The following is a 262,286-nucleotide window of genomic DNA, read 5'->3' as shown; positions in this document are numbered from 1 at the left end:
CAATCAGACAGCTTGGCTGCAGGCAGCGTGATTGGCACAGGAAGTGCTGGCACCAGATGGCAAAGGTGGGCGAGAGCAGCTGCCTAGCGGGGAGTTGTGACCCCATCAGCCCTGCTGCCTGGAGGGGCCAGCCGGCCAATGCAAAGCCCGCCAGTGAGTGGATCGGCACCAGGAACTGGAGCCTGGGGCAGGTGCAGTCCTAGTGGACTTAGTATATAGGTCTGGGAACTGGACTCCTGGGTTCTATTCTCAGTGCCGCGTGTTACCTAATGGAAAGAGCAATACAGGGAGGGCTCCTGGACTCTGTTCTGAGCCCTTGGGAGCATGGCCTAGTAGTTACAGAAGGGGACTAGGAATCAAGGAACCTAGGTTCTACTGCCAGTTACCTCCCACTGGTTCCAGCAGGGAGACTGGGAGTCAGGGCTCCTGGGACCTACTGCTAGCTCCAGGAAGGAAGTAGGGCTAGTGGTTCCAGCAGGGAGACTGGGAATCAGGACTCCTGGTTTCTATTCCTGTCTTTGCCACTGAGGTTTTGGGCAAGTCACTGCCTCACCCTGTGCCTCAGTTTCCCCATGTATAAAATGGGGACTAACAACAAGCACCCCTCTGAGCTCTAGGAGGGAGAAGACCAATGCCAGCGCTGAATGTTGGTATCATTATTCTGTAGCAAGGCTTGGGAATTTTCAGTGAACACCCCCCCACACACACACCCAGTAACCAAGAGAGCTGAGGTACGAGGTGCTTTCCCCCCAGCAGTGCACAGGAACAGGCTGGCCCACAGAGACACAGCGGGTCCGGCTCTCCAACGCCCCACGCTCCCTGCAGTCATTCACATCCACAATGGGAACGACTGCCCCCTTTCTCCACTCGGACAAACGACTACCCAAGGCAACGGAGAATGCGGCTCAGGGTCCCGGGGCTGGCAGCTGCATCCCATGGAAAGTGCAGCAGGGAAGGGGTTAAGTAGGGCACCTGGGAGCATTGAACCTTTGGAAAGGTCGACCACATAGGATCCTCCCCGCTCCCTGTACACACACACAGGCCACAGCCCTACACAACATACACACACACTCAACTGATCCAACTGACACCAACAGCTTCTCACCCACCAAACACAGCCCCCACAAGCACACAGCCCCACCCAAGACACGCACAATCTTCACACGGGTGCACAAACACACACAGAGCCCCATGCAACACACACACACACACACACACACACACGATCACAGTGGCCCCCGCAGCTTCATATGGTGCACAAACACAAACACACACAGAGCCCCATGCAACACACACGCACGATCACACTGGCCCCCCACAGCTTCACATGGCACACAAATATACACACACAAGAGCCCCACCCAGCACACCCACACAACTGATCATACTGACAACCACAGCTCCACATGGTGCACAAACACACAGCTACACAAAACACACACACACAGACCCCCACCCAACACACGCACCCAGCCCCACATGGCTCCCACGCCAGGCTCAGCCCGAGACCCGCCCAGCTCAGCCTGCCCGCAGGGCTCTGCTCCCCAGGGCTGTGGCCACTCCCCCTGCCCCTTCCCTGCCTTTGCCCCCTTCTCAATGGGGCAGGGGGTCAGCCTTGTGCCCCACCCTGAATTATTAACCCCTTCCTGCCAGCAGGGGCGTAAGGGTGGCGGGGGATGAGCAGGACCGTGGAGGTGGGGCGGGGGGGAAGTGGATGATGCACCAGGCACCCGGCAGGTGGGAGAGGCCCCATCCCGAGTCCCTCCCCAGGGGCAGGGGGCCTTGGTGCCTTAACCCCTTTAAGGCGGGAGGCATTGGCACTGGGTCGATTATACCCTCGTTGCCATGGCAGCAGGAAGGGATTACATCCAAGGACATTAAGCCAGGACGGATAAAAATTTAAAGGGACAGGTCGACCCACCCCAGCTCGAGCCCCTCCCACCCCAAATCACCTGCGCCCCCCTCGCTGCCCCCCACCCCCGCCCCACTCCCCTTCCCACCCACCCCATCCCACCCCCTATATCTGATCCCACTCTGACCCCAACCCCCTTCCCACCCCACCCCAGACCCCGTCCCACCCCCTATATCTGATCTCACTCTGACCCCAACCCCCTTCCCACCCCACCCAGACCCTGTCCCACCCCCCGCCGGACCCACATCCCAGCCCACCCAGACCCCATCCCACCCCCCTATATCTGATCCCACTCTGACCCCAACCCCCTTCCCACCGCACCCAGACCCCCTCCCACCCCCCGGCGGACCCGCATCCCAGCCTACCCAAACCCCATCCCACCCCCCTGCCGGACCCACATCTCACTCCACCCAGACCCCATCCCACCCCCCTATATCTGATCCCACTCTGACCCCAAACCCCTTCCCACCCCACCCAGACCCCATCCTACCTCCCTGCCTCACCCCTTCCCACCCCACCCAGACCCCATACCACCCCCCGCCAGACCCCCATCCCACCCCCCCATATCTGATCCCACTCTAACCCCACCCCCTCCACGCCAACCCCCTTCCCACCCCCCTGCTGGACCTATATCCCACCCCCCTGCCAGACCCGCATCCCACCCCACCCAGACCCCACCCCACCCCCCTGCCGGACCCGCATCCCACTCCACCCAGACCCCATCCCACCCCCCTATATCTGATCCCACTCTGACCCCAACCCCCTTCCCACCCCACCCAGCCTGACCCCATCCCACTCCCCCATCTGACCCTCTTCCCACCCCACCTTGTCTGCTCTGGGGTCCCAGCCTTCTCACCCCACCTGGCTCTGGGATTTTGGGGACACACACACACACACTGCTGCCCCCAGCCTGACAACCTCACTCTCACCCACACCTGCTCCTCCCACCCCCAACCCCACCCCAACCCCCCCAGTTTTCAGCCTTCCAGCCATGACTGGCCTCTGGGGGGGGGAGGTTGGAGGGGGAATGGAGAGAAACAGAATCTGTCCGAGGCTGGAATTAACCCTCAGAAAGCCAGGTGGACTCAGAGGCAGGTAATGCCAATGTCACAAATGTACCTGGTCTCTCTGCAAACCAGCACTCACACCTCTGCTGTTCCTGAACCCCCTGGGCTCTGCTCAGCCTATTACAGGGTGGGGAACAGAGGCACAGACAGACCAAGTGACTCACGCAGGGAGTCTGTGGCAGAGGAAGGCTCCCCAAAACTCCAGAGCCATGCCTGACCCACAGGCTGTCCTGCCTCATTTTACACAGAGGCCCCGAGACCCCGCTCAACCCTCTCTGTATTTCTCGAGCTGTTTCCCCCCAAGGGAGGCCCCCGGGTGCGATACAACCCCCCCCCCACCCCCTCCGGAGATGCAGCCAGTGCTGGGGTGCAACACAGCGATGGATTAGCAGCTCCCTGCAGCGCCCTGCCTCCAGCTGAAACCACAGGGGGCAGAATGGAGTCTCCCGCCTCAGGAAACAGCCTAGATGCCAAGTTAATACCCCAAGTTTCGCAAAGGAAACACAGGACCCTTGAGGAACACACGTGCCCAGAAGCTCAGATTTAGGTTTTAGACGGAGCAGCCCCATGCACGAGGGGTGGGGAGGGGGCGGGGGTGTCAGCACTGGCTCTGAGGGCAGAGCGCCCCCTACTGGGCCCCCTACCCCATTCCCTGTAGTGTCTGGGCTGCTCCTGAGAGGTCTCCCGTTCAAATGCTCCACCCGTGCTCAGGTGCACGGGCACACGCCCCCACAGGTGTGCCCACCTGTTCCCCAAGCCGCGCGCACACGCTCCCAGCGCCCTCCTCCAGCCTTGGGGGTCACGCCCAGCCCCACGGCCAGGGTGTGCCATTAACCGGCTTAAAGCGCAGCCCCAGGATTCCTGCCTGGCCTACAATGTAATCACCAGCGAAAGAGAAGAGCTTTAATTAAATGTAAGAGGGTTAGAGGCGGGGAGGTAGGGAGCAGAAGCTGTGTGTGTACACACACACACACACACACCCTCCCTCTAACCCCCCCCCCGCCCTGAACCCTCCTCACTCACCCAAAGCCCTTCTCCCCATCCCATGGCGCACACCCCCCATTCTCCCTGCACTGCTCCTCTCCCATTGCCCCCTCCCGATCTCATTCCCCCCTCCTTCAGGCCCCATTCTGTCCGTCCCCCGCAGCCTGGGGGGGGTAACACACTCCAGCGGGGCCGGGGGGGGAGATGCTGCACAGCCCAGACTCTCCGGGCGGCCCCTTTAATTTCTGCCGCTTGGTTTCCATAGACACCCGCGAGCCGGCGGTCAGTACCAGCATCCCAGCATGCAGGTGGAGGGGAAGCGACCTCTGCAGCCGCAGCCAGCTGTCCTGATGGCAGAGAAGCCAGGGCACCGACAGATCCAGCCTCCGTCTCGCCTCAGCCAAAACCTGCAGTGCCAGCCCCTGACCGCGGCATCGTCCCTACCCCTTCCAGGGGAGGCAGCGGGGGTCAGGCGGGGAGACAGCAGGAGATCTGGCTCCCAGCCGCTCGTCCGCTACAATGAAGCTGACCCCCATCTCCTCACAGGGGGTGAGTGTTCAGCGCAGCCTGGTGCCCTGCACGCCCCCCGCACCCTAAAGCCAGAATAATCCCGGCGCCACTGTTCGAATGGCCGAGCTTTGCAGCCCCAAAATCACAGCTCCCGGTACAGAAGTCAGGTCTTTCATTTCACACACGCCTATAACCCCCATTCCCGTGGCCTCTGAGTGCCTCACCATCTTAAGGGTATTTATCCTCCTAGGCCCGTTACAGATGAGGGAACTGAGGAACAGACAGGCCCAGATTCTTAAAGGTACTTGGGCACCTAACTCCCATCAGCTTCAATAGGAGTTAGGCTCCTACATACCTTTAAAAATCTGGCCTTAATGACTTGCCCAAGGTCACGCATGTAGTCTGTGGCAGAGCTGGAGACTGAACCCAGGGATCCTGAGTCCCAAGCCAGGGCTCTAACCACTAAGCTGTCCTTCCTCTGACTTGGGAACATGTCCCCTCCATTCCCCGCCAGAACCCAGCTGCTCCTGCAGCGCAAGGAACAAACAGAGCTCTCGGGAGCTTGGACGGCCCCATGCAGTGGGTTTAGAAAGCTCCTGGAGTCCTCTCCCGTAACCCTGCTAATAAACCATCCTCCTGACAAGAGAGATGAAGCAGGCACCTCTAGAGTCCAGCTAGACAATCCGAGGGACATGGGGGTGCAGAGGCGGGAGCCCCAGTGTGGAGAGGGAACTGACGTTCTGTTACGGGGCAGTCTCCTCTCCCAGCTCCCAGATCTGTAGAGACGGAGTCGGTCAACCTGCCCCCTCTGGGCCAACCCTCACACCCAAGAGCTTGTTGCGGGGTGCTCTTATCTGAGTCCAAACTTGGGCTCATCTCCAGCGTCCACCTATGCCGGGCATTAGGTGGGGAGCTGCCCAAGCCCCATGGGAGTTCAGGGGCACAGCCCGAGGGTGCCCTGTGCCCATAAAGGAACGCAGGACCCAGGTGATGTTTTACAATTCCAGCCCGGAGAGGGCGTGACTTACCCAAGTCGGAGTTGGTAGCAGCCACGGGCATCTCGGCAGCTGGCGCAGTTCAGGCAGGTGGCAAGCGCTTCTCTGAACGGGCACACACAGGGATCTGCGGAGAGAGGAAAGGGTGAAAGCCAGTCCCTCTAAGGGGGAGGGGAAAGCGGCAGGGGGCTAGCGGGAGGGGGCGCAGGACTGGCAAGGGTGGGACACAGGACACAGAAGAAAGGAGCTACATGGGGGAAGCCTACAGCCCCAGGACCGTCAGTCTAACAACTCCCTCGCTCAGCTACCCCCGCTGTGGGCATGCAAGTCCCGTCCAGAGGCCTGGCACAACAGGGCCCAGTGAGTAATGCCACCCGGCTGCCAGTGGGGAGGGAGGGAGAGGGATAAGGAGACACAGCACATAGTGACCAGCCGCCCGCCTTCAGAGCCACTCTCCGCCCTTTCCCACCGGGGGTCACTGGAGCATCATCTCCACGCGCAGGAGCCGAGGAGACGCTGCATTAACCGGGCACCCTGTGCCAGAATGAGGGATGTTTGCAGGGTGAGGCTGAGGCAGAAGCAGCAGGGAGCTCCCCCTTCCCCCACGGCCAGCGCTCCTGCTCCGTCCCCCACAGCACCCCCTGCTGGGGGGTCCGGGACTGAAATACCTGGGACCCCCTTCCCCCACGGCCAGCGCTCCTGCTCCGTCCCCCACAGCACCCCCTGCTGGGGGGGTCCGGGACTGAAATACCTGGGACCCCCTTCCCGACAGCCAGCGCTCCTGCTCCGTCCCCCACAGCACCCCCTGCTGGGAGGGTCCGGAACTGGAATACCTGGGAACCCCCCTCCCCGACAGCCAGCACTCCGGCTCCATCCCCCCCCCACAGCGCCCCCTGCTGGGAGACGACAGGAGCCTTGTCTGCCGTTGTTTCCCTAAAATCCTGCCCGGGAGGGGATTGCTCCTGGAATGGCATTCACCCTTTCAGTGCCGGAGGCAGCCCATGCCCTGAAAAGCCACCCGTCACCCCACGCTCCCACCCGTCCACGGCCGCTCCAGCCTCCCGGGGCCGGTGAACTTAAGGGGGTTTAAAAAAAAAAAGCCAAGTGGGCTCAGGACCCCGGAGCAACAGCAGGCTGCCCTCTATGAGGCCTCGCCCGTCTAGCGCCCCTTGTGGCAGGGAAGAGCCAGGACCTGTCTATGACACCTGCAAAGGGGGCGCACCCATCCAGGCGGCCGGACACAGCCAGACCCTGTGGTTCTCTCTGCCTCTCACAGCTCCGAATCCCGGCCCGGAGACAGCAGCCGAAGAAGGGGGCGGCTGAGCACGCAGCAGCCCCGGGAGCCGGGAGCGGGCCCAGGCCTGCGTCCTCTCAGGACTGGGCTGCTCAGAGGAAACACGGCCATGGACAAGCCGCACACGGAGGAGATGCTAATTCCCTGGTTGCCATAGCAACACTGGAGCGCTCCCCCCCCCCGCAGCCCACCCCTCAAGGTTACAGCTGGCTGTCACCTTTGGAGATGCTGCCAGGGAGCTGGCTAGGGATCCGAGCTGGTGCGGGAGGGCAGGGGAGGGGAGGGTCCGTGGGCCCTTCTCCCAGTCCAGGACAGGGCCAGTCCCTGTCGGGCTAAGTGATGCTGCTCCTGAAGCCGTGCGGGCTGCAGGACATCACCCAGCCACCTCCGCACCTGCCAGGCCATCAGGGCTGCAGCCCTCCCTTGCGTCAACTGGAGAGGCCCCCGGGGCTGCTGCTGCTGCAGATGATCCAGATCCACCTGAGCACCCTGGGAACCGGTCAGCCTGCTTCCCTTCCACCAGGGGCAATGCAGACCCATTCAACAGCCCCATGCCACGGGGGGAGATTGCGAAAAGACTGCTTTGCCCGGCTTCGTAGCCCCCGCGTGCTGGGAGCTGGCCTCTGGGGGCCGCAGATCTCCGCACCCTCCTGCCCACGTACTGGCTGTGAACTCCTCAGGGCAGAGACTCAGCGTCAAATACCTCCCTGATTCAGCAACATGCCAGGAGGTGACATCCAGATCAGCTTCTCCTCCAAACCCTCCTCCCCCAGCTTTGAAAGGCCCCCATAGCTGAAACAACCTCTCCACAGAGCCGGGATGAGCTCCTCGTTCTCACATGCGCACATCCCCAGCCAACCTCTTTGCTCCACTCTTGCTGTCAAACTCCAGGCCTCTTCCCCACCCGCAGCCCGCCCCATCCTTCCCCCCCCCCACATCTTGAGAATCCAGCCAGCTCCCTGTGAAATGAACACGCCCGGTCTCAGCTTAGCAGCTGACAGAGCATCAGTTTCACTCTTTTGGGGCAAAGCAACAAACACGTCACATTTCAGGCCAAGGGGGGGAGGAATTCGGCCCTCCAGGCTAGGACACCTTCCCTGCTCTGTGCTTTAAGGGTTAACTCTCTCTCCCGCCCCACCCACCTGGGCAGGTGCCTTTGGAATGTTCCCTGGCAAGAAGCCACATGCGCACTGGTCTGGGGGCAGGGCGGGGGGGGGGGGGGAAGAGAGAAGCTCAGGAGCGTGAATGGGGCAGATACCAGTTTCAGCCTGAATGCCATGCTGTGCCAGTGGTACTGTGCCCGTGCCGATCTGGACTCTGCCCCGGTGCAGGCTCATGCCAGTCCAGCGAAAGCCAGGAGGCAGGGACGAATGGAAACCTTATCACTGTCATAGATTCATAGAACATCAGGGTTGGAAGGGACCCCAGAAGGTCATCTAGTCCAACCCCCTGCTCAAAGCAGGACCAATCCCCAGCTAAATCATCCCAGCCAGGGCTTTGTCAAGCCTGACCTTAAAAACCTCTAAGGAAGGAGATTCCACCACCTCCCTAGGGAACCCCTTCCAGTGCTTCACCACCCTCCTAGTGAAAAAGTTTTTCCTAATATCCAACCTAAACCTCCCCCACTGCAACTTGAGACCATTACTCCTTGTTCTGTCATCTGCTACCACCGAGAACAGTCTAGATCCATCCTCTCTGGAACCCCCTTTCAGGTAGTTGAAAGCAGCTATCAAATCCCACCTCATTCTTCTCTTCCGCAGACTAAACATCCCCTTGATGTCAGAGCACATGGAGGCAAACTGAGCAGTTAGAAATCAAAATAAATAATAAAAAACATCCCCCCACCACATCCTTTGGCCTTGCTACAGACCCAGAATCTCCTGGTCAGTGCAGCCACTTCATCCCACAGGGAGGGATACTTATCCAGGGGTGCTCTGGACTCAGAAGGCAGCATGAGTGGCAGATGGGGGATGCTCCCAGAGGAGCCTGAAGAGCATACCAAGTGGTCCGCATGAGCCATTCACTGCTGGAGATGGTTGGTCGGGGATAGAGCAGCCATCAGGCAGCTGCCCAGGTGAGCATCTCTCTCGGCCGTAGCTGAAGTGAGCTTAGACCTGTCCCACTCTGCTCCATCCCTGGCACCGGGGGGCACAGCCTGGAGAACCCCGAGTGACAGGCAGAGGGAATCTCCATGAGAAGGATGGAATCGGAGTTCGTTTCATGGAGGGCGTTGCACACTCCAAGCCAGGGAATGAGCGAGGCCCGCCTGAGCAAACAGGGCAGCTATCTGCTCCCAGCGACGGCTCCGGGGCAGCAGCTTGATGGAAGAAGGATGAGCCCAAGACCGGGACCGCAGATCTTCGTGCATGGGGGCATGAGTAGCTGCGACAGCTCCTGGATCTGGCTGAGCCCAGAGGCTGGGAGCACAAAGCCTGGCGTGACAGCACCGGGGTGGGGATGGATCCATGTAGCCTCATCCTACCGCCCTGGGATATGCCGCCTGCCCCCTGTCGGCTGTGGCTGGGAATGAGCCCTGCCACGAGCACTGCACTTGGGCGTGGGAATCCTGGTACTAGGCCTTGGTGGGCAGATCCTGGAGCACACTTAGTGCGACACCTGGCCCTGGGTCCCCGGTGCCTGGATTCTGCTGTGCTGCCTTCGAGGCTCAGAGTGGGAGTCCCAGCTTAGAGCACTGGTGTGTGAATCCGGCTGCAGCCACATCAGAAAGCCATCCGTATTCCCGGCTGCAGCAGGTGCGCGTTAATTGCTCCGGGGGGGGCGCTGACATGACCTCACAGTGCAGGATCCATCCCAACCAGGTGTCATGACAAGGAGAGTGCACGAAGGGGAGGGATAGCTCAGCGGTTTGAGCATTGGCCTGCTAAATCCAGGGTTGTGAATTCAATCCTTGAGGGGGCCATTTAGGGATCTGGGGCAAAAACTGGGGATAGGTTCTATTTTGAGCAGGGGGTTGGACGAGATGACTTCCCGAGGTCCCTTCCAACCCTGTGATATCCTACGAAGGGGAGAACACGCAGCCGACACGTCAGAGAATCCACTAAGGACAGCTCAGTGGGCGTAGAGTCCGCAACAGACTGGGGGTAGAGGAGATCCAGTGTTTTCTGGCTCTACCAGTGAGCATGGAAGTCAGGGTTCCATCCTAGGTCCCATTCCCAGATACAGGAAGGTGTGCGGCCTAGTGGTTAGAACAGGGTACGGGGAGCCAGGACACACCGTTCTCCGTTTCTAATGAATCACTGGTTGTTTCTATTGTCTGTCGCTAATTTGCACTGGCTGCACGGTGCTCCATGCTATTCTTTGCACGGGGGTAAAGGACAGCACGGGCAGCAGGGAATCAGGCCTGGCAGGTTTCCGCTGCCCGTCTCTCACTGCTTTTCGTTTCTTTCGCGCTGCCTCTCCGCCACCCCACAGCCTTGCCTCTAACCACAGGACGGGGGCAGACGTTTCTGACGGGAAGATGTCAGCGCCGTGGTCCCGGGATATAAGCGAGACAGGCTGAGCGAGGGAATGTCTTCTTGGGACCCGCTTGGAAAGTACCAGCTTGCGAGCAACACAGAGCTGTTCTGTGGGGCAGACGTACAGCGAGGGGAACAAAGCCGCAGATTGAACTTAGCTGAATCCAGCCATTCTTCAGCGCCAGCAGGGCCCAAAGACTGGAGTGGTGGCAAGAGGCAGCGTGGGTCTGTGTGTAAACACGTCACTGCGTACAGGGGAAGCGACTGGCAGTGAGCTCATCGTAACCCCGTCCCCGCCCAATTACACGGCCTAGGTAATTTGCTCTTTCATTCGGAATCTCTGGAACCTGGCAGCCGAGACTTCAAGCTTCACAATTGGATCAGGATGTGAAACCCACCGACACACACCCCCCAGCTTGGGAGGAAGGGGGGACACAAACCAAGAGCTAGGGAGCCAGCCTTCCCCCCCCCGCCCCCCGAAGCCCATTCAGAAAGCAGCTACTTTCATTCTTATGTAACAACATGTTGCTCTTTGACATGCCCAAAGTGACACACAGCCGGAAGCCAAAATTTAGCATTTTTAACCAGGGAGGGACACAGCCGGGGAAGTGAAACCCACCAGCGGAGAAAATAAAATCCATTCCCCCACCCCACTCCACCCCACGCAAAAAAAAATCCGTGCCAACAAACCAAAGAGACGATTCCCTCAATAGTAGGAATTCTGCAGCCCACACAAAGCCAGAGGCAGGGCTTAATTTGTGCCAGGGGCTGAGCCCTGGCACCTCTGGGCTTGGCAGTTCATAGCCCCGGCACTTCTGGGCCTGGCAGGGCTGAGCCCCGGGGCCACTCGGGGCCGGGCAGTTCAAGGCCCCGGGGCCGGGCAGGGCCGAGCCCCGGGGCCACTCGGGGCCGGGCAGTTCAGGGCCCCGGGGCCACTCGGGGCCTGCTGCATCAGTTATGAATGTAAAAAAAATTACTTGAGCCCCCCCTCTGCGCCTCCTTCATTACAAATTAAGCCCTGGCCAGAAGGGGGGAGAAGCCAAGGGGATCTGGGGACGGGGGGCTGGGGAGGGGGCAAGGGGAGCCGGCTACCCCAGGGGGTTGGCGAGGAAGATGGTCAGAGACACAGCTCGCCGGGCACCTATTGAAACTCCCCCAGCGCCCGGCTGGCAAAGTAAGGAGGCATTTCTCCTGGCAGGGAGCCAGGTGTGGAAATGGGGGCGGGGGCGGGGGGGGGGCAGGTTGGAAACTGACCAGCCCAGGTGCGTGAAACTGACACATCCAAGGGGTCCCCCAGCAGCCGCCCTGCGGGGGGGGGAGGTGTCAGTTTAGCTGCTGCGACCCCCCAGCAGCTGGCAAAGGCGGGGGGGGGGCTCTTACCTGCCCCAGCGGCGCGGCTCCAAGGCCCCCGGTCCGGCTCGGATGCGCGGCGGGGCGGCGCTGGGGTCGCTCCGCTCCCGCTGCGGCCACTCGCTTGCCAGCCTCCGCGCTGCCGCTGGGGCTCTTAAAGCAGCAACGCCGCTGGAAGGGGCTGGCCGGGTCCCACCGCCGAGGCGGGGGCCGGGCTGTTGGCTGGTCCGTTTCAACCCAGTGGGTTTCAACCGGGGCTCCAGGGACCCCTGGGGGCGTCCCGGGCTACGTCTAAGATCTCCCAAGGGGGCCCGCAAACTGCCTCTGCGGGCAGGTGTGTGAATAAGCTGGTTGCCCCACCCTTGCAGACCTGACTTGAGCCAGGCAGGGGCTGCTGGGGCATCAGTTATCTCCAGCAAACTGGGGGGGGGGACAGGGTGCAAGGGGGAGGGGGGTTCTGTTTCCAAAAGACCACTTGAAAGAGCACCAGGGTCATTTTTTAGGGGAGGGGGCAGAGGACGGAGCCAAGGCCGTGCTAAGGCTGTGGGATTGGGCCCTGAGGGGCGGTGGGGGCAGAATGAAGGGGGTGCGGCTGGATGAGTTAATGGGAAGCGGGGGCGTGAATGGGAGGATAGGAGAGCAGAGGGTCCATTCAGGGATGGGGGAATGGGGAAACAGGACCGCGAAGGAGTCAACGGAGGAGAGGGGGATGGGAGAAGATGGGCTCATTCCCCCCGCCCCCCGAATTGGCAGGGAAGCGCTGATCATTCCTGCCCACAAAGCGCTTTGAGATCTTAATGAGGCTGTCCCCCTCCCTCCCCCACAGTTTACACGGACAGGCATGGGCCCCAGGACTGGCCCGGGAGGGAGGATACCAGAGGTTCCTCACAATCAACCCTACCCTGCTCCTTGCCCCTCTGCCTGCCCCTGCACTGGGTATTAGGATGGCGGGGGAGCCACCAGGAGCCTGCTCTGCAGGCACTGGGGGGAAGCATGGGGCTGTGGGTCCAGACAAAGGCCAGGGAAGGTACTTCCACACGGGGAGAGGCTCTAGGGCTTGACTTCCATTCCCCACACACACACGCACGCACACCCCCCCCAGCCATCAAGATGTCCCAGCCCCTGACACCCCACAGCCGTGCTGCCCCCCCCACCACCCATACGACTGGGTGTCTGCGCTCCCCTCGCTCCAGATCAAAGAGCAGCAAGCCAAATGCGTCTTCCACCCAGATTTATTGTTCTGATCATTATTCACATTAGTCTACCCAGGAACCGAGGGACAAAGAGAGAAGGTGGCATGGTGTTGGTTGCCTCTGAAGCAGGTGGCCCCGGGGGGCTCAGGAGGGAGGAAGAGAGGAGAATCACAGAGGGATCAGCGCCGAGGCTGGGTTTTTCCACCCCTAGGCCTTTTCCTGTTCACCCCAAGGCGGCTGCCGCTCAGGATCATGCCCTGCAATGACCAGAAAGATTCAGTTAGGATCCAAGAGACCCAGTTGGCGCCGCAGCCTCGGGATGTTGTGACCCCACGTCCACATCTCCTGCCCCGTGATCTCCCCCCAACCCTATCCCTCCCGTCTGCCCTGTCCTCCAAGCCTGCTGCCCTTTGTAAGGGCATCCTGGGCCGAGTCCCTCTCTGCGGGCTGAGCTGGAGGGGTTTGGAGCTAAAAGCAGAAGCCTCCATTGTCCAGAGTAAAGAGCCACCTCTGTTAGCAGTCACAGCCCCAGGACACTCCAGCCAAGAGCCCCACGGCTTTAGCCTGGGTTAGAGATCGATACTTCCCCTGCACCCAACCTGTCTCCTCCCAGCTTTGCTCCAACACCTACTTCTCCCCTCTCCCCTGATCCTCCCCCACTCATGTCCCAGGACCCCCAGAGCAGCTCTTGGAGGACGGTGCCAAGCTGTATCCAGGACCCTGCAGAGCCGCCAGGTCTCCTGATTCATGCGGGGCAGGGGGTCCCCCCATGCTCCTTGTGTAAATCATAGAATCATAGACTATCAGAGTTGGAAGGGACCTCAGGAGGTCATCTAGTCCAACCCCCTGCCCAGAGCAGGACCAATCCCCAACTAAATCATCCCAGCCAGGGCTTTGTCAAGCCTGACCTTAAAAACTTTTAATGTCTTTCCAGACTGCCGTACCCCTTGCAGGAGGCTGATTGGTCTTGCGTACCCCAAGTTTCACCTCACTTAAGAACTTCTTGTTTACAAAATCAAACATAAAAATACAAAAGCGTCACGGCCCCACCAGTACTGGAAAATTGCTCCCTGTCTTGTGTTTACCATACAATGATCAAATTAATCCACTGGAATAAAACTATTGTATAAACACGTCATTGTCTGGATTAAATGTTAGTTTGTACTGGCTTCGCTAGTGCTTTTTCTGTAGCCTGTTGTAAAACTAGGCAAATATCTAGATGCTTTGATGTACCCCTTGGAAGACCTCTGTGTACCCCCAGGGGTACGCGTGCCCCTGGTTGAGAATCACTGGGCTAGAGGACCATGGTTTTGGGACGTGTGAGTCCAGCACTTGGTCCAAGCCTGGGGATACAAATCATAAGTTTTAGGGAGTGGGGTTTGGATCCCTTATGCCCTCTGACCTCTCTGCCCTGCTGCTTCTCACATCCCCCACCGCAGCCAACCGCGATGGGGAAACCCATCCGCTTGATGGGTCTGCTGAACCAATCAGCTGTCTCTGGCTGGGACTGTACAGCACCTCGCACCCCAGAACCCAGGCCTGGGTGGAAGCGTCTAGGCACTGCCATAAAACGAACAGTGAAGCAGGGCTGAAATAGCTCAAGCTGCCACGGAAAGTATCCTCCCAGGGGACAGAGTCAACGCCCAGTTCAGCAGCATGGAGCAGTTGGGAGAGCCGCTGTTTCAGGGTGCTGCGGGGACGTGGACTCAATGCACTTTTTAAAAATTATGTTTGGTGACACGGCTGCCTGGAGACTATTCCCAGCACAAAGGGGCCTTCCAGCTGGCAGAATCGGCCCCCTGAGAGACACCCCCACCCCAGGGCCAGCTCTCTTTAAGTTCTTTGCTCCCACCGCTCCTATCAGGAGCCTGTTGCAGAACCGCACCCCCCCACACACACCTCCCCGAAGAGTTAGAATTTACCCATTTCTAATTTCCAGCCGGAATTTGCTCACGGCCAGTTTATCCCCACTTGTTCTTGTGCCACCGCTGGCCTTTAGCTCCTGCAGGCAGACAGGTGGGATGCTGGGACAGCAGCGTCATCCGCTCACCCCTCCCCCCGGGGGCGAATGTCTCCCCCAGCCACCCACCCTCGGAGCCCTGCACGCCCAGTGCAGACTAAGTGCACCAAGCCAGCTCCCAGGGTGGGCCTGGGGATTGCACCCCAGACCTTCAGCCCCCTCCCCCGTGAGCTAAAGGCATGATCCCTTGGCTGGACGCAGCAGGGTGTGGCTGTCCCTGGGGCAGCCCCGAGAGGGAGACATGGAAATGGGAATTTCAGGAGGGATCTTGTCCCCTCCTCCCAAGGGTGAGCTGGTCTGATGCTCTGCTGGGCCCCCACTTCGGAGCAGCAGCCCCCCTCCCTGAGGGCAGGAGGTTGTGGTGGGGTAGGTGTGACGCTGGGCAGGTGCGGGCAGCAGCCAGGCCCCCTGTAAAGAGGCTTCGCCCCTCAGCTCCACCCTCTGTTCCTGATACTCCAACGGCCGCCCCGCAGAGATATTTCCTCCACCGTCCTCGGGGTGCTTGGTCCCTTGGGCTGACTCTCCTCGGGGTTCCCAGCCCAGCTGAGTGGTAGCAATGATATTTCATTCCTCACCCCGCATTATTTAATGAGAAGAGGTTTGGGAGGTTAGAGAGCTAGACTCAAGAGCCTGCTAAGATCTTGGGATGGAGAGAGGAATGAATGGATGGATTTGTATGGGATAGCGAGGGAGGGAGGGATGAGTGGGTGTGCATGGGATACCGAGGGTCAGATGGATGGATGGAAGGAGGGATGGGTGTGTATGGGATAGCGAGGGATGCAGGGATGGTGGGTGAGTATGGGATAGCGAGGGATGAGTGGGTGGGTATCGGACAGAGAGGGATGGGTGGAGGGATGGGTTAGAGAGGGATGGATGGAGGGAGGGATGGAGGCATGGGTGTGTATGGGAAAGAGAGGGAGGGATGGGTAAGGGATAGAGAGGGATGGTAGGTGAGTGTGTATGGGATAGAGAGGGATGGAGGGATGGAGGGATGGGGGGATGGGTGGAGGGAGGGATGGAGGGGTGGGTGAGTGTGTATGGGATAGAGAGGGAGGGATGGGTAAGGGATAGAGAGGGATGGTAGGTGAGTGTGTATGGGATAGAGAGGGATGGAGGGATGGAGGGATGGGGGATGGGTGGAGGGAGGGATGGAGGGGTGGGTGGGTGTGTATGGGATAGAGAGGGAGGGATGGGTAAGGGATAGAGAGGGATGGTAGGTGAGTGTGTATGGGATAGAGAGGGATGGAGGGATGGAGGGATGGAGGGATGGGGGATGGGTGGAGGGAGGGATGGAGGGGTGGGTGAGTGTGTATGGGATAGAGAGGGAGGGATGGGTAAGGGATAGAGAGGGATGGTAGGTGAGTGGGTATGGGATAGAGAGGGATGGAGGGATGGGGGGATGGGGGATGGGTGGAGGGAGGGATGGAGGGATGGAGGGGTGGGTGGGTATAGGACAGAGAGAGAGAGATGATATTCTCCTGCAGCTGATGCAACCCAAACAGGAGAAGCTTGTGCTAGTTCGTGAGCATCAGACAATGACACTGACTAGACGGCCTTGTCACCGACCACCCAGGCAGCTGGGAGAAGTGCCCAGGAGAGGGAATGGCTCCCTGCGGGAAAGCCAGCGCTGCTGGTCAAGCCCTCCCAGTTGCAGGGGTTGCTCCATGATGCTGCTGAGGAGCCGAGCCCTTTGTAATGCTCTGATTTGAGCCCTGCGTCCCTTTTGCTCCATGGTTCATTCCCGGGGGGGAAGCCCCACGCCTGGCCCCGTAAGGCTGAACGGGGAGCAGGGCTTGTTCCGCGGCTGGGGCCTGGTCTCCTTCCTCTGCAGCCCCTTCATCTCCCTCCTCCTCCTCCTCACACAGAGGGTGCGATGCCAGCCCTGGAGACATGGTCTGTCAGTGCCACCTAGCGGGCACTGCGGGAACGCTGAATGCCAAGGCCCGCCCCCCTTGGCCATGCAAACACTGTCTTCATGCAGCATCTTTTCCGGGGCTATCCGGGCGCTTGGCAGACAGGTACCGACGCAGCCTCACAGGGACCCTGGAGGCTCAACAGTATTGATATCCCCATTGTAGAAACGGGGAAACTGAGGCCCCGAGAAGGGAAGTGACTCACCCAAGGTCACACAGCAGCCCAGTGGTATGGCTGGGAATAGAACCCAGGAGTCCTGATGCCCGCTCCCCTCTTCTACCTACTAAAAATACTCTCTTCCCAGAGCCGAACTGGGATTCCTGGTGCCAAGATCCCTCCTTGACTCCTTTAGAGACATCTGAGGAGAACCCCGGGTCCTGCTATAAACCAAGCGCCCACTCTCCTTCAAGAACTGGAAAACAGAACCCAGGCGTCCTGAGACTCCCAGCCCCCTGCTCTCACCACGCTGCTGTCCACTCCGACACACCCCAAACCTCGCTGTGATATTTTCTGCAGAGCTCTGAGCCTCCCCCAGCCCATCCTGTGCGCCCACTGCCCCCCACAACCAACGCCCATTGCACTTTCTCCTGCAGGGGCCCGGTGCGCTGTGAGCTGGGGCCAGAACGGGGCTCCGAGCAGGGCAGGGAGACAAAGCAAAAGCCCAGGACCTCTCGCGAAGCCTGCCAGAGACGCCCTCACATGAGCCACTTCAGTACCAGCCAGACACCTCGTCCTCCAGCAAAGTAATTGACCTGGAACCGGCCCCCCCTCGCCCTTGCCTCTGTCCCCGCCCGCTGCCTCTGGGGTGGAAGGTGGCCTCTTCTCAATAGCTCCTGCCACACAAGACATCAGAGCAGGAGGCGAAGAAGAACACGACCACCAGATATTTCGCAGGGCGGCCAAAGGTGATCTCCCAGCTCGGAACCCGGCCCGGCCCTTGCAAACGCAGGATCTTTAATGAGCGCACAGGGTTGGGGCCTCACTTTTACGCCCCACCCAAAAACCAGCACCTCCAGGAGCTCAGCACCCCCTAGCGCTGTGCTGGGGCAAGTTCTGTAGGGGCTCGGAGGGAAGAGAATCCCTCTGCCTCGCCAACACCATAGAGGGCATCTCCGGCTGACCCCCCGCTGTGGGAGGGGGCTGAAGGGAAGGGCCCCCCTTACTGACTTACTGGTCTGCCGGTAACCTGCCGGTAACAGATGAACCAGTATGCACGCACGCCCCATTCCTGAGCTCCCTCCCAGAACAGATCTTACCTGGCGGGTTTAGCATCCCAAGGGGTCATAGGGGTCTCCACAGAGCGTCCGGCTGCTGGATCTCTTGCCGTATCTAGGGGGGGCAGGAGAGAAAAACACGCAGCCAGTCATGGCTTCTGAGATGGATAAGCCAGGCCCCACGGGAGACGGGGGCCATGGGCTGGGACTGGGAAATCCTTCTGTCCCCGGGGGCCAGGCCAGAGGTGCACAGCCGACCGGAGGCCCGGCCCCCCGGCTTAGCCAAGCCGCTTACCTGGGCCGCGTGACCATGTTGAGATACTGCTGCAGCTCATTGTAGAACTGGACCAGGTCCTCCACGGGGGCATTGTCCCCGGGGTACGTGGGGTGCGTCGGGGCAGCGCTGCCCAGGTGCCCCAAGAGCAGGGCCACGCAGCAGGCGAGGGAGAAGAGGGAAGCCCAGCGCCTGCGGGGGGCGACCATCTGGGGGAGGAGAGAAGGGAGAGCGCACGCCGGTGAGACGGGGCGACAGCCCCCCGCGTGGGTTGGGGCTGGAGGGGAGGTCAGCGTGGGGCCGGGGAGAGAGACCCAGGCCACGGACACCACACAGGGGGAGGAGAGAGACAGGCTGGAGCGTGCCGGGCTGGCCTTGCCAGCGTGGGGACGGGCGAAGGCAGGCGGAGAGGAAAGGGGCGAGCTCGCGCCATGCTGAATGAGCCGGACGGGCGGCTGCTCGAGGGGGCCCTTGGCAACAGGGGAGAGGGGGATCCAGCCATGTTGCCACAGGAATGGCTGTGTATGCCATGGGTGCAGGGAGGAGAGGGCAGGCCCAAGGAGAGAAGCCGGTAGGACCCCAGGACAACACGGGGTGGGAGGTGGGGGAGCCACTGAGCGAGCGAGAAGGGGGCTCTTGGGTTTCTCAACTACTCCAAGGGCGGCAGCCGGGCTCAGGGAGCGCACGGCCCACCTGTCCACGGGGAGGCGGTGGGGCTGGAGGACGAGCCAGCCAGCCGTGGAGCAGGAGAGCCCCGGAGGGTGCCTGATTCCTAAGGAGATGGTGCTGGCTGGTGCGGGAATTGCACACGCCCGCCCTGCACTTGTGAGTGCACGTACAAACAGTCACAGCCGCCCTGCGCTCCCGACGGCCCGCGTGCACACACGCCCAGCCGCCTGCGTACGTGCCTGCAGACACCACACACGGCCTGGCCAGACACCCAGCACCACACGCACAGACGTTTCCATTCCCCCCAGCTCCTGATCCCGAGCCCCTGCCGCTGGCTCCATCTGTCCGGGAGGAAACGTCTCCTTTTGTGTCCGAAGGCAGCCACCCCTCCCGCCAGGACCCACCAGCTACTGGCCACTCTGCCAAGCAATGCCCCCAGCCCTGCCGCCCCAGATCCGCCCTCTGCTCGTCCTGCACTGGTACTGAGAGAGGGTGTAGGAGACCCCCCTGAGCCAGCCCTCCACCTCCCCACCCCGGAAATCCCAGGGCACTCTCCAGAACTATGGGGCGTCTGTGCCGCAGATGTGCATGGAGCTGTACAACACGAATGCAGATACGCTCCCTGCCCACGGCAGAGCGCACCAACGTGGAGTGCTGGCAGGCTTGCCCGCTGCATGTCGGGGAGGAGGGGGCAGGGCCCCATTCCCCCCTCCCACTGAATCCCCCCAAGTCCCAGCCCAGTGGGCTTACCCTGATCCAGCGGGGTGCGGTGCAGAGACGCAGTGCAACACAGGGGTGCGGGTGGCCTGGCTGAGTCCCTCCGTCCTCTGCACTGCCAGAGCCGGCTCCGGAGGTTTATATCTCCCCTTACACCCCCCCAAGCCCCCGCTCCCGCCTGCCCCTGCATCATCACTCCCCCACTCTGGGCAGCTGCTCTGACGTCACCGTCCGCTCGCGCCGCCCACCCCTGCTGGGCAGTGGGTCCCGGTCCCTCCTCCCCAAGCAGTCTCCCTAGCACCATGACTGTCTCTTCCCTTTGCTTAACTCTGGGAAGGATCAGGAGCCATGAAGAGGGCGCCCCAAAGACAGACACAGGGTAATCCAGCATCCCCATGCCCTTGCCCCCAGGAGGGGAGACCTGGGCTCTGTGGGGGTCTCCGGCTAGGGGAGGATCTCAGCTCTCCAGGAGATGCCAATTGGGATGATGTGCTAAGGGCGGACTTGCCCTGAGGGGAGGAGTCACTGAAGACACCCCAATGTGCCCACTCTCCTCCCCCAGCCCAGCTCTGGGACCCCACAGAGGCTGGGAGGCCCCCACACAGGGTCCTATGTGGGAACAGGCGTCCATTGTTCAGCGCCAGGGGAGGTAGGGTTAATATTTCACCAGATCAGTCACCGCTGAGCTCCTCCGAGCCCCCTGCAGAGAACAGCCCCCTCCCACTGACCTCTGAGAGCCAAAGGGGACGAGGGGTCCAGACCTTTCACTGGGGAGAAGGGGACCAACAAGATGCCCAGGATGGGCCAGAAGGTGTTTGGCCCAAGGCCGCCCAGTGAGTCAGCAGCAGAGCCCAGCCTGGAACCCAGGAGTCCTGATGTCCCTGCTCCCACCACCTTATGCAGCTGCTTCATTGACCTGAGGGGCCTTTTGTTTGCAGAGGGGTCTCTCCTCCCAGTGCTCTTTGCCCCACGTGGGAGCTTCCCTGCATGTGCATGGAGAGACCGTTCAATTAAGGTGGACAGAGGGTAGTGGGGCCATAGATTACGTTACATTGGAATAAAACCAAAGCCCACACGGGAAGCCCCTCTGGCCTCCGTCAGAGACAGCCTGGCAAATGGGAATCTGCAGCCAGCCCTGGTGCAGGAGGAGAGAAGAAGATAAGAACGGCAACACTGGGTCAGACCAAAGGTCCATCTAGCCCAGTGTCCTGTCTTCCCACAGTGGCCAATGCCAGGTGCTTCAGAAGGAATGAACAGACCAGGGAATCATCAAGTTGCCCTGTTGCCCACTCCCAGCTTCTGGAAAACCGAGGTTAGGGGCACCATCCCTGCCCATCCTGGCTAATAGCCATTGGTGGACCTGTCCTCAATGAACTTATCTCGTTCTTTTTTGAACCCTGTTATAGTCTTGGCCTTCACAACATCCTCTGGCAAGGAGTTCCACAGTTTGACTGTGTGTTGTGTGAAGAAAGACTACCTTTTGTTTGTTTCAAACCTGCTGCCTATTCATTTAATTTGGTGGCCCCTAGTTCTTGTGTTATGAGGAGGAGTAAATAACACGTCCTTATCTACTTTCTCCACACCAGTCATGATTTTATAGACCTCTGTCACCTCTCCCCTTAGTTGTCTCTTTGCCAAGCTGAAAAGGCCCAGGCTTATTAATCTCTCCTCATATGGACCCCTACTCATTTTTGTTGCCCTTTTCTGAACCTTTTCCAATCTATATAGTTTTGAGATGGGGCCAGCACATCTGCACGCAGTATTCAAGAGCCAGCAGTTGCAGAAGAAACCTGGCATCCGCCCGCAGGTGGCACCCCAGGCCGGGCAGTGCTGGGAGCCCACAGCTCGGCCAGGGTCGCGGGAACCGTTCTCAGGGGCTGGGGAAACCCAGGTCAGGCAGGGTCAGACCCGGCGGGCCCAGGTGTGGGTGATGGAGGCCGAGGGCTGTGGAAACTCTGGCTTTGGAGCTGGTGCGACCGTGGCTGGAATCCCGTATGCAGAGCCGGGGCCCACAATTCAAGGACGCGGGCAAACTGGAGGCGGGGGGGCGGGGGGGGGTCCGAGGTTATAGCAGCTGAGCTCCTGGAGTCTCTCTCTTTAGCTGAGCAAAGAGAAGGCGAAGGGGTGACTATCCAGTCCATCCGTCCCTCCAGCGGGAGCCACGCGTTGGCAACGGGCTCTACCGTCTCGCAGGCAAAGGTCTAACAGGCTGGAAGGAGAAACTGGACAAATTCAGACTGGAAATAAGGTGCAAGTTGTTACCCGTGCAGGTAACTGAGAGTTGGAACAACCTGCCCAGGGCTGTGGTGGATTCTCTGTCACTGGCAGTTTACAAATCCCACGCGGACGTGGCTCTGGAAGATCTGCTCTGGTCCAGCCGGGAATTAATGCAGGGCAGCTCTGGGGCCTGTGTTATGGAGGAGGTCCCTCTCCAGCACAATCTATGAAAGATGGGCTGGTGCCCAAAGTGGAACAAAGCCAAATCAGGGGACATGACTCCCCCCCAAAATCTGTGGGGAGGGAGGGGCTGCAACTACGCCCCCTGTGATGGGGGTCCATGGGCGGTAGCTGCCGCTCTATCCTCTTCCTGTCCTCTCCATGCCCACACGGCAGGCGCTCAGCGAGGCCAAACCCAGCCCCAACGGAAAGGGGAGATACACCCACCACACACACACACCCTGCCGTGGGGTGCTGCTCTGCCGAGGGCAGCTAAACGCCACGGCACCACGAGGAGTAAGCGCATGGGGCAGGTGTTCGGGTCGAAGCTACACTCCCCTTGGTGGGCCCGGAGCCCCCCAGATCAGCCGGGAGGGCAGCTGATCAGCAGGTGAGCCCGAGGCAGTGCGGTCCAGCAGGCAGAGCACTGGCCTCAGGAGACCGCTGTCACGCAGGGCCGTCCTTAGCCATCCGCGGCTGTGTAGGGCACCTAAAAATTTTGGGCACCTCTAGGTCTTAGTTTTCAGAGTAACAGCCGTGTTAGTCTGTATTCGCAAAAAGAACAGGAGGACTTGTGGCACCTTAGAGACTAACCAATTTATTTGAGCATGAGCTTTCGTGGGCTACAGCTCACTGCATCGGATGCATAGAATGGAACATATACATATATTTACATATATATACAGAGAAGGTGGAAGTTACCATACAAACTGTGAGAGGCTAATTAGTTAAGATGAGCTATTATCAGCAGGAGAAAAAACTTTTGTAGTGATAATCCAGATGGCCCATTGAGACAGTTGACAAGAAGGTGTGAGGATACTTAATTTAAGGAAATAGATTGAATCTGTGTAATGATCCTGCCGCTCCCAGTCTCTCTTCAAACCCAAGTTAATGGTATCTAGTTTGCATATTAATTCAATCTCAGCTCTTTGGAGTCTCTTTTTGAAGCTTTTCTGTTGCAAAATTGCCACCCTTAAATCTTTTACTGAGTGGCCAGAGAGGTTGAAGTGTTCTACCGGTTTTTGAATGTTATGATTCCTGAGGTCAGATTTGTGTCCATTTATTCTTTTGCGTAGAGACTGTCCAGTTTGGCCAATGTACATGGCAGAGGGGCATTGCTGGCACATGATGGCATATATCACATTGGTAGATGTGCAGGTGAACGAGCCCCTGATGGCGTGGCTGATGTGATTAGGTCCTATGATGGTGTCCCCTGAATAAATACGTGGACAGAGTTGGCAACAGGCTTTGTTGCAAGGATAGGTTCCTGGGTTAGTGTTTGTGGTGTGTGGTTGCTGGTGAGTATTTGCTTCAGGTTGCGGGGCTGTCTGTAAGCGAGGGCCGGCCTGTCTCCCAAAATCTGTGTCTTAGTGTCCCCCCCACCCACCACCTTTTCCTATCCCGGTTCTGACCCTCCCCACAGGCTCCCCCCACAGCTGGCTGCTGCAGCCTGGCGAGTCTTCTTCAGTAGGGGATCTCCTACTTAAAAGTGAAAACGCCTCCAGCCTGCCAGACCTATAGCTCAACACTGAAACAGGGAAATGGCTTCATTACCACTTGAATGGCTCTTTAACAGGCATTTGCCAACCCCCAGGTATAGGCTGTCAGTTTCTGAATGTACTGAGCAAAACAGTTGTGCGTTCCTGTAATATTTACTCCGCCCATGTTAGTCTACAGGACCTTACTTTAAAATTTGCTTTAAAAATATGTCATTAGTGAGCGGCTGAAGATGACAAAACAAATCGTTGCATAGATTTTTAGATGCACAAGCTGAGGATCCATCTTTAGCCTTAAAGGCTTGGATCTTCAGACAGAACGTTTTTTAAATAAATCCTTCAAAAAACCACCCGCATCTAAAATACACACGCGAGCCCGGGCTGCCGTCGGGCATAGGGTGACCAGACAGCAAGTGTGAAACATCAGGACAGGGGTGGGGGGTAATAGGAGCCTATATAAGAAAAAGCCCCAAATATCAGGTCTGTTCCTATAAAATTGGGACATCTGGTCACCCTATAGGGGCACCAGTTTAATAATACTGCATAGAGCCCCATAAATCCTAAGGACGGCCCTCCCCTGTCCAGGTCTCTGTCTCCCCTTTGCCTTAGCTAGTTAGACTGTAAGGGCTTGGGGGCAGGACCGGTTTGTTGCACACCCAGAGCAATGGGGCCCTGACCTGAGGGCTGCTAGAATAGAAATAGCCCAGCTTTCACTCTCAGGCGTCACAACCTCCCAGGGTGGGAGGGCGCTGCCGAATCTTGAGCTGCTGGAGTCCAGGGATGATGAGAAAATCTCTGCTTTCATATTACAAAAAAGGCCGTTTTTAGACCTTACGACCAAGAGAAAGCCACGAAAACATGACGTGAGTGCGACCCACGGGCTCAGCAAGCAGCAGGCAAACCAACAGATCCCACAGCTCAGCGTTTGTTAAACGTCTCATGCTTTTTCGAGACGGTCCTGTGATTTCGGGGGGCCTGACTGGTGATTTTTGAAAGCTCGGAGTTGGGGATGCTGGCAGCTTACGATGGCAAAGTTGGGGGCCTGGAGAGCAGGAGGTCAGATCAGTGTCTCCAACTCCCACACTTTCATTGCAAATCTCACAAGGGCTGGCGCCTCTCTTAAAGCCCCAGCTGCTGGAGTCATGTGATGAAACGCAGCTATTATTAATGTTAAGTATGTTTCTAGCGCTTGCAGTTGCAGAGAAAAACATGAACACATGGCACGGGCTCACCCGGAGGGCTCAGAAATCAGAGGGGCACATGCAGAGAACACACAATTTACAGGGGGCTTTGGGGTTTGTTTGTTTTAATTCATGATTTGGGGGGAGGGAGGCAATTCGTGCTGATGGCTCTAGGGGTCAGTAGAAGCACAGAGAGCCCATCCCTCCCAGGTCACAGCTGCAAACCCAGCCCGGTACGATACCCCGCTGCACCCCTCCCAGTGGCCCCTCTGTGAAGCAAGTTTGGTGGGTTCTCGCTACCCAGTGCTCACCCCCATTTGTGGCAAGCCCCGCAGACCACTCTCCTTGCCAGCTGGGGACAGCATGAAGGGCACAGCAGGGGGAGGCTGCCCTGGGATAATTAGAGGACCTCCCATCTTCTGGGCTGCCCGTGCACCTTCCACCCAGTGTTTCATCCCTCTGCTTGGTTAGAAGCCGGCTGGGCCCTGTGGGAGGGCAGCAAGCAGCCCCTCCCGCCCCAGCCGGAGTTCATTTGGCCCATCTCCGCCCGCCTTGCCAGCGTGCTGTTTTGCAGCCATCCAGGAGGTGGGTCCCAGTGCCAATCAAGGGCCCAGATCCTGCCCAATACGTGCCCAGCACTGGGAGGTCAGCACAGCTCCCCGGAATACACCACCTGAGAACTGGCCCAGTGACTAACTGGAGCAGCCCCGGTTCAAGCCCCTCTCCAGGACAGAGGCCGTGTCCCTGTGACACCTGGGGCGGACCCTCTGTTGCCCAGCAGCTACATGGAGCTCAGGGGCGGGGGGGCACCTCAGTTTAAGAGGCTGGAACAACAGGGGCTGCAGCCATATGGCCCAGGGGTCGAGCATCCCGTCACCCTTGGCACGGCAGGGGGATGAGGCTCGGGGAGGGCTCAGTACAGAGAGCGACTCTCACCCCCAAACGAGTTCACTTCTCCTGCCAGGGCTGGGCCTTTGCCGGGACACCAGGGCAGGGGGCAGCATGCAGCCTGGTACTGCTCAGGGTACGGGGCCGAGGACGTGGGACCAGAGCCCAGGGCAGCTGGAATAAATGGGACAAAAGACAGACTCGGGAGGCAACGACTCAGCCATTGCTAATATCACTAGTCAGCTCCAGCCACGGCCCCGCCGGCTCCCCGCGACCGAGGGACTTGAGGCTTCGCCAAGTGACGTCCCCCCCAGAGCCGAGACTCCAGATCGAGCCAGCCCCATGCTCACCCCTGTCTGAGCGGCCAGCTCCACCCTAGCCTCCGAGCCCGATGCTGGCCCATCCCCCGGCCTGCCTCTGCACAGTCCAAAGAGAAGGAGACGAAAAGTCAAACTACACCCCCCCCCCCAACTCCCCTCCACTCACCCAAAATCAGAGCTCAGCCCTAGCTGATGCATTGCTGGAGGAGGCAGGCCGGGTCCTTTCCCCTTCGCCAGCCGGGCAGGGCGGGACAGGAGCAGCCTCGCCCCATTCCTAAGGCCCTGATCTCGGAGCCTGGAGTCGGAGCAACCGAAGGTACAGTCCAAAAACCAACGCCTCCCAGCCCCGGGTCTCTCCCTCAGCCGCCCGCCCCGGTTCCTATCCAGCCCCGGCACCCGGGCAGGGCAAGTGCTCCCTGATCGCACCCAGCTGCTTTTGGCCATTAGCGCCAAATTGTCCCTTAAAGGAGTCGCACCCCCGCCACACATTCCCGACATGCCCATCGTATCTATCTAGCCACCCTCCTGTCCAGCCCCATATCCCTCGATCCCCCACACGCCCATCTCTCTACCCAGCCCCATAACCCTCGATCCCCCCACACTCCCATCTCTCTACCCAGCCCCATAACCCTCGATCCCCCTACACTCCCAGTTCTCTATCCAGCCCCATATCCCTCGATCCCCCTACACTCCCATCTCTCTACCCAGCCCCATAACCCTCGATCCCCCTACACTCCCATCTCTCTACCCAGCCCCATAACCCTCAATCCCCCTACACTCCCATCTCTCTATCCAGCCCCATATCCCTCGATCCCCCTACACTCCCATCTCTCTACCAAGCCCCATATCCCTCGATCCCCCTACACTCCCATCTCTCTACCCAGCCCCATAACCCTCAATCCCCCTACACTCCCATCTCTCTATCCAGCCCCATATCCCTCGATCCCCCTACACTCCCATCTCTCTGTCCAGCCCCATATCCCTCTATCCAGCCCCATATCCCTCAATTCCCCTACACTCCCATCTCTCTACCCAGCCCCATATCCCTCTATCCCCCTACACTCCCATCTCTCTACCCAGCCCCATATCCCTTGATCCCCCTACACTCCCATCGCTCTATCCAGTCCCATATCCCTCTATCCATCCCGATATCCCTCTGTCCCCCACACTCCCATCTCTCTACCCAGCCCCATATCCCTCGATCCCCCTACACTCCATCGCTCTATCCAGCCCCATATCCCTCTATCCCCCTACACTCCCATCTTTCTATCCAGCCCCATATCCATCAATCCCCCTACACTCCCATCTCTCTATCCAGCCCCATATCCCTCTATCCCCCTACACTCCTATCTCGCTATCCAGCCCCATATCCCTCTATCCCCCTACATTCCCATCTCGCTATCCAGCCCCATATCCCTCTATCCCCTCACACTCCCATCTCTCTATCCAGCCCCATATCCCTCTATCCCCCTACACTCCCATCTCGCTATCCAGCCCCATATCCCTCTATCCCCCTACATTCCCATCTCTCTATCCAGCCCCATATCCCTCTATCCCCCCACACTCCCATCTCTCTATCCAGCCCCATATCCATCGATCCCCCCACACTCCCATCTCTCTACACATATTCATCTATCCCCATACACACCCATCTAATCTATCTAGCCATCCCCATATTTGTCTGTCTATCCCCATCCATCCATCTCCAGACGCACCTGTCTAATCTCTCTGTCTATCTACCCCCCCCTTCCCAAACACACCCATCTCTCTCTCTGTGTTATTAAGTTGGTGCTGTGGGACCTGACAGCTTCCATCCAGCCCTTCCACCCGTCTGACCTTTCTTTTAACCCCGGGTTCCCGGCCCTGCGGCCTTTGCTGGGGAGGGACAGAAATACTCCAGACGTGGGTTGTTTCCATCAACTTGCTCTTTATTATGGAGGCAGAGACCAGAGGCTCCACTGGAAATATATATATATAAATGATGTACAAAATAAAATCAACCCGATTCGGGGGGAGAGCGAGGGGTCGGGATCCAGCCGCTCAGACTGGCCACTGCACACAGACATCATTACAACGACAACCCAGAGAGGCCCCCCCTGCCCCGCGCCCCCAGGGCCCACATCCATCTCTGTGACCCCCGCCGTGGGGTTGGGGGGCGGTCCACAGCACCGAGCACGGCGATGCAGCCTCTCCAGGTGCTGTACGGGAGGGAGGCCTCGGTGCCTCGGAGGGGGCTGGGGTGGGGCTGGGGAGGGGGCCAGGAAAGAGTGGGGGGGGGAGGGAAGACCCTCTTTGCAGAGAGATTTCCAGCTCCTCAGGGTTCAATTAAAAACGCAAATGACACCAAAAGATTCGGAACATTTAAAAAGAGACTGGGGGGGGGGAGCAGGGAGCCCGTCACCATAGGTAGGAGTCCTCGTACCTGCCGGAGAGAGTGGGGAGTTAGACACTGGGGCAAGGTCAGGCAGAGCCCCCCCCTCCCCACCAGCCCCCTCCTCAAGCTCTGCCCCCTCAGCCTTATCCCCATCTCTCCCTCCTCCCCACAGAGCAGCCAGTCGCTGACCCCCACCAGCAGGGAGGAGGCAACCCCCCCCCAATTCCGCCACTGGGACACGCTTTTCCCTTCCCCCAACCTACAGGGTGGGCAGGGCCAGCCTGGCGGTCAGGAGAGGGGTTGGGGAGGGGTTGGGGCATATGGGGATCACCCCTCCCTGTACCCCAGCGTAGCCCCCCCCTTCAACCTGTACCATTCACGTCAGACCCGAACCATGGAGTTTGGATCCGGATTCCAAGTCCCCTCACTGAGGGGGTCCAGTCTGGGAAAGGGGCGGGGGTTGATCCAGCCCCTAGGGGCCATCGGCTCCAGATGTCTGCTCAGGTTTAGGTCCCAGGAGCAGCCAGTTCCCAGGGGGTGGTGTAGGACAATGCGGGGTGCTCAGACCACAGCATGGACAGGGCCCCAGTGCATCCCCTGCCACCCTGGAGGTCGGGGGGGGGACTGCTGACTTTGGAGCAAAGGGAACCCCAGAGGCCAGGGGCGCGCTCACCGCGATCTGTCGGCGTGGTCACTGCTGTCCCCGAAGAGCAGCTCGGACATCAAGGCCTCGGGGCTGGATCTCTTCCCATACCTGGGGAGCGGTTAAACAGAGCACTGGGTTCACGGACGCCGCCTGGCCGGGGCAGGCCCCAGAGCCCAGCATCCTCCCGGCTACTCAGAAATGGGGGAAGGGGCACGGATGGGGGGCAGAGGGGATCAGTGAGAGGAGTGTGCCAGGGCACGGGGGAAGAGGGGCACAAGGCATGGGGAGTTGTCTGAGTGTGCGTGGGCAGTGCGAGTGTATGGAGAGGGCTGGGGGGGGCGTCTTAGTGTGTGGAAAGGGCTGGGTGGGGGGGATGTGCAAGTGAGGGGCTAGGGGCCTGGCAGAGGAGCGTTGCAAGCAGTCCCCTCTGGTTTGCAATTAGCCCCTGGCTAACGGGCTCCTGCGGGGCAAGCTGCGTTGATGGAGCTGGTGCTTAATGTCCTGTTTCATGGCTGCCGTCTTCACTGTGCTCCCCAAAGGACCCCCCAGGGGCCAGGGGACCCAGCAGCCTGCCTCTTCCACGGGCTACACTGGGAGATTATCCAGGGCAGACAGAGAATAAAACTCACGATTCTCGCTGGAGTGAGAACACGGAGCTGGGAATGACGCCGCAGACCCAGATCTGGCTGCAAATGGGGGCTAGGGGAATAAACGCCTGCCCCATTCAGGCACACAAGGAAAAAACCCAGGCAAAGTCATGCACAAAGACCCACATTTGTGCATAACTGTCCGTGCTCAAAAAGACACACACGCATCACCACCCACAGGGCGCAGACTTGTGCAGAGACACCCCGGGCTTGTGCACAAACATGCCCCCCACCACCGGGCACCCGACCCGGCAACCCCTGGGCACAAACACAGACTCTCCTGCACAAAACCCGTGAGATTCCTGCACGGCAAAACCACACACACACATACAGACCCCCGCGCTGGCCCATGCCCAAACCCGGACACCCGTGGCCAGACGCACGGACACACCCGCGCAGGGCGTGGACAAACACAAACGCGTGCCCAGCCCAAGCCGCCCACACGCACCGCTGCCTCGTCACTAGGTTGATGTAATGCCGAAGGGCAGAGAAGTATTTGGCCATTTCTTCCGGGGAGGCGTCGTCTCCGGGGTTCTCTGGTTTCGGGGGGTAGGCCTCCACCAGCGCCCCCAAGCAGAACAGCACGCAGAGGGTCACGGCAACCAGCATGGGCCAGAGCTTCACAGAGGCGACCATCTGAGAGCAGGGCAAAAAACGGGGTGAACACGCCGTGCGAATATAGACATGGCCCCTGCCACCCTCTCCACTGACCCCTGCTGGGCAGCTGCGTTTCTATGGGGAAGGGGTTGCTGCCAGTCCAAGGACCCAAATAAAAGTGGTCCTGAACTTCACGAATCTCCAAGGTTCTGGCTGGGGGCACAGGTTCACCTGCCCGCCCCTCACCCTAAGGCCAACACACCCTGTTGTCTTGTTTGAATCAGGAGAGCTGGGCTCTGCCACCAATCTGCTGGATTACCTTGGGCAAGTCACTTCCCTTCTGTGTGCCTCTTTCCCCTCCCACGCTTTGTGTGTCTATTTTGATTGGAAGTCCTGCCTCTCAGGAGCCCGCCCATGGCTGGGGCTGCTAGATGTTGCTATACAAATAGGAATGGCTGCCCAGCTGCAATCATGTCCCATCCCCTATGGGACACTGATCCTTCCCAGTTCCTTAGAGGACTGTGTGCTCATTTGCTGAGACATCCAGCCCAGGGGACATTTCCATGTACCAAGGAGGGGGACAACCCATCGGCCCTGTTCTTCTCCTGCAAACGCACAGGGCAGCTGAGCTGCTGAGCATCCTGATCCCAGATTCTGGTCCCCCTTCTGATTCCTGACCTCCAGCTCCCTGTGGTCCCCCACAGGACCTGCCGTTCATCCCTACAGGTTTGCACCTCCTGGGTGGAAGTCTCCTCTCATTCAGGCTGGGCAGGCCCCCCCCCCCAGGGCTACGTGGTTGTAACCAAGAGGTAAATTTGGCCTGCTGTGTCACCACACAGAAAGCTGGGACTTTCAAAGGAGCCCGAATGAAGTGCCCAGCTCCCTCTGGCATCCCATAAACAAGTCACTCTTCCACCTCCCCAAAGCAGCCAGCTCTGGGGTGGAACACAGCAGCTGTTCAACACGAAAAGCCTGATTCTGCTGTCACCTATGCCATTGTAACAGCATTAACTTCCGTGGCATTACTCCTGATTTACACCAGGGCAGCGAAGCTCAGACTCTGGCCCTACATTTCCATTTCCCGTCTGTATTACAGGGGGGTAGATACACTGATATTTGGCATAGTGCTTCGAAGCAGTAAAGCTAAGACTCCAGACCACCATCCATATTCATTCATTTATGCACCCAGGCTTAACGAGACGAACGCCGCATTCAGGACCAGACTCTGAGCTCAGTTACGCCCCTGCAAATCAGCCACAGAAGATAATGAGTTACACTGGTCCAAATGCACCCAAGTCCCTACTAGTCTGTGTGCGTCCATAGAGTCGCAGTGTTATTTCTACCACCCTCTTTGCACGCCTGCCGCTGTACAGATGAAAGAGATGGGGCCCTTTTGTGTCTATGTCTGCATGTGCAGGCCCGTCTCTAGATCTGCATTGCCATTGGGTGTGTGTGCGATGGACGGGAGGAGAGAGTCTTTCCGTTGTGTTTCCCTGCTGCATACATACTGTAAAGACCGGGGCGGGGGAGGGGGGGCGGTTTCTAGACGATGCCCCTGAAATCAAGTGTCTAAAAGCAACTCGACAGAGGCAGGCTTCCCCCCACTGATTCTAAGGGCATCATGCCAGGGCTGAGGTCGGCCCTGCCACACTGGCTTCCCTTTAGTAAGCATGAGACCCATCTACGTGTTCCCCGACCCACCTTCCTGGAAATGTGAAGAGATGGCTACTCAGCCCCCTAACTGAGACCCTGTATCGCCCTCCGCTGACAGCCCCCCTCGCTCATCAGACACCGCTCCCTGGGGAATAATGAACTGAGACCCAAAGCAGGAGAGATTTGGGGGCGGGGAGGGGGAGGGAAAGCAAGATGCCCCTCAAACCCTCCTCTTTATGCCCCCCATTCCCTCCTCCCCAGGCTTTCCTTATTATTATGATTGATATTTTGCTGGCCCTGAGCACAGCCCAACACCCCCGTTGTGCCAAATGGTGTTCATCAGGGGTTCTCAACCTGGGGGTCGGGACCCCTCAGGGGAGTCGTGAGGTTATTACGTAGGGGGTCGCGAGCTGTCAGCCTCCACCCCAAACCCTGCTTTACATCCAGCATTTATAATGGTGTTAAATATATTAAAAAGTGTTTTTAATTTATAAGGGGGGGGTCGCACTCAGAGGCTTGCTAGTTGAAAGGGGTCACCAGTACAAAAGTTTGAGAACCCCGGGTTATTAGGTGTATTACGGTAGCACCTAAGAGCCCTAGGCATGGCCCAGGACCCAGAGTGCCAAGTGCTGCGCATTATGATGTTAATTATGGTAGCACCTAGGAGGCCCAGGACCCCAGAGTGCCAGGTGCTGCACGTTATTAGGTGTATTACGGTAGCACCTAGGAGGCCCAGGACCCCAGAGTGCCAGGCACTGCACATTATTAGGTGTATTACGGTAGCACCTAGGAGGCCCAGGACCCCAGAGCGCCAGGCGCTGCACGTTCCCACTGTGCTTGGCCAGTAACTCCCAGGGCCACCCCTGCCCCGGAAGCTGATGGGAGTGAGAGACTCGGGGCCAACCCTCCTCCTCACCCAGTCGAACTGGGATGGCCCCAAACAATGGGGGTCTCTCCGCTTCCCTTGGGGAGGTCATGCCGCCACCCACAACCTCCCTCTTTGCTCAGCTTATCCCTGACTGGGGGCAAACTGACCCCACCCCTGCTCCCCACCCCCAAGGGAAGCGCCTGGCCCCAAGCTAAGCCCCTGGCCGAGCTACTCACCGCGGGCAGGCGTCGGGGCGCAGGAGGTACAGAGAGGTGCGGGTGTCAGGATGGGAGAACCTGGAGCTTCCAGTCCCTCTAGCTGCTCTCAGGGCTCTGGCTGCTCTGGCTGCTCACCACCCAGGGGCTTTATAGCCCTGCTGGCTCGGGGAAGTAAGGAAGGAGGAAGGCTCCTCCCTCATCCTCTCTCCCTCCCCTTAGCAGTCACTGATCAATGTACTGCCATCAGCCATCCTTGAGCCTCCCCAAGGAGAGCAGGGTCCATGCCAAGGGAGGGGGGCACTGGGATGAGTCCTAGGGAGACTGGCTGAGAAGCTTCCCTTTGTAAAGGACACGGGGGTCGGGGGAGAGAGACGGTTGGAGCCTGCTGTGGGACTGACTCCACGACGGCTGGGTGCTGCGGGCGGGCATGGATCAGAACAGGAGAGGGTGGGGGTAGCGGTGCAACACTGTTTGGACTCAGGAGTCCAGGGGGATGTAGCAGCGAGATTCATTCGGGGTCCCCTGGCAGAGTTGGGGGGGCTAGACCCGGTGTCCTGGCCAAACCCCCACATCTTCTCTGCATCAGATTCCCACCGTCATCCCAACTGGACCCTCACGCCCTGTCCCAAACTGTTATGTAGCGCTGATCAACAGCCGCCGTGTTCCAGCCTAGAGGTGGCTGCACTTCAGTGGTGGGTGAAGTGATTCCGGTTGGGCGGTGGGGTGGGCAGAGTGACTGGCCCGATCTGTAAGGGGGTCACTCAGTACAACCACGCAATAACATCAGTACAGATAGATAGGAGATGATGGAAGGAAGGAGTTGGAATGATAGATGGACAGAAAGATAAATGAACAGAGACAGACAGCAGTCAAAGGAGATTCTCTGTTGACCAATATATAGCTCAGGGGTAGGCAAACTTTTTGGCCCGAGGGCCACATCTGGATATGGAAATTGTATGGCAGGCCATGAATGCTCACAAAATTGGGGGTTGGGGTGCGGGAGGAGGTGAGGGCTCTGGCTGGCAAGGGGTTCGGAGGGCAGGAGGGGGATCAGGGCTGGGGCAGGGAGTTGGGGCGTGGGGGAGGGCGTCAGGGGTGCAGGCTCCAGGTGGCGCTTACCTCAAGCAGCTCCCAGAAGCAGCGGCATGTCCCCCCTCCGGCCGCCCTTGAGGGCCGAATTAAAACGTCTGGAGGGCCGGATGTGCCCCCCGGGCCGTAGTCTGCCCACCCCTGATATAGCTGGTGAGCTATTCAAATTCTGTGTCTTTGTTCATCTCAATCCTTTCTTTCTTTCTTTTCAATCATCTATTTCAACTCCAATTTGCCTCGCGGTCCATCTCAATCTTTCTTCTTCTTTCTGCTGTAGACAGACAGACAGACAGCTGCACGACCAGCTCCTCCAATGCTCATTCTCACCCCCCTTCGCCAGGACCAGCCAGAAACTCAACCCCTGTGTTCCCAGAATGCCAGGACTGGAGGGTGTTTCCGTGTGACCTTACAAGCTTAGGAGTGTCCGCAGAGCTACAGAACATGGAGTGGGGTAGGACAAAGGTTTTGTTGCTGGGTATTTCGACTCTTTGGGGCAGGGCCTTTTCGTTGTGGGTCTGTGCTAGACCCAGCCAATGGGGGCCCGATCCCTATTTGGGGATCTCTCGCTGCTAGAATAATATATAATAATACCCGGTGGGCACTTTATTCTCCTGCCGTGATGCCGCGGGGGAGCTATGCCAGGGGTCCCAGCCGAACACCGCTAGCCCCTTGGCCCTGTACCAGCCCAGCGCGTATTCTGTATGTGCCACGTATTCTGGACCCGTCTTCAAAGCATGTGACCGGTGCCACTTTCCAAACCCTGGCAAGCCAAGATTGCCGCAATAACCTGAATCCAACCGGCCTGGCCTGGAGGGAGGGGGGAAAAAAACCCTAATTCCCCTTTTCTACATCAAACCCTTTCATGACTGGAAAATCTCATTTCTCCTGGCCTGCTGAGTGCTGTTCCAAAGGGGAAATTCCCCCTCCCCACCAGGATGGGGCATTAATTTCTAGCCCTGATGCCTCATGAGATATGGCCCCTCGATCTTGTCCATGATCCAAGACTGCCCATTGCTGGGCGGATTCGACATTTCAGGGTCAAAGGGAAAGATTTGGGGGAAGGGGAGCTGTTTGCAGCTGCTTGGGAATTGCAGCGTTAGGCTAGGACGGCAGGGGCAGCCGGGTATGTCTAAACACGCTGCGATCACCCCGCCTCATGGCTGTACGGACACCCCTGTGCCGTACCCCAGACCGGGCTGCACCGGTGGGCAGAGTGCAGGTGACACGGATGGAGATGAATGCCGAGCACCACGTGGCTCGGTCGTTTGTCCCCACCCCGATCTACACAGGTCACGGCTCGCTCCACACAAGGCTGTTTGGGGGACAATGCCAATGGAGGTGAGGGGGGAGGCGGGAGCGGCTATAAATAAGCAGCGGTGCGGACGTAGTGACTCAGCGGCGGAGGAGAAAGGAGGACAGGAACATAAAAGGCAAACGCTCCAAAACGGCTTACATAAGGCAAACAGTTATGACACTGGCTTCAACTTCCTGCTTTGCCGCTGACTCCCTGGGTGACCTTGAGCAAGTCACTTAGACCCGGATCCTCAAAGGGATTTAGGTGCTGAACGCCCATGGGAGTTAGGTGCCTAGACACCTTTGAGAATCTGGGCCTCAGGCTCTCTTTGCCTCAGGTTCCCATCTGTACAATGGGGATAAAACCATTGCCTTGCTTGGGGGGGAGGTGTCAGGATAACGCCATTGATTCTGGGGGATATGCTTGGAGCCATGTCATCAATGTGGAAGAAAGGGTCCGGGGTGGAGATCATAGACAGAGCGAGCAGCCTCTGGGCTCAGTAGTGCTTCCTGCTATTCAAACACCTAGCAAGAGACAGTCCCTGCCCCCAAACAGTTTCCAGCTGAAATAGATGAGACAGGCACAAGCTCAGGCAGGGAAACTGAGTCACGGAATAAGGGACTTGCTCAAGGCCACACGCTCAATGAGTGGCAGAGGTGAGACTAGAACCCAGGTCACTGCCCTAGCCATTGGACCACACTGCCACTTGGGAAAGCCCTGGGGAAATTCACTGGGGATCTGCCCTGGGTATTGACCCAACCAGCCACGGGGGCGCCATTGACACGGGAACAGAGCTGGCGTGCTCACCTAGCCAGCCACAGTAAATATTTACAAGACACACGGCGCAGCTCCCTGACTCCTGCAGCCGGAGAGCTGGCGTCTGCCATGCAGGGGAGCACATGGTCAGGGGCATGAACTCTCCATCCTTGGGTGGAAGAGACCGGGCAGTGGCTCAGTGAGCTTTCCCAAATCCCAGCCATGGGAGGGCTGCAGCGCCCGGAGCCTGGGCCACCTCCCCTAGAGCCTGGCTGAGTGACCCCCTCCAATAGCCCAGCACCTGGGACAGTGGCCTCAGGATGGCCAATTCTGCACAGCCAGCTGGGCCCCAGGGGAGAGGCCTCAGGGGGTTACCCTGACTGCTCAGCACAGGGACGGCAGGGGTGGGGGATCAGCCCCCTGACACCATCCTTGCCACGCGCCCTGCCGGCAAAGGCAGCCACGGCACCAGGGAGCCGGCGTGTCACTGCGCAGCGTGCCGCTCCCTGGGCGTCCGTCCGTATCCTTTGACGGATTCAGGCCGTGGGTCCTTGTCTGGCCCAGTACAAGCTGCACCTTCCAGCAGGCTCCGCACCCTCCCTCTCCATCCCCATCCCCTGGGCATTGCTTATGCAGAGCAGGAAGCCAAGGAGAGTCAGGGACTGCGCAATCTGCCTCCCGGGCCAGTCTGTACTGCAGGGGGTCCAGGGGGCGGAGGGGGCTTAGCCAAGGAACCCCAGCACCCAGATCCCCACAGCTGCTCCCCTGATCCTCGGGGCTGGTTTAGTCAGAGCCACCTCCGGGCTGCTCTAGCCTACGCCAGCTTGCAATGACCCCATACAGGCCATTCCTCTTGCCACAGACCCTGCACCGTCTCACACACCAGAGAAATCCCTGCCCCCAGCTACTGAGCTGGGGGCAGCTTTATGGGCTCTGGACTGGGACTCAGAGAGGTGGGTTCTCGTCCTGTCTTGGCTGCCCAGTGAGCTTGGCTGAGTCACTTCCCCATGCTGTGCCTCAGTTTTCCCAGCTGTGAAATGGGGAATAGCGATCCTGTCCTCCGTTGTAAAGTGCTGTGGGCTCTAGGGGTGGAAAGGGCTGCACTGGAACAATTATAACTGGAGGTGAGGAGCTGGCCCTAGGTATCCGGAAGGCTGCTCTGTTACACTTCAAGTGTCTCAGCCCTTGGGGAGCTGCTAGAACCCCCACTGGTGATAGCTGAACATCTCCCCGCTCCCCGGCTGCCAACTTAGAATAACCCCCAGCCCATTTTTATCAAATCATGTTTTTATAGCAGTGCCTGGAGATCAGACCTGCTGGGACCTCTTTGTGCCAGGTGCTGTACAAACACAGAGTCCCTGCCCAGCACAGCTAACAACTGGGGCAGGGGAGAGGGAGAGAACAAGAAACCCCAAGCTCTTCCTTAGCTCTTCCCAGCAGTAGATCTCAAAGCACTTTACAAAGGGGAATAATGACACTGGTCTCTTTTTTACAGGTGGGGAAACTGAGGCAGGAGGATGACATGACTTGCCCAAGGCCACACAAGCGGCCAGTAGCAGAGCCAGGAATAGAACGCAGGTCTTCTGAGACTCAATTCCCATGGGGTGTGGTGCTGCGGGTTGGACCTGCCCTAACGCTGTTTGCTGGCACTCCGCTCCGGGGCTGGCGCTCCCTCTCCTTCCACCCACACCAAGTGCTGGATAAAAGTTCATTTAAAAAAAAAATAACCAACATAAAACAAGCTCCGAATGATTTACACACATGTGTGTGCAATCACACACATGGCCAACCAGCTCAGCCCCATAATTAGAAAGGTTAGTGATTAGTTAATTAATCACTGCTCCGCCATCGAATCTCTCATTAAGACTCTGATTATTCTCCAAGAAAGTTTCCTGGTCCAATCAATAGTCATCAAAGTCCCTTTATGGACTGATGAGTTGCCCTTTGCAGCTCAGTTTCATTAAATCCCAACTCGGCGTAGGGGAAACTAATTCTTTATGGATTTGGCATTAAGAGCAAGGGGCCGGATCCCGAGAGATTTGCCTCCTTCCCTCTCAGGCAAAATTCTCATTAAAGTCCCAGGGGCGTTTTCCCTGAATATGGACCAGCTAATACATTGGCACCTTGATAGCCCTTATAACAGGATCTCAAGGCAAATTACAGTCATTCCTTGTTACAATCTATTTGGATTTTATTAATTCCAAGGAGCCCCCATCAAGGATCCGGCTGCCCCAGATAGACAGCATCACAGCAGCTCCTCCCCCAAACAGCTCCTCCTCACTCCCTTGAGATTGGTCAATATCATTCCCCCCGCCCCCACTGCGGATGGGTAAACCAAGGCACACAGCGGCTAAGCTGGGCATCTGTCAGACATAGCCACTGTTTTGGAGAGCCAATTGGAGCTAGCTGGCCCAGCTGTGGGGATAGCTTAGAGCCCCGGGGCTGCTTTCATTAGGGCTGGTAATCTGCCCTTTTACAGCCAGGATGCTGGCTAAGCCACTCGAATGCTGATAGTCCTCCAATGCCGTCCCACAGTTCCCCCCGCGCGCCCAGAGGGACAGACAAGTTCATCCACAAGTCACTTGGGAAGAACGACAGAGAGGCTCAGCTTCCCGTGCCGCACAAAGCACCATGGGATACGTCCTCCCCCGAACTCCTAGCAGCACACATGGGGGCGTGCGGCATGGGTGAGGACGCACGCCCCCGGGCAGGGCTTTGCCACGTGGCCACTCGCACTCGGGCAAGGCTCACCTGGGTGCTCAGACCCCAGGGCCGACCATCCGGGCTGCCTGAAGCAACAATGCACCCTGGCTGTAGCAACAGTCGGAGCATTGGCCAAGCTCTCTACCACCACTAAGTAGGTGAGGCCCCAACTACCCCCACCAGAGTCGTGCCCTCGCTGGCCAGATGACAGGGTCTAGCCTTTGCCTACTGCGCATCCCCCAGTCAGGCTGCAAGAAAGTCTTGCGGTTTTGATTCAACGGTTGCGGCCACAGTTAAAAGTTGCGGCTTCGGTGCGGTCAGACATGAGCATGTCAACGTGGCCCTCGACAGACGCTCCCCTGCGGGGTCTAGTCTCAGCTTGCCCTTCACCCTGGTTCCTGAGGAATGCCAGCCCCCGCCGGGAGTGCCACCCCCGGGCGCTCCCCCCGCACCTTCTTTCAAGACACGCCGGCTACCTTCCAACGCAGGGCAGCAGCCCAGAGGAGACACCACACTCCAAGTTGTCGTTTCCGCACGAAAACCAGGCCCCACCGTGTTCTTACAGCCCTGCCAATGACGGGGACTCCATCACCTGCCTGGTCCAGTGCTTACCTATCCTTATCCTTAGGAAGTTTTTCCCCAATATCTAACCTAAATCTCTCGTGCTGCAAAGTCAATTGATTCCTTCTTGTCCTACCCTGGGTGGCCATGGAGATCAATTGGTCACCGTCCTCTTTATCACACCCATTTTACGTCTTTGAAGACTGTTATCTTGTCCCTGCTCTGCCTTCTCCCCTCGAGACTAACTATTCCCCTTCCTTTCAACCTTTCTTCACAGGTCACGTTTTCTAATCCTTTTATAACGTGTGTTGATTTTTAGTCAATCCAGATGATTCCCTACAGGCTGAGTCGAAGCTGGAAGTGGGAAAGGAGCTAGACAGACCAGAGAAAAGAAAGAAAAGAAAAGAAACAGAGAGAAGCAACCGCAGGAACTATTCCAGTGGGAATCCTGAGGTGTATAAAGATATATCAATTTGCTAGTATAACAAACAGAGCTGAGTTACCATTGTTTAAGCCACACAGCGCGGATTGTGTGTCACGCTGCATCTGGCCTTCTGTCTGAGCTCCATCGAGAGCCTGTCGTCTGAAGCGGGTCACCTAGAAGCATGGCAGATAGGGTGACCAGACGGCAAATGTGAAGAATCGGGACAGGGTGTGGGGGGCAATAGGAGCCCATATAAGAAAAAGACCCTAAAATGGGGGCTGTCCCTATAAAATAGGGACATCTGGTCACCCTAATGGCAGATGCCCCTTCCCTGCCCTTTGTGGGTTATGTACCCAGTCCCTGCCAAACTCCAGGCTCGAACCTGAGCCAAGTCAATCACCAGGGTAAGCTGTGGTAAAAGCAAAGGGCAGAGACTTGGATTTCCTGGGCTCTACGACCAGCTCTGGGTGGGAGTAAGGACTAGTGTTCAGAGCAGGCAAACGGAAGCCAGGACTGCTCAGGTCTATTCCCAGCTCAACGTGGTCTAGTGGCTACAGCAGGACAACTGAGTTAGAACCCCAGCTCCACATGGGAATGATGTCTAGTGGTTAGAGCAGGGTCAGGATTCCTAAGTTCTATTCCCACCTCAGCCCTTTCTGTGCCTCAGTTTCCCCTTCTGTAGAACAGAGGTAATGATACCCACCTGCCCCCAGGTGGGGTTGTGAGGTTTAATGAATTAATGTTAGTAAGAAGCTTTGAGACCCCTGGACAGGAGGGGCAGAGAATTATTACGCACGCCAGCCCAAACCAAGTTATTTCTTTATTTCCTATCCCATCATTTTAAGAAGACAGAAGCAAATACTCATTGCCCTCTTCCAAGGCCCTGAGGGGGTTTCTAAGGGTCGAGCCAGCCTGAGCCACGCTGACACATCAGGACCCAGATAAGGATGCAAGACACATGATCCTGAGAGCTGATGTGAGTGCCTGACAAATCGTATCATAGATATCAATTACCAGCCAGCAGCTCTGACAAAGGACATTAAAACCCCCACGAAATAAATAACACCACAGCTTTGCCACAGAGGTAACCCGGAGCTGAACTTTTCTGCCATTTGCTCTAATGGCCCCAGTCGGGAAGCTGAGATTTAAGACATTATATCTCCTCTTGCTGACAGCCCCGGAGTGGGGCTAAAATCAACGAGGGATTGAGAGCTGGGGCCATGTGGAGCATCTCTCTCTCCCACACACACAGCTGGAAATAGACTGAGAGAGGCAGACGCCCTGCGGGTGGGGGGTTCAACAGGTACCGTCGCTCTCTCCGCACACACAGTTATAGCCGAGTGTGTTGGTGTGAGCACACATGGGAGCACAGAGTGTCTGTGCACATGTGGGTGAGAATGGGGGTGTATGAACAATTGTGAGTCTCTCCCACACATACCTGAACATAGAATCATAGAATATCAAGGTTGGAAGGGACCTCAGGAGCTCATCTAGTCCAACCCCCTGCTCAAAGCAGGACCAATCCCCAATTTTTGCCCCAGATCCCTAAATGGCCCCCTCAAGGATTGAACTCACAACCCTGGGTTTAGCAGGCCAATGCTCAAACCACTGAGCTATCCCTCCATGGACAAGCACATCCATTCTCTCCGGCCCATCCACTCAAACACCCTCAGGTGGCTCAGAGCCTTGTCTGGCTCAGAGGACAAGGAAACGGGGCCACAGACTCAGGAGGGGTCAGCGATGCATACTTGCCTAGGTGCTTGGGATGGCAGGATGTGGCTCCCCTGCGCCCCACAGGCATGTCTCAAACACAAAGGGAAAGCACGTGCTACAGGGCAGATGCAGACACCCTGGGACATGCAGCAAATGGGAGGGTCTCGGGGCACGCTGGCGCTGCAGTCGGGAGCCTGACTGCAGCCCGTGGAGATGTGCGCAAGCTAGCGGTGATCGAGCCGGCTCGAGTAACAACAGCAATGAAGCTGCTGCAACACGCGTTCCCAGGACCCTGGGCACGCACTCAAACAGTGAGCCCATGCGGTCACACGTCGGACTGCAATGCGGCAGAGGTGGGCGATGGGCTTGCACAGCAAACCCCCAAATCTATTGCCAACACGGGGGCCCAGTTTGCTGAGCAAATCTGGGCCGGCCGATGGCATCCACAACAACACTCACCTGGAAGGTGGTTGAGCTCTGACCAGCTCACCAGGGAAGTGGAAAATGGTTTGGGCCTGGCCCCAGGAGCAGGCGATAAGTAAGTTCAGGGCCTGCCCAGGTCAGAATCAGGTCTCTGGTTCTGATGCGCCATTTACAAGTGGCACAGCCGGCACCTGGCTTCCCCCACCCGACCTCCGCTGCCCATCCACACTGCTTAGTGTCCCAGCACCCCTCCGCCTGCCTCTGCAGCTAGCGGGGACAGGGCGTCATTCCAGCACACACCGGGCTGTCCCTCTGAGGCACGGTCCCGCTACTTGCCAGCTGCCCTTCGCCTCGGCTGACAGGCACGTCACTGCCCCCCGACCCTCTGTCAGGAAGGATTTGCAGGCCCGGTGCTGGCCTGTCAGAGCAACTCGGAGAAGGGAGCAGCCAGTGTGGGGGCGGGGACATGTGGGACAGGCAGTGCGGGGGGGGGGGGTGAAGAGACATGTGGAATAAAGGCAGGTTGGGGAGATGCAAGGAGTCGGAGCAGTAGGTCAGTTGGAGAACCTGCCCTGATACTCATCACAGGGCTGGAAATCACATGGCACATGCCTGTATGAAGCCAAAAGTCCTGCCAACCTCCAGTGCAGAGAGATTAATGCTGGGGTCCTGGCCAAATTCAAATGTGGGTAACGTCCATTCAGCCTGCAATACCCCGGCACCCAAATCTCTGATTTCAACTCTCCTGAATTCTTTGCTCCGAGATGTGACGAAGTGGGACTGTTCTTAATGTTTCCTCTGAATAGTGTGGGGGTGCCTCAGTTTCCCCTAGGCAGTTCTTAAGTATCTAGGGGGTGGAGTAAGGGTGTATGATCATTGCAGAGCCCTAGAGGGCAGGTGTGTGCAGGGGTCTGGACACAGAGAATGGCCAACACCCTGTTTCCTGGCAACTGATGGCCTGGGCCCTTCCCCCCTGCAAGGTGAGAGCTGAAGGGTTGGAGAACAAAGGAATCAGGTGACCACCTGGCCCGGGAAAGGAACAAAGCCCAGAGGAGGAGGGGCTGGAGGGAGTTTTCAGTTTGGGGCTGGCTGGGACATGGAGTGAAGTGCAGACATGGTTGTCTGGCTCACTGCCCCCCAAAATGGACCCAGCTGAGGGGTCCCGTTCTCTGCACCTGCAAGCTCTGTGTTAGACCATGTTCCTGTCGTCTAATAAACCTTCTGTTTTACTGGCTGGCTGAGAGTCCCGTCTGACTGCGAAGTTGGGGTGCAGGACCCTCTGGCTTCCCCAGGAGCCCCACCTGAGTGGACTCGCTGGGGGGAAGCGCACGGAGGGGCAGAGGATGCTGAATGCTCCGAGGTCAGACCCAGGAAGGTGGAAGCTGTGTGAGCTGTGTGTCCTGAAGACAGGCTGCTCACAGAAAGGCGACTACCCCAGAGTCCTGACTGGCTTCATGGGGAGCAGTTCCAGAGCATCGCCCAGGGACTCCGTGACACCTGTCCTAACCTATTGTGCAGTGTTCCTGTGGGCTGTTAAACAGCTGCCTAGTCCCACCCCAGAGGTAGCTGCCTTTCAGGAGTAGGCACACATGGGACTTGATGGTGTACAGCTTTGTATGCCAGTTCACTGGGGTGGCACAGCTCGGCAACCAGGTGGTACCGACCTCTCTCACAGAGGATGCTCCCCTGGAAGGTGAAGCCCTGCATCCCACCCCTTGGCCAGGATCTCTACAGCATGGGAGTGGGGTAAAGGCCCCTGGGGCTGGCATGAGATAAAGGGGAGCTGTGAGCCCTCCTGGGCTGTTCTGGGTACCCAGAGAGTTCCTGTGTCAGAGGACAGCTGGGTTTTTCTCAGGGCGCCCGGGCCATCCAGCTGGCACAGCACCCCCAGTCCCTCAGTGGGTGCTTAGGTCAGATCACCACCAGGCCACCTCAGCTTGGCCACCCAGGCTTACCAGGGCTGCTCCCACCCATGCTCCATCTGCCTTTCCCACACGAGCCATCACATGCCTGTCATCTGGTGCCAGGCAGCCCCTGCCAGTCCTGGTATTTACGCTCCTCTGACTCGGAGCCAGAACCGTGCGCCTCGCAAAGGTCAGGAGCAGAGAGTCCGGCTGCCTGGTGCGGAGTGACCCTCCCCTCACCCCGGAGGAGCTCCGGCGCCCAGCCGGGCCTCGCTCCAACCTACAGCCCGGGGCGGCCGAAACCTGGCCAGCCCTGTGAACCGGCACACCCCAGCACGTTCACCCACACAGCTGGGCTCACACACACACACACCTCGATGCACACCCCTTCTTAATCGCACACACCGTCTTGCACACACACCTGTAAACACAGTCCTTTCCCACCACCCTGCACAAACACAGTCTCACACCCACACAAATTCACACACACCTGCTCTCTCTCACACACACACACACACACACACACCTGATGCCTTCACACACCCAGACACACAGTCCCTTACACCCCGCCTGTCTATCTCAGGTCTCACTGCAGTGCGGGGCGTGGTGTAGCTGACTGTCACCCCCAAATCGAGACAGACGCACGCCACCCTGTAGGATCTCACACGCACCCCTTCGTGCACGAACAGCCGGGCCCACATGCAGACACTGCACGGGCGGCCTCAGTCACAGCCCTGCCCCCAGAGGCTCGGTCTGGCCCGGGGGTCTGGGCGCCTGAGCGGAGCTGGGTGCCCACTGAAGGATTTCGCCCTGTGTTGCAGGTGCCCGCAGCCCGGGGAGCGGACACGGCCGTCGGGAAGGTCAAATAAAGCCCCAAACACTAGCTCGGCCCAAGTGTCTTTCCACAGGGCTGGTTGTGTTATCTCAGCCCAAGAGCAAAACGGCTGAGTAAGAACCGCCGGGGGCCTTGCCAGCCCCAGGCAGAGGGGGGCACATCCTTGGCCCTAGGTCACCCCCACTCCAACAGCTTCCTCTTTGCTTTTACAGCCCCACGCCCGCTCAGGCGGGGGCTGGGCAGGGAACCCGGGCTCTCCGCGTCACACCTGGGGCGGAAGGGGAAGCTTTACGCCTTGGCCCAGCGGCTCCGGGAGGGGAAATCAGGCCCCTGCAGCCGAGGGTCTCTAAAGCCAAGGCCAAGGCGTCGGAGGCCAGCCTGAGACCCCTTAGGGATCTGGATTCCGGGAGGTGCTGAGCACCCACCCGTTCACCACCAGGCCCCTTGAAGGCCCCCAAAGTCCCTGTTCAAGAGCTTGGCCCAAGCCCATGAGAGAGGCAGTTGCCGGCTCAGCCATAGGAGCCCTGTTCTCCCGACTGCCTCAGGCAGCTGGCCTGGCCCCAAGCTGTCTGGGGAACCCAGCTCCGGATGGTGTCGATGCTGGATCCCCACTGCCCCAGGCCTCAAAGACCAGCTTTGATCAGAGCGGCCACTCCCGGCTCCCCGGAGCCTCCCTGATCTCCAGCCAGTACCTGCCCTTTCCCTGCCCACGGCCCAGGGGAGGCTGGTGCCCTGCCAGCTGCAATCAGAGCTTATTACCCACCCTGAGCCGCTCCCCTCCTCCCCTCGGCCTCGCCAGACGCCCTCGTCACAGGCGCGGCATCGAACCCCCGTGGGTAACGCATCCCGGGCTGCCGGCCAGCCGGAGCTAGAAGTCAAGAGGAGACGGCATGCTCCCGTGGCAAGGGAAAGGGAACGTGGAGAGGAGATAGTCACCCAGACACCGGCTCTCACTGCCACCATGGTTAGGCCGTAGCCACAGGCCGGCTCGCCTTGGTACGGCTGAGGTTTAGTGTTAGGGGGTGGGCCGGGCTGGAAACCTGGATCCCACGCCTAGAATCTGGGATCCTTTACTGGATCACGGGCCCGCTTGGGTGGGACACTGAGGCAGGAGGGTCTCCTACAGCCCGGTCCCTTGGGGCTGGGGGTCTCTGGCAGCAGGATCTGGAGTCGGAGGCTTCGGCTTGAGGGGCCTCCTGGATGGAGCCTCTCAGATTAGACGGTCCCCAGGCTCAGGGCTCTCAGAGTGGGGTTTCCCGGGATGAAGGACCTTCTCCCCACCAGCCCAGACCGGTGGATAGGGCTGGTGGGGAGCAGGCCAGTTAGCTCCCAGCCTGAGAGAGGGATAGAGACAGACAGGGAGGAAGGAGAGAGGACGGCCCACGCAGGCAGGGCGACGGGGCCGGGGGGGGGGAAGATACACAGGGAGCACTGGGCTGTCAGGACAATGCCTGAAGCTGCTCCGCGCCCCAGCCCTGCGCGCACCCCCTGCCAGGGAACATGGAGGATGTTCCCGCCGTGGCCAACATGCCTCATTTCCTCTCTTTGTTCAGTGCGCTGCTGCAATTAGCCACACGCTTGAGCGGACGGCTCCCACCTCGTTACCCAGCAAGCCCCCAGCCAGGGGAACTAGCCACAGGGGGGCCTGGTCCGCGGCTGGGGCTCCCGCAGTCATAAATAATCATCTGGCCACAACGATACAACAGGTTTGATCCAGCCCCCAAAGCCCTGCACTGAACCCCCAACGCCGTGATGTGATCGCCTGCCTGGGAGAAGCCCCGATGACTTAGGCTGTTCTCCAGAGTCCCTCCGGGCTCTGTGTCCTTTGCTGGGAGGCAGAGAAAGGACTTCCAGTTCCCCCCGCAAGCTCCCTTCCCCCTCCCCTGCCTGGCGCCGGGGGACCCAGTTGGCACGCTGCAGCCGTCTGGAGCTGGAGCCTCTGCCTGGCTGCTGCCAGCTCTGGGAAGCGGACAGAATCCCCAGCTGGTTTCTCATGCGCTCTGGGGTCGGTTTGTTTTTTTGGAAGAGCCTCAAAAGCGGGAAGGACGTGCCGTCCCCAAAGCAGAGATGAGGAGAGCGGTGGGGACCATGGGGGACGTCCCGGCAGGCGGTGCTGAGAAGATAGGCCGCGAAAAAGGGACAAGGACGTCCTGCTCTGTCCAGGGGTGAAAATGAACCCGGGGTCCAGAACCTCAGCTGGTACGGATCCACAGAGCTCCACTAAGTCAATTATTACTCATATGACAGAAGCACTGGGGCCAGGTGCTGGCCCCTGTCAAAGAGACAAGTCAGAAGGGGAAGCAGAGGGAAAGCAACATGACCAAGGTCACCCAGCAGGTCAGTGGCAGAGCTGGGACTAGAACAAGCCCTGTGCACTAGACCATGACATCTCCCACAGCCAATGGTGCCACGCAACCTAGCTTAGGTGCAGACCTGGCCCCCAATTGCCGTGGGGGGCAGGGCAGGGCTGTTTTCCCCATTGTACAGAAGGGGAACTGAGGTCCAGAGAGGGGAAGGGCCAGATTTCCAAAGGTGCCTAAAGATGCAGACCGGCACCTAGTGGAACTTCCCAAAGTCCCTAAGCAGGTCAGTTACCTCCATTCCATTGAGACCAATGGGAGTTAGCCTAACCTGCTTAGGTGCCTGGAAAATCCACTAGGTGCCTAAATACCTTGGAACCTCTGGCCCTGTGAGGCGTGTCCAAAATCACCCAGAAACCCTGCAGTGGAACTGAACCCAGGTATCCGGCTAGCGCCCCACCACAGGACTATGCTCCTCTGCTGATTGACACTGGCTAGCTCAGCCCCATGCTCTGCCATTCGCAGGTCAAGAAGGGAACAGACCCACAGGGATCCCCCCGCCCATAGATCTGGCCCATAAGTCAAAATGAGCTTTAAACCCACTCCAAGGACAGTCTGTCCCTCCCTAGCAAGGCTGACCTGGCATCGGCAGGAGCAGCAGGGACTTTGGGCACTGGACAGACCCTCCCTTTTCTGGGGGTGCCACCCCACATCCTCTCTGCGGGGAACTTCATGGAAAAATTGGCTGGCAGGGCCAGCGCCTCATGCCACTGGACCCCCGCATTGGGTTGCGTTCTCTCTCGCTCAGCCAGAGGCGGGGGGTGGATACCTTCTTCCACCCCATGCAGAGGCAGGGAAGGGAGCCCCAGCCCACGAGCAGGGCTCTCTCCATTTGAGGAAGGTCCGGCACTGGGTGCCACCTTGAATTTTTCCAGTCCATTTCCTAACCCAACAGCGCCACTCACTCAAGAGCGGTGGGGGTGGGGGGGGGGGCGACGGCGACAGGCCAGGGGTCTATCCCGACTCCCAGCCTCCCCCAGCTCTGCCAGGGCCCCTCTATCCTGATGATCAGTCCCCCATCCCCCCCCTGCTCTGCCAGGGCCCCTCTATCCCAACTCCCAGCCCCCTCACCCTCCCAGCTCTGCCAGGGCCCCTCTATCCTGATGATCAGTCCCGTCCCCCCCCAGCTCTGCCAGGGCCCCTCTATCCTGATGATCAGTCCCCCATCCTCCCCCAGCTCTGCCAGGGCCCCTCTATCCTGATGATCAGTCCCCCCCCAGCTCTGCCAGGGCCCCTCTATCCCGATGATCAGTCCCCCGTCCCCCCCAGCTCTGCCAGGGCCCCTCCCTCCGAACCTGCAGCCTCCTAAGGATCCAGGAGCCAACCACAGCAGGCCTTGACACCCTAACACTGGAAATGAGCAGCTCTAACCAGAAACAAGGTAAGAAACAGCAACTGCTGCTACCTGCCATCCGGGAGTCCTAGGTCCTCTCTGCCGTTTGGGACTCTATTACTAACCCCAGTCATTGCACCTGGGGGCCCAGCAATCAGCTGGGGTCCACCTGGAGCCGAGCCCGCGCTGAGTACACCTGAGCGGGGGAACTATTGATGAAGGCTCCCCTGGCCCACCAGAGCCCCCGCTTTTCATCTCGGAACCCCCAGGGACCTTTCAGAGGCAATCCGAGAAGGGAGGGGGCTGGGGCAAAGTTATTTACGCAATCACACCAAATCAATGCTCTTTTCTCCTTTTTTGTTAAGTCATTAAGTACTAATTTGAGCCAGAAGCTCAATCAATGGGAAGAAGAAACGGGCACCACGGGAGGAGGGAAGGCCTGGGAGGGGAGCGTGATTCCGAGCTGCCGGAGGAAGCAGGAGCCATACAGGCAGGACGGGGGTAGATTCAGGCTGCAATACTTAAGCCAGGTCTACACTTAAAAATTCAACCGACCTAGCCACGTCGCTCAGGGCTGTGAAAAAATTCCCGCCCTGAGTGCTAGGGTTAGATGCAGACAGGTTGGTGGAATAATTCTTCCGTAAACCAGCTACCGCCTCTCGGAGAGGTGAGTTAATTGCACGGAGGTTGTGAAGGCCAAGACCATAACAGGGTTCAAAAAAGAACTAGATAAGTTCCTGGAGGATCGGTCCATCAATGGCTATTAGCCAGGATGGGAGGGAGGGTGTCCCTAGCCTCTGTTTGCCAGAAGCGGGGAATGGGCAGCAGGGGATGGATCACTTGATGATTCTCTGGTCTGTTCATTCCCTCCAGGGCACCTGGCATTGGCCGCTGTCGGAAGACAGGATACTGGGCTAGATGGACCTTTGGTCTGACCCAGTAGGGCCGTTCTTATGATGGAAAAACCTTCCATCGATGTAGGAAGCATGTAGCTAGGCCCTTAGCTCTTCCATTGGGCTTTTCAGCCATAGATCTCAACGCTCTTTAGAAAGGAAGCTCAGTACCCCCGACCCCATTTGACAGATGGGGAAACTGAGGCACCAAGCGAGTGGGCATTACTTGCCCAAGGTCACACATACAGCTGGTCGGGGGAGGGGGGAAATCGACCAAAAAGTTTTTTTGGGGGGGAGGAGGGGAGGCGGGGCAGTGCAGGGGTGTGCCCTGCAAATGGCAACACAGTTCCACGGATGCCCCTACTTCCCCCTTCCCCCCGCTTTTCCCCACACTGTGACTGCTGTCCCACTCTGGGCAAGCCCCCTGCTCCTGTATCTCCGCTCACTCCCCGTCACACACTCACAGAGCTCTACCAACACATCTAAGCCCTGACACACACACACACACACACTCCACCCCCAAGTACTGAGGTCCCAGGCCGAGCCTGCCTGGAAAGCCACCAGCAATGCCAAACCGCGGAGTGGCAGGACGGGACTGTCAAAACTAACCTGGCCCCCCAGAATTCAAAGCAACCAAGTTCTCTGGAAGGGACAGGCTGGTGCACTGCCCATGTGTTGCTTGCAATGGCTACCTATTAGAAAAAAAAAACCACTAAAGCCTGAAATCCAACCCCACAGCATCCGAGCCCCTCACAATTTTCAATGCATTTAGCCTCAGAACCCCCAGAGGACATGAGACCGAGGGGAAACTGAGGCACAGAAAGGCTAAGAGATTTGCCTCTAGTCACACGGGCCTCTCAAGCTGTAGGCAAGTGCCCTAACCATCAGGCATCACCGCCAGCGCGGGTTCAGTGGGAGCCATAAGATGGGGAGTGAACTACGCTGTGAGCCCAGCAATTTACATCCCAAGCAGGCAGAGCGGCTCAGTGTGTGACAGAGACATAAGTCCATTTCCTGGCGCATTTCCCCTTGCACACACACTTCCCCCCATATCGGAAGGGCTAATGCACCTTGAGAGACCAATAAAAAGGTTTGTGTCCTATGAAGTGGCATCTGTTTAAACTGAATTTGGGCTGCAGTGTACACAGCGGCAGCGGGGGGGTCTGGCTAATTCACTCCCTTATCTTGTTTAAACAAGTGCCTAGCCCCAAATTGATCGGTTAAGGAGGTTCCGGGACAAGGGTATTTTTTACACAGATTAAACTGATTGCTATTGATGTCCGTTAGCCAAAGAGAACACTCGCGCTTTCTTCCCTGGGTGTTTTATCTTATCGCCACATCAGAGTCGGGGTGGGGGGGTCACACTCCCAGACAGGTGGAGCTGAATGTTAAAGGGTTCAACACACCGTAATCGAGGACCCTAGTTTCCGAAGAACTCGGCTCTTAATGAAGCCCGTCCATCAGGACCGGCCCCTCAGCACATTGGGGACCATGCAGAGTTGCTCAAAAAACATCCATTGGTTACTGCAAAGCTTTGGGAAAGTTGCCCTTTCTTTCCACTTGAAATTTCCTGAGGACATTATTCAGTTTGGCCCCGAAAAAGCGGCCACCGGGGGAGGGTGACTCCGTTTAACGGCCAGGACAGAGTGAATGAAACAGGGAGCAGTCACAGCCCCGAGAAGTCTTTGGAACATCAAGGAGGAAGGTCAGAGCTGCAACCCCAAACACCCAAAGTCTACTGGCCCAGAAAGACACTCAAACCAGCTTGGCCTCCTGAGGATGCCAGACGCCTTCTCCACCACACACTCCCTAATCACTGGCTTCCCAAGTGAATCTGGTTTCCATTGGGGTGTAAGCTACAAAAAAGTCAATGGATCCACCCTCATTTACACCTGCGGTCCGATTCCCTGTTCTCATAATGGGAACTGGTCAGAAAATAGATTTTCCATTCTGGGAAACATCTGAAGATTGGGGAGGGGAGGGAGTGGAATTCGCCCGGCATTGGGCCCAAAAGCCAAAATTTCCACACTTTCCATTAAATGAAATTCCAAACAAAAGTAATCCCTGTTTCCGGGCAATTGAAATGTTTCGTTTGGATTTCGACTCCTATGGGCGCCCGCATGGCGAATACGTTTCACAATGAAAAAGGCAAACTTTTTTCATTCCACAAGCATTTTGACATTTTCTAAACTTTCGTCCCCAATTTGGCTCCCCGTGAACTTACATCAGAATCAACGCGACTTTGAGAAGCAAAACAAATGACCCAGTTTAATCGAACAAGCGTTTTCCAGGGCCAAACTGCGGAGAGGAACATTTTCCGACCTGGCTTTGGAGATCCACTTGGGGCACTGTCCCAACAAACTTCCAGGGGAGCCGTCAGACCCCGAAGCAAACCCCTGGGGAATCTCCAATCCATACGCAGAGGGTGAATCCTGCAGTACCAGTGACTTCCATAGAAGTTTGGCTGGAATAAGAACTGAGCAAGGACCTTTGAGACTGGCTCAAAGAATCCACAGCTGGGAAAGACCAGCAAGGGCACTTGTCTCCTACAGAGCAGGTCCCTGCAGCATCTTCTCCCGTGCCAGTGATGGCAGGGTCCCACCATCCCCTCTGCACCAGCGTGAAACCTCCAGGGATGCCAGGAATCAGGGCCTGCAGCTAAGCCTGGGGCCGGCTGATTGCTCCTGTGACTGCCTGGTTCCCAGCCTTGCTCCAGTCCGGCCGAGCCCGACTCCTGGCCTCTGACCACCACTGCTCCAACCGCTAGGCCTGACCACCCATGCCCTGGTCCGGTCCCGGTCCCCCTGCTCCCGGTCCCCCTGGTTCAAATCGCCAGCCTGCTCAAAGGCAGTGGGGTGGGCATCCACATCCCCCCTGCCCCCAACCAGGGGCAGCAATTTAGTCTCGAGGTTCCCTGCGGAACTGGCCCCCCGGGGTCTATCCCCACTCACCCCGGGGAGGTCCCCTCGGCCTCTCCGCTCCCCCACCGCCAGTTCATGCTGCTGCTGCTTCTGCAGCTCTTTCTCGGGCTCTCGCTGTCTCTCACAGTCCTCTTGCTCCCTCGGACTCAGCTCCAATCCCGTCCGTCTCCGATCCCACGATCGGGTGCCCCACCGGGAAGACCCTCGTCTGGTCGGGGACAGGAGTCTTGGCGATGCCTGGCTACCACTCCAGCTGCTCCCAGATCCTGCGATAGCCCCATTGGGGGTCAGGAATCTGTTCCTTCAAGCGGTCATCCTCCTCCAGCTGCACGATGAACTGTGCTTTGGTGAACTTTCCAATGCACAACCCTCTCTTTTTGCACAGGGTTACAATGTCCTTCTTAAAGAGATGGTGACAGGCCATCACTCCGCTGTCCCCATGTTGTTGTGGACTCACAGGCCTGTGTGTTCTCAGCTCCCCACGGTTTCCAGGGAGAACCCCTCGTGTGCCAGCCCTTCTCGAGGTCACCACCTCTTTGCCAGGGTCGAGCTGCAGACTCCTCCACCCCTGGGACTGCTCACTGCAATCCCCCGGGGGACCCTGTTACTGCAAAAGTCCTTCTCTCTCCCAGAGTCAAGCTACAGGCTCCTCCGCCCCTGAGACTGCTCACTGCAGTCCCCAGGGGGCCCCCATTACTGCACAGTCCTTCTCACTGGTCACACACTCCCAGGGGTTAACCGCCCCCCGAAACCGCTCCTCTCTGAGCCTTCAGCACACCTGGTCCCTGTCAATCCCCCTTCATTTTACTGCTCCCCAGTCACTTACTGCAGGAAGCGCCATCCACGGGGTGCAGTACATCCCACCGCTGCCACCAGTTGTCACGGAGTCCCCAGGCGATGCTCTGGAACTGCTCCCCATGAAGCCAGTCAGGACTCTGGGGAAGTCTCCTTTCTTCAGGACACACAGCTCACACAACTTCCACCTTCCTGGGTCTGACCTTGGAGCATTCAGCATCCTCTGCCCCTCCGTGCGCTTCCCACAGCAAGTCCGCCCAGGCGGGGTCCTGGGGAAGCCAGAGGGTCCTGCCCCCCAACTTCACAGTCAGATGTGACTCTCAGCCAGCCAGTAAAACAGAAGGTTTATTAGATGACAGGAACATGGTCTAAAACAGAGCTTGTAGGTAGAGAGAACAGGACCCCTCAGCTGGGTCCATTTTGGGGGGCAGTGAGCCAGACAACCACATCTGCACTTCACTCCTCGTCCCCAGCCAGCCCCAAACTGACTCCCCCTCCAGCCCCCCTCGTCTGGGCTTTGTCTGTGAACAGCCCTGTGTGCTGGGACAAGGGGAATGAGATCCCAAGCTGCGTGTCTGGGAAAGGAGAATGTGTCTCCGGCTCTTCTTTGTCTGTGGAGCAGACAGAAGGGGCCTTTCAGCCTGTGATGGTTGAGAATAGTGCAGTTGTCTCAGAGTTGGCTCTGGATTCAACTAAAGCCCAGGAAGGGAATGGTCCTCAGTTTGTGTCTGCTCGGGAGAATGGCCCTGTAACTAGGTCACATCCAGTTAGTGTCCTAGCAAAATCCCAGAGACCAGACAATTCTGGTGCTTGGATTTGCCTGTTGCTAGTGTGTTGTTGGAAAGGGTGGAGCAACTCTGTCTAATCAGGGTGAGATCCTAGCTGGGGCACAAGGAGAGCATGAAGGTGATGTGATTGTGTTACCTACTGAGGGTGTGGAAACCTGTACGAAGAAGGAAAAGATTCCTGAACTTGTGTGTGGCAAAGGGAAAGAGAATGCTTCTGACCTTTTATCTAGGAAGTCTGTAAGTTTGCCTGAAAGGGGATTGTGTAGGAATCCACCGGATGAGCCAGAGGTAATTCTGGATGTAAGGGAGACCCAGAAAGAGTCTGTTGTTGCTCAGGAAAGTGTTTCTCTAGAGCAAGCCCTAGGTAAAGAGGGTAAGGGCAGAATTTCTGTGAAGGGTGAATTGTTGCATAGAAAAGCCCCTAGGGAAAGGAATCCTCATGGAGTCTTTGCAAGCAGTTTACTGCAACTGAAGGGTGTGAAAGTGATTTAATCAAGACAGTTCAGTTCCTAACAGCCAGAAATTTTCTGTTCTGAATGGATCCACTGACTGTCCTGTCGAAGGATCCAGTGTGGAGAGCTTTGAGAAGGTCTCAGATGGAGTGAGAGCTGTTAAGAAAGTTAAACAGTCCCGCTTCATCACAGAGGGTCCTCAGGGTTAGGCTGGGAGCAAACCCCAGACCAGGAAGAGGATGCTCATGGATCTGGGCGTGGGGGGAGGGGGGACTGGGTTGATGAAATCAATACCCCACCCTGCAATATTCCTCTGGGTCCACATCCGCCTGGCCTGGGTGGAGGCAGGGCACAGATAGGGAAATTCATATAGAGTAAGGGCACCAGGGACGTCCAATCCAGCCTATTGAGCGAGAGTCCGCCATGCTGCCAAAGCATCGGTTGAGGGCACTAGGTACCGGCGGCAGCTGGGCAGGCTGCCACCCTCTTCCCAGCTCCCCCAGTGAAGCCAGTTCACGGCTGCATCCCCAGCCGTGGGCCCCAGCCAAGCAACAGTGGCCAGTTTGGTTTGCAAGGTGAGCACCAACCTCTCCTGCCCATTGGGAAGATCGGTGGCAAGAGACAGGGCGTGCTGGCTCAGCCAGTGGGGCGGGCCCCCCCCCGGCACACCACGGAGTGTCAGGAGCTGTGACCTTCCTGACCCCACTGAGGGCAGGGGCTGCACCGAGGAGCTGGGATGGAGGGAGCTCCTGGCCACCAGTGGGAGGCCGCGGTGGAAGAGAAAGTCCATGAGCAAGAGGCCACAGCGCGAGCTGCTCCATCCAGGACCCCAGCCCTGGACCTAGGGCACTGTCCCCTCCCCGACTGCAGGAAGATGATGCTTCAGCAGGTGGCGTTCTTCCCTCTGAGTCAGCAGTGACCCAGTAGCCCCTGCTGTCCTCTTATGACACCCTTCACTTCCTGTCCTAAGCGGGCCGCTGCCCAGCTGTTAACAAAGCCACTCTGCTCCACCCCAGCAGCAGCTGCATTCCAGCAGCGCGGGAGGCCATGAGGCACTCCGGGACGCACGGCACTCTTTAAGGGGAGTGCCGGGGGAGGAGGCGCTCAGCCTTGTAAGGGCTTCCCCCGGGATCCAGAACCCATGAAATGAAGCTATTAGCCGCCTTTTGTTAACAGCCAGTCCATTAGCCTTTATGGCCTCATTAAGCAGCTGCCCCAGAACAGCAGGTTCATGTCACATAGGAAGCTCCATGTGTCATCAAATCATTGTCCCCAGTGACACCAGCCTGGCCTCCTACCCCACTCCCTATGCTCATAGCACCCATGTGTCTCTCCGAGCCTCAGGCCCTCCTTGATAAGGGGCTTCTCTCTAGGCCCCCTAATGCCACTCCGGGCATGGAAGCACCAGTCCCGCCTGCCCACGGTTTGTGTCGTGCTGATAATTGCTGAGGGGACCATCAGGAACGCTAATTAGAGAGAGACGCAAAGGCAGCCGGAAGAGGATTGCTTTCTCCCACTGCAGTGCCCACAGCACGCCCCCCCCCCCCCCGCCTCCCCCCCGCCACTCACACACTTCTCCCCTTTCACGAGGGAAGCATGGGAAAGCGGCTCAGGGATAAAAATTAGCTTTGCAATTAGCCCCTTTTGTTCATGGCATGTAATAAGCCTAAAATGACCAGATGTCCCGATTTTATAGGGTCTTTTTCTTAGATAGACTCCTATTACCCTCCATGCCCTGTCCCGATTTTTCACACTTGCTGTCTGGTCACCCTAAATGAGCGGCAGTGACTGCACCTTGGGGAGACCCCCCTAGCCTGCCCCACCCCAACAGTGCCCCCTGTTGGGAGAGGCTGGAGTGGCCCGGAGCCCCCCTACAACCAGCATTCCTACCCCACCCCTACAGCGCCCCCTGCTGGGAATAGATTAGCAAACCACCACTTCCCTGGCTAACATGAGAAGACAACGAAACTATCCGGCTCCCCCCGCGAGGTGCTTCCTGACGCTGCGTGATCTTTGCCAGCGTCTCCATCAAAGCAGGCGCTTTCCTCCCCCAGATCAGACTCCACCGGGGCTTTCTGTGCTGGAGAGAGACGGGAGCTCCAGCAGGCTTGGCCCTGTCTCAGCCTGACCTCCTTAATCCGAATTGATGGCAACCGTTCAGCCACTCACTCCGCTCCCCCCCCCGCACCTGCTGGCTTCGCACACCCACTGAGTACTGCCAGCCCCCGGGGAGCCGCTCCACCTTCGCCCCATGACTCAGGACGGCTTCCCCGGGGTGGGCTTCGCTTCCAGGGCCCCGGGCTGGCTGGGAGGGGGCCCCAGCTGCCAAGCGTGTGTCTAACCCCCAGCGGCTCGGGGGACGGAGAGGGGAGCCTGAATGCAGAGGGAGAGGAGCCAGGTGGGAGCCACTGGAGAGCGCAGAGGGGCTAGAGCAGGATCAGACCTGGAGTCCCTTCCCTCCCAAGCTGGGATGTGGGTTCTGGGGGGCAAGAGACGGCCCTTGGGCACTGCAAGGTTTTTCCATGTAATTAGCCATCAGTAAACAATCAGCCCCCTCTGCCGGCGGCACTTGGGTGCAGGGGAGCCCCCTGAACTCCATCTCACCCCTCATGTGGCTCCTACAAGCACCCACCAGCCAGGGCAGCTTGTCCCCGCTTTGCTTGACTCCCATGGGCCCCCGGGGGTGCCTCACCCCCCCTCCAACACCAACCTGCCCAGCGTGGCAAACACACGGGCTGTAACATTCACACAGAGCCTGGGGCCGAGCTGGGATTGAACCCACGTCTCCGGCGCCTGGGCCATGCTCCCTCCCAGATCTCAGCACGATACTAGAGACAGGCCCACACCAGCGCCCCAGGTCCGTGCAGCCCTGAGCTGGGATCTGGGCCTTCCTCCACCTTTGTGGTGTGTGGCCCTCCTGGGGCGCTGGTGAGATTTCCCATCCCGGCCCCGGACGCTTGTGTCCCCCCCGCACCTCCGGAGCCACCAGCACATTTCCAGAAGGAGGTAATTTCACAGAGGGACAGGCTCGCTGGTTAACAAGCCCCTGATGGGATTAACCGAGGGTGACTCAGGCTCTGAAGGAGGCGAACGAGACGGGGAACGGGTAAATCAAGCAGCCGCTGGCCCCGCCGGGCTGGGCGCCTGGAAGCAGATCCAAACCCACGCGGGGTTAACAAAGATGGAGTGTCACTGCCTGGGTACCTCGCCCTGAGCATCCCCGGGCCCTCAGCTCCTTCTGGGGCCCCAATCCATGCTGTCAAAGCCAATGGGCCAGATCCTGAGAGGCGCCGGGTGCCCATAGCTCCCACTGAGCTCCATGGCAATCTGGATGGTGTCAAAACCAACCAGATGGGGCCATTAAAATCTAACCCAGAGGGAGCTCTGGAAGGCCTGGCACCCCGGGGGTGGGGGTGGGGGCAGCTGCAGGAACCCCCTGCGGCAGGTGAGCTGGGGGCGGGGTCGAGGGGGGCACGGCTTTGCCACCTGCTTGGGCCTGGCCAGCGCCCACAGAGGGTCCTAGCCCTAGACCGACCTGCCTGGAGGGCCCGCGGGACTCCAATCAGCACCTGGGGAACAAGCTGGGGATGGGGAGACAGAAAGATGATGAGGGCCCCATAGCCAGGTGCCCAAATCAAACCACGCTCAGACCTCATCTGGGTGACACCCGGCCCCCGGCCCCTCTCCCTGGCTGTCAGACTCGGCCCCGAGACAGCAGCGTGGCCGGGCAGAGGGACACGGGGTTCGTTCACAGCTCGGCCTTGCTCCCGACGGGAGGAAAGCGCCGGCTTAGACAGATCGGTGGCGAGGGCACAGGCCGGCCCGCAGCGACGGGAAAGCGAACGTCCTGCCGCTTGGCTAAGCTAACATTGATTTTTCGATCCCCTCCAGGCCACGTCTTTCCTGAGAGCCCCGGCAGTGTAAATAGCACGGCCCATGGCCCTGCCCCTGGCCTGTGTTGACACAGAGACGGGCCTAATCCTCTCGAATGACTTACAAACGTCAGACAAGCCATCTCAATGCACGCCGGGCGACAGGCGAGGCTGGCTAAGCAGAGGCAGTGCACTCAGCCCCCCCGCCCCCCAGCTCACGCGCATGGCTCCGGAGCCAACGCTGTTGACACGAGCTGGTGCTTCGGTGACGGGACCGAGCTGGCTTCCGCGCCATTTACCAGAGAGGCTGTAAAAAGCAATTTTCCAAAGGTCGCGGAGTGGGATGGAAAAGCTTCTCTGGATGGGGCCCAAAGAGGTCACAGAGGACGGGGTGGAGGTGCTATCCCAGAGCTGGGTATAACGGGGTTCACTGGCCTCTCTCCCCTATTGCTCAGGGATGGAGTAGCCTGCCCCGGGGAAGTCGCTTCCTGACCCCTGCCGGTGAGTGGCTGGCTCATGCCCTGAAGCAGGGGGATTGATAGCTCTGCTGAGCACGAAGCTGAATGTCAAGTTGGCCACGTCCCCAGAACTACGCACCCCGCTCTCCTGGTCTCGCCAGGTCATCGCCCTGAGCGGGGCCATGGTTTGCAGCACCTGATCCCCGGCCCTGTCTGCAATCTAGGCCCTGCCCGCAGCCTGCGCTCCGCATCACCTGTGGCTGGGGCACTCGACACAGGCTTCTGCTTTCCAGCCTGGGGCCGTGCTGCACTTCACCCTGACTGGAAATCACTTCAAACAGCACAAGAAGAATACAAGCCAGCTCGTTCCTATCCCCTCACACACACACCCTCCCTGTCACCCACACCTATGCCCCTTCTTCCCTTCTCTCTGGCCCCACACGGGCTGCTATCTTCCTTCTTCCAGCTCGCCACGGCACCCAGGGAGAGTCAGACCTGGGGCCATGGCTAACTGTGCCACCCTGCCCTGGGGTTTGCTGGTGGAGGGTGCTGGGTCCTTTCCTCTTTACACAGCAATAAGAAGTAGCCACATGGGCGCAGCAGGGGCCTGCTCTGGCCACTTCTAAAACAGAACCCAGTGAACACCACTTAGACCCACAACCTACGTAAAGGGCTACCACCCGGCTCCTGTACGAGACGGAGGGGATCACCAATAATCCCATAGTAACAGAGACGGAAGGGGATGCCCTGAATCAGTTGGCGATGCTCTGGCTACACCCCCGTGTCCCACCATCGTCTGTCACCCACTTTGGGTGTGACACTGGCCCTCTGCAGCCCCCTGGTTGAGAGGGGGGGTTTGGTTAAGTTCCTTGCAGAGAGGAGGGCCAGGCAGAAAGCTCTGGCCCGGACCAGGAAGGTTGGGGCGGTTCTGAATCCAAGGTTGGGCTCAGGTCCCATCTCTAATCCCAGCCCCATGGCCAGCCGCTGTGAAGCAAGTTTACAAGGTTAAGCTCCGTCTCCATTGCTTTCCGGAGCTGGGCTATGAACTTGCCCAGCAGCTGCTCTCCGAGCCAAGGCCCTGTTGCCACCGAGGGCCGTTTCTCTTTGCTGCAGTCACAGATGTCTTCACAGCTGCACAGAGCTTCAGGCTAGAAGGGACCGTTAGATCATCCAGCACAGTTCAGGCCACTGCAGGTCACCCAGTCACTCCTGCTTTGCCACTAGCCTGCTGTGCAACCCCAGGCGAGTCACTTCCCCTTGGGGTGCCTCAGTTTCCCCATCTGTACAATGCGGATAAGAGGCATGCGGGGGGGTCACTGCATGGTTTGCAAAGTGCATGGAGATTCTTGGGAAGGAGGTGCTCGAGTGGGAGAGCTGCCAGTTGTATAGGACGGCTGGGATTGGGGGAGGAAGTAACCACCCTGCTAACCGAGTCCCAGCACTGTGCTCCCAGGAGCGAAGGGGCCAGGAAGGGAGCCTTGCCCAGCAGTGGACCAGATGTGTCTATCTGTTGGTACTGAAGCCAGAGGGTGGCTTGTGCCACCCCTAGACTAGGGCTGCCCTATCTTGTGCTCCTCTTCCACCAACCTTGCAGGCAAGGGGCACTCTGGGCCACTCGGCTGCTCCCAGCCAGCCCTTCACGCTAAGTGGAGCCGCTGTGCAAACAAGGACCCACGGAGCTTTATGGCCTGATGCTTCCGAGAGCGCTGCGTTAAAACCCTTCTCCCCAGCCCCGCTTCCCTTATCAGCGCCACAGGGTGACAGGCAGCCACTTAGCGGCTGTGTGCCATCCTTGTGTTTGTTCCCCCGCTGTAATGGCCTCTCGTGCATTGCAGCTTCCTTTGGGAGGGGGGAGCCCGGCCGGGGAGGGGGCCCGGGGAGCCAAGGGACGGAGAGTCTGGAGCCAGGTGCACCGGGGCTGGGGCGGGGAAGGAAGCAAGCTAAATGCAGGCCTGGTTCTTGTGTCATGTCTCCTCAGCTAAGCAAAGGGCACAGAGCCAGCCCTGGGAGGGGAGACCTTTTGAGTGCCTGCCAGAGTTGGCTGGCCATGGTGTTAGCCCCAGCAGGGATCGGGGGAAAGGGCTGATGGCAATACGGCCCTTTCTCCCCCAGTCCCTCTGATCTTCTAGGGGCATCCTGGGTGGAAAATTACCCAGGATGCCAAGTGTGGGGTAGGTATCCCAGCCTCTTGCAATGTGCCCCATTCAGTGCAGCTGGGACCCATGGCTCAAACACGAGGCTGGTGATGCCAGAGTGAACATGCCCAACTGGCATGAGGGGCCTCAGCTGCTCCCCATCCATCCATGGCCTGCATGTGGACACGGCTACAGAGCGCTTAGAAAGGGGATGGAGGAGTTGGTAGGTAACACTCTCCCTTCAGAGACCCCCTGAAACATGAGCTCCTGACCCCTGGAAGATCTCGGGGGGCTTCCCCCAGGAGCCAGGCTCCTCGGTCTGATATCATGGGCTAAGTCCAGTCTGGGTGGTTCATTTACTGGCCCCGACGCCCCTCGTGGTTTCAATTCATAATCACGCCTTGCTCTTACCTCACAGTTTCCATCCCTCACGCTCAGCGGGCTGTCCAAAGCAGGAATTGAACCCAGGTCTCCAGCCCTGCTCCACTGACTTGTAGTTAACACACTGAGCTGGGACCCAGGAGACATGTAGCCGCCTCTGCCCCAGATTCTTTGTCTGACCTTGGGCAAGTCCCTTCATCCCCCGATGCTTGAGTTCCCCACCAGACAAACAATAAGAAGGGCCGACCCCAGGTTCTGGTTTAGGGGCAGCCAGCACTGCGCCCTCTGCAAGGGAAGAGATCCCGTTCCTCCCCAGTTCAGGCCCCAAATCTCAGCTCTCCTGCCGTGGGGAGGTTAAAGGGCACGCATCCGTGGGGCAGGCTGAAGCCAGCAGCAAGGGGGTGATGTGAGCCCACTGATCGTGTTAATTACAGAGCAGCAGGGCCTACCAGGCGCCTCAGCTGTTCCTTACCATCAGCTCAGCTGCTGGTGGACAATTAACCTTCTCAGGACACCTCAGCCCTGCCCCCATATCTACCCTCGTTTCCTCCAGCCCTGATCCCATACCCCTTCCTCCCCTCCCTCAGTCCCCATTTACCACAGCATCTAATTAGCAGCAGAGGAATGCCATCTGCGCTCCTGCTGCTCTCCATCGGGCTGTCCGCTGGGCCGGGAAGGGCCCCTTGTTCCCCTCAGACGCCGAGGCGAGCCTGTTGCTGGGGCAACGGGCCGGCAGCGCACCTGGCCCCGCGGCGGAGAGGGAAATTGGATTTGAAGTGGCTGCAGGTCGCAGCCCCGGGACTCGCCAGGCAGAGACCAAGAGCGTCCCACTCGTCCAGCTGCCTCCACCCACCAGTCCCCTTTAAATCGGAGCCAAGCCTTTTGGTTTGGGGGTTTAAAACCAGAATGCACGTGCTCATCGTCCCCCTGAACAGAAGGGGAAACTGAGGCTCACAGAGAAGCGGTGACTTTGCCCAGGGTCACTCAACAGGCCAGCGGCAGGCAGATCTGGGGTCAGAACCCGGTGCTGAGGAGTCAGAGACGGGAACCTGACCTAGATGGCCCTGGGGATCTGAGCCACTCTGGCAAGTCCCATGTTCCTCCAGCCACGAGGATCAACAGTGCATCCATCCCTGCTCATTCATTCCTCAATGTCGGTAAGGAGCCATGAGATCCCGGGTGGAAGGTATTGCAGAGACGCCCAGTCTCCTCACCCGAGCACCTGGCACCATGAGCCGTTCATTGTCAGCACTCACTGACCATCAGCGTGACGCATGAGCCATGGAGGAGCTGCTCGTTGTGGGCCTGCCAGGGAAGAAATGAACCAATCTGTAAAAGTCAGGTTACTTACTGGCCTGGTGGAAGTCCGCTGGGCCAGGGACGGGTCCAGCGCCGAAGAGAACACGCTATAACATCAGTGGGCTGAGTGTGAATCAAAGGGCCCCCTCGGCGCCTGTCTATTTGCCCTGGCTGGGAAATTCAGTGGCACACGCTGATGACTCAGGACTGCTCATGACGAGACAGCTAAGCCCCCCCCTTAATTTCTGGGGAAGAGACGCTGATGCCTGAGACTGGTTATAAATAAAATTACAGCCCTGGCGAGACTGACGTGTTCATTCCCAGCGGCCCCCTTACTGCCAGAGCTGGGAGATTTGGGAATCAAGTGCGTTGCCAAGCCCTGTAGTTAGCCACAGAGCAGGGATGGCATGAGCCGAAGTAGACACGGACCCCAAGCCCCTGCCCCTGCGGCCTCAGCTCTCACCTGCATGGGCCACTTCTTGGGGAGAAGTTCCAGACTCTATGGCCCTGGCCAGCTTGGAAAACTAGGAGCCTTCATTGTCCATTGGTGGTAGCAGCGTCAGGGAGCCTAGAGCAGACATGGCTCTGGGTTGTCTGATCCTGCTCAGAGCTGGACTAGCTAACATAGTGGTAAAAAAGGCTGAGTCCTGTCTATGTTGCAGAACCTAGGGCGGCTACTGCTGGAGAATGACAGGGTCAAATAATCATCACCATCCCTAGCTCTTCTGTAGTGTTTTCCACCTGTAGATCTCAAAGTGCTTTACCGAGGAGGGCAGCATCATTATCCCCATTTCACAGATGGGGAAACTGAGGCACAGAGAGGGGAAGTGAGTTGGCCAAGGCCACCCAGCAGGAACACAACCCAGGGCTCCTGATCCCAGTCCAGTGCTCTATCCGCTAGGCAATACTGCCTCCCATCCTGTTCCCAGATCCCCCTTGAGAGCAGGCACCTCCACTCTGCCTGCGGGGGGAGCAGGGTGGCAAAGGACACAGCAGGGGCTCTCTCCTCTCTCTGGCTGGAGTTCCACTGTTAACTCCTCGCTCCGGCTAAGAACCCGGCTGCCTCCTCCCCGTAAAGTCGATCAACCAGCCGTAGCACCTTAATCCATAGGGCGTTCCAGACGTGGGCGTCCAGAACGCAAACCCAGCTCTCCCTGCATGGCAATGCACGGCGCCCCCATCAGGCGTTCCAGACGTGGGCGCCCAGAACGCAAACCCAGCTCTCCCTGCATGGCAACGCACAGCGCCCCCATCAGGCGTTCCAGACGTGGGCGCCCAGAACGCAAACCCAGCTCTCCCTGCATGGCAACGCACGGCGCCCCCATCGGGGCGTTCCAGACGTGGGCGTCCGGAACGCAAACCCAGCTCTCCCTGCATGGCAACGCACGGCGCCCCCATCGGGGCGTTCCAGACGTGGGCGCCCAGAACGCAAACCCAGCTCTCCCTGCATGGCAACGCACGGCGCCCCCATCGGGGCGTTCCAGACGTGGGCGTCCAGAACGCAAACCCAGCTCTCCCTGCATGGCAATGCACGGCGCCCCCGTGAGGCTACCAACCTATCCCTTAAATGATTTCTGTGTCCGCTGCCCGTGAATGGTTTGCCAGTGGCTTTTTATTGCTCCTTATCAAACAAACAGCTTGGGGGAAGGGCCAGGTCCCTTCTCCGTCTCTCTTGGTTTGTAGTCAATGGAGATTTACCCAGCTAAACTCATGGTATCAATTCAAGGAATGCCAGCAAACCCACTGCACAGGACATGTGGCGGGCTGCAAGAGACGTGGTAATGGTGCCCTCTAGTGCCAATATCCATTACCAGATGTCACCGAGCCTTATGATGTGCCACCCGTCTGCCGGGCATCACAGCTCCTGGCTGCCAGGTCAAGCAAGAGTCCGATCCCAGCTATGACCCAGCGGCAATCAGCCAAGGTGCATCCATTAAGGGGAAGCGCTGGTGTACACCCGGCCTGGGACGAGAGGTACACCTCCTTGCGGACAAGCATGCTGGCTGAACCAGCTAGCTCAAGAACAGAACCACAGTCCTGGTACGTGGCAGATGGAGTCACACTCCCTGCTAACATGGGGATCAATCGAATGCCTGGAAGGCACTCAGCCCCTCGGAGGGGTGCTCAGCACCTGGGACAATCACCCCTAGGACAATGGGAAGTGCAGCCCTGAGCTAGGTCACTAGGGCCTTATAAAGTACCAAGCCTTGCAGCAGGCAGACACCAACTCCATCCATCAGGGTGTTCAGGACCTGCAAGCCAAGAATGTAAGAACTGGGTCAGACCAAAGGTCCATCTAGCCCAGTGTCCTGTCTTCTGACAGCAGCCAATGTCGGGTGCCCAGAGGGAATGAACCTAACAGGCAACCGTCAAGTGATCCATCCCCAGCTTCTGGCAAACAGAGGCTAGAGACACCCAGAGTGTGGGGTTGCACCCCTGACCATCTTGGCCAATAGCCATGAACTTATCTCGTTCTTTTCTGAACCTGGTTGTAGTTTTGGCCTTCACAACATCCCCTGGCAACGAGTTCCATAGGTTGACTGTGCATCCTGTGAAGAAATACTCCCTGTTTATTTTAAACCTGCTGCCTGTTAATTTCATTGGGTGAGCCCTAGTTCGCGTGTTATGTAAAGGAGTAAATAACATGTCCTTATTTACTTTCTCCACACCAGTCAAGATTGTATAGACCTCTGTCATATTCCCCCTTAGTTGTCACTTTTCCAAGCTAAACAGTCCCCGTCTCATTAATCTCTCCTCATATGGAAGCTGCTCCAGACCCCTAATCATTTTTGTTGCCCTTCTCTGTACCTTTTGCAAGTCCAACAGATCTTTTTGGAGATGGGGCGACCAGATACGCACGCCGTATTCAAGGTTTTATAGAGAGGCATTAGGATATTTTCTCTCTTGTTATCTATCCCTTTTCTGGCCTGGTTTTTCATTTTTCCCTGTTAAAGGTTCCGGCCTGATGAAAGGTGTGGCCAGGACGGACGAGGGGACGGTGAAGACGCTGGACAGGGGCCGAACAGGTGTTGGTTCAGTTCCACCGTTGGCGCCCTGCGTGACCGTTCAGTTCTGTGTCTGTTACATGGGGACAGCAATCCTGCCTTGGTCTGCTTAACCCGGAAGCTCTTTGGCACAGGGACTGTCTCCCCACGTGGGTTGGTGCAGCACCGGGCATAATGCGGCCTTGAAGAGCAGTGCTCAGTAACGCAAAACCCATCAGTAGGGCGTGAGCGTCCCGGAGACCCCAGAACGTTGGCGTAGGGGGCCAGGAGAGCTTCCCCCACGGCCCTGGCGCCTTTCCGGCGGAGGCGTGGCCCCCAGCCGGGCAATGGAGCAAGGCTGGAGTACAGGGCACCCCACACACCTGATTGCCTGCGAGCTCCATTCTGCCCCAGCGTATCCCCTCGAGCCACGCTTCTTCTAGGACATCAGTGTCCTGGCACCACGACTCGCCAAGGAACAGCATCTAGCGCCTACTGCAGCTTTGCCCTTGGTCTCTTTGGGGGAGTTCTGTGTTTTTGAAGATCGGGGCACCTGGCTGAGCACCCTGGAGGCTCAAGTCCTCCTTTATCTGCCGTACAAAGGCAGAGGCTCCCCCCCGCTCCCATAGAATCATAGCATATCAGGGTTGGGAGGGACCTCAGGAGGTCATCTAGTCCAACCCCCTGCTCAAAGCAGGACCAATCTCCAATTTTTGCCCCAGATCTCTAAATGGCCCCCTCAAGGATGGAGCTCACAACTCTGGGTTTATCAGGCCAATGCTCAAACCACTGAGCTATCCCTCCTCCCATAACCCAGCCTTAACGAGGAGGGGGTGACTGGGCTTGCATGTGAGAGCCGGCTCGGGTCCGAACACTCGGTTCACGTCTTGCGAGCACCACAGAGGTCACTGCTATGGGGAGACTTAACAGCAGAGAAGGGGGGAGCTGGCAAAGAGGGATCAGGAGGGTGAAGGGCCTGGCGTGAAAGATGGATCATTGGTGGAGCAGAGGGAGCACGAGGGGCGCAATTCACGTCTGGAACAGAAGTCTGGGAAGGAGCAGAGGTTATAAAGACCAGCAGCTTTTCCTCTGCGTGGGACAGAACAGGAAGCCAGCGCAGGGCGACGCAGGCCGATTGCCACAAGGAATCATTATAGTGCCAGTGTTTTAATGTCTTTTTTTTTTTTTGGGTATGGAATAAACCTCATGGCATGAGCATGGGGGACAGCAGAGCCCTGACACATCTCATCCAGCCCCACAGGGGGTGAAGGGACGAGAACAGCTTTCAAGCTAATCAGTGAGGGCCCGCAGGCGTCAGTCCTGGGTCCAGTACTAGTCAATATTTTCATTAATGACATGGAGAACGGAGTGGAGAGGATGCTTATAACATTTGCAGATGACACCAGGCTGGGAGGGGTTGCCAGCACTTTGGAGGACAGGATTCGAATGCAAAACCACCTGGACAAATTGGAGAATCAGTCTGAATTCCAGCAAGACTAAATTTAATAAAGATAAGTTCAAAGTACTTCACTTAGGAAGGAAAAAAACAGACATGCAACTACAAGATGGGGACTAGCCTGCTGAAAAGGATCAGGGGTTATAGTGGATCACAAATTGAATATGAAGCAACAATGTGATGCAGTTGTGAAAAAGACTAATATCATTCCGGGCTGTATTAACTGCAGTGCCGTATGCAAGACAGGGGAAGGTACCTGTCCCGCTCTGCTCAGCGCTAGTAAGGCCCAGATGGGCACCACAGTTCGGGAAAGCTGTGAACAAACTAGAGAGAGTTCAGAGGAGACCCGCAAAAGTGATCAAAGGTTTAGAAAACCTGACCTATCAGGAAAGGGTAAAAAATATTGGCATATTTCATCTGCAGAAAAGAAGACTGAGGGAGACCTGATAACAATCTGCAAATATGTTCAGGGCTGTTAGAAAGAGGACACCGAACAATTGTTCTCCATGGCCACTGAAGGTTGGACAAGAAGAATTGGGCTTGATCTGCAGCCAGGGAGATTTCGATTAGATATAAAGAAAAGTTTTCCAACTCTCAGGGCAGTTAAGCTCCGAAATAGGCTTCCAAGGGAGGTTGTGGAATCCCCATTCCTGGAGGTTTGGAAGAAGAGGCTGGACAAACGCCTGTCAGGGATGATCTGGGGTTACTTGGCCCTGCCTCAGCATAGGGGACTGGACTAAATGACTTCTCAAGGTCCCTTCCAGCCCCACATCTATAATTCTGTGATCATTTGACTATAATCCCCTCTACTCACTGGCTGCTCTTTGGGCTTCCCCTACTGGAGGTGATCTCCCGGCACGTGATGGCAGTTCGAAATAAAAGGGGGCAGAGGCCGCACACGGGCCAAAAGTGACCCTGGCGATTAGAGTTGGGCAGGACGTTTCCATCCAAACATCGTTTCGATGCAAAACGAACTTTACATCAGAACCAAACCTTGCCCCAGGAAACTTGCATTGTCAATCAATTTTTTTCAGCTTTTCAATGGGTGAAAAATCCCAGACACTGAACAATTGTTACAGAAAACTGACTAGTTTTATTTCTGAAAATGATTTCCAGGAAAAAAAGAGAGGTTCTTCTCTAGGGGACCCCAGAAACCTTCAGATATCTAAGGGATCCCCATCAGCTGATCTTCCCTCCTCAACAGAGACTTCCCAGCCTGACAGCTGGGCCTCCTGTTATTAGAGAACTATATTGGCTCATTGATTCCTTGTGTCTGAATCCATTTGTCTCTTGTCTCCACGTAATCCATGCCAGTGTGGTTTCAGAGTAGCAGCCGTGCTAGTCTGTATCCGTAAAAAGAACCAGAGGATTTGTGGCACCTTAGAGACTAACAAATTTATTAGAGCATAAGCTTTCGTGAGCTACAGCTCACTTCATCGGATGCATGCAGTGGGAAAAAATGCCAGTGTGGTGTGTCACTCGGTCCCTCTCTGGCGGCGGCTGGGCCCCACAGAGATTGATAAGCCTGCTACAGCCGTATCTCAATCCCCACTGCTGACAGCCCACCTGGGGTACAGTGTTACACATCAGTTGGAAACCCCCTGGGACAGACACCATCTTTTCATTCTGTCTGTACAGTGCCGAGCACCAGCGGGTCCTGGATCCAGGGAGGGGCTCCTAGCCATCGGAAAAAGTCACCTCCCTTACCGACCTAGTTACGCCCATATAAAAAAGGCATAGAGCAGGCCTGAATCTCTGCAGGAAGGTGGCTGCTATGGGAATTGGATGTTAGAATCATAGAATATCAGGGTCGGAAGGGACCTCAGGAGGTCATCTAGTCCAACCCCCTGCTCAAAGCTGGACCAATCCCCAGTTTTTGCCCCACATCTCTAAATGGCCCCCTCAAGGATTGAACTCACAACCCTGGGTTTAACAGGCCAATGCTCAAACCACTGAGCTATCCCTCCCCCCAACATTGATCCATTTCCCCCCACCCTCCGAAGCCCTTGACTGCTTGCTTTCTCCTATCTATCAACAGCCCATCTCTACAGAGCAGCTCTCTTTGAAGTTCTCCACTCTCTCCGGGGCACAATCCGCTGCCTTGCTGCTCTTACATTTACATCAGCTCTTGAGAAATGACAGCAGAACGCACCCACCACATCCCTCTCCCAGCCACCCAAGTGCGAACCCTGGGAAGTCAACAGAAAGCTGGCCCTGGCTCTGATATGCTGTTCCAGGTACACAACGCTGACCCCAACTCACAGCTTTCGGGCACGAAGATATCATTACGTAGCTAAAAGGCCTTGGCAGGTCATTCTGATAAGACACAAAGTGAGAACGTATCAGGAGCTGCGTCCCACACAGGGCTTCTGGCTTAGTCCAGAGCTTCTCATACTATGGGCCCATCAACGGTCTGGTGAGCCCCTTTGGGTGCTCCAGAGAGTGAAATACATGCATAGACTCCAAGGCTGGATGGGACTCCTGACTAACAGGTCAGAGATCCTCCTCACCCAGAAATCCCTGCAATGAGCCCAGAACGTCTGGGTGACCTACGACATAGACATCGGCAATAGTTAGACACTTAAAAGGTAGAGGGATTAGAGAAGTTGGGAGGGGAGGTGTATTAAAGGAGACAACACAGGACTTGGCTTCCGGACTCCTGGGTTCTGTTCCTGACTTTGCTACCAAGACGCCCTGAGAACACTGCTTTGTACCTCAGTTTCCCATAATGAGTGAAGTAGACAAGATCTGCTGAAAAGCATTCACAGTATTGTCGGGGGGGAATCTCTCTCTTACGACATGGACAGTTGGCAAAGCTCCGTAAAATGGCTGTGACCTTTTTCTTTTTCTGGTTTGCTGCAAATGCCTACCCCCCCGGCTCTGTTGGGATGGAAGAAAGACAGACGGGCAGACCCAAAACTCCACCCCACTTGTCTCTCAGCAATGCAGCACGCTCGCTTTCTCACGACTACACTTCACCATGGAACAACTGCAGAAAGGCAGCAGAGGGAAGTGATTTCAATCCTTTTCAATGTGTATGACAAACGGCTTCACTTACTCAGGTTCACCCGGACAGACTCCAATTATCACTAATTACCAGCCACGATTGTTATAAGACCATTTATCAAAGCTTCCAGGAGCATTTGCATGAGAATCAGTCTCATGCATCCCTGTCTACCGCTGTTTCTAAGACTACGCGCTACCATTTATAACACACACACACCCCGACAGTAACTGCCACATTCCCCCCCACAACGGTCTTTGCTGCTGCTCATGTTCCTTACCGCTTCACCAGTCTGGTCACAGCAAAGGGCTGGGTCCTGACGCCCAGTTGCGCTCTAACCATTGGACCCTATTCCAAGGTCTGGGGAAAGAGAGGGTCCAACATTTAGAGCAGGACTGGGAATCAGAACTGCTAAGTGGGAGAGAATAGGGACTAGTGGTTAGAGCAGGCGGCCTGGGAGCAGGACTCCTGGGCTCTGTTCCTCGCTGTGGGAGAGAATAGGGACTAGTGGTTAGAGCAGGCGGACTGGGAGCAGGACTCCTGGGCTCTGTTCCTTGCTGTGGGAGAGAATAGGGACTAGTGGTCAGAGCAGGCGGACTGGGAGCAGGATTCCTGGGCTCTCTTCCTCGCTGTGGGAGAGAATAGGGTCTAGTGGTTAGAGCAGGTGGACTGGCAGCAGGACTCCTGGGCTCTGTTCCTCACTGTGGGAGAGAACAGGGTCTAGTGGTTAGAGCAGGCGGACTGGGAGCAGGACTCCTGGGCTCTGTTCCTCGCTGTGGGAGAGAATAGGGACTAGTGATTAGAGCAGGCGGACTGGGAGCAGGACTCCTGGGCTCTGTTCCTCACTTTGGGAGAGAATAGGGACTAGTGGTTAGAGCAGGCGGACTGGGAGCAGGACTCCTGGGCTCTGTTCCTTGCTGTGGGAGAGAATAGGGACTAGTGGTTAGAGCAGGCGGACTGGGAGCAGGACTCCTGGGCTCTGTTCCTCACTTTGGGAGAGAATAGGGACTAGTGGTTAGAGCAGGCGGACTGGGAGCAGGACTCCTGGGCTCTGTTCCTCACTGTGGGAGAGAATAGGGTCTAGTGGTCAGAGCAGGCAGACTGGGAGCAGGACTCCTGGGCTCTGTTCCTCGCTGTGGGAGAGAATAGGGACTAGTGGTTAGAGCAGGCGGACTGGGAGCAGGACTCCTGGGCTCTGTTCCTCGCTGTGGGAGAGAATAGGGTCTAGTGGTTAGAGCAGGCGGACTGGGAGCAGGATTCCTGGGCTCTGTTCCTCGCTGTGGGAGAGAACAGGGTCTAGTGGTCAGAGCAGGCAGACTGGGAGCAGGACTCCTGGGCTCTGTTCCTCGCTGTGGGAGAGAATAGGGACTAGTGGTTAGAGCAGGCAGACTGGGAGCAGGACTCCTGGGCTCTGTTCCTCACTGTGGGAGAGAATAGGGTCTAGTGGTTAGAGCAGGCGGACTGGGAGCAGGACTCCTGGGCTCTGTTCCTCGCTGTGGGAAAGAATAGGGTCTAGTGGTTAGAGCAGGCGGACTGGGAGCCCGGACTCCTGGGTTCCATTCTCCTGTTCTGCTACTGACTCCTTGCGCAGGTTACTGATTCAAGCCCAGATCCACAAAGGTATTTCGGTGCCGAGCTCCCACCCACTCATTATGGCCTTAAACCGTCATTTTCAACAGCAGCCACTGATTGGGGGGGGGGGCCCAACTGGAGAGACCTGCGGCCTGCGAACCCCACGCACACGGCTGTCATCGCAGCCCCCAGGTCGGGCACCCTCTGCCAAGCTGGCCCCAGGATTACTCTCAGGTCAGGCACCCAGTGGGCGAGGATGGCGCAGCAGCCCAGCCGGGGGTAGAAGCAGGGAAAGCGCCCGGCCAGGCTTAGCAGGTGGGAGCTGGCCCAAGCTCCGGGGGAGGGAGCCTCTGATCCCTGCAGGGAGCGGGACGTCCCAACCCGCCGAGCACCTGGCTCCGGCTCCCGGCCCGGGCCCCGCAGCACGCGCTGGGCTTGCACAAGCCGCTGTTTGCACAGCCCCGTGCCGGGCAGGGGCCAGCGCCCCGGCGGGGAGGCACCTCGGCAGCCGGCCGCTGATTTGCTTGGAGGGGCCTGGAGTGAGGGGGCGGGGACCGGGGGAGGCCCCAGGGTGTCGCCCTGGCCCAGGGCTGGCCCCACTGCAGCCTGCCCGCCGCGCCGCCATGGGCTCGCTCAGCGCCGGCTCCGCGGCGGCCTCGGCCGGCCGCCTGCTCTGCGCGCCCGTCCCGCGGGTGCTGGGCGGCCGCGGCCCCCAGCGCCTGGGCGGCCGGCGGCGGGAGAGCCCCGGGGGGCTGGCGGGCGCCCGGGTGGAGCTGGCCGGGGCCGGGGCCGTGCCCGCCCCCGTGGTGCGGCGGGACATCCAGGCCTTTCTCCGGGAGTGCGGCGGCGGCCCCAGCGAGGCGGGCCACTGGCTGGCCAAGTTCCAGGCGCTCGGCCAGGCCGGCGGCCGCCCCTTCGCCGTCATCGAGGTGAGGGGGGCGCCGGACCCACAGCTGGGCCGGACGGCCGTGGGGGGGGTAGAGCCAGGGGCACTGGACCCACGGCTGGGCCGGACGGCCGTGGGGTGGGGGGGGCAGGCACAGCCGGGGACACTGGACCAACAGCTAGGTGGGGTGGGCACGGCCCAGGAGGACAGGGGGATGCAGAGTGGGAGTCGGGCATCGGACCCTGTGGGTGGGGCAAGCAGGGGACGGGTATGGCCCCAAAGCCCAGGGGGGTGCAGAGAGGGGGCAGCAGGGGTGGATGGCTGGGAGATGCTGGGGATGGGGCTGCAGAGAGGGGACACGGGGAGCTTGGAGGGACACATGGGGAGGAGCTGCAGGGCTAACTAAAAGGGGAGCCGGGATTAAAAAGGCAGCCAAGTCAAACGAGAGGCAAGGAAATAAGAGTTGGAAGCAACATGGGATTAACCTGTGGGACTCACTGCCTCAGGATATTATCGAGCAGGGGTGGGCAAGCTGTGGCCCATGGGCCGCACCTGGCCCCTCAAACCATTTAATCTGGCCCTCAGCTCCTGCCAGGGAGCGGGGTCGGGGGTTTGCCCCGCTCAACTCCCAGGAAGCAGCCGGCATGACCCCCTCCGGCTCCTACTTAGTACATGGCGGCATGGCCAGGGGGCTCTGCATGCGGCCCCGTCTGCAGGCGCCAGCCCAGATGGGCCCATTTGTCTGCTCCGGCATCACAGGGGGGAGCACATTGGGCTGTAGGGACTGATGGTCTGAGCTGGCTGATGGGCACGCAGGGTCAGAGGGGTAATGGCCCAGCCAGGACAGCAGTGCCCAGAGTGGTCCCACCACTTCCTCCCTTCCCACCCCACCCACACCTGGGGGGTGGCAGCTGTCTTTAGCCAAGCACTGGCCAGGGAGAGGGCACAAGTCCTCGGAAACATTCAGCCCAGCTGTGGCTGATAGCAAGGGTCCAGATAAGGGCTGCTGATAACAGTCTCTGCTAGGGACAAAGGGCACCAAGCCTTACAGGGACTGGGGTGGGGATGGGTTGATGGGGGAGGGGAGGGGGTGATAGCTGTTGTGGGGAAGGGAGGGGCAACAGCTGTAGTGGGGAGGGGCTGGGAGGGGCAACAGTTATAGTGGGGAGGGGCCGGGTAACAGCTGTCCTGGGGAGGGGCTGGGAGGGGAGGGTGACAGCTGTAGTGGGGGAGGGGAGAGAACAGTCTATTGGGAGAGGCAGGGAGGGGAATTTTGGGCTGCAGCAGGGCCCCAATGTCCCCAGCCACATGGCCCCCCACCCCAGGGCTCTGCACCGGCCCTGCCAGGCCCCAAGCTCACAGCCACCCAGCGCCGGCAGGCGCTCGCAGTTGCAATAGGAGCGGCTCTGCCACGGGCTAACGCGGAGCCAGGGCTGCCCATCCGGCAGCGTCCACCCCAAGGTGCTCGGGGCCCAGGGCGGCGCCCGCCCAGCCTCCTGGGGGCCCTGACACGCGGCTCCCTTGCTGTCCCGGGGGCAGGTGGATGAGGCTGTCTCCCGCTGCAAGGAGACCGTGACCAGCCTGGCCTTCAGCTTGGCCTTCCTGCAGCGCATGGACATGAAGCCCCTGCTGGTGCTGGGGCTGCCATCCCGGAGCTCCCTGAGCGACACCCTCACCTTCCGGGATGCCAAGGCGCTGCTGACCCAGAACTGCAAGGCCCTGACGGACGCCCTGCGCCAGAATGCCGCTGCGACGATGCCCTTCTTCGGGGCCGGCGCCGTCCTAGGAGCGGAGCAGTCGGCCACCCACTCCAGGTCAGCCGCTGAGCCTGCAGCCCTGGCTCTCCGTACCCGACCGCTGGCCCCCATTAACGCCTCTCTCTCTCCGCTCCCAGCGGGATCTCCGTGGACAGCGACCTGCTGCAGTGGTGCCTGGAGATGGGGAACATCCCCATCATCTGCCCCGTCGGGGAGACCCACAGCCGCCAGTGCCTGCTGCTGGACTCCGTCGAGGTCACCACCGCCATCTCCAGGGCACTGCTGCCCACTAAGATCATCTTCCTCAACATGACCGGGGGGATCAGGAACTCTGGGCAGAAGGTGGGTAAGGGCAGCGCAGGGCCTGGCACGGGAGACGCCGGCTCATGCACCCTCTGTTGCCTGGCCATGGGTTCCCATCCCACCACTTCCGGTGCCCTGCTTCCCTCCCACCCACCGACGTCCTCCTGCCTGCTGGCCCCCCCTGCCCGCCTTCCCTTCACCCCTCCCCAGCTCCTGGTAAGCCCCTCCCCTGCACGGGCCGGGAAGCCACGAGACGGAGCTGAGGAGCGTGGTACACGAATGGGGAGAGGCTGGAGGACAGGCACATACACATGGGGAGAGACCTTAGGGGGCCCACAGAGGCCTAAGGCTGCTGCTGGGATTTGCCTATCAGCTGGGAGACGGTCAAAGCAGCCCCCTGCACTGCACCCCTCTACTGGGCTGACCACGGCAGAGTGAGAGCCAACCTTCCCCACCATGCCCCATGCCTGCGTTAAGTGTCCTCCACGTGGGTTCAGCAGCTGGGCTGGGCCCATTCCAGGCCTTCCTGGAGGCAGCCGGCCCAGAGCAGGGGACGGGCCAGGAGGGCCTAACCCATGGAGCCATCGCCCATCTCCTTGCTGAGCCCCCTCCTGGCCGTGCAGGTGCTGGGGAACGTGAACCTGCCCGCTGACCTGGACCTAGTGACCAAAGCCCAGTGGGTGGGCCACAAGGAGCAGCAGCAGGTCAGGGTGATCGTCGACCTGCTGAGCCGCTTGCCCTACGAGGCCTCCGCCGTCATCACCTCTGCCGGCACGCTGCTCTCCGAGATCTTCAGCAACAAAGGTGCGTGTGGCCGCTGGGGCCTGCCCCTGCCCCTGCCCCGACGGGCTCAGCCCTGCCTCGCTATCTCCGGGCGGGACTGGGGAGCTGAGCTCGGCTGGAGAATTAGCACCGGCGCGGCTGGCGAATGGAGCAGGAATCAGAGCGCTGTTGCTCTGCGGGAGACCGTCCGAGTGAGCAACGCCCTCGCTCTTCCCTTTGGCTCCAGGCTCGGGGACCCTGTTCAGGAACGCCGAGCGTATGCTGCGGGCCGAGAGGCTAGAGGAGCTGGACCAGCAGCGCCTGGTCTCTTTGATCAACACCTCCTTCGGGAAGACCCTCCGAGGGGACTATCTGGCTTCCATACGGCCCAGGCTGCACTCGATCTACTTCTCAGAGGGGTAAGGAGGCCCCCTGCACGTCTGTGCTGGGCCCAGGAGCTCTAGGAGCAGGCAGGCAGAGGGCTGTTTAAGAAGGGGAGAGATCCCTAATCAGCCACTTCTAGGGGCAGCCCCTGGGGTGCAGAGTGGCCCTAGCATCTGGCTGAAGGCCGTTAGTTCTGGGGATTGTCTTGTATCCCAGAGGTCTGAAAACCTTCCCTGCCCCCCTTTCTCTGCCTGATCTGTTTAGACAGGAGACTCTTGGGGGCAGGGATTGTCTCTACCTACGGGCAGCACCTCACACCACGGGGCCAGCTAGGGCCTCTACCCTCTCATGCAGCATGAGATGGGCCTACGAAAGGCAAGTAACAGCCTTCCCGGCTGGCTCCTGTTGTAGAGTACAGACCCAAACCCCAGAGCCTCTGAACCTTGGGGCCACTCGAAAGCCAGGCACAAAGTGGTTATTTCCTGTAGTGCCTATGAGCTACTGCAAGCGGAGAGCTGGGGTAACCCTAGTCGCAGCTGCGTGGGCCCAGGGGAGTGAGGGAGGGAGAACAGAAGGTGCAAAATCTCCTCCCTACCTCTTGGAAGCCTTCCCTGCCACGCAGAGTCTGTTTGTGCCGCTCCCAGGCCCGCTCACCCTGCCCTTTGTCACCCAGCTACAACGCAGCAGCCATCATCACAAAGGAGCCGGTCCTGGGCGGCATGCCGTACTTGGACAAGTTTGTGGTCAGCTCCACCAAGAAAAGCCAAGGCTCCGGCCAGATGCTGTGGGAGTGCATACGGCAGGACCTCAGGACCCTCTTCTGGAGGTCTCGCGTCACCAACCCCATTAACCCCTGGTAAGTGGAAAGGGGAACTGAGCAGAGCAGCATTTCCATTGAGAATGCCACCCTCCTGGTGGACACCGACACAGAAGCACATCTGTTCTGGGCTCAAGTTTTAAACACACTAATGGTTCTCCTGCTATTCGAGCCCTGGGCTCCCCAGCACACAGCTCTGCCAACGCCCCACAACCCTGCCCTGCAGCCCCCTGCTATTCCAGCCCTGGAGTGCCCACACCCAGCTCTGCCAACGCCCCACAACCCTGCCCTGCAGCCCCCTGCTATTCCAGCCCTGGCCTCCCCACACCCAGCTCTGCCAACGCCCCACAACCCTGCCCTGCAGCCTCCTGCTATTCCAGCCCTAGGGTCCCCACACCCAGCTCTGCCAACGCCCCACAACCCTGCCCTGCAGCCCCCTGCTATTCCAGCCCTGGGCTCCCCACACCCAGCTCTGCCAACGCCCCACAACCCTGCCCTGCAGCCCCCTGCTATTCCAGCCCTGGGCTCCCCACACCCAGCTCTGCCAACACCCCACAACCCTGCTCTGCAGCCTCCTCCTATTCCAGCCCTGGGGTGCCCACACCCAGCTCTGCCAACACCCCACAACTCTGCCCTGCAGCCTCCTCCTATTCCAGCCCTGGGGTGCCCACACCCAGCTCTGCCAACGCCCCACAACCCTGCCCTGCAGCCTCCTCCTATTCCAGCCCTGGGGTGCCCACACCCAGCTCTGCCAATGCCCCACAACCCTGCCCTGCAGCCTCCTCCTATTCCAGCCCTGGGGTGCCCACACCCAGCTCTGCCAACGCCCCACAACCCTGCCCTGCAGCCTCCTGCTATTCCAGCCCTGGCCTCCCCACACCCAGCTCTGCCAACGCCCCACAACCCTGCCCTGCAGCCCCCTGCTATTCCAGCGCTGGGGTCCCCACACCCAGCTCTGCCAATGCCTCTCACTCCTGACTGCAACACCCCTGCTACACCAGGGCTGGGCCCTTCCACCACTCCGCTGGTCCAGCTGTACTCTGATGCAAAGCACCCCCTACTACACCAGGCTTAGGTTTCCCATGCCACCCTGCCAATGCCCCTTAACGCTGACCTGTCCCCTCCTCCCACTCACTCTGGACCTCCCCCTCTGTAAGACAGAATTACCACTACTATGCCACTTACAGAGGGGCTGCAAGGATACAATCACGGATGTCTAGGAGGGACTCAGATGCTCTGAGTGCCCAGGTAGATACAGTGGGTGGCAAGTCTGACCCAGTATTATCCCTGTAATGGTATCACCGGACGCTCCTGTTGCTCTGTGGGGTACAGATATTGCTCTGGGACTAAGCGTTTGTTTTGTTTCCGTCAGGTATTTCAAGCACAGTGACGGAAGCTTCACCAACCACCAGTGGATCTTCTTCTGGTTTGGACTGTCCGACATCCGGGATTCCTATGAGCTGGTAAACCACGCAAAATCCATTCCAGACTCATTTTGCAAACCATAGGGCAATCTTACTAGGTCAGAGTGAGTGCGGAGCAGGTCGGGCTTGGGAGGAGTCAGGCTTTTGTACATCAAGACTGGATAAGAAGAAACAGAATGGCCAGCCATGCATGGAGCTGCATGGACCTTCCCAGAGAAATAATTGGCACGAAGAACCCTCTTGGCCAATTCAGCACCCAGCTTTTCCCTAATAAAGTGCTAGGGAAGCCTGCGTTGTGCAGACTGTTGCCAAGAGAAGTTAGAGCGAGGGGGTCGGGACTCTTGGGTTCAAGTCTCATCTCTGCCACTGACTCACCGTGGGAAGGTCACTTCCCCTCTCTGTGCCTCACCTTCCCGACCTATAAAATGGGACCAACAAGGCTCCATTAACGAACGTGTAAAAAGAGCAGCGACATCTTTCCTTACAATCCTGTGGAACAGTAAGTAGGAGTCACACACAAGCTTGTATTTATAGGAGCCAACAGCCTGGGTGTGGAGTTTTCCATACAATGTGTATAGCAGAAAACAGACAACAAGAGTAGCTGGAAAGCATCAACTTTTAATGTGATTTTTGGCTTCTTTTTCAAGGTGTCTCGCCTTTCTTTAGTATGATGTTAGGGTCTTATTAATTTCTCCTTAACCAGTGCCTAAGGCTACTGGGCACCAAAACTGATTGACAAATGTCAGCTGGGAACTTCAGAGCGACCAAAGGGACACAGACACCAAACCACCAGTGAAATTCCAGCTAATGCCTCTAGCCCCTTTGAAAACCCCACATGTAAACAGGGGGTAAAATTGTCAGAAGTTGACAACTGATTTAGTTGGGGATTGGTCCTGCTTTGAGCAGGGGGTTGAACTAGATGACCTCCTGAGGTTCCTTCCAACCCTGATCTTCTATGAAGTGACAAAGGCCCATATTTGTAAAAGTATTTAGGCATTGATGCACTCAGCATTGTGACACCTAACTGATTTAGGAACCTAAACCTCATTTTAAGAGCCTAAATCCTATTGACTGTCAATGGGATTTTGGCACCTAAGTGCTTAAATCCCTTTTGAAAATGAGATGTCGGTTCCTAAATCAATTAGGTTTCACTGAGCACCGCAATGCCTAAATACTTTTCCAAATCTGGGCCTAAGTGACTTAGCAGCCTATGGCCCATTTCAAAGCCTAAGTCTTATTGTCAGGGGGATTTAGGCTCCTGAGCAACTTTTGCAAATGGAAACAGGTTCCTAAGTCCCCTGGACACTTTTGAAAATGCTACCCAGATCACAGACTTACTCGTGCAGCATCCCTGGCAGTGAAATATTTAAATGTCAAATTGCTAGATATTTGCCATGAATCTACTGTGAACTCTTGCTAGTCAGCCAGTAACGAGCAAGAGAAGTAAGTCTGAGATGATCTCTTTAAGCACTAGCATCGCCTGTGGCAGGGTTAAAGGAGAACCTGTCTGGTTAAGTGCCAGGAACCTGCAATGAACTCTTAAAATGCCAGCGCTACCCACCGTGAGCACCAGTAAGCCCGAGAGGAAATATACAGGCACTATAGCTTCAACTTGTTAGGCACAAGCTAAAAGCAACGTACATGTGAAGCGGAAGATGGGAGACGTTGTTCAGATAGGAGAGGAGCTGGGCAGCAGGACTCAAGACCTGGACTTGGTTCCCAGCTCTGCCACAGATTTCTTGCATGACTTTGGGCAAGGCAGTTCATCCTCAGTTCCCCATCTGTACAATGGGGATGACAACATGGCCGTGCCTCAGAGGGGTGGTGGAGGACAAATGAATAAGTATCTGGGAGGTACTAGGTATTCCACTGATGCCCGACACCTCTCAAAGTCAGCCTGCTTATTTAGGTGCCTAACTTTGTTAAAAAATTCTGGCCTATATGTCTCTCTTGCCACCTTAAGTAAGTTGGTGGCTTAAGTAAGATCTGACGTTCTGTCTCTGGAGTGGAAACGCAGCTGAAGTTTCCTCCGTTCACATGCCTGTGATTCGGGGGAAGACAGGAAGGATGGCCCAGTAGTTAGGGCACAAGCCTGGATTCGGAAGACTCAAGGTCTGTTACCTGCACAGCCATGGACACCAAGGGTTACTTTAGGCCTTTGAGTCTCAGTTCCCCATCCGTAACATAGGATTAATAGACATGGCTCAGCAGGGGTGTGTGGGATGAACATAGTAAAGCTTGTGAGGTGCTCAGATAACAGTAATGGGGACCAGAGAAGTACCACCTTGATTAAAGCCAAACAACGTCCATTAAGAAATAAAACTCAAGGAATGGAGTTAAAAGCCTTTTCTCATTTAATCATCAGAAATACATGATGGGGAAAGTGGTTTAGAAAACAGGGAAGACTCAAAAGCAGGACAAAGTGGAAGGCTTGAGCTAGGCAGTTGAGACAATGCCTGTGTTTAAGAGCTCTCCTTAGGCGGGCACGGCACTGAAGCTAGAGAGATCTGGCATGCAGCTGGCCTTGCAACAAAAGACAAACCAAATCTGGTGGCAGGAGGCCCTCATGGGGCAAAGGCAGCATGTGACCTTATAACATGGAGCGTAGTCTCCGAACCTGCCCCTGACTCTGACAGTTACTAACCAGGGTTGTAAGACGTGGAAATGGGGGGTTGGGAACTGGACTTTTCTCCCCTTTCAAGCTTCCCTTCCTCACTCAGTCACTCCACCCCAGCACTCTGGAAATCCCACCTCTCTTAGGGGGACGGGTAGCAGCTCCCCTCTCTATGAAGCTGTTCTTTCCCCCAGGCTTTGGCAGGCAGGATTGTCCGGTTGTAAAGCAGCGTCCATCTGCTCCCTCCATTGGGCTGTGCTAGGAGACAAGCCAGTGCACAACGGATTCACGTGCATGCTCCAATGATGGACTGGAGACAGCATGGACGTATGCACACAGAGCAGGAGGAGAGGCAAAATTATTCCCTTCTCATCTCTGGAGCAGCTTCCTTCTCCCTCTCAAGAGCATTGAGGGTTGTTCCCCTTTGAAATCGCTCCTCTCCACAGCACTGCATCCTTTCGGGGAGCAGGGTTTCTTTGTAACCACATGAAATTGCTTAAGTAATGGAGTAACTAATGACTCCTTAAGGTGCCACCGGACTCCTTGTTTTTGTGGATACAGACTAATACGGCTACCCCCTGATAATGGAGTAAGGGTACTCTGGCTTGGCCACTGGCCCACTGGGTGATCTTGGGCAAGTCATGTCCCCGCTCAGTGCCTTGGTTTCCCCATCTGTACAATGGGGATAATGACATTGACCTCCTTTGTAAAGCGCTTTGAGATCTACTGATGCAAAGTGCTAAATAAGAGCTAGCTTATTATTACCGTTCTCCCCACCCACCACACACAATGATCCCCACACACCCCACTCATTGCAACCAATATGCAGAATTCACCAAAGACGATGAAGGGGCAGCGTTGAAGTCCCCCATTCAGTTCAACATTGGCTTCTTTCCAGTAACCAATCATCTGGCTCTCCAGAGGGACTCCAAAGCTTCCAGGATCCACTCCTCCTTTCAGCAGAGGAATTATGCTCCTCATACCACTCATGGAGCTAGTCTGACCCTGTGGGCAGCTGTTCTACAGTGTCCGGGAGGACCCCTCCCCTTTGCTGCTACACAGAGGCAGAAGAGTGAGGTTCTATAGGGCTGTGCTTAAAACACCTGTCAAAGTGCGATGAAGGACTAACGTGCTCAAGAAGGAGGCAGCCGCTGAGTCCCCTGGCCCGTCAGTGGGAAAAAATCAAATAGGAATTTTTTTAAAGTAGTAAAAAAAGAATAAATAATGGTGATTTTAAAAAAACCTAATCCCATCCCCTTCCCCAAACTGCAGAGCCCTCCCCCAAGCCTGTCCTATCCGCCCCCACATGTCCCATCTCAACCATCCGTGGCCAAGATGATGATAGCCCCGAAGATACCAACGTTCTGCCCGATGAGTTTCATCTGGTTCCAGAACTCGACGCGCCGGGAGTCATGCCAGTAGCCAAGGTTCCCATCAATGAACAGGATGACCAGGGGCAGGATCACCGAGAGGATCTGGGCGGCTGTGCTGATGTAATAGCCGGACAGGAATGACAGGGCCAGCACCCCATAGAGGATGAAGAGTAGCTGCAGGGTGATCTCCCCACCTAGGATGTGGTTGAGGTAAGCCAGACGATCCTCTTTGCTGTGCTGGAGGGAATAGGCCTGTAGGGTGCAGTGGAACAGTAAGCCAAGAGATAGGAGCAAATTCATATACTCTGAATATGTCTGTACTGCAGTCAGGTGACTGCAGCACAGTTAGACATATCCAAGCTAGCTTTGATCTAGCCCCGTCCAGCCAGGACCATGGGTACATATTCCAAATTCCCTCCCCACCCCGCCCAGTGGCACACATACAAAATGGGAAATGACTGCCTAGGCAGGAGTACTAGGAAAGGGATCATAGTGGATCACAAGCTAAATATGAGTCAACAGTGTAGCACTGTTGCAAAAAAAGCAAATATCATTCTGGGATGTATTAGCAGGAGTGTTGTAAGCAAGACACGAGAAGTAATTCTGCTCTACTCCACGCTGATTAGACCTCAGCTGGAGTACTGTGTCCAGTTCTGGGCGCCACATTTCAGGAAAGATGTGGAGAGATTGGAGAAAGTCCAGAAAAGAGCAACAAAAATTATTAAAGGTCTAGAAAACATGACCTATGAGGGAAGATTGAAAAAATTGGGTTTGTTTAGTCTGGAGAAGAGTGAGAGGGGACATGATAACAGTTTTCAAGTATATACAAGGAGGAGGGAGAAAAATTGTTGTTCTTAGCCTCTGAGGATAGGACAAGAAGCAAGGGGCTTAAATTACAGCAAGGCCGGTTTAGGTTGGACATTAGGAAAAACTTCCTAACTGTCAGGGTGGCGAAGCACTGGAATAAATTGCCTAGGGAGGTTGTGGAATCTCCATCATTGGGGATATTTAAGAGCAGGTTGGACAAACCCCTGTCAGGGATGGTCTAGATAATACTTAGTCCTGCCTTGAGTGCAGGGGACTGGACTAGATGACCTCTCGAAGTCTCGTCCAGTTCTACGATTCTATGTTGCTGCAGCTTCACTGCTGTCGTTACTAAAGCTAGCTCAGGGATGTCTACATGTAGTGCAATCACATCTCCCAAATGCAGTGTAGATGTATCCACAGCCTTTCATCCCAAAAGGCTTTGGGGATTGTGTGCGCAATGGCAGCTGCTTAACTGCATGCACCCAATTACTACCCAGCAGTTTAGGGGTGCAGGAGACCAACTGAAACTGAAGGAAGCACAATGCAATTCATAGAGTATAGGCCAAAAGGGACCATTATGATCATCTAATCCGAGCTCCGGCATAGCATATCAGGACTTCCCGGAATTAATTCCTGCTTCAGGCCTGCTTGTGGTTGAACTAGAGTGGATCTTTTCGAAAAACAGCCAACCTCGATTTAAAAATTTTCTAGCGATGGAGAATCCTCCACAACCCTCAGCAAATTGTTCCAGTGGTTAATTACCCTCACTGTTAAAAATTCATGCCTTATTTCCAGTCTGAATTTGTCCAGCTTCAACTTCCAGAAACTGGCTCTTGTAGATCTTTGTCTGCTAGACTGAAGAGCCCATTATCAAGTGTTTGTTCCCCTTGTAGGTACTTCCAGACTGTAGTCAGGTACCCCCTTAATCTTCTCTTTGTTAAGCTAAACAGACTGAGCTCCTTGAGTCTCTCACCATCAGGCAGGTTTTCTAACCCTTTAATTCGTCTTGTGGCTCTTCTTTGACCCCTCTCCAATTTATCAACATCCTTCCTGAATTGCGGGCAACAGAACTAGGCACAGGATTCCAGCAGTGGTCACACCAGTGCCAAATACCAAGGTAAAATAACCTCCCAACTTCTACTCGAGATTTGCCAGTTTATTACTAGTCTGAATGTATCTAGCTTCAACTTCTAACCATTGGATCTCATTATAGTTTAATCATCAGCCTGGAATTGGGCCAGGAGACTAACGTTAATAGCTGACTTTTGCACAAAGCACCATGGGATCAGAATGCCAGTTTTACATCCCTTTTCTGAAAGGCGGTGGCACAGAGCCCCCTGCTGTCATGCTGGGGGTTCTGATTAAAGACAGCCACAGCAGGAAGGAATAGTGCCTGCTACTCAATCAGACAATAACCACAAAGACTAAGGGCATAACTGGTGCCAAAATACTATCTCCATTTCTCTGCCTCCTCAACCCTGCAGGGCTGTTCTTAGGGATCATGAAAGCTGATGCTCCTCCCACAGAGCCAATCCACGGCCTCTGTTTCTGTCCAGTCTGTGGCTTTCTAAACACCCCAGAATCCTTTGCAGTAGGCTGCAGGGGTGTCCAAAGGAGGTGCAGTTGGCAGCTAGTGCAAAGAATTCTAGAACCAGTGTGACACCCAAAGGCGCCTTGCTGCACCTAAATGAACAAAAGTAGGGAGTAGCAAAAAAGTCCACAGGCAGAGCAAGCAGGTCAGGGTTGGGCAGTAACCATGGCAGCTGGGGTGTTTCTCTGGCAACAGCCCCTTCTAGTCCAAGGGACACCCTAAGTGGCCACCTGTGCCCCACAGAGAATCCCCCCAGCTCTGAAGGGCCTGCCGACAAGAAAGAACAGCAACAGATGTGCAAATTGTAAATATCCATATTGCCTCTGCTAACAAGCAAAGAGGCCAGAGGCCTTGTCTGATCTCCCCCCAGTTGTGACACAAGCTGCTCCAACACCCACACTTTCCCAATTGCAGCTACAGCCACATGCAAAGTGCTAAATCCCAGTTTCTTTCTGATCACCCCACTTAGTCCCCCCGCTCTGGTGATTCCAATGCAAGCCAATGCATGCTGGCTAGCAAAGGCAGAGCTGTGCATGGAAGCCAGCTCTGAGCTAAGTCCACCGTGGCACCAGCCAGCTCCTGCCCCGCTGGGTACACACCACGCAGATGAGGTAGATGCCGAGGAAGACCTGCCCAGTGGACTGCAGGGACCTGCTCCGTGGCTTCTGACGATAGATCTCACCAGCCCCACTCGCCAAGATCAGGAACCCCCCAATGATAGCTATGGTTCGTGAGTACATCCTCACCTGCAGGGGGAATCACACAGTGTGTGTATCAGTTAGTGACTGGGAAATGAAAAGGAGCCCCATAAACTTAAAAGAAGTAAAAGAACGAGGCATTTAGATACATGAAAACAGCATCTGCAGGGGCATTACACTGGATACAGACCTCTCATCTTCACATTTCAGGGCACAAGCTGATCATCAGCTGAGGTCAGGAAGAAAGCATGTAGGCTTGTAGTTAGGTGCACTATGCAATCTCACTGAAGCAGCTGCTTTGGCCACGAGATAGCGGACTAGCAGGATCAAAATGGGGGCAGAAGTGGAGGGGAAGAAAAGGGTGATGGGGATAATTCTTGCGCTCACTGAAATAACAACATGGAGACTGAAGCCTTCTTCTATTCACAAAGCAGATGCAACCCAGGCATTAGCAGGGCTTACACCGTCCTGATCTCAAGGAGCAAGGGAGCACTTCGGTCTCTACGGCCTCTTAATTCTTTGCCCTCCCTGCTGGAAGAGCCAACAAGGAGGCTCAATGATGATGAAAGCTTCACTTGGATGTTGGGGCCTGGACTGTACACTCATTTCAGATAGGCCAAACACTCCAGAGTTACTAAGCGAGGCTGGCATGGGGACAGACGAGAGGCAGCTGCCCCCTAGCTGATCAGCCATCCAGGGAATTCCGACGAACACCTCACCTTCAACCAGTCACCGTAGTGCACATAGCCCCCGATATACGCCACGTACGTGCTGACAGCCAGCTGAAGAGCAGCTCCCAGTGCAAACCACCTGCGCTTCACCCCGAAGGACATGAAGCTGGCACACAACACCGCTGCCCCCATGTCCAAGTACAGATAAGGGACGGGGATGTCAGGTTTCCTATGGGGAGACAAGGAAGGAGCTTCAATCCAGTTGGACATTTGAGGAATCAAGTCATACCACGTAAGCAGGACAAAGCAGCCACAACCCTCCGTCCGTATGTGAGCCCAGGGTGCTCAACTGTGTTTGGGCACTGCCTTAGGGAGAACTCTGCTCTCAGGCTGGAGATATTAGAGACCTGAGCTGTCTCTCTCACATTAGCCTGTGGATAAATGTCCCACTGACAGCCCCGGACAGGGAGGTCCTGTATTTCTCCTGGAGTATGTACAGGTCAAATAGTGGCAAGGCAAGTTTCCCCACGTCACCCCATCAGCATGCCTCAACTGCAGCCTTCTCTAACAATAATATAATAATCCCATGCTCTTATATAGCTCTTTTCTTCCATAGATCTCAAAGCACTTTCCAAAGGAGATCAGTATCATTATCTCCATATTACAGAGGGGGAAACTGAAGCGCAGAGAGGAGAAACAAATCCACCCAAAAAATAAAATATAATAAGTTCTCCAGGGCAAGGTCTATTATTATATTTGTACAGCGCCTAGCACAATAGAGGCCCATCTTGGTTGACCCATAGGCACTACCATAATAAACATGAGTAATGATGATAAGCAAAATACTCAAGGTCACCCAGCAGGCCAGTGGCAGAGCCAGGAATAGAACTCACATCTCCTGAGCCCTAGTCCAGGGATCTATCCACTAGGCAACACTGCCTTCCCTAATGCCTACCATGAATTGGAAGGGAGGCCACTCAAATTATCCAAGCTTGCTGTTCCACGTGTTCTGAAAATAAGCTCAAAGCCATTCACAGTGCCTCTCTGGGTGACCCAGCACCACACCAGTGCCATCAGAAAGGCTCCACCTCTAACTCCCCAAAGGCACATGCAGGGCTACAGGGTTTCCACTCCAGCATTAGCTGCATCTGGGTATTGCAATACAAATAGGGTGGCCACCTTTCTAATTGCTGGTAATGGGCCCTGCCCTGACTTTTTCCCCTAAGGCCCCACCCCTGCTCCACCTCTTCCCTTGAGTTCCCACCCCCTTCTCCACCTCTTCCCCCAAGGGTCCACCCCATCACACACGCCTCTCCCTTCCTTGCTGGCTGGATCCACCCCACTTTTCTCCCCACCACCACCCGGGCTCCCTCTGCTGATCCAGGGCTGGGACAGGAGCTGCTGCAGGCTAACAAGGAGCCTGCGGGCAGGTAGGAGGCAGCCCCCAGCTAAGCAGGGGCTTGGTTAATGACCAGGCACTTCCCCCCACCTCGCAGTAACTGAACTTTAGAAAACCGGGCACCTGGCAACCCTAACCAGGAAGAGTCTAGCCCCTCACATAAGCAATAGCGAAGCACCGTGAGGTAGGTACAGTAAGGAAGGATTTAGAGCCTGAGCTAGAGTCCCTGGGCTTAAGGCAGAGCCTTGATGTTCTTTTAGCACCAGCAGATGCAAGGCCATTAACCAGACCATGCCTAGGAACAGCGTGTAGCCCAGCCAGCTGCTGGCCTTTCGGGGATCAATTCTCACCCTACCTTTAACCCTGCCCTTCCCCATGACCCCAATGCCCCCCTCCCCAGCTATCCTCACTCCCACCCCCATCCCGAACCCTCTCCTCCTCCCCCACCCATGACCCTGACTCCATCGATCCTAAAGTCTACGGCCTCCTCCCCACCCCCGACTCCACCTCACCCCCGACTCCCTCCCTTCTGGCTCCTCCCCACCCCTGCCCCTCCCCAACTCCTCCCCCATCCCTCCTGACTGCTCCCCTGCCCCTCCCCCTCCCCCATCCCTCCTAACTCCACCCCACCCCCGACTCCTTCCCTGCCCCTCCCCCATCCCTCCTGGCTCCTCCCCACCCCCGACTCCTTCCCTGCCCCTCCCCCATCCCTCCTGGCCCCTCCCCCATCCCTCCTAACTCCACCCCACCCCCGACTCCTTCCCTGCCCCTCCCCCATCCTTCCTGACTCCACCTCACCCCCCAACTCCTCCCCCACCCCTCCTGGCTCCTCCCCACCCCCGACTCCTTCCCTGCCCCTCCCCCATCCTTCCTGACTCCACCTCACCCCCCAACTCCTCCCCCATCCCTCCTGGCTCCTCCCCACCCCCGACTGCTGCCCTGCCCCTCCCCCATCCCTCCTGGCTCCTCCCCACCCCCGACTCCTTCCCTGCCCCTCCCCCATCCTTCCTGACTCCACCTCAACCCCCAACTCCTCCCCCATCCCTCCTGGCTCCTCCCCACCCCCGACTGCTGCCCTGCCCCTCCCCCATCCCTCCTGGCTCCTCCCCACCCCCGACTCCTCCCCCATCCCTCCTGGCCCCGCCCCCATCCCGCCTGACGCCCCCGGCCCCGCCCACCTGCGGGCGTCGGCCCGCTCGGCGAAGAGCATGAGGGCGCTGAGGCAGTTCCAGAAGGGGAAGCGCGTGAGCAGCACCGAGCCGAGCTGCATCAGCAGCCGCAGCAACCGCCGCCGCCGAGCCCCGGCCGCCGCCATCTTAGTGCGGGGCAGCCCGGCCGGTCCGGCAGCGCGCTTCCGCTCGCGTCCGTGCCCACACCTGCCCGGCCGGAAACGCGCCCTGCCAGCACGGGGGTTCCGGCCACGGGAGGTTCCCCTGGGAGGTGCGGAGGTGGGCTGGAGTCGATGCCCCCCCCCCCCAGCACTGCGGGACACTACAGGGCCCGACCAGGGCAAGGGCAGCCCCCTCGCCCACACCAGCCAGCTGCTTCGAGGGAGAGAGAACCCGGGAGATCTGCTCCTCCCCTCCCCCTGCTGGGAACAGAACCCAGGAGTCCTGCCTCCCACCACCTCCCGGTTCCAACCCTGTACCCCTTTCCCTGCTAAGGGCTGGCAAGAGAACCCAGGAGTCCTGACTCCCAAACCCCCTGCCCAATGCATGCACCTCCCTATTCCCTGCTAAGGGCTGGCAACAGAACCCAGGAGTCCTGATTCCCAATTCTCTCCCCGCCTCATTCCCTTCCAAGAGCTGGGATCAAACCCAGGAGTCCTGACTTAGTCCCTCCTCCAACCACCACTCCCCTCCCACAAGAGGGAACAGAACCCAGGAGTCCTGACTCCCAATCCCCTCCCCGACCCATTCCCTTCCAAGAGCTAGGATCAAACCCAGGGGTCCTGGCTTAGTCCTTCCTCCAACCACTGCTCCCCTCCCACAAGAGGGGACAGAACCCAGGGGTCCTGTCTCCCAATCCCCTCACCCTCAGCCCCTAAACCCCAGCCCCTTCCACAAACTGGGATTAGACTCCAGAAGTCACGGCTGGGTCGGTCCCCACCCTGCTGTCATGCTCCTCTCCCCGTCCTTCAGTGCTGCCCTGGGAGTGCTTGCCATATTTCTAGCTAATAATCCGTCAATAAACCCTGGCCCTGGGCCTTCAGGTGCCAGCCTGCAGCTTTGCCCATCGGTGTAGATGGTTCCGTGGGAGAATTCACCTCTTTCTCCCTTCGCTGGCTGGGGGACCCCGGACGGACCTACAGAGAGCTCAGGCCTGCCAAGAACACCTTACATTTTGCTCCTACAGCTGGTGAATTCCAGCGTGATGGGGGGATTAATTAAAAATGTGGGATTATGGGATGCTGGCTTCCTGCCCTTAGTGTGTGTTTTCTGCAAATGCAGTAAATCCAGCTTTAGGACGCAGAGCTGGCTGCGATGTCAGCGGATAATACCTGAGCTCACTTAGATTGGGGATGAGATGGTAGAGGGATGGGGGACCAATGATCTTCTGTTCAAGGGCATTTCAGTCTGGGCCCTGGACTTGTGATGGGCCAGATTTCCCCCACTCTCGTAACTGGCTTCACTGCTATTTGACTAACAGCCAGGTTTCCAGCGGCTCAGCACCCATGTATGTGCATTACAGATCCCGCTCTGTGCTGACCCACAGAGAACAAGGCCGTTACAGGGATCAATTATCAAACCTACCTCCAGCTGTACCAGCTCCCACTTTTAGCTCTGAAGGTCCTGGTTCAGCCCCCCTGGTGCTGGTACATATGACAGCCCTCACATGGGCACCTAGATAAGTATTAGATTTGCAGAAGCGATGCTTACAGCTGGGTTTTCCAAGCAGCCCAGCACCCAACACGTACAGCTGTTTGGAAAAACCCAGCTACTTACCTTGTTGCCTAAATGGGGGGCTGAGCACTTGTGAAAATGTGGCCTGTCCCCCAACACCTTCTGGGCCTTAAACAAGTTGACGGGGTTCCAGCCAATGAGCAAAATTCTCCTCTTCGCCTGAACCGCAAGCGCTCATACGCAGGCGTGTAACTTTACACGCAGGAGTAGTTCCGCTGAGTTCAATACTCTCCCTGCTAACGAGTAGAGTCCCCCACCGCCTCCATACGGAGCCCGGTCTTACGGCCCAAGCTCTCGCCAGGACATTTTCAAAGGGCAGGTAGGTTTAGAGAATTAGGGTTGCCTAGCTTTGAATTGTACTTGAACTCATTCCGTGTGCGTCTTACCAGTTCTCAGCCTAGACCCAGGCGCTGCCATGCCCATTGGCATTAGGGGGGTTGTGTGCATAATACCCTGTGCAGGGCATTCAGTCTGCGCTCCACAGAGACAAGGGTGTCCCAACCAGGAGCGAAACGGAGAGGGACATGCAAGAGGAAGGCTGGGCTTGTGGAGTGGCACTGGACTGGAAAAATCTGGGATCGCATCCCAGCTGGGTCACAAATTTCCAGCATGACCTTGGTCAGGCTTTCAAGCGGTCACCACCCAGAACTGGGGTCAGGTTTTTAGACGCCCAGAGCCCTGGGGACATGTGTGTCCAACAGCCATCCTGTTGAGCACGTTGGAAAATGTGGCCCTAGCCTTCAGCTTCCTGTCTGTAAAATGGGGATAAGATTTCACCTGGGCACGGTGGAGATAAATCCAAAACCCCTTAAGAGGTGCTCAAATAACAATACTTAGACCATTCCATTAATAGGGCTCACAGCCGTTTAGAAAGGAAGCCAGGGCCATTATCCCCATTTTACAGATGTGGAAACTGAGCAAGAGAGGGAAAGTGACCCCATAGGTCAGAAGTAGAGCAAGAAACAGAACCCAGGTTTCTAGAGTCTCAGTTCACCATCGGCATGCTTACTACACTGGTGGGGAACCAAGAGGCACATTTGGCCCAGCCATCATTTCACTGTATCTCACTATCCCCTACTGGCCCTGGATTCAGGAAACAAGACCTGCCTGGCCCTTTAATTAGCACCGAGACATTAGAAGAGGGGAGAGAGTTTGGAGAGACCAGTGGAAAACGCTGCCAACCAGCGTCACTGGGCCCGGAAGCTCCCTGGGGCAGGGGCGGTCTCGCTGTGCTGTACACACAGAATGAGGGGGCCCTGCTCCAGCGCCTTGGGAGCAATACACACGGTAAACAACACACACGCACCCAGGAAAACCAGATTTTATTTCTTTTCCACGACAGGATTATGCAGCCTGACGGCTGTACAAGGCTACCATTGGGAAGAGCATCGTTAATTATCTTAGCAGCCAGGAAACCCTTGACACAAAGGTTTCCCAGTAGAGGACTCCACAGGGGATTTGCCCCAGCCCGAAGAGCTGCTGGCAGACATGAGCTTTGGGATCGGCTCAAAACACAGCACTGCTCTCTGGCTGCAGGACTGTTTAGCAGGAGCCTGAGCGGGGAGGTGATTCAGGGCCTGATCCTGTAAGACGCACAGCCCTTCCTCATTAGGATCAGGGCCTTAGCTGGAACAGAACCACTGAACGTGCTCAGGTGTCACAATCCCTAGTCTGCCCCCCGCCCTCCAGCTGTCCTGTTGCTCCCACATTCCCTGCCAGATCAAGCCGAGAGGTTCATGCCCCACAAATCGTAAAATCTCCTGGCCCCCTGGAGAGCTGCCTGGCTCATCTGTGACACCAAACACACAACCTGACCTGACCTAATCCCCACTCTCCTTCTCCCTCCAAGAGGCACTCGGGCCTCCTGGCGGGGCTGGACCAGGCCCCGCTCTCCAGCCGCTCGCCCTCCGGCGGGAGGATTTGTAATGCACTGGTTAATCCAGAGCTGCTGCCTTTTGCTGAGCTGTGCGGCTGGGTCCGGGACTGGGCCGAGGGGGTGAATGCGCAGCCAGGGCCCTGTGGCTTGGAGCATGGTTCACAGCACCGCTGGGCCAGCTGGGAGGAGGGCTGAGGGCTAGCCAGAGGCTCTGGACAGCACCCTGCGACCACAGCCAGTACCCTGCTGCCGAGGCCTCTGTGCTCTTCAGGGCGTTGGTTTAGGTGCAAAGGGAGGGTCAGAACTAGGCCAGAGCTCCTAGGCAAGCTTCCCCCAGGCAGCCCTGGCCTCAGGATTGATGTGGAGCAGGTGGGTGGAACCTTATGGCTCCTTCCGGCCACTGAGTCAAGGGCCCCCCACTAGCCCACAAGGTTTCACTTGCAGAGCAAACAACCAGCTCTGCCTTGCAGCTCCCCACCCACTGCCCTGGTGTCACGGGGTCCCCGGGCGATGCTCTGGGACTGCTCCCCATGAAGCCAGTCAGGACTCTGGGGCAGTCGCCTTTCTGGGAGCAGCCTGTCTGCAGGACACACAGCTCCCACCTTCCTGGGTCTGACCTTGGAGCATTCAGCATCCTCTGCCCCTCCGTGCGCTTCCCACAGTGAGTCCGCTCAGGCGGGGTCCTGCTCCCCAACTCCGCAGTCAGACGTGACTCTCAGCCAGCCAGTAAAACAGAAGGTTTATTAGATGACAGGAACATGGTCTAAAACAGAGCTTGTAGGTGCAGAGAACAAGACCCCTCAGCCGGGTCCATTTTGGGGGGCAGTGAGCCAGACAACCACATCTGCCCCTTCACTCCATGTCTCCAGCCAGCCCCAAACTGAAACTCTCTCCAGCCCCCTCCTCCTCTGGGCTTTGTCCCTTTCCCACCGGATTCCTTTGTTCTCCAACCCTTTAGCTCTCACCTTGCAGGGGGGAAGGGCCCAGCCCATCAGGTGCCAGGAAACAGGGTGTCGGCTATTCTCTGTGTCCAGACCCCTGCACACACCTGCCCTCTAGGGCTCTGCAATGATCATACACCCTTACCCCACCACCTAGATACTTAAGAACTGCCTAGGGGAAACTGAGGCACCCCCACACTATTCAGAGGAACCATTAAGAACAGTCCCACTTCATCACACCTGGCCTCCAGGGGGAGAAGCCAAGGGAAGCCCCAGCCGCCCCTGAACCAGCGCTTCCCACAAGGCAGCGCTTTAACACTGCCCCCCACACGGCAACGGGCCAGCTCGGCGCAGAGTGCGGGGGACTGAGAACGGCGGGATCGAGCGTCAGGACCCCCGAGTTCTATTCCCAGATCGCTGCGCTGACCTTGACCAAGGTGCCGTGCCTCAGTTTCCCCAGTTGTAAGGCAGGGGTAATCCCTGCCTCGTAGGGGAGGGCTGCGAGGCCTCACGGAGCCAGAACTGCTGAGTTGAGGGGCAAAACCAGAGCACCGTTCCCTTTTCCCTCCCATCAGCCCTGTGGAGCCAGCGTAGTCGGGGGGGCGCGGGGGGGCGGGGAGGGGATGAGATTCCCTCCCTCCCCCGCTTCACCACGTTCTAGTCGGCTACATCTGTGCAATCCCCCCATAGGCCAGCAGGGGGCAGGAGAGGCGTCACTGAGGGCAGCTATTAAAAGGCAGCGTGTGGGGGCGGGGGGTGCCCGAGGGAGGGTTTGAAGGCCGGGGAGGGGAGACAGGTGCAGGGGCGCGGCAGGGCTGCCGTTGGCGTGGCGATGAGCCGGTGAAAGGAAGGGACCTGGCCCAGCTCTCAGCCCCTGCCCTTTGAGAGGGGACAATTTGTGGGGATGGGGGGCAGGGAAATCATTTCCCTCATGTCCAGGTGCACGTTTCGGGACCAAGTGGGAGGCCCCTGCGGTCAGTGCAGCAGCCGCGGCTCTGGGCAGGGCGGCGCTGGATAAACCGTCCCCACACCAGGCATCTGGGCTTGGGTCCCGGGGAGCTGGGAATAGGGCCCGTCAGCGCAGATCCAGGAGAGCTCAAAAGCCGCGGCAAAGGACCCGGCTGCTTCTCACACACCAGGCGCCGGCTTTCCCACCCCTCATCTCACTTCTCCTGCAGGTCGAAGGGGCCGTCCAACTCGTTCCAGTTCTTCTCCTGCCTCTTCTTCCTGTTCCTCTCCGCCATGACGATGGCAGCGATGACCGTCACCAGGACGGTGACCGTGATCACCAGGACAGTGGCCGTCTCGGCCACGCACAGCTGGGCGTCCACAGAAACCAGAGGCAAGCCGGCCAGCTGCCAGGGACTGGCACAGGTGATATTGGCGTAGTCTTCCACGTGGAGGTGGCGGACGCTCAGGATCTTGCTGAAGACCCGCTGGAGGTCACAGTCACAGGCCCAGGGGTTGCCGGCGAGCTGGAGGTGGGTGCTAGGCGTCTGGATGTTCAGGATGGTCTTGAATTTGAGGTGGATGAGCTGGTTGCCGGTCAAGGCCAGGAGGTTCACGCTGTGCAGGGAGGTGAAGGCCTCCAGCTCGATGGCGCTGATGTTGTTGGTGCCAAGGAAGAGGACTTCCAGGTTCTGGAGCATGGAGAAGAAGCCGTTGTGAACAACCCCCAGACGGTTGGACTGGAGGTAGAGGTACCGGAGCCTGGACAGGCCCCGAAAGGCCCCCTTCTCAATGGAAGCCACTTGGTTGTAGCTCAGGTCCAGCTTCTCCAGGCTCTCCAGATGCTGCAGGCTCTCATAGCCCACGGCCGACAGCCGGTTGTAGGCCGCCTTGAGCTCCTTCAGGGAGGCCAGATCATCGGAGAAGTCAGCAGGCAGCTGGGCCAGGAGGTTGTGGCTGAGGTCCATCTTCTCCAGGAAGCCCAGGCCCGTGAAGGCCTTGGGCCAGAGCTGGCTGACGGAGTTGTGGGCCAGGAGCAAGATCTTCATAGACCACAGGGCGTCGAAGGAGCCTGCCTCAAGGCTGGTCAGGTGGTTGTGCCTCAGATCCAGGAGCCACGTGCTGGACGGGATGCTGCGGGGGACGTGGGCCAGGCGCCGGCCACGACAGTCCACGAAATCCGAGGATTCGTAGCAGACGCACAGGTGCGGGCAGGCCTTGGTGGCTCCTGCCGCTAGGACCCAAAGCGGGAGAGCCAGGAAGAAGGGCAGCATCATGGAGGCAGGCTGCGGAAGAGACTGGCCCACATAGAGCAGAACCCCAGCGCCGGCGGAAGGAGAGAGAGGGCACAGCCAAGCCGGCAGCCCCGTCCGGATCGCTTTCCGCCCCACGGATGGGGGGAGGAGGGGGTCTGGTTTCCTTGGAGGAGGCTGTAACAAAGAGTCATAGAATCATAGAATCATAGAATATCAGGGTTGGAAGGGACCCCAGAAGGTCATCTAGTCCAACCCCCTGCTCGAAGCAGGACCAATTCCCAGTTAAATCATCCCAGCCAGGGCTTTGTCAAGCCTGACCTTAAAAACCTCTAAGGAAGGAGATTCTACCACCTCCCTAGGTAACGCATTCCAGTGTTTCACCACCCTCTTAGTGAAAAAGTTTTTCCTAATATCCAATCTAAACCTCCCCCACTGCAACTTGAGTCCTTTGTTGAGTGACGAGCCCAGAGCTTTCTTGGCCTCTCTCCTTCCAGGTCAAAGCAGGAGACGGAACCTGAACGATCCAGCGGGGAGAGAACGGCTTGGATAGGTCCTCGGGCAGCGGGGTGCCTTCGCCTTCCCTCCCGGGCTCCTCTTTCCAGCCCTGCCGGCCAGCCCCTCGCTTCGCCAGCGGGGCCGCGGCCTTGCCTTGCGCTAGATCTGCTGGGCAGAGGAGGGAAGAGAGCAGCCGTTAAGGGGGTACCCACGCTGCTCCCAGGACTGCCCGTTCCAGCCAGCAGAGAGAGAGAGAGAGAGATGCTCCTGTCTCGGGACAGAGGCAGGTGCGGGGCAAGGTTTTTGTGCTGAGCCTTAAGGAGGCGCTGCAGGGGTGGGGCAGGAGCTTGAAGACAGCCTGGGCCCTGGCTGAACTTGGGGGTGAAGCAGATCCCGGTGGAAATCAGACTGCTCCCCAGGGTGCCCTAGCCTGAAATCTCGGTAGCAGCGTACGGAGCGTTCCCTCCTGCCCCCACCCCCCGGCACGCCCCCTACACTGGGGCTTGCAATGGGGGCAGTTTAGGGTTGTTGACGTCAGCTGCTGCCCTGGGGATGCTGGCAGCAGAGGGGTCAGGGGGCAAGGGATGAGCATGCCAGGATCTGGGGATGGAAATCTGATCTGCACTGGTGGGGGGGCACTTCCCACCCCAGCTCCGGCTCACAACCAACTTCCCATCCGGCCTGTGCCCGCCTCCTCCTTTTGACAGGTGCCCTCCTCACGGCTCCTCTCCCCATGGCTCAGCACTGCCCCCTGCCCACCATAAGGAGGTCTCACAGCTAGGCCAGTGGCCCTTGGGCAACCTGCAGCAGCAGGAGATTGGCAGCAATCACACCCAGCCAGCTGCCGGTTCCAACCGTTCCCAGAGACTGGGGGAAGACGGACTGGTCCCCCATAGGCAGGGGGCTGAGTGCCGTGGAGGCTGGGGTGCAGGGGAAGGGACCCAGCCCTACTCCGGGCTGGGGTCTAGACCCCTGGATTCTTTGTCTGCAGGGCTAGAGAGGCATGCTCTGGGCAGAGCAGCAGAAGTGTTTCATGGGGGTGGAGGTGGCTAGCTCTTCCCTGGCACCCAGAGGCAGCAAGGAGGATGCCCAAAGCACTGCACCCACAGAGCCTGCCTAGGGCCTTGTGGGGAGGGAACAAAAAAAAAAAACAACTAGCCCTGGCCCCATCCCTCTAGCCACATGGAAACCCTCCCATGGCACCTTCCATCTACTCCTGCTGCCACGAGTGCAATTAATCCTTACCTCAAGCGGCAGGGTTCTGTGCGTCAGTGGTATAGGTCCTGGGTTCAAATCCTGCAGCCAGTGCTGGAGAACGTGCATTACAGAGTCCCACACTTTGGTTTTTCCTGCTTCAAAAAAAACTAGGAAATTACACACCCCCCCAAAAAAAATATCTACATTATGGGAATGTCACTCAGGTCGCAAAGTTAAGCACTCAAGACAGTTTGGCAAAAGCAGCATTAAGGTTGCCCTCGCAAGTGTCCACCCTGTGCAATGAATGAGCCCCAGGTCTGGTGGGGAGCAGAGTGACCACACGGTCCTGTAGTTATCGATTGCATCATAACGAGAGCGGCAGGGAGGGGGGAAATGTTGGGGCCAAGGCTTCTGCTGAAGAACGTGGATTCCGGCCGCCTGAAACGTTTCACGGATTTGGGGCGATTCTGGAACTGACTCAGTCAAACCGAGAACGGGCATCTCCAGGCAGGTCAAAAGGGTTCGTTTCGGCGTCATCAGGACGAAACGTTTCCATTGGCCAGCCCAGACTGGCAAAACAGGAGCTGGGGCACTCAATCCTTTGCCTGGCAGCTGGGGCACTCGCCCAGGGCCCGGGAGAGCCCGGTTTGAATCCCCAGGTTGGAGCCGGGGCTGGAATGCAGAGGACACCCACGGCTTAGAGGGAGGCCACAAGCCCTGGGCTAAGGGAGTCACAGCCCCTCGCTCTTTTGATTTAAATTTTCACTGGTGCCAGGACTAATGGAGGCGGGGAGGGGCGGTAACGTGACAACAGACCTTGCGATTCCAGCAGTTCAAGCTTTGTAAGCCGTCAAACGCAAAATGGCAGCATCGCATGGCCACAGACCAGGGGACTAGGCGGAAAAGCCGACTCTCAGAAAGCTCCAAGTAGCATTTCCCTGGCTGCGCCTCTCCGGGCGTTTTGATTCTTCGCCCTAGAAAGAGCCTTTCGCCAGCTTGCGTGCGCCCAGCGAAATGGACGTTTCGCCACATTTCCCGGTTAAAAATCACCCCCCTTCCCCAGCCTGGGCCGAAGGAAGGTGGCATCAGCTGCGAGTCTAGCCCCCCCGTCCCTTGGCTTGGATTAAACACCCCCATGAAACGTCTCATGGGGGGGTCGAACAAAACAACATTTTTCAGAATCTTTGGGATTGGCTGGATTTTTTTTTTTTTTAAATCCGTGTTTTCCGTTTCCCCTGGCAATCTTTCGGCACTGCCAGCAACTGAAAAATCCCTTCTTTGCCAGCTTTACTCATAACCCACCTGCCCAAGGGTCCAGAGCAACCTCACGTCTAGCCCGGCCTCCCCCCTGCATCGTTCAGAGGTGCACAGAAAGGACCGCAGCCCCCCCGCCCCAGAGTCCGTGGGACAGTCCCGGTTCATCCTATCCCATCGATCCCTACTCCATGGCTTTCACCCGCGAAGCATGAGTCCAAGAAGGGGGGGCATCGAGATACACACCTCTAACCCAGCTGTACCCCCAGCATGGCCTTTGGGGGTTTGCACTGAGGGGCAGCTCCTCCCTAGAGGAAGCAAAGATCTGTCTGTCTAGGCACCCGCAGGGAGGAAGGGAAGGGGGGATATATACACACCCCTCCACCATTCCTGATCACGCCTGGAGAAGCAAAGGGAAGGAGGTGCCCCCTGCAGCTGACCCTTCCTGGGTGGGCTGTGCAATTTCTGCAGCCTGGCCAGGGCAGCCAGAGCGAAGGGGTGAGCAGCTGGCCGAGCGAGAGCAGCTGGCCGACTTGAAAGGCAGCGAACGCCAGAGACGCTCGCCCCCATCCGCCCCGACGGCTGGGGACCTGGACGTACCTTGGAAGTCAGGCCCGACTCGACCGCAGCCCCCCGCGTCCCGGTCCCTTGGGCATGCAGAGCGCTGGCTGCCAGCTGCCAGGAGAGGATTGCCTTCCCAGGAGCGAGCAGAATCTAATCTGGGCTCGGGATTACTGACGCCGCCTGGCTCGGTGCCACCCCACCCTGCCCCTCGCGCATCGTGATACCCTGCAGGAGCCGCCACGGCAGAGGAGGCCATGATATCAGAAGCCAGCCAGGTGTGTGTAGGGGGCACTGCTGGCCTATGCCCAGAGGGCCTGGGCAGGCTGGAAAGACAGGGGTTTCATCCTTCCACTCTCCTCTGGCCTCTTCAGTTGGGGGGCTGGCTCGGGCCCACCCTAGAGTCCCCTCTACCCGCAAGAGGGGCCCTGTCTCCATGCCTACAGGAGCCCCCAGGGTCTGCCCTTCTTATCCTAGAGGGAGCGTGAGCTAGTGGTTAGAGAAGCACACCGCCCGGGGCCTGGATTCCTTTCCTGGGAAGGGACTATGGGGCTGGCCCGTGAAGCAGAAGACAGGGAGCCAGGGGCCCTGCCACCCACTTGCCGTGCCAGCTGGGATGAGTCACCGACATCATCAAAAGCCGCCCCAGGTGTTAGGAGCTTCTCTTGTTGGGTGAAAAACGCCAGGCACCCTGGCTTCACCTGGCAGCACCCAGCACTTTAAGGGGCCATGCAGGGGCATCCCCCACCCTGGGCAGCCGAAAGGCAGTTACCTCTTTTAGACAACGGTGGCCTCTGCATCTCTGGGGAGCACCGTCGCAGCCCAGCTGTCGAATGAGCTACCTGACCCAATGGGGGCGGGGGGGTAGAGCAGCTGGGGGTCTGCCCAAAGGCAGGCGCAGGATTGGAGACAGCATCACTGGGACCCAGCACCCCCACGTAGAACAAGTGACAGGGCCTGCTGGGTGCCCGGGGTTTATATTTACATCCCACCACCTGCAAGCTCCCCCTTTGTCCTGGCAGTTGGATCCAGGCTCCTTCTTTGCCCCTTGTCCTAAATGCCGCAGGACGTTGCTGCATGCCGTGAAACAGCTGCTGCACTCCACCCCAGAGCTGGCTGCCTTTCGCTGGCAAGCGGAGCGCTCCAGATCCACACCAAGACATTTCGGTGAGACACACAGGGACAATCAGGCTGCTCCTTTGCATGGTCCTGGGATTCTAGCTTAGTGTAGGCCCTTCTTCCCCCCCACAACCCACTTCTACTCCCACTGCAGTGAGATTTCAGCTCTCCAGCCAGGATCTCCAGCAAAGCCCCGGGGTTTCAAATTCACGGGCCCAGTAGTGTGGCGTCTCACGTTTCACTCCCTCAGACCCCAAGCCAGCCATGCAAAATTCATCACCCTCACGTCTCATCCATAATTCAACAGCCTTCCCCACCCCCAGCAGCTATCAAGGCTAGTGTCCAATAAAGACGTACGAAGCCAGCGCTCCCAGCCTGGCCGGACACCTGACACGCTGGGACATGCTCCATCTGGTGCACACGCACCTGGGGGAGGGATGGCCACCGGTACCCCAGCTCCCTCCCCCCGGCCGCCACCTCCCTCCCTTAGAACAGATCACACAGCTGTAGCTAATCTACCCCCCGCTCCCCCGGAGAGATGCTAGGACTGCCCCGCTCCCTACAGCGCCCCCTGCCAGGAGGGGCTGGGATTGCAGTCACTGGGGGCTCCCCCCACATCCAGTGCTCCTGCCCCGCTCCCTACAGCACCCCCTGCCAGGAGGGGCTGGGATTGCAGTCACTGGGAGTTCCCCCCCACATCCAGTGCTCCTGCCCCGCTCCCTACAGCGCCCCCTGCCAGGGGGGGCTAGGATTGCAGTCCCTGGGGGTTCCCCCCCACATCCAGTGCTCCCGCCCCGCTCCCTACAGCGCCCCCTGCTGGGAGTGGCTGGGATTGCAGTTGCAGGGAGCCCCCCTCCCCAGTGCTCCTGCCCACTTTAAGGCCTTTCGCAGAGCCACGCTCAGCCGACTCCACCCCAAGGAGCAGGCCCTCGAACAGCAAATGACGACCCCAGCCCTTCCCGCCTCCCACAGCGATGCCAACACACCCCCAGCAGGGGCGCTCACAGACCGTGCAACGTGCAGGCGGCTTTGTGCTAAGGGGCTCTGGGGCAGGCCTGCCCGGAAAAGTGAAGTCGCCCCAACTACATCGCTGCGGGGAAGGGGGGGGTGCAAAATCCACCCCCATGAGCCACATAGTTAGGTCCACCTGTCCCCTGGAAGGTGGATTAACACCAGTGAGGGCGGGGGCCCTCCCGTCGCGATGGGTGAGCTGGGCCACCAGAGCGTGAAGTGCGTAGCCCCAGGGATTCAGCAAGAGCGGGACTTTCCGCCCAGGATACCGGGGGACTCGCTGGGCATGAGCCTACCGCTCCTAGGCCCTTGGCAAAAGCCACACGCGGCCTCATTTGTGAGGTGTTGGCCTGCCTGGCTGGCGGGGCCGAGATCACCGCTTGCTACAGCCGCTTCACTGTCCCCCACCAGACGCTCCCGCTGGACGAAGCCGCAGCCGCCAGAGCACCCGACTCAACGCAACACCCATGGAGAGGCCCAGGGAGGCTAATATGAAAACGTGCGAGACAGAAGAGGAGACGTACCGGACCCCAGGTATCAGATCAGAGCAGAGGCTGGCCCACACGGGGGACAGATCCAGACACTGCGTGGACCACAAAGCAAAGGGAGTGTCTAGGCCCAAGTATATAGGAACAGGCGACAGGGGATGGATCACGTGATGATGCCCTGGTCTGTTCATTCCCTCTGGGACACCTGGCACTGGCCGCTGTCGGAAGACAGGACACTGGGCCAGAAAGACCTTGGTCTGACCGGTCTGGCCGTACTTATATAGGCCCTTGTAGATGGCACGATTTGCTAAGTCAAATCCTTGGAGCAGCACGATTAGAATCTTCCTGCCAAGCCGCCAACAATTCAGAGCCAGAGGCAGCAGGAACCCCAACCCCCCGTCACACTGCATGCAAGGGGAGCGGGCAGGCGGGCGTCCCTCTGTGCTCCTTGAGACACGCCTGCCACCCCTGCAAGCATGCACTTCCCCCTCTCCCCCTGCCCCAAGAGACATCGGCCTCTATTCAAGGTTGCACTGAAGGAGGCGGACAAGCTTCAGACAGGGTTCGTAAGTCACTGCTGCTTGCAGACCGCTTGGAGATCCTGAACAGAAGAGAGACACTTCTCTTGCCCTTTAACAGTCTCTTTCCAAAGCTTGGCCACAGTGCACGTGCCGTAGGGGCTCCATGCAGTCTGAGGAAGGGGCAAGAAACCCCAGTTCAGAAAATTCTGGGCTTGCCTATCCCAGAGAAGTTTCTACCAAAACCCCCTCAGCAATTGGCTGAGGCCTAGAAGCATCAGTTCACAGCCCACATTAATGCAACTGTGGCTGCCCTGAGCCATCTAAATCCTTTTCTGAATCCTACTAAGCTCTCGGCTTCAATTATATCTTGTGGCAGTGAGTTCCACCAGTTAATCCTCTGGCCCGAATGGATATCACTGCTACAGACCATTTATCTCAGACACCCTTCTTGCAGTTCCAGTAGTTTTCCAGCTGGAGTGGGAAGCATAATTCCCCTGTACTCCAGCAGAGGCCAGCCGTGCACAGCTAGGAAGCGTAATATTTCTCGAAGCAGCTCCGAGGAGCAGAATCCCGCCCTTGAAGAATGATTTCGATTTCGGTGCCAGCCCCACAGAAGGCAGCCATCAGCCTTCCAGAGCACCAGGGAAACCCCCACCTCATCCCACAGCTTCAAGCCTTTTAAACAGCTCTGATCTTTACCAAGAGACAAGCTTGTCAGGTGCTTTGGCCTTAGGGGAGTTTGTCCCACTTCCCCCCCCCCCCCCCCCCAAGTCCTTACTGCTTCCAGCAGCCAGAACAGGCATGTGACCCTGCTGGACAGAAAACGCACAGCAAAGCTGCATTTAAGCCCACGGGAGAATGTGCTGCCCTGCTCACCACGGCATGTTAACGGGAGCACGGCCGCGTAGGCCTAGGGTCAACTTCTGCAAGCCGCCCCTGCTGGATGTGGGACCCCCTAGAACACATGGGAGGGGGGCCCACATCTCCCACACCTGATGAGCTGCTCAGTGTCGTTCGAAAGCTTGTCTCTCTCGCCAGCAGAAGTTGGGCCGTACAAGGTAGTACCCTCCCCCACCGTCCGCCCCTAGCAGACGTTCATGTAGCAGCCTGTGCCCGAGACCCCCCCAGATGTCTGCTTCCCCCAGGAGGCTGGTCACCACCAGCCCTACTTAGTGAGAGGGCCCAGGGAAGGGAGACAGCCTTGTTATGGGGCCAGGACCCCAGCGATGCTTCAGCCACTGTGCGAGTGTGAGAGAGATGCTGTCGGAACAATGGAAAACCAACCGCCAAGGCCTAGCCCGGGCAGCGGCTGGGCCAAGTGCGGGGCAGCTGCAGTTCTCTCCCTAGACCCGAAGGGGATGGATCTGAGCGAGCTTCTGGGCCAAGCAGCTTTCCAAGCATCGCCCTCACCAGCAGCCTCTGCTCTCGAGCGAGGGGCAGAGAAGTGGCTTCCTGCTGGGAAAGTATCCCCATGGCTGTAGGGCAGCCCGAGGGCTCAAGGCAGTTAGCCAGCCAGGCAGACACGCTGCTAGACCCCTTCTCCGCAGGACAATTCCCCTCTCCTCTCCCTGCTGGAGAAGGGGTCAAGCGCCATCAATTGGCTCAGTAACAGGGTCCTGGAGCCCTTCACCTCTAGGTTGAGCCTGATGGGTTCTTGCAAAACTCCCGCCAAGCCACGGCTGGCCAGTGGCCTGGAGCGAACTCAGGGAAGTACGAGGTCTCCGTGCAGAACCCACAGCACCTGCTTCCCAATAGCAGCAGCCCCATGCTGATGGGCTTTGGCTAAGAGCTGGATGGGCCCAGCCGAGGTCTGCATTGGGCCCCACACATGCTCTATGTGGTCTGCGGCCTGATGCCGCTCTCCTCCAGGGCTGGTTTTTTCCATCTGTGCTACAATTAGTTGGTTAAGAAAGTTGTGGCCCGTATGGGGTCAAGGAGGTGTGACCCCCTCCTACACACTAGGCACAGAGCAGGCAGAGCCCATCTCTGTCACCTGCCCGAGATGGCACAAACGTGCCCATTCAATGCAGTACCAAGCTGTTACCCCCCACCCCTCTCTACAGCAGGGGGGGCACTATGCACCACAGCTCCAAAGACACAGCTGGAAGCAGTCTCTGCTCTGTGCTTCACCCCCCCACCTCCCCCCCACCCAGTACCTACACTGGGGGGGTCCAACAGTGTCCCCCTGATATGAGGACATTGTTCAAGTCCTGCACCCTGCTCTCCGGAAGCCTAGCCCCCTCCAAGCAGGCAGCTTGCCTTTCCAACAGAACAGCAAGGCAAGGCAGTCAATCGAAGGCCAGGGCAGTTCAACCCAGAGGAGGGTCCCGTGTGCTCGAGCCTGCACAAAACCCCTGCTCTGCCTCACTGCCGGGCACCAGGCTGCAGCCAAACAAACCCACCAATGCAGACACTTTTGATGGTTAAAAAAATTTTGGGTTTTATTGTTTTGCTAAACAATACTAAAAAAATTTCCATTTTTTTTTCTTTTAAAGGCAGGGCTTGAATTATTTAATTTTGATCCATTTATTTAAAAAAAAGGGAAGGGGGAAGATCATGGCAAAAAATAAAAAATAATCGCGAGACTTCCGCAGCTTAGCCGTACCCCTGCCTAGCTTGGGAGGAAGCCAGTTTCACCGGCTCCATAATCTGGCTTGCCGCCGAGCCGATGGCTACAGTCACCCATGCAGCATGCGATGCCAAATGGCTCGACGCATGAATGCCAGCTGGGTACAGTACAGGACAGGGGAAGGCAGCCCGGTGACTAAAGACTTTTAGGGTTGGGTTTGACAGAGTGACAAAAGCCCTCGTGCTCTCTTAGCAAATGGAGCACAGTGCAGCTCTCTGCATGGGCACTCGGACATATACAAACCGTGTCCCAGCTTGTAAGGATCCCAGACGCACGCACGCCTGGAGCGGAAAGGGGATCAAGCACAAACGGCCTGCTATCCAAGTTCATTTGGATAATTTTGACCTTGAAAAAGACAGAAGCCTACACACGACCTAACACGCACGATAGTCGGTGGCATGAGCCGACGCGATGCAAGAGAAAGCCACCGTGTCTCTGGATCTGCCAGCCCACTGAGGACAAGAGACGGCTTTGCTGTACCGTACCGTGGGAGGCAGGGAGGAGTAAATTAGCAGCACCATCCTGTGTTATTCCTAGCGCCTGTGTCTTCCCAGACCGGGCCAACTCGCCTTCAGCACAGGACAGTAAGAAAGCTGTCAGAAGAGGTTTACGATTTAGGGAGCACCACCACCTCCTGCCCTCCCAAATCCCCAGTCTTCGTGTGTGTGAACTCTCCAGAGTGTCACACGCAAAGCCACCAACTCTGCCAAGGCTGATTAGGGGTGGGGAGGGTTGTTTGCCTTTTCTTTTTTTTGCCATGATCCCGGTGAAGAGAACTGCTAGAAGCAGAAAATATTTAAAGAACATTTTAATATATATATTCATATATATATTTAAAGATAAGAAAAATAATTCTAATTCAAGCCTTGCCCTGTGCAAACAAAATTAAAACGGGACCATGCCGGTGGCAGAAAGGCCCCGATTCAGTTAACACAGTCAGATTGTTATTTTTATTTTTAGCAGGGTATTGGGGGGAAGGGCAGATTCTCCTACGTCAAAGAAGGGAGGGGAGAATGGTGGACCCCCTTTACAAAAATAAAAGGGGGGGGTGTTGTGTGGGGTGGCGGAAGAGGAAAGGAAGTCAAAAATAAAACTAACAAAGTCTGACTGTCCTAGGAGAAAACATGGCGGACAAAAAGAAAGGTTGTCAGTCAAGTAATGGATGATCTTTTAAATTATTCTCTTTTTTTGTTTTAAAGTCTAAAGTTTGGAAGTGGGGAGCTCCCCGTTAAAGAGCCCCCCGGAAATAAAATAGAACCCTGGCCCTCCCCCGCCCCGGCCTCCTTTGAAGAAATCCTGTCGGCTTCTGCTGGATCTTGGAAGAGTGCCCCCGGTGATCGGAAGGGGGCAGGACTCAGGATGACAGGGTGGCTTCCTTCTGTGTTTGCTGTGCTTGTGAACCTTGCATTACCTTTTGGCTTTCCACATCTCTAAAATGTTTCTCAACCTGGCCGAGGGGGGAAGAGAAAAAGGGAGAAGATGGATCAACATTGCTGAGTTTTAATTGTACAATTTCACATGGTGTGCGAACAGGGGTGACCGGGTCTCGTGGGTGCCAGGCGCATGCAAGAAAGTGGTCCATGGTGACCAGAAGCAATCGTTGCGACCAGTGGGATTTGCAGCAGCTGGGATGGGGATTACGGGCACATGCTCCACCTCCTCCACCCTGGTAGATGGAGACCGTCAATGGTTCAGCTACAACTCAACAGCTGTATTTGTCCTACACGGTTTGCAAAGAGACACACTCAGACACAGGCAGTACGGAACGGCATACTCTTCCCCAGAGACTGGTCTATGTCAGGGGTTCTGAAACTTTTGGATTGGTGACCCCTTTCACAAGCCTCTGAGTGCAACCCCCCCTTATACATTAAAAACACTTTTTTATATATTTAACATCATTATAAATGCAGGAGGCAAAGCGGGGTTTGGGGTGGAGGCTGACAGCTCGTGACCCCCTGAGGGATCCCGACCCCCAGTTTGAGAACCCATGGTCTATGTGACCTGGGGTGGGTGCCAGGGAGATCACAACTCCCCAGTGGATAAAGCTTTAATATCAAACCCATAACTCCTTCCACAGCCTGACTGCTCCGTCAGTAAAACCGGGACGGGGACCGGACAGCAGAGTCCAGCCTTGGAAGTGGCTTGGCTCCATAGCGAGAGGTTCCACAGGAAACAGGTACAAGAGACACCAGGCCCCTTTAGAGGGCCATTAGGAGACCCCTTTTAAACCATTTCCTGCTTGATTCAAAACCCTGCTGCAGGCACTGACTGGAACAAGAGTTGCAGCTACCCTTCGGACACAATGCACCGTTCCTCGTTGGGAGCAGACAGCACCGAGTGGGGGGAAGGGTTCTTCCACGTGACAATGATGGGGTCCCACAGGTACCTACATGGGGGGGATTCACCCTCCCTCTACTCACTATTTTGCGTACGTGACTCAGGGCACTTCCCTCCTTGCCTTTACAGTTTTCCACTTGGTACGGAGGAGCGATAACGACGTCTTCCATCACCACTATGTTCTTCTCTTGCCATTTACAGTCTTTAATGCTGGGAAAGGCAGAAACAGGGCAGGATTTTATTAATACTGCCGTACACTCACCCCCACCCACAACTGCCCAGCAGCTCCGGAGCCATAACTCCCCTACTCCCACCCGCCTACCTCCCCTCTCATGTGGGTTTCAAAAGGGCCCCCACCTGTTCCCAACACTGGCTGTGGTAGCTCTGAAACCAGATCACTGCAGACAGGAGTGAGCTGCTGCCCTGTCCTGATGAACCAGCCTTGGGGGCGTGGCTGGGCCAGCACATCACTGAAGGCACAGCCGGTACCTCCAGGGAAGGATTACGGGAAGCAGCGACCCGATGAGAGATCTGTCTAGAGGCAAGATTGACAGAGCCAGAAGAGTACCCTGAAGTTACCTACTACAGGACAGGCCCAACAAAGAAAATAACAGAACACCACTAGCCATCATCTTCTGCCCCAACTAAAACCTCTCCTAGATCATCAAAGATCTACAACCTATCCTGAAGGACGACCTATCACTCTCACAGATCTTGGGAGACAGGCCAGTCCTTGCTTACAGACAGCCCCCCAACCTGAAGCAAATACTCACCAGCAACCAAATACCACACAACAGAACCACTAACCCAGGAACCTATCCTTGCAGCAAAGCCCGTTGCCAACTGTGTCCACATATCTATTCAGGGGACACCATCATAGGGCCTAATCACATCAGCCACACTATCAGAGGCTCGTTCACTTGCACATCTACCAATGGGATATATGCCATCATGTGCCAGCAATGCCCCTCTGCCATGTACATTAGCCAAACTGGACAGTCTCTACGTAAAAGAATAAATGGACACAAATCAGACGTCCAGAATTATAACATTCAAAAACCAGTCGGAGAACACTTCAATCTCTCTGGCCACTCGATTACAGACCTAAAAGTGGCAATTCAACAAAAAAAATTCAGAAACAGATTCTAACGAGAGACTGCTGAATTGGGATTAATTTGCAAACTGGACACCATTAAATCAGGCTTGAATAAAGACTGGAAGTGAATGTGTCATTACACAAAGTAAAACTATTTCCCCATGTTTATTTTTCCCCCCTACTGTTCCTCACACGTTCTTGTCAACTGCTGGAAATGGCCCACCTTGATTATCACTACAAAAGGTTTTCTCTCTCCCCTGCTGGTAATAGCTCACCTTACCTGATCACTCTCCTTACAGTCTGTATGGTAACACCCATTGTTTCATGTTCTCTGCGTATATAAGAACTCCCCACTGTATTTTCCACTGCACGCATCCAATGAAATGAGCTGTAGCCCTCGAAAGCTTATGCTCAAATAAGTTTGTTGGTCTCTAAAGTGCCACAAGTCCTCCTGTTCTTTTTGAGGATACAGACTAACACGGCTGCTACTCTGAAACCACTCAGAGCTGTTGTTGTGGGCTTGGAGTTACGACATCGCCTCTCAGTTACAAGTCGCTCTGCCAGGTAGAGGTGCAAGCCCTCCGGGAAGGGAGCATGCTCAGGGCGCGTTGAGGAACTGCAGATCTGATTGCGTTCTGAAGCGCGGGAGCTCTCCCATGTACCTGTAACACTAGACTGTGCCTTGGGCTGGGACATTGGCTAATCAAACCCCTTGCACTTCAGTCCAACTGCTCACAAGGCCACAGGCTGCCACAGGCCAGGGAGAGGGTTGAAATGGCACAGCTCCAGCTGTAATTTGAGGAAGCTAGGCAGGGTTGAGACTCTCCGTCCCATGGGGCCATTTCCACCCACACTACATAGTGAGCTGAAGTGTGGCCTAGAGGAGCAGTTGGCAGCTTGGCCAGTCCAGCTGCAGCAGACCAGGGCCCATGGAAGGCCGGACAGCGCACATAGCAATGGGGGAGGGCAGCAATCACGGACACGGGGCCAACCCAGAGGAGCCTGGAGGTCCTGTTACACGTATGGGTAGTTGGGAGTGACTAGACAGACCACCAGCGAGAGGGAAGCTCTCGGAATCCGTCCCAGGAAGAGTTACCCCGCCCGCTAGAGAACACAGGCACACTCACGTATCTGAGGGTGAAGGAAACAAAGACCTCCCAGCCACCCTCCCGCAGCCAACTTACGTCTTATGTATAGTCTGGAAAAGCTGCTGTCCCTCCAGAGAGACACCAGCACTAATTGCATACGCCTGGCTCATCTTCTCTTCCTTCTCTGTCCGCGCTTTGTTGGCAAGCTGCAGGGAGGGAAACAAAGACCCAGAGCGTTATTGATTTTTGACCACAAAACAGCAGCGTCCCGAGTGGGAGAGAGGGAGCGGCAAAGAGAAATTAAGACTGGCTGGCCTGCATTTGACAGAGGTGCATCCTGCTGGTGAAATGGTTTGCATAAAGGCAACCGGCTCCAGAAATAACCTGGTACATGCCTTACTGAAGTAAACACAGGGGAAATTAAACTGAGCAACAGCAGGGCTCCAGCAGAAAGACTTCAGGACCACGCTAGTGCAAGCAACAATGCTCCAGCCCAGAGCTCAGATACACACCGGACTCCTGAGTGGTCAGAGTACAGAGCTCACTTAGCTTGTAAGATCTCTGGGGCAGGGACTGTCTCCTCTCATGCAGCTGGCACATCTGAAGCACCATGCACTCCTCCCTTGATTCAGCCCCACTACGAATAGTTCTGACTATTCAAAGGAGATGTATTCCTAGCCAGGATCGGGGCCCCACGGGGCCGGGCACTGTGCAGCGCTAAAATAAGAGTCCCTGCCTCAAGGTGCTCAGAGTCTAGTAGCTTCTGTGCTGGGAAAAAAAAAACATTTTCATGGTAATTTTGCAAGCCTGAGTTACAGGTTCCCAGACACTGCCTGCCATCAGCACCGCACAGACCTGACAGGGAACCTCCAAGGGCAAGTCTCCCAGCCCATTCAGTGCTTGGCCTCTCAGAGGAGATGGCCAACAAACCCCACCCAAAACCATGACACAGATTCCTACCAGCTAGGTATGGGACAGACTGCCAGCTCATTTAATGCAAGTCACAGAACAGCCAGGTATTAGCAGCTTGTTTGATCAGGGCTGGATTTGGACTTGTGAGACAGGCCGTTTCCACCACACAGAGAAAGCCTACTGGGAAAATGCGTATGATGCCTGTTTGCGTCAGGCACTACCCTGGAAGTTAGGTACTTTAAATGCTCATGCTATGCATGTTTCTCACATGTTAAAAATGCATCTCTGCACTTCATGGTTTAGATCACAGGTTAAGCTTGTTTGATGGTAGCAAAAAAAACAGAGGATGCAAACAGACCTTTGCCCTTTTCATTCAAAGATCTCAAAGACCTTTATGTACCTAAGTTTAAAAAAGAAGTCTAGTCTTTTTAAGGTAGTTTTCGTAACCACATCTGCCCTGGAGTCCCCTGACAACTTTGGGGCTTTACAGTCACATTCTCCTATTTTGTGCCCCCTCATTTCTGTGCAAAGCGCACACAGGCAGGAAAAAAAGAGATTATATACAAATGTGCTGTCAAATACACAGCAGCAGAATTGCCCATCTCCTAATCTCAGAATCGTGGTCATTTCAGGTATTAACAGCAGGTGGGTTATTGGGGTTATGAGGGCTTGTCTACACAGGGAATCGGAGCAGCGGAGTTATGTTGGAATAACTATCCCAACATAGCTACTTCAGGACACACACAACCCCCCACACACTCTCTGTGGACTCTAGTCTAGAATCAGAGCAATTTTATTCTGGAATAGTTACTCCACTCACAAAGCAGAGTAATTATTGTAGAATACAGTACCCACGGGGGGGTGGGGTTACGCCACTGCATGGGGCTGAAGGCCAGGGCCCTGAGCCCTGCCACCCGAAGCCTGAGCAACTTAGCTTGGCGGGGCCCGTTGCATGGGGTCCCAGGCAACTGCCCTGCTTGCCACCCCCTAACGCTAGTCCCGGCGTTTATATGCAGAAAACAAGTTGTGGTGGCCCAGGTGGGCCATGGAGTTTGTATAGGATGTTGGAGGGGCGGGGGGGGGGGGAGGGAGGTGGGGAGCCTCAGAAAGAAAAAGGGTGAGAACCTCTGTGCTATAGCCCCCACGAGAGGGATCCATTCCCAGCTCACAGAACAGGGACGACAGGGGTAAAGTTAACAGACTGCCAGCAGAATGCAGATGCTTCTTTGCCATAAAGGAGAAAGCATCTCATGCCGGCTGATCCCTAGAAAACATCTTCTGTAGATACAGAGCCAACTCGCAAAACAGCCCGTCCCAGGGCACAGTCTTCCTGAAGGCTCACACCAAATATCCCAAGGAAAGTCACCTTTGATTAGCTAGAAATGGCACATTTCACACAGCTGTGAGATGCATCATCAAGATTCTCTCCCCCACACCCCCTTCCCAGTATGAAAATCCTACGCGCCACCGAGCAGAGGAACTTTGCTACAAACAATTCTCGACAATAGCAAAAGATCGATCTCCCCTCCACCCACAGAGAGAGAAAAAAATCTAGCCAAAAAGCAGCTGGTTGTGTCCTGTTTCAATGCTTAGGTGAATGAGACTTTTACTGAAGAACTGTGAAGCTGTAATACCAAAAGGGGATGGGGGGAATCCTGCTCTTGCTCATTAGCAATCCTTCTGGCTGCTGATTGATGGTTTAGTTAAAGATCACTCAGAGCTAATCTCACTTGGTAGCTGGATTACAAGACTCATTTCAACATAGTTTTCCGGTAATTTACAGTGGATAAAAGTCACCTAAGCAACAACCATGTTTCTATATGGCTGCTGCAAAACACTGTTTCCCTGACTTGTGGGAGCAGGGATTTTTTGCCTGAGAAGGGTTGCTTTAACGGGTTTCTATAGCAAAGTATGGTTGGTTCACCTAGTTGTCAGCAGAGAGAATGCCCAGGGTGGTCACGGTTCTAGGAGCTGCTTAACCGCCTCAGTTAAACAGGGTGGCAGTTTGCATGGTCTTGCTCCCAGTGAAGGCTGGACCTGTAATGCATCCCCCTCTGTAGCTGAGAGACTGAATTCATTCTTATTGTACACAACCAGCAGTTTATTCCCAGCGTCTTGTGTTTGACAAGACACTGAAGCGTTCAGCAGAAGACTCCTCTGCACGGAGAGAGCTGGATGCTCAGACAGGCTCTTTGTCCATTTGGGTGCTGACTTAACTCAAAACAGTGGCTACGTTGGATACACATTCCCTGTCCAGTGGCCTGGCATGTGAGAGATGCAGGAGAGACCAGTCAGGTCTTCGTGGGGACCCTGCCTTTGCAAGAAATTACACTGTAGGGAGCAAATCTCCCCCGTGAGGGAGTGTTAGTACATTCTACACAGCAGCCCACCGCCTCAAAACCAAGCGGCCAGTCACACGCACTGCCAGACAGAGGGGGGGAATGCCTCCGCTGGCCGAGAGCTCATATCACTGTCTTCACATAACTAGACCCCCAGCCAGGAACATAAACACAGTAAACCAAAGCAAAGCATGTCTAAGACTTGCAGACAACATCCAAAGAATGCTTTAGGGATTCCTCCCCCCCTAAATTAAACAGTGCTTTAGTCCACCTACAAATAAGGAGGGATCAAGGGGAAACCCCTAGGATTCCAGCCCTCAGCCTCTGACCAGAACAATGTACTTAGTCACCTGCTGAAGAATGAAACTAAGGGTAACAAACTCACATTTACTGGTGTTCATTAATCCCACATATCAAGCTCCTAATCTGAAAGGTCCTTACAGAAGCAAAAGAGCTCATAGGATGTGCTCTATTACTTACCACTGCTACCTACAGAAGAGAAAAATTAACTGCATCTGCAAAAGCCTAGTTCACACTGTTTCCAATTCCAGCATTCAAAGCAGTTTCACTGTCAAATATACTCGGCCATTCCAGCTCCCCCAGTCTCCAAAGAGCATCTGAACTTGCTGCTATGAGCCTATTAAGCAGATTCAGCTATACACCTTGTGCAAGAGCTCTGTGAATGGATGAGTCACTTCCCTTCCCTATTCACAGATATATGAATGGTATGAATACGTGCAAGCCTAAAAGAAAGCCACCGAGTTCCAATAAGCTGCCTAGTCACATTCCTCAGTCCCCCCCTCCCCTGAGACTCCTCACCCCCCCAGGTACTAAATGGCAACTAAGTTAATTAGACAAATAGACCTGTTGCCCTCTTATCCCAAGAGGGCCACTCCCAGTTCAGAACCATACAGATGCAGAGTGACATCTCATCGCACAGGCTGAACAAGCTCACATTAGTAATGGTGTCAGTATAAACCAGCAGTCTAGTTACAACAAGGTGAGGCAGACGCTGATCTCTAGCCAGCCTTCTACTGAAGTGGGCTTAGTTGTTTGCAGCCATGTCTCAGGCCCCAGGAGCACAGTCCCTGTGGCATCCTCTCTACAGAGCTGTGCAGCCAGGGAAAAGGATTCTAGGAGGTAGAGACAATTTACTGGTTGTACGCGGCTGAACGCAGGGCTCACAGCAACAAAGCGGTTGACAAGCCCCAAAGCCATCTATGTTACAGCCTCCCTTCAAACCACTGTTAGTTTCTGGTGGAAACACTACAGCCAATAAGTCTCCATCCAGCCCATGCATAGGACATCTTGTGGCTACCTTCAAGTGTTAGTCTAGCTCCTTAAACTCATTTTTTGAGCCTTCAGCTTCCTAAGTGGACTGCCAGCTCCCGGCTTGAACACACCAGTGAAATTAACACTAAATTAGTCAAAGGATGACATTCGCACCCGGGGAAATAATGTTTGTTTCACAGTTCTCCTTTCTCCAACTCCTTTACTTTGCTCCCAAGGCCATAGATTGAAGAGTCCTCAATTCAGATCCTTTCCAGAACATCTCCCTGGTTTGCCCACCACTGCAACTGCAAAATTGTCTTCATTCAGCCACATCTTGACCAAACATCCTCATCATCTACCCTTCTTAATGCTTGGCAATTCCTGTTATAATCTTTTACAGCCAGGTCCTGTGGGCATCACAAATACCATAGTTCGACTTTCACCGCAGGATGCATAAACATATCACCCTCTCTCCATCCTGCCTTCTAGCAGCACATCCATTTACCAGTCCTATTCACAAGCGTTGCCTCCTGGTTTTCAAGTTTCACCTTAACTAAATTCCTCTCTCCACTTTCCCTGCTTGCTCACCTCCCCTTCCCAGGGCTCTTTTATTTGTGCTGGATCCGGGATTTCTTCTCCATGCTGCCACATCCACCTGCGACCGAATCTCCAACATTCACTCCCCGTCCCTCATTCTTCCATTCACACCTAGGACTAGTGTAGACAAATACTTTCTTTGCTGCTTTAAATGGCAGCTCTCTATTTCCATCTTCATACATCATCCCCCGCCCCCATATGAAATCTGTACTCCGTTAAGAGTTTCTCTACATCCCTTTAGTAGCATTTTTAACTTTCTCTGACACTCCAGCTAGCAGTTTGCACTACTTCCCAGTCCTGAAGCATCCAGACAACAGCCTACACAGCCGCCCTTGGAAGAGGAGTTCTGTAAATGCAAGAGGTATAAAATGCTGCAGTCGTCTCAATCAGGCAAAGACCATATTTTAATTATGGGAACACAGACAGATTTCTGGACACTTGAATTGCCAGCGGAAGTACAATTTGATTTGGGTTTCTTGCACTGAAGAATTTCTATAGAGCCTTCCTGCCAGCAAAATAACTAACCAAGTGCTTTTAATTGAATAAGTTTGTTGGTTAATACACTATTAAATGTGCTATGCATACAGTGATCCCCCCCATAGCCAAGTAAGGACCTGTAACATCTATTACACCTAAGTAGTAGCATTTACAGTTACAGCAGGTGATGCAGCTACAAGGTGTAATTAAGTTTCTGCAGTAATTGGGTCATTTGATACCTTGGTCAACACAATAATCCATCAATAAGCAAAACGAAACTAACATAAGCCACAGACAATGCCACAAAAGGAGTATACTTGTGTTTAGGGACAAAGCCTGTGGTTCCTAGGTATCGTGTCATGTTACCTTACTGTGGATGGCTTCTATAGTGAACGTTTAATGATATACTGGGAACTCCACCCACCACAAATACTACCTTGTCTGTTAGCAATTACCACCACCTGGGTCAGATTTTTCCCCCTCTCCCACCCACCCCTAAAAAATTCCTTAAAAATGGCAGCCACACCCTGTTTAAGATTGCTTCTCTCAACTGCATTTCCTGCCCTGAAACCTCCCTCCACTTTAAAATGAATCAAATAAAGCCAAATCCAAAATTTATCTATACCTTGAAGCTTCCAAATCTCTAATTTTGACCGCTTGCCCTCCGATTTTAACTTGGAAGAATGCTAACCCCCAAAAGGCCCATCAAGCTGAGGCAGCCCTGCCAGAAACTGTGTCCATTCCCTCCCTCACTAAGATTACAGGCGAGTCTCATTTTACGCTGGGGTTACAGTCTGCAGTCAGTGCGTAAAGCGAAAATCGCGTATGGTCAAAATTACATTGAGTGTAACGGCAGGCGGAATCGCCCGCACTACAGGTACAGTATCTAAATTGTTATTTTTCTCTCTCTTGTTTTTGCCGACCACGGAAAGCTGAATTCGCACATGTTAAATGCGCGTAAGATGAGACTCGCCTGTACACTGAAATGCAGCTGAAGGACGTATTTGTCTACCATGCAGTTACGGGCTAAAGCCTTTCTCCAACGCTCCAGGGTACCATTAGAAGACCAGCACCAATCATGCAAAACCCTAACTAAGCTACACCTTCCCTACACCGCTGTTTCCCCAGCCCAGTTGGCTGGGGCATTTAGCACAAGGCATCCAACTTATCTGACTGCACCGGATCATTTCCCTTTCCATTTCTCAGACAGTACCTCTTGAAAACCAGAAATGATCTATTTTAGAGGGGAAGTTACATTCAAGTTACACACAGATCCCCGAGATACAACTGACACCCGTGTCTTTCAAGGCTTCTGGGCCTTCCCTCCATAGGGACTCTGACCTGCTCACAAGAGCGCGAAAATGCCAATTGATGGGAATCCATTGGAGACTGAATAAAGCAAGGGCACATGGCAAACATGGGCTGGAAGGGTGACTGCTTAAGTGTTAACCTGCCCATAGCCACTTCTGTCCATTAGCATCACCTCCAAAATGGGAAACAAATACAAGCGGTTTTGACCTGTGATTTTGTAGCCAATAATGTCAGTTCTTGACCATACCACCTGCCAAAGAAAACCTGGGTGCTGCAGGTAGCAGTGATGGGAGACTCAGCCGACGGCAAGCTCTGTGAGCAAGGAATGCACTACCCTGTATTAGCATTGCAAGGAGACAGCACTATGAAGCAAGCTACTTTTTGGCCGAGAGATCCTGACCACTTGTGGTCACTGAAGAGCCGGCTGCACTTTTACATAAGACTATGGGTGTTAGCCCTAGTGTCCTGGCTAAATTCCAGCTCAGGTGATTGTAATCCACCTACCTAGATTTCCACTACACTTAGACACAGGAAAGTTACTCTTCACTTCCCGCTGTGACTTTCTACTGCTGAAATACTGGGGCTTCAGCAGGAAACAGAGGGTTCCACACAGCTGCAGTTTTTCTAGAAGAGATGCTAACTGAACTTAAAACATTAGATAGTCATTGAGGTATTGAACACAGGAAGCCTTCGGTCACTGCCACTTCACACACCTTTAACATTCAGATGCCAGCTTGCCATTATTAGGCCTGGTCTACACTTAAAAGTTAGGTGGATGTAGTTACAGCATTCAGGATCTGACAAATCCATACCCAAACACCGTAGCTATGTAGACCTAACCTCCAACATAGATGCAGCTAGGTGGATGGTAAGAATGCTTCTGTCAACATAGCTACAGTTGCTCAGGGAGGTGGGTGCTCCTACAGCAACAGAAAAACCTCCTCTGCATAGTGGAAAGGTTTACACTGTAGGTGTTACAGCGGCTTAGTACAGCTGTGCCGCTGTGGTGTCCATGATGTATACACGGCCTTCGGATCATAGGTCCGTGTATCCTATAAGCCTTGCTTGAGTCCAGTCACAACACAGCAAAACCCTGACTGACTGAGTGGGGTCTTACGGTGCAGAGTGGACTATACGTGGTCCCAAATTGCACCTACAGCAGTTTAGACGCCAAGGTTGTGGCACGCTTCAGGATAGTTAAGACACAGAGCCAGTCTCCATGACAAGGCCATGTTGAAATCACGTCCAAAAGCCCCCTGGATTTTGACACTGTAAACAGGACCAAAAAGTGTACACATACCGTACTAACCTAGACAAGCCTGGTGATCAGCACTAAAATCAGGTATGCACTGGCTGAACAGCAAGTTGGACCCAAGACAAAAAAAGTTGGTCTCGTCAGTTTCCTTGTAAAATACATTAAGCAGAAGAAATGGCCAATAACCCGTTCCTCCTCTAGCTCCATTCAGCCAGGTATGCTCCATACCATGCTTTGGCAAAACACATGCAGCTAATTAAGCATGGCCACAAGATTCCAGACCATCACATTTTCATCTGCACAATGAAGAATTCAGTTGTCCATGGACTAGTCACCTTGGAAAACCCCCCTCCACATTCTCTACTTTAGGCCTGAACGATGACCGCTAAGTATAAAGATGGACAGACTGCCCATTAACATAGAAACGTTAATGCACTTCTAAGTGCTTCACAGTATGTGGGGAACCAGAATAGCAACCTGCACATGAATATTTTGATTTAAATTCATAAAAGCAATGTCAGCTAAGCAAACATTGGGCAAAGTATGGTATTTTAACAGTAAGAAATGCAACTCTTCCTGTCAATCAAATCAAGTGTAAATCCATGAGCACACAAAAGGATAAAGGGTCCTTACCTTGCTAACATTGAGTGATGCTAAAGGAGGAGGGGTTTCCGTGCGGTCATTAATTATTTCCACTTCTGAAACATACTGTAAGTTTACGAGCAGGATATCTGCATGGTTGGGCTTTCCACTGGAAGAGGGACATTCTGGAGGAAAACAGCATTAAGGAAAACAAATCCAGGCAGACACACTTAACAAGTCTAAAAAGACAACTGGTAAGGAGGGCTATTTGATGGAGTTTAGAGAACAAGTCAATAGAAGAGTCAGATTTTCAGCATATAAATTCTTCTACCACACTAAACCCTGTAACAATGGAACGATTGGTCAGCAGTAGAAACCAGAAACAGTGCTAGCAACAACTACTTAAACTCAGCTGCTGCCAGCATGGCTTCCCTGACCATGGGACAGGATCTTTTTCTTTTGCTAATAATTGTTATAACTACATTGTAGAGAACCTAGGATGCCGTGTGATCTACAGCATGCTTTTCAGGGGTACATACAACCGTGCCCATTCTAGTCAAGGAAGCTTAGAGGGGTTTATGTCATGGTTTTGATGGTGGTGGGGAGAAGGCATTGCTGATCAGCACAGATGTCAATAAACCTTTGCTTATTTACATGGAGAAATTGACCAAAATAAGCCACTGCGGAATAAGATACTCCAAAATAACTCTCTGTGTGGGGCACTCATTCTGGAGTAAGAGTGTGTGCATGGGTAGTTATTGCAGGATAGCTACTGCACTTTAATTTCATGTTCTACCTTATTCCAGAATTACTTCCCCATGTAGACAAACCTTAACAGACACACACTAGGTCTAAAGTCTCTACCAAGAACATTACCTTACTGCAGATGCCACCTGAACACAAAAGTTACTCTAGTCATGCTTTCACCCACATAATAATCAGGTGACAAGCTCTAAAGATTCATAGAACAGACTTTCCCATTCATTACCACATTTTCGATAACATAAACCTTACATGCATTTGAGGTAGTTTGACACTTCTCGAATGACAGAAAAGTGTAAATTAGCCATCAGTTTACCACCCCCAGAAAAATCTTTATAGAACTGACATTAATTCCTGTGCAATCTGTTCCCGATGAAGAGGGATAGTTAGTCCTCCTCTCCTTCATCTGTCTGCTAGAGTAAGCAGAGAAGAACATATCAAGGCGAGAGAGAGATGGTGGGTTTATTAGCATGAGGAGACTGTATTAGACATATGGCTCTGTACACTGCCTCTCCACTTCTAGGAGAGAAGGGAGACTGGTCTCATCCATATAAATGAGGCACACCTGCAGCTTAAAAGCAGAGAACAATCAGATCTCCCTCCCACCAGACAAAGTTAACACTACAACTGATATGAAAACCTCACCTGCAGAAACTCATATAAAAAAGGAGAAACTTAGGGGAGAGAAAACTGGGGAAAATACATCACTCCCCAGAGCACTGTGTCCAGATCACATCCTTTTCTCTGGAAAGGGATCAAAACCTGGCCCGCAAGCTAGACCATCTGACCCTACTTCTCAGCCTCCCTTTGCTGTTAAACAGCCACATTCTCATCAAACCCAGATAGCACTGCCCCCTCCAGAAGGGGAGGAACCATTGTAACATCCCACAAAGCAACCTACTCAGATTGCCTCCACTTCCTTGTGAAAGGTTCAAGCAGCACTCCCAAGGCCAGCTCAGACACTGCCCTGACACTGGCTAGCAGTGCCCGGAGGCGGGGAGGCTGGAGACAGAGCTCGTACACGCAGTGGTATGGACTTTGATTCTGGAGTTTCTCTCTCACACAGACCTTGGGGCACCCTGCAAGGCCTTTCCTGAGCATGTGGCGAGAGGCCTGCATGGCCTGTTGTAGACTAACCTTTTCAGTGTGTCCAGAGACTCACGATGGGCTCATGTATTGCCAGGATCTCCATTCCCGGCTTCTACCTCTATATAGCCAGCAGTGGGCCACACAGAGAAGCAAGCACATATCACTCTTTCCCCAAGCAACCTACCCACAGCTTCTAGCTCTCACCCTTAAATCCGCCCCCCCTCCCGCACACACACACACGTGTCCCAAGGCAAGATCAAACACCCCCCCCCCAGCTCCATTTTCCCTCCAAAGCTGGGCAGCATCCACTCCGGCCTCTTCTCCCCCCTACTACAGTGCCCAAGGTAGATCAGACACAGCCCCCCGCCCCGTGCAACCCCCCGGCTATATCACAGCCCCGCCCCACACGCCAGCCCCCCAGCGCTGCTCTCCCCGCTCCGCCAGGCGGCTCCCAGGCCGCAGCAGAGCCCCCCAAACGGTGACCCCCACCTGAGCAGGATCGCTCCCGCCCCATCCAGGCCCGCTCCCAGCCCCGGGCTCTCCCCCACCCCCGCGGCGGGCACCAGGCCCACAGACTACCCCTCGGCCCGGCCCCGGCTCTCCCCGCTCCCCCCTCGGCCCGGCCCCGGCCCCGGCTCTCCCCTCGGCCCGGCCCCGGCCCCGGCTCTCCCCTCGGCCCGGCCCCGGCCCCGGCTCTCCCCTCGGCCCGGCCCCGGCTCTCCCCTCGGCCCGGCCCCGGCTCTCCCCGCTCTCCCCTCGGCCCGGCCCCGGCCCCGGCCCCGGCTCTCCCCGCTCTCCCCGGCCCCGGCTCTCCCCGCTCCCCCCTCGGCCCGGCCCCGGCTCTCCCCGCTCCCCCCTCGGCCCGGCCCCGGCTCTCCCCGCTCCCCCCTCGGCCCGGCCCCGGCCCCGGCTCTCCCCGCTCTCCCCTCGGCCCGGCCCCGGCCCCGGCTCTCCCCGCTCTCCCCTCGGCCCGGCCCCGGCCCCGGCCCCGGCTCTCCCCGCTCTCCCCTCGGCCCGGCCCCGGCCCCGGCTCTCCCCGCTCTCCCCGGCCCCGGCTCTCCCCGCTCCCCCCTCGGCCCGGCCCCGGCTCTCCCCGCTCCCCCCTCGGCCCGGCCCCGGCTCTCCCCGCTCCCCCCTCGGCCCGGCCCCGGCTCTCCCCGCTCCCCCCTCGGCCCGGCCCCGGCCCCGGCTCTCCCCGCTCTCCCCTCGGCCCGGCCCCGGCCCCGGCTCTCCCCGCTCTCCCCTCGGCCCGGCCCCGGCCCCGGCTCTCCCCGCTCTCCCCTCGGCCCGGCCCCGGCCCCGGCTCTCCCCGCTCTCCCCTCGGCCCGGCCCCGGCCCCGGCTCTCCCCGCTCTCCCCTCGGCCCGGCCCCGGCCCCGGCTCTCCCCGCTCTCCCCTCGGCCCGGCCCCGGCCCCGGCTCTCCCCGCTCTCCCCTCGGCCCGGCCCCGGCCCCGGCTCTCCCCGCTCTCCCCTCGGCCCGGCCCCGGCCCCGGCTCTCCCCGCTCTCCCCTCGGCCCGGCCCCGGCCCCGGCTCTCCCCGCTCTCCCCTCGGCCCGGCCCCGGCCCCGGCTCTCCCCGCTCTCCCCTCGGCCCGGCCCCGGCCCCGGCTCTCCCCGCTCTCCCCTCGGCCCGGCCCCGGCCCCGGCTCTCCCCGCTCTCCCCTCGGCCCGGCCCCGGCCCCGGCCCTCCCCGCTCTCCCCTCGGCCCGGCCCCGGCCCCGGCTCTCCCCGCTCTCCCCTCGGCCCGGCCCCGGCCCCGGCTCTCCCCGCTCTCCCCTCGGCCCGGCCCCGGCCCCGGCCCCGGCCCCGGCTCTCCCCGCTCTCCCCTCGGCCCCGGCTCTCCCCGCTCTCCCCTCGGCCCGGCCCCGGCTCTCCCCGCTCTCCCCTCGGCCCGGCCCCGGCTCTCCCCGCTCCCCTCGGCCCGGGTCGGATACTGAGCGCCAGCATCTTGCTGGGGTAGTCGAAGGCCACCACCTCGCCCTGCAGCCGCTGCTCCTGGCAGGTCCGGCACGACACCTGGCTCCCCACACTGAAGTACTCGCCCGGGGCCGCCATCTTGTCTCAGCAGCGGCCGCCGCGGCTCGGCTCGGCTCAGCCACCCAGCCACAGGGAGCCCCACGCCAGGCACGGGGGGGCGGGGCCACGGCCGGGGAGCGGAGGGGGCGCTGCCGCGTCGCCCCGCGCGGCGTCTGGCGTCACGACGCAAGGAGGCGGGGGTCTGGGAAGAGGAGGAGAGGGGCGGGGCCAGCAAGGCGAGGTGGAAGTGTGACCTGTGGGTAGGCGTGGTCAGGAGGAGTGGGTGGGGCCATCTGGAGGGGGGAGGCGAGGCCAGCCGTGCAAGGTGGGATTGTGTGACCTTGGGAAGGGCTTTCTGTGCAGTTTAGGATGCAGCAAAGGTTCCATACTCGTCCACCCAATATATACACACACACATAAACCCCTCCTTACAGAAATGCATATATTATATATATATATATACACACACACCCTTACAGAAATGCATATCTTTTATATATATACACACACACACATACACCCCTCCTTACAGAAATGCATATATTATATATATATATATACACACACACCCTTACAGAAATGCGTATCTTTTATATATATACACACACACACATACACCCCTCCTTACAGAAATGCATATATTATATATATAAACACACACACACCCTTACAGAAATGCATATATTATATATATATATATATACACACACACACACCCTTACAGAAATGCTGCATTAAATAAATGCTAAAGTGGGTCCATGCAAATTAACAATGATAAAAAATAAATCTTGCATTTATTATTCACCACCTTTTCTGCAGTGCTCCAAAATGAGTCAAGCTCTTTACCAACACATCAGCAGTCAGTTCCCCAGCCCAGAACGGCGTGCAGCCTAAACAGAGATGCCATTCAGACATCCTGCTATGTGGGATGCATGTGATACAAATAAAGGCCCCAATCCCTGCAAGGAGATTAGATCCCCACACTTGCGCAGATCTCACTTTAGGATCCAGGCTAAAGTTTGCTGTGTGGCATGTGTGCAAACAAACAAACAAGCCCACAATAAAAATGCCTCTCTGATCCTTGGAAAGATGCTATGATGCAGAATAAAACGATCAACTCCCACACAGTTTCCTTATCCCTGGTGAAGCACTTTGTATCTCATCATTCCAAAGTAGCCAAGTCTGCAGCAATCTGGGAGAAGCAATTGCATCATAACAGGATGGGATCCCACCCCAAAATCAATTGTTTACTAGATTCTTGTGAAAGTCCCTTGAGGAAGCACCAGGCATCTTCCTTACTTTTCTGGAAAGGGTCAAGAAAGTGTTTTATTTCTTCTCCCTTTGTATGCAGCGGTTTAGCAAAAAGAGGATTAGTTTGTTACCACTGATGAAATTAAAGATGACCTACAAAGATTTTTTGTTTTAAATCGGGTGTGTACTCATTTTTGCTTCTTAATCATGGAGAAAGGCAGCCTGAAAGGAACTCCTCCTCTGCCAGAAAGGATGGAAGGTTTACTCCCCTACCCCTCTTCCCTGTTTAGAGATATCAAATCTTGTCTAGTCCTCCAGTCATCCACAGAGTTTTCCAGGATAGGAAATACTTACATTTTGAACATAAAGAAGCAGCCAGGAAGACTTTTTTTGTAAAAAGAGGGGGAACCCCCCAAAACCTTCTTAAACATCCCAGTCCAGAGCAGCAAACAATGGCATAAACCTACTTCCCTCCCACCACTTTGCAGGTCACCTTTAAGAGTAAACTTCCCAGTGGGGCTACTATGCACTATAGCAATACATAAATAATAGCATAGACATGCACTTCACGCAAGGTTTCGTGAGCTGTAGTTCACAAAAGCTTATGCTCAAATAAATTTGTTAGTCTCTAAGGTGCCACAAGTCCTCCTTTTCTTTTTAAGGTTTCTAGTATCTCCCAGTGGTTTTACGTGACTATTAATATGCTGGTTACTTCCCCTTCCCAAAAAATCTTGTTTAGATTTAATTTACTGCTTTACTGGGTTTGTACCAGAGGTCAGCAATGTGTCCGTGGTAAAAATTTTCAGGTCCGTGGTAATTTTTCAAGAAACATTGAATGACTCTGAATGACAACCCCCGTCCGTCTGTCCGTCCGTCGGTCACTAAGTATGGTAATTTTGTCAAGTGTCCGTCACGCAACATGGTGGTGCGATCCCCTGGTTTGAACAAGATGGAACTGAAGGCACATTGACTCAGGCACGGGAGTAACAGCAGGCTATATGGGATTGAGGGCCCAGGTTAGAGAATGAGATTATAAATGTGGGCAGGGTGACCAGATGTCCCAATTCTATAGGGACTGTCCCGATCTTTGGGGCTTTGTCTTATAGAGGTACCTATTACCCCCCATTCCCTGTCCCAATTTTTCACACTTGCTAGCTGGTCACTCTAAATGCAGGGGGTGCATGGTGTGGGTTTGGAGGTACAGGGGAGGAGGGAGGCTGGGAGTGGGGCACGGGAGGGATATAGCGGGTAGGGTTGGGGCGTAGGGAGGGAAACAGGGTGGAGAGGGGGGAGATTTGGGATACAGGTAGGAGTGGGGCATAAGGAGAAAGAGGTCAGTGGGATCTGCGCTAGTTTAGGGGATGCATCTGGAAGGAGGGGGGGGCTACAAGGTGGGATGACTGCCGGGGGGGGCTACAGGTGGGACTGGGGGGGGCAGGCGTTGGATTTGGGTCCAGGAGCTGACTTAGGGGCCGTGGGACGGGACATCCGGGGCACAGGAGGAGAGGACGAGGCGGGCGGAGGGGCGCGGCCGGCCACCCAGCCGGGCCCCGGCGGGGGCAGAGAGCGCGCGTGGCGCACCCGCTGCGGCCCCGCCTCCTCCCCGTAGAACCCCGGCGGCCGCTGAGGCCTCTGGGAAATGTAGGCGCGGGGCAGGGGGCGCGCAGCCCGAGCGGGAGCGTCATCATCCGGGAGCTGCCGGGTAACGGGGCGGCGGGGAAGGACTTAGTGGCGCGGCGCGCGGGCCGAGGGGGGGGGGGAAGGACTCAAAGGCGGGGGCGGGGGCTCGGGCGGCCCGGTGGTTAGGGCACGAGCCGGGGGGGTGAGGGGGCTCGGGAGAGCCGGGTTCGAGTCCTGCGTCAGCCTCACGCGGCTCGTTGGGGGACAGGCCCCGTGAGCCCCTTGGAGGAGGAAATGCGTGAAAGGGGAAGGTTTGGGGGAGGGAGAGGTGTGAGGGGGGCCGGGCTTCCCTGTCTCGGGTGCCCCTCCCCCCGCCTTAAAGGGGAAGTCTCAAGGGAAGGGGGGGGCAGGCTTCCCTGTCCCTCGGGGGCACCTGTTTTCTCATCATAGAATCATAGAAGATCAGGGTTGGAAGGGACCCCAGAAGGTCATCTAGTCCAACCCCCTGCTCCAAGCAGGACCGATCCCCAATTAAATCATTCCAGCCAGGGCTTTGTCAAGCCTGACCTTAAAAACCTCTAAGGAAGGAGATTCTACCACCTCCCTAGGTAACGCATTCCAGTGTTTCACCACCCTCCTAGTGAAAAAGTTTTTCCTAATATCCAATCTAAACCTCCCCCACTGCAACTTGAGACCATTACTCCTTGTCCTGTCCTCTTCCACCACTGAGACTAGTCTAGAACCATCCTCTTTGGAACCCCCTTTCAGGGAGTTGAAAGCAGCTATCAAATCCCCCCTCATTCCCCCCCAAATTCCCACAGTATTCTTGTCAGCAAGTTAAAGAAGTATGGGCTGGATGAATGCACTATAAGGTGGGTAGAAAGCTGGCTAGATTGTCGGGCTCAACGGGTAGTGATCAATGGCTCCATGTCTAGTTGGCAGCCGGTATCAAGTGAAGTGCCCCAGGGGTCGGTCCTGGGGCCGGTTTTGTTCAATATCTTCATAAATGATCTGGAGGCTGGTGTGGATTGCACTCTCAGCAAATTTGCGGATGATACTAAACTGGGAGGAGTGGTAGATACGCTGGAGGGGAGGGATAGGATACAGAAGGACCTAGACAAATTGGAGGATTGGGCCAAAAGAAATCTGATGAGGTTCAATAAGGATAAGTGCAGGGTCCTGCACTTAGGACGGATGAACCCAATGCACAGCTACAGACTAGGGACCGAATGGCTAGGCAGCAGTTCTGCGGAAAAGGACCTAGGGGTGACAGTGGACAAGAAGCTGGATATGAGTCAGCACTGTGCCCTTGTTGCCAAGAAGGCCAATGGCATTTTGGGATGTATAAGTAGGAGCATAGCGAGCAGATCGAAGGACGTGATCGTTCCCCTCTATTCGACATTGGTGAGGCCTCATCTGGAGTACTGTGTCCAGTTTTGGGCCCCACACTTCAAGAAGGATGTGGATAAATTGGAGAGAGTCCAGCGAAGGGCAACAAAAATGATTAGGGGACTGGAACACATGACTTATGAGGAGAGGCTGAGGAGCTGGGATTGTTTAGCCTGCAGAAGAGAAGAATGAGGGGGGATTTGATAGCTGCTTTTAACTACCTGAAAGGTGGATCCAAAGAGGATGGATCTAGACTGTTCTCAATGGTAGCAGATGACAGAACGAGGAGTAATGGTCTCAAGTTGCAGTGGGGGAGGTTTAGATTGGATATTAGGAAAAACTTTTTCACTAAGAGGGTGGTGAAACACTGGAATGCGTTACCTAGGGAGGTGGTAGAATCTCCTTCCTTAGAGGTTTTTAAGGTCAGGCTTGACAAAGCCCTGGCTGGGATGATTTAACTGGGAATTGGTCCTGCTTCGAGCAGGGGGTTGGACTAGATGACCTTCTGGGGTCCCTTCCAACCCTGATATTCTATGATTCTTCTCTTCTGCAGACTAAATCCCAGTTCCCTCAGCCTCTCCCTCAGCCTCTCCTTCTTGTAGTGTGGGGCCCAAAACTGGACACAGTACTCCAGATGAGGCCTCAGCAATGTCGAATAGAGGGGAACGATCACGTCCCTCGATCTGCTGGCTATGCCCCTACTTATACATCCCAAAATGCCATTGGCCTTCTTGGCAACAAGGGCACACTGCTGACTCATATCCAGCTTCTCGTCCACTGTCACCCCTAGGTCCTTTTCCGCAGAACTGCTGCCTAGTCATTCGGTCCCTACTCTGTAGCGGTGCATTGGGTTCTTCCATCCTAAGTGCAGGACCCTGCACTTATCCTTGTTGAACCTCATCAGATTCCTTTTGGCCCAATCCTCCAATTTGCCACAGTATTCTTGTCAGCAAGTTAAAGAAGTATGGGCTGGATGAATGCACTATAAGGTGGGTAGAAAGTTGGCTAGATTGTCGGGCTCAACGGGTAGTGATCAATGGCTCCATGTCTAGTTGGCAGCCAGTATCAAGAGGAGTGCCCCAAGGGTCAGTCCTGGGGCCGGTTTTGTTCAATATCTTCATAAATGATCTGGAGGATGGTGTGGAATTCACTCTCAGCAAATTTGCGGATGATACTAAACTAGGAGGAGTGGTAAATACGGTGGCAGGTAGAGATAGGATACAGAGGGACCTAGACATCAGCCCGGCCCCTTGTTCTGCCTCAGCCCAGGCACGCACCCCCTCCCCCGTGTCACACAAACTGGGGGGGGGGGGGGGCTTAAAGTTGCGCCCCATGCCGTGGCGGGCGCAACTTGCGCCCGGTCGTGGGTCCAGGCCAGGCTAACGCTCTCCCCTGTCCTTTCAGCCTCGCCGTCATGGACGCCTTGTACAGCAGCGGAGTTCTGTTTGCCGAGAGGCTGCAGACCGGGCCGCCCTGGCTGGAGAGGTTCTGGCTTTGGGTGACCTGCCTGGCCGATCCCAAATGTATCTTCATCGTCTTTTTCCCCCTGGCGTATTTTCTGGACCGGAAGGTCGGGGTGGCAGTGCTGTGGATCGGTTTAATCTCCGAGTGGCTCAATATAGTGGCTAAATGGTGAGAAAAGGTCTCTTCCAAGACATTCCGATAGACACGTACACAGCTCAGGGGCAGAATCCCCTGCACTGCCCCAGGTAGCAGACTTACTGGACCAAGAGACCCATGTGCTCAGGATGTTATTACTAATGAAACCCATCTTCCCAGTGATCGGTTTTTATGTTGTTCTAGGAAAACTGAGTAAGGCACACACTGTCTTGCCGGCATCGCCACTTTTACGGGAAGCATGAGTCACTGCTCCTGCAATAAGGAAGCAGAGTGAGACAAAGCCACTCCCTGCCAAATCATGTGCTTCCCCTTAAAAAATAAAATCTGCTCACTGCATGGTTTCGTCTTCTGAAGCATCCAGAATTGCCCACCATCCAAGCGGGGAAACTGGATGGATCCACCAGTCTGATCCATTGTAGCAGTTCCTACACTCCTATGTTCTATTGCCACTTAAAAGTACCCACTCCCATTAGCCCAACTGTGGGAGAGTGAGCCAGAGGCTGTTTCTGCCTCAAGACAGATGCATCAGGTAAATCCCAGCTGTGGGATCTTTATTACTAACAGCAATGGCAGAGGCAGAAAGATCCAAGCGTGACTCCAGATCCCAGGTGGAAAGTGCAGCAACAGCAGTTAGAAAAGTCATCATGATTACAGGGCCCTGCTCCTGCCACCTCACCCGACTTTAATGCTCCTGGACAGGTGGCTGTGCTCTCCAAGGAGCAAAGAGTGTGGGGGTCAAAGAGGCTCAGGACTTCAGTGGCACCCAGCGCTGCCAAGAGCCATGGAAGGTCTGAAGCAGTGTATGCTCCTCCCCGCTTTATATATGGTCTTAGAACTGACTCAAAGCCCATAGGAATCAATGGGAGGCTGTCCATTGACTCTGCTGAGCTTTGAGTCAGGCCCAATCCTATTCCCATCAAAATAGGATGCTCCATTGACTTCAGTGGGCTATGGGTCAGGCCCACACAGCCCATAAATATCACCTAGCTCGTCTCTATTTCCCTACGTTCCTTTTTTCTACTCTCTCTCTTCCTCTGCTCCTCTCCACTCCCTTCCTACTCCTTTTATAACCTTCAGGCGTTCTCTTAATAACCCAGCAAATAGCAACCACAGGCACGCGCAGCCGGATCCTGAGCTCAGTCACACTGGTGCAGACCCAGCGTTACTCTGCTACCGCCAGTGGAGTTACTTGGGTGTCAGTTGGAACAGACCGGCTCATATGCCAGGCCGTGTGCTGCTGGGAGATCCCTGGGCAATGGCCACAGGCCTGCTGACTGGGCAGACTTATCAAAACCAGGAACCAGAATCAGCTGACCTGCTTCCCCAGCCATCTAGAGGGAAAGGACCTGGCCAGCACTGAGGTCACATATCAGCCCTGATGTACCCTAAGTTATGGATCAGGCTTTGCCCTTAACTGTGTCCCATGGGGCTATTGGCTCCAGAGAGGATGTGGCTTCTGGGAGACTTGGGCATTTTGTTTTTTAGCCTTCACAGCTCTGTCTCCTCTTTCTGCCCCTAGGTTCTTGTTTGGTGAACGGCCATTCTGGTGGGTCTATGAATCTGGACTCTCCAGCAAGGAAAAGGTCCTGCTTCGCCAGTTCCCTGTCTCCTGTGAAACAGGGCCAGGTTGGTTATTAAGATGGCTAAAGTTTCAGTATGTATGTCTCTGGAAAGTACCACCGCTCTTAACAGCAGTGTCCTATATTCCCATTAGCCCCTTCCTCCCAAAGGATTGCAAAGTGCTTTTCAGCACGTGCACATACACAGGAATCACATTACCAACCACTGACATGCAGTCCCCTCTGAGGGGGGAACGTGGCGGCTGATTAACAGTGCATAGCTTTGTTACATAAGAGTTCAGGATGGGAAGTGAAGCATGTGGTACTGAATTGAAACTGCAGAAGGAATTTAGGGAAGCAGAAGGCAACACTCAGCATTGGAATTTGGCCAGGACAGCTGATTGACACCCCTGTACCATCACTGGAAGCCGAGTCCCCTCATTACGGAAGGCCTGCCCACTTAACCTCCCACTGCGTCAGTTTCCCCATCTGTAAAATGGCCATGAGGATTCCTACTCTCCTTTTGTAAAGTGCCTTGAGATCCACAGATGAAGAGGTTTCAGAGTAATAGCTGTGTTAGTCTGTATCTGCAAAAAGAAAAGGAGTACTTGCGGCACCTTAGAGACTAACAAATTTATTTGAGCATAAGCTTTCGTGGGCTACAGCCCACTTCATCGGCTGCATGCAGTGGAAAATACAGTAGGACGGTTTTATATAGCAGAGAACATGAAACAATGGGTGTTACCATGCACTCTATAACAAGAGTTAACACCCATTGTTTCATGTTCTCTGCTATATAAAACCGTCCTACTGTATTTTCCACTGCATGCAGCCAATGAAGTGGGCCGTAGCCCACGAAAGCTTATGCTCAAATAAGTTTGTTAGTCTCTAAGGTGCCGCAAGTACTCCTGTTCTTTTTACAGATGAAGAGGGCAATCAATGAGGTCATTGTTGTTGGTTGTTGTGTAAGAGGCAGTCCTAAAAGGAGGCCAGAGGGGATTTCTAATGGGACGCACACAAACTCCTTCCTAGTCTCTTGGGTGGCTAGTTACACAAAGGTAGCCTCAGATCCACTTTGATTTCTGAGGACTAAGCGGCAATGGGCTCTCGGGGCCTGATCCGACTCCCACTGTCGTCAGAGGGCTCATGCCATCTGCGAGGAGGATATTGCCGGGCCCTGGGCATCTACAGAATGTGGCCGGCTGCAGGCCCCGTCTGCATTGGTGGACTGACAGTGCTCAACGTGTTGTTCTGCAGCCCACTTTGTCCAGGCCTTGGAGATGGGACAGCACAGACAGTGCCCCAGCCTTAAGTAACCAGTCAGTTGGATCATGGCACAGGAGAGACAGAGCTCAGCTGTAAGGCCATTAATTAGCCTGTGATTCTCAGCAGAACACATTAGTGAACGGTGGGAAGTGAAATCTGTGCCATCAACACTGGCAAGTAATAAATATCACTGCCTGCTTCTAGGCCAGGAAATCCCTGGGAAGGTCTGCTGTCTGACAGCAGGCAGTGGAATGAAGGGGAATCTTGCTTGATTTTCCCAGCCTGACTTCCCCCTTGCCCTGAAAGTCCAGCCTCCAGCTCCTTTTCCTGGGATCACCATTCCCTCCCCTCTGCCCCGTGAAGCCCCAGTCTCCTGCCCCGGTGGCTGGGTGCCAGCCCACGAGGGCAGATGGCTCTAAGGAAGGTTCTATTTCCATGCATCTGGGGTGTGGATACTCATGCAATGAGAACCTTGAGTGCCAGCAACCAGAAGAGCGGGAGACCTGAGGCCATTCTTGACCACACCTTTCCCATGACGTTATAGTGAGGGGGGCGCAGGGTAATGCACCAGCCACAGAACCCAGAAGTCCGCCCAGATCTAAGTCATAGAAACAATGCAGCTTGAATACAGCATTTTATAGTACTGTGATCTCCTTGATACTGCCACCTTTCTCTGGGCTCAGTTCCCCTCTCATACTAGGGTAACGCTAGCCACTTCCCTGAAGCTACTCCCTGTTTACACTGGTGTTAAGTGAGCAGAGAATAAGACTGTGAGGGCCAGCCCCTCTGTTGGGGCGCTACTCCAGTTTTCACCAGCTGAGGATCTGGCCAGGAGTCCCTAGCAGTGGTGGTTTCAGCACAGGCCGATGGATTTTACTGGGGGCCAGACTGGCTGTGTGACTTTTGGTTACAAACAGTCTTGCCGAATGGGTCAGTACCCCTTCGTTCCCCAAGGAGACGACTTACACTCAGCTCTTTCCTGGCACATTTCATCAGTAGATCTCACAGCACCTTACGAAGGAGGTCAGTGTCATTTTCTCTTATTTCATAGATGGGGAAACTGAGGCGCACACTTGCTCCCCCCCCCACTCCATGGTCCCCCTGCCGAGTTGGAAATAGAATCCAGGTCTCCTGAGTCTTAGTCCAATGCCCTACTCACTAGGCCATGCTACCTCCAGATCCTAACTATCCTCTCACAGATACAGGCAGGAAAATTATTTAATCTCTCGTGTTCCCTTTATGCAGGTAGCCCCTCCGGCCATTGCATGATCACAGGGGCAGCCTTGTGGCCCATCGCCACTGCTCTCACGGCATTGGCATCCCAACACTCCACTAGGTAGGTACCGCAGGGGTCCTGGGACGGGCAGTTCCCCGACACCCCACTGTTGGCAGGGTGGGCATTTGCCTGGAGGCTGTCGTAACACAGCTGAGCCCTGCTGTACAGATCTAGCCTGCGGCATGTCCTATTCCAATGGGTCAACTATTACCCTATTGGTTATATTTATAATTAGTGCTACAGTAGTGCCCTGAGCCCCCCAATCAGGATCAGTCCCCTAGGGCCCGAGGCTTCATTGCCCCCAATGTTTTGTCATCATAGGTGCAAAGCAGGTGGAAAGCTACAGCCATTCAGATCTGGTAGCATTTCATCCCCAGCTCGTGCTGTCCAGGCCAGCGAAGAATCTGTCCCCCGGGTGTCTAAAAATGCAATTGCTGGGGTGAGAGATGCAATGCGTTGGAAGCACGGAATGTTCAAAGACGATTATATTGAGATGTGACAGATGCTACGGCCATATGGAATATTCTGAGACTGTCGTGTAGCTTCATGGGCCGCCTAGCAATTGTTTTCCTGGCCTAACGGGAGAGCGATCGTGTTGTATTCCATGCTGCCAAAACATTGCATCTGTCACCGCTAGTAGTAGTTAAACCCAGCGTGTCTGAAAGGTGTTAAACCCTGTCTCCACTAGGTGCTAGGAGGGGCTTAATACCATGTTAGCTAATTGTATTATTAAACTAAGCCCCGATTCAGCAGGCGGTCCCTGTTCAGCAAAACATTTATACGTGTGCCTAGCTGTTCAGGGAGCACTTAAATCTACTTGAACGTGCATCCACAGATAAGCATGTGCATAAGAGCTTTGCTGAGCAGGGAGGGACTTAACCAAGGGCTTAAGGCCCAGATATTTAAAGGTATTTAGGCATTGCTGCACTCAGCGTTGCAGTGCCCAACTGATTTAGGAGCCTTAAGTCTGGGCTAAGTGCCTACATCCCTTTTGAAAAGGAGGCTTAAGGCTCCCAAATTTGTTGGGCATCACACCACTCAGTGCAGCATCACCGAAATACCTTCCAAATCTGGGCGTTCATGTTTTGCTGGCTTGGGGCCCAAGACAGGTGTAGCAAATTGCCGGTATGATTTACGATGGGTCCCGCGCTTCCCGTTCTTGGAGGGGGGTTCAGGGTGCAGTTTCCTGCCCCGAACTAGTGTATCTACTGTCCCACTAATAACCCAGAGAAGGGTAGTGGAGAGGGAGGGACCCAGGCCCGCCCTCTACTCCAGGTCCCAGCGCAGGGGCCCTAGGGGTAATGGTAAACCACTTGAACTAGTGCTTCTTTCCCCTGGGCTACTTCCCTCTCCTGCTCTTCAGCTTGTGGGGCTTCCTGCCCCCTCTCTCTGCACAAGCCGGGTGTCTTTTTACCTAGGGTCTTGGTTTTCTAGCTAGCCACAGCACTTCTCCAAACTCTCCTCTACTTCAACTCCTCCAGATTGCACTCTGCTCCAACTCCTTCCCCTGGCTGATTGAAGCAGGGTGGTTTTAATCAGGTGACTAGCTTCAGGTGCTCTAATTGGCTTCAGGTGCTTTTAATTAATCTATAGAAACCTTTCTTCCCTCTACAGGGAATAAGGCTTCTCCTTATCCTGGGACTTACATCTCTCTCCTAGATCATTCTCCTACTGCCTTCTGGCCACGCTGTATCATACAGGGTTTTAGTGAGTGACTGGGAAGCCCCTGGCAAAAATGGGACCATTTCCAGGAAATGTAGCACTTGTCCTTTGGCCATGTGCCCCTGTCCCGCTGTGAGCGACTATTGCAAAAAAGAAAACAACCCTCTGAAAAATTGGGGGCAATTCCCACAAACCCAAGAAAAATCTCTGCTAAAAATTCACCGGTTTGTTGTAGTTTCCTGCTCCTCTTCGACTCTCTTTTTTTGCCTCACGTATAAGCGTTTTTGCCCCTCTTCTTTGGCACAATTCTCCAGCGCCCTGTACCTCACACGGTCGCTCCCGCCAGCACAGAGCGTTCAGAACGCCTGTCACAGTGCAAGTGACTGCTCACGGTGCAGGGCAAAGGGGATCAGACTCGCTGGTGACTAGGACCGAACCGTGCAGTGCTCAGGTACCCTGGTGGTACGTACCTGGACTTACCCCCTTCGTGGTCTACTTTTCCTCCCCCAACAGCTGGCTGGTGAAGCTAACCCCCTTCGTGGTCTACTTTTGCCTCCTGCTGGCTGTGGGGCTCTCACGCATCTTCATCCTGGCACACTTCCCCCACCAGGTGTTGGGCGGCATTGTGGCTGGTTAGTAGATCCGGGGGAGGCTGGGAGAGTGGTGGGCCTGGCATGCTTCGGGCCTGGCAGGCAGAGGGAGGAGGCTGTCTGGCTGTCACCCAGAGGAAAGGAGGTGGTGACTGCGTTCAGACACTGGCCCCATCTGGGCTGGGGGCTGTACTAGCCGAGCCGTTTGGCAGGCCCTCGTGGCTGGCACCAGCGTGGTCTGGCCTAGGTCCCAGCACAGCTTCTCTACTCGGTTTCCATGTGATCTGGCCCTGGTCACGCTGGTCTGGCCAAGTTAGCCTGCAGCCTTGCCGCAAGCCTGCTCTAAGCCCCAGTGAGGAGGGTGCCACCGGGGTCTCGTGGGAGAGGAGGCTGCACAGGTGGGAGACTTGTCCTCAGGAGGCAGGTGCTGTCCCTGAAGGGATCTGGCTAGCGCCTCTCCCGCTGGGGCACATCCATCTGCCCTGCCGCCATCAGGCTCAGGTAGATCACTGCAATCATCCGCTTGGGGCTGTTGGGCCCTAAGAGTCTGCTAACCCTCCCCTCTCCGAGCCCACCCTCGATGGCCAGCACAGCTCCAGCAGGCTTGGCGGATGGCAGGCAGTGGGTTACACTTACCCCTCCCTGTGTGAGCCGTCACCTTGAGCCCCAGCTGACCTGAGCAGCGGGAATCCAGCAACCATCAGCTCCTCAGGACCCACTCAGCTGGTGGTGTCTGAGCCCTCTTTCCCCTCATCGGCAGGGACCTGTGGCCAGCACCCTCCTCCCTCACTGCCGGGCAGCATCAGTCTCTGCTCAAGCTACAGCCCCTTCCTCACTGTCCCAGTCCTCAGGCTGCTGCCGGCCAAGACTCCCTGCCCTTCTGCCCTGCGTCTCTTTGCTGCCTAGGAGCCGCCCTGGGCTGGATGCTGGAGGCCCGCGTCCCCGCAGAGAGGAAGCTGAGTTTCTACCTTGCCACTTCGCTGGCCCTGCTGCTGGGCGCCATTGGGCTGTACTGGAGCATGGTCGCTCTTGGCGTGGACATCGACTGGTGAGCGTCTCACGGGAAGAGGGTCCCTTTGCACAGCTTCCTGATTGGAGAGACCCAGGCCCAGCGTGGCCTGACCGGCTGCAGGACCCTGGCAGACAAACCCACCGGGTTCTTGCTCCTCAGGTTACTGGCAACTTACCTTCCTGTGGCATCTTCCTTCCCCCAGGGCTTTATGCACAGGAATCCCCGCCCTTCCTCCGGGGTGCGACACAGTCACTCCAGCTGAGGGAGGCAGAATTGCCCAAGAGAGAACGTGCCCAGGGACCAGGATAACACCCACTCTCTTTGAAAGTGCCTTGGGGAGTGGCGCCAAGGGGGCCCTGCCTGGGCCACTCTGCGGCAGGCAGGCAGGCACACCACCGGTGCGTCTGCCTCAGCATCCCCTTGGTCCAGGTCTAAGAAGAGCACAGGCTCTTTCCTGGCCCAATTCAAGGAGCCACCTCTGGGCATAATTTATTCAGAACACAGACCAACAGCTCAGCCCTTCTCAGCCATCCAGCTCTGGCTCTTCAGGGCAGGAGGGTCATTCAGCTAGCTACTCCACTGGTCTCCTAGCCCTCAGCCCCCCGGCACTGGCTCTGCAGCTCAGGAAGGTCAGCTGGTCGCCCCTCAGCTGGTCTTAGAAATTTCTCCCTAGTCCCAGGAAGGGCCTGCAGAGCTTTCTGCTCTCTGCAGCTTCCCTGTCTTTCCCGTGGCCCTTTCCTTGCTCTTCCTTGGCAGCTCTGACTCTCCAGGACTCCACCCTCTGGGGCCCAGGTACCCCCTTTTAAGCCCATGTGGGAGGCAGCTAATCAGTCATAGGTCCTCAGGACCCTGCACTCTCTTAAAGGGCCAGTTCCCCTCTGACAGGACCTTTTATGACCCCAGAGGGGGAAGGGGCTGGAAGAAAGCCCCTCTCTGGCACTGCCCTAAGGCCCAGGTTCAATGTGGACTCCAGCTGTCCTACTGAATTACTCACAGGAGGGCTGGCCAATTCCTCAGGGCTGAGCAGGCCTGACAAGCTCAGAGCTGGGGTGGCAGGGCCTCTCGCCATGCCAGTTACTGCCGGGGCCCTTCGCGAAGAGCTTTCAGGCGCTGACATTTCTCTACCGCTCGTCTAGGTCAATTCACCTGGCCACTAAGTGGTGCTTGAACCCGGAGTGGATCCGCGTAGACACGAGGCCCTTCGCGTCGCTGTGCCGGGACACAGCCTCAGCCTTGGGCCTGGGGCTGGCCACCCACTCCTCCCTCTACGCCCAGCTGAGGCACGAGAGACCCGGCTGGAAGCAGCGAGCCGCGGGTGCCGGCCTGGCCCTCGCCGCCCTTCAGGGCCTGAACAACACGGCACAGCCGGAGAAGGTCGGCCTGTGGTATGGCCTGAACTTTCTGAAATACGCCAGCTTCCCATGGGTGGTGGTGGCGCTTGTTCCATGGCTGGTCCGGTCACTCCCTCTCACGCAGACCCGGCCACGCTCCGAGTAGCACGTCCGGTGCATCAGTGACCCACACAGACGGTGGGTCACTCACCCTAGGGGGCGTGGCTGGAACTACCCGCAGGCATGTAAACTAAATCTCCCAGCAAGTAGCAGCATCCCTCCTCCCAGCCTCCAGCGTCATTAGATGCAACAGAGGCCAAATGCTGTTCTCCCGTCTGCTGGTTCAGCCCCGTGTGTCAGTGCGGCTGTGCATGAGAGCAGCTGGCTCTGGGCTAGAGGAGGATTGCATTGGCTAGAACACCTTGCTGGAAAGCTCAGTTACTTAGCCCTGCTTTGGCTAATGCAGGTTCTCCTCTGGCTTAGATGGGGCCTCATGTGAGAAGGATCCAAATAAACCAGCAGCTTGAATCTGGCCTCTTGAGCATTAGCATCAAGGAGGTTTATCTGTGCTGGGAGAAAGGGGTCTTGGGTAAGACCCTAACACGAGGCAGTGTGTCGCAAGGTGGGCTGTTTGGAGGACTAGCTGGCCCCCTGTGGCTCCAACATTGGTAGCTTCCTGTCTGGACTGCAGAGAAACTGTTCTGGCTGGTACTGAAGACCTCGTCCTGGGCATCCAATGGTTGGGACAGTTGTGTGTGAATGCAACGGGTGCATCCGCACTAGAAAATGTGGTACTCTATTCTCCAGCTGCATTGCGACTACCATAGGCTCCTAGAAATATGGGTCTGGAAGGGACCTCAAGGGGTCATCTAGTCCAGTGTTTCTCAGCCTTTTTGATACCAGGGACCATCTTGCTGCCTTCCTAAAGGCAGGGAGCTCTCAGGGACTGGCACCAGTCCATGGACCGGGCATTGAGAAACACTGATCTAGTCCAGTCCCCCGTGCTCAGAGAGGACCAAGTACGCCTAGACCATCTCTGATAGGCATTTGTCCAACCTGTTTTTAAAAATCTACAATGACGGGGTTCCACAACCTCCCTTGGAAGCCTGTTCCAGAGCTCCACTACCCTGAGAGTTAGAAAGCTTTCCCTAATATCTAACCTTAATCTCCCTGGCTGCAGATGCAGCCATCACTTCTTGTCCTACCTTCCGTGGACATGGAGAACAGTGGATCCCCATCCTCTTTGTAACAGCCCTTGACATATTTGATGACTGTTGTCAGGTCTCGCCTCAGTCTTCTTTTCGCAAGACTAAACTTTCTCAGTTTTTTTTAACCTTTCCTCACAGGTCAGGTTTTCTAAACCTTTGATCGTTTTTGTTGCTCTCCTCTGGATTCTGTTTTGTTTGACCACATCTTTCATAAAGCGTGGCACCCAAAACGGGACACAGCACTCCAGCTGAGACCTCGGCAGTCCTGAGAAGAGCAGGGCGGTTACTTCCCGTGTCGTACGTATGACACTCCTGTTACTACAGCCCGGAATGATATTAGCCTTTTTCACAACTGCATCACCTTGTGGCTTCATATTCAATGTGTGAGTCAGGATTGATCCCAGCTCCTTTCCAGCAGTACGGCCACCTAGCCAACTACTCCCCATTTTGTAGCTGTGCATTTGCTTTTTTTACGTCCGAAGTGAAGTACTTTGCACTTGTCTTTATTGAGTTTCAGCTTGTTGATTTCAGATCAAAGTCACTGATTTAACAAGGTCCTTTTGAATTCTAAGCCTGTCCTCCGAAGGGCTTGGCCCCTTGCTCCCAGCTTAGTGTCAGCTACAACTTTTATAAGCGAATGCTGCACTCCACTATCAGAGACACAGGTACTGGCCCTAGGACAGACGCCTGCAGGACCCCACTATCCATCCTCCCAGTTTGACAGCAAGCCATTGATAACTACTCTTTGACTTCAGGCTTTTAACCAGTTTTACACCCACCATATAGTAATTTCATCTACCCCACATCTTCCTAGTTTGCTTACGAGACTGTCATGCATGACTGTGTCAAAAGCCTTCCTAAAATCAATATATATCACGTCTAATGCACCCTCGCTGTTCACTAGGCCAGTACCCCAGTCGAAGAAGGAAAGGAGGTTGGTTTGGCATGATTGGTTTGGCATGGGGGAGGTTTAGATTGGATATTAGGAAAAACTTTTTCACTAAGAGGGTGGTGAAACACTGGAATGCATTACCTAGGGAGGTGGTAGAATCTCCTTCCTTAGAGGTTTTTAAGGTCAGGCTTGACAAAGCCCTGGCTGGGATGATTTAACTGGGAATTGGTCCTGCTTTGAGCAGGGGGTTGGACTAGATGACCTTCTGGGGTCCCTTCCAACCCTGATATTCTATGATTTATTCTTGACAAATCCATGCTGGCTAGGTCTCATCCTCTAGCTGCTTCCAATTTGATTGTTTAGTACGTTGCCTCTTTCCAGCTATGGTCTCTAGACTAACATCTAGCGCATTGCTAGAGCGTTTCAGAAGCAGATCTCAGAGCGCTTTATGAAAGACCAAGTCATCATCCCCATTTTTCAAGCTAGGGAAACTGAGGCCCAGAGCCGTGAAGTGACTTGCCCAAGGTTACCCAGTAGACTAGTGGCAGAGCTGGGAATGGAACCCAGGGCTCCTGACTCTCCAGTCACTCTCTAGCCGGTAGGCCACACTGCCAGGAAACTAGTAACGTTTGTTAAGTGCTGGTGCAGACTAACTGGAAACCGGGGATCAGTTGTGCTGGTGGAAACCAGGCCAAGGTGTTGGACAAGGTCACGGTGCCCCAAGCAGCGTCTCATCACTTAGCCTTGACAGGGCCAAAGGCCTTGAGTGACGAGGCCACAGGCCAACCTCCCTCCGGTGGTAGCGGCACTTACAGGCTGTAGCTAAAATGCTTCTGTTCGCGTATGTTGTCTGTGTCATTGCAAATCCTCTGTGACTTGAAACATTAGGGGGAGGATTGTGTGGGGGGAGGGGGAAGTGATTCAGCCATGTGTCTGGCCAGCACCTGGCACAGCAGGGGCCTGGTCCGTGACTGGGGTGCCCAGGTGCTACAGGGTAACGGCCAAGTGCTGGCTGCGCGTATTTATTCCTGGTGTTGAGAACCAAATAAAGGACCCTGGAACTGCCTGTGTGATCCCTGGCACCTCATTCAAAGTGAGCCGCTCTTCATTCACCCCACCACTGGGCGGGGATGGGGATTTGAAGGGGCGTGATGTGTCCCCCCAGTCTGGAGGAACTGGCCATGATGCGGAGCAAAGGCTCCCCACCAGCACAGACGGTGCACATGGAATTCCCCAACCAGTGCAAAAGGGGCTGGTTTTCTGCTAGCAACACAGCCCATTTTGTGAGAGGGGCAGGTCTGGGTTTGCCTGCCCTGTGTTGTTCTCCACAAAACCCTTCTAAAGAACCAGCCACGGGGTTTAACTCAGCCGCTGAACTGGTCCATCAACCCCTCCCCACCCCCCCGGACCATCATGCAGTTCACGGAACTTAGAGAGTCATTTACACCAGCTTTCAGAGAGGGAGTCCGGCCGCCCTTAAAACCTTTCCAGGGTGAGTTATTTGTGGGTGTACTTCGAAGGCTTCCATCCCTGTAGTGCCTCTGCTCATTAACACAAGCACCAACCCCTGTGGGAGCAAGGGCAGTATCAGGTGGGAAACTGAGGCCCAGCGAGTTGAAGCAACGTGCCCCAGTCCACACGGCAGAGCTGGGATGAGCACCCAGGTGGCTAGAGTGCCTTCCAGTGTCCTACCGACTAGACCAGCCTTCCGACCTGGTGAGTTGCCGCACAGCCCCTTTCTGACAGCGGAAAGGACCATCAAATCCCCTTGATGCTGCGGGAAACCTCTGAAAATCAGGCCAGTAATCAAAATCCAACGCCGCTGCGGCAGCCTTAATGGAGGTGAAACTCAGGGCTGGTGTGGCCCTGTTCGGGCCCTGGCAGGCTTGGCGGAAAGGTACAACCCCAAACAAACCCACGCACGCCAGCATCACCAGCGGGTATTGCCAGAAACAGTTTTATTTACACAAGGACAAACATTGTAACAGATTACAAAATACTCAACTGAAAACCATAGCGAGAGCGAGACAGAGAGCAGGGCAAAAAACCAGAAAACCAAAACCAAACCCTCAGACAGAAACAGTTCCCACCCCGGGGAGGGGGTGGCATCTTGCAGCGTCCAGGGGACAGGAACAACAAAAACGGCACAGACCACCCCCAACAACGTAATACTGCAGAGACGGCGTGAAACTCAGAAACGAGACCATGGGACACAATCCACCCGTGGACAAACACTTACAGGTGTCCAATGGAGCCATGGCTTGGTTTGGGGTTTTTTTTTTTGGTTTTGTTTTTGCAAATGAATGAAGAATAGAACCCAGGCAGAAACTGACACCCCCATAATGCAACCGAGACAGACTGCAAAAGGGGGGAGGGCGGCTCACTGCCCTCCCCCGTCCCAAAAGAAACATTACCATGATGAGGAACAATGCGACCAAGGGGAAAATGCTTTTCTTCTCTCGGTTGCTTTAAGACTGGAGGACTTTATGAGCAAAAAGGTTCCCGCCACCTCCCCGAACTCTAGGATCAGTGTTTGATTCGAACACAGTTTGGCTTTACTTGGGCAGAGGGGGCTCAACTGTATTCAGGAGCTGAGATCAGATGGGCCTGTCACCCCCATGCCAGTCATTTGCTCGAGTGCCCTGAGGGTGTGAAACACGCTTGGTCTGATCTGGTAGCGTTTTACACCCAAATGACTGTGCGAGGTGCAGGGTGAGGGCAAACAGGACCCTCTGGTTACTGGTACATCAGACAGTCGAAGGGTTCTACCGATACAGCCGCGTCCAGGTGACAGTTCCAGACCGGCTGGTCTCCGTGCTGGCTACACCAGGGCTGCGCTGTGGAGCGGAGACGGGTTGCTGCCAGCGTTTTGGAACTGGGTTAGAGCGGTGCCATAGCGTGGCTACAAAATGAGGTCCCATCTACACTCCAAAACGAAACAGGGTTGTAACCGGGGGAGGGAGGGCAGTTGCATCTCTAGAGCAGACAGGGCAGATGAAGGGCACTGTGCTACCATCGTGGCAAGATCAGGGCATCGTTTAGCCAAGGTGGGTCAGAGGGGAGGTTCCCCACCCAAAGAAGAGGCAGGTGCAATTGCTGCTGTTGGCCCGTGGGGTTTCCACGGAGCGGACCTAGGAGCTAGTGGATGGCTCCAGGGGGCAGTATGGTTCAGGGAGGGGTAACTAAGAACAAGCTTGAGCCTTTCAAGGGGCTCAGCTCCAGCTTTCCAGGCAAAGCCCCAGCAGTGCTGGTGCCATGTTCAGGGCTTGCCACGTGGGAGCCAGCTGTGGTGACAGAGCTGAGGGTGCCTTGCTTGGTATTGCAAGCAGTTGGGATTCGAGCAGGGAACTCAGGCTCTGCCTGCCCAGCGGGCAAGCCACGGCCAGGCCTTCCCAGGGAAGCGGGACTCACATTTGGACAGGGGTTCTTGGCAGAACGGACCTAGCATGGCTTCTAGACAGGCCTTTAATCAGGTGAGCGAAACCTTGTAAACCACCCTGCCTGCGGATATGCCCCTTGGAAACCTGGCAACGACCTCCGTGCTGCTCTGGGAAGGGGAGAAGGGGATCTGGGAGCTCAGTGGAGACAGGACCTCGAAGGGACCACCCATGGCTTCGAATGACCCATCGGGGCCCTTCCTCTAGTGGGTTTGCCCAGCGAGTGGTGGCTGCGATCCCTGTTCCAACTCCCTGCGTGCTCAGGCGAGCTATAGTAGACCCTTCTGTGCCTAACTTCTCCTGGCCTCTGGGCTAGAGCCCAGCTGAGATCAGCGAGCCCCTAGTCTGGGAAGCTCTGCCAGGGTTTTCACATCTCCTGCCTTGCCAAGAAGAATGGAGCCGCTGAGCATGGGCAAGCTTCCCCCGGGCCAGCTCTGCCCTGAAGGGGGCAACCCTGGCAGGGCAAAGGGAAATTCAATCCTGGACATCTCTGCCAAGACAGAATAGTGGCGCCAGGTGGGAAGGTGGGTTTTGTCACCTGGGCAAAATCCACCCTCCGTATTAGCCCCCAGGGCCATGCTCGGAGACCCCACCTCACTGCACGGCTGCCTGACTGGGCGACGTCTCCGCTAGGGGTGGGCGGCTCAGAACTGAACGGAGCCTTCCAACTTTCAGTGCCGACTCGCTTTGTATGTCATGCCTCGGCACTGCTGGCAAAAGGCGGAGGTGAAGATCCAAGCCAGGGCCCAGGGTGACCTGCTCAAAAGGTATTTATAGAGACAAATCTGACATCCAGGCTGCGCAGCTGAACCTCCGTCAGTGGGAGCCGACCGAGTATGTCTGCACTGCAGTGCATCACTGGGACCCTACCAAGTCTGGCTATCCTGCAGCACATCACTGGGACCCTACCGAGTATGTCTGCCTTGCAGCGCATCACTGGGACCCAACTGAGTATGTCTACACTGCATTGCAAACGCGGGTCTGTGGGACCCAGGCTTATGGATTCAAGCCCACACTTGTGCGTCCACACTGCGTGGTAAACCTGGGTTTACAAGTGTTGGACCCAGGGCTCACAGCCATGCTAACAGGCCCATACTGCACTGGGCAGACCTCTGACTCGGGTCTGCAGCTTGAACTGCATCCACACTGCAAAATGACAGGGCTTGGACCCGACTCACAGTGGAGCTCAGGCTTACACCCGCCCCGCCCCCCAACCACCCCAGGTAGGGCCTGACTGATTTGTGTGTGGATGGCAGGGGGGTTGGGCCCAAATGTGAGTCTGAGCCTGGGTTTACCGTGCAGTGTAGACAGACCCAGTCACTGCCGACCTGAGCTGCATTTGAACCGACAACCAAAGGGAAATGCGGCGTATCCTAGAGTCACTGCTCCACGGAACCTGCCACCACTGCAGGTTTCCTAAAGAAGCCGCCAGGGTGAAGCTGCCCAGCTGCCAGTAAACCAGCCCCTCTTGTTTCTACCCCTGCTCATTCTGCCTTTAACAGCTCGGCAAGAGCCCAGACTCAAGAGGCTCTGAACAGACCATCTGACCTTCGCCACACTGCAGTCAAAGCTAATGGCCAGCACCATGCTGGAGAGAAGGGATGGGACAGGGAGCCATATAAGCAGAGATGGAAGAACAACCCGCATAAGTCCCATCCCTCCCTCGCCACCGTCCTATCCTAGAGAGGATCAATAATCCATCTCTCTTAGTTTCACCTGAGTTAAGTTTGTCAACCCAGCCGCTCTTTCTAGGGCACTGGTTTTCGGAACGAGAGAGCTGGGTTTCTTACCGACACGTTGCCAGGCCTCCTGGGTGGGTCAGGAGTCCAGCCTACAAGTGAGGTGAGCTGGCCTGGCACTACCCCCGGCAGGTTTAGCCACGCGCCAAATGACCCCGACTAAGGATCTGTTGCAATCGCGCCAATCCCAGGGGAACCCCCTTCAGAGCCAGCCAGGAGGAGGCCAAGCTGCATAGATCCTTCTCCCCTCCAAGGGTTAGCGAGTTGCTCTACAGGGAAAGACCCCGTTTATCACCTGGCGGCACTGAGGGGCCGTAGTGATAAGCGCAGAGCTCTAGGGAGCAGAGCTGCCTTGCCAAACGGCACCAGCTAGCGTTCACAAGTACGTATTACACTAAGTCCCCCCAGCTCTGCTCAGTTAGCGCTGGGCCCAAGAGACAAGTGGCCGCTTGCCTCTCTGTTTCAGGGGCAGGGTGCTGCAGCGGGGCAGCAGGCAGGGAGCCTCGGGCCGAGAGTGCTGTGACGCTCCCTCTCGTCCGCACACCCGTTGCGCTTGCATGGGCTCGTGCCGTTGGGCCCTGCGGCTAAGAAACCGTATGGGGGAGGGAGACAAGTAAGACCATGAAAGGGGCCCAGTGCTCAGCCAGCAACTCGGGAACGCGGGGGCAAAGTCTGATCCCCAGGCTCAGGCTGGAAGGGGCCTGCCCTGGGCTGGGGGAGCAACCTGGGGAGCGTGGTAGGGGGATTCTAGCCTCCCCAAAGCACCTCACCCTGCAAAGGGGGGTGAAGAGTCCCCGGGGTATCTCTGGGAGGGGCCATTAGCCCTGTCTGCAGTCAGGGCTTGAACCCCAGCGTAGACAGGGCCTTCATGGGGGGAGTTCAGCACAGCTACTCCCACTGCGGTGTCAGAGAGAAGGGATCTGAGCCGGGGAGAGGAAGACAACTGACGACAAAGAAGGGTCCTCTGGCAGCGGGACAGTCCCCAAAGCTTAGAGGGGGCTGGATCCAGGGTTCAGGTTTGCCTCATCAGAGGGGCCAGCGATTATCTCTGGGGCTGTTTGGATCTGGGTCTAGTACTGAGACTCCTGCAGGTGGGGCAAACTGCAGCACCTTCAGCAGCCAAGGGCTCTAGATCCACCCCGCCACTTCCCAGAATGCCTGGCACAGTGGCGGGCGGCAAGGAATCCTCCCGCATCACTTCCTGTAGGCCGGGGTGAAATTCACCCCCCTTCCAATGCAACAGGTCAGCCCCTTGCCGGGGCCAGCCCCAGACCTAAGCACCACCTCAGTCTCCTGTCAGCCCACAGCTTTAAAAGGCATCGTCCTATCCCTCCACACCAGGACAAACCTAATCCCCCCCAGTGACTTGTATCTCCTCGCTACACAACCACAGCCAGGACCCGTGGGTGCCTACGAAAAGGGCAGAACAGAAAGGTGAATCCGAATGTGGAGATGATCCAAGAGGCCATTCCACCGGGAGTCCCTGGGAGCATTAAACCCAAAGGGAACGGTGACCCCGACAGACCTCATCAGAGGTTTCAACCAAAGAGAAAAACCACACGACACGCAGGCTGACATCACCCAAAACTTAGAAATTGTTTAAAACAAAACCACCCAGCTCTGTCCTTGGTGCAAATCTCCGGCCCCCCACCACCCAACTTTCCAAAGGAAAAGCATGTGCAGTGCATTTAAAAAAATACTATTAAATAATACATCTGTAATAAAATTATATACCTTTGTTTTTTTCCTCTTTTAAAGCTAAAATCCTTCTAAGTTCTCTTAGGCTGGTGAAGTAACAGGAAAAGAAAAATATTTTTTTTCCTTTTTTTTCTGTTTTTTGTTTTTGTTTTTTTACGAATGGACAACGTTTTTTGTGCACACAAGACAAGAAATCAAATTATTTACAGCGAGACGAGGCTTTGTGAGAACAGAACAAAGAGAACTTCCAGAAAGCATTGGTCGTGAACACGGATGCACAATGGCTCTCTTAATTACAATGGGATTAATTACACAGTGTGTGTGGTAGGAGAAGGGAGGGTTGGGGGTGGGGGCTGATTGAGAATCAAACTAAAAGTGTGACTCTCTTCCCCTGCCCCGTATTTATATATGTATAGCTCCCTCAGAAACGGTAACTCAAAAGAGCAAAATGAAAATCACAGAGAAATTAAGGCATTAAAAAAAATGACTTAATTAAAGGCACGAATATTTCCTTTCTCCTCCCCCAGAGACCGTCCTCAGTTAGCATTCAGAGTCACTTATGTCTCAGAAACACTTCCACACAATTGACAGAAAGATGAATTCAGGTGTGAAGGCTTAAAAAGAAAAAAGAAAGCAAGTCACCGAGCTCGGATTGCGGTGTGAGCGAACAAGGGGAACGAGAAAAGGAGAGAGAGGGAGAGAAAACAGGACAGTGTTGCCGTTTGGATTTGAAATCAGCCGGGTCGTCTCCTCTCTCCTGAGCACAGAGCATGAAGGACCCCCAAAGTGAAACAGTTTCTTGTTTCGCTGCTACCGTGTGTCACCAAAGGGAAGAAGGATGAAGAAAGACAGGAGAGAAGGAAATCGAAACCAGCCAAACCCCTGACTCCCAAAGGTGCGGGGACAAGACAGAGGCTGGTGTGCTCAGCTGCGTGGAGACGGACACAATCACACACACGGCTTTGTTGTGGAGTCGAGTATGCCTTTTTTTTTTTTCTCCTCTTTTTAATAGAAAAAAATTCCTTTTTGGGGGGGAGGGGGAGGGGGAACGAAATCACAAATGACCAAAAAACCCACAAAAAAGTGACAGCTCCACGACGGCTTGGCACTTCACAAAACAGGCTCCGCCTCCATCGGCTCCTCCACTTGTCTAGGGGCAAAGAGAGAGACACCAGCTGTTAATATGGGGCGGGCGCTTGCTCTCAGGCGGAAGGCCTGATCTCAGGTTGTGTTCCAGGGACGGATGGTCCCCGGCATTCAGCGCACGCAATTGGAGCCCGGACCGTCCGAAGAACCCAGCTCCCATTTAGGTACCTAAATAAAGAGTTCTCAAAAGTCCTCATCACTCGGTAACTCCAGGGGTGACAGAGATAACTGGGCTTTCCAAATTGCTCAGCCCCCGCAACATGCTAGAAAACGTGTCCCTCTAGCAAAGGAGTGAGGGTCGGGGCTACGCATGGGGATAAGTATCTGTATTTGCTGATTGTCCATGTCTGTCGGGCCTTAGCGATTGTATGCTCTTTGAGGACAGGGACAGTCTGTGTACAATATGTGTACAGCACCTAGCGACACAGGGTTCGTAGGTGGTACAGGAACACAAATAAGGAGACGTGCCAGGCGCAGGGAGACTGCACACACTGGGGATTAGCTCCTGATTGCACCAGAGTCTGGCCAGCTGCTCCCAAATGCAGCCAAGGAAAGCTGAGCTTTGCGGCCCTCGAGCTGACCCCAGGACAAAGCTCCACCAGCATCAAGCCCAGCCCTGCCTCTGTGCCTCGGGGGTCTGCCCTGTGACTGAAACTGGGGCTGATTCTCCCTCTAGACCAGGCCAGAGTCTGAGCCCCCTCCCTGCTCGCTCCCTTACACGCAAGGCGGGTGGGGGGAGACAAGGGGCAGAGGATGAGTGTGTTGGAACATGATCCTCGCCATGCTATCCAATCGCTTCCTGCTGCCCTCCTTCCTGCGAGCGGGCAGGAGAACGTGGCCCATGATCCGCTGTCCTCCCCGTCTCCCCCAGCCCTTGGGGCCTTGGGCGCAGACACGCCACAGACCCCACCGAAGCAGATCAGACCCCGCGGTGTTTGGTTGCCGGGACATGGTTCCCACCGTCTCGGCTGCGCCAAAGACTGGAGGAGTTTTGCTTGTGGTTTCGGGGCACTGGGGTCTTTGCGGCGTGTTACTGGTCACTAGCAATGCGAGCGGGCAGGAGGAAAATGGACTCCATGGATTCACTTTTCCAAGGGGCCTCAACTCAGCCACAGCTCCCCTGTGGGAGCTTGCCCAGGTGCTGTAAGTAGGCGAGCAAAAAGGGGGAGGGGAGGACGAGCTGTCTCACAAGCCAGGGCGTGCAAAGGAGAAAGGAGAAATGACCCCCCCGTGTGGAAGCACCAGCATGAGGCATTGTCCCAGTGACACGCTGCCCAGGGTGAATTTCACCTGCAAACGCAAATCCCTTGGCATGCACCGAGCTGGGCAATGAAGAAGCATCAGCAGGTTCACACTGCAGTCAGTTGGCCGGATTGATCAGTTCTGCACCACTGCCCCCTACTGGATGGGTGCAGAACTGATCAATTCTGTGTCATAGGCCCTGTACAGATATGGGCTAATGGAGATTGTCCTTTAGCTCAAGGGCCTGTTGTTTGGAGGCAGGAGGCTTGGAGCTCTATCCCCCTGCTACTGGGAAGTTTAGAGCCAGATCTAGACCCAGACTCAAGTCCACCTCCAACAAAAATGGCTCAATGAGCCAGCTGAGGACCGCACTCGGGCCCGTATTGTGGGGATACAAGCAAGGAGGCTAATCCCAGTTGTAAGCAACAAGGTACAATACATCCAGGATGCCGAGGACGTACAAAGGCAGAGGGTGCCGCGGGGGGGTGGCCATACCTGGGGCTGCAGTCTGTGCTTCCTTGTTCGGCATCGACCGAGAGCAATGCCATGGCACTTACTGTCTCTGCCTCCTCGGCTTCTCCCTTCTGCGCCTCCAGCAAGGAACAACTGACCACTGAGGCACAGCGGTTCACAGAGCTCCAGTGTTTGCCTGCAGGCACCGGGAGTGAGTTATTGGGGGCGCCTGACAACCCCACTCTGACGACCCGCTTCAGCACTCCTGCCCCACCCCCCTACAGCGCCCCCTTCTGGGGGTGGCTGGGACGGGCACAGCGGGGAGCTCCCTCCACAGCCAGCGCTCCTGCCCCACCCCCTACAGCGCCTCCTGCTGGGAGAGGCTGGGGCAGGAATAGCTGGGAGTTCTCTTGCCCCATCTGCCACAGCGCCTCCTGCTGGGAGAAGAGCTAAAGCCTCCTCATCCTATGACCCACCCCCAGCACATCTGGGACTCGCTTTTCCTATCCCCCTCTGAAGTTCTGCCCGGAGGTGAAACTAAAGGCCATCAACTGAAGGGATTCCCCAACCCCTCCCCAGACCCAGCGCCCTGGGCTGCCCCTCCCCCTCCACTTACTCTGGATTTCAATAATCTTCTCCAGCGTGGCCACGGCATTTACATTTGGCTTTTGCTGCAGGAGAGCTTGATCCAGGGGTTCCAGCTGGGAGAGAGGGGGGATGGGGAGAGAAGAGAGACTCAGAAAGAGTTGGGGGCATGTTCTGTACCCTCCCCCTCCCCACCCTCGCTTCATTCAAGTCTACTTTCCCCGACGGGGGGTCCCCACTTCCCACATTATTATTATTATACAGTGACACCATCATATAAAAGTTACAACAGTAATAAGATGGGCCCCACCCCTGGGGCTGGGAGGGGCCCTGGCTTCCCAGTTGAATCCCCTGGGGAGGGCTTTTCCAATTACCCTCAGTTTGCTCCTGTTGAAATCAATGGGGGTTTTACCAGCGCCTTTGTTGGGAGCGGAGTGAGGCCCATGCTGAGCACTTCTGAAAACCTCAACCCTTGATCGTGGGGGGGGGGGGATCTCGCCTTAGAGGCAGCCTTAGAAGCTCCTTAGAGGCAGACGGGACCCGCCTGTGCGCTTCAACTGCAGGATCAGGACCATAATTAATGTATCTTTTAAAAGAAAATGCCCTTCCCAAATGCCCCCTTCCCCTGGTAACACACTGGGAGGGTTTATAGCGCCAGACTCATCCCTTGCTCTGAGGTCTGTTCTCTTTTTTCTACTTCCCTCCCTACCCATGGTGATAGTCAGTTTCACGCTTGTTTCTAGTCAGTTTCACGGTTCCTGGTCAGGTACCTGGCTCAGCTGGGATCACTAGAACTTTCACAGAGGTTAGAGTTTAGGGCCCGACTGGAACCAGCCTGACCTGTGGCACAGCACAGGCCGTTAACTCCCCTGTATTCAGACTTTCGTTAGATCAAACCTGCCCTCGAGAGGCTAAACTGTTACCTGCCACCAGCAGGCAGGGAACCGGAGAGACTGAAGGGCTGCCGATGCCGGAGCTTCCTGCAATGGCGGGGAACTGATCAGGTGAGAGATGCTCAGAGGATCCCAGCCCGTAATCCACACCCTGCGCTGCAGAGAGGTGAAACCACCCCAGGTGGTCCCTGCCAATCTGACCAGGGGAAAAATCCTTCCCGGCTCCAAATCTGGAGCTCAGGGTGACCCTGAGCATGTGCGCAAAACACCCCAGAGACAGGCATCTACAAGAGGATTCTCTGCCCCCCACCCCCGCCGGGTTCGGTGTCCTGTCTCCGATGCTTCAGAGAAAGGCAGAGAAAAATCCCATACCACCCAGGGTACATCTAGCCGATTGTTAGACATGGCAGGATTCGATTTTAATGGATAAGGGTCGATCAGTGCTGATTTCAGCTGACACACCGAAACTGACAAAGCATATCAACGGATAACAGTTGGAGCGAGTGCAGTCTCCCCCTTCCCATGCCTTGCGCCTGCTGGGATTGGGTGTCACCGGCCCCACGGCCAGGCAGGGAGCCCTCTGCAGCCCCACTTCTCGCTCACCCGCTGGGGTCTCTGCCCAGCCGCAGAGCTACTGACATACGGTCCCTGCAGGCACAAGGACAAGGCTACAGTCCTGGCAGGGCAGAGCAGAGACCCCCCCCCCCCGACCAGGACTGCAAGGTGGAGGAGGAATACGAGCCCCCAGGAGGAGCCATTCAGCAGTGGGGGGTGGGGGGCCTTCCCCGCAATGGGGGTCTGTCACCCCCCAGACGGGCCGGTGAACCAAAAAAAAAAAATCGACAAAAATAGAAACAAAGGTTAAAAAGAAAATTTGATTTTATCCATCAAAATTAAAAAAAAACAACAACCCCAAACCAAATTCTGCCAAGCTGGCCAGCAGGGCACCAGACAGAGAGACATGAGAGAGCAAATAGAGGGAACCGGTATCTGTCCCTGTGTTTCAGTTTGTTCCCTGCGCATCTGGCAGCCCGCGGGCTCCCATTCAACGCATTTAAGCGTGCGATTAAATCCATCTCCGGTCAGGAGAGCACTTAAGCACGTGCAACCATCTTGTCTGCGCAGCACAACCAAGGACCCGGCCCGCTGGGGGCTCAGAGGAGCCCCTGCAATAACAACAATAAACTATTCGGAGCACGTGCTGAAGTCCTGCTGAGTACATTGGGTGAAATCTCACCCCAGTGAAGCCAGGATTTCACCCAGGGACGGTCCAGGGGACCGAAGCACCTGTTTAAAGTTAACCACATGCCAAAGGGCCGTCCCGAAGAGAGATGCTGTCCTGAACTGGGGCTTTTGGGCCCAGTCTGGGGCCCGCTTTCCCCTGTATTGCGGTCACCTCTTTAGTTAGCTCTTTGGGGCAGAGACCATCTCTTTGTTTTGTGTTTGCACAATGGAGGCCCTGTCATTGGGGCTCCTAGACGCTGCTGTAATGCAGATACTAAATTATATCAATTGATAATATTTATTGTCTGTATCACATGAGCACCTCGCGGCCCAGCTGAGACCAGGTGCTGCACAGATAAAGTAAGACGCAGTCCCAGCCCAGAAGAGCTTGCAGGCTAAACAGGGAGGCGAAACTGAGGCCCAGAGATGAGCCCGTGTGGGCTGCGCCGGGCAGGAACTCCACTGACCTCCACGCCAAGCAGGGCGGAGACACAGGCTTCTGAGGCATCGCAGATGGCTGTCAGGTCGTGTCCTCCCTCCAAAGCCAGCACCACGCGCCCTCCAGCCAGCTTCATCAGCTGCTTGGTCAGGTGTCCGAAACCTACAGGGAGGGGGAGAAACTGCCCTGGTCAGTGTGGGACAAGACCCTCCCCTAGCACTCAGGGGCACTGGGATAACAGGGGCCAGTGCGATAGAGGCGTAGGCATGGAGATAAAGAGAAAGACAGATGGACAGACAGGTATGCCTGCATGCATGGAGATAGACAGACAGACTAACCATTGCCCACAACCTGGGGATTGCAAACTGCTTTGTCAGTGGATTAAGCCCCCATTTCACAGATGGGGAAACTGAGGCACAGAGCAGGGCAGTGACTCTCCCCCTGTCACCCAGGAAAGCCAGGTGGGGGCACCGAGAGCACTTATCTCTGTATCAGCCCCACGGCTACGGGGGCCTGCTGGGAGCTCAGGAGAACCAGGTGCAGCCCAGCTCGGAGACCCTGGAGCTGCTGGGTCCTAATGAGTAGAGGTGCCCAGGGCTAACCCGGCAGGGAAAGAGCCTGGCCTGGGTCCCTCCTGGCTCCGACATCCATCCCCAGGCCACGCCTGGGAATCAGAGCTCCCCCTTCAGCGCTTAGGGTCCCCCAAGCCACTGAACCTGGAAGATGAAGTGGGAGCGAGTGGCGCCCGGACCCTGTGCCAACCCTCTGCCTGGGGGCATTTGACCCTCCAGGGGCTTTCCCGCCTGGGGAACCAGCCCTTGGATCATGGACAAATGAGCTGGCGAGAGGCGTTATGGGGACCCAGCCCCGGCCCAGGGAGCAGGCTGCAATTTTCATGGTTCTCGCTTTTCTGCTCCAAGCCATGACCCCAAACGCAGGCCCTTGCCCCGATCCCCATGGGGCAACCCAGCCGGCTCCCGAAAGCAAGCCCTCAGCCCCCATGGGGCAGCGCTGCCTGCCTCCAGACGCAGGCCCTTGCCCCAACCCCCATGGGGCAGCCCCACTGGCCCCCAAACACAGGCCCTCGACCCCCACAAGGCAGCCCCACTGGCCCCTGCATGCCGGCCCCGCTCTCACATTTCGCCGTGACGGAGTAGCCGCCCAAGGGAGACAGGTGTCCCTCGACTGCGTCGAAGCCGGCAGAGACCAGGACCACGTCCGGGGAGAACTCGTTGGCTATCGGCATCACCACCGTCCTGGGGGAGGGGAGACCGTGAGTGAGGCCCCCAGCAGAGCACGCCAGCCTCAAGAAACCCTTGGCTGAGTCATCCGGGGCTGGGAGACCGGCTCCCTGGCCAGTGAGAGGGCACAGAACATCTCGGACCCTGTGGAGGAGCGGGGCTTGCCCCAGAAACCCTCTCCCTTACTCCCCTCCCCTCCCCGCCCTCAGGAACCCTCCCCCTACACCCCTCCTGCCCTGGCCTCCTGGGAACCCCTGTCCCTGTCCCTGCCCCCCTCCTGCTCTGGGATTCCCCCCCCCCCGCCCCCGCTGCCTGGCTCCCCACAGCAAAACAAAAGCATTTTCTGGGCCCAAAGAGATGAAGCATTCCCCAGTCCCCAACCCTAGGGAGGGCTCTCTGCAGGCCCCCTTCCCCGCAACAGCTACGCTTCCATGGCACATGGAGACGCGGCAGCCAGAACAAGCAGGGAAGGCAGTAGGACGGTCACGCAGGACTCTTGGGTTCTATTCCCAGCTCTGACACTGGCCTGCAGGCTGACCTTGAGCACGTCACTTCCCTGCTCCGTGCCTCAGTTTCTCCCCCTGCGAAGTGGGGATAATGCTGCTCAAAGGGCCACAGCTGCTGGCACTGTCCACTGTGGCTGCGGCCATGCTGGCCCAGCAGACACTGCCCTGGCCCGGCCCGATCGGGGTCAGTGTCACACCAGTCCTACTAGCCCCGAACTTCTTCCCAGCACCAGCCAGTCTGCGGCGGATGGAGGCCAAGTGACTGGCCCAAGGACACCCAGTGAGTCAGTGGCAGGGCCCTGGGTCTCTCCTTCCTCTCGGCCAGAGCTACCTGCCAGCGAGGCGCTGAGGCAAAGGCAGGATGCGAACCCAGGAGTCCTGCAATCCAGGCCAAACTGCCCCTGGGGGGTACCCCGGCCCTGGAGAGGAGCCGGCCGCAGCCAGCGATGTGGTGCCCCCTGGGGGAGCCCTACCTGAACGCGGCCAGGTACTCCACGTCTCCGATGGGGGGGTCCACTCCGCCTGTCCAGGCTATGTTGACATTGTACCCCACCCCCATCCCGCTGCCAACCTGCAAGAGGAGGAGACGTGCACAGGACGTGCATGGATCCATGGGCCAAACCACGAGCAGAAGCCCGGCCCCCACAGCCCCTGTGGAAGAACCTGGCACAGGGGGGCCCTTCCGGCTCAGGGCTCTGCCATTCCAGCTGCTCTGATCTTGCCCCTTCTCGGTTAGCTATTCGGGGAGGGGACGGGGGGATCACGGAGGGAGCCTTACAAGGGGATTCAGGGTCCTCCCCCTTTCCCCCAGCACTGTATAACCCCCAAGCAGGGAATGCCCTTGGGTCAGATCCTTGGGAGCTGTCACATCCCAGCCCTACCTGATGGCGGACGGGCCCGACAGCCGCCCCACACCCCATCGGTCCTGCCTCAGACCCCCTTTCTGCAACCCCCACCCTGATGCCTCCGCCTGCCTTGGGACAGGCTCCCCCGCTGGGGCCTCGGACAAGAGGCCCAGCTCCCGCGCTGAGCCCCGTCACCAGACGCCCTCCAGACCGCGCGCACTGGGCCTTCCTGGCCAGAGCCCCCCGGCCCTGCGCTCACCTCCTCGGGGGCCCCGCTGCCTGGGAAGAAGTTGCCGTTGTCGTAGCGGTGCAGGGAGATGTACAGCACGTTGGGGTCACTGTAGAAGGCTTGCTGGGTGCCATTGCCGTGGTGAATGTCCTGCGGGGAGCACAGACGGTTAGGGGGCTCCCCCGTTGACGGGAGGGTGGGGACTGGTCGGGTCTGGCCAAAGGCCTCCCTGTGCTGATGCAGAGACCGGTAGATACAAACGAGCTTCCATCAGGACTGGGGCTGACTGGATCCCAGCGGCCACCCTCCCTCCGGCCCTTTTCAGCTGCCCCTTTATGGCAAGGGTGCCCGATTGCTGTACCCAATGCCCCCCTGGCACGCGCCGAGCCTGCTTCCACGGGAAACAGCGAGCGACTTTCCAGCCCCTAAACCTTCCCAATGAGGCCATGGTGTAGGGCAGCAGCCGTGACCAGAGACCCCTTTTGTCTCTGCCAGGTGTTAACTCTGGAGGCTAATGATGGCACCCGAGAACAGGCAGCAACCGTGCACACAAATGCAGCCGCACGTGCACTGACTGTAGCCGCCCTTGGGAACAGTCGGTGCAGTTACTCGCTCCTGCAACCTGCGTTCGTAGCCCTCCCCGCAAACATCTTCGTACCAGGAGGGGAAAGCTGACGGGGGCCCAAAGAGGGGGCGACGGGCGGGGGCGGGAGTGGAAAGAGAAAGCTGTTAGCGGGATTCTTTTGCCACACCCTTTGCTTTCCACGTCAGTCTAGTGCGGCGAACCTCCTGGGTTTATTTAGCTGAGGGCCTCGCGGATTGGATGGCCGTGTCAGTTACAAGGGAAAGGATTTAAGGTGCTAAAGAACTTGGCCACATTTGCAGGGGTGGGGGCGAGAAGCGTCTCTGATGGGAGTGGTACAGAGAACGGGTAGCTGGCTGTCACCCATTCCGGGCTTTGAAACCACCTGCAAAGGGAAAGCAACATAAATCATGGGGCTTGGGGTCTTCTTTAGCTTCTGAACAGAGTCGGCTCTGGGAGGCAGGGGGTGTGGGGGGGGGGTTGTTTCTGCTTGTGTTTTGAATGAGTAACTCAGCTTGTCTAGCGTCTGGAGACAGGGAGCCTGGCTGGGCTGAGAGGAAGCGGGGTTTTATAGCCAGGGTTTTAACCAAACCAGGGCTTGAGATGGACAACGCTGTACTGGTCCAAAACCTGGATGTGGGACCAGGCCAGGGGCTGGGTCTTCACTGCAAAGCAAGGTGCAGTTCCAGCCCCCGATGCTAACTCATCAGCTGTCCGGCTGTCTGATCCCAGGTGCCCTAGTTCTGACCTTGGGGCAGCTAGTCGAGGTGAACCCCGGGTGTCGGGGAGAGGACTGACCGGATCTAGCCATGGCCAGGTCTGCCCTACAGCCCTTTGCTGGCGTAACTATGGCAAGCAGGGGCGTGAAGCCTGGTTGACATGGCTGTGCCGGCTAGAGACCCTAGTGTAGATGCAGCTACACAGCAAAACTGCAGGGGGGCTGGAATAAGGGAAGGGGCTGCGTCCACACCGTCAACCCCGCAACCCCCTTCGTTCTCCATCACGCCGGGCAAAAGCTAGCCAAAGGCAGGGGATTTTTTTTCTCTTGCAGGGCTGGCTGGAGAGAGAAGGCCCCAGCCCCTGCAAGGGGAGCAGGAATCCGGTTCCCAGCCAATGGGAGGTATGTTCTGGCTGGCCTGGCCGCCTTCCTTACCCAGTCCACAATGAGGATCTTGCCGACGCTTAGCTTCTGCTGGAGGAGTTTGGCAGTGATCGCGACGGAATTGAAGAAGCAGAAGCCCCTGAGGAGGCAGGAGAGGAGAGAGATGTGGTTACCTCTTCCTAGCCAGCGTGAGCGCCAGGGCAGCGGGGAACTGGCCCCACTGATCTGCCTGCATCTACGCTAGGGCTTCTCTGCTCTCCGGGCCCCCCACCGCTCCACTGGCTCAGCGCCACGCCACTGGGGAAGCCCTGGCACCCGGAGAGCACCAAGCGTCATTTCATCCTGCTCGGGGCAGAGCGACGGGGCATGGTGGGTAAAAGCCGGCAGCAGGGCAGTGCTCCGGGAATGACGGCTGGGGAGACAGGCCCCCCAAAAGTCAGGTCACATAAATGCTCCGGCAACCATCCAGGGGGTTGGGGACTGGGCGTGCAGGGCAGGGGGAGGGTTGGTGAAGTGCTGGGCTGGGACAGGGCCCAGAACACACTCTTTGCCTGCACTGGACAGAGAAAGCGGCCTAGAGCCCCAGCTGCTAGAACGAAAGATGGGACCAGAGCCGGGTCCTGATTCTTTCCTGTGACAACATCCCTCAGCTCAGTGCAAGGGGCCAGCTCCCCTCCAGGGTTTCCTGAGGGCCTCTCCACTGGTCCCAGTCTCTTGCCACCACTTAGAGCAGCTCACAGGCTGCTCTAATTGATACCAGCTTGCGAGGTGTCTGGGATCGTACGCTGAGTTCGAATCAGCGGCTGCTCCACCCCACCCCCTGTGCCAGCTGACGGGCCCCCCACCGCATGGGAATTCTCATGGGCCAGTGAGGGCCAAGAGTCCACTGCTTTGTGCCATGCAAGTGGGACAAATTGGCCAGGACAGGAGTGAATCCAGACCCAGATTTGTAGCTTGAGCCCCCACCTCTCATTTAAACATAGCCGATGCTACCCCAGGTTCATCCATCACCCAGACAAAGCCTGGACGGTTTCTACCTTGACATTGGCAGGGGTCCCTCCTTATTCCTGCAAGGGAGGGGCATGCCCTCCTCTAGCCATGCCAGCCACCACACCCCCGTAATATTTCCCTGGAGATGCAGGTGAAAGGGGGGCCCCCGCAGATCCTCTGGGACAGAACGGATCTAGCCTGGCTGGTGGAGATGAGACCAAATCAGGTCCTGGCCCCTTTGCTGAATCATGCTGGAGCTGGGCAAAGAGGGATTCTGAGTGCCCAGCTCAGGACACTTCCAAGGGGCAGGCACTTCCTGAGTACCAGGCCCCTTGGCGGCATCTCTAGCGGGGCGCCCCAAATCTCACCCCAGGGCTGGAGCGGACTGATCTCGGTTAGAACCCGATAGCCCCCCAGCCACGTGACAGTGCGCCCCCCTGATGGGGTGAGAACTCCAGGCTGGAATTGGGCAGACACCAGCCCTTCTGGGTCACTTTGCCATTTGCCCCTTTCCCCTGCCTGCCAGGACGGAAGGGAACAAACTTCTGCCCTTACTTACATGGCCGTCGATTCCTCCGCGTGGTGCCCTGGGGGCCGGATGACGGCGAATCCATTCTGCACAGAGAACCAGAGAGACGGGGGGGTTAAAGGAGCGAGCCAGGTTAGAAACTCCCGCACCCCATTCTAACGGTGCTCAGGAAAGGCCGGGCCAGACTCAGGGATGGCCGGAAACGTCGGGAGGGGACGTGAAATTAGAGCGGCTATTTTCACTTAGCTTGTAAGAGCTTTGGGGCAGGGACTGACAAAGCCCTGGCTGGGATGATTTAATTGGGGATTGGTCCTGCTTTGAGCAGGGGGTTGGATTAGATGACCTCCTGAGGTCCCTTCCAACCCTGATATTCTACGATTCCATGATTCTATGACTGACGTGTTGTCCTGGGTTGGGACAGTGCCTAGCACAAATGGGCGCCCGGGTCTATCACTGGGGCTTCCCAGCCCAATACAGACAATAAATGACAACAGAACGAGCAGAAGGGTGACCCACAACAGTCCCTGGAGCGACCCTGCAGGTGTTCCCCCCGCAGGGAAGCCGCCATTCCTGTTAGCCCAGTCTACCCTGCCTCTTCCATCAGCATCAATGTCCTCAGCTGGATTCCAGCGGCAGAGTCTTGCTCACGGAAGAGGCTGGATTCCAGAAACAGCAGCAGCTTTCACGGGCGGATCTGGGCGCCTCGGCCGCCATTCGTCCCGCGCGCCCCGTTTCAGAGGCGAGGCAACCAGGCGCAGCAGTAAAAAGACTCGCTCGAGGTCACACGAGGCGACTCCTCGGCAGAGCTGGGAAGAGAACCCAGGAGTCCTGCCCCCTGCTCTCTTGCGCTAATGACATAATGACACGCCTCGTTCCGAAGCTGAGACTAGACCCCGGGAGTGCTGCGGCCCTGTTCCTCCCTGCTCTAACCCCTAGACAATACTGTGATCCCCGGAGGCCAGTCACACGGCTGTGACTCCGTTTCATTTCCAGTGGCTGGATAGTGTAAAAAGGAGCTACGAATACCACGCGGGGGCCTCCTTTTCCCAGGTGTCTCTTCCTGGAATTCCTTTCCCAGGGGCGGGTTCCGTGATCGCAGGCGGGAGACGTCCCTGCGTGCTCTGTGCCATGGGAATATTGGATACCCCCAATCCCAGGCCGTGTCCCCCTCTATTGGTCCCCGGGGGAAAGGGGAATTCAGCAGCAGCTGGCTGATAGAGACAGCCTCTGATCAAACCCGGTGCATTTGATCCGGACAGGACAGAACCCAGAATCCCTGGGACATTGCTTTGACACAGCCCCCGTCCCCAGTTCTCCCTGACTCAGGGCAACGAACAGTCCTGTGCCAGCAGGCTGGGGGTAAATACATGAGCGACTGCGTTCGAGGGAGCCTGTCCTTTGCCGCCCAGTTTCTCCGCGGCCACCACAGCCAGAATCCAAAGGGCAGGGCAGGACGGGCAGGGTCATGGGGGCTGGTTTGCCGGATCCCAGCGACATCAGCAAGACCATGCGGGAGAGGCCGATGCAGGCAAGGCTGCTTCCCACATGGCTCCTCTGACCTGGCAACTGGCCTCGGAGTGTTCTCCCCGTGGGCGAGCCCAGCAACATATGCAAACCCACCCTGCTGGAGCCCCAAGGGGGAAGTCTGAGGAGCAGGGGTTAAAGCAGGTTGGGACAGGGGAGGGGAGCTCTCTCTGCCGCAGTCAAGGAGGAGGGAGAGTGTTGGGGGAGTGCTCTGCTCCCCCCTTAACTCCTTCTGATGAACCCCAACACGGATCAGTGAGGACTCATCTCCACACCACAGCTCTCTTCCAGGAGAGCTGAGGGAGAACTCCCTGAGTTGCTAGCAGCAGTAGGTTGTTATCCTCTATGTGAACCAGCTCCATGTGAATTTGGGACCTCCAGCACCAAAAATCACAATCCCCTACTCCCTGAGCTAAAGGGTCAGCCCCTCCAGCTATGGAAAGGCCCTGGGGGCAGGGAGAGTCTTTTTGTTCTGTGTGTGTATAGCGCCTAGCACCATGACTTGGGCCCCTAGGCCAGGGGCGGGAAAACTTACGGTCTGGGGGCCACATTCGGCCCTCCAGACATTTTAAATCGGTCCCTCGAGCTCCCGCTGGGAAGCAGTGTCTGGAGCTTTCCCGACTCTGGTGCTCCAGCTGGAGAGCGGGGTCGAGCTCTTGCCCCACTCCGCATGGCTCCCAGAAGCAGCAGCATGTCCCCCTTCCGGTGCCTATGCATAGGGACAGCCAGGGGGCTCTGCACGCTGCCCCAGCCCCAAGCACCGCCCCCGCAGCTCCCATTGGCCGGGAACTGCAGCCAATGGGAACTGCAGGGGTGGCGCCTGCAGACAGGACAGCGAGCAGAGCCACCTGGCCGCACCTCCGCATAAGAGCCAGAGTGGGGACATGCTGCTGTTTCTGGGAGCTGCTTGAGGTAAGTGCCGGCCACAGCGTGCCCCCCTGCCCCGCTCCCGTGCCCCTGCCCCAGCCCTGATCCCCCTCCCATCCTCCGAACCCCTCGGTCCCAGCCCGGAGACCCTCCCGCACCCCAACCCCTCATCCCCAGCCCCACCCCAGAGCCCGCACCCCCAGCCAGAGCCCTCCCGCACCCCAATTTCATGAGCATTCATGGCCTGCCATACAATTTCCATACCCAGATGTGGCCCCTGGGCCAAAAAATTTGCCCACCCCTTACCTTGGCGCTACAGTATGACAAATAACGACAGACAGGAGCAGGCCGCTGCAGTGGCCATGCTCCGCCACTAGAGGGAGATGTGACGGAGCACCCCCAAACACCTGGCTGCGTGCGGGAGACTCACCTTGAGCTCTCCCGAGGCCACCTTGAAGGCTAACTCCACCAAGCAGCCCACGGCCATGCGGACGGCGCTGGACGAATGCATCTCGTTCCACACCGTGTCGCTGTCCACCTGCCCAGAAAGCAAGCCGGGCCATTACCAGGGCTGCCTGGGGGGCACACCGTGGAGTCCCCGAGCTCCCCAGCCCCGCCCCCGAGGAGCTACTCACCCCGATGCCGCCACAGGGCAGGACCGCATACATCTTCTGGCTGATGGGACCTGGGCAGAGCAGAGGGAGCAGTGACAGACAGCCAAGAGCCCACGCCCCTGCCTGGGGAGGGCACGGTCCCCCTCACCCCGCCCCTCGATATCTGGACTGGGAAGAGGTAAAAATGGGGGGGAATCTGGACACAGGGGTGTAGGAGTTGCCATGACACATCTCCCCACTGGGCCCACTGAGGCTGTGTCCCAGCGGCTGCCGGAGTAACGGACTGGATTTGGACTAGTTAGTCCAACATCCAACCGCTCACCAGAGCGGAAAGGGTCCTCGGTCCCCACTCGGCCCACCAGGTCACCCTCCCTTTCAGAGCCAGAAAAAGAACCCAACGCCCCTGCTCTAACCCATAGGGAACACTCCCCTCCCAGAGCCAGGAAAAGAACCCAGTCCCCCTGACTTCCAGTCCCCCCTGCTCTAGCCACTACGACGCACTCCCCTCCCAGAGCCAGCGACAGAACCCAGGCGTCCTGACTCCCACTCCCTCCTCCCCCCTCCCGCTCTAACCAACAGGCCTCCCTCCCTTCCCAGAGCCAGGGACAGAACCCAGGTGTCCTGACGCCTTGGCCCCTGCTTTAACCATTAGGCAGTCCTGCCTTTGCTAGAGTAAAAGAAAAGATGCAGCCACCATGAAGACGACGTTGCCCCTGCTGTGCACACGAGGCAGGGAGCGTGAACAGCCCAACCCGCCTCCCGCCGTAGCCAAAAGCCCAGGGACTTGGTGGGAGCGGGCAGGGCCCGAAGTCACCCTCAGACGGGGCACTACCAGGGCTACATACCTAGCAGCTTCTTGCTGTCGAGTTTCTGCCGGTTGAGGGGGCTGGTTCCATAGAGCAACGTGTGATGCTCCGAATGGACCGTCTGGATTTCATCCAGCGTTGCTTTCCTGCCCCGGATCCTCTGGCAGAGAGAGAGAGAGGGGTGAGGGCAGGTCCCCGGCGGGGCTGTGCCTGGCCAGACGGTCCCAGGATCGTCGCTTTATGGAGGTAGCTGGGCTGGGAAATCTGTCTCAGTGCTCGGGGCACACGGCCAGCCGTCCACTTCGAGGGGCTCAGGATCAGCCCCGGGGGTCCTGGGTTTTTGCACCTCAGAGGTGACAACCCTGCTTCTGAACGGGGTGAGCTGCAGCCAGGGGTGGCTGGATCGTGGATGCTCTTACCTCACGTGCTGGGGACCAGTCAGCTGACTGGGGTCCCCTCCCGTGGGGCAGGACTGCAGGGGGTGTGCTCCCTGTATTCGGAGGCCGTGCAGAGCCCTCTCCAGCCCCTGAGGTAATTCAGAGCCACCCCAGAGCTGCTTTAACCTGTACTGCACTTCCTATCGCCCCCTACAGGCCGTGGGCAGCAGAGAAGAGCAGCAGCACAGAACACTCCAGCCATACCCCCTCCCCATCATATCCCTAGGCTGGCAGGGGCGGGGGTTTCTCAGTGGGCTATTGCCACCCCCTTTGCGGGGCAGGCTGCTCCACGCAGGGGGAATCCGATCTCACTGACACCTCTGGCGGGCAGCTGGCCGGGCTGGATGGAGCTGGGGAGGGTCCATCCCCACCCGAGTCTCTTGCGCTAGGAAGGGTGACGTCTGCACTGCACAGTGAATCCGGGCTCTCCCCCCGCCCCCGTCCACACCCAAAACCCTCTCACCGGATTTGGTGGGGCTTTCAACCCCAGCTGGCTGGCACGGCTGGGGCTTGGCGCCCGGGTGCTGCTTTCCCTCGGGCTGATAACCTCACTTTGCAGCGAGAACGCCGGCTAAACCCTTTGCACGCCGAGTCCCACAATCCCCCACGGGCCAAGGACAGACAAGTTCTCCCACGAGAGAGAATCACAGAGCGGCTCTGTGTAGTGCAACACCAAGAACCGGGGGGCTGTGCCCCCGGAAGTCCCAGCGACACACCTGGGGGAACGCAGTGCCAGCAAGGGCCCCGTGACTTGGGCAGGGCTTTGCCCCATGGCTGCTCACGCGCGGGCAGGTGCCCATCACCGGGGCTAACTCTGCAGTGACGACGTCGGAGATGGTGCCGGGGCGCCACGGTTGCCATCTCTGAGGTGGGACAATAAACCAAGGCCCCAGCTACTCATGGTCCCATGACACGTTCTGCACGAGGTTCAACCCCTGATAGCTGCCTCCTGAGCCCCCACATCCCCCCACCCTGCACCAGGGCAGGGGTGTTCCCCCAGCCTCCTCCTTAGGATCCTCACCTCGCACTTGCTCAGCAAGCCGGTCTCCTGGAGCCTGGACCAGATGCTCTGGATTCTCCCAGCATGCTCTGGGTGAATATTAGTGTTCCCGCACATACACTGATGCTTTAGCATGAACGTGTCGTAGATCACGCCTGGGGGAGAGAAGGGAAGGGACAGGAAGTACGGCAGGAACCCCATGGCAGCCAAGATCCCTCTGGCTGTGGGGCAGCCCATGGCCTGGGGCACAGCCCTGGAGGCTTTCCTAGGGGCAGTGAGCAGGTGTCACCCACCCTACTCGGTGTGGCGGCTGGGAGAAGAGACAGATTGCAGGGCTCAGGCTGAGGGGCTGTAAGATTGCAGTGTAGACGTGTGGGCTCTTCCCGGGCTCCGAGACCTGCGAGGCGGGAGTGTCCCAGAGCCCAGGCTCCAGCCCGGGCCTGAACATCAACACTGCGATTTTACACTCGCAGCCTGAGCCAGCTGCCCCGGGCTCTGTGACTTGGTGCCGCGGGTTTTTTATTGTAGCGTAGTCCTGGGTCTCTTTTCTAAGGCAGATCATCCGGAAAAGCAGAGAGAACTTGGCTGTCTCGGCCAATTGAGACTCCTCCTGCCAGACCCTGCTCCAGAATCTTACATTTTCATTTTCTCAATCATTTAAAAGTTTCTGGGCCTGAGGGCTGTAAAAGAAACCGTCCAAAGCTGACCCGGGCATGAGCCACATCCTGATGTCCACCTGAGTCCGCAGACAAGCACACGAAGAAGGCCTGAGCTGCCCCATTCAGCGCAGCGGGATGTTCACTCTGAAGTCTAATGATGACTGTTTGCATTAGCGGTTCCCCGACTGATCAAAGCACTCAAGAAAGGAGAGGGATGATCACGTTATGTGCTTCTGCACATTTTTGTAAACAGCACCCCACTTCAGCATCGTGAGGGTGGAGCTTGGGCTGTGGGCATGGCTTGGGCTGCTTTTCCCCCCAGGTGACCTCTGGGAGGAGTGAGACACATGACTTCTTACCGGTAGTGAATAGGTGTTTGACCGGGGGTTCAGCCGTAGTGGTCTTTATGCCCGCGGTGGCAGGCGAGGACTGGGTCCGGCTCAGCGCTTGGTGAGGCAGGGTGGCAATTGTCAGGGAAGCTGGGAAGAGCTGGATGGGCTGCAGCTGCTGAGCGTCTGGGAACACCTGCCAGAACACGGGGCAGAGAGAGGATGTACACAGGGCGGAAAATTCACCGACGGCCGAGCCCTCCAGAGGCAGCACGGTCCAGCGGCAGGGCAACAAGCGGGGACGCAGGTTCTGTTCCCTGCTCTGCCACTGACCCACCCAGGCCCCTCTCCGTGCCTCAGTTTCCCCTCCCATCCTTTGTCTGCTCTGCCTATTAAGACTGTACATTCTGTAGGGCAGAGACAGGATCTGTGCAGAGGCATGGCCAGCTGGCAGGGGGCCCAGCGCACGGGGCAAGCGGGCACCTTCAGTCCCACTCAGCCAGCTCTGGGCACTCGCACATCTGTCCGAATCTGCCCCATACCGCCTCCCGCTGAACCAGGTTGGGTTTCGATGCCCCACAACACCCAGGCTGTGGCATCCGCGTTCGCCCAGCAGCCAGGCTCCTCCTGCCCCTTTCCTCTGTGCCATGTTTATAACCCTGTAGGAAACCAGCCTGCAGTGCCCCAGGTACCCCCGGTGATGAGGTTAAGGGCATGGGTTGGCCCAGGGGTGCAGTTCCCAAGTCTATCCCTTTCCTCGTGCCAGGGCCCGACAACACCACAGCGCACCGTTGGCACTGCTGAGACACCAGCGGCTTCCCACCTGCCCGCCCGCGCCGCTCTCCTTTTACAAACCCCATCCCCTCCGGGGAACGAGACTCATCCCTTCCCGCCGCGCGTCCACACGCACCCCCGCCCGATCAAATATTCAGCAGCCGGGGGAGCGGGGATGCGAGAGGCTTTGGATGAGTCATGCCCCGGAAGCAGCAGCAGCTGGGTACGACGCGGGGGGGGGCTGTGCGGGGGCCGGAAGCGGGGAGCAAAGAGGGCGATGCGCGGGTGTGGATGAGTCACTCGCCCCTCAGAGCCGGGGCTGATGAATGGGGAGCCGGCTTGGCAGGCAGCAGGCTCGGCAGAGGCGGAGCTGAAAGCCGAAGCGGGCCGCGGAGAGCTGGTTCGAACGGCTGCAGCTGGGCAGGATGGGAGACGGGGGCCGGGGCGTGCCAAAGGACGCAGGGCTTTGGGAGGGTGCGATCAGGCGTGAGAGCGCCCCGGGGGCGCGTGCGGCCGGCCACGCGAGGTGGGCCTGCATACCAGAGCATGGCCAGGCATGCAAGCGGGCGGTTACTGTGCCCAGGCCTTTGCCCCACCACCGCTGCTCATGTGCCCAGCCCCGCGACTGGGGCCACTTTCCACTGCCGGCCGGGGCTTTCATCAGGAGCCAGCCCTAGCCACCTTCCAGTTGCCCGATGATCTCACTAGCCCGTTTCTGTGTAAGCTGGACCCAGCTGGCCGGGGCGAGCGCCTGCTACCCTGCCCCGCCACAGCTGGCTGGCCAGGGCGAGCCCCCCACCTCCCAGCCCCCCTGGCTCTCCCAGCAGCCCGGTGGGGAGCCTCAGGAGAGAAGGACGCCCCCTCCCAACCAGCTGTGAGCATGACGAGCCCTCGGTGCAGCCCCCCATGAGCACAACACACCCTGGCAAGGGAAGCTGGGGGCCTGAGCCAAACCCCTCAATGGGGGATGGGGAAAGCTGGGATCCGGACCCACATGGTGATGGGCCAAGGATACGTGCCTGGATCAAGGCGGGCTGGAAGGATCTGCAGGGCAAACAGCTGCCCCACCCCTACCCATTGTGCAGGCTGGAACGGCGTGACCCCTGCAGCCACACGCTGCAGCTGGAGTAAACATTTGGGGCGAGCATCTCCCACGGCTGCCCCCTCCTCCCAGGGGTCCCACATCCCCCATTAGCACAGCGTCGCCCTCTGGTGGCTGGAGCACAGAAGAGGATACGAGCCTACTACAGGTGCCAGCTGGGGGAGTCACTCCTTTAGCCCAAGCAGCAGCGGCACAAGGCCTTAGCGCTGACAGTCCTGGGTTCGAATCCACCTGTCAGCCTAAAGAGAGGGGCCGTTCTCCTGGCAGATGATGCATAAGGTAGAGGAGACCCGAGTTCACTTAGGGGAGCAGTGGGAGGGGCTCACCTGCTTGTAAGCCATGCCCAGCTCCTCCACCTCCGGTGAGTCGATGGGCTCTTCTTCATCCCCGCTCGCGCCCCCGTCGTCCTTCACCGGCTCGCCGCCCTCGTCCTCCTCCAGCTCGTCCTGCGTGCTCTCGCTCTCCGGCGAGCCGTCCACCACCAAGGCCACCGGCCCCAGGGGCACCCTGTCCTCCAGCAGCACCTCCTGCTGCTCCGTCAGCTCCTCCTCCGTCTCCTCGGGGTGCGTGGTGGGCTGGCGGGGCAGCTCGCCCGTCTTGGTGATGATCTTTAAAGAGAGGGGCAAGGGCTCTTGGGGCCGTCTACGGGCACAAGGGGTTGGCGCCCGGGGCCACGTATGGCAGCTGATACGCCCCCCCCCCTGCCTCGCAGGTGGCCCAAGGGGAGGGGGGGCTTTCTCTGGTGATCGACAGGCTCAAGCCGCCCCGCAAGCCGCCCCGCCCCGCCCCATTCCCCCGGCCAACCTTGCCAAGCTGGATCTGCTGCTGCTGTTTCTGCTTCTCCAGGAACTGCTGATGCTGTTGCTGTATGACGAGCTGCTGCAGGGCCTGGGGGCTCTGGGGCAGCGGGGACGACTGGGTGCGGCTCAGCGGGCGGTGCCGGGGCAGCTTGCTGACCGTCCGCATGTTGGTGGAGCCGCGCTCGCCCGTCACCAGCGGGGACTGGCCATGGAGCGGCACTGGAAGGAGAGAGCACCCGGGCGGAGGGTCAAGCGGGACGCACGGGGGGCTGCTGGTCAAGGCGTCAGGACGCCTGGGTTCTCCCCCCCCCCGCGCTGGTCACTGCGCAGGCGGCCGGCCTTGCTCCTGGCGTGTAGGTTGCCACGCCGCTAAACACGCACAGGGCGACGCCAGGCAGCAGGGCGGGGGCACGGCCGAGAACGGAACCCTGCGCCCCGGCCCCCTGCTGCGCCTGCAAGGCGGCCCCCCCTCCCAGCAGGCTATCCATCCCACGACCCCTCTGGCCTGCCTCCAGCTTGGCCCCCCGCAGGCTGGCGATTCTGTCACAGAGGGGTGTTGTCTAGTGGTTAGAGCCGGGGACTGGGCGTCCGAACGCCGGGCTCTGTTCCCAGCTCTGGCCTAGTGGTTAGAGCCGGGGACTGGGCGTCCGAACGCCGGGCTCTGTTCCCAGCTCTGGCCTGGTGGTTAGAGCCGGGGACTGGGCGTCCGAACGCCGGGCTCTGTTCCCAGCTCTGGCCTAGTGGTTAGAGCCGGGGACTGGGCGTCCGAACGCCGGGCTCTGTTCCCAGCTCTGGCCTAGTGGTTAGAGCCGGGGACTGGGCGTCCGAACGCCGGGCTCTGTTCCCAGCTCTGGCCTGGTGGTTAGAGCCGGGGACTGGGCGTCCAAACGCCGGGCTCTGTTCCCAGCTCTGGCCTAGTGGTTAGAGCCGGGGACTGGGCGTCCGAACGATACCAAGCCCCGTCTCAGGGCAGCTGTCCCTCGGTGATGGCCCCCTGCCCTCCCCCAGCATGGCCTGGGCCCCCCCGCCCGCCCTCACCGGCGATCAGCGTGTTCTGCTGGCGGGCCTGCTCCAGGAGCAGCACGTGCTGCAGCAGGGAGGCGTGCCCGTGGCTGTTGGTCTCGCCCTCCAGGGCGACCCCCAGCAGGCAGCCGGGGATGGACGAGGTGCTCATGAACTTGCCCGTGAGGGCCCCGCCCTGGCGCAGCGACTGGATGGCGTGGCGCTCCGCCTCCTGCTGGGTGGAGAGCTTCGGGGAAGCCTGCGGGGGAAGGAGAGAGAAGAGAGAGTGTCGGGGGGGGGGGGGGGGCTGCTCCTCTGCAGACCTTTGCCCTGCTCCTGAAAGCTGGCCAGGCACAGGAGGGCGCGATCATGTCCCCTTCCCCCCCAACAAACACACCTCTGCCTGCTCAGGGCTCCCAGCCAGGGGGGGGCAGCAGGGTCTCCTGTGGACCACAAACCCATTGGGCTTACCAATGGGGAAGGGGGGTATTAGGACCATGAATGAAGTAACCCGCATCCGGGTCTGTCCCCATCTCTGCTCCCCTCCCCAGATGGCTGCAAAGCCCTGCCCCAGTGAAGGTGGAGCTGACAAAGATGTCCCATGCCCTGTGCACCTTGGCTGGTGGCCAGCGTGCCCACCCATGGCTGCCATGGGCTTGCAGTCACGCCCGGCTCGAGAAGTGGCACCGGCCAGCTGGGTGCCCGTCCTAGATCTGCCTGGAACCATCCGCATTAAAGAGGGTTAAGCCCTTGGGCCGACACCCCCAGCCTGAGCTGAAGGGCCCGCTCTGCCCACCGCCGTCACAACCACGAACACCACCAGGGAGGCTCCCGCCACCTCAGAGCCATGCCTGGCATGCCCACGCTGCCGCAGGCCTGAAATCTTGGGCTCTCGACGGTCCCCCGCCAGGGGTTTTCAGCCTTTTTTCATGTGTGGACCGCTACAAAATTTCCAAGGGAGGCGCGGCCCCCTCTGGAAATCTTAGCCATAGTCCGTGGGCCCCCAAGGCTGCACGGACCCCAGGTTGAAAACCACTGTTCAAGACAGACCCTGGCTGGACACCCGGCCTCACTCGGCTCAAGGAAACTGGAGTGACCAGCAGCCTCTTGGCTCCAACCCCAGGAGCAGGCTTTGTCTCCGGGCAGGACGAATCCCTCTCCCGCCAAGCCCCTTCCCATCCAAACAGCTGCTCGGCCCCTCGGCTCTCAGGGACGAGGTCTCCACTTTGTGTAAGCTGCTCACAGGAGCACAGGGCGTGGCTGGAGCACGCAGCGAACTCTGCCAACGCATCTTCAATATTTGCACTTGCCCCTCCGCGCACCCCGCTCTGCCAACGCACCCGAACCCTGCCCTGCAGCCCCCCGCCCCGCAGCTCTGCTCTCTCCCGGGCATGCAAGAATCGGAGCAGTGGGATAACACCCGCGAGACACGAGACAGCGAATGCCCCACTCCTCCCAGCCTCGAGCCCAGACCGGGCTAAGTCCCCATTCTCCTGCATTCGCCCCATTGCAGCCTCCTCCCGCCCTGCGGGGAGAGATGGAAAAGAGGGGAGGAAATCACGTGCAAAAATGTGACAGCAACTGGGGGAAGCTGACCGAACCCCGCGGTCCCCACATGTGGGCAAGGACCCATTCTGCAGCCGTGGGCCCATCCTCAAGCCGGGCTGTTGTTTTTTCGGGGAAACAGTTGATTTCTTCAGTATTATTCTTTGTTCGGATTTGCTAATTACGGTTTAAAACCAACAGAGCCACAAGCAGCTAAGGAAAGTCAAAGGTGACGGATGCCCCGACTGTTTGATGTGCGGGACAGGGTGGAGACAGTAACGAAGAGAAGGAGGGGGCCGCATGGAAGGACAATCATTTCCAAACAAGGAGGCCGGAGAGTTTTACCCGCTTACCCCCCGTACTGAGCCCAACCATCTTAGGGCCCTTAATGCCACCAAGACTCCAAAGTGCCAGGTTTGCAAAGGCCTTTCCACACCGGTACCTGGTGGGTTCTTCAATAGCACCTGTGTGTGATGGGCGGCTGTTTGGTGAGGGCAGCGTGATGGGTGGGGCGTGATGGCTGTGTGTGTGTGTGTGTGTGTCTGATGGACATATGTGTGTGTGTGTGAGGGACCTGTGTGTGTGTATGAGTGTGTAATGGACCTGTGTGTGCGTGTGAGAGAGAGATGGATCTGTGTGTGCGTGTGAGAGAGAGATGGATCTGTGTGTGCGTGTGATGGATGTGTGTGGGTGTGGGTATGTGATGGACCTGTGGGTGTGGGATGGACCTGTGGGTGTGGGTGGTCTGATGGATCTGTGTTTGTGTGAGAAAGAGATAGAGAGAAAGAGAGATGGACCTGTGTGTGTGCGTGATGGACGTGTGTGGGTGTGGGCGTGTGATGGACCTGTGGGTGTATGATACAGAGAAAGAGAGATGGACCTGTGTGTGTGTGCGATGGACCTGTGGGTGTGGGTGTATGATAGAGAGAAAGAGAGATGGACCTGTCTGTGTGCGTGATGGACGTGTGTGGGTGTGGGTGTGTCTTATGGACCTGTGTTTGTGTGACAAAGAGAAAGAGAGATGGACCTGTGTGTGTGCGTGATGGACGTGTGTGGGTGTGTGATGGACCTGTGGGGGGTGGAGGGGTGGCCGATGGACCTGTGTGTGTGTGTGTGTGTCGGATGGACGTGCGTGTGGTGGGGTGAGCACTCAGCCTCCCCGGTACAGCCACATTTGACAGGAGCAGGGTCCGACGCGCTGAGCACCCCAGAGAGGGGAGCCAGTGGGACCAGGCCAAGGGGGACGGAGCAGGCTCCGGCCGGTACCCGCACCACAGAACTGAAGTCGGCCCCTCAGCCCAGGGCTTGCGCAGAATCAGCCGGCTCAGAACCGGGTCCCCAAAGCAGCCTGGCCTGTCTGGGTAAAGTGCCTCCCTCCCTGGGGGGTGGAAGCAGCCTGACCCGCCGGTGGGACAGTGGGGTCCCAGCGAGACGCTGGGCTTTGCAGAGCGGCCAGACGCAGCCAGTCGCAAGGGGCTTCTCTGTCTGGAGCCCAGCTCACCCTGAGGGCACATCCCCAGGCCAGGCAAACAGCCCCACACCCCCCTCTGGCTGCACGGGGCCGAGTCACCCCTAGCAGGTTCACAGACCCAGACCCATTTGTGGGTGATCAGAAAACTCCCCACCCTGACCGGGCTGGAAGTCCCCACACCTCGGCCCCCAATGCACGCTGGCCCCCAAACTACGGTCCCAGTTCCAGGCTGCACTGAGATCCCAGGGTTTGCAGCTCTGCTCTGGGACCTGGCCATGCATGGGGGTCTGAGCGCATGGGCCTGCAGAGGGGAGGGTGGCAGATCAGAGGGGGGCCCCTGGCAACACTAGCGTAAGCTGCAAAGAGAATCTCCTAGGAGCTCCCCACACAGGCAGGGCATGCAAAGCCCTGGACACACCTGCAGAGCCTTGGGGGGCCATGAGCCTGGGGGGGGCCATGCTACAGCTGCAGCAACTCTCTCCCATTACCCCCCCAATAACCACGGCTTAGCATTTATCTAGCGCTATTTAGGATGACAATTCTTTCAGGAGGGGAGAGCTGCCTAGTGGTGAGGGCTGGGGAACGAGGGGTCGGGACCCCTGGGTTCTATTGCTGGCTCCATCGCTGACTCCCTGCACGACCTTGGGCACGTCGCTGTCCCCGGTCCGTGCCTCAGTTTCCCCATCCCTGAAATGGAGGTTAAGAGGACTGGCTTGTTTTTATGGAGCTCTTCACCGGCAAAGTGCTTTACGCGCTTTGACTGCTGCTCACTACGCTCCTATGAAGAACTGTTCCCAGGGAAACTAAGGCACAGAGCGCTAAGTGATTTAACTAAGGCCATGCCAGGTTCCGGTGGCAGAGCCAGGCTCAGGACACAGGAGCTCCTGGCTCTCAGGGTTGCTCAGTTTTACCCTGGCACACAGCAGAGCACGTTCCTCTGCCTGTCGTTTTCCTGCTACTAGGGGCTGAGGTTCTAAGCTCATCTCACCCTTAATCTACAGCAATGCTACCCAGATTTATCAGAATGGGGGTGCTGTTGCCCCCCTCAAATAACTCGAGGGAAACGAGTGCTGCTCACCCTGTAAGGCAGGGATAGTCCATTCTTTTTTGTCAAGGTCCAAATTTCTTGGTCAAGGTCCAGACTCCAGAGAAAATCATTTTAAAAACACCCCCAACAATAACGATAAGCAGCAGCAAATTAAAAGATTTCAGGGTCTGTTCAAAAGGATCTGGCGGTCGGGATTTGACCCCCGGTCTGCCTATTAACTACCCCTGCTGTGAGGTAAAGCTCTGCCTTCGTGCAGATTATCTCTAGTGTGTGGGAGCCAGGACTCCTGGGTTCTTGGCCGGGCTTTCCCACCGTCATCGACATCCGCGCGACGTGGGTGCGAAACGGCCCCCAGCTCAGACTGGCTCCACGCTGCCCCCGCCCTGTGCTGGTGCACGGGACGATGCAGCCCTGGTGTGCCCCGACAGCGCACACCCCTGGCATGGGCACGGTCTGCCTCGCTCTCCCTAGTGCCAGGCGCTGCCCCGAAGCGCGGCTTCTGTTCCCCCTACTGCCCCTATCCTCGCTGGGGGGCGGGTTGCCGCACGTTTGCGCCCGTACTCACGTTGAGGTGCGAGTTGGTCACGGTGACCGTTGCCTGCAGTCCCAGGGAGATGTTGGGCAGTGACGGGGAGGTATAGAGGCTGAGCTGGCTAGCGGACCCGTCCATTGCCAGGGCTCTGTGCTGGGGGAGCAGCTGCTGCAGAAAGGAAGGAAGGACGGAGGGAGGGAGTGGGGAAGAAAGAGACAAGGGTAAAAAGCTACGTAAGCGAGAGAGGAGGACGTGGCAACAGCTCAGGTGCGGCTGGTCAGCCCCAGCCCGCCAGGAACAGGACTTGCTAGGGCAGCACTAGCCAGCAGGGGGTGCTCTCTTCCAACGCAGGCGTCAAACAAGCAGATTAGCCCGAAGCTCTGTCCTAGCAAGGGCCTTGGGGAAGGGTGGGGGGGAAGCAGCGTGTGGATGGAGAGGGGTGGTCCCTACGGTCTCAGCTCTGCAGCTATTAGATGCCAAGAAGGACTCCCCCCATGACCTTGGGCACGTCACTGTCCCTGCTCTGTGCCTTAGTTTCCCCATCCCTAAAACGGAGGGTAATGGGACTGGCTTGCGGGCAGCCGAGGGGCAGAGACGCTGCCCGCGTCAATGACTATTGCTCTGGGCCCCTGCCCCCGAGGAACTTGCTGAGCCCCATTGCAGCCCCACAGCCTGGCACCTCTCGAGCTCCTGTCCTTGGATGGCCTGGGATCCGGCCCCCCCAACTCCCCCTGCTGAATTCAGATACGGTGGGTAAAACGTTAGCTCCAGCACCCCATGGAGAACCGGCCCAGCCCTGGCACCCCAGGAGGGTGAATGCCCCGCCCCTAGCACCCCAGAAGAACCTCCCCCTAATTCCACCTCTACTCAGCTCCGGTGCCCCAGGAAAGAGTGCCCCCCAGCATGCCCTCTTCCCTCCCCCAGTGAGCACCCTCCCTACTCAGCGCCGACACTGTAGGGCCCAGACTTCGTTCCATGGATTTGTTCAGTCCACGTAGCCCCCGAGGTGAGGTGTCCCCTCGGCGCTCCCAGCCTCGCCCTCTCTGCCCTTATCCACGCAGCAACCTGCATCTGGGAGCTAAGCCCCACTGCAGAAATCGGGGGGCAGCAGCTCAGGCTGACTGGCGATAAGAGATGTCTCTGCCGACCCGCCGGATGGCTCCCCTGGGCAGGCACATGGCCAGCCCTGCCCCATCTCTCTCTGTGCCTTCGCCCTGTGCTTGCCTCTTACTCCCATTGTCCCTCCGGTTTATCCTGGGCCTGGCGGAGTTAACTGAGATCCTGGGCATGCTTCCAGCTTCCCCACTACAGCAGGAGAGAGGGGGCGTCCCCGTCTCTTCCAGCAAAGCGCCTGGATCACGACCAGTTACGCCAAGCGGCAGCCCAGAGACCACCATCAGAGCAGTGCCCTCCTGTGTTCGTTCGGCGGGGCGGGGGGAAGAGAGATGCAGAGACCTGAACAAACCTATGGCTCAAGTGGGTTGTATTTGGGTTCGGACCTGGATGTTTTCAGACGATCTTGCAGGCTGTAGGACCAGGCCAGGGAACCCCCTGATGACGACCAGCAGGGCCTAGCTGATAGGCTGATGGTGGGAGCCTAGAACCCGCGTCCCGCCGAGATCCGGCACTGTGCATCACCAGGGACACAGCCAAAGGGCCCGTGGACACAAAAAACACTAGCTGTGGCCGACACAGGGCTGCGAGTGGTCGCGAGGAACTCCATGTCGGCCAACCAGAGCCCGCCCAACCCCGCCCCATGTCCTGTGAATGGAACGTCCCCGGTCCTCTCCCAGCACGCACATGGGGGGCCCAGCTTGGCCGCCCCAGGATGGTCCCTTTAACGATTTAAAGGGGACATTGTCCCCGTCACACCCCACAACCAGGGCCGTCAATCTCTCTGCACCAGCCGCTCCGGTACGTCTGCTCATCCTGAAACTACATACGGCGATTGCATTGGGGACCTTCCCCTCCGAAAACACCAAGGAGCAGGAAGGGTAACTGACCAGCTTCCAGCTGAAGGAACCGGAACAAGTAAACAAAGGGCAGCAACCACGGGGAATGAGATTTAAACGACCGCCTGACTCTACCGAGCTCATGTCACTCGGATCCTGAGGAAGGTATCTGGGGGGGTTAGTTTGGTCACTGGCTGTTTTGTTTTATTTTTTAGGCAACATACGTTTGGGTTTTTTTTTTCCCAATGGCAGCATCCCAACTGCAGAGGAAGAAAAAGGCCCTGTCACTCTCCCAGCCCCAGCTAAAAATACCCTCAAAATCCCAAATCACCCAAAGGCTCTTTTCCCCCAACCCTCTGGGAGTCACGCGACCGCGGCGAGCGAGAGAATCGGCGCCGTTTCCACTAGAAAGTCCATCGTCCCACTAGCATCCACCCAGACACGCCTCGCACACGCGGGCGGGTCGCTCGTGTCACACGCCAGCGATGTGAAGCCCCCAGCGATCCCCACCACAGGACGACACAATATTAACCCTTTCCTCCTGGAACGCTGCGGCCCTCCTGTAACCAAAGAAAACGTTCAGAGACAAGACAGAAGAGAGGGAAACGTCCTTGACGTTACAACAGCCACAAGATTTGCCCGGAGAGCGGGGAGAACAAGGAAAAGTGCCGAGCGCGTATCAGTGCAGCGTCGATGGAGACGGGGCAGGTCCACTGAGGAGACGAGTTTTCAGCTCTTTGGTCAGGGCTCGCGCTGAAGAAAGCAAGCAAGGACTGGAGTGGGGGAGGCCCAGCGCCCCCCGGGGGGGCTCCCTCTGCAAACCTTACCTCGGTGTGGATGTTGGGGGCAGAGCCAGCGAAGCCATTCTCAGCGATGGTACTGTTGGAGCTGTTCGGGGAGCTGGGACCGGACCCTGGGGCACTGTTGCACACAGAGGAGACTGCAAGAGAAAGGGAGAGTTGCGTATACGTCATCAGCTGCCGGCACAGACGCCCGTTCCCCACAATGCTCCCGAATGCCAGGCCAATCCAGATGTCGTTCCCGAGTGCCGGGAGCTAAACCCTGCAATCTTCGTTGCTCTTCCCAAGTGGGCTCACCCTGTCCTGGGCATCCAGCATGGACCTGGACCGGCCCTGAGGGCCAGACTAGCAAAGGCATTGATCTGCACCAGCCAATTTGGCATGGATATCTGCACAACTGACCCGCCATGGGTCTGGGAGGAAGGGACGCTGCCTTTGGGCAAGACTTCCCCAGCGTCAGTGCACTCCTTCCACACTGGGAGAGGGGTGCAAGAGTGTTGTCTAGTGGTTAGACAGGAGACTCAGCAGGAGTTCAAGTCCCAGCTCGGGGAGCGTTCAAGTCACTGCTTGGCTCCATGCCTCAGTTTCCCCGACTGTTGCTTCTCCTCGCAGGGGTAGGGCTGCAGGGGTTACATTCTGTAGTGTTTGCCAAGCACTTTGCAAGCCCTGAGTGGAAGGAGCTAGGGAAGGATGAAATGTAATTATCATCAGCTGACCCCAATTCTTGGGCCCAAAGGATGGGCACAGAGCCGGGCTCAGGGCTTGCTAAATCCCTGACACAGGACCCTTTACAGCGAAGGGTATTACCGCTCCGCACGGCTCCCTGCGTGGTCCGGAATCGGGGTGCTGGCCACACATGCAGTTGTGATCATGAGCTTTATGGTCCCGCTGCCACCTCTCGCACGGCTGGAACGAGATCACGTTCCCTACCCAGCCATGGCCCGTATCCCCCAGGGCTGCGCCCTCGTGGGCCCCGGTGCAAGCAAGGGTAAGCCGATAGCGGTCGGAGTCAGTAGTGGATGGAGCAAATGACCGCGCCACGGAGACTGCTGGATTTAACACAAATCCAGATGCAATGCACCGAAAAGAAAAAAAATCCCATCTTCCCACACAGCAGGGTGGGCATGGACCCCCCACCCCCCCGAGCCTCCCCATTCCCCGGCTGCAGCTGCCCCAGGCCATTGGGCACTCCAGGTTAGAAATCCAGGTCAGCACAAACCTCCAATCCAGACAGGTACGAAAACAACCGCTGGCTTCATGCCCCCGTCCCCAGCCTGCTCTGCACCCCTCCCACCCCCACCCATTGTCACTAGGTGGGGGAAAGTGGATCTCCAAGCACCACCTACATGCCAGGGGGCAGATCCTCAACTGGCGTCAACCGGCATCCCTCCATTGACTTCCACGGGATGCTGATTTACATCAGCTGGGATCTGGCCCATGGCCGTCAACAGACTTGCCCCAGCTGCAGATCGGGCCCACTGACGCTCCGCGGAGGGACTCCACCCTGCAACTCAGGAAAACAAGTACCTGTCCCTGCCCTTGACATCTGCCACCACTAGCAGCCCCAGGGAGGCTCCAGAACGCCTCGGACGTTATATAACAGCGGCTCAGAGGCAGCTGCTGCATCTGTCCCCACCCCACTCCCCTGCAAAATATTTCCTTAAAGAGCAACAGATGCTCCTAGATTATCCACCCCTCCTCCCCACACACACACACACACACACACACACACACACACACGGCCCTGCACAGATTACAGGGCCTCTGGATTAATTTTTTAATTCGATATTAACGCTTGGTTGCATAACTGCGAGCGGGCTGCAGCCCCGCCAGAGGAGCTGGGGCGACTGGCTCATTCCTCGCGGAGCCGGGATCCCGTCGCCGGGGGCGGGCCGGCCTGGGTTTCGGAGAGATGGACGGGCCCGATCGCCAGCGGGTGTCAATCGGTGCATGTCTGCCGTCCCTGCTTGTCTGCGCAGGCTCCAGGGGGCCGGGCACAATATTAAATCCAACCAGGAAATCAAACGCAAGAGGGAAGCAGCAGCCAAGCCCACAAACCCCAGCCCTTCTGCAGAGACCATCACTAAAAATCCCCATCACAGAATCCATGCCCCTCCCCAGCCCAGGGGAATGGGCTTTGCAGCATGCCCTGACGGTTCCCAGATTTAGGCTATTTCCAACCAGCGACGGAGGCCTGAATTTCAACATCCAGGGGATGCCCTGTCAGCAGCTCCCTCTCTCATAAACCTCGGGCGGGTCAGCTCGCCCAGCAGGGCTGGTGGCAGGCGGCCTTGGCAAACAGATTCCACGCCACGCAGGGACAGATTTTCAAAAGAGCTCTCGGCCAAATTTCAACAAGGAGTCCAGTGGCACCTTAAAGATGAACAGATTTATTTGGGCATAAGCTTTCGTGGGTGAAAAACCCACTTCTTCAGATGCATGGAGTGAAAATTACAGATGCAGGCATGCAGCCACTTGCAGGGCCAGAGCTCAGTTCTCGTTCAGATGCTGAAATCAGAGCCAGGTTTTCACAATGGGCCCAGCAGTTCCCACTGTCACTCAACCAGCATCTGATGTGCTTTGGAAAATCCTAGCTGTTTGGGTTCCTAGGTCAAAGCCAACATCAGGACACTAAGGCAGCCAGTCAGGGCCCCAGAGCCTTGCTACCATCAAGCCCCTCCACTTAATAAGCGAGGTTTCCATCTTCGGTCTCCAAATGGAAATTCAGTGCCGTGCTCTGGTCTGCAGGGGAAACAGGCAGGCGGGGGCTGGACCGGTCACCAGCTCTGGCCCAGACATTTACCCTGGAAGTTGCAAACCCGAGTAGCCAACAACGGACACACATACACAGTCAAAGGGACTGATGCAGACTATAATCCATCCTCAGATCTACCAGCATCACCCAGGCCTTGGATACACAGTAAAGTTTCTTTGCTATAACCTAAGTCCTGGTCTACTCTTAAAATGTAGATCGACCAAACACCATCGCTCAGGGAGGTGAAAAAAATTCACACCCCTGAATGGCGTAGTTAAGCCAACCTAGGTACTGTGGCTCGGGGAGGTGGATTTCACCTCCATAGCTGAAAACCCCCTTCCGTCGATGTAGGGAGTGTCCACACTACAGCGCAGCGTCGCTGCAACCTACGGCGGATAGTTGTACAGGTACAACCCCCGTGAGGACAATCTTATTCCAGCATAAGAGGATCACGTATGTCACTGGGGAAGGAGACTAAACCACGCTGAGAAAAACCGCTCAGGGCTGAGACGGTCCAAACAGGGATTATACCTGTACAACGATATCGGTATAACTGGGGAAACGTACCCATGTAGACAAGGCTTTAGTCTCCTCCAGGCCTGCTCTGCTCTAGGAAGTTTCACTCACGTGCCCAACCAACAGTGCCTTGCCAGCACCAGCCCTAGTGTGGACACGGGCAAAAACTTCCTTCCAAAGAGTTCCGCAACTGGGTTAAGCGACTGACCGAACTCTGGCTGTGTCTCTGCGAGGGATGTTTGTTCTACAAGTCTCTCCCTTAAGGGAGCATCAGCCAGCTTGCCCACATCCATGCCCCAGAGGCTAACGGGACGCTCCCAGTGCAGAGCCCATTGTGCACACAACACTCACCACCCGCACACGCCAGCCAGATATTTCTCTATTTAGCCTCTCCGGGGCTCCAGGCACAGACCAGCAATTCTAACTGACCCTCCCCGCACTTCCCGAAGCTAAACGAGGCGAAATGACAATGGAGAGTCTCCCCCTTTCCCAAGCAAAAGAAGCACACACACAACTGCACCTTAGCTGCTGTTTGCACGCACGATCACGTGATTTGCGCGTGCATTCCCCATGGCCGCGGGTTCAAATCAGGCGCGCGGTTGCGTACGCAGCAGGAGATCTCGCTGGACGCAGGTCAGCGTGATGATATTCAGAGACCCAGTGCTCCACCCGGCTGATGTTTGTGGGTGAAGCAATGAAAAGACACAGTCTATGTACTTCTCTCTGCTTAGGATCTACCACGCCCTTCTCTGTCCTGTCCGAGCCCCGCACAGAAATTCAAGGTCACCATGCGGGTCTAATCAAAGACGATCGCTCCCTGCCCAACCATTCCTTTCTGAACATCACATTCTCACCCCTTTTGGGTTCAGCTTTTCTGCAAAATAACAATGGACAGGAGCCACAGCTGCGAGCACGCCCAATCCCCAAAGGCTTGTTCATCACGGTGGCTGTTTGTCATGTGTCCGAGGAACAGTTCTGCTGGAGAACATGCTGCCCAGCAATTAATGATACGAGTATCTAGTGCTTCTACACTGTAGCAGGTTTCAGGCATCGACCCCCAAGTGTTTTACAAAGGGAGGCAGCAGCAGCATCCCTCCCCCGACCCCACATGGGGAAACTGAGGTATGGACAGGGGAAGTGACTCACCACTAGGGTAAATCAGTGGCACAGCTGGGGTTAGAACCCAGGAGTCTGGGCTCCCAGCCAGGTGCTTTATCCACTGCACAACGCTGTCCCCCCTCCCCTCTCTAGACCACACCAGACACAACTTCCGTTTAATCAGAATCAAAGCACCGTGTTGAACGATCAAGAGGCTCCCGTGCGCCGACGGGCAGCCCCCGCGAGTCTGTCCCGCAGGCAGCCCGCCAGCCGGGCCCCTGGGCGTGCAGGCGTCGCTCACCCGTGATCTCGATGGCTCTCTTTTTGAACGTGCTGATGACGGTCCCGTCTTTCCTCCGCAGCAGGGGGCTGCTCCTGCGCTCGGCCACCTTCTGTTTTAACCGCGAGCGCACTTTTAAGTTGGGTTCCGAGGCTGGACGGGGAAAGGAAAAGCACCATGAACGGTCCCACCCTGACTCGCTGCCCCAGGCCCGTCTCCCACTGCCTCCCAGCCCCTCGCTGGCAGCTCCTGACCAGTGCCCGGCGCCCGTGGCTCCAGCAGCCTCCTGCCGGCTCTCAGCTAGAGGGGCTGTGGCTGAGTGAATGACATCAGCTCACTCTCCCCCGGATCCTACATTCCTGCCAGAGCCCGGAACAACCTTCCTTCCGCTCTGTCTGTCACGCTGACCCTTTCCCCAGGGGGACCCCAGGGTGTCCGTTGCACCCCTCAGTCCTCAGGGGCCCGTTCCACCCACAACAGCAGGCCATCCCCTTCTAGACACCAGCTGTTTGGACTGGATCAGGGCACTCAAGCAGCTTTGCCTCCGGGCGGGTGGGTCAAATCCAGCCTGGGGCGGTAGTGAGCACCAATTGCTGCCCTCTGATGGCTGTTTGGTCTCTGGGGCGGGGGGTCTGGTCCGTAAAGCACTTAACGTTCTACCCTAGGGGCTTTGCAAAGAGCTCAGGGCCAGGTTTGCCAGGGCTCCACTCCCCGTATCAGGGCCAGATTTCCAGACATGCTCAGCTCACAAGGTGCTGGACTCTGATGAAAATTTGGCCTCTGATTCTGGTGTCCAAATGAGAACTGGGCTCTTGTGAATATTAGGTCCTATATTAATAATTACAGCCCTCCCCATGCTAGGGTGAACCTGTGCTAGCTACAACCACAGATCCTCCCCACCTCCCTCCAGACACATTTTTGTGACACCTGCCCAGCGGGAACTAGACTGAGACCTGCCCAGCTCATCTCACTCAGGCTCCCAAACAGCCAGCAGGTGGCAACCCTTTGCCGCCGGCTACTGCCCTGGGTTGGATTCGAACCAGTGGCCCGGAGGCAAAGCCGCTCCTGTTCCCCTGATCCAGCCAGCCAGCCCCACCGAGGCGGATTGTAAGTTTCCCTTCCCCTCCAGCGGCACTGACCGGTTTTCCGGAGCGGAAAGTCATCTCTGCTGTCGTATGTGCCGAGTAGGGGTAGTTTGTAGGAGGGTGGTGTTCCCGGGCTGCCTGTCTGGGGAGGGGAACTCTGGTCCAACGAGGTATGATGGGCTCCCCTGCGGAGACAGGCCAAGAAGCAAAGCTGTTAGAGAGGCCCACCCCGTTAGCTGGTACCTGTGCACCCAACTGGCCGTAGAGAGACAGGCTGCCCCGTGCCCTAGCCTGAGTGCAGACTCACTCTGATCCAGCCCCCCGTCAGTCCTACCCATGCAGGGAGACAGGTCTATCTGAGCCTACCCACGACCCCTCTCTCCCCGCCTAGCTGGGGATGCCCTCCAGGTGACACAGTGTAACTCAGGCCCCATCAACTCGAGCGGGGGACCTAAGTGACAACCCGATCCCCTCCCCGGGGCGGATAAAAAGCAGCTGTCCGGATGGGACTGAGGCCTGCCTCCGCTGGGTTCTACATCCTCGGGCCGAGCAGCGGGGCACCAGCGTCTAGACCGAAAGCACTCGCTCCAGCCAAGGCTGCGACGTGGGACAGGTCCTGGCTCCGCTCCAAGACCCAACCACGTTTTAACCAGGGCAGAGGGACCATCGGGCTGTGACGGGATCCCCCCCGGCCAGGGCTGCACGCACAGCTCCTGGCAGAGCTCTGGAGAGGATCAGGAGAAATGTGTACATGGAGCGGGGGGGTAACAATTTCGGTGGGATCCCCGGGGTCTCTGAGCAATCCCCGGCCAGGGTGCGTGGACCCTGGTGAAAACACAAAACGTTACTGCTAAGGCGGGAGGAAGCGCGGGGGAGGGGGACGGCCCGCCAGGGATCTGTTTTTAGCCGGTTAAGTGGATTTATCCCCTAAGCATCCCTGGGCTCAGGAAGTGGAGTAGGTCGCTGGGATGCAATTAGCCACCACGTGTGCCAGCCCATTTTTAAAGCCAGAGGCGAAGAGAGACGTCACAGCCACCTCCCAGCCTCGGCGCCGGGCCGGGGTCCCTCCTTGGGACCCAGAACAGGGCCATTTTGGTTTGACTGGATTCGGGTTAACCGCACACGTCCCTGAGTGATGCCCTGGCCTCCTGGGGAAGGCTGGCGCATCCATACGCCACCCAGAGACTTCCCATTGGGATGTTACGCTGTACACACCCCACTACCCACCCCAGGGCTCCAACAAAGATACCCTGCCGGAAACAAGGGGGGGTGGGGGGGCGCGTGGCTTAGCAGACAGAGGGACTGCGAACCCAGGCTTGCATGGCCCACCAGACCACAGCACAGGAGAGAACCCAGGAGTCCTGACGGCCCCCCCCCCCCAGCTCTAACCACTGCACCACACTCCCTCCCAAGGCAGAGCACGGAACCCAGGAGTCCGGGATCTCAGTCTTCTGAGAGGCCCCAGCCAGTTCATCCAGCGCTCCGCTCCTCCTCTCTGGCTCTGCCACGCCCGCCGGCCAACCTACCAGCATTTGGAGTGCTGTGGGAGGGAATGGTTGAAGCTGCCTGCCGTCACCTCTTTTGACTTGCTGAGTAGGAACTCCTGGAGCTTTAGCTTCACTTCTGTGCTGGCAATTGCACCTGCAGACAGACAGGACGTGGTCCACGGGAAAGGCACAGGCTGACCAAGCGCTGACCAGAGCAGGGCTGGGGAGAAGGATTCCCCGAGCCCCACGGGCGTTGAGCGCGGGCTAATGCTTCCTGGGCTGGGTGACCTCTGGACTTGGGCGCTGAGCGGGGACGCACCAATAGATCCCCACCAAGGCTGGCAGACAAGGGGCTTGGGTCTTTTATTTAGACCCGGGTCAGGACCGAACGCTCAGCCCAGACCCGACATGAGTCTCAGGGGCGTGGGCCTCACCCGGGGCCCCTCCCGCACTTCTGGTTCCAGGTCACGTGCAAACTGGGCCCCTGCCGGGGGCCACGTGCCCCCCTGCAAAGCTCTATACTGTGTCCCCAGGGCCGAGGGAGACAACTTCCCCCAGCATGCAATGCTGTCTCTCGAGCCACACTCCCAGCAAGCAAAGCTCCGCCGGGATCCAGACGGAGCATGGCTGGGATCTGCGCTCTCCCCGGCCCGCCCCTGCCCACCAAAGAGGAGGGCAAGCTGCCATCTGCTCCCTGTCGGAATAACAGGCCACTCCCCTTGGAGCTCCCGGCCAGCTGCCCACGGGGCACCCTCAGCGGGGCAAGTCTGGGCCTTCCTGGCATAGGCATCACCGCTCAAAGTTAAAACTGGAGCCCAGCCAGATCAAAAATACAGGCCGGGAGGCTTTCGATCCCCACGGCCCCCGGGCCAGCTTTTGCCCCAGCTGGGCCCAAGCTCCGCAGGGCGGGGGGGGGCCGAGCGCCTACCCCCGCCCCCGCCCCGCCCTCACTCTCTTTGCTCTTCTCCTTGTTCCGGAGGATGAGGAGCTGCTGCTCCAGCCGCTGCTTCTCCAGCTCCTCCTGCCGCAGCTGCTCCCGCTTTCGCTGCTGCTCCAGTTCCTGCCGCCGCTTCGCTGCCAGCATCTCCTGCTGCTGCTGCCAGGCAGAGGGGGGCCGGGTTAGCGGGCCAGGGATCAGGCGGGCAGAGGGGGCAGAAGCCAGCAGCGGGGGGGATGAGACCAGGGAAGAGCGGGGGGGGGTAGCTGGGGGGGAGACTAGGTGGGGGCAGACCAAGTGAGAGCCGGAGGGGGGACAGGTGAGAGGGGGAGGGAGGGTGAACCCAGGTGGCAGAGGAGACCCTCGTTCGGGGGACCCAGGTTAGCGTGGAGGGGCCCCACCCTCTTGCCGTCAGAAAAGCACACACCCCCTGCCTGCGGGGCCCAGTCACAGCCCACGGCGCGGGGCTGGCAGGGAGGGGAGACCGGGGGGGGGGGGGGGGTTCCCAGAAGGCCCGGCTGTGGCTGGTGCAATGGGGCTTCTTTCAGCTCAGAGGCTGGGGGTGCGGGGGCACTGGAGGTGGGCAAGGAGGCATCCCGCCACGAGCAAGGATTAAACCCAGGACTCAGCCGGCTCTCCCACGGGCTCCTTGAGGAGAGGGAGCTGCTCAGAGCAGCCCTGCTAGGAGCTGGCAAAGCGCCCCCCACCAGGGCAGCGTGCATGGAAGCCCCCCCATCCTACGAGAGCCAGGCCTGCACCGCCAGCACGGGGCGGGGGGGGGTCAAAGGTGCAATGAGATGGAATAGGGACGGCTGGGACATCGAGCCCTAGGCAATGCAGGGAGCCAGCAAGGGATGCTGGGAAAATTTGCACAGTCTGTCCCACCTGCATTCCTTGCCTTCCTTGGCTATAACAGGCCAGTGGGTGGGGGGGGGGCTTTGGGTTCTCAGCCTCCGGTCTGAAACCCGGACACGCCTCTCCTACCCACCAGTGCAGCTGTGTTGGCTTCAGGGGTGAACGAGCAGAGAATCAGGCCCCCTGCACCTACAGTCCACGGGCCGGCCCCGGCCGCTCAGCCCGCTGCGGTACGTTCCACCCCATGCAGCGTGCGGGCTGTCTGGACGAGACCTCGGTAAAGCAAGCTCCTGTGGGCTCTGCCGGGGAGCAGCAGGGGGTTGCCCTTGTCTCAAATTCTCTTGCCCCTTCCCCTGGCATTGCCATGCTATGTGCTGGTGGGGTACCACCCCAGAGGTGGCTGCATGTCAAGGGATCGATCTGGGATCCTTCAGGATGAAAGGAGCTATAGAAGCTTGCAGTGCTCCATAGGGGAGAGCTCCCTCCTTTACGCAGGGGAAAGGAAGGACAATTGTGTATTACTGTCGTTTTTGCACTCTGTTTGTACAGCGCCCAGCACGGTGGGAACTTGAGCCATGACTAGGCCTCCTAGATGCCACGGTGATATGAGTAACAATAATAATTAGTGGTTGATTTATGTAGTGCCTCTGGAAGCCTCCAAAGGTCTCCCACAGGATTGCAACCTCTGCCCACCACTGCAATGCAGCCACTTCTGGGGTGGAACGGGGCAGCCACCCTGTGCTAGCAGTTCCACAGCAGGTTCGGATGGGAAATGAGGAGGAACGCTGCCCGCAGCTAAAGCAAGAGAGGAATCTTGGGCTGGTGAAGTGTAGTCAACCCCCTTTCTCCCCCCAATCAGAATGCGGCAGGACGCCAGGGTCCTCATGAAAAGGGCCACAGGATTTCAATGATCAGAGAGCTTTGGCTCTGAAGCTCAGCTGAAACCAGAGCCCCCTTGTGCCATGGTAACAACAACCTGGCCAACCCCAGGCTTTCAAACCTCACCCAGAAGCCACGCCCCTCCACCCCGAATGATGAGATTTAAAAAAATAATAATGGGGGGGTTGTCTTTTTTAATTCCTTTTCTGCTTTTGGAGCCTTTCAGGGTCGCGTTTCTCTCCGCAACCCAGGGGGTGGGGCTCGAACTGTTTGTATTTTTAAACGAAAGCCGCAATTCTCAGGCCTCACCTGACTCCGGGAGCTGGGGCTTTCAGAAGAGGGCCTGATACCGTGAGACACCAACTCAGGATAGGTTGGCAAGAGCTGGGCCCCCCGCCTACTAGGCCAGCCCTTCCCCTCTCGAGTCACTAACTCCTCCCAGAAGGCTTTGTGCCGCTTTAGAGCGGTGGACCCCCCCAGGCGAGGGGGCTGGGCGCCATGGCAGCCATTTCTACCCACTCCTGCAGCCTCCTGCCGGGCCGGTCTCCCCTCCGGGCGCCAGCCAGGCTCAAGCCTGCTCAGCTGCTGAGTGCGGACAGGGTCTGGGCCTGCGGGGCGGTGCCGACAGGGAGAGCCCCGCGGGCTGGCGGAGCTGGGCAGGGCTCGGAGAGGCCCTCCGGGGGGCGGGGCAGGGGCAGCCCCCGCCGGGCGCCTCACCTTGAGGTGCTTCTGCAGCTGGACCTCGTGCTGCCGCGTCAGGTGCTCATGCTGCTTCTGGAACTCGGCGAAGAGCAGCTGCTTCTGCAACTGCTGCTGCTGCTTCAGGGCCAGCAGCTCCTGCTGCAGCTGCTGCTCCCGCAGGGCGGGGTCCACGCTGGGCGCACCGCCCCGGGCCTCCGGCCGCAGGGCCGCCGGGCCGCCGGCGCCGCAGGAGTTCGGCATGGCCACGGGCAGCGCCGGCTTCACGTCGACCGCTGGGGAGCAGACAGAGACAGGCCTTGGGAACCGGCCCCCCTCCCGCCCCCGCCGGGGACCAGCCGGCGGGGAGGGCGAGAGGACGCCCCCTCTCAGCGAAAAGCAATGGAGAGTTCCCCTTTCTGCTCGCCTGCTTGCCCGCTGGACCCGGCGCCCCAGGAGCAGCCGGGGGGACCCGGGGGGCCCAGCGCCCCAGGAGCAGCCGGGGGGCCCGGCGCCCCAGGAGCAGCCGGGGGGACCCGGGGGGCCCAGCGCCCCAGGAGCAGCCGGGGGGACCCGGGGGGCCCAGCGCCCCAGGAGCAGCCGGGGGACCATAGTGGGCCCGGTGCCCCAGGAGCAGCTGGGGGGCCCCGGGGGGCCCGGCGCCCCAGGAGCAGCCAGGGGACCATAGTGGGCCCGGCGCCCCAAGAACAGCTGGGGTGCCCTGGTGGGCCCAGCGTCCCAGGGTGCTTTAGAGAATGGGGCCAAGTCAAATCAATCCAGGTCATGGAAACTCCTGCATTTCCCGTTCCCACCCTCCCTCTGTCTGCCCATGGCCGGACACGGCCCCCTGTTAATGGAGTCCCAGAGCCTCCGTCCATTCAGCCCATCTAGGAGTGTCACACGCTGGCTAACCTGGGGGCTGGGTTGGATCAGGGTTAAACAAACAGTCGATCAGGCTGGCTGTGTCCAGCGTTGTGTCCGTCAGCCCCTGCGGACCCCTCGCTCCTGGCAGAGATCCGGCAAGGGGGCATTCGCTGCTGGCAGCAGAGGCTGCATACCCACCAGAATGCAGTGACCTCTCACTCCCTGGACACAATGCAGGGCATTGGAGGGGGCACCATTTCCCCTCTTGGCCAGCCCTTTACTCCCCCCTGCACCAGCCAACGTGCGCTGTGGGATCCAATGCCCACTGGGGAGACACTTGTTAGCGGGAAGTAGCCAGCGCTCCAGGCCGGATCCTCACAGAGTCACTTCTACAGGCTCCCAGATCGGCTGCGCAGAGCTGATTCCTGGAGGCAAAAGCCACCGTCCCCCACTGCCAAGGCAGAGATCCAAGTCTGGGATGCAGGTCCCAGCGCGGGGGGCCTAGCCAGAGCCCAGGGTAGGAGAGGAAGGATATTCCCCATCCCCACCTGCAGCCTTGAGGCTCAGCAGGAATGGGATGCCAGTCCCCATCCCCTTGCAACCCTTGGGGTTCAGCAGATCCAGAGTCCAGCTCCTCCAGCCTCGCTGCTCAGCGGGACACTCCCGTCATCGCCCACGGCACCGTAACCCACCGTGCAGCCCCTTGCGCGCCGTCGGCTCCGCTGGCAGGGCTGCGCCAGGCACCAGGGCTTTGGCAAGCTGTGAATGAGTCGAGAGCTGTGCGTGACTCAGTCGCTCACTCCTCTGACTGTCTCCCCGTCTGTCGTAAAACCATGTGCGCGGTCATTAACCCGCAAAGGCACAGATCCGGCACAGGCCCCCTCTCCTGGAGCGAGAGGCGTTTCTCCAGGAAATTATCCCCTTTCTGCAGGTTTCTTGTAATGACATGGGGGGGCGGGGGGGACCAACACACACAGGGCTAAATATAGACAATGCCCCACAGCAGCTGTTGTGAGCAGGGTGGGGAGGTGGAAGCGGGAGGTGGAGGACAGCCCCGAAGAGAGCTGGCACGTGAGCGTGGCTGCGAAAGGCAGAAGGGGGAAGAGGCTACAAAAGGAAAGAGGAGAGAGAAGATCGCTGCCCGCCGTCCCTTCCCCGTGAGGATCTCAAAGCATTTTCTGAACGTTAATGAGTTAAGTCTCACACCCCCTCCACTGCCCCCCACTATGAGGTACTGTATTATTTCTGAGCATAGTGATAGCACCTACGGCGCCCCAGTCACGAACCACAAAGCCAACGTGCTAGGTGCTGTACATTTTTATTGCTACTAGGTAAATTACGGTAGTGCCTAGCCAGCCCAGGCATGGACCAGGCACCCATGGGGCTAAGAGCTGTACAAACACAGAACAAAAAGAAGGCACCTACCCCAAAGAGCTCACAGCCGAAGGTAGATCAGTATCATTAACCCAATTCCACAGGTGTGGGGAAACTGAGGCACGTTGCTCAAGGTCAGTGGCAGAGCTGGGGAGAGAACCTCCAGTTCTCTGGCATCCCTGTCGAACCACAGCAGCAGCCCCCTCCTGGAGGAAGGCAGACAGCCCTGGCAAGTGAACTGCATGTCCAGGGGCGACATTCTGCCTGGTGCCAGTGTTCCCCACGCGCCACGCAAACCAGGCATCCCCTCGCTGCGACGGCCGGAGAAATAACGAAGCAGAGACGGCGGAACGAGCGAGTCACATTTTCGCTTTCCAGCCGGAATAATCCCCCCCCACCTGGGAACACAGTCGCGGGCGGGCGACCCTCCGGCACAACAGTGCCCCGAGCCTGACTTGGGCGCTATCGTCACGTCAATATTTCCTGCTACGAATGGTACTAATGTAACAGCCCGCAGGTGGAGAGGAAGCGAGGGGTTTCAAATCCCCTCTTCCAGCTCTGCCCGGCTGTGGCAGGGGGCTACAAAAAACATGGCAACTGCTAGGCAGATTGGGAGCTGAGGCCACTGCCCCTCGGCCCAGCCAGTATGGTCCGGTCATTTCAGTCATCTCCCCAGTCTGAATCCACCGGTTGGCCTGGGTCTTATCCTCGGATTGTGGCCCTTTGGAGCAGGGACTGTCATTGTATTCTGTGTCTGGACGGTGCCTAGCATAACTGAAGCTCCCAGGCGCTACTCCAATACAGCTAATAATCAGGGGCAGGCAGAGGAAAGATGCGAGAGGAAACCAGACCGGTGCCTGGGCACTGCAAGGATGGGCACTTTAGAAATGCCCGAGAGCGGTGCCAGCCAACCCCAGGAGAATCAACCACCGAGACAAGAATGCCCATCAGGGGACGCATCTAGACAGCTCGGTTTGGTAGCGAAAGCCTGGTCAAGGCTCAGCCAGCTCCCCACACACAACCCCTGCACTTCCCCACGGTGATTAACAGCTCCAGTCTGCTGAATTACACAACACCCCCGCCAACTCCCAGACACACACAACACCCGAACCTTTGTGTTCCTTCGCCATGGCAACGCTGCTGACGCGGCGGTGACGTGGTACAAGCCCGTGCGTAGGGCGAGCGACAAACACAGACGACCCTGCTCAGTTCAATAATTTGACATCAAATCAAGAGTGTTTATCCTCTTGTCCCAGCGTCTCTGCGGAGGTGGGCCCTGCCTCGGGGCTTTTGATCTAACACTCCCAGCAAATGAGAGAGATTAAATCTGTATAAACCTGGCGGGTGGGGGCGAGGGGGTGGAGAATTGCGTTAGGGTCTGTTTATACATATCATTTGGGTGTGAAGCAGTGGGACTGTCTTGATGGCAGGGGCCTGATTATCTACCACCTTGCACCATCATTTATGCTTGTGTCCAGGGGCTGCAAACACGCTGTCGGGATCAGTTTCATGGCACAATCTGCCATGCGAGGGAGAATCAGGCCCCATATATGTTATGTAGCAATTCAACTGCTCCCTATGGCACCTGCATGGCCCCCACTACCATAGCGTCTAAGCCCCTTACAATCTTTACTGCGTTGATGCTCAGAGATAGGAATATTATCGCCCATGTTACACACAGGGAACTGAGGCCCCAATCCTCAAAGGTACTTAGGTGCCTAACTCTCCTTGTTTGTATAGCACCTAGCACCAGGGGGTTCTGGGTCCGTGCCTGGGACGCCAAGGAGCCCAGCAAGACAGATCATTAGCAACAACATCCAGGTGCGTCCAGACACGGCGCAAAACAGAGAGAAGACAACTCATCTTGTAGTTACGACACAGCAATGGGTGCCACCAGGCTGTTCCCAGCTCTGCCACTGACCTGCTGGGAGACCGTGAGCAAGTCCCTTTACCACTCCGTGCCTCAGTTTCCCCTCCTGCTCTTTGTCTATTGAGATTGTGAGCTCAATGTGTGTAAGTAAAACGGAGCCTTGATCACAGCTGAGCCCTTCGGAGAACATCTACACTGCACTGGAAATCAACGTCTGTGGGACCCAGGCTCGTGGACTTGGTATTTCAAAGCCCACACCTTGAGCATCCGCACTGCGTTGTAAATCTGGGTCTCTCAGCCGTGCTAACGTGTCCACATGGCCCTGTGCAGACCTTCTGACTCGGGTCCGTGGCTTGAGCTGTGTCCACACAGGAAACTGACAGGGCTTAGACCTGAGTCTCTGCAGGACTTGGGCTCTGACTTACCCCTCTAGCAGGGTCCTAGAAGCCGGATCCTGAGTGCTTGCTGACCTGAATCAGACTGATTTGTGCATGGACGGGAGGAGGGGTTGGGCTCAGACCTGAGTCAGAGCTGGGGTTAGCATGCAGGGCAGACATACCCTTAGGCGGCACTATCAAATATGAATGAATAACCATCCGAGGAGGGAGAGCTTCCCAACAGGAGTGGAGCAAACAACCGAACTGGACTAAGACGGACCTCGATATGTGTATGAACAGGAGGATATGACAGGGCTGCCGTGAGGTAACAGGGGCCTGGGCTCTTAGACCCAGGGAATCCCTCCCAGACCTATGTTAGTGAGGGACAGTATGAAATATTATTATACATACGTGACGGACTATATATAGGGTGCAACATATTGGGGGAAGGCATGACCTTTTCGTTAAAACACCGCACTGGATATCAGAAGAGTTATATTCTATTCCCAGTCAGGTCACTGCCTTGCCGCGTGACCTTGGGCAAGTCACTTTCCTCATTGTGTCATGCCTCAGTTTTCCCATCTATAAAAGCAGGGCAATCCTATTTGACCCAGAGCGTTTGACACTTTGTTCTCATCTGTGATCGCCAATGCGATGGACACAAGTACCCTACTAGTGAAACGCAGCTCCGATCTATCCCCATCTCCACGCGCTCCAATTCTCAGCCCCGTGCAACTCCGACGATATTGAACCTGTGTTCTTATTTTCTCCCCTGCTCTCCACAACGTTGCTCTACTGACTGGATGACAGCCTCCTCCCAAGCCAGGAATAGAACCCAGGAGTCCTGGGGACGGATCGCACACACCACAGCCCTTATGCAGAAAAGTATGCCGGTTAAAGTCAATGGGGTGGCTTGCGTGAGTAAAAGATACTGGATCAGGCCCACCGCTCTGAGGCTTTTTCAAGGCCTTCTTAAGACTGCCCTATACTGGGGTTTGAAAGGCCTCCAGGATCCCAGCCCCAGGGCCTGTAGTATGCCTGGCTCCAGAGCGAATTGCCCCTTTGCATTCTGAAAGCCCTTTTTCCATTCTGGGAACCTGGCCCACGTTCTCCCCTCCCACGGGGGAAGGAGCCAGCTGGGCTTACTGAGCAATACGTGGAGGGGAAGGGGGTCACAACCCCCCGCCCCTGGGTTGAGAACCCCTGCCCTAGTCCATCCTCACGAACGTTGAAAAGACCCACTGAATTCCCTGGAAGTTAGGAACCTAAACGCCTTTTAGGCCTCGATACCCTCTGGCCTATATTTTATAAAGCGGCCCATGATTTTTGGGGGGGTCCAAACAGACACCTTATATGTGCCTAGGCCCCCATCAGCTTCTGAAGCCTTCAGCCGGAAACCGTGGCTGCTTGGTCTTGCCTGGAAATCAGACCCCAGGTGCAGCCAGAATCGGTGCCACATCTGGAAGCGACAGCCAAGACTTTTGACCAGAGGATCCGAATGTTAAGCGCGTAATTTCACATTCCAGCCCTTGGGGACCTGGTCTGTTCAGCAGAGAGGCCACATCCTCCCCCCACCTCCGTCAATTCCCTGCCACCTCTATGGGGTTTGCAGGGTCCTCGGCCCTTTGCAAACATCAGGTCGTTTATTTAGAAGCAGCCCTGAGGGTTTAGGAGGTTTCCAGTGGTGGGCTGCACGCGGCTCCACCATGGCACTGATTCTCCAGCGCCCATTCCGATCCATGCCCAACGGGAGAAGAACCCTGTTCTCCGATCCGAGCGGTAACCTTGTGCCCGGCTGTGAACGCCTGCCCGCGGTGCAGGGCAATGGGTGACTGGGCCCAGCAGGGCATGTCTAGCGCAGAAACCTGGAGTAAAGCCGTCTTCTCTGCCTTGTGACCTAAGCTCTCCCAGGGCTGTCTTCCCCTTTCATTTACTGCACTCGCTCCTAATGAAGGAGGCCCCGGCACATGGTCACACCCAGGCCGTAGCAAAATTACCCCTTGCTGACAACGGGTGCGGCTGCCCAGGGGATGCCGCTGCGGCTTGGCAGGGCTTGGGGCAGACGGCCAGTGGCAGGTCCGGACTCTGCCCACGCCTGCGCCAAGTGGCACGTAGCCGCTGTTCTGCGGGATGGCCGGGAGGCACCAAGCTGGCTTTGGAAGAGAAAGCGGACGTGGAACCTCACCCATCTGCCCAGCGAGTGCCCCGCACCGGAACAGGAAGCTAGGACCATGGGTTTGGCCGTTCCCAGCCGTGAACACCAAATGCACCGTCAGCTCCCTAACCAGCTGTACGGGAGAACAAAGAGGCTCCAGCCCGGCCTCCAGCACAGGGAATCCGTCCATCGGCGAGCCTGTGCCCTCCTTCGGCGGGCTTGTGGTCGCCGGCTCGGAGCAGCCAGCTCAGTGGGACCTCCCTCCGGCTTTCCTGACCTGGCCGGTGCATCTCCCTCCTTGCCACAAGACATTCGGTGTAATGAATAGTCAGACTTCCCTCCTCGATAAGGTGCTTCGCAGGAGGATCCCAAAGCACTTTCCGAGGCTGGGAGCCAGGACTCCTGGGTTCTATTCCTGACTTGGGAGGGCAGCGTGGTCTAGTCAGGAGAGCAAGGGAAGTCAGGACTCCTGGGTTCTATCCCCAGCTCTACCTCGACTTGCTTAGTCAAGTCCTGGCATCTCGCTTTCCCCAGGCCACCTGTGGGAAGCCCTTTTAAGGTGAACCGCATGACCTGCGCGCTAAACGTCAGTGCAGATGATGTAAGCCCCGTGCAGGGCAGAGAAGCCGGGACTGAATTTCTGTCTCCCCTCAGGGTCACTGGCAGGGCTGGCCCCACGCTGGCTAAAGGCAGGCCCCAGCCTGCAGAGCTTCCGAGAGAAGCCATGTTCCCTGGCACGGACTCCCACACCGGATGCCAGGGAGTCGAAGGGCAAGAGGGCTGCTCAGCCGTGCTGCCCGGTGACGCCACCAGAGCAGTCCTCCGGCACCCAGCCGCGACGCTGTGATGATCCAGCCCTTCGCTGAGCCTGGGGCCGAGCCTGCTCTCCATTGTGCCGGCCGTTCACGCAACACCAACCCCGCCTCCCCCTGCCAGGAGCGCGGACAATTCCAGCTTTGCTGTGGCAGAAATCTCCTCCGTGTGCTCTGGCTGTGGGGACAGCGCTGAGCTATGGGGCGGGTCTTGGAAAAGATGAGGGAAATCAGAATTCCCTCACGTTTTGGTCCTCATTTCCTGAGCCAATTGGGCTGGACGTTAGCAGAGAATCCTACCTGGAAGCCGCCCGGCATAACCTCCCCCCGCCCAGCATAACCTCCCCCCGCCCAGCTTTCTTCAGCAGTGGACCTCAAAGCACATTAAAGTGGAGGTCGGTATCTTTGTCCGCATATTACAGATGGAGAAACTGAGGCCCAGAGAGGCAGAATGAGTTGCCCGAGGTCATCTAGCAGGTCACGGGAATAGAACCCAGGTCTCTCCAGTCCCAGTCCAGTACTCTAGGCACTAGGCAATGCTGCCTTAAGCATCCATAACTCCCTTATTCGTACCGGCATCGGTATGGGAGGGAGCGCCCTTCGTCAGTTAGAAGGGTGGGGAATGGGAATCACGACCCCTAGGTTTATTTCCACTTCTAGGAGCACAGCCTGGCAGCTAGAGCAGCCCTCTGGGAGTCCCCGGTTCTCTTCCCGACCCTGCCAATGACCCGCCACTCCTCTCTGGGCCTCAGTGTCCCCTTCCAATGCGGATCCATTCTGAGAGGAGAGGAGACAATGAGTGGCAGTAAATCTCCATACAATGCTCTGGGGCCTTTCGTGACAGGGCTGTATTTCACTAGCAGCATGCATCTGACTGTACTTATTACTCTGACTACTGCGGCCATGCTTAAAAGCCCCAGCTGAGATCAGGGCCCACTGTGCTAGGAGACAGTCCGTGCCCTGGTGAGCTCAAGATCGGCCAAGGCAAGCCCAGCAACAGGCTGGCTGTTCATTACTCCCAGATGATTGACAGGGAACCAAGGCCCAGGCAGATTAAAGGATCTGCCCAGGGCCGTACAAGGAGTCGGCGATGGAGCCGAGAACTGACTCGAGCTCTCCAGTCCTGGTTGCGGGGTCTGCCCCAGAAAGCAGGGGTGGCGATGAATGATGGTCACGAAAAATCTGACCCAGCTGCCGAAACAAGGGGATATTCTGCTCCCCAAGCCCTCAACAGGCATCGGTAAAACTGCCTAGCATAGCCCCGCGGGGACGGGAGCCCCCTTTCCCAGATGGGAAAGCCAAGGCGCAGAGAGCCAGGAGGCCGGTGTCTCCAGATGCTTCCACGTCTAGACAGCCAGCGTGAGCGTGCCTCTGGCCAGAGGGCCCGCAGCTCCCAGTGACTGACACTCAGAGCCCCTGGAAAACAGATCTAAAGAGTCTCATAGCAGATCCCTAAAAAACTACCGGCGACTGCAGCCTTGATCTCCCGCCCAAGGGGGCGCAGAGAGCACAGTGCAGAACCCAGGCGTCCTGGCTCCCAGTCCACCCCCACAGCACTAGCCCTCACTGTGCTAAGCCCGTCCACTGCAAGCGGCCCCCTTGCAACGGGGCAGGCCCCTGGAAATTGGGAGAGAAGGGCCCCAGCCGGCAAGCGCTGTGCAGTCCCCCCTTCCCTTCCCCGGGAGCCGGGCCTGGCCCGCGCTGCGGATGAATGGAGCTGAGTTGCCACCGCGGTCGTGAGTAACCGCCTTGCCGACGCAAGCCCATTTGTATGCGAGCGGCGGGGCCGGCATACTTGAATGAACAACTTGTTCTAAGCCAAACAGGAAGTCGGGGGCGGTGGATGGGGGGCGGGGAGGGGAGGATGGCCTGGAATATCAATGCCCCTTTTCCCCCATCTTGGATCATTCCTCAAGACGCCCTGACGCTGACGGATGGAAGGACGGACGCGGCTCGGCTACCACACCAAGCCGAGACAGAGCCTCCCCCCTGCGCCCGCCGGCAGCCGCACTAGCTGATTGGCACGCTGGGCGCATCCGCAGCTACAGCCCAGGCTCCTTCCCTGGTGCCAGCACGCCCCTGGCAGAGGGAGGGACGGGAGGCAGCCGAGCCTCTTGGCTGGCCCTCTCCGGGGCGTGGAGCCACCGTGGGGCTGCGGCGATTGCTCGGTCGTCCAGCAGCCGCACAGCATGCGGCGGGGTGCGGGTTTCCAGCCGCCCTCGCTTTGCTGCACAACGTGTGTACTGCACGTGTGTGTTCCCGACTACCCTCGCTTTGCTGCACGTGTGTGTGTGTACTACACGTGTGCGTTCCCGACTACCCCCCCGTTTGCTGTGCGATGCAGGCATGGGATGTGCGTGTGCGTATGTGAGTGTTCCCAGCTACCCTCCATTTGCTTCACCCTCTGCATTCAGGGCTGACTGGGAAGAGGGGGGCAGGCGGGCTGGATCCGGGGGCTGCCATGGGCCCAGGGCAAATTCCCCTGGTGCTGGGGGCTGGGGGACAGACATACACCATCCCACATCACCAGGGTGTAAAGGTGAGCAGGTAGCCGCTCACACAGAGCACTTGCTATTTTGCCAGGCTCCAGAGAAGCCCAGAATCCAGATGGTGCTTTGGTGGCCCTGCAGGCTTGTGGCTCCTGAGAAGGGCAGCCCAGAACAAGGGGCACCAGCATGAAACACCGATGGGGCTTGGCACCCCCTCCTTCCCAAGCAGGACAGCTCCCCCTTTACTGCAGCTCAGACCCATCACAGGCTCCCCATCCCCTCTGCGCCCACCGTCCCCTCAGCTCCCGCTCCCGGATGCATGCATCCATTCTGGGTCTGCTCTACCCAGCTGCATGAGGGGGTCCCCGAGCGGCTGGCATTTCCAGCAAGGCCGGGTCACGAGGGCGGAGAGGAGAATGGCCCAGAGGAGGACTGGAGATTGTGCACCTGGGTGTTGGCTTGCAAGGAAGAGGGATGAAGGGGAAGGGGCAGGATGGCTCAGTGGTTAGGGCACTAGCCAGCGACTCTGGAGCCCGGGATTTAGCGTGCAGGGAGGTTAAACCACGGAGGACGCTCTGGGAATGGGGGTGGGGGGGAGGCAGATACCCTTACACCTTAGTGGCTGAGATCCCACACCAAGACAGGGGAGAACTCTCCCTTGCCTCAACAGCACCAGGGCAAGGAGTCTAAAAATAATCCTGACCTTGCAGCAGATGGAAGGGGGCAGCCTGGGCCAGCCCCTGCCAAATGTGCACTTAGCCCTGCTTAGAAGTGGCTTTCTCTGGCCAGAGGGTGCACAGCCTGGCTGGCTCCCGAGAGAGCCCAACACCCGCCTGGGGGAAGCTGCAAGAGTTCACAGCTGGCATCCGATGATGGGAGGTCAGGCCGGCCAGCAGCAGGGCATGTGCGGTGGGGCAGGCGGCGGGGAGTTGCCCAGCCCACGGCTCCGTCGGGTGCAGCTACAGACTATAGCCTAGGACGGTGAGGCAGAGAGGATGGCCGGCCCAGTGGGTAGATATCCGACACAGATATCCCGATCTACGGTTAGGGAGCCACTAGCCACCCAGGGTAGATATCCGACACGCTTGCTACACGGCAGGGCAGACCACGCTGCCCCCTTCACCTCGGCGAGCCGCACGGGGCAGCAAAAGGATTCTGAGCGAAGGGACCGACCAGCAAGGGGCTCGAACCAAATCACATCACAGCCGAGGCCCGGCTGCACTTCAGCTCCCAGGAAGTCGCTTCCAATCCCAGCGCCGCCATGAGAAAAGTACGGGGCACCTTGCCGACCTGCGCCATGCTCCCATCACCTCCACTCGGAGCCCCTCTGGAAGTGGGCTATATAGAGGAGGCCCCCCAGAGCGGGCCAGGCTCCAGTGAGCTCTGGGGGGAGCAAGGTGACTAGCTCCACCTCTCTATAACAATCACAGCACCCGCTCTTTTGGAGAGCCTGTCCTCATCCCTAGTCAGTTACTCCCCATCTCCCAGCCCTGGACGGTCCAGTCCCTGCTGGGGTAGCAGCAGGGCTTAATGTGTAATGAAAGGTGTCAGGGCTCAAAGCAATTTTTTTTACTTTCATAACTGATGCTGCAAGCCCAGAGGTGCCGGGGGCTGTGAACGGCCAGGCCCAGAGGTGCCGGGGGCTGTGAACGGCCAGGCCCAGAGGTGCCGGGGGCTCAGCCCTGGTACAAATTAAGCACTGGGCAGTAGGAGTCCTCTGCTGGAGGCGAGTGCATGTATTTGCTGAGATCCGGTTCCCACCCGAGCACGGCTCCTTGGAAAGCGTTTGCCCCGATGCACATGGTTATTGGGTGCTAATCAGAACAAGCCCCACCCACACATCACATTGTCTGCACTGCACCTTCATCCCCAGCAAAAACACAGATAATAGTCGTCAGAAAGTGGGCTGAACAAAAAACCCCAGGTCAGAACCTTGGGAACTTTCATCTCAGGCGCTGAACTTGGTGACTGGGCATCACATTTACACCTAAGCACTGCTGCCCCCTACTTGGTGACACAGAACTGTTTACCTGTGTGTCATAGGCCCTATATGGCTAACAGAGAATCTTCAGCTCCAGTGCCTGTGCTGTCTGAGTTCTCGCCCCGCTGCCGCTGCGCAATCCCCAGTGGCCACAGAGCCTCTCTGCAAAGCAGCCAGGTTGCCGGCTGCACGGGTCCGAGAAATTCGTTTGCATACCAGCCCCGCTGCTCTTACATGGCATAACCAGCGCTCTAGGGTACGTGTCTGGGATCCTCTGGGTCCTCCCTACACTGGGTACTTGTGGCACAACCCTGGGCACGAGCAGGCTGGCTACCTGGCACAACCACGCAGAGCCCTGCAGAGGGGCTGGTACCACAACTGCCTCCGTGGGCCCCTCTCCCGCCCCGTACGCCTCCGGCGCCCTGGTCAGCGAAAGGCAGGGCCGACCCTCTCCCACCGCCTCCCCAAAAGGGGAAGGGAAATTCCACGGCAAAGCCCCAGGGAGCCGAGGAGGAGCAGGAGCGGCCTCTCTCCCCTGACAGCCCCAATTAGACGCATGTAAAAATACAAGAGCCAGCGTTTGTGGTCTGGAAAGATGATCCACCCAGGTCCACGCCTTGCACACACACCCAGTCATTTTCCAAGGGTGTGACAGAAAAGCGTGCGCTGCCCTCAACCGTCTCCCTCTTTCACTGGGAGGGGAGCGGGGACACCGCGGGGCCAGAGCACTGGAAGATCCAGGGCTTTCCATCCTTTCCTTACCGTTATATATGACAGCAGCACCCAAGGGTGCTGCAGAGACAGGCCCTACTCAAAGAGCCGAAGACAACACCAGGCAGGAGGGGGAACTGTCCCAGCTTTACAGTGGGACACTGAGGGGCACAGAAATTCAGTGGTTTGCCCACGGTCACACACAGGGAGTCAAGAACCAAAGCTGGGAATAAATCCCAGATCTCCTAAGCCCTCGTCTAGGGCTGGGACCACACCACCATCTCCAGGCCCCTAACTTCACCCGTCACCGTCCCAGTGGTTAGGGTGCTGACCTATGACTTGGGAGAGGTGGGTGCAAACCTCTGCTCAGTCACAGACTCTGTGATCCTGGGCATGTCACCTAGCCTCTTCGTGCCTCGGTTTCCCATCTGTACAATACAGATAACAGCGCTGCCCTGCTTCACAGGGGGGAGTGAAAATAAATACACCGAAGAGCGTGAGGTGCTTGGATATCACAGTAATTGGGGGCCAGCTAAGTACCCAAAATAAACAGTCACCCCAGTCCCTGGGCTAAATTACAGCTGGGCAAAAACAGATTACCTGACCACTACCGCAGTGCTCTACCCACTAGGCCATGCTACTGCTGCAAAGGAATGTTCAAAGCCAGACTGATGGGGGGTGGTAGCAAAACGGCCGGCCGGCAGTTTCATCCTGCACTGAGTCTATTTTCAGGAGTTTTACAACCCACCTCAAAACTCCCTAGCAGGTGGTGTTTGCCAGCCTCTGGTTTTGCTGCCATGACCCTGGTTTACGATGGTCGTCACCAGAAACGCTCGGTGTATTTTTACCCTTTGAGCCTGACTCTTCTCTGCACCTGGCCGTTTTGTGCCAGTGGAGAGACTCCTGATTTATGGGAGTGAGAATCAGGCTCTACAGAAAATCCAGGCCCTGTGAGTTCAGCTTCACTCTTACTTTAGAACGGTGTCTCTTTAAAAGAGCCCGTGAAGGTTTGAAGGGGAAGAAAACAGCTTTGTAAACAAACCATGCAATCAAACCACCGCTGTGGCTGTGGCCAGGGATTGCGGTAGCCACGGGTCCATCTGAGAGTGGAATCTACCTCCCCCGAGCTGGGCCAGTCGCTTTTGGAGGCTGCGTCAGAGCCAGGTTGGCAACCTCTGAAAGCAACAGTGGTGAGATCATCGGGGTCAAAGGAAAGGTTGCTGGGTGGTGGAACATCTCGAGATGACAGAAGTACGGGGCGCGGAGGGCAGATCCCAAGGGGTCCCCATGCCGCCTCGGGAACCCAGCGCGGTTGGTGCCAGTCCTGTGACTCCAAAGCCCTTGGAGAGATTTCCTCAGTTTCTTTAAGGGAAAGGAATTCGTCTCCGAGCTCAGTCTTGGCGTCTGTGTTGATTCAATCCCCCCGCCGAGAAAACCCCCAGCCAGGATAATAATAGATTTGGAATTTTGTCCAAAGGTCTCGAGAGCACTTTGCAAACGGTAAACCCGAGCGGCGCATCGGGGTTACCCCACCCTACCATCCGGCGGGATTGAGCCGCCGAGTGGGGAACCGACTTGCTCTGTGTCACGTAGCGGGCCTTTGGCATAGCTGGGACGAGAACCCAGGAGTCCTGCTTCCCTGGCCCCTGCTCTAAGCACAAAGCAGGAGCTGAGCCCCTGAAAGAAAACCCGGGAGTGCTGGCTCTCCGGCCCCGGGTTCCAACCCACTAGCTGGCCCTTGCACCCTGCTTTTGAAATCCAGAGCACTCCAGGTCTGGCCCCCTAAAAACCCAGGGAAGAAATTCAGCTTGCACGAGGCATCAGGTGCAGGATCCCGGTTTTTAAAGAGATCCCCACTGAACAGCCACCTCCTGAAACCTGCATTGGTTTGCTGGGCATAGACACTTCTGCACTATCCCCCTGCTGGGACAGGCTGGGTGCTCCCCTCTGCCCCGCCCCGCCCTACCATCCTCCCACCGCACCCCCTGCTGGGACAGGCTGGGTGCTTCCCCCCCCGCCCCACCCCACCCCACCAGCGCTACCATCCCCCCACTGCACCCCCTGCTGGGACAGGCTGGGTGCTTCCCCCCCCCCGCCCCACCCCACCACACCAGCGCTACCATCCCCCCACTGCACCCCCTGCCGGGACAGGCTGGGTGCTCCCCCCCGGCCCCGTCAGCGCTACCATCCCCCCACCGCACCCCCTGCTGGGACAGGCTGGGTGCTTCCCCCCCACCCCACCACACCAGCGCTACCATCCCCCCACTGCACCCCCTGCTGGGACAGGCTGGGTGCTTCCCCCCCCGCCCCACCCCACCACACCAGCGCTACCATCCCCCCACTGCACCCCCTGCCGGGACAGGCTGGGTGCTCCCCCCATCAGTGCAACCATACCCGCACTGCACCCCCTCCTGGGGAGACAGGGACTGCGAAAGGACGAGTATACAAAGCTCAGATTTCCTTGAAGGAAGGCGCAAATCCCTCCTGCGTTTTTCCCTCCCTGGTCTGCCCCACCCCTGGGCAGTCTAAGGTGCAGGGAAGTCTCGGCCATGCCTGGAAGCGAGGGACACTCCTCAGGGGTGGCAGGCACTCTGGGGAGAGGGATTTACGTAGGTAGGAAGCCCCCGACAAACAGGCTCCCACTGCTTTAATTGGGACCAAGGGGACCTCGCGCCTGACACTTGCAAGCAATTAATTTTCCACTCCAAGGAGATGGTGCAATTCTTCTTCAGCAGCAGGGACAATACCCAGCTGCAAGCGCCCAAGGAAACAGCTCTGAGGACTGCCCAGAGAGGGTCTGCAAGGCCAGGGGAGAGGCTGCTGGCGGGAGCCTCCTCCCCATGGAGCAGTGACAGCAGGGCGAGCCCCTGCAGGGAGGACTCAGGGCCAGAATCACTCTGTGCAGGGGGGCGAACCAGGATGCTCTGTCCTCCTGAAATGTCCCTCTCCTCCAAAAGAGCTACGAACATTGCAAACCCATCGGAGCCTGCTCCAGACAGGCGGGCCGGGGCGCGGGGGGGAGCAGATAAAGACACACAGAGCATTTCCCCCCAAGGATCTGAAAGCCCCCTGGACAAAAGCATTAAAATATTATGCACAGAAAGGGACTTGCCCAAGGTCACACAGCATATCAGTGGCAGAGCTGGGAAGAGACTTAAGCAGTCCTGCCACCTAACTCTAGCCACTAGGCCACACTCTCCCACATCCTGAATCCCCAGTCCCTCTATGAATAAGGCTGCTTATTTAGGTGCCCCAGGGCCAGGAGCACAGCTTTCCTGCAGGGCACAGGGCGACTTTAGCCTCCGCCTGTCTGGGCTCTCCCCGGCCCCGCTGCTCTGCCATTGAAACTTCTCCCCTGCTGAGAGAAGGGCCCAAACCAAATGCCCTGGCAGCTTCCCCGGGGGCCGAACCAGAACCCCAGCCGCCAGGGCTCTGAGCTAGGCAGCAGCGGTTCCCAGGCTCTGCTCAGAGCCGAGTAGATGCAGCTGATTGCAGAACCACCAGCAGGGTTTAAAACCTGCGGCCGCCAGGAGCAGCTTCCACTGGGAGGCGTCACCCGGCGTTATAGGGGATTTTACACTTGCTGCACGATGCCCCTGCGTTAGCTATTTCCAGATCAGAGAAAGTTTTCTCCAGACCTTGACGGGCCTTGACGGCAGCCGCCGGCCAGCACTGGACCTGTCCAGTTCCCTCCCTGGCTAGGACTGGATCCCCCACCCTTCACGTCCCCTGCAGCGGCCACGTCGGCTCAGGCTGGGGTGATACCTTCCCCGGCCCATCCAAGAGGCCGGGAAACTATCACGCCTTCCCCCTGGGGCCTGGAGCCTTGTTTACACAAGAATCACAAGATCTTGCTGAGTTGAATTGGTTTATGAGTTGAATTGGTTTATAAACTGGTTGGCTAACAGGGGCCAGCCTGCGTGAACACTTCTCTCCCGTGAACAGCCATGTAGCTAAGGCTGGACGGCAGGGAGGCAGGGCATAAAGCATGGCTGGCCTTGTGGTTAAAAGCCCTGGCCTCAAACTTGGAAGACGGTGCGTCCTATCTCTGCCACAGACTCCCTGCATGTCACCTCTCAGTACAACGGCTGGTCCCTTCTCCCACTGTTTCGATAGTCAATTTCCCGGGACAGGGGCTGTCTTTTGCTAGGCGTACGTACAGCACCAGGCACATGGGGCCGTGATCTCGGCTGAGGCCGCTGGAGGTTACTGCAGTACAGAACACCCTGGGCGAAGACAGGGAGGTTAGCGGCCCGGCGTGGCATCCTTGGTGGGGTCAGATCTTATCTCCACCATGCAGAGAGGGATGATTAACTGCTGTGTGCCTCCCGGGCCTTTACACAAGACCAAAGAAATAAACCGTACAGCTAAGGCTGGTGAACCTGCTCTACCTCTCCTTCCCAGCCGGCTGCCTGGCAAGGCCATGGCACGGCAGGAGCGCAGCTTCCTTCCCGCAACAAACACAGCTGCCAGGCTCCGCAGTGGAGCGGGATGAGAGCAGCGCTTGCTGCCAAGCTGGCAGCGAAAAGCAGCTTAAAACTCAGCTCTAAAAATACCGGCCCGGTATTCTTAGCCGCTGGCATGCTTTCGAAAGCGCCCTACAGGATCACATCGCCACCGGGAATAGCCGGATTGAGAAATCAAGCGAGCGGGTCTGGAGCCACCAGAGCGAGTCCACTATCGCAGCTGGCCCATTTTCACCAGCGTAAACCAGGAGTGAGCTCCACCCAGGCCTCTGGACTCACACCAGTGACAGGGATCATGCTCAGGGGATCGGTCTTTGCCAATCGCACCCCAACTGCCCAGGAGTGCTCTTCCTGCCAGCAAAAGGGGGGAGTCTGGTGGGATCTGATGTCTGTAAGACACAAGAGGGTGGAAACTCAGGCAAGGAAGGGGGCTTGGGTCACAGGAGACCTGGTGGCCCAGACACACTCCCTGGGGGGCCCTACGCACATCACACTAGGGTATATTTTCGAAAGGGCTGGGGCCTCTTTCTCTAGAGAGCAGTGCCAGAGGGGTCACCGTGGCTGCCGCTGGGGGCTGAGGATTTCGGAAAATCTGGGCTCAATTGTGGGGGGTTGAGCCCTTGAAAAACCAGCCTTCGTGTCCCAGAACCCCTCTCTGCTGTCCGCCCAGTCTCTCTAGACGGTAAGCTCCTGGGGGCCAGTGCTGTCTCACTACATCTCTGCAGTACCTGGCACGCTTTGGGGGGGAGGCCCTAGGGGTTGCTTCAGTTCAAATCACACACACACACGACCAGGATAAGTGGGCTGCCCTAGCGACAGCCTGACTAGGCAAGGACTGCCTCTCACACCGCGCTTGGGTACGATCGGGACCCTTGGGTGGCACCGAAATATAAATCGTTAACAGGTCAGTACACAGGGGGTTTCTCTCTCTCCCGTCTCTGCTCCTTCCGTCAGTCTCCTCTCTGCATTTCTCTCTCTCCTGTTTTCGGATCCACTTCCACCTCCCCGGCGATTTTTTCCCCTTCCCCTGCTGTCATAGACACACACACCCCGCCGAGCACAATCTGAGCCCAATAACATTCAGGGCGGAGTCACAAGTAAACAGCCTGGGCTGGCTTTGCAATCCAGCACCCCGGGGTGGCCAGTCCCTCGCTCTGACCGCTGTTTCGGGGGGGGAGAGGAGACATTTCAACCCGACTGGCAGCACAGGGCTGGTGAGTGAGAATCAGCAAGTGACAGTGTCCAGCCTGAAATAAAGGAGATAGAACATCACCCCACTCACCATGAGCCACACAGCCCAGTGGGCAGATTCCCCAGTTATCACAGCCCCAGCTGGACATATCTAGGAGGCAGATTACTTTTATTCCAGTAGCACCGCGGCCACAGTCAAAATCAGGGCCCTCCGTGCTGGGCACTGCGTAGACAGCTGGTGAGAGACAGCCCTGCCTGAGAGAGCTCCCACTTGAAAACAGAGTGAGAAGGGAAACTGAGTCACAGAGAGGTTAAAGTGACTTGCCAAAGATCACCCAGCAAGGCAGTGGCAGAGGTGGGAATGGAACGCAGGTCTGCAGACCCCTTGTCTGGTTACCCTCCTCCTGACATGCCCCTCTTTTCTCCCTTGCAGGGCAGGGTTGAACCTTGTGTACTGCTTCCGGGGTGGGGGGGGAGGGGACACCCAGACAGCTCTGCGGAGAGGCTCGGACTGGCCTGCCTCAGCCCTGATGAGCAGCGAGGGTAACAGCAGCCCAGATGGTGTGCACACCGCAATCCCACAGCCTAGCAGGTTGTAAAACCAGCGCAGGGCTTTTCCCAAGGCAACAGCCCCAGAAACATTCAGCAGCGTAAAAGCCAGACGGGTTTTCACAGTGACAAAAGTGGAATTTCAATAGCTGGGATGGGGATCTTTCAGCACCGCCCGTTATGGTTTGGCTCAGATCACTTTACAAGGGTAGGTCAGCACCTCTAGCTGCTATCAGGCAGGGGAGAGAGTCTCCAACCTAGTGGGTGGCACACATCAGGAGACCCAGGGTCCATTCCCAGCTCTTCCACTGAGCTGATGAGCAACTTCTGGCAAGTGGCCTCCTCTCCCATCCCACAGCTGTCTTGTCTATTTATCCTAGGAACTCTCTGGGGCCGGGGCCATCTTTCACTGTGTGTTTGTACAGCACAGAGCACAATCAGGCCTTTAGTCACTTCTGTAACATAAACAAGATATGGGGAAACTGAGGCACGGAGACGCTGAATGACTTGCCCAAGGCCACAGAGTGAGTCAGTGGCCAGGAATGGAACCTAGGTCTCCTGGTTTTTCCTGCCACTCCCCACGACCCCACTGCCTCCAGCCCCTGGTTCCTGACCTGCAGTACCTCTTATTGTGCACCACTCCCATCCCTCTACCAAGACACTAACCCTGACCGACAAGATGCTGTGCTATCCCAAACCCCCGTCTCTGCCCCGCCTGCTGTCTGCTCCTCCCAAACTAGCCCCAGACTCGGCCAGGAGAAGCCAACACACAGTGCGGACCAAGATCCGGTGGAAGCCATCAGATCCAATCCCCTTCTGACTCTTGTGTGTAGCGTGCCAAGGGGCCTGCTGCCCTCCACCCCAGAGCTGGCTGCATTTTAGCGTTGATCATTTCTGAAGCAGTTTGGAGCAAAATGCTGTAGAAACGCCATCTCAAACGTGCCTCTAGTTTTGCAGGCCTCAGTTCTTGGGTGCCCCGATTTAAGACACAGAGGGTACGTCTGTACCGCACACTGGGCCCGGGTCTGTAGGACCCAGGTTTGTGGCCTTGGCATTTCCAACCCCGTGCCGGAGCATCCACACTGCATTGTAAACCTGGGTTGGCAGTTGCTGGGTCTCTCAGCCACGTCCGCACTGCACCACACGGACCTTCTGACTCGGGACTGCGACTTGAGCTGCGTGCCCCCTGCAAAAGGACGGGGCTTTGGACCCGAGTGCCAGCAGGACTCAGGCTCTGACAAGCCCCCTTCGCAGGGTCCTAGGACCCGGGTCCTGAGTGCACGCCAATCCAAGTCAGACTGAGGTGCGTGTGGGCGGAAGGAGGGCTTGGACTCAGACCTGAGTCTGGGCTTAGCATGCAGTGTACACGAACCCCAGGGTTAACTCCTTTGCCATCTTTCCTCTCACCCCCACAATGAAAGGGGAGAGGGGTGGAATATCACTTGAAACGTCCCATGTGGAGTCTCCGGCCTTTCCCCCTGCCCCGTGACCGCCTGTTTATCCCAGAAGGTTACAAGGTTTCTATTTGAAACGTGTGTTTACATTCCACATTCCTCCCCCTCTAAAAAAAAAAAAAATCCTTTATTAGCATGGCCCGGCGATGCTGTGCGAGTGCCCTCGGAGATGCCAAGCCGGTGAGCTGGCCGGAGCGGCCCTGCATTCCCGGCCCTCTGGTTTTGCAGACAGGGTGACTCACGGCTGGCGAACGGCGACTTGCGCTCCTTTTAAACATTCGCACCAAGGGGCCGACGCACGAGCTTCCCTTGGACACAAGCAGCAAGACGGATGGGGTTTCCGTGCCGACCCCCCACCCAGGCATGATCAGACGCGCCGCGTCCATTTCCATGACGGGAGGGCGCCCATCCGGGATGCGCTTTGTAACTTCACGGCTCAGCAGTGCTCAGAGCCCGATCGCGCCTCGTTCAGCACCTCCCCCGGGCGACACGCACCGAGCAGAGCACAACCCAGGGCCCGCGGGTTGCTGCGCTCTGGGGAACCGCAGGCTGAACCGTTACAGAGCTGGACAGAGGCCCACTTCTGGAGGCAGTGGTGGGGCAGGGCACGGGACGGGGAGCACAGACCTAGATGTAATCCCCAGCCCTGCCACTGCCTTGCTGTGTCTCTCTGGGCAAATCACTCTCCCTCCTTCTGTGAAATGGGGAGCAGGGCTGCCTCTCTGAGCCCTGGGGATGCACAGGGTCAGACCGCATTGACCAGCTGCTGTCTATAGGGCAGCACGAGTTAAAGGGCAAACGCCGCTGTGAATCGGGGGGGGGGGGCAGTTAAACTGTTTGCCCCGATTCTGTCGTCGCAGGAAAGCGCCTGACTGGTGGCTACTAATATTCTATTCAATAAAGCCCGAGGCAGACTCCAGCTGGGACCACCTCCGTTCTGGGCTGAAAACCGGTGCCATTGCGTTACCCCTGAGCTGGCCAAAGGTGATCAGAGCCCCCAAGCCAAGCGGCATTGTGACCTGACGCACGGGGTCGCTGGGCCGTTCCGGGTTGGCCCGTCCACCCCTCCATAGACAGAGAGGGGCAGATAGGCCAAACCTGAGTGACCTACGACCACATGTCCTGGGTCTCAATGCCCAGAGCAAGGAACTGGGCCCAGACTCGTGGGCAGGAGCTGCCGCTGTGAGGTGAGTGCAGATCAGTTTCGCTCTCCCCCTTCCGCCCCCCGGCCTCACTTTTCAGCGCCCCCCACTATTGTCTTGTGTATACTGATGGAGCAAAAAACAACATTATTTGGTGACCTTTCTGTGGCTTATTGGTCCCCCCACCCCACCTCTGCAACGAAATTTACTAAAAAATTCAGTGACAAAGTCATAACCTTGCCCAGGATGGATTTCCAGGCGTATCCTTGCATTCACCTGCACACCAGAACCATCCCGCTTTGAAAGGGCCAGGATCATGCCCACGCCCCCCCACTCCCCACCCTTTCCCCACCCCGCAGCTCGTCCTGAGAGCGTCTCCAGGCGAGTCCGGCGATAACTGAACACGAAGCCATGGGAACATAAGAACGACCACATTGGGTCAGAGCAAAGGTCCATCTAGCCCAGTCTCCTGTCTTCCGACAGTGGCCAATGCCAGGAGCCCCAGAGGGAATGAACAGACCAGGGAATCAAGAAGTGTCACCCCTGTCACCCATTCCCAGCTTCTGGCAAACAGAGGCTAGGGACACCATCCCTGCCCATCCTGGCTAACAGCCATTGACAGACCTATCCTAGATGAATTTATCTAGTTCTTTTTTGAACCCTGTTATGGTCTTGGCCTTCACAACATCCTCTGGCAAGGAGTTCCACAGGTCGACTGTGCGTTGTGTGAAAAAAGCTCACCCTGCGAGTCCTGCATCAAACCCATCACTTCCCACGGAGCCACAGCATCCAAGCGGAGTCAGACCAAGCCCCAGCCAGGCTGCTTTACAACTTGTAGTAACCAGGCACCCAAATCCTGACGCACGCAAACACACAAGCAAATCCTCCCAAAGCCAGGGGATCCGGCCAGCTGCAAACTCCACCAGGATTAGGTAATGCTGACAATTACTTGCACATCATCCAGCCCTACATCCTCTTCCTTGCTTACCCTTGTCACACACCCGCACTCACCCATTTGCCAGGCCAGGCACTGACGGGCCAGCGCGTCTCCCAGCCTGGCAGGCACCGACCCCGTTGCGCACGGTTCTATGCAATCAAAAGGCGACAGGCTTCTGGGTTTCTCTCCCGCACCCCCACGCCCCTCTGCTGCCCCCCATTTCCTTCACCCTGTGAGAACCAGCTCCAAACTCCACATCCCAGTTGACGCAAGTGCATGGATGCGGTTTGTGAACACGGAGCCCTTCTTTGTGATGAGAAGGGAGGGCGGGGGGCACAGGCTGTGCAATTTTGAGAGGCGGTCAGCTACAGGAGGGGCAGGGGCAGCCCAGTGGTTCAGAGGCATCTCCCAATCCAGGGAAGGAAGGAAGGAAGGAAGGGAGGCCGTGCTATTAACATCTCAGGTACCTAAAGGCAGCAAGCTGGGGCTAAAATGGAAGCTGACGCTGTCCACTTGAGATCCGAGGGGCTGCCGGCGCTGCACGGGGCTCTATCTGCAGAAGCCCGTTGCAGCCGGGCATTGAATGGGGCTTCAGGCCAAACTGGAAGAGGGGAGGGAGTATCTCCCTTCTGCCTTCAGAGGAGGGCTGAAGATCTCAGGAAGCCAGAGGTAGGGGTGGTAAATCAGGGCAGAATGTCCCTGCATCCACCCCCTGCCCTTGTCACTGACAGATCAACCCTCCCTGCTCCATGCTGGAAACTGACGCTCCGAGCGATTCTCATTCCTTAAACGCCGCCGAGGCTGATGGCGCTGGGAAGTTAGAAAGCCGGAGCCCCTCGCCCTGAGGTGGCCGGCAGCTAAATGAATCAACGCCGGACAACGAGGCGTGCGCGTGAAGGGACGGGAGCCGTGCCCTGCCGAACGCCTCGAGCCCTGGGCGCGTCGTCCCTCAGCGCAAGGTCGCGTGTCACTCCCACCAACCCACACAACCTCAAGAGACCCAACCCCTCCACGGACACGCCGCGACGGACCGTGCTTCCCCGCACCGCAGGGGAAACCGGGCTGCCACCTCTCCAGGCCAAAGGTCATTTAGTGACCCATTCTGCAGCTGCCATCTGTGCCAGCTCGGAGCCAAAACCTCGGCAGTGGGCACTGGTGCGGGCCGCCACCCACCACGGTCTCTATTCAGGGCCAGCTGTGTCCTGAGGACCCAATCCAAAGCCCACCACAGCCACTGGTGGGGGTGAGGGGAGAGTCTTGCCATACACTCCCCCAGGTTTTGGATCCGGCTCCCAGGGGCAGCAGAAGCTGAATCCCTGTTGAGGCAACAGAGACAGCTGCTCAATTGTAAGTCAGGGTGGAACCCAATGGAGCTACATCCATTTACAGCCGCTGAGGATCTGGCTCAGGCCCACACCGCAGCTGGCTGGCTCAGGGACGTGGCAGGAGCTGGAATATCACGGGGCCACCATCAAAATCAACCCATGCGCTGAGTCCTTCTGACAGGGAAAGGAAAAGGGTGCTTGGCAGAAGCAGCTGCTGGCAGGCAAGTCCGTCCCATATTCCCAGGCTTTCATTCAGCTTCCGAGCACCTTAACCCCGGAGTGAAGACTCAAAGGATCCAAAGAAAAGCCACATGGCATTACGAAACCCTGACCATCTGCCTGGCTCCTGGCTCCGCGAAGGGTAAACCCAACCCTGAGCAACTCTTCCATCGCGGGGCTCAGCGTACACGGCAGGATCGTGCCCTAGGACTAGAATTCCCAAGAGAGCTCAGCACCCAGAATGAGGGCCAGATTTCCGAAAGGGCGAGCGGGGCAGAGCGCCCTTTGGAAAACCTGCCCCAGAGCACCAGCGCTGAGCCCTCGAAAACCTGTCCCCCCGGGCAACTTTATAAACCCAGCTCCGTATTTGCAACACCATGGGCCCCATCCTACGAGATGCACAGCGCCCTGCACGGATGGAGCGGCCCCATGGCAGGGTCCAGCCCCCACCAATGCCAGAGGCACCTCCTGCTCCGTTCTAGACACTCAGGGCAATCAACAGCGTTGACGAGGCCGAATTAACGATCGCGCGGCACTCACCTGCCACGGGAAGGCCATGGATCCGAGTCCGCGAAAGGAGCTCCAGCGATTGCTCGCGTCCGGATACCCCATCTGAAGAAAAACACGATTCGCTCTCGTAAATCGTCTGCAACATCGCGGGCGGCCCCAGCGTCCTGGGCACGAGAAGCATGCCAGGAACTACTCAGACACCAGCTACCGCAGGGCCCAGCAAGGCAATCCACGCTGGCTTCCTTCCCTGTCGCACCTTCGCCTTACAATCCGGCGCAGGGCAAGGGAGCTTTCCTTTGCCGGGGGGGGGGGGGGGGGTCCGTTGTGCCGAATCTCAGCCGAAAACCATCAGACGTCCCCCGCCCTCCACCCGCAAAGAGCAAAAGGCGGAGGTCTCCGAGGAAAAGTTAAAGCATCCGAGTCAGCGAGCAGCGTTCGACAGCAACCCCAAAAAGATTCGTCTGCTGGGCCAAACAAATAATATTCAAATCTTGCAAACAAAATTCTAATAGTCACTGTTTATGCCAACTGCAGACAGCAGAGGCCAGGCGTGGGAAGGGCCCGCTGTTCCGGAAGGGGGTCCAGGCGCTAGTCTAGAGAAGAAGGAGGGTTTCACATCTCAGGCACGGTCTGATTCACGCCGGGAGGCAGCTCCCCACCCGGGGAAGAACAGCACTGATCAGGCATCCGCACAGGAGCGGAGACAGAGCTGGCTCCCAGCGTCACCAAAACACGACTGAGCTAAGATGTCCTGCGAAGCAGAAGGGGCTGGGCTTGCCCGTGAAGCCCTTTGCTAATTGCGCCACCGACAATTCCCTTTATCTCATTTTTTTTTTCCTCTCCCATCCTTCCCACCCAGTGAGACAGCAGCTGCCCAGGGTGACCTAAAATAGAACTGAAGGGGAGGAGCCGGCTATAAATAGTCCAATGCTCAGGGACCTGGGATTGTTCCTAGGGGCCTGCCTAGCAGATAAAGCTTTTACCAAAGGGGTCAGTGGAATTGCCTCCCTGGGGGTGGGAGAGGGGAAGGAGGGCTGAGAGCCCTGCCAAACAGAGCCAGGAGAGAGACAGATTGGATTTTGGGGGGGGGTGGGGGAGAAACACGAGAGGGGGCGGGGAGAAAAAAGTTAATTTCTACAGTATTCTTTGCCCCAGTCTGAAATTGACTAGATCAGCAGAAGGTCTACGGGGGATGGCTTCAAAATAGCCTTTGCATTTGCTACCCCCAGACCCCAACACTCAACTGGGACCCCCACCTTCCTGCCCTATCCCCCCTCCACCCCCCAGACAACCCTGACCAGCCCTCCTGCCCTCAAACCCCAACTTTCAACCCTAACCCCCCCCCTCCAGACTGGAGGAAATTAATCCAATCTTTAAAAAAAACCTCAAAACAAAACCCTCCCCCAAGTTTTGAGCCCCAAAAGGGCCAGAGACCCCACGAAACGCACCAGGGGCTTGGCTCTTGATTTGATGTGGAAGGTGCTCAGATACCCCGGTGAGGGGCAGCGAGACAGACCCAACAGCCAGACAGCATGGATTAGCAATAGCAAACAGGACTGGCTAACTAACCCTCACACGGCTGCACTCATGGGCGGTGGGTATTGGGAAGGCTCTGCCTTCCCAAACAGCCTGATGTCCCCCTGCCCAGGCTCCACCCCCAGACCCCAGCCTGTCTAGGCTTCCCTTTGTGCCGGAGGCTGGGGCAGGCAAGCTAGGGGCTGCGGTGTGCCCCCGGGGCTGTGCCACGCCACCCGTCCTCCCAGCGCTCCGGCCGCACCTCCTGCCCGTCCGCCTGCCCAGCGCTGGGGTTGGGGGCACTCTGACCATGCCGTCTGCCCGCCCGTCCAGCGCCGGGGCTGGCAGCTCGGCCGGGGGATGCCTTCAGGGGCCGGGAGAGGAGGCCGGCTGGCCTGGGGTTGGACTGGGCTGGGCAACGCGGCCCAGCGCTCTGGGGCCGGGGGGACTGGGCCCGTGCTGCCCCAGCTCTCCGGGGCCACAGGAGTCTGGGTCACTGGGCAGGGGCCAGCAGCCACAGTGGGGGGCAGGGCTCGGGTGGGCGTGGAAGGGGCGTGGCTAGGGGGGACTAGCCTCCCCAAGCTTGGGGTTCACCCCCCTCCCATGGCTGCACTTAGTTTACTTTTCTGCTTGCGCAGGTCAGCCACCCAAAGAGCACCAGGGATAGCTAGGGCAGGGGCGAGGACCCAGGCCCCGGAGTTGCAGGAGGGGGGGTTGGTGGGTGGAGGTTGTTTGTTCTAAGCGATCTGATGGAACGAAAGCGACCCTGGACAACGGGCAGGGAACCTCCCGCCCTAGCTGGGTCTCCAGGCAGGCACCCACGGCCAATGGCTGCTACTGAAAATTTAGGAGCCCGGCGTCCCCTGCCACCCCCCCACCAGGACGCAGGGGATAACACAGGGGGTTTGCCACAGGAAGGAAGGTCCCCGTAGGGAAAGGCGGCTTTGCGTTCACGCCTCGCTCAGCAGGCCAAGCCCCTCCCGGCTTCGTTCAACCCGTGGCCAGGCCCTTTGCCAGCCAGCGGACCCAGCCGCACAGAGCCTAGAGACGCACCTGGCAGACGGAGGCTGCCCCGAGCCGTGAGGGACGGAGCTGCTGAGCGTGAGTTCAGGAGCTAGCTTGGCCCTCAGCAGGGGCTGATCTGGCCAGAGCATCCCCCACCCCGCGTGGGGCTCAGAGCGCCGGCCGGCCGCTCCTCCCCCGTTTAGCCACAGGGAGCACCCAGCAATCTGCTCCATGGCTTAGCCAGCGGCCCCCCGTGTCCTGCCTACACCCACCCAACAGCTTAGGAGACTTCACCCACAGCGCAGCCTCTCCCAGAAGCCTGAGCCAGGTCTCCCACCTCTTGGAGCCCACGTATGGCTGCAGCAGGAACAGCTCAGGGCCTGGTAAAGGCAGAAGGCCCCAGCTGGCAGAGCTCAATCAGTGGCCCCCCGCCCCCCGGGCCCTTCTTAACCCGCTGTCCTGGCAGGCGGGGATCTGACAGCGAGTTGTTTCTTCTTCCTCTGCTGCCGGGGCCAAGCCTGCATGGGAAGCCACAAATGCAGCTCCCCCCAGACTCCACCTCGATGCGGTCTCTTCCCTTTTTTGTGTTGTTTTGCATGGAAGGCCAGCCCGGCTCAGTAACTCAAGCCACCGAGTGAGGCTTGCGAAAGCTCCCTCCAAGAGGCCCTAATTGCCCCGGACGTTAATCCGCATCAGCGCTGCCAGAAATAAAACCCCAGGTTTCGCCGGGAAGGGGAAAAATCTCTGCGTGGGAGTTCGGGGCCCTGGTAAGAGCAAGCCGGGAAAGCAAGCATGCGGCTCCCGCGGTGGCTCCCACTAGGCCACGGGCCCCGGCGGCAACCGGCCAGGCTGACCCGAGAAGCTGCTGCCTATCGGGCTGCACCTTGCCACCCCGTGGACAGAACCCGGAGAGGTGCAGGATGGGAGAGAAAGTTCTGGCCCTTGTTCCTCAGCACGCCTGAGCCACGGGGCCAAAACTATTCACCGGGGTCAAAAAATGCTCCTCCCCTCCCCCAGTCCCAGGTTGAGGAGCCCCCGCAAAGCAGCCCCGGGGGCGGGACAGGGGGGGGAAGCGTTGGGGGCTGGGCTTTAGCAACACCACTTCTCCCGGGGGGAGCTAGTGGCCTGCAGCCTCCTGGGAACCGGGGGTGGGGGGGTCATTCTCTGCTGGAGCAAATTTGCGCCGCTCCGTTGATTCTTGTGGAGCGGCACGTGTTTACACCAGCACTGAATCCAGCCTCCTTGGGGCTTGTCGGCGGGACGGACTGGCCGTAGGGGTTGCAATGCCAGACCGGGCCAAACGCACCGTGAATCAAGCGGTGAGCACGGATGCCGGCAGGGCAAACGTGGGAATCCTCGCGGCACTTCCTGCAGCACCTTCCCAGGAAGCCTGCTGGGGACTGGGCCGAGGTTCAGGGGAAGACGCGAGGACTCGGTGCCTCTCCTCTAGGTCGCCGCTCCGACTCCAAGCCGAAGTTGGGAGGGACCGAAAGTCGTTACCGCGCGCTGGCCGATGACGTGTGTGAAATTAACCGAGGCTCTTAGAGGACAGGCATCATGAAAACCAAAGACACCCCGTGCCCTATGCTACTTGCCCCTCGTTGGCCAATGCCTGTGTGGGACAGGGAGACTTCACTCCCCCTTCCCATACATTGGGGTCCCCTCCAGGACCGAGGGCAGATACACAGGCAGGGGAAGCTTGCTGGGCCGCTGCCCCCGATGCACCCGTCCTGGGGGATGCTCACACAAGGCACCAAGCACTGCAAAGCCAACCTCAAAGCGTCACTTAGGTCGGGTTTGTACAGCACCCAGCGCCAAGGGGGCCTGGCTCCACTGCAGCCCCAGCACCCTTCTAGCAAAGCCCTGGGCGAAAACCGAGGTTGCCCACATCCAGACAGACAATCCACCACCGTCAATACCCACTGATCATTCCCATCCCCCGCCCCCTCCCCCCCATCCCATGTTTACTGCCCCAGGCAACTGCCCCGGCAGTAGATCCGGCCCATGGCAAAGGTGCCCATGGAAACAGAGCCAAGGATCACCTTTCAGGGCCCCATACCCCGCGTGCTCTCAGGCTTGCTCAGGCTCTACGTTCTGGGGCGGTGTTTAAATTTCTGACCCAGCCCAGCAAAGGGGACACTGGTTTATTTATCAGTGTGTTAATCCGAACCCTAGACTTTTAATAGCAGGGTTATTTATGGGCCATTCCCCCCCCGCGGTGCACTTTTGGAGTTGACGTCAGACGAGCTATTCCTGCGGCTGCAAACGGGCAGGAGGCCACGGGATATTTTCCCCCCTCGGCGCGGTTGACCCCGCGGATCACGTCAAGGTCCAGCGTTGCAACATAAGCAGCAGGCAGGGCGCTCGGGATCAGCCCCCTCCCGCCCCACCAGCTCTGGGGGAAGGGGACGCCCTGCCCGCCACGCTTTCCACCTGAGTGGAGATCGTGGTAGGTTTCTATCCTGAACTGCTCTGTGGCAGGGCAGAGCGGCTCCAGGCTAAACACTCAATGCAGGGGAGTCTTGGTGCAAGGGGCGCCATATGCCGGGCGGGGGGGTGGGGGGGAAATAATGCAAATCAGACCCAAACACCGGCCTCCATGGCAGGCTGCTCTGTTCAGCGGACTGTGGGTAACTGATGCATGCAGCTCTGGGGCCGGCTGCGTTTCAGGAACTCGGTGGAATTCAATGGAAGCCAGGGGCAGGGTCCACTCATGGCAGGGGCTCAGTTCCCAAGCAGGGGAGAGCTTGGCTCTCACAGTTGCCACGTGCTCCGAGCGTCACAGAAAGAGGCCAACACGCTCGGCCGAGCGGCTGCCAAGGAAGTTATGCGGCACCGGGCGGGCTGGCCTTTTAAGGGGTAGCTGCCTCTGGGTGACGGGGCTGAGGCCAGGGATCCGGCCATAGCCGGCAGGTCAGCTGGTCCTTGGATAAAAGGCCAAGACGCAGCCCGGCTGGGAGCAAGCCATGCAGGGAAGGACCCCTAGGAGAGCCTGGGGCAGAGCAAAGGAGCCGACGGACGGGGAACTCTTGTGAGCCGGAGAAATAAAACTCACCCCTAAATCCTACTGCTGCTGCTGAGGGTGTGATCTGTGGCTTTGGGCGGCACGCTGGCCTCACCGCTTTCCACCATTTGCCAGCCTAGGACAGAGGGGCCTGGGCCTGAAAAGCACCAAGCAAACCCACATCGGCCACTAACTTCGACGTCTCAGGATCAGGCCCAAAGTAACTGATCTGCGGAGCCCATGAGCCAGGTGCCCTCCTGGCCCATGGATTTTAAAAGCTGCCCACTAGGACTCAGGCACAGCCATGAAGGAGTTAAAACAGCCCCCCCCACTCCACTCACTGCATACAGACCAGCTGTTACTGGAGGCTCCAAACGTTGGTGACTTGAGTGGTATGAGAGGCCCTGTGATGGTCTCACCCATCCCCATGGCCTTGTATGCTACTTACCACATACAATCCAGGTCTGCATAACTTTTCCCCCAGCCGGCCACACCCCGTCCTAACCAATTCCTCCGGCATGCCAAATCCCCACAGACCAGCACATTCGCCAGCCAAAACCCACTCGCACACAATGCCCGGTTCACCTGTGGAACTCATTGCCACTGGACACCGCTATAGCCAAACGCTGAGCATGATGGCAAAAGGGATTCAAGAGGCGTATGCGGGAGGACAGGAATAGCTAGAGTCATCACCGTCCATGCCAAAATAATCTGGCGAGTTTGGGAAGGGGCTGCACACACTCTTGCTTCGTGCCACAAGGTGTAGGGGTCAGGAGGAAAAATACCCTGAGGGCAGGTCTGCCTCCTGCAAAGTTCTTTCCTCTAAGCAGATGGCACCGCTGTTGAAGATGGGCTACTGGGCTGGATGAACCACTGATCTGATCGGGTCTGGCAATTCCCATGAGATTAGAAACATAAACCCACGCAGAATTGCAACGGGCTATTCCCACAGTGAAGATCGGAGCACCCAGGTGGGGAGGTGGGGGGCTCGTAGTTTCCACTAGGATGCCACAAGGCTCTGGCTCTCGCAGCTGGGGGGGGCTAGAGAGCTCACCCCACGACGCTCCCATCTGCGGCAGGGAGAGGCGGCTTTCCAGACAAGTGGGATTTGCCTGTGAGCTACGAAAACAGAGTTCTAAAAATACAGTGCGCGTTGAAAGGGGGAAGGGAAGAACCCAAACAGCCCTGGCAGGCAGCAAAAGCCATAGAGGACATCTGTATGCAAAAGGGACCAGCCCCTGCTGCATCGACCCAGCCCCCTCAAAATACCCTGGAACTCCCAGCACCTGGGGGGCTCACTCAGCCTGGCGCAGAAATATGGGGCCATGGAGCTTATTTTATTTTTGGCTCTTTTGTGGTTTTATAGAAAAGCAACCAAGGGTCCGAGCCATCAAATCCCAACCCTGATTGGAGTTGTCCCAAACTTCAGAGGGGTTTGGATTGGAGAGCTGGCATTCACAGAGGGGAGTGGGGTCCAGTGGTTGGAGGAAGGGGGACTGCGAGTCAGAACTCTTGGGAGTCCCAGCTCTGGGAGGGGAGTGGGGTCTAGCAGTTAGCACGAGGCTCTGGGGTTCTGGGTTCCCAGAGGGGAGTGGGGTCTAGTGGTTAGAGCGAGGGGGCTGGGAGTCAGGACTCCTGAGTTCAATTTCCAGCTCATGGAGGGGAGTGTTGTTTAGTGGTAGAGCAAGGTGTTGGCCTTATGGAGTCCTGAATTCTATTCCCAAACCTCGCAGGGGAGGTTGCCTAGTGGTTAGAGCAGAGTGGTTAGAGTCAGGACTCCCGCGCTCTCTTCCTTGCTATTCAAACTTGAACAAGTCACTTCACCTCACCTCAGTGCCTCAGTTTCCCCAAAGTGGGGACAATGCTGCTGACCTACCTTGGTGAAGTGCTTTGAGATCTCCATGTCATTGCTGTTTTGGTGATACGCGAAGAGACCAGTTAGAACACCAAATGAATGGCAGCATGCAGAAACATCGGACACGGACGTCTCGCATGCACACGCCAGCAGGAAAGCGTGTTTGTTTCTGACGCTTTCAGGGAAGTGGGATTCGTAGGTGTCGGTTCCTACTGGTGCAGGCCGAGTCTTTATGTTGCTAGACTAAGCCATCCCAGGCCCTGCTTTGAAGTGTGGGTCCCACCAGGCTGTATCCCTGGCAGCCCAGATGTCACTGGAATTCCCACTGGACAAATTACAGGGTGGGTTTGACGACAATCCAGTCGTGATGAATATAGAACGGAGGACAACAGCTGGAAAAAGCCCACAGCTAACAAAACAACACACGTTAGCGGGCGCTGGCTTGGAACCTACAGATCTCAAGAATCACTCGCCGGCGCAGCCAAATCTTCTGCAACATAAATTACGCTGGGACAGATTCTCCTGCATGCTGGGGTGGATTGAAAACTGTTAAAGTGACCAGCCCTCACTTTGCTTTGGAAGGGGTTAGCTGGTCCTGCTTGCGGGCTAGGGCCTCCGTAGGGAAGCGGCCGTATGAGCAGAGTCAGTTTGCAGAGAGCCAACCTGGCCTAAGGTGGGGGGAGCTGGGTCTCACTGCTTTAGGGAGCAGCCTGCTCTGTCTCCCTCTGATTGGGCTCTTACGTGTTATCGTTCTGAATTCTAAGAACTAAAGTTGTGTTACGTTTTGACAACACCCAGCAGCTTATGGGGGCCAGAGAATTCCCTGCACCGAAGGAGGTAGGGACAACAAGTGGCCATGCGCTCCCCCGGTCACCTGCAGCTCCCAGTTAGGGGCGCGTGCCAGAGGCAGGGCCAGGTCACAGTACAGCGGGGCCAAAAGGGGGCTCATCCCTAGAGCACACCACTCTGGAGATTCTAGGCCACAGGCCGCCCTCGGGGCTGCTCTAATCTACGCCCAGCTCACCCAGAATCCAGGGAGTGCAGAGATGACTGAAAGCGACCGCCTGCCGCTTTGCCTCTAAGAGGCGCTGCACAGAACCGGGGCCCCTTGAAAAGGGCGAGGCTGGGAGGCTCAAGGGGATGGGAAGGGAACAAGCAGCCGCTCCCCCCTCCAGCTCACGGGAAGGAGCACAGCCCAGGGCAGGTCAGCGACTGAATGCTGACCCTGGAGCTCCAGAAACCACCCGCGTTCAGTGGGAAGGGCTCAGCATTCGCACCAAGGGCAAAACCAGACTGAATAGATCACCCCGAGAGGGAGGGAGGCTGGCCCGCCCGTGCTCACTGCTGCTCGGTAACATGCACCATCGTCCCTACGGTGCAACCCTGCAGCTGCGGCCGTGGCCAGCCTGGAACTCAACGACGAAGCGCATCAAAAGCGACGAGCACTGAAGAGCACGCTGCCTATCCGCGGGGAGGAGTGGGGCTAGGTCCTAACCAAGGGGAGATGCCTCAGGGTATGGGCGTGAATGCAGCTAGCAGGGTACCAACAGCAGGATGCAGAGCACAGCACAAGTCTCCGTGCAAGCTAGAGAGCCCAGCACGGCCCCCAGGGTGCGTACCCGGCTCCCTGGCCCACGCGGAGCTGTTTACACAACTCTTGTTAGCCGCGCTCGCTGGATGCAAGCTAGCTCAGGTTGGGTAGCCCACGGCCAGCTTTGCTGCGTCGCCCTACCCTAAACGCGCTTCCGGCAGCAAGGCCAAGTAGCAGACGGGCCGGGGGCAAAGAAGACTCCTCTGGCTTCGGACCAGGGCCTGCAGAGAGAGTTTGCCCTGCTGCTGCTCACGCCCCTTCGGGCTCCAGGGCTGCCAGGCTGGCAGCTTTCAGCCCCCGACACCCACCCCTTTATGGCGAGACAGAGACCCTGGCACCTGCCTGCTTCCAGGGCACTTCTCCCTGCAGCTTTTCCTTCCTGGCCTCCCTGTCTGGGGCCTCACCGGATCGTGGCTAAGACAGGGGCCATTCAGAAGGAATGGGGGTGAGGGTGGGAGACACCCTCAGACTGGGGGAGGGTCTGTTTTCGGGTCTCTCATCCATTTCCTGGATCAGGGCAGAGTTCCTCCAGGCAACTCGCATTACCTCCTTGAATTGATCCGGCACCGTCCGGGGCTCGTGGTGCCAAAGCCAAGGCTGAATCCTTTTGACCCTGTGACCGGGGTCCTGGTTCCATCGTTTGTCCTCCCCCATTTAGCCAATTCCCCATTTGAGGGGGCGGGCCTTCGGCTTTGACAGGCTCCACCCACCCTCGCAGGGTTCACCAGGCCGGCACCTTCCACCAGCATGGAACACCCACGGAAACGTACCAGACAGACTGGGGACAGACCAGCCAACCTCGGAGCTGGCCCTGGGCAGAGTCCCGGGCTGGCTGATCAGATGGCCCCGGCTAAGGATTTAAAAAACGACCCCACGTTCAAATAAAAGATGTTTTGCAATGTGATCTGGGCGTTGGAGCCGAGCTCAGAGGGTGCATCTGACCCTCCGGCCTCTGTGCACAACCCCACAGCGAGATCTTTATCACGCCCCCCCCCACATACACTTTTTAGATCCACAAATTAGATTACAAAGCTAATTGGCTTAGCATAACTACTGCTTAGTCTAGAGTCTCTCCTCTCCCCCAAAGCTCTGTCACTCACACACACAGCCCCCAGCCAGCTGCGCAAGTCCCATCTGCAGGCAGAGTTCTAGGATTCCTTCACTACGCGCACAGGGATGGGGGCCCAATCCTGCCCTTCCACAGCCCCCGGGGAGCCAAAGTCCCGCATCAATACGAGACGCAAAATAAAGATGGCCCCTGCCCAAAAGGGCTTCTGCTCTGATGGACGCGCACAGAGCGGACAGGAAGCTCTACAGTTCCCAGGTGGAACCAACCCTGCCTCAGCTGCCCCAGTGCCAATCTGGTGAAGGAAGCAGAGCCGCAGTGGTGTTAAACCAGAGCACGGTCCTCCTGGCGTAATTCAAGGCATCACATGCCCATCGCCAGACAAGAGTTGTGCCCTCTCCCAGGTCCACAGATGCCAAGGCACACACAATCTGGTGTTTTTCCTTAAAAGCCCCAGCTCCTGGAGTCCCATGATTCCATGAGAACCTTGGCTTTCCTTTTAAAAATAAATACATTTCTAGCTCCCGTGATTGTGGAAAAAGGCTAGACAATAAAACACTCTTGAAGGCTCCAAACCCAGGAAGCCGACAGAGAAAAAGAACCAAATGTTTTTTCATTTTTTGGAAGAAAAAAAAAAATCTTCTGGTTTTGAAGCCAATCGTGATTTGTATGGAGCCTCACTTTGCCCCCTCTCCCTACCTAAGGCCTTGTTCCCCATGGACTTCCTCCAGGGAGGGAGGGATAGCTCAGTGGTTTGAGCTTTGGCCTGCTAACCCAGGGTTGTGAGTTCAATCCTTGAGGGGGCCATTTAGGGATATGGGGCAAAAATTGGGGATTGTTCCTGCTTTGAGCACGGGGTTGGACTAGATGACCTCCTCAGGTCCCTTCCAACCCTGATATTCTATGAACCAGGTCTGGGGCAGCATCGCCCCAACTGGGGTAAGACCCTGACAATGCACAGACTTAGCATCTCAACCGGCCAGGGCAAGCTAAACGTATGGTAGCCAGTTTTAAACCAATATAAGCACCTCCACCCAGGGGTCTGCATCCCGTGCCCTTGTTCCTTCAGGTCCCCAGAGAATTCCTACCAGCTGGTAACTTGAGCTGCCCCAATCCCAATTCCTTCCATCTCTGTTTTTACCCTCCACTCCCTTGAGCGACTCCTACAGGGCCTTTTTAGTTCTCGTGACTTCTAGCCCCTGTGGATTTCCTCCCGTTCTCACCCGGTGGCGTCATCGAGGCGTGCATGGCAGTGGGGAAATCAGACTCCAGGGGCAGCTCTGGCTGGTGGATTTCGGCTGGGACTGGTACAGCACAGAGCCTGACACAGCTGCAGAGCCGACGCCCGGCCCCAGTTCGCCACGGGCACTCCGTGACCCGGCTGCCATTTCCCGTTGCCGCCTCAACAGCGAGAGGGATTAGCCAGCCTCGGAACACCGCCTGGACCGTATGACGGGCCCCCGCTGCACGAACCCTCCCCGCTCCCAAGGCTGCGTGCCAAGGAAGCCGGGCCCGGTGAATCAGGGATTCTGTTCAACAAGGCAACACAGTTCAGGCTGCTCAGTGAAAGAAATGGGGACTCTTTGCACTTGGTCAGCAGGTTGCATTCCACATGTGGCTCCCCACGACCCCCTGCAGCCTTGAAATCAACCCACTAACTGTTGTGACTTGTTGTGACACTGCCTTGTCTTCACCTGAGTTAGGAACACACTCACAGGAGCGGATTTTCAACGTAAATAACTGATTTTAATCAGGGCTAAAATGCAAACAGAACTGTTCAGAGTGGAGCTCTGGCAAATATCTTAAACCCCTGGGGGGACCGCGAGCTGATTTCAGGAGGTCCGTGGGGCCCCGCGGCTGAAACTCCGAGCCCCTGAGCCACCCTCCCCGCGTGGAGCTAAAGCCCCGAGCCCCAGCACCCCCCATTCCCGCAGGGCTAAAGCCCCGAGACCCTCACATCACAGCTGAAGCCCAACACCACAAATGGGGGGGGGGGCATGGAAGGGGGACTCCAGGAAATAATCTATGAGAATTTAAGCCTTGATTTTAATCAACTTTTCCATTTGTACTTCAGTTCTTTGCTAAAGAAAGGTGCCGTCTCACTGGTTGTAATAGCCATTAAAACACGCTGATTTACAACCAGAGCCTTTGCACTAGCTTTGGTCCATCTTTCCACAGGCTAGGCGGGTCCCCTGTAACTACTGACACATTTATGTAAGTCGTTATATTGCATCACATTTTCAGATTCGTATTAATTGTACATGTTTCTTATGCTTGATAATGGTGAGATATTGCTTATTTCCTAGGTCATTAACTTTGTGCTCACAATTGGTGTCACAGTGCATCAGGATGGTAACTGGAATTTAGTTACACACACACACAAAACAGTGTGTGTGTGTGTGTGTGTGTGTGTGTGTGTGTGTGTGTGTGTGTGTGTGTGTGTAACTAAATTCCAGTTACCATCCTGATGCACTGTGAGGCCTAAACTCCTTACACACACACAAAACAGTGTGTGTGTGTGTGTGTGTGTAAGGAGTTTAGGCCTTACTATCTTTTGTACTAAAGTCAGATTTCATTTTAAACAAGAAAAAAATATAAATTAAACAAACAAACAAAAAATCTGACTTAAAATTTTTAAAAAAACCCTCAATCTTTATCCACCCCGGAGCACCCTGTTGCTAGCGAAGACAAAGTCTGAGACACCAAGGGCCTGAGCACCCACAGGTCCGACCGACACCAGCGAGAGCTGCGGAAACATCTCATGCCAGGTTCCTAACGGAGCTGGCACTCTTGAGAGATGTTGGCCGGTCCCTTCACCCCTCACACTGCAACCAGGACTCACGCTGGACGGGTAGGCCGACCCTGCGCTCAGTGTGTGACAGAACGCAGTGTAGACACTTCCACTGGCTTTGATCTAGGTCACACCTCTGCTTGCAGTGCAGATGCCCTTCCTCCAGTAATTAAGGTGCCTGGACCCTGGAGATGCAGGTTCAGTTCCCTGCTCCCGGTGCAAGTCACGCAGCGTATGCCTCGGAGCCTGTTGAGCCGGTCTCGGAGACTCACTGCTGTTTGCTGTGTAGACACACCTTAGTCTCTCTGGGCCAAAGGGCCCCATCTGGAATGGGGGGGAGATGAGCCCTGCCCTGCCTGGCAGGGGTGCTGGGAGGATTAAAGGTGGTAAGGTGCTGCAAGGCCATGCTAACTGGGCCTGTTTCAAGTCACCCCCCAGAACGGTTTCTGGAGACGGGCTCAAGCAGTCGCAATCTGGGCTCTGATCCTAAGGGCAAGGAGCAGGCCCAGCGCTGTGGTTCTTGCCCGTCGCTAGCTGTTCCCGTGTTTATTTGTAATGGTTTTCTAGAATTTAAATGCACTCTCCAACGTGCTTTTCTTCTTCTCTTTCCCGGTGGCTCGCCTGGCTTTGGAACAAACGCATCCTTTCCCGAAACTCAAATCCGCCTCTTCGATCCAACCTGGGTCACTCAGCCTAGGAGCTCAGAGCAGTGCAGTGTCTCCCTCAGCTGGGGAACAAGAGATACTCCAGTCCAAGGAGATTCTTAATACCAAACATAATGCCCAGCGTGAAACCTGAAATCCACGAGGCAGCTATAAACAGGCAGTGCATACATCCCTGCCTCTGCTCAGACCTGGGAAAACCAGCAAGGAGGTCCTCTGACATCAGAGGAGCCAGGGAAGCTTGTAAGTCTATTGGCCTTTCCGCTGAGAGCAAGATGCCAACACCTCTCCACTGACAGGCTGTCACAGCTTAGCCAGCCCTGATTGAAACAGGAAACCCATGGAGAGATGCTCTATCACCCAAAGCGTGCTGGAAGGAAAATCTTGTGGCTAAAGCCCTGCACTGGGACTCAGGAGCTGTAGGGTCTATTTCCTGCTTTACCACTGACATCTAGCTGTGCCTTTACTGACCCATCTGTAAAATGGGGACAATATAATAGTTACCGACTGCACAAGGGGTTTAATTCAAGCACTATGAAAAAGCACCTCACAAAAATAAGTTACATTCCCTACCCCCCAAGACATCTCCGTTCCCTTCCTAGCATAATACCCAGCACTTACATGAGCACTTCCTAGATCCCAAGCATCCTACAAACACCAGTGGTTTCCCACATTGTGCGGTAAGGACTAAGCTTAGTCCAGAGGGGTAAACTGAGGCAGAGTGCATGGAAGTGACTTGCCCCCAACATCACACTATGCCTGTGGCAGGGCTGGGGTTGGAACCAAATAGTCCTCGGCTTCTGACGCCATGTTCAGACCACGCCTCCCTCCGCAGCAGAAAGATGTGACGTAGAGAACAGGATTTCCTTCCACCCTTACCCAGCATACACAGGGACCAGTTTGAACCCCCAGCTTTCACCCCACTGCCAACTGCCCCTGGACTTCCCAGGGGAGGGCCAGTAAGGCAGGAATTCGCTGCTCAGCAGAGACATGCCAGGCAGCACCATTCCATGGGCAGCATCTTCCCATTAAACGAGGATCTATCCAAAGCCCACTGAAATCAACAGAGCCCTTTGCACGGACATCAATTCATTTTCCATCAGACCCCCAATGAATCCTGGGCAGGCCAGCATTGCAACCCCCTGATTTCTTCAACCAGTTGAATCCCTCCCCTACAATCCCAATCCTGACAGGCCAGCAGCAAACCAGCCACCGTCTTCCACAAGGGCCTGATCTAAACTCCACCAAAGTCAATGGGAGTCTTTCCACCGACTTCCAGTTGTCTTTGGATCCGGTCTTGGAGGCGGGGATAAGGTAACGCACACAGCTCAGACGCACAATGGGGCCTCGGTCTTGGCTAGGATTTCTAGGTGCTTCCATAATAACTGTGATAGAACCAATCTCCTATTAACAGGAACCGCTCCAGAAGGAACACACAAGCCTAATCTCTGATCACATGAGCCGCTTATTTAAGCAGATTTCAGCACTAAATAGCCAAAGATTAAACGCCAAAAAAAATAAAGTTCCCGCGTGACTTACTCTCTCGCCAGATGAGTCACGGGAACAGTGAGGAAGTGTGGCCAAGTGATTAGAGCAGAGACTGGAGGGGTCAGAAGTTCTGTGTTCTGCTCTGAAATCATTATGGCGTGACCTCAGCCAAGTGATTGTGCTTCTCTGCCTCAATTTCCCCATTCGCAAACAGAGAATAATCCTGATTAACATACCTCCCAGGGTTAAGACAAGCCTTTAATTAACATCGGTAAAGCACCTTCAGATCCCGGGATGGACGATGCTCTAATGAAAAGCAGGCATTTTACAACTATGAATTTGTCTTGGATTTAGTGGGACTCAGCGTGTGTGTTTTAAGGGTTTTCTATTGCTAATTATAACGAGGAACTCGCTGCCTTGATCTCTGGGCATTGCAGGAGGATTGGGGTTGCTGTGGGAACCAGAACATGGCTCCCAGTGCTGGGTTTCTAAAACCTCGGCCACACGGACAGGGCGCTCGGGGTCTCATTTCCTCGTTCTTTATTTTATTTTTTTTAATCAAGGCAAACAAGGATTTGCCCAGTAGGCCAAGAAGCCACCTTCTTTTCTATCAATGGTTGCATATGTCTATTGGATCAGACACTCGGACCAAACATTCAGAACTGGGTGCCGACACATGGGCCTCTATATAGGCCCCCATGTACGTGAGCTCCCCAATGGGAGCAGCTGGCTGCTTCACACTCTTGAACATGAGGCTTCACTGCGGAATTAAGAACCTTCCTTTGTACACTTTTATTAAATCTTGGCTTCAAAATCCATTGGTGAAACACTGGGCACTTCTCATTCATTGATCTCAAAGCACTTAAAAATGGTGGCCAACCATTATCCTCACTTAACCGACGGGGAAACTGACACATGACTTGCACTCAAGGTCATACAGCAAGTCGGTGGCAGAGACAGGATTAGAACTCAGGACAGAGCACTGGACCGGGGCTCTGGAGACCTGGTATCTAATCCCAGCAGTGCTACTGGGTAATTTGGGTAAGTCACTTCCCTGCTCTGTGCCTCAGTTTCCCCATCTGTAAAATGGGGATAGTGATACTGAGCTGCTTTGCAATGCACTTTGAGATCTATGGAGGAAAAGTGCAGAAAAGAGCCAGATATTCATAGAACCACATGCTCAAAGCACTAGACCACGGCTTTCCTGCATTGTTTGTTAATTTTTTTTTTTTAAATTAGTGAAAAATGACAGGAAGATCCAGACTCCAACTTTCCAGGTGCAAAGCAACCCTCTGAAAATATCCAGGACCCAATTCTCCATGGCTCTGAACCTGCACGGGGTCATTTACGCCACTGCAAAGCGGGTATGAAACGCGACCCAATCCCAATGGCAGCGGTGTGTATCCATTCTCTTCTGGTGCTATCAAGAATCTGAGGTGCAGGGCCCTAGAGAATCAGGTCCTTAGTGCAGTGGGGGACCCTAGATGGTTTAGGGAACAGCTACATCCAGAGATCAGCAACAGGAGATACCAGCCCACCAGGCTCCAAGAAATTGAGGAGGTCGGAGAGCTGGGGCGCGTGCCTCTTCCCATTAGGGTGACACAGCACAAGGCGGGAACAAGCCGCATTTCCCTTTCTGGCGTAATTAATTTCTTACGACTAGCCCCAGGGCTCTTCGAGGACGCTCAGGGAAGGGAGTCCAGAGCCAGGAAGGAGAAGGGAAGGCAACGAGAGCTCAGCCTACGGGGGACTGGAGAAGATGCAGCAGCAATTGCATGACACTTCCTTAATGCAGGCAGCCCAACAACTGAAAAGGAGCCAAGCAGCAGCGTTTATATAACCTGCTCTGTTTTTGGAAGGGAGGAAGGGGCTGGGGACACTTGGTACCATCTGGATTTCTCACCACCCAGGACGATAAGAATCCATGGACGCCGTGAATTCCAAAAGGAGGACTTGTGGCACCTTAGAGACTAACCAATTTATTTGAGCATAAGCTTTCGTGAGCTACAGCTCACTTCATCGGATGCATCTGATGAAGTGAGCTGCACGAAAGCTTATGCTCAAATAAATTGGTTAGTCTCTAAGGTGCCACAAGTCCTCCTTTTCTTTTTGCGAATACAGACTAACATGGCTGTTACTCTGAAACCTGTGAATTCCAGAAGCTGACCCCCACCCCACCCCTCCCACCTCCTGACTCTAAAAATACCAGGCCCATCAAGTGTCACCTTGCCTGGCTGGCTGCGGCTGGGTTTCCAGCTGCGATTGCTGCTGTGTTGACTCTGAACCCTAATGATGGCCAATCCAATGTCAGTTTCACCGGTATTTTTGTTTGTCCTATGGAAGCCCTATTGTTCAAGCTGCTGTACAGAGAGTCTCTACCCCAAGGAGCTGCCAGTCGACGTAGACAAAGGAAGGATTTCTCTCATTTTATGTTTGGGGAACTGAGGCACAGAAAGGGCCAGCGACTTACTCACGGTCACCCAAGAAGTCTGTGGCAGAGCTGAGATTGAACCCAGTTCTCTTGAATTCTAGGTCAGAGCTCCAATTACAAGCCCATCCACTGCTCGTTTTCACCAGCAATCACGGTGGAGCTTGAAGTTGGGGGAGAACTTTACAGGCCATACGATCCCGCTGCCCGACCCCAGCAACCCTTCCAGTTGTGCCCTTCCAGTGGTTCTCAACCAGGGATACGCATACACCTGGGAGTACACAGCAGTCTTCCAAGGGGGAAACATCAGCTCACCTAGAGATCTGCCCAGTTTTACAACAGGCTACGTAAGAAGCACTAATGAAGCCAGTACAAACTAACATTTCATCCAGACGATGACTTGTTTATAGGGCTCTATAGACTATACAGTGAAATGGAAGGACCATAATTATAGTCCAATGGATTTATAGTATAATTATAGGGTAAAAGTGAGAAAGTTAGCAGTTGTTCAGTAACAGTGTGGGGCTGTGACACTTCAGTGTTTTTAGGTCTGATTTCACAAGCCAGTCATTTTTAAGGGAGGTGAAACTCGGGGGTAGGCAGGACCAGTCAGACTCCTGCAAGGGGTCCAGCAGGCTGGGAAGGCTGAGAACCACTGGTTTACACAGTAAACGAGTGGTGAGCGATTGTCCCTTTTGCCTCTTTCCAGGGCCAAAGCGTCATCCCCCAGGGACATGTGAACTTTCCCCAGTCACAGACTGTTAGCTTTAAAGCCTAATTAGGACCACTTAAATGCCAACTTGGTTAGCAATTGCACTGCCGTCTGCCGAACGTAATGCCCAGGGCCACGCGCCAACACCTCCCTCTAAGCACCTGGCTGCAGAGTTTTAAGGCACAATACAGGTGCTCGTCCAGGTACTGATACCCACTGCCTTAGTCCGACAGGAAGAAAAAAACAAAGTCCAATCAGGCCTGATTTCTCCTATGAAATAAACTTACTTCGGTGGCGACAGCAGGGGGAATTGGGTTTTCACAAGCTACTAAGTGCAGTTCAGCACTTCTGTATTTCACTAAGCGAGCACTCCCTCAGGAGGACCAGGCACACGGGAAAGCGAAAAGATCAAATTATTAGTGCAGCACGAGGAGCCCTGAATGAGATCAGAGCACCATTGTGCCTGGCGCTGGATGAACATACAGTAAGAGACAGTCCTGGACCCACGGAGTCTATAATCTAGAGACAAGCCAGACAAAGCGGTAGGGGAGGGAGCGAGTGGTATTCTTAGTGCCTGGCAGCATAAAGCCTTGATCCTAGTCTGAGGTGCCCAGGCATGACTGAGCCTCGGTTCCCCATCTGTAAAATGGGTATGGCACTCATCCCCAAGGTCTGTAGCAGAGGCAGGAATTTTCTCCAGCCATCCTGAGTCCCACAGGACCATCCTTGGTCAGTTTCCCATCCGGCGGGTAAACCACACAGGGTTGTACGGAACATTTCCTCTGCAATGGAGCCCGGGGGCCTGCTGGGTCGGCCCTGCACCTGTCTCCCACACTGCATGGTACAGCACCCGGCACGCCACGGCCCTCAGCTGAGTCGGGCAGGGCCCTACTTGCAAATGGGAAATGCCAGCAAGGGGCAAGCAAAGGCTCCTCAGCCCCAAGCAAGCCGCAACACATCCCGAGCCCTCCATCAGCCCCCCGCCTTCCCCCCCTCCGGCTTGGTTACCGCACAATGCAACAGCCCGAGGGAATGGGAGGGGGGCAGAGGGAGAAGCACAAAAAAGGATCATCCCACCCTGGCCTGAGCATTTCCAGACGCATCAATTAGGCCTGCAGGGATCACAAATTCAACGGCAACAAACACAGCAGCGGCTTTCCAGGCACGTCTTCCAGAACCGCCGAGAGGCCTGCTCCCAGCCTGGGCGCCGATGCCCACAAATGTGCTGTTGCCAAGGAGACCGCTCGCTGCCACCTCGCTCCTCGCAACCTTTGTTTACAGCTTGCTGCTTTTTTTTTTTTTTTTTTTTTTTTAAAAAAAAGGTCATTAAATTACTTCCAACGAGCCTCCTTAGCCAGCTAAACAGCCTGGCTCTGGCACCGCGATCCGGGCCTGGGAACTGCGTGCCAAGGTCCTGCAGTGCCCCCCCCTCCTATACCCCATTATCTGGGTTGCAACAATGTCCCAGGGCCCCAGCCATGGGCCAGAGCCCCGGTTAGCACGACACCAAGCTGCAGGTCGACCCGTAACTTCCCAGCAGCAGAGGGGTCTAGAACTCAGCTCCTCATTGGAGAAACACCGCGTCCCTGCCACTTGAGCCAAAGGGGAATCTTCACAAGCTCTCTGCTGTATAGTTCTTCTGACACACAGTCAAGCACTCACAATTCCACCCAGTAGAGGGCAGGGGACACACACACACACACACACTGCAGCAAGCAACCCAAATGGCTACAATACAAGGTACACCCGGCAAAGAGCTCAAAGAACCTCAAAATCCCAACAGAGCCCCGAACACATCTGCCTACATCTCTCAACCACAGAGCTAAGTGGAAGTCTGTTCCTGGCAGATCAACACTGGGTGTAACCTTCACCCGGGCACCCCCCCGGTCATAGGAGACACGTGCTGTGCCATTCTCAGCCTGCGCTGACAATGCAACCGCCCAGGACCAAAATGTGAAGAGGTTTATCAAATATATACAGGGCCAAATCCTGCCATAAGCAGAGCCCACTGCAGCTCTCATTGGCTTGGGGCCCTCTAGGTGCTCAGCACCTCTGAGCACATAAGTTCTGGGGAACAATCGAGCGCCAGCAGGAGCAGGGACCAGAAGACTGAATGGGTCTGTCCCACTCCCCCAATCCCTGGCAGGGACACCTGACGTGTCCCTTGGTACCTCGCCGGGACAGAGATGTCCTGACACAGGGAACCTGTATGTCCAGGGCAGGATTTCACCAACCCAAACCTCTGACACCACACTGGCCTCCCTGCTCTTCCGCGGAAAGTCAGCACAACACGGGACCTTGCCAGCCAACGAGGACAGGAGACATGTGACCTCGTGGTGAAAGCACAGGACTCCTGGGTTCTCTTCCCTGCTCGAACACCGGCCGGCAAGTCACTACCCACTCCCTGCGTCTCCGTTTCCTCAGTGGTAAAACAGGGACAATACTCCAGGCCTGAACCAACGCCAGCCTGCCCGGCACCATGGGTCAGCCCCCAGATAGCACTATACCAAGCCTCAGGTCAACCTATAACTTCCCAGCAGCAGAGGGAAGATCCTGGGCTGGGAAGTGCCCGCAGCAGAGATGCAACGTCCCTTTACACTGCGTGTGATGGACGTGAGATGAACCGAGCTCCCGGTTCCCCCCGGCCCGGCTGGGCTACAGTGCGGGACAAAGGCCTGCTCTTTTGGGAACTGGAAACTAACCAGTTCAGAGCTCCGGGGTGGAATTTACTGAGAGCAGCATCTCAAACACACACCGCTGAAGTGACAGGGAATTGTCTCCTTTCTGCTCCTTAACCCTTTACCACCCGAACAGGAAACCCCCGTCACATCCGCTCTCCAACTTGACTTCTGCTGCTGCCAAATCGGCCTCTCCATTAGGCCAGTTCCCCCAAACCTAAGCCCGTCCCGCTGGTTTCCCCGCTGCAGTGCTGGGCCTGTTCCCATGGAAGTGGACATCTGGTGGGGGACCAGCTCCCCCTCTGTATAGGTCAGAACCGTTCTGTGGGCTGCCCGACGGCAGGGGGAGAAGACCGAGAATCTGGTTTCCCACCGCTTTCTGCCAAGCCGCTCACATAACCAATGCAAGAGGACCAAGGCGGGTTAGCGAACATCTTTTATTGGCCCAGTGTCCGTCCGCGAGAGAGACCAGCTTTCGAGCTACACAGAGCTCATCCTACCTCACCCACCTCGTCCCCCTAATAGCCCGGGACCAACCCAGCTACTACACTGCAACCAACGACGCAAGAGCAAACAGGGACTCGCCCAAGTCACCTTTCATCTGGACCTAGGCCAAAGAACTTCGCTGGCCCCGACGGGCTAATTCACACACAAGGAGGGGGCTACGGATCCTGGCAGCTACGTCTCTAGAGCACCTGCTGAAATGCGGCCACCTCTGGGGTGGAGGGCAGCAGCCACCTCACACACACACACATTCCCTCCCCCACACTCTTTAGCAACCACCCAGAGCGAAGACTCAGGGAGTTTAAGAGAAAGCCGCCTGGAAGCGAGTCTACAGCAGAGCCATTCCTGCTCACGAATGAGCCCTTGGTTCCAAGTAGCTGGAAACCACATACTCAAAGCAGGCCCCTCAAGGCCACCTCCTGCCTCCCCCCACCTTAGAGCCACGAGCTGCAAGTACCAAATGCAACCCTGTCCCAGCCCAGGGCAGGGAGCCGACAGAGCTCCCCGCTCACCTGACTCGTTCTGGGAGTTCATGTTGTCCGGTAGGCGGGCGGCGTCCTGGCCAGAGACCGGTCGGCGAAGGGTCTTTGGGAAGCAAGCGGGTTGGCGGGCGTCTGACAGCGTTCCCCGGAGCCGTGGCTGGCTGCAGTTCTATTGCCAGCCCAGGGTCTCAGGCATCCCTCGTGGCCGGCCCGTCGGCGGATCCCTGCTGGAGAGCAACAACAGTCAGAGGCTTCGCACCCCTCCCAATTCCAGGGCTACGAGGCAAGACGCCCCAGTTTTCCCCTCCCTCCTTCCTGCAGAAGAAAGGACAGGGTGATGGGCCGCCTCCTTCTGCGAGTTGGGCTTCTCCCCAGAACTGGCTAGACTGAGCTGGACCCCAGAATCTGCCACTGGGGGAGCCCTGGGCATGTGGGAGAGAGACCGGTCTACCTACAGGCCCACTCGCCCAGGGGGCTTGATTCCCCCCTGGCACTGGTGGAGAGCAAGAGCCAGCGGTGCTGCGAGTGAGAGAACGGGGCCCTCGATCACAGCTTCCTCTCTCTGCCTAGCTGGAGAGAGCTGAGCCGGTGGGATTGCGCACAGCAGGGCTCCTGCCTGCAAACAAAGCTACTGACCCAGCTGGCCAGGTACAAGCAGGTGCCTTGCACAAATCAAGCCAGGTAGGTCACCAAGCCCTAGCCACCGCTGACTACGTTGGGGTCACTCGGCACTCGACCGCAAGAGCTGGGAATCCTCCTCTTCCCATTGCACAGGCCGGCTGAGCTAGAGGAAGCAGCGCCAGCTATCAGCAGTATAGGGCTTCTGACACACAGATGAGCAGTTCCGATTCCATCCGGTAAGGGGAAGCAGTGACACTAATTCTACAGATAGTCTAGTCCAGTGGTACCTCCATGACCCACCAAGATCAGGGCCCCACTGTGCCAGGTGCTGGACAGACATGGCAAGAGACAACCCCCAGCCCAGAGCATTTACAATCCAAATAGACAAGACAGGAAGCACGATGATCCCGTTTTACAGACGGGGAATGGGAGCACAGAGAGATGAATGACCTGCGAAGCGAACCAGGCCTCCTGAGCCCTAGCACCTAAACCATCCTTCCACTGACCAGCTGGGTGACCTTGGACAAGTTGGTGCCCCTCTGTGCCTCAGTTTCCCCATCTGAGGGATAGTGATACTGACCTCCTTTGTAAAGTGCTTTGAGATTGACAGATGGAAAGCGCTCGAGATTTAAAAATGATTATTATCAGGCACCCAGAGCAATGATGGAAAGTCATTTGTTAACTCCGAACATTTCTTTAGGACTAATCCATCTGCACAGTTCCAGGACCAAGCCCTGCTCCGCATCCAAGCCTCCCTTGATTTCAACAGCAGCAGGATCTAGCCCTTTTTCCGTGCAGCGCCAGAGAGGGCCCTGCCAGTGCAAGCCAGCTGTTTCAGGGGAGAGCTGAGGAAGCAGGCAGGCAGGCAGCATCGTCTAGTGGGTAGAGCGCCAGACCAGGGCTCAAGAGACCTCGGTTTTAGTCCCGGCTCTGCCACCTGCAGCCTACACTCGGCTTCCCCATTCAAGGCCTCTGGCTCCCTTGCCCTGTTGGATGGGCTGAGAGTCTCTCTCTCTGACATGGTTCATGCAGCACCCTGCGCCAGGGGGCCGCCAGCTACTACTGGCATAAGAGTGAAGACTGTAGATTCTGGATGGCACCCCCAGGAGCCCTGGTTTTCCCAGCTGGGATTAAACAGGCCCCTGATGCCCGGGGGACTCCCCTCCTTGCTAAGGCTGGGGAAATGGGTTCCCCAGCGTGGGAGCGGGGGGCTGGGTTAGGGGTTAGCTTGCAGCCCTGTACAGACAGATGGGCCAGACCTATAGCGGGCACCCAGGCAATGGCTTTGCACCATGCATGTCTCGCCTCCAGGAGCGATGTGCTGGAGCGGGTTGATTGGTGAAGGGAAATATCCATCCGTGCGCTCCCTGGAGGTTTGGGTTAGTCTTGCCCGTCGCCCGCCCGTGGCTCTGCAGCACCAGATTGGTGCCTTGCTGCGGGAAGCCCATGCCCCGGGTTTAGTACCTGGAAAAGAGGACAGCATGGAGTGGTGCTTCCCTCCCCAAGCCGGCTGCAGCCTCCTCCTGCAAAGGAGGGGGGTGGGAGGGATGAAGGAGCAGGACCTACAGGGCACATCCTGAAGGCAGAGCCCTCAGTGCGGTGCCCCAGAGCCCACAGCCCGCACATTCCCAGCTGCGGATCTGCCCTTGCCAAAGGGGCCCAGCCCCGCAACCTCTTTGTCGGGGGAAGGGGGTCACGTCGGGGCAGAGGGAGCGTCCCTGCCTGGAGAGGACGCGTACAAAGGGGGTGCTGTCCCGAGGGCCGGCCCCACAAAGGCCAGGAGAGCCCCCAGGCCAGAAGAGCGGAGACAAGGCGGCAGGCAGAGAGGAGTGAGGAAGAATGACCTAGAAATCGCGATCAGCAATGGGCATCTGCAGCAAAGGAGAGCTGGGTCAGAGAGGACCCGCTGCACTTGGCAACGGGGGGGGGGAGAGGAGGGAGCCCCCCCGGGGTATGTAGGAACCAGGAGGAGGGGCAATAAGAGAAGGTACCAATCTGCACATCACCCAGGGCCCGGGCCTGCAGGGCTCCCATGCTGAAGCCGACAGAGCTTTGCACCCGGCCGGATCGAGGCAGCGTTCGTGGGCTGACAGGGTGAAAGAGCTGGGGTGGGAATGGGAAGCCAGGAGGAGCAGCCCTCCCCGTCCGCTGAGCACTGGCTCAGGGACGCGGGTATCGGTCCAGAGCGCTGGGAGGTCACGGCGCTGACTCCTTTCCACCTGCCCTAGCGAGCTCTGCCAAGAGCTACACCCCGGGGCAGGGCGACTCGCCCCTCTGGACAACCACACCAGCCCCACAACAGGGAGATGGGGGAGGAGATCCAGCCACCTCCCCCAAGCCAGCCAGGGGCCTGCAGGACGGACATTTTCCCCAGGATCTCCTGGCAGGACTTTAGGGGCTTGTCAGGGCATCTCCTTCCTGGCCTTGGTATCCAGCCTCCCATGTAGCATCCCCGTTATCCCAGTTCTGAGCACCTCAATCCGGGCACACCACACCAGAGGTGATCCCAGTCCCTGCCTCTGCCCCACGCCATGCCCCAGGCTACCCCCCTCACCATATACACACACAGCTCTGCTGACTGTCCCCTTGTGCTATTCCACTCATGGGGTCCCCAACACACAGCTCTGCAGATCAGCCATTCTGGTCCTGCTGCGCCCCCCACCCGCGCAGCCCTGGGATCCCCCTCAGACCCTCAATCCAGCCCTGTAGCCCCCCTGCTATTCCAGTCTTGGGATTGCCCCCCCCGCGCACACCCCCACCCCAAACAGTGCATCTCAATCCTGACCTACAGCCCGCTGCTGTCCCCATCCGGGATCCCTGCACACAGCCCCGCATCTGTAATCAGCTCTGACACCAACATCCCCAGAGAGCCGGTTCAACAGGTGGCCCTGTTAGCGTCTCCTCACTAAGCCTGGCAGCCTGCACCCAGGCGCGTCTGTGTTTGGAAGGGAGCTGGCAGGCTGTTGAACCCCGCACGGGCCACAGGCGGCATGGCCCACAGGCGGCATGGCCCAGCGCTCGAGGCACGGTTTGCTGGCTAGGCAGAGGCAGCCCCAGGAGGAAGGGGGACAGGCTGGGTCACTGCAGCAGGGCAGGGAGAAGGTCAGCTCAGGCCAGGCGCAGCGCCGTGAGCCTGCATGGATCTCGCCCTCCAAATCAGAGATGCCAAGATCTCCAGCAAGTTGCTCACGGGGGCCGGAAAGCAGCGGTGCTGGGCCCCACTGGAGATCCAACAAGTTCAGCCCCGCCAGCCATGCCCTAGGGAATTGCAGGGATCCTACCCCTGCCTTCCCCGAAATGCCACACTTCCCCCTCCGAGCCCCTCAAACGATGGGACAGGAAACCCAGAAAGCGGCTCTTGCTCGGAGGGCCAATCGGGGGAGGGAAAGAGAGACTGGGGCTTGCCTTCACCCTTAGAATCATAGACTCATAGAAGATGAGGGTGGTAAGAGACCTCAAGAGGTCATCTTAATCCAACCCCCTGCTCAAAGCAGGACCAACCCCAACTAAATCACCCCAGCCAGGGCTTTGTCAAGCCGGGTCTTAAAAACCTCTCAGGATGGAGATTCCCCTACCTCCCTAGGTAACCCATTCCAGTGCTTCACCACCCTCCTAGTGAAATAGTGTTTCCTAATATCCAACCTAGACCTCCCCCACTGCCACTTGAGACCATTACTCCTCGTTCTGCCCTCTGCCACCACTGAGACCAGCCGAGCTCCATCCTCTTTGGGACCCCCCTTCAGGTCGTTGAAGGCTGCTCTCAAATCCCCCCTCGCTCTTCTCTTCTGCAGACTAATAACCCCAGTTCCCTCAGCCTCTCCTCGTAAGTCAGAGAGGCTGAGGGAACCCTCGTAACCCTTCAGAGTACCGGGTTTGAGCCACTGCTGAGGTGAGAGAGATCACCGCACAAACCCACCCCCGAAATCAGCACCGGGGGCTGCCCTGGAGCGGGCCAGGGCTGAGCTGCAGAGGGATAGATGGGAGGAAGCTGGCATTGGAACAGCAGTGGGTGCTGTGGGTCAGGACAGTGGGGCGTTGCGAAGGCTATACCGGGGATCTCAGGATCAGAATAGCAGGGAAGGGCTCCAGGTTGGGAGTGAGGTGCATCAGCCCAGCTGTGGGTAGGCGCCCAGGGTTGGACCAGCAGGGAGGGGCTGCAGGTCGGGAGCGAGATGCTGTGGGCAAGGACCGGGGCTAGGGAATTTGCACAGGATTGGCCTGCATTACACCTGCCTCTCACCCAGGCAGGGCTCTTGTGCTGGTTTCCATGGGCCAGGGAGTCTCAACCTCTCCCCTCTTTGCTAGGTGACTTTACTAGGGAGATGGCGGTGGGAAGTCATTTGGATCCTTCGGAGGAGCGAAGACCCCCCTGCCCCGATGCTGTCCTCGCCTGCATCCCAGGCTCACCACACCACCCTACAAACCAGCCAGCCCGATGGGGCCACGCAGCTGACCACTCTTTTCGTTAGAGCTTTGTGCTGAAAGCCCCTCTGAACAAACGCAGCCTCACCACCATCACCGCCCTGCCCGCCAGTAAGAACAGGGAGTATCCCATTCCAGCAGCCAATCCACCTCACGCTGGGATGCGCCAGAGCTCACAAGCTAAGGGGGCTTGGCCTGGTCAGAACTTGGATGGGAGACCTCCATAGTGCAGGTGGGCAGTTCAGTAGTGAATCAGCCAGTACTGATCCCCCTCAAGATTATCCTCATCATCGGGGGGTGCCGCCCGTTTAGACGGATGTGGCCCTGACTCCCTGGGCTCATCAGCGATCCTCAGGCACTCTTCACTAGAGCTTGGTGGTCCCCTTTGGCTTACCTTGAATTCTTTCCTTGCTCTGTCCATTGGACAGAGCAAGCTTCTCTGCTCTCCGATCTACACTGTTGCTGTGTGCTGTTAAACAACTGCTGCAATTCCACCCAGTGGTGGCTGCATGTCAGTGTTGGGTGAAGTGAGCCACAAGAAACACTTACCTTGCACTTTCTATCAGATGTCCTCAAAGCACTTCACTGGCATTCATGCACAAAATAACCTTTACACCCCCCTCTGAAGCAGACTCTTATTTCTCCCTATGACACAGAAAGGCAAAGTGACTTGCCCAAGGTCACACAACAGATCAGTGGCAGAGCTGGAAGTCCCAATGCCTGCAGTTGCTACACACTCTCCCCTCTAGAGAACACCCTGCTGTATATAATCCCTGACCTATTTCGCAGCGGGGTTGTCAGGCTTAATCAAATTATGTCTGTGAAATGCTTTGAGATCCTCAGATGAAGAGTGATAGAGGAGGGCAAATGGTTATCTGTTATTAACTCGACCAGACCAGATCCTCAGCTGGCGTAGATGGGGGCAGCTGCCACAATCTCTAACTCTGCACAGGAGACACCAGAGTTTGTCCTGCAGTTTGGGTAGCCACATGCCCCAGCTCTGAGCAACACTTTGATTTGGTGCAAATGCCCTCCACTGCCCTGCTCCATGGGCATCGCTCCCGGCATGCATCTCTCGCCTGGACAGATTGATTGCAAAGAGCGGAAGGAGCTGGAATAGCAGGGCTGGCTTGTAGGATTGAGAACATCAGCGCCAGAAACCTGTCTGACAACCAAAGCCTATTTAAAGGCTTCCCAAGCCTGATGCAGAGAAGGTGTCCGACCGACCGCAAGCCACAGGGGAGGCTTCTCACTTAGGAATGCATCGGGAGACTTGAGGAAAGCTCTCCGGCTTAAAGCATCTTCCAAGCAACTATGGAGCCCCAGAAAATGTAGCTCACATAGAAATGCTTTAAACTCTATGCAGCCAGCCATGTGCCAGACACTGCTAGCAGACGGCCTTGGCACGGAGGTGTAAGCAAAAAGAGCCAGATCCTCACCTTGCGTAAATCGCTGTGGCTCTATTGAAGTTACTGGTGCAATGCCAATTTACACCCCTGAGAATCTGTCCCAACGTTTGCAGCATCTGCCTTAGCCGGCTGCAGCCCAAAGAGCGCAGAGGAAAGGAGTGTCCTTGTCTGCTCCATCTGGGGTTCAAACACCCCCTGGCACAATTTGTGAGAGCCAGGGTTTGCCCCAGTAACCTTGGTCAAATGCTCTTCCTGCCCGCCGCCGGAGTAGCATGCTCTGAATTGGCTGCTGCCCTCTGCCCAGTGGGGGCTGCATTTCACAGCTGCTCTGTGGGGTGAAGGCTGCCGTAGAGAGGTAAAGGCTCTCATCTCGGGGTGGGGGGGGAATTCAGCGAGGCTGCTCCCTGTCACCTCCGTTTGTATCAGCTGTTAACAGGCAGACAAGGGGAAGAGCTCTCTAGACAGGCTGTGAGCACACACACACTCTGGAGTTGGGCAGTCAGCGACTGCTCGCTCTCAAGAGCGAATCCAGATTAAAAAACAGATCTCCCCCGCCCCAGCTAATAACTGCCAGTGTCATGAAGTGGCCGCCGGCCTGTGGGCACAATTATTTAGGAAGGCAGAAGGCTCAGGGACTAGAGCCCGGGGGTGGGACTCAGGGCTCCTGGGATCTCTTTCTGCTCCAGCTGTGGACGCATTTTGTGATTTTGGTTAAGCGGCTTCACTTCTCTGGGCTTCGTCTGCCCAGCACGTGGAACAGGGCTGACGTTAACCAGCCTCAGAGGGAGCATCCAGGCGCCGCTCATGGAGGGAAGCTGCATTAAGCTAGAGAAGGGCAAAGCATCTTCATCCGCTACCACCCCGGCCTGCTCGGCCATGCTGCAGACACCATAGCCAGGCCCTTGGGAGATGCTCAGGTCGCTCCTAGGGCCAGGAACTGACCATTTACAGGGCCCCGGGCTAACCAGCCCCCCACCAGGGCAGGGGGAAGAGCATGCAGAGAGGGGAAAACAGGCCTTCCCTCTAAGGTTTTGCCTACATGACATTGGAAACCCTGGTCTGTGAGACCCGGGCTCCTGGACTCCTGGACTTGAGCGTCTGCACTGCATTGCAAACCTGGCTTTACAGCGCCCAGAGCCAGGTGCCAACGCGGCCATTCTGCACCACTCAGACCTGCGGCTCGACCTCCGCCCAGACTGCAGCATGACAGGGCTTGGACCCAAGTCACGCCAGGACTCCAGGGCTGATACCAGCCCCCCGGCAGGGTCCCAGGACTCAGGTCCTGAGCGCTCGCTGACCCGCGTCAGCCTGAGGTGGAGGACAGAGGAGATCACAGCGTGGGGCAGGGAGCGATTGTCCATCCCTTGTGCTCTCCCTTGTTCCGCGCCAACACATGCTTGGTCCTGTGTCGACTCAGCAACAGGTGGGTTGGCCCAGGTCTCCCCTTCCAGTCCCATAGCTGTTATCTACCCTAGTGACCCTGGGGAGAGAGGGGTGGGTATGGTGTGAACACACAGATAAAGCCACCAGCTCTGCACTATCGCCAAGGGGTGAGAGAGCAAGTGAGCTGAAAGTGACTAATCAGTACACGCAACCAGTCACGGCCACACTTCAGCGACACAGGGCTGGATCTAATGGCTCCCAGGCTGCCCGATACCCATGAGCCTGCGGGCACGGAGCAGCCAGGAATGTACATGGATCATGCTGGACTGTGCTGCAGAGGGGCAGTGCGGTCTAGTGGGTAGGGCACTTGCCTGTGACCCTACTCCTGGGTCTGACCTGCTGGGTGACCTTGGACAAGACAGGGCACCTCCGTGCCTCAGTCTCCCCCCTCCTACCCTTTGTCTTGCAAGCCATTCATGGCAGAAACTGCCTCCCGCTCTGTGTATGAACAGCGCCCAGCACAGGAAGGCCCCGATCCTGGAGGCAGCGCCACAAACAATGACCATGGTCTCTGTCCGATAGCAACAACACGCACCTGCCTCTCTTTAACCCCCTGTGCAGACATGGGCTTGTTAAGCCCCACCTGTTCCCGAGAGAGAAAGAGACAGGGTCGCTATCCTCACCTTACGTACGGGGAAGCCGAGGTGCGGAAGAAGGTTAAACGACGGCCCTGATTTCACTAGAAATAAGTCAGGCAGCTCCAAACCCACAGGGCCAATCAGATGCACAGCCGGCCCTGCGCACGGACACAAGCCCCAGATCTTGGTGCACCACGGCGGTGGTCACGCACGGACGGAAAGCGGGGCAGGCCGGACCTGCCCTTTCAAACCGAAACAGGCCCCAAGCGACTGGCGCAATGTCCCAGGGGGAACGAGCGACACGGCCAGAATTAGGAGCTGGGCATCTCTGCCTCCCGCTCTTGTTCTGTAACCACTCAGTTACTGTAACCGCTGGGCTGAGAGGTTCCCTCCATAGCCGCAGACAGGGAAACAACCCACGGCAAGCACGTGAGAGCCAAACTCCCCACTAGCGTCCGAGCAGTCAGGACAATAAGGAGGCCTGCTCAGGCCGGGTCCACATGCAGATTCTGGACCGGTGGAATGCCAGGTAGGGGCGTGACCGGCTCCCCAGCTCAGAGGGTAGGAAGGGCAGGGCTGGCATGGAGCGCTCACAGCTCCGATGGGCATTGGCACCACGCCTTCTTCCTCCCGGGACAGCTACCGAACTGGCTGCTGCGGCATTTCAAAGGAACATTCTCAGGCAAGGACCCTCTGCCTCGTCCGGCCCCTCACCTTCCAGTCTGGGTCTCCTCCCCGCCCTGCTCCTGTGCCCGCTGCCCCATTTCCCGGATCTCTGGTCCCACCTGCACCACCCCGCCCGACATGCCTCCCCCCGCCACCCACCACCCCCACCGGCCGTTCCAACACGTCTCAGCCTGCCCACGCCTTGGGTCTGCTGGCACGCTTTCACACCGTGGCCCGGCTCGGGGAGGCAACCCGGTCCCGTGTTCGCCGCCAGCCCAGACCACGCTCTAGCCCTGGCATGGGACAAGCGGGGCCACCTGACTCAGTGGTTTTCGCAGCACGGTTGAGTGCTAAAGCAAATACAGCCGGCAACCCATAAGGCTCGACAGACCGCAGGGGAGGGGCGGAGAGCAGAACCCAGCGAGGGAGGGCGTGCTTGGGGCAGCTTGAACGGAGCTCTCAGGAAAGAGATCCTGCCCCTATGGCCAGGGGGTCACAAGCCAGGCAGAAGAAAACGGCCATCCAGCCTTTCCCACGCTGCTAAATGGGCAGGGGGCATGGGGGGGGGGTTCTGCCTACAAATGGCTACTCCGGATATGAGCACGTTCCAAAAACCTACATAGACGAAGGGATTTCCAGGGGTGCCCAGAATGGGTCCGGTGGAGAACAGCTGTGCCAGGAGAATGTGGGTCTTTGCCCCGCTAGTGGCTGGTCGTTAACGGGGGAAACCCTCCAACGTGGGTGCTGACACAACCTGCCTCGGTTTCCAACTTCAGCCACCCATGCAGAGGAATGCGTTAGCAGCGAATTCAAACCCCTTGGAGCCACAGGCCCCAGTTCCTCCCCAAACCCCGGGGTAAGACGAGGTTACAACACAGCAGCTCTTCAACGTCAGGTCACCCACCCCAGAGTCATTAACCCCGCGGTCCCATTGGTAGGGCCCCGCTCCGCAGCCCATCCCCCCTGGGAGCTCCAAGCCCGCTTCTCTCCCCGAAGTCACCTCAGGTCTCCTGCCTGCGGCTTCCAAGCCTCCTCACCTGACGGTCCTACCCCTGCTCGGAGGAACCTCCCTCCCCGGCCAACGCCTGGCTTCTGGGCCCCGCTCACACCAACCAAAGCTGGTTCTTGCCCTCCTTCCTACCAGCCTCTGCATGAGCCTTCCTGCAGCGCGCCCCAGCCCAGTCCTCCCAGCACCTCACCAGCAGCTCCCAGTTTCTGGTACCCCAGGTCTCTTGCTGCTCCTTCCGCAGGAAATTGTCCCCTGCTCCAGCTCTCCCTCCTCTGTTCTCAGACAGCTTCCACCAACCCCATTCTGATACTCCCTCACCCCGGGGCTGTCTCTTCGTATGGCCCAGATACCATCTCGCCTCAACTGGAAATCAGCTGACCAGTCACAGATGAACTACACCCTCCCCGAGGGTCAGTCGTTCTGCGACACTGGTCCACAAAAGAGGATAAAAGTCTCCCGCAACGGCAAGCGAATGGTGCTCCTCCTCCAGCCAGCGCAGCAGAGCCTCGTGATCTTAGCCCTGAAGTTGCTGGGTTCAAACCCCACTCTGGACCCTGATCCCTGCTGCTGCAAGTAACTGAGCCATTTTATCCTCCCAGTTTTGCTCATACAACCCTGGCTGGAGCACTCCCTGATTGACGGCAGGGTTATCAGAAACCGCAAGAGCCAGGAGGGCTTTCACCCAGGAGGCCTGCAGAGGGAAAACCCACTGGGCCTTCTAGCCAGCTTCTTTGCAATGCATAGGGAGCCTGCTAAAAGGCAATGAATAGCACAGACCCTTCCACTGCCAGCTCCTTATGTGATGGGGGGAGGGGTACCACCTTGGCCAGCATGCAGGGATTTAACGGGAGACCTCCAGAGCAAAAAGCACAAAGCTCCTACAGCTGCAGCTAAGGGACCAATCCTCCTAGATCTGGGGCTGTAACAGACTCAGATCCCCCATGGTCCAGGCACGCAGAGGGACCACAAAAGGACTCGCCCCTGGGCGATATAAACAGCTTGCAGAAGGAAACTGACAAACTCCAGCCAGTTTCCCCCTGCAGCCAGCTCTTTAAACTGGAAGTCTGCTAAGGGAAACCAACTGCGACACTAGCCAGTTTCCCTTGGCCAGCTTCACTGAGCTATCAGGGCTTTTATATGGATAGAACTGACCGCAGTCAGGCTTTTATCCGCCCAGCTACGTAAGAATCCCACCTCTAACCAACACAACTATGCCGGGAAAGCGTAGACCAGGCCTTACAGTCTAAATACACCAGGTGGGAGGAAAAACAGAGGCACAGAGCCGGGAAGCGACTTGCCCAAGGTCACCCGACAGCTCAGTGGCAGAGATGGTAACAGATTCCAGGCTCACTGATCCACCCAATCCTACCCATTAGATCACGCTCCTATGGCAGGTAAAGAACACACTGGAGCTATCCCAATTTACACCAGCTGGAGATCTGGCCCAAGAGGAATAACTCCAGGGGGTTGGCCAAGTATCTTCCCCACCTCATCCCACAAGAAAAGGCCTTCATGTCCAAGCCTGTACTCGAACCACCTCATTACTACACTGGTCAGTATCAGCCACAATCCTGAAATCCAGCCCACACGGGGTCTAGCAGTCCCTTAAAACGCGGTTCTGCTCACAGAAACGATGGTGTAAAGAAACCAGCCCCCTCCTACCCTACAGAGCTGCTCATATCACAGTCAGACCTATTGATTGTAGCAGCCAACGCTTCTCATTCACACTAACCCTGCAGAGCTATGAGACAATGGGCTGAATTCAGCTCAGACTCCCACGTCAGCAGTGGAATCCATTAACTAAGTTCCAGTTCCGGTTGCACTTGAAGACAGCAGGGCCACACAGGTGTCACCGAGGGAAAGATTCTGCAGGCCGGATCCAGATGACAGGACGACGGGGGAGAAGGAAAAAGTCCAGCTGGATGTACAGATGAGTTTCCAGGGCAGACAGCTTAAAACAAAAACCCACCAGCCCCATCCTTCCTCTAGTCAACTGTGAACATTTGGTTGGAGTCACAGACACAACCATGGAGCACAGCTGCATTTTTGAGATGGCTTCATAGCCATTAGCCCAGGATGAAATCCTGGCCCTGTTGAAGTCAGTAGCAAAATGCCCATCCACAACCACAACACTAGGATTTCATTAAACGCTCCCCGGAATCACAGCTTCAAATCCGAGCAAGCCTGTCTCCATCGAGCATCCTTCCTGGAGAGGGCGTGTCTTGTGGTTAAAGCTCTGCATTGCAACTTGGTAGATCTGCTGTGCCACACACTCCCTGTGCAACCTCAGGCAAGTCCCTTAGTGCCTCACTGTCCCAACAGTAAAATGGAGATAATCCTTCCTTTGCCTTGTGTGTTAGACAGTTAGCTCCTGTCTCTTATGATGCGTGTGTACACAATGCAGCCCGGATCTCAGCAGGGACTTCTAGACGCTACAAATCATAGATCAAGTGGGCCCTAATCTTCTCTCATTTAGCCCCCCATAAGTCAGAAAGGCAGCCTAAGAGAGAGGAGAGTAAAACCCACTGAGGTCCATGGGTGGATCTTTTTAATAAATCCTCTCCGCACAGCAAGAGCCCATGGCATCTTTCATGGGCCTATAGCTCTGCTCAGACAAAGTTTACCCTCCACGCACCAGCTGCTATTTCCTCCCCCACCCCAGAATCAGCTGCATTTAGAGTCTCTGTACATACAGCAGCACGGAAAACCCCTGTGGACCCTTTCTGAGTGAGCAGTGCTAGCTACATAATTAATCAGGAAAGGCCCTTTCTGAAATCAAATCCCCTCTGATCGGATCAGAAATCCGCTGGGCCAAAGCTTTGAATACCAAGCCGCGCACTGGCCCTGCCTGCAGCCCAGAGCCTAGCTTTCAAGCGTGGCAGTACTAAAAGGACAACAAATAAGGCTCCAGTTTTCAAAGCCACCGAAGGGATTTGGCTGCCAAAATCATGATTCCAAAATTAGCCACAACATTTAAGATCTGAGTCTGCAAATTTCTGACAAATTTCGAGACAACCCAGGGAAGATCTGAATTTGGGCCAAGGTTAGTAAGAGCCTTGGGACCGGGGCTGTCTCTTCATTCAGTGTTTTGTACAGCGCCAAGCAGGACGGGTCCTGGTCCATGACTATAGCTCCAAAGTGCTACAGCAAGAAGGCTCATAAACTAATAATAATTTCTTCCTGCTGAATCTCTCGAGAGGCTCTCGTGCCCCACGGCAGGATGTGAGGCCCCTCTGAGACACACTTGTCCCATTGGAGAGGGATAAAGTGAGGTCTCGCCCGGGACAGACTTGTCCCATTGGAAAGGGATAAAGTGAGGTCTTTAGGGAGCCCCATCAAGTGGTTAACAATGGGGTACCAAGAAGAGATGTAAACATTAAAAAAATGGAACTGGAAACCCCAAGGATAATAACGTAAAGCCAGGGATTTTCCTCCGAAGCAGACACTGTAGGGCTGGATCCTCCAGAATGCTCATGTTCCCACTGAGACAATGGGAGCTGCTGGGGACTGAGAGCTTTGGAAAGTCCAGTCCATAGGACTGAATCTAGGGTGACTAGAGAGCAAGTGTGAAAAATCGGGACACAGAGTGGGGGGACAATTGGAGCCTATGTAAGACAAAGCCCCGAATATCGGGACGGTCCCTATAAATCGGGACATCTGGTCACCCTAACTGAATCTAAGGCCCACTGAAATCAACGGGACCCTTTCTATTAACTTCAACGGGCTCTGGACCAGGCTCGTAGTTAAGGGCACACAGCACTGCCAACGCTTGTGACTTTATTGCACGTCTTGGGACCCGGGGCTTTTTTCTTACAAGCAGTCATGTGATTACAGGAGAAGCATCTCACAGCCTTCACCTACCTCAAGAATTCTCTGCTCCTCATGGTCGCAAAGAAAAGCTTGAAACCATGAAGCCTCAAAAGGCAGCTGCACCGGAAGTCAAAGAAGAAGAACCCCACATTTAAAAAAAGCATGAAATTTATTATGCCCATCTCGTGATTTTTGAACTCTTGGGACAAGCAAATGTTTCATCTATTAAGCCAGAAGAGATTCTTGTGATCATCTGCTCTGACCTCCTCGATCACACAGGCCAGAGGACTTCCCTGAATTAATTTCTGTCTGAATTAGAGAAATATAAAGCAAGGTCCTGTTCACCCTCGCCCTAACCCATCCGATTCCCCTCTTCTCCCAGAGCTAGGGCTAAAAGCCAGGAGTCCTACTTGCCAGTCCACCCCTGCTCAAACCACTAGACCAAACTCCCTTCTCAGTGCTGTTCATGTTCCTCTTAGTGTTCCACACCCCTTGTCCCCATTCAAACCATATGCTCCTTTGAGCAGGGACTGTCTCATGGTAAATTGGTCCAGCTCTCAGCACGAGACCCTGATCCCAATTGAGGCCTCTGTAACCATCATCCTGCCTCCTCTAGGGTAGGAGCGATGGCATCTGGAAGATCACACCCCGTCCCGGGCACAGCGTGAGCCCCGAGAGCGAGGAGGGAGTTCAGAGAAGAGAAACAAACTAGCGAAGGGCTCTGCCTTGGGAGGAAAGGTTTAAAGAGTTAAACAATGGGCAGACAGAAATAGTAACGCTCCGCAGACATCCGAAAGGGTGTAAGCACGCAGGGAGGAGGCATTACTTATTACGCAAGGAGGACAGGAACGGAGAGGAAAAAAACCGAGGATGAATACTAGGAAACATTTCCCGGCAGCGAGCTACGTGAGGGCATGGAAAGACCTGTCCAAGGGAAGAGCATTTGTCGTCCATTCCCCCATGGGCTGGGTGGCACCTGACCAATCTCTCAGCTCTAACCTCTCTGATCCTGCCGGGGTTCTTCACGGTCACCACCAGACTGCGTATTGCACCGTGCATACCAGCTCGCAGCCTAGGTTCTGCTCTCAGCTATACCCGCATCCATCCACAATAACCCCGCCAAAGTCAATAGCGTTACTCCGGATTTACACCAGCATGGCCAAGAGCAGAATCTGGCTCACCCTTTGCAGCACCGGGGCGCACTGGGCCTGGTGATCTGAACAGAACACACAGACAAGCCATTAGCAAGCAGTTTTCCCGGAGGAACATCTTTCCTACCATGGCCCCATTTTGCTGGTCACCTGCAAGGATAACAAGGGACAGATGGAGAAGGAAAGCAGGGAGAGGAGTGAATCCCACACCCCCCCCATCATCCCCTCCCGCCCCCCCAGCCTCAGCAGGCAAGCCATCTAGCTCCAAAAGCAAAAGGGAAAACGAGCCCCAAAGACCAGAGGTGCAGGAGCAAACGCATCCACCAGCAGAACGGCCCAGGGACCACAGGAACAAAACCCATCGCCCGGCAATGAGGCTGCAAGCGCTGCAATATTCCAGACGGTCCTCCTCAAAAGGATGCAAGTAGGAAGTATAAATTATTTAAGAGCAGCTGCTGCTCTGGAGCCTTTTCATTCCCCCCACGTGCACACACACACACCCCGCTTTGTATTTATAGCACACGGCTAGCGTGCAATACGAGGCATCAGCAAACCTTTGTCTCATGGGCAATAATACACCCGTTTTCCTTCTCCCATCCCAGCCAGCAATGGGGAAACAAAGTGCCGAAGCCGTCCAGCGAGAAGGTCAAGAGACAAGATTTCGATTTGAAATAATGGGGATTTGGGGGCGTTCATGCATCCAAACCGGCTTTGCATCCCCTTGGTCTCTACGGCACAAAGTTTAAGCCCTTACGAGGGCAGGTGTCCAGAGAAAGGGATCCAGGGGGTGGAGGCAGGGCTGCACCCCACAAGTAGTCTCCAGAAGCTGCAAAGGCCAGGCACCAGTAAGGGAATGCAGCCGGGGGAGCATGCACCCTCTTGGGGAGCTCCAGAACGATCCCCCTCCCATTTAAAGGCCCCCAGGGGAAAAACCACCCCACCACCCTGCCCCCCCAACCACCGCTGCTCATCTAGAGCCATGTGCCCCCGATTTGCTTCCAAGGAGTGCGGTGCGATTGGCGCGCACACAGCCTGTCTCACACCCCCAGGCACATCCTCCGAATCGCGACCTACCTACCAACCAGACAGACAGACAGACACACACAACACAAGCTGGAGCTCAGCCAGTCCTGACGAAAGGAGGCAACGTTCCCGCTGCCAACCCCCCTGCGCCGGATCACCCCCCCCCCATACACGCAGGCAGCCTGGGCATTCTGCGCTGCCGTTTCATAACCATCCAGTCTCTGCCTTTTGTCCCAGGGCCCGTCCTGGCAGCCCCTGCACACCCAGGGGCCTGGATGCCCCCCCACCCCCCAAAAAAAGACTTTTACCCATCCCAGGGAAGGACGGGGCATCTCTGGCAGCAGGATGCATGAGCAACCCCGACCCAAGGGTGCACACACGTTGCAAATGCACCTGCCAGGCGGTGCCTGCCTCCCCCACACCCGCCCAGCCCAATTCGCCCCCCCCCCACCTCCCCAGCGCTTCCTCTCCCTGCAACATTCCCTAACAAAGCCCTGAGCCACCAACAGCTGCTGGGCGCCCCCGGGCCCCTGCTCCCCTGGGCACGCACAGGTCGGTTACCTGTAACAGGTAAGGCTTCCCTGCAGCCGCTGGAAAGCCTGTTCTTGGGGGGGGGCTGCACCCTGCATGCCCCCCCCCGGGGTCAGGAGCGCCGCCGGGCCGGCTCCCCTTCCCCTGGCACGGGGCAGGAGCCCGGGAGAGGCTGGGGCGCTGCGTCCCCGGGGCGGGCGGGCCCCTCCCTTACCTGCAGCGCTGCTGCCCCCGGGGGGGGGCAGAGGGGGGGTGGCTGCAGCTGGGCCCAGCCGGGCTCGGGGCCCCCTCCCTGCGCTGGCTCTGCCCCACCTCCGCCAGGGATCCGGCTGCCCCCCGCTCCGGCTCCTTCAGCGCCCGCTCCGCCTCTCCTCCATCTTTGCAGCTGGCTCCGCTCGCTCCCTCCGGCCCCGCCACCAACAACAACATTCGGTGACGTCACTCACCGTCACGTGACGGAACCCTGGGCTAAAAATAGCCTCCTCTCCCCCCCCCCACCCCTCGGCCGCCGCCGCCGCCGCCACTCTCCTCCTCCCCCCTCCTGTGCCTGGTCCCCGGGGGGCGTGGCCTCAGCGACACTGTCTTAAAGGGCCAGAGGAATATTTTTTTTGGGGGAAGGGGGCAGCTTGAGGCCTGGCTGCAAAGGGTCGCCCCTCCAGGGAAGGAGGTGAGCAGAGGTTTGCAAAGCCCAGCGCTCAAAAGTGAGCCCATGCCGTGAATTGCCCCCTCCAACCCCTCCCGGGGGGCAACCCGAATTCGGGCCCCTTGTGCCTCGGCCCCAGGCTCATGCCGTCAGGCCCTGTGGCTTTTCCTCCTCGGTCCATATGCAGCCCTGGGCCTCACCTCCCGCACGCCGCCCGAACCCCCGCGCCGACTGCGGCGTGGTTCCTTCCTCCCCGGGGCGCTCCTCCCCGCCGGGGCGCCCCGGGCGTGTCACGGCCCCTTGCGCGCTTAGCGTGTCAACCGCCCTGGGAGAGGGCCCAGGATCCCCATTTTACAGACGGGAAACTGAGGCCCAGAGACGCACCCGGGCCAAGATGTGGCAAAAGCGTCCACTCGTTTTGAGGGCCCAGTTTGCGACGCCGTGGGCCGGTGGGTTTCAGCAGCAGAGGAAGGTGGAGGCTCAGGACTCCTGGGTTCAGTTTCAGCTTAGGGAGCTGGAGTGAGCGCTAGCAGTTTAGACCAACCGGCCCCTGTGCCTCTGGCCTGTCCCATCCCCCTCTGCCACTAGTCACTCCTCCCTGGCTCCTGCCCCTGCCCCCCCCTTCTCCTATCTACTCCCTTGCCCAGCTCCTGTCCCCCTCCTCTGCACCCATATCCTCCCCCACCCCTCTCCTTGCCTCCGCTCCTCCCCACCTCTGGCTCCTGCAATCCCTTTTCACATCTCCTCCCCATCCTCATCCCAATCAGCCTTCACCTCCCTCCTTCTCTTCCAGGCTGCCTGGGCTCCAGCTGGGGGAGCACTGAGAGCAGAGAGCCCCTACCCACCCCGATCTCCTGGTGTGGCAGCAACCCCTGGCAGCCAGACAAAGCAATTGCAAGGGAAAGTCCTGCTCGGTCCCTGCAGTCCTGGGCTGGAGCATGCTAAATTGCTCTGTGCGGATGTCACATGCACAATCTGGTCACACGTAGGAGCTATGAGGGGGATGGAGCATGCTCCGTGCGGATGGCATCTTTGGCAGAATTTATCACCCGAGCTCTAACAAGTCTCTACTGAGCATGTGCAAATTTAATTTTTGCCGAGACTTATAACTTGGCCAACTTTGGGCACATTTTCACAGAGCTGGCAAAAGGCACAGGCCTGACTCCTGCCCAGTTCCAAACCCCTGCTCCAAAGCATGGAGGCACTTCCTGAAGAAATGGTGGCAAGAGGTTTTGTAACATGAGCAAAACAAGTGGGTTTCCCCTGTTCTCACTCTCTGAAATGGCTGAACTGTTTGAGGTGAAACTTTCCAGAAAAATTCAGCGTGAGGTCGATACCGGGCATGGAAAACATCGTCCCCACCCGTTAACGTTTGGCAACGTTTTAAGCAACTGGGAACAGGATATTCTAATGGGAAGTGGTAGGCAACCTTCACGGTATCATAGAATCATAGAATCATAGAATATCAGGGTTGGAAGGGACCCCAGAAGGTCATCTAGTCCAACCCCCTGCTCGAAGCAGGACCAATTCCCAGTTAAATCATCCCAGCCAGGGCTTTGTCAAGCCTGACCTTAAAAACCTCTAAGGAAGGAGATTCTACCACCTCCCTAGGTAACGCATTCCAGTGTTTCACCACCCTCTTAGTGAAAAAGTTTTTCCTAATATCCAATCTAAACCTCCCCCACTGCAACTTGAGACCATTACTCCTCGTTCTGTCATCTGCTACCATTGAGAACAGTCTAGAGCCATCCTCTTTGGAACCCCCTTTCAGGTAGTTGAAAGCAGCTATCAAATCCCCCCTCATTCTTCTCTTCTGCAGGCTAAACAATCCCAGCTCCCTCAGCCTCTCCTCATAAGTCATGTGTTCTAGACCCCTAATCATCTTTGTTGCCCTTCGCTGGACTCTCTCTCCGGTAAGGCAACACTCCCAGCCCTAGGATACAGAAAGTGAGAGTGTATGATCCCACTTACAGCAAAGCGAATCCAGAGTGAGGCCAGGTGTAAATCCAGAGTAATTCTGGAAAGAGCTCAGAATCTGGCTCCTTATGCGCCAATTAACACTCCTCTAAGCCACCTTGAACGAGTCCTGACTGCTTTTTACACGTTTGTCTCTCTCTTCTGGTAATCCCCATGACGCCACTTACACAATTTAAGGGCCTGATCCTGCACACACTCACTCCAGAGAACAGAGCCCCCTTCACCATTTTCTGTCACCCTGGCAAAATGAGTGCAAAGGAGGTGAAAACATGACCGTCCTGGGCCCCGATCCTGCACACACGCGCTTAACTTTGTGCACCTGCATTGTCCAGTTGAAGACAACTCAATATTAAAGGAATGCCCTCAACTTTAACTTCGCTCCAACTTCAAAGGTGGCCAGAACCAAGCCAGCCTCAAACCGGTGCAAAGACTTCCACAATTCAAAGACAAATCCCGACAACTAGTGCCATCAGTTGCTTTTAAACAAATGCATGTCTGAACTGCAGCAATTGCAGCCCTGCCAACCTGAAAATGAAACTGACTTGCCACCATGAAAACCAGGATGCAAGACATGTGGCAGGTAAACACAGCCTATAAAGAATGGCAGATAACTTGGGTTTTAAAAATTCTCTTGCTTTTAATTCCCTACAGTCTCATATGTTAGGAACTCAAGCCCTGATCCTGCAGCTTGAGCCCGCTCCCTGATTGCTCATGGCAGGATTAGGGATATAGATTATAGATCAGCGCAAGGGACAGGGAAGAGGAGCAGCCAGAGCATGTTGTGCTCCCGCTCTGTTGGCAGGTGGTCTCTTGGGCTAGTTGGTGTAAGTGAGAGCAGCCCCAAGGTGGCACTACACTGGAACTGGGAGGAGAATCAGGGAGCTGGAACCAGCTTCCCAACAGCCCCCCACCCCTGCTACCACCAAAGGGGACCCAGGGCTTGATCCTCACCCCTTGCCCCAGTTTGTCTTTTTGGGCGGGAGGGAGAGGACCATGCCCTGATTCTTCAGAGACAGCAATGGCAGCGTGGCTCTCTATATCCCGGGCGCTCAGATCTTCAGGCCCCTTGGAGAACAGAGTAATGTGGCAGCAGTGTTGTCTAGTGGCCTGGGAATTCCTGAAGAACCAGTCTCATCTCTGCCACAGATTTGCTGTACAGTCTCAGACAGGTCACTTGACCTCTTTGTGCTCCAGTTTCCTCATCTGTAAAATGGGGATAATACTCCGTCGAGGGGTGGGGGGTCAGAGAGAGAGCACTGCTCGCTACTACATGGAATCAGAACTTCTTACCTGTGTGTCATCAGCCCTATACTGACAACACAAAGGAAATTCTCCTTGAGCTCAAGGGAGAGGAGACTTGGCTTTTGGTGCATTAGCACTATGTTTGAGATGCAGATACCTCAGGGGATGTAGGTTTGTTTTGTCTGGATTTTTTTTTTTAAGTCATGTCTAAACCCCAGAGTTTTTACAAAGACAGTCTGGGTCCCACTTTGACCCTGCCAAGGCTCTTCTGTCTGCCCCGGAAGCCAGTGGAGATGCGCCAAGCTCTGACACACGCCTTGTGCTTGTACTCTTTTGCAGGCTGTAATATCTTGGCAGAGGAGTTCGGCCCAGCCTGGACCTCTGTAATCAATTTACTATTAAAGCCAAGTGGGCAAACAGCACGTTAGAAATAACCCCGGCGTCTGGAGCAGAGGGAAGCCAGGCCACCGCGCTCCAGGCTCAGACAGGGACAGGCAAGGTCATCATTCTGTGGTACTGAGAGACCTCGCTCACCTGCTGAGCCTTCGGGGACAATTCCCCAGGGCTCAGAGTCAGCACCCACAACCAGGGCTGGGTTTCCCAGCAGTGCTCTGCCCCCCACCCCAGTGCACTACAGGCTGACCTACGACAAAGACCTGGCCATTTATTTTGGTGCTTAAATGGATCCCGGGGAGGGGAGGAATCAAATTTTTAAAGCCACCGGTCACAGGGGACGCTCGCCTCAGGATTTACCAGCCTGAGCTGCCACCACTCCCTGTGGCTACTGCCCTTCTCAGCGTCTTGCCAGACTCTGCAGACCAGGGCAGGATCCCCGGGGCTTCCTCTCCCCGAGAACTCGTCCTTCTCCCTAGGGAGTGAGAGCAGAGCTCCTCCCTGCTACATTTAGGCTCCTCCCATTTAAATCAATGGGCATCAGGTGCCTAAATACCTTGGAGGATCTGGAGTTTAGGAGTCCAAATCTCATTGGAAAGCCAGTGAGATGTAGGCTCCTAAGGGCAGTTTCTATGCACCTAAATACATAGATGGGCACTTTGTGGGGAGCAAGTTAGGTGCCTATCTGCCAGGGGAATTAGGCACCTAAGCTGCTTGGGTGCGTTTGATAATCCCACTAGGTGCCTATCTACATCTTTAAGCACATAAAGGCCTTTGAAAATCTGGCCCTAAGAGACTTTTGAAAATGGATCTTAGGCTCCTAAGTGATTTGGGCACATTTGAAAATCTGGCCCCTTGGTATTTGTAGGATAGCTCCACAGCACACCCAGCAGCGTGTCTGTGTGTGTGTGTTTGTGTTTAACTGGTGACCCTACATTGCCCATGGAAACTCATTGAGCAATTAAACAGCTTTCTGAGCAGAGATCGGTGATCCCCTGGGGTTTCCCTATCTACCCCCTCTGCATGACCCCAGGGTAAATTAGCTCAGTGCACAAGTCAAAATATTTTTTTTCCTCTTAAACTACTCCTGCTTCAGATTCCACCTGGGACTGGAAAATCCAGCTTCCCCTTTCGTCGGTCCTGCCTTCAGAACGGAGCTGGGGACTCTGTTGCTGTTGCGCAAGGCGGAGGGGAATCCAGTTTGCTCTCCCTTAGCTCTGGCCTGCTGCAGGGCAAACTTATTGCTGTCAGCAAACTGAAGGGCCCAGTGGTCATGGGAGTCAGGACTTCTGGGTCCTAATCCCACCTCTGATCTTGACTCCCTCAGCTGTCTTGGGCGAGTCACAGCAATGCTCCGTGACTCGGTTTCCCTATCTGTGAAATGGGCATAGTAAGGCAATACACCGCTATTGTCTTTCCAACTCTGTGGTCTGCCTCAGAGACGTGGCAGATGGGGGAAGTCCCCAAAAGGAAGCTGAACGCGTTCCACCAGCGTAGGTTAAGAAGACTCGGGAATTCATTGGCAAGATCGCAGAACCAACGTGGAAGTGCTGCCCCCTACGGGTCAGCAGTCTGCAGACTCAGTCCTTAGATGGAGAAGGTTACCGTGGTCTGGCCGTACTGACACCCAAGGCACATCTTGGATTGGGTTCCATCCAGGGGGAAGAGAAGGCGTGGAGGACAAAGAACAACAGGACGATCAAAAAGGATGCTGCCCTCACGGAGACAGTTTATGGTGGAGTTAAACTGGCAGTAGGGAACATGCATGTCCTCATATCAGCATGGCGGGGGGACGACCCTTCCAGCCCTACCTTTCTAGGGTTTTAACAGCAGGAACTGTTCTGGCTATTTCTGTGTCCTGTGCCTTTAAATCTCGGTAGATTTCTTGCAGCGGGTTCCATGTGCCCAAGCAGCGAAAGGCAGCAGAAATCTTTTTTTAAACTGGCTCGAGGTTTAGAGCTGCAGGCCCAGATTCAGTTCTGCAGGGGCACAAAGGAGCCAGCATAGAACCATAGCTGGCCAGCTGAGAATTCCCCAGCTGAGGGGGAGCTCTCTCCCCTGGCAGAAAGCTGCACCAGCTCCCCACACAGAAGTCTATAGTCCCGGAAATCACCACTTGAAGGCCCCTTTACGTGGCTAGAATGCCTCAAGAGGAATCCGGCCCCAAGAATTTTGGAAGTGCTATAAACCCTCCTGCTTCAGGGCGTAAGTCATCCGGATGGGGTCAGGAGGAAAAATGTTCCTTGGGGTCAGTTATCCCACAATGGCCTCCTGCAGAAAGCTGCTGGCATTGGATTGGATGGACCCCGGGCCGGATTTCCCATGGCGATGCTGGACTCTAGTGATGTTATTTAGCAGGCCAACACTCGGCAGTGCCCTTACAGGTTCGAACATCCAATGCGGGGATCCACGCATACCACCTTGAAGGCCAAATTCTCTGCTGCATCAATTGATGCAGTCCGTGGAGCTGTTCACACCAGAAGCGAATTTGGCCCAGCGGGGGCACGGTTGTAAGGCTGTGGGGTGCTTGGAGATGCAAACTGTAAGCCAGTGGTTTGTCCCTGAGTTTTGGCCCTTCATTCCGCAAGTGGGAGTCTCTATCCCCCTAATTACCACATGTGGTAAAACACAGCAAGCCCCGAGCCGCACGAAGGGATCCGTCAACTCATTTTTCGCCTTCCTCTGCAGCGTGGGGTGCAGGTCGCTTGCCAGGATCATCTGGGGCTCGCTCAATCAATTGCCTGCACTTGGGGGCACCTTGGTCCCTCCTGTTTTCTGCCTGTGGCACACCATAGTGTCACTTCCTGTGGGCTATGATACTTTGGGTCAGTTTGGGTTGCCGGGTTCAGTGTGCGGGTGCTGGAGTGGGTGGCATGTGATATGCGGGAGGTCAGATGAGAAGGTCTGGTGTCTCTTCTGGCTTCAAACTCTCCGACACTGGGCCGGTCTGGGATCAGATGCTTGCTCTCCCGGGCTTTTGGCCCAGAAGAGGCTGCGACGTAGCCCCGGATATGAGAGGATGAGGAGCCAGAGGTGTGAGGTGAAGTTTCTGTGGGCAGGCTGTAAATCTGATGCTGGCAGATGGTTCTCAAATATTTCCGAGATGCGCTGGGGAAAATATCAACCACTTGGCCCCATTCCAGTCTCAATACTGCACACCACATTCTCCATTCACTGCGAAATCCCCAGATAGCTTTTCTTTCTGCCTACTTTGCCAGGATGGAGAAACCCAACTTGAAAATATGTTCTGTTTAGGGGCTGGAAAATTCTTAGAGGCTAGGGACCCAAATCCCACTGACTGTCAAGAGGTGTCTAACTCCCTTAGGCTCTTTTGGAAACCCTAGCTGTTTACAGCAAGTCAGTCTCTCTGGTGTATTTCCTGGCTTGGAGTCTACAGTGGGAAACTATCCACAACTCACTATGGTAACGACACCAAATCTGCCAGCTCTATGGGTCATGGGCCGTAGGTGTCCATTGTAGTAAAATGGTGCAGAAAGGGTTTAAATCCTCAGAAAATATAAGTTTATAGCCTCCTGTGGCTTGCAAGACAAAGAGCGTTGCAACTTCCTACAAGGCCTGTCTTCATGCAGAAGCTAAACTTTCCTATCCGGCCTCCTGTCCCCAGGCCAACTCACAAAGACAGATCTGGCCCCGCTGAAGTCAACGGGACTCTTCCAGCTGATTCCCATGGGAGCAGGATCAGACCCATTCTCTGCAAAGGGCAGAGGGGTGTGGTCTGAAGAAATGTGGGAGGAGTCCATGCAATGTGGGAAGAGCCACGAAGAGACAGCTGACCAGCTGCAGCTACCCTACTGATGCGCTGGGCCATAAGGGCAGGACGGAAGGAGGTCTCCATGGTGATGCAGCATTTGCTAGGATCTTCTTCACCCTGGCAGCTGGCCTCGCTCCTTTCAGCACCAACCCACAGCTTGACTTTCTAACCCTCTATTTTCTGGGGATGCAAAACAGGGGATCCATGGAAGGAGATCGGGATGCATTTAGGAATGGCTGCACTAGATCAAACCAGAGCTCCCTTCAGTTGCTGTCCTGTCTCCAGCACCAGCCGCTTCAGAGGAAGGTGTAGGGACTAGCGTAGGAACCGTTTGACACCGGGAGGAACATGAGAGCCAGCAGCAAGGGCGCACCAGGGATGAAATAAGAAGGCTTCCCCCCATCCTGCCCTGGCTCTGGGCCCCAAAGCTGGAATCAAGTCTTTCTTTACAAGCTAATTGTCTAGGGAAACTGGCACCGGTTTGGTTACACTGCTGGCGGCCGGCCAGTGCAATCCATAATGTAGACGCACTGTACTGATACAGACCAAGGCTCGCACACTGGTACTGCTTACTCGATAAGTCACACTAGCGCGAGCCCAGTCTCACGCTGGCAGCATCACCTTATTCGACTCCGCCTTGCGGTGCCAAACAGATATAACGCACTACCAGGGCTGGAACAATCCGCCCGCACTTTGCCCTGACGTAAAGCACTGCACAGGGGCAGGGTGATGGAAAACCAGGCCCCGGAGCTCTGCACTATTTTGGTGTAGAAACAAATTCCCCAGGGCACTCCCACCGTCCATCCTGTGGAGTGTGACTAAAGCAGGCTGCAGCTCCAGGGAGCGCAAAGGGTTTTGGAAGCGTCACCTGCCAAGGGTTAAGCTCAAGGAGCAGCGAAGGAGAGGAGAAGCTGATGACAGGATGACATGCCCTGTTTGTGTGAGCAGCGCTGGGCCTACACTATGTATTTACCTTGGTGTGTGCGTGTGTGCAGGGGAGGGGGCTGCTTTCGAAAACCCAGCGGAGGGATGAATCACAAGCCTGAGTTGCAGGTGAGTCATTCATGAACTGTTCCCAAGGACTAGCGGAATCCAGCGTCAGTCCCCTCAAGACGAGTGGAATCATCTAACCCCACGCAATGCAGATATCGCTGAAGAAACTGACGGGAAGGAAATAAAGGCCCAGGAAAAATGAAATCCTTCCAAGCACAACACCCACCCTGCCGCCTACACACATACACACACACACACAAAGAAAAGGAGTACTTGTGGCACCTTAGAGACTAACAAATTAAATTTTTTCAGTGCCTTGCATAATGACAGGTTTCAGAGTAGCAGCCGTGTTCGTCTGTATTCACAAAAAGAAAGGAAGGACTTGTGGCACCTTACCTGTCATTACACACCCACACACACCCTGCCACCTCCACACACACACACTCTCCCCCCCCCGCCGCAGACAGCTGGATAAGCATCTGTGTTAGTCATCAGATCCCAGTCTCCTCACCTGTGCAGATGTTAAGCTTGTCTGCTGGCCCCCTGTGTTTTCTGTCCACCACTGCACCTGTGCGTCAGGAAAGCGAGGCAGAGAAAGGAGTGGAGTCTGCGGCTGTGTGCGCTGGGCAAAGGGAGGTGGTGCATTTCATCCAGAGATGGCGGGTGGGTTGGCAGGAAACTTATGGGCACTAGGGAGCCGGGAGAAGCTGGGCCGGGAGTTCCCAGGCCTCTGTTATAACTGGCAGGGTTTGGGAAATATTGATCAGCTCTGCTCTTGACCAGGGCTGTCTCACCAGCCATGGTCTGGGGACCGAGGCGGGCAGGGTAGGACCTTGGGGTCGGGCCAGTGGCTTGGCCTTGCTCTGTTAAAGACAGGAAATGCCCATATGCCACGTGCCCATCAGAGCTGTCCTCCACTCTCCGGGCTGGCTCCCCACAGACGAGCCAGTCCAGTGCAAGGTCCCGGTCCTTATCTGCAAGGTGTTCAGAGGGCTAGACCCTGCAAATTTAAGCAAGCCCAAAGCTCCAGGATGGCAACCACACAATTCTCCCCCGGAGGAGAGGATGGGAAAGAGAAGGACAGATGTCCAGCACGTCGCTTTCATGCCCGACTGACCAGTGGGATACTGCTTTGATGGGGGCGGGATGAGAACCTACAGAGAATAGAATTGGAGTAAAACATTGGACCCCAAGGAGTGGGGTTTGGTGCACCTGGTGTGCCCGTTACTGGGAGAGATCAGGGTACGTGGCCTTTTTAAAAACCTTGGGTTAAAAGTAGGGCTGTCAAATGATGAAAAAAAAGGATCACAATTAACCGCGAGATTAAAAAGATCGTCGCAATTAATCACAGGTTTAATCGCACTGTTAAATAATAATAGAATAATACAATGGAAATGTATTATAAATATTTGCGGGTATTTGTCTACATTTTCAAATGTGTTGATTTCAGTCACAGCACAGACCAGGAGGTGCACGGAGCTCACTTGATGTTACTATTTTCATTACAAATATTTGCACTGTAAAAAAAGATAAAAGAAATCGTGGGTTTTCAAGTCACCTCAGACAGGTAGGTACTGGAGTGCAATCTCTTTGTCGTGAACGTGCAACTTACAAAGGTAGAATTTTTTTTTTTCAGGGCCCGCCAGTTAATCGCAGTGAACGCAAGCGATTAATGCAAAACAAATGAGCGCAGTATTTTTAAAACAAGCACGAGTTGAACACCCCTCTGATGTGACCCTCTTCACTTATGGTACTTCACCGCTTGGCGGACATTAGCGCAGTTCTGTTGTGTTCTCACGATCTGGTGATTAAATGTCGGAAAAAGTTAATGAGCAAAGCAGCAAAAGTTCAGGGATTTTGAATGAGAAGTTTATTCTTAAGAAAACTTCCAGCTTGGTCCCTGGATATAAAGAGGGTTATCTGTAGCTGTTGCAAGGCTGAGTTCCAACACCGTCAACGTACTTCAAGTCTGCAGTATCATCTGCACGCTAACCATGATTTCATCTCCAGTTCTTGCAAATGAATCCTGCCAGCCGTGACAGAGTACGCTTCCAGAGTTTTGGGATGGCTACAAGCCCATGGATCAAACAATACTTGATCACCCACAGCTTACCCAATGCTATTGCAAAGCAGATAGCTATGGACTGTAGATCACGCAGCATTGTAAATGGCAGAATGTTATTCAAATTGCATCTTCCAATCCGTCAGACTCCTTGCCCTCCCGAGGAACCATTGCATCGCAAATACGTGACCTACATCACAACGAGAAGCCTACAAAGGTGGAGCTTCCAAAAAATGCACGAGCTGTTGCTTTGACTGGCGACCACTGGCCATCTTTGAGCAATCACAGTGATCTTGGAGTCACGGCACACCGGATTGATGCTGCCTGGACACTGCAGTCTTTGCTGTAACAGTAACGCATACTGAAGAGATTATGCTGAAACGTGTCCAGAGCGTTTCTTGGATGTTGCGAAAAAATGGACTCTTCAAGTCCATTGAATGGCCTGTAGGTTTTGAGTGACATTACGTGAAAAAAAATCTATATTTATAAATCGCAATTTCACGATAGAGATTGCACTTAGAATCATAGAATCTCAGGGTTGGAAGGGACCTGAGGAGGTCATCTAGTCCAACCCCCTGCTCAAAGCAGTACCAATCCCCAATTTTTGCCCCATATCCCTAAATGGCCCCCTAAAGGATTGAACTCACAACCCTGGGTTTAGCAGGCCAAAGCTCAAACCACTGAGCTGTGTGAGGCAAATTGAAAAATGTGATTTCTTTCGGTTATCTTTTGAACCGCGCAAATATTTGTCATCAAAAATAATAATATAAAGCAAGCACCGTATATTCTGTGTGGCAATTGAAATCAATACATTTGAAAATGTAGAAAAACATCCAAAAATATTTATAATAAATGTCAGCTGGTATTCTATTATTGATTAACGGTGGGATTAAAGTTGCGATTATTTGATTTAATCTAGTTAATTGCTTTTGCGTTAATCGCTTGTGTTAACTGCGATTAATTGACAGCCCTTGTTAAAAGAAAAATCCACAGAACAAGGAGACTTGTAACTGTATTCTTGGGAAGCAAATTTAGGGACAGATTCTAATCCTTCCCACCCACCCCCCATTCATCTTGGGCAGCTCCTCACTTCAGGGGCAGAGTCATTGACTTCAGTGGGACCGTTTGTGGGATAAGATGCTGTGCAATATGATCAAGGCATCAGAGTTTCCCCGTTGGGATGAGCGTAAGAAGTCCTCCTGACTGAGCTGACAGCAGGGAGGGAAACCACAACTGTCCGTGCTAGGGCCAGAATTTTCAAGAGCTCAGCACCCATAATCAGGCCCCAACTGTGGATGCTGCGCAGTGAATCTAGCCCTGAGCAAGCTTGGGTCTCTCCTAGTTGAGCTAAAGGAGCGTCTCCAGTAGCTGGAACAGTAGTAAGTTATTCTCTGTGTAGACCAGCCACCATAGTGCTAGATAAGCCAGCATGTTACAACTGCACTTTGGAACGATGGAAAGCAGGATTTCCATGGGGAAAGGGATTCTGTCTATTTTAGGTACTTCTCTGGGCCTAGTACCAGAGTATCTGAGCCCCTCACAATCTTAAATGGGTTTATCCTCACACTCCCCCTGCAAGCTAGAGCACTGCTGTTACCCACATTTTGCAGGTGGGGAACTGAGGCACAGATTACGTCTACACTGCCAAAAATCCCCAAAACCCAGCAGCAGCAAGTCTCAGAGCCCAGCTCAGCTGACTTGGGTTTGCAGTGTAGACATTCCTGGTCAGGCGGTGAGGGGGATGGGTCTGAGAGCCCAGCTCCAGCCTGAGCGGGAATGTCTGCACTGAATTTTTACCCCTGAGCGGGAGCCCAAGTCACTTGAGCCGAGCTCTGAGACTCGCTGCCGCTGATTTGGTTGGGTTTGGGGGTTTTTTTGTTTTGTTTTTTTTTGTAGTGTAGACATACCCAGAGGGGCTAAGTGACTTGCTCAGGGTCACACACACAGATTGGGGCAGTACTGGGAATTGAACCCAAGTCTCCCAAACTAGTGATCTAACCATTGGACTATACTGCCTCTCTGTCCAGGTAAATCGTCCGTAGGTTGAGTGTAACGGATATACCAGAAGGCTGGGATTTTCAGACTCCCAGGGGAGTTAGGTGCTTGAATCAGATCAAAAGTCACGGGGAGAACAACACCCAACTCTCATAGACTCCGTAGAAAATCCAAGCTTTTTATGCCGCCCCTGAATGCTGGCCCGCTGGCTATGGACCTGAATAACACAGGGAATGAAGATATCAAGAAACTCCAGTTACTCCGATTCCTCAACTTCATATTTCTGCTCTGCATAGCCAGGAAATCAGCTTAGTAGAGAGTGGCCTGAAATATTAGTCACCTCTTTGAGAATGGAGAATTTATTACACCGAATAATATAAGAAACAGGAAGGCGCTTCAGAATTTCCCTTTCGACTTATATTTCCGAGTGACGTTGTCTTGCCACAGAAAGAACTCAATAAAAGACAAACAGCTGGGGGAAGAAGTGACTTGGTGGGGATTTGATTCCTGGACTCGCAGTGGGAAGGGATTACAGGTAGAATGCCCAGGCACTTACGTCGACGGAATGAAATGAACCAAATAAGCTGTCGGGATAAGCGAGGTGAAGAAGTGCTCCAGCATCCAAATGGAAGGAGAATGACCTCAGAATGCATGATCCAGCGCCAGCTGAAGTCACTGGGAGTTTTCCTACGGACAGCAAGGCGGCCCCAAGGGCCCACTCCTGTTCCCGTCACGGTCACTGGGAATCTTTCTGTTGACTTCAGTGGAATCCTTGGATCAGGCCCCAGAAGCCGTGCAGCTGCCTCAGCTCCATGGAAAGTCCAGGCCCCCCGTTCAGCGCTGGCCTGCAGCCCCTTTATGCCAGCTCCGACCCCTCTGCCTAGCAGAAAGCCAGCTTGGGGCCCTATGCCTGGCACGGAGCCCGGGGCAGGGGACATCCCGGGCTGGGCCGGAGAGGGTGGAAGAGGGGCTAGCCATGCACCCTGTGGGTTTGGCACCCCACAAAGCCCCCCAAGGGGAAGCGGAGGTGTACGTGAAATCTGCGCTCGCCAGCACTGGGCACCGCGGCCCCAGCTAAGGGAAGCACCAGCTGCTTCCCCTGCATCATTGCACCGGGGCCAGCACGGAGGTGAATGCCCAGTCTGGGTGGTTATAATCAGTCCTGTAAGTCCCCTGCAGGGCCACTGGCCAAGCAGTTACCGCCATGTTCACCGTGCAGGGGAAGTTGCCCTGGGGAAGGCAGCATGGAACATCTACAGCCACACCCCCAGCCGGTACAAATCAGCATTGCCCCATGGGAGACAATGGGCCAGATCCCCAGCTGGTACAAATCAGCATCGCCCCATGGGAGATAATGGGCCAGATTCCCAGCCGGTGTAAATCAGCATGGGTCCATGGGAGTCAGTGGGCCAGATCCCCAGCTGGTGCAAATCATCATAGGATTGAAGTCAACAGAACTACCCAGTGGAGGAGCTGGCCTGTTCTTTTTCCAAACCACGTCAAGAACTTTCTTCCGTGAGGAGAAGGAAGCTCCTCCATCCCTGCGAAGAGAGAGGGTGCTGGACCAATGGGCCATTTATACGGAAAAGGGACTCCAGATTTCACGGAGGGCTAAGCACTCGAGGGCCAAGGCTGGAGAATCCTCCTCTCGTTGTAGGTTTGCTTCCAAGGACGGTGCGGTCTCAGCTCCCACACCTGGGGCCACATTCTCAAATGAGCTCAACCATAGACGACCTGCGGGTCAACCCCCAACATCCGCCCCAGGGGCGGCTGGGCCCTTGTGCAAATCTGAGTATGGACTCGGAGCTGCGCTCT

General features: G+C 56.9%; 8 protein-coding genes across 20 annotated transcripts; 2 read left to right on the top strand and 6 right to left on the bottom strand.

Moving 5' to 3' along the window:
• Positions 1–12,802: 12,802 nt before the first annotated feature.
• On the bottom strand, positions 12,803–19,732 carry LOC311513868 (pancreatic polypeptide-like). The gene is made up of 4 exons (XM_084616013.1): positions 19,623–19,732; positions 18,225–18,412; positions 17,972–18,044; positions 12,803–13,038 (listed from the first exon to the last, which is right to left on the bottom strand). The coding sequence occupies exons 2-3, from the start codon at positions 18,410–18,412 to the stop codon at positions 17,981–17,983; spliced, it is 252 nt and encodes an 83-aa protein (XP_084472139.1). The 5' UTR covers positions 19,623–19,732; the 3' UTR covers positions 12,803–13,038; positions 17,972–17,980.
• An 8,430-nt stretch (positions 19,733–28,162) lies between these two features.
• LOC311513582 (peptide YY-like) lies at positions 28,163–62,467 on the bottom strand. 5 transcript variants are annotated; one of them, XM_084615504.1, is made up of 5 exons: positions 62,355–62,467; positions 34,033–34,273; positions 30,026–30,213; positions 28,958–29,038; positions 28,163–28,332 (listed from the first exon to the last, which is right to left on the bottom strand). In XM_084615504.1, exons 3-5 carry the CDS (start codon positions 30,211–30,213, stop codon positions 28,308–28,310), a joined length of 294 nt encoding a protein of 97 aa, XP_084471630.1. In that variant the 5' UTR covers positions 34,033–34,273; positions 62,355–62,467; the 3' UTR covers positions 28,163–28,307. The 5 variants fall into 5 exon arrangements, with proteins under 5 accessions (XP_084471630.1, XP_084471631.1, XP_084471628.1 ...); XM_084615505.1 differs by lacking the exon at positions 34,033–34,273 and having other exon boundaries at positions 62,355–62,455; XM_084615502.1 differs by lacking the exons at positions 34,033–34,273; positions 62,355–62,467 and adding an exon at positions 52,949–52,978.
• A 9,468-nt stretch (positions 62,468–71,935) lies between these two features.
• On the top strand, positions 71,936–80,799 carry NAGS (N-acetylglutamate synthase). Of its 2 annotated transcripts, XM_084615566.1 has the most exons (8): positions 71,936–72,247; positions 73,744–74,018; positions 74,099–74,303; positions 74,888–75,068; positions 75,274–75,445; positions 76,084–76,266; positions 77,600–77,690; positions 80,460–80,799. In XM_084615566.1, exons 1-8 carry the CDS (start codon positions 71,942–71,944, stop codon positions 80,487–80,489), a joined length of 1,443 nt encoding a protein of 480 aa, XP_084471692.1. In that variant the 5' UTR covers positions 71,936–71,941; the 3' UTR covers positions 80,490–80,799. The 2 variants fall into 2 exon arrangements, with proteins under 2 accessions (XP_084471692.1, XP_084471691.1); XM_084615565.1 differs by lacking the exon at positions 80,460–80,799 and having other exon boundaries at positions 77,600–78,297.
• A 738-nt stretch (positions 80,800–81,537) lies between these two features.
• TMEM101 (transmembrane protein 101) lies at positions 81,538–88,173 on the bottom strand. Its single transcript, XM_084615567.1, has 4 exons — positions 87,983–88,173; positions 85,454–85,634; positions 84,636–84,782; positions 81,538–81,890 (listed from the first exon to the last, which is right to left on the bottom strand). Exons 1-4 carry the CDS (start codon positions 88,117–88,119, stop codon positions 81,582–81,584), a joined length of 774 nt encoding a protein of 257 aa, XP_084471693.1. The 5' UTR covers positions 88,120–88,173; the 3' UTR covers positions 81,538–81,581.
• Positions 88,174–93,687: 5,514 nt separating this feature from the next.
• Positions 93,688–94,952, bottom strand: LOC311513570 (uncharacterized protein; the record flags this gene model as incomplete). Its single annotated transcript, XM_084615491.1, has 1 exon — positions 93,688–94,952. Exon 1 carries the CDS (start codon positions 94,747–94,749, stop codon positions 93,688–93,690), a length of 1,062 nt encoding a protein of 353 aa, XP_084471617.1. The 5' UTR covers positions 94,750–94,952.
• An 8,836-nt stretch (positions 94,953–103,788) lies between these two features.
• LSM12 (LSM12 homolog) lies at positions 103,789–121,271 on the bottom strand. Its single transcript, XM_084615788.1, has 5 exons — positions 121,054–121,271; positions 117,321–117,454; positions 108,621–108,730; positions 106,424–106,550; positions 103,789–105,450 (listed from the first exon to the last, which is right to left on the bottom strand). Exons 1-5 carry the CDS (start codon positions 121,172–121,174, stop codon positions 105,358–105,360), a joined length of 585 nt encoding a protein of 194 aa, XP_084471914.1. The 5' UTR covers positions 121,175–121,271; the 3' UTR covers positions 103,789–105,357.
• A 2,732-nt stretch (positions 121,272–124,003) lies between these two features.
• G6PC3 (glucose-6-phosphatase catalytic subunit 3) lies at positions 124,004–138,898 on the top strand. 2 transcript variants are annotated; one of them, XM_084615931.1, is made up of 8 exons: positions 124,050–124,088; positions 126,186–126,384; positions 126,800–127,027; positions 128,535–128,641; positions 131,086–131,176; positions 133,292–133,410; positions 134,275–134,416; positions 135,517–138,898. In XM_084615931.1, exons 3-8 carry the CDS (start codon positions 126,810–126,812, stop codon positions 135,875–135,877), a joined length of 1,038 nt encoding a protein of 345 aa, XP_084472057.1. In that variant the 5' UTR covers positions 124,050–124,088; positions 126,186–126,384; positions 126,800–126,809; the 3' UTR covers positions 135,878–138,898. The 2 variants fall into 2 exon arrangements, with proteins under 2 accessions (XP_084472056.1, XP_084472057.1); XM_084615930.1 differs by lacking the exon at positions 126,186–126,384 and having other exon boundaries at positions 124,004–124,088.
• A 6,048-nt stretch (positions 138,899–144,946) lies between these two features.
• HDAC5 (histone deacetylase 5) lies at positions 144,947–247,802 on the bottom strand. Of its 7 annotated transcripts, none has more exons than XM_084615705.1 (27): positions 247,609–247,802; positions 230,762–230,958; positions 208,981–209,052; positions 184,564–184,820; positions 182,127–182,271; positions 181,215–181,329; positions 179,743–179,873; positions 178,625–178,756; positions 173,982–174,094; positions 171,236–171,370; positions 166,643–166,865; positions 165,609–165,823; positions 165,131–165,412; positions 162,959–163,124; positions 161,962–162,095; positions 160,543–160,663; positions 159,719–159,768; positions 159,514–159,621; positions 156,723–156,778; positions 155,225–155,312; positions 153,519–153,638; positions 152,888–152,985; positions 151,805–151,923; positions 150,696–150,829; positions 148,143–148,227; positions 147,569–147,722; positions 144,947–145,835 (listed from the first exon to the last, which is right to left on the bottom strand). In XM_084615705.1, the coding sequence occupies exons 2-27, from the start codon at positions 230,781–230,783 to the stop codon at positions 145,796–145,798; spliced, it is 3,315 nt and encodes a 1,104-aa protein (XP_084471831.1). In that variant the 5' UTR covers positions 230,784–230,958; positions 247,609–247,802; the 3' UTR covers positions 144,947–145,795. The 7 variants fall into 7 exon arrangements, with proteins under 7 accessions (XP_084471831.1, XP_084471833.1, XP_084471832.1 ...); XM_084615707.1 differs by having other exon boundaries at positions 182,127–182,268; XM_084615706.1 differs by having other exon boundaries at positions 230,762–230,955.
• Positions 247,803–262,286: the final 14,484 nt, after the last annotated feature.

This window comes from Lepidochelys olivacea, assembly GCF_965140295.1.
Source record: "Lepidochelys olivacea isolate rLepOli2 genome assembly, chromosome: 27".
NCBI lineage: Eukaryota > Metazoa > Chordata > Testudines > Cheloniidae > Lepidochelys > Lepidochelys olivacea.
Note: the sequence above shows the minus strand (reverse complement) of the source record. Positions and strands in the feature narration are given on the sequence as shown.

Bases quoted from the DNA above. Each gene is read 5' to 3' on its own strand.
- LOC311513582 (XM_084615502.1), bottom strand. The intron at 29,039-30,025 runs GTGCGTGTGGGC...ACCGCTCCCCAG, and splicing joins AACCTAGTGACGAGGCAGCG to GTATGGGAAGAGATCCAGCC. The intron at 28,333-28,957 runs GTGAGCGCGCCC...TCTCTCCGGCAG, and splicing joins GACCACGCCGACAGATCGCG to GTACGAGGACTCCTACCTAT.
- HDAC5 (XM_084615703.1), bottom strand. From the start codon at position 209,131: ATGCTTCTCGTGCCCAGGACGCTGGGGCCGCCCGCGATGTTGCAGACG. The intron at 155,313-156,722 runs GTAAGTAAGGGC...CTGCCTCCTCAG, and splicing joins GCGGAGGAATCGACGGCCAT to GGGCTTCTGCTTCTTCAATT. The intron at 152,986-153,518 runs GTGAGCGCAGGG...CTCCTCTTGCAG, and splicing joins GCAGCGGGGCCCCCGAGGAG to GTTGGCAGCGGGATGGGGGT.
- NAGS (XM_084615565.1), top strand. From the start codon at position 71,942: ATGGGCTCGCTCAGCGCCGGCTCCGCGGCGGCCTCGGCCGGCCGCCTG. The intron at 74,304-74,887 runs GTGGGTAAGGGC...CTGGCCGTGCAG, and splicing joins TCAGGAACTCTGGGCAGAAG to GTGCTGGGGAACGTGAACCT. The intron at 76,267-77,599 runs GTAAGTGGAAAG...TGTTTCCGTCAG, and splicing joins ACCAACCCCATTAACCCCTG to GTATTTCAAGCACAGTGACG.
- LSM12 (XM_084615788.1), bottom strand. From the start codon at position 121,174: ATGGCGGCCCCGGGCGAGTACTTCAGTGTGGGGAGCCAGGTGTCGTGC. The intron at 108,731-117,320 runs GTAAGGACCCTT...CCCTCCCTGCAG, and splicing joins CATCACTCAATGTTAGCAAG to CTTGCCAACAAAGCGCGGAC. The intron at 106,551-108,620 runs GTAAGTTGGCTG...TGCCTTTCCCAG, and splicing joins TTCCAGACTATACATAAGAC to CATTAAAGACTGTAAATGGC.
- LOC311513868 (XM_084616013.1), bottom strand. From the start codon at position 18,412: ATGGTCGCCCCCCGCAGGCGCTGGGCTTCCCTCTTCTCCCTCGCCTGC. The intron at 18,045-18,224 runs GTAAGCGGCTTG...TGCCCCCCCTAG, and splicing joins AACATGGTCACGCGGCCCAG to ATACGGCAAGAGATCCAGCA.
- G6PC3 (XM_084615930.1), top strand. From the start codon at position 126,810: ATGGACGCCTTGTACAGCAGCGGAGTTCTGTTTGCCGAGAGGCTGCAG. The intron at 131,177-133,291 runs GTAGGTACCGCA...CTCCCCCAACAG, and splicing joins GCATCCCAACACTCCACTAG to CTGGCTGGTGAAGCTAACCC. The intron at 134,417-135,516 runs GTGAGCGTCTCA...CCGCTCGTCTAG, and splicing joins CTTGGCGTGGACATCGACTG to GTCAATTCACCTGGCCACTA.
- TMEM101 (XM_084615567.1), bottom strand. From the start codon at position 88,119: ATGGCGGCGGCCGGGGCTCGGCGGCGGCGGTTGCTGCGGCTGCTGATG. The intron at 85,635-87,982 runs GTGGGCGGGGCC...GTCTCCCCATAG, and splicing joins GAGCGGGCCGACGCCCGCAG to GAAACCTGACATCCCCGTCC. The intron at 84,783-85,453 runs GTGAGGTGTTCG...TTCCCCCTGCAG, and splicing joins ACTACGGTGACTGGTTGAAG to GTGAGGATGTACTCACGAAC.